The sequence below is a fragment of the Epinephelus fuscoguttatus genome, linkage group LG5, assembly GCF_011397635.1.
Source record: "Epinephelus fuscoguttatus linkage group LG5, E.fuscoguttatus.final_Chr_v1".
In the NCBI taxonomy this organism is placed as follows: domain Eukaryota; kingdom Metazoa; phylum Chordata; class Actinopteri; order Perciformes; family Serranidae; genus Epinephelus; species Epinephelus fuscoguttatus.
This window is the reverse complement of record NC_064756.1, coordinates 17,758,625-18,046,982: the sequence shown is the minus strand read 5'-3', so window position 1 is coordinate 18,046,982 and position 288,358 is coordinate 17,758,625. Positions and strand designations below refer to the sequence as shown.

Here is a 288,358-nt window from a genome sequence, read left to right as displayed (position 1 = left end):
TGTTGTAAACTGTCTTGTTGCCAAGATCAACTTCACCCTCACTGACTTGCAGTAAAAAACGGGTCGAAGCTGATGGGAAACTGGTCCCTATTTGTTCAACATTAGCCTGGTTTTAACAACAGAAACAAACATGGTGGATGCTTGTCATCCGTGTCCAGGGTCCACAAAAAATCCAGCCATCCTAAAGGATGCTCACTACTCCACCAATCTACAAGGCGTCACCCACATCAGAATAGTAGCTTCCATACATTTGTTCACTAGTTCAGTTTAAAACTAATAAAGTATACGTGGCATTTAACAATTCAATATTCTACTGGGATCTTGCTCAGACGTCACTTCGGGAACCACTGGTCAGTGTCACGTGTCTAAAACATGGTTAGTGTTTTGTACTTTGATGTCATGCTGTAAACATACAGAGCTGATCCTGGACATGAACCCTGTTTGACCCTGCTGTTGGAATCAGGTGTATATGTGTATGAGGCTTGATGACAGCTGTTGGTTTCAGACTGACATTTAAGGGCACATCCTCTGTCTTATATAATGTAAATAAAAAACACCAAGTATCTTTAATAAGGAAGAAAGAGTGTGGCTGTTACTGTATTTACACGATTTGCACATCTGCATTTGACTGATAAGCGTCCATCTGATTATATGAACATTATTAGCATATGTATATATTTATCACTTATTTTATTTAGTGCAGCATATACAGATAACATATACATGTACAGGTATACAGATGATTTCTCATTACATTTGAGTGTTTAACCCAGTAACCCCCTACCCACACCCCTTTACCTTCCACCAGACAGATCATCCTTATTCAGACAGAAGATCCTTTAAATCAGATAGCAAATTTGTCCACATTAAAATTGTGTTTGGACGTGCATTGTTGACTCTTGCTGATGATAGTTCCAGGTAAGAAATGTCCAAAAAGCTTTGAAGCCAATGAGTACTTGGGATATCATGAGGGGGGTTGCCAATTCTGGACTAAAATCTTCTTAACTGCCGTCAGGACTGCCAGCCAGATTTGTTTTGAGTTATGTCCGTAAGGGAAACATCATTTTGAAGATCATTTAGAAGATGAACAGCAGGGTCCACTGGTAATTGCATCTCTGTTGGTTCAGCAATGGTACTTTTAACCTTCCCCCTAAAACCAAAACCCCCTGGACATTCCCATACAAAATTTATAAAAGAGCCAACAGTTCTCTGGGGGCAAAATGAGCAATAAGGGTCAGGTACCAGTCCCATCTGATGTCTTGTTCTAGGCATTAGATATACCCTTTGACAGATTTTTAAGTGTATAAACTGGTGATTTGGGTTTCTTGAGGCACCAGCATCACTGACCCAAATTGCATCCCTGTTTAAATCCTGTCGCCACTCAAATATATCCCAGACTGAAAACAATTTGCATTTTGGTGGAATCAGTCTATATATAGTTTGTTCTGTCTTTGTATGTTTTAGCTTGTCTTCTGGTTTGTCCCAAATTTGACAGAGGTCTTTGGTAGTGTAATTGAAAACCTGTGTTTTATTCCTGGCTACAGGATTTTATGAATTTATACCCCCAGTTCCACCAAATTATCTGCTTTTTGTTACCTGTCCCAGCTTTCATGGGAACCTCCAGCACAGTGCCGTGTGCTTGCTCTGACTAATGTCGACTACCACAGGTCAGGTGGCTGAAATGAATCTTGTTTAATTTAGTCTCCTAGTACTCACTTGTCAAGGTGTAACGTAATCTGTGTGAGCAGAGACGCACTGATGCATGGATGAAAGAGACCATGTGAGCCATCCAGTCTGACTGTTCAAGGACGCTTTCAAACTGTGTTGATAATTTTCAGCCTGCATGCAATATGCAACATGAAATTGGTTGCCATGTAAACAATGGTGGTCGACAGGGTTTTTTCTGTCCCCTATTATTTTTGTTGTTCTTGTGCAGCTCTTTGCAGAAAATCTCTGACAGAGCACCTTTGTTGGTAAATTAGTAAATATAGTCAAGTAACACTTGAGCTAAAAGCCTGCAAAACATTTAATGACAATTGCAATGCTGTTTTTTTTATCTTTTCCCTCCCATATATTCTCATAGTTCACCTTCCTCTCTCTTTGATTTTATTTTCTCCTCTAACCCCCCAGCCCTCCACCCATCCTTTCTCCCTTAATCTTTTACCCACTTACACCCTCTGTATATGCAAATATGTCCCCATTACACTAATTGGCTCTGGGAGGTTTGAATATTTCACATGGACCATCTTCACTGCGCAGGGTGAGTGAGTATGGGCTGTGGCATAACAACAAACGAGCGAATGTGCTAATGGAAATCACACGCACACACGCACACATTGAAGGTATGACTGAGCGAACAAAGGTCACGTAATTTACACACTGTGCTTGTCATATTAGCCAATTGAAGCCGGGCTGAGTTATGGGGTACTGACAGCATTAGACTTTGACAGGGAGTTATAAGGTGTGGGGTTAAGATGTGTGTATGTGTGTGTTAGACCGCTCTGCAACAGAATGAATTATGCAGTCATTATTCATGGACGCATGTGTAGAGAAGATGCTCTTAGATCTGTGTGTATGTGGTGTGTATGAAAGAACGTTGAGTGTGGAATGGTATGTTTTCCTTTGAGCTTGACATCTTACAAGACAATTTCAACAGTGGGGTACATTTTTCTTCTTGTTTATCAGAACATTATTGTAACCTTAACAAATTTGTATTCATTATTTCAACAACATTCTTTGTCTTGACAAAACATACAACCCAACTTTAGGTCCACTAATTTGTCTTCTCTGCTTCTTTTACCTGTATTAAATAGTCTTCATCAGTGGATGGAGTTTGCACGGTTGCTGTGGAGTATCGGCTGATTTAATATGATTTCGTCCATAGCAGTTCAAGAACTTCTGATCCATGTTGGCTTTGTTAAAAGCTCCAGAAAAACTCATACTGTAAGAAGACCTTTACAGGACCTTTTTAACGGCATACTATGCAATAATTGTTGCTTACTGTCCATAAACACGACATTAAAACTCAGCCCCTCCTCCCGACACTGCTTGTATGTACACTGCAGACTACCATTGTAAGAATGTTATATTTGTTTTAATGGAAGAGCTGATACTTTTGCAAGCTAACTAAGCCAGCACTTACCTGTGCAACAGAATACAGGCCAACTCCACGTTGCTCTCAATCCTCTCCTTCAGTGCTCACCATAGACTGTATAAAGTAATGGATGTAGCTACTGTGACATCACTCATTGGTTTGTGGACTTCTGTTTTGAAGCCTTGAGTTTGGCATTTTGGCCGTAGCCGTCTTGGTTTATTGGAGCCAGAAGTGACCATATTTTGTCGAGGAGTGAGGGGTGGATCTGACTGAGAACCTGAAGACACTATCCGCAGACAGTTACTCATGCCCTTAATTATGCGGCACTTTAATCCATTCATTCATTGATTTTCCATAACTGCTTGTACTGATACAAGGTCACGGGTATGCTGGAGCTGTCCGATTCACGCCAATGGGCAATTTAGAGTAACCAACTGACCTAATGTGCATGTTGTGAGAGGAAGCCTTAGCAATCGGAGAAAGCCCACGCTGACATGGGGAGAACATGCAAACTCTGGACCACCATGCCACTCACGTTACTGTAAGGCTAAATAAGATTTAAAAGGTTGAGTTATAAAAAAAAATCACCCCTGTACAGTTGTCATGAAAGTTGAAATTAGCTGTACAGACTTTAACCATTTTTATTTCTGCTGTAAAATTGGGCATTTTAACTTGGGGGGCCTATGGGGACTGACTCGCTTTTGGTGCCAGCCTCAAGTGGCCATTTAAGGAACTGCACTTTTTGGCTTCATTTTTCAGCCCCAGAGGTTGCCGCCTGGTGCGCACAAGTGTAAGTGAAAGTGAAAGCCAACCCCAGATTCACTCTTGTTTTGCAACCAGCTTTGTCTTTTTGACATTTGGCCTTGCTATGCTTGTGTTTTTTTTGGCGCCGTGTCCACAGTCTTCATAGCTTCTTTTAGATACGTGCTGCTACCTAGTTGCTACCTTTTCATAAAATTCCAACCTCAACTGCACACTGCGCCCAGGAACGTCCTGAACATAGCTAAATAAGAAGAACATACAAGCAGAGAACAGAGTCTTAAGACGAATTACTTTTGTATGAGTCTGTTGTTTTTTGGGGGCTCCTGTGTAGTATACCTTTAAAGTCAATAGAGATAAGTGTATTCAAAAACAGAGAGTACATGATGATGTCTCGGTCTTCATTGACCTCCATCAGATGAATATGTTTCTGTAGGCTGTAAACATGAAGATGAAGATATATGAAGGAAGCCTTGACCTTCATCTTCCTCCTGGTTCTTGTTAGGTAATACACTGTCAGACACTCTCTGTAACGGGGCGTGTACGCTCACGCCCACTAGACCACCCTGCCAGCCTCCCTGTGCCTGTGTGAGTGAAAGTGTGTGTATCTATGTGCATTAGTTGAGTCGAGGGGCGTGATCCTCAATAATGAATCACTGCTGCCTTCTCACTTGTTTTCTTCTTTCATCTGTTCTCTCCCTCCATCTTTACTGCGTTTCTCTCTCCGGCTCCCTTTACTCTTTCACATCACTCCAAGCCAAGTTCCTCTTTAATCAGCTTGCACGTAAATGTCCCTGTACTTCCACTATATATCTGGATAAGGCAGTTTACCATTTTAATAATCTGAGCTCATGTGTTCATTAATATCTCCTTATTTACTTCCCCTAAATTCATATACAGTATTCACAATATTTTTGCTTGAGTTTGAAACTTGACATTAACCAAACTCACAGAATTTCTCAAAGTTTCCAATCTTGAGTGGAATTTGAGGGAAATGTGTCTTAAATGATGCACAAGATATTCAGCATATTTCCATTTGATGAAATGACACAGCTATAAATCATTGAGTCTTGGGTTTTAATATTTAAACCAGTGTAAACATCATCAAGCTTCAATGACTAGTTGGAACAAACCAGTACAGAATATATATTATATGACACTACAGTGTGGAATTAGGTGATTTTGACAACCCTAAAACCACAAAAGGGAAAACAAAAAAGAAGAAAATAATATGTCCAAATTTGACTGTTCACTAATGTCTGTAAACAGTGAAAGAGATGACGGACAAACTGAAACCCCACACGACTTTATCCAAACTAAGCAGTAATCCACATCCTGCCTTGCTCTGATATTTTCCACCAGGGTCACCAGAGTGGAAAAGAGATGAGCAGGATTGGAGATTAGTGTTGATCCATGCAAATTAAAAGATCATGGATGCAACCACACAAGGCCGTGTGAGTAGGATGCCCTGTGAGTGAATCTGCATGTGTTTGTGTGTGTACTTACTGAACGAGTTTCTGTGTGTGTGACAGCTTGTAACCACCCCCAACGCTTGCGTCTCCCTGCACAGTGGCATTTTACATACTCTGCTGTATCCGTTTGTGCGGATATTCGGCTTCTATCAGTCCTCATGGGATGAACAAAGTGACGTGAAGTGAATGGATATTTTACCTCAAAGTCTCTGTCATCACCCATATATGAAATCCTGGTTAATCTCAGAAATCTGTGCATAAAAACTCTACAGGATTATTACTGTAGGAAAAAAAACATGTTTAGCTCCAGTGTTGCATGAAACATCATTTCAATATTTTAGCATCTTTCAGCCCCCATAGTATAATTGTCATTTCCACACTTCAGCTTTAGTACAGATTTAACAAAGGACATGTAACATGTAAAATAGTGAGCACTTGAAGTGCTTGTAGGTGGATTTTGTTACCATTGCACAGAGCCAGGCTAGTTGTTTCCCCTTGCTTGCAGTCATTATGCTAAGCTAATGTTACCTCTCTCAGTGACAGCTTCCCAGCTCCAATCCATAGTTGAGAATACACTGGCTTATTAACATTAATTTTAGCTTGGCTCGTTATTAGCTGGTAACTAGCTTCTAGCGGTCCAGACCACTCTGCAGAAAGAAGGATGGCGAGGCATTCGGGTGCTGTTCACCAACAATGGCTTTATTGCAGTCTTCACCACAAAACATGGCCTTCTTATGAGGCAACACATTCTCACTCCGACCTTGTCACGTATTGACGTTTTGGTCATGGACTTTCCATATCCAGATACGACGTGCAAGATAACCTGGGCGCGTTGGTTGGTTGTTGACATTCTGGGATGCCGTTTCAAGGTCTGTCTGTTACATGCATTGTCTTCTTTCAAGATACTGTTCCGTTTTTTTTTTCACAGGAAATTTACAGTCTCTTTCGAAATAAACACATTATGTTGGTACAACAACGCAAATTGACTTTTTTTTTTCCCCTTCAACAACCAACACACACGGTTAGGTTTAGGTCAAAAGAACAGGGTTTGGCTTTAGAATCTTACGGGACGTGAATACCGGTCTCTCGGGTAAAAGTTGATGTTTGTTGGACCCATCCACCACTGCTCCGAACTGCCCCAAGTGGACTTTTGCCGCTTTAACTTTCGTCCTTGTCCCGCAGTGTTTCCCCCGATGCGTCCCTGCGCTGTTAAACTATAACAGCAACCGGCCGCATACCATGCTGACATTAAATTATGCCTTTTTTTGTTCGTTTCTGACACCGCAAATCACTGCCCAAGCGCTGGGTTTCATCGACCGGGCTCCACGAGGTCTAACAGTAGCCCTGAGCTTATTTAGACACTTAATTCTGCTGACTATCATCACTCTAGGCCACCTGCTGTCTTCACCACGACACCCCACACACCATGTAGTACATGCAGGGCTGCCCCTGACCAAATTGGGGCCCTAAGTGAAATTTTATTTGGAGGCCCCCATCCCAAATGTATCATAGGTACAAAATGACCGTACAACAACTTGCCATTTAACTTGACAACCTTTACTGGCAATAACAAATGTACTGCAGATACAGTAGTTTGGTTGTATGAGTCAAATAAAATAAGAAATTCAACCTGAAATAAATAAATAAATAAATAAATAAATAAATAAATAAATATTAAATAAAAATAACTTCAAACTGAAATAAATAAATAAACAAATCTGAGTCACAAATAGCCATCAATTACTCATCAAAAGAAAGTAACTTCCACCACCTCAATCCCCCACCCTTGATTAAACACTGAAAATAAAATAAAAGAGGGAGACAGGTTTTTCCTATTTATTCTTATTTTGTTATATTTCTCCCTCTCCCCTCTCTGGAGGCGTCCGATCTCCCTCAGCCCTCCGCCTCTCCCACCTTAATTAAACACTGAAAACAGAAATAAAATACAGAGACATTCTTTTCTATTTTCATCTTATTTAGCTATATTTCTCCCTCTCCCCTCTCTGGGAGCATCCGACCTCCCGGCCCCGCACATATGCCCAAGGCTCGGGTCTCCCCCTCCGTGGAGCCTGCTCGCCCTCCCGTCCCCGCACATACTCCTGAGGCTCTTTTGGACGACATGTCGACAACTCTTCACCTGCTGCAGCTCTGCAAGTGCCTGCAGCGCACCCCTCTTATTGTTCAGATGTCCAGTGCTGTCAATCATTGCAGCGACGCATGGGCGGTCAGGTCTCTTCTCTCCTTCCTCAAGCTGATTCTACGCGCGCCTCACGGTAGCGCATGTGCGCATCCATTGTGCATATGTGCAAATGTGTCCCCTTGCGCAAAATGTGGCCCCCCATGGAAGATGAGGCCCTACGCACAGCGCGTGTTCTGCGTTTAGGGAGGGGTGGCCCTGAGTACATGTCACACCCTCACAGGTTACCCACAAGGTCACCGTTATTAAAGGGGAAAAAGAGTGAACCAGTAACAAGCCAAGTCAAAAAATAATATATATATATATATATATATATATATATATATATTAGGATTCTTTGTTTTGTTATTTTTCTCCCATGCTCTCTTGGATAATCCAAACTATTTGGGCTAGTAGAGTCATATCTATTGAATTATTTGTCATTTATATGCTATGTGTCTCCATTATAGACATATCATCAGGGATTTTTTTTCATGAAATGTGTGTTTGAGCCAACTATTTGTTTAGAGCACTTCTTTTATACATTTTGGATCGTTTTAAGCATTAACTCTTTATATCACTGATTTTTCCTTAATAGAGGGCATAAACAATATGCATGTGCATTTGCATTGAGTTTGCATTTGTTTATTAATCTGGACTTTATCACTCCCTATTTATAGTTTCCTGCTAAACATTTCCGGTCCTGGGCATCTGGTTTCTTACCTATCTGCTTGTGACAAGGCTGTTGCTGTGCGGTTTGTTCATTCACAGATGGATCCAATCATGCAATTAAGTATTCTCTGTCCTGGTTGTTGTTTAAACCTCACCTGTTTGTATAAGGTGGCATTCCTTCTTTTATCACACTGATGATGGCTTTAAAGCTGAGACATGTTAAACATGTTCAGTTTTGTTTGTTTTGCCCACATTAAATAAGTGAATTTATCTGTTAGCGCATGTCTCAAAATGTTGAACTATTCTTTCATTAGGAAGGTCAGAATGTCACTGGTCAGTTTGGATACCTTGATGTTTGGAAAAGTGCTGTCTTGATACATCTGAAACAGGAGATAATACACAGTGCCCTCATGTAACACTCCGAAGACTCCAAAGACTGACTGTATCTAATTGTGTGTGTTGTGTGTGTGTGTGTGTGTGTGTGTGTGTGTGTGTGTGTGCGTGCGTGCGTGCGTGCGTGCGTGCGTGTGTGTGTGTGAAGCTTTGAAGTCAGTCCATGACTGTTCAAAGGAACTAGCAGGACACAGATACACAGCTGATGAAACAGACTGTACGTAACCCTCTGTGTGTGTGTGTGTGTGTGTGTGTGTGTGTGTGTGTGTGTGTGTGTGTGTGTGTTGTCACGGGTGTGATTTAAGGATACGCTGTACCCTCCCACTTCCTGGAACATCCTGTAACTTCATTACCACGCTCTCATTAGATACTCATTTAGACCAATCAGATTGCTCTGTAATCTAATCATTCCGCATAAATTATGAGAGAAATCCATTATTACTGCAACCATGCAGCTAATTGGAACGAGGATGCACCACCTGCTATGTGTACGTGCCTCTGTACAGCGTTGGGGATTTACACTGTTCAAGCAGGGATGTTTTAGGCGGCCCTCACCTCTTCAGTAAACTGTTATAATTTATAGACATTAGAGAATATTGTAGATATTAGTGGCATATTTCATTGTTGTTCGGTTAAAGAGTGAGTCGGTATTTATGTTACGATGAGGGTGTGGCCTCCCAGTGAATAATCTCAGCCTGTAAAGTGAGAGCTATGGACGGAGAGACAACGCGGTTGCCTTGACCCAATACTTACTCAGGTTGTGCAGTGTGCTGGGAGTAACTTTAGCTTTGCTTTGATTGTTCTGACTCAGACAGCCTGAATGTGTTCTCATTTCACACAAGTCAATGTTTGTGCATGCGTGTTTCCTGTTATTTGAAGGTATTTTTTTTACACTTTTGTCTTTATTTGAAAGCTGACAAAATTGTCTAACCTCCTTAAGAAGAGCAGAACAGAAAGACTGAGGTGATTGTGCGGAGCAGAATGGGATTTGGGTATTTGGCAGATGCTTGAGGGGCGACTTACAGTAGCCTCAGTGGGTAAATTAATTTAGGTGAGGTTTAAGAGATGAGTGGGAATGAGCAAGGGGAGGAAGGAAGGAGAAAAGTAATGAAAAGGTTAAGAAAACCAAGCCAGGGATAAAGAGAGATGAGGAAAATTACAGCAAGTGAAAGGGAGGAACAAGAAACACACATACACAAATCTAAAAAGCTTGTCAAAGACTCCCAATACACTGCTACAGTTGCACTGGTTGTTGTTGTTGGAATGAAATAAAAACACATTCTCAGATTACTGATAAAAAGGATCTTGGAAAGTTTTACTCATCAGTTTAAGACATATCACACAAGCAGCTATAAATTACAGATAAACAGTGAGAATTAATCAAGAAATAAATACTTAGGTGCAAAGGTAACATTTGCTAAAAGGTGAGGAGGAATTCATTTAATCATTTTTAACATTTAACCACTGATTACACTATCATTTTCCATTTATCTGTATATTTTGCCAATGTTAAGTACACACTAAATAAGGTAAAGTCCTGAAACATGCCATTCTCAGTTTCCTCATCTGTATGAGACATACCAGGATTTCAGCTAACTCTAATGTAAACCCATTAATTGCATAGTACAAAAAGCACAAGGTGGTGGATAGGTCAAACAAACACAGGACTTTCATCCAGAAGACTGCTGTTCATGTCCCGTATGAAATGTTGGCATGCACCGCACACTTACACGTTAAATTACATAATCATGTGTATTTGTTTTGACCAAAACAATAATTTTTCTCAAAATTCAAGTAGTTTTGGTGCCTAACCATGAATGCATTAAGAAAAGGGGATACAGTATTAGAAGCAGGGCTTGGTTCATTCCTTTGAAAGCTGCTCATTGGTGCACAAAGCCTAAAAATTTTAGACTTCCTCGATGTAATATTACAGCACTGCTTCCACACTGTGTGACACATAGGGCAGTCACACTAGAGATTTCCACCAGCCAAGCCAGCTACATCTGGTTTAGACCTCTGCTAACTTTAATGTGGATAAAATGGTTCAAGTGTGCGGCTCTTCTAGACTTTCCAAATGATGTTGGACCAAATTGATCAAATTCTGATTGTGAAATTTTGCAGGGGGGCTGTGATGTTCAAAAATGTATCCACTCATTTTCAGATGTCTCTTTGGCTGTATAAATCCATGGAAAAAGTTAATTTCGGCCACATAACATCAACATACAGATGTAATTACACTGTTTGGCCACTACATAAATTGGCTTCACAGCATGGCCCACTTCCTGTGTGCCTGTGCCTATACCTAAAGTAGATTTATTGACGAAATTTGCGTTTTCAGTGAACACAGAAGTTTCTTTTGAAAAGACTCTATACATGTTACAAGCAGGAAATGACGCAACATCCCTGAGGTTCCAAAGCTGATGCTAGAGTGGCTCCTAGAGCATCATAGTTTGAAGCATAGACAAAGCTGTCATGTTCAACAGGTTGGGAGTGAGAACACGTTCAAAACCTACTAAGAGTAATCAAGAGTAATCTAAACTAATCAAGAGTTCTGACGAGAATCTAAAAACGAGATTATTTTCAACTCAGATGTATAAAAACATCCCCAAGCCTCATTACTGCTGCCAGTCTGAAGACAACAGACTGTGAATAAACATGGATGTGCAGTCGCATCTGTAACATTTACCCACAGACTTTCTGAAGCTTAGATTTTAGACTATATTGCCAGCTTTTGCAGCTAGAGTGTTCAGGCATGAGTGTTAGGGCATGATGGTGCTGAGGTGAAATGAAAAATCTCTGAGATTCGACAACCTGTCAATCAAGAAAACATGCAACCAAGCATTTTTCTCTCTTGGCTGTAAAATCCTCAGAATGAAAACAGTTCAGTATTTCAGTAATTTCCACCATTTCCAAGTGACATTAGTGGACAGCGCAAAGCTTCAAACAGGCAACATAATAGTCCAAGTGGCAAGCTGTTATATGGTTGTAACATTTAGAGCCAATTTGTAGGCTACTTGTCGTCATGTTACTTATATTACTGTTTAGTAACAGTATTGTATGTTATAGTACAAGATTTTTCAGTAGAATATTGAATTATAAAGATAACTGATATCTGCAGCTGAAGACAAAAGAAGTCATATGCATCCTTTCCCTAATAGTGTACTGTAATTACCGTGTAGATTGGTGCAATATGAATATAAATAAAGTGTGATGTTTGGCTGTTTTCCCACATCACAACAAGCTTTAGCAGCCACTTACAGTGCGAAAAAAAATAACATTTTCCCAAAGTGCCAAAATGACACATCTCTTTAGAATTCAAATCTTCTTCCAACAAGCCTAATTTATTTATTACTCAGACAACAGCGTAATGCGATAGTCTTGGATAATAATTTTCTCCTTCACGGATAGTTTGATAGCAGCATAAATTTACCACATTAGGAAAGACAACACAAGGTTCATAAATCATAAGTAGATTAAAGTGGAAATAGTAGATCGGAATGTTCTCCATGTTTTCCCTCCTCAACCCTTCGTCTCATGTTGTTTTCAAAATAGAAAGGCGCAGGCATACACACATACATAAACACATACCATCCTGTACGTAGTTTACGGGTTATGAAAATTCTTGCTTGTGCGCCTGTAAGCACGCACAGAGTTTAAATACAGTTTAACAGTAAACATTCCCCCGGCCTGTTTGACTCTTGACTCTTGTGAACTTGTTCTATTCGTCTTCTGTTCCTCAGCTGCAACAACAATCCTCACTGTGTTTGTGTGTGAGAACGAGTGTGTACAACGTGCATTTATCCGCGTGAAGAAACTGTTGGGAATTTATTGATGTTTTGATAATTTTTTAACCTTCAGTGGTCAGAATGTAGTGTCATCCTTGTTTTCAAGGCCTTTGACCTGACACCTGAACGGGGAACTCAAGCAGTGATGGACTTGAAAAATGGCCATCTCCCTTTGCATCTGCTTCAAACATTTATTTCAAAATGTTCAAGTCGAGGTAAAATATTGGTACGCTGGAATGCGACGTGTGTGGTCTGATGTGTTTTCATTTGTGAAATATTCCTCTTCCAGTGGAGGCTGAGTGTGAGCTGTGTTTTTCTGGGTCTGCTCTGATCTGTGAGCCACCACAGCTACTGATCGCCACACAGCACAAGCAAGGAAAATTAATGGCAAAGGCCTTGCTCAAGGGCAACATGGTGGTAGCTGCAAAGTGATAAAAACCTGCTGTATTGCTGTCTTTAATTAACATAAAGACAATAATCTCAGTGATCTAAAGCATTTGTCACTGTCAGAAGCTACTGTATGTTTCGCTGAAGGTTTGGCTGACCTCCTGGAGGTCACAACCTCCTTTTGTTTGGTTTAAAAAATAAAAAAAAGGACATAGTGACGTTCGGATAAGGATAATCCATCACCTCAAGTGAAGTGTACATGATGCGTTAATTACTCCAGAGACGACTACTCACACACCCTTGTAATATTCAGATTAAGCACTGATGAATGTTATGCTAACGTGGATTTACAGTGCTGGAGAACTGATGGCAGCTGTCGTTGCTGTGTACGTGATTAATACCCATCCATCCATCCATCCATCCATCCATCCATCCATCCATTTTCATCCGCTCATCCGGGGCTGGGTCGTGGGGGCAGCAGGCCAAGCAAAGCACCCTATACGTCCCTTTCCCCAGCAATGCTTCCCAGCTCCTCCTGGGGGATCCTGAGGCGTTCCCAAGCCAGATGAGATGTGTAATCCCTCCAGCGTGTTCTGGGTCTGCCCTGGGTCCTCCCACCAATGGGAAGTACTCAAAACACCTCTAATGGGAGGCGCCCAGGAGGCATCCTGATTGGATGCCCGAACTACCACAACTGACCCCATTCGACGCGAAGGAGCAGCAGCTCTACTCCGAGCTCCTTACCCTATCTCTGAGGCTGAGCCCAGCTACCCTACAGAGCAAACTTATTTCAGTGGCATGTATCTGCGATCTCATTCTTGTGGTCACTACCCAGAGCTCATGACCATAGGTGATGGTTGGGATGTAGATGGACCAGTAAATCAAAAGCTTTGCCTTCAGGCTCAGCTCCCTTTTCACCACGACTGTCAAAGCCGCACCAAACAGCTGATCCACCTCACGCTCCATCCTACCCTCTCTCGTGAACAAGACCCCGAGATACTTGAACTCCCTCACTTGAGGCAGTAACTCTCTCACAACCCGGAGGCTGCACAGCCCTATGCGTGAACCATGGCCTCAGATTTGGGGTTGCTGACTCATTCAGACCGCTTCACACTCAGATGCAAACCGCCCCAGTGCACGTAACCAGTCGTCTGTACAAGAATCTTACATACAAAGCTTAAAGTTGCAAAATGTGAAGCATTAATAATGGTTTATTAATCTTATCAAGTCACACACACAACACACACACACTACATTTTTACATTTTTAAATCGCAGCCTCTGCTGAAACCCATCCGCACACACTGACACACACTTTTCTTCTCTCCTCTTGAGTGTGTGGGTGTGTGTGCACCAGTCTGAGTTGGTGTGGATGTGCATTTGAATGTGTGTGTGTGATGTCAATGCCTTTTGTCTCCTAGCCTCAAGTGAGGTTTATTTTTGGGCCGATGCATGATGGTTTGCTCCCACAGGACACTTATACTGTCAAAACAAATCACTCCACGTCTGTGTGTGTGTGTGAGTGTATGTGTGTGTGCGTGCAGGTGTGGGTATTGTATTTGTGTTTTCTTTATGCATCAGCATATATCAGTGCTTACAGTGCATGAGTGTGGCTATGGACGGATCATTTTGTTTGTGTGTGCAGCCTTTATAGTATATGATGAAACTCAGCTGTTCAATTCGCTGCCCAGCAACTTCAGACTCTGTAAACTGAAAAATTCCTGAAGTACTTGAGTGATTTAAACCTCCAGCAGTCATACTGTATCATATTAAACAGTGAAGACTCACAGGCAGCAGCTACAGTGAACCAGAGTCACAAAAGGCAGCTACACTGCTCGGTCATTTTAAGGTCTGAAACATCATCACGTGTGTTTTCAGGGCAACCTAAAGATAAATGTGAGTCTATGGTGTCTGAAGTGACTGAATGGAGCACACAAAAGATCTCAATTACTCAAAGAAGCCCCTGTAATAAAACACAGAGGGTTGTAAGTAGTGCTGAGCCCACCAAGAAATACCACCTGACTCTGCAGCAGTGTCAGCTTTCAGGTGCTTTTTGGCTCATGGTTTTAGTTTGCAGGCCCATATGGTTGAGTCGCAACGGCTCTCACTAACCCCTCTGTTTAAAAAACCTGCTGCATGATCCATGCACGGTGTGAAATTGCAGACAGAAGGGCAGAGTAAACAAGATATGATCTAGCAAGCCAAAGAAAACTCACATATCTTTCATAGGACTAGAACAAGACAAAATAGAAATGAATCCTGGACTTACATGTGATGGTTGGATGCCTATGTTGCTTTGTGGTTATGTGAAAACATGCAAGTATGCATTAGCAATTTTATGACCACGGACTATCACTAGTGACAAGTCTTTCATAATAGTAGCAGACTAGTTGTGTAAAAAAAGAGACAGAGAGGAGATCTAGGCACCTTAGAAAGTTTAAATATTCTACTGTGACATGTCACACTATGTAGAATCATAGTTTGGAGGCATAAAAAACAAACATACAGTGATTTTGTCATTCTAAACAACAACAACCAAAAAGAACAAAATATCCCGTTGACATCAGGAGAGTCCGGACAGACATGCAGAGTGCCACACCACCTATCCTCCGGAGCAGCAAGACACACGGCCTTTAAGTTGTTTAGCATTTTTTTGCTGTTCTTTTGTATCCCTTTCTACACATTACGCATCTCTCTGTGGTTTTGTGTCTCTCTGTGGTTATTTCACTCTTCTCTGTAGTCTTTGTTTCTCTTTGTAGCTGTGTCTTTGTAGTCATTTTGAGTCTCTTCCAGGTGAGTACATTTCTCTTTGAATGACATTTTGCAGGTGAAGGCCTGGGGGGGCCCTAACACTTTGGGCCCCTGTGCAGGGCTGTGCAGTGTGACATATGTGTGTCTATGAGTGAGTGTTTGTGTGCTTGTTTGTGTGTGAGGTGACTCGATTGTGTGCTTTTCTATTTGGTAGTTTAGCCCCTTTCCCACTGCACAAAAAAACCCTACTAACACTGGCTAACATCTGGCGTTTAATGCAATGAGAATGGTTTTGACTGGCATTGACACTCGTGTCAAATGACTCTGCAGTAGTTACAGATATTTATCATAACTATTGCAGAAAGGTCACAGAAGATTACTTTTAAACTCCCTGTAACACTGAATTTGGAAACAGTACTTGCCAAAATAACATTAGCAGCTCTGTGGTGCCATTACAACAATAAATCCAGTGTGTTGGTCAATAATACATTACTCGCTGTCATTGTCCTCCTCCCTATTCATGCCCACGCTGCCTTCCTTTCGGTTGCAGCCTTTAGCTGCACTTCACCGCCCTCTGTTGTGGCATCCACCAGTTCAGTGTTGTCACCTGGTTGCCCCTAATATGCATCATACAAAGGCTTGTTTTCTATGAGTTTGTTTCAGAGTCTTGGGATCAAAATGATCTTCAAGTTAAATAATACTGCCTTCAAACTGTCTCCATGAGTCTAGTTTGTACAGTAACATATGGTTACAGTAACATATTCTCTGGGGGACAGGTGCAGGGCAGCAGACCAGGACTGAAGTCTAATCCACTGTGGCAGCTCTGACGTGGCTCTGACGTTAGCGCTGTTTGTGCATGTGTGTCAGTGCCTAAAGGTGAATTGATTTTGTGCACCCATGACCGTTCCCCGAGTGCTCACAATCAACGATCAGTTTCACTGGCTGATGTACGTGTCTGTGTGTGTTAATGAATCGTTTCAAAGTCCAGCGATCAATCGATTTGATTAACTCCACGAAGGATTGTTGCTGCTCTCGGCAACAGGTTGGGGGTGTCCTCTGTCTTTTCAGTCCTTTTCATCTGTTCATGCTTTCAGTTTCAATTATCCTGCCGCTGCATCCATTTCCATTTTTCTCTCTTAAAGTCTACATATTGCATTCTTTTCCAATTCCATCTCCACTGCCTAAACATCGATTTCTTTCTTCATCTCTCCTCTCCAGACCAGCTATTCCCGCATTACCAGGAGCTCCACATCACTGGCCTGAGAGTCTCCATTCATATTTCAAAGATAATTTTCCTGGTCATGGATGACAGAACGAGTTTGGCAGCCTGATGTTGAAAGCCAGCATCACTGTGTGGTGAGAGTAGTTTGGGAATGTGACCACGTCTCCTTCAGAATTGTTGGCATTAAGGTTATTTCATGCCGATTTAACCAATTAAAGACCGACTGTCAGTCTCTCTGCATGACTTTTAATTAGCCCTTGGTCTTGTTCTTTCTCATCACCATCTTTTTTGAAAATTTTAGGTATTTCTTTTTTGTGTTTTGTTCTCTTTATTGTACTTTTGTTTCCTTTTGTTTTTTTTAGCCTCCATTTACCCTCTCCAAGGAAACTGGGGTAACTCTCCTGTTGCCCTCACCCACCCCCTCCTCTCCATCATGCCCCTGTGACTGATGCTCGAGTTCCGCCTGCAGCACTAGATTGCATTTGTGCAGATGGCTGGGAACACACACACACACACACACACACACACTGGTTTGTATTAATACAGCTGGCTAAATGTAGGTGCCCCAGTTACATATGGAAAATAGGACAGCAATGGTGGTTGTGATTAAGTTGTGCGAATGTGTGTATGTGTGTCTTAAGGCCGCTTGTTCTACACATGTAAGAGATGGGTGGGCAAATGTCACATCCCAGAAACTGTTGTGTGTGTCTGCATGTGTATGTGTGTGTGTCCAGAGATATAAAGATATGTAAAATCCTGCACGCTGAATATTCAGTATGTTTTACTGCTTGAAGGATCTGATTCATGGTTAGGTACTGGGTTTAGGATTAAGGTGAGCATTAGGATTATTAGCTTTAAGTTGTCATAATACACAATTCAGCCAGTCAGCAGATTGCCTGGTGAACTGTGTGGATTGAAATGGTGGAAAATTTCTGCCAACAGAGATCTTGAATTTTATAAAAACTCAATACACTTTATCAGAACTGCAATTTTAATATTTGCTGCAAGACAAAGAAAAATCGAATTTATCTATAATCTAAAATGATCTAGGACAATCCATGACTGATGTCAGTCAAAGAGGTGTATATGATATGGCAGTGAACACATTATATTAACGCAGTGTTTTGGAGAACAAATCGACATCTTGAGTACAGAGTAACTGTAATGTGATTTATGTGGTTGACATGTTGAATGTATAATGTACAATAAACAAATGAAGATGAAGGCAATGTTGAAAGAAGAAATAAAAAATAATCATAGGAGATCATAGGTAGTTAGCAGAAATACTGGGGGACATTTTTATGACATTCTTTTACATTTTTTTATGATATGCTAAATGAAATTTTCATGGCATATTACACTATGATATCTTTCTTTTATTTTGTGCATACTTTACTATGACAATTTTACCACATTCTTTGTGCAGTGACCCCTCTCTTCCACTAGGTGCGCCTGCTTTGGCTGCTTTTTCTCTCACAGGATCTGAGTTAAGGCAAGGGATCGTCAATAACTTCATGAGCCACACCTGGGCATTCATGACATTAAGCTCCTCACCTGTCAATAGACTCCCTCTTCCCTCGGGGGCGCAGCTGCTGTTCTTTTGGCTTTTCTATGGACATTTATACCACAAACACATATGTGAATAATAAATGGCTTTCAAGTTTATTCTGTTTTGTTGTGTAATCCTTATTTTGTAAATAAACATGCTTTTACAATTTGTATTCTTGTCTTGTCTCAAATCTTTGTTGCAGCCGTTGAGCCAGGTTGTAACACTTTGTAATGTACAAAATTTGACATTTTTTACGACACACTAAAGGATGACTTTTTTTCATTGTGATGTAATATATTATTGTGATATAGTACATTATGACATTTTTCATGACATCAAAACATTTTTATGACACGCTATACTAGGAGTTTTAATGATATTTTTAAAAAGATACCATAATATAACTTTGACTAGATCTTGACGATATTTAGTATGCCATAGTATACTATGAGGCTTTCCAGACCTTTTTTTATGACATACTATACTTTGACATTTTTTAATGATTTTGGACAACATGCTATACTATGACGTTTTTTCATGATTTTGAACCTCATACTTTACTGTGACTTCTTTTCATGATTTTGAACCTCATACTTTACTGTGACCTCTTTTCATGATTTTGAACGACATGCTTTGCTATGATTTCTTTTCATGATTTTGCACAACATGCTGTACTATGACTTTTTTTCATGATTTGAACGACATGCTTTACTATGACCTTTTTTCCATGATTTTGAACGACATACTTTACTGTGACTTCTTTTTCATGATTTTGGACGACATGATATACTATGACGTTTTTCATGATTTTTCACGATTCACTATACTATGACTTTTTTTTCATGATTTTGAACGACATACTTTACTGTGACTTCTTTTTCATGATTTTGGACGACATGATATACTATGATGTTTTTCATGATTTTGAACGACATCCTACACTATGACATTTTTCATGATTTTTGATGACACGCTATACTACTGTGACTTCTTTTTCATGATTTTGGACGACATGATATACTATGATGTTTTTCATGATTTTGAACGACATCCTACACTATGACATTTTTCATGATTTTTGATGACATGCTATACTATGACTTTTTTTGTCATGATTTTGGATGACATGCTATACTACAACGTTTTTTTCATGATTTGAACGACATGCTTTACTATGACTTTTTTCATGATTTTTGACGATTCGCTATACTATGACTTTTTTTCATGATTTTGGACGACATGCTATACTATGACTTTTTTTCATGATTTGAACGACATGCTTTACTATGACTTTTTTATGATTTTGAATGACATGTTATACAATGACTTTTTTTTTCACGATTTTGAACGACATGCTATGCTATGACTTTTTTTATGATTTTGAATGACATGTTATGCAATGACTTTTTTTCATGATTTTGAACGACATGCTATACTATGACTTTTTTTCATGATTTTGGATGACATGCTTCACTATGACTTTTTTTCATGATTGTGAACGGCATGCTATACTATGACTTTTTTTTCATGATTTTGAACAACATGCTATACTATGCCTTTTTTTTCGTGATTGTAAACGACATGCTATACTATGACTTTTTTTATGATTTTGAATGACATGTTATACAATGACTTTTTTTCACAATAATGAACGACATGCTTTACTATGACTTTCTTTTCATGATTTTTGACGACATGCTATACTGACTTCTTTTTAAAATTTTTGATTACATACTGCTGTGTAAGTTTTCATTTCATATTATACTGTGAGTGTTTTATGACATTTTTTTTATGTCATAATATACTCTGACTTTTTTCATGACATTTAATGTCATTTAATGCCATAGTATAGTATGAACTTTTATTTTTTACACTAATTTATGACTTTGTGACATTTCTATGACGTACTATACTGTGACTTCTTTATATTTGTGTCATGCTTTGTTATAACTTTTCATGATATTTGTCATGACAGTATAATATTACATTTTCAATATATACTTTCTAATCACTCCAGAGAAAATAGAATACAAACAGAAAACACAAACGTGTGGCATGTAACACTATATGACTTTTTCATGACATTTTTTAATATGAATATAAAATGACAGTCTTGTGACATTTTTATGCGCATATTCAGACAAAGGACTTGTCTCTGTACTCGTTTTATTAGATCTTAGTGCAGCGTTTGACACAATTGACCATCAAATTCTACTGCAGAGACTAGATCACTTAATTGGCCTAAAAGGTTCTGCACTGAGCTGGTTTAAATCTTATTTATCTGATCGTTTTCAGTTTGTTCACGTTCATAATGAATCGTCCTTACGTACCAAAGTGTGTTTTGGAGTTCCGCAAGGTTCTGCTCTTGGACCAATCCTATTTACTCTATATATGCTTCCTTTAGTTAACATCATTAGAAATCACTCTATAAATTTCCATTGTTATGTGGATGATACACAGTTGTATTTATCGATGAAGCCAGAAGAAAGTAATCAAGTAACTAAACTCCATAACTGCCTTAAAGACATAAAAACCTGGATGAGCACCAATTTCCTGATGTTAAATTTAGACAAAACTGAAGTTATTGTTCTTGGCCCCAAACAACTCAGAGACTCTTTATCTGATGACATAGTTTCTCTAGATGGCATCGCTCTGGCCTCTAGCACTACCGTAAGAAACCTCGGAGTAATATTTGATCAAGATTTGTCTTTTAATTCTCATTTAAAACAAACCTCATGGACTGCATTTTTTCATCTGTGTAATATTGCGAAAATTAGGCCTATCCTGACCCGAAAAGACGCAGAAAAATTGGTCCACGCTTTTGTTACCTCAAGGCTGGATTACTGTAACTCTCTATTATCAGGTAGCTCTAGTAAGTCCTTAAAAACTCTCCAGCTAATTCAGAATGCAGCAGCACGTGTACTAACAGGAACTAAGAAACGAGATCATATTTCTCCTGTTTTAGCTTCTCTGCACTGGCTCCCTGTAAAATCCAGAATTGAATTTAAAATCCTTCTGTTAACTTATAAAGCTCTAAATGGTCAAGCTCCGTCATATCTTAGAGAGCTCATAGTGCCTTATTATCCCACCAGAATTCTGCGCTCTGAGAACGCAGGGTTACTCGTGGTCCCTAAAGTCTCCAAAAGTAGATCAGGAGCCAGAGCTTTTAGCTATCAGGCTCCTCTCCTGTGGAATCATCTTCCTGTTACGGTCCGGGAGGCAGACACCGTCTCCACATTTAAGACTAGACTTAAGACTTTCCTCTTTGATAAAGCTTATAGTTAGGGCTGGCTCAGGCTTGCCCTGTACCAGCCCCTAGTTAGGCTGAGTTAGGCCTAGTCTGCCGGAGGACCCCCTATAATACACCGGGCGCCTTCTCTCCCTCTCTCTCTCTCTCTCGTATTCTATTACTGCATCTTGCTAACTCGGCCATTCTGGATGTCACTAACTTGGCTTCTTCTCCGGAGCCTTTGTGCTCCACTGTCTCTCAGATTAACTCATATCGCAGCGGTGCCTGGACAGCGTGACGTGTGTGGTTGTGCTGCTGCCGTGGTCCTGCCAGATGCCTCCTGCTGCTGCTGCCATCATTAGTCATTAGTCATACTTCTACTGTTATTATACACATATGATTATTGTCACACTTGTATACTGTCAGATATTAATACATACTTTCAACATATTGTACCGCAGTAGCCAGAACTATAACTATAATATTATTACTTTCAATAATGTTGTTGTAAGCTACTGTCATTACCTGCATCTCTCTCTCTCTCTCTCTCTCTCTCTCTCTCTCTTTCTCTGTCTCATTGTGTCATGTGGATTACTGTTAATTTGTTATGCTGATCTGTTCTGTATGACATCTATTGCACGTCTGTCCGTCCTGGAAGAGGGATCCCTCCTCAGTTGCTCTTCCTGAGGTTTCTACCGTTTTTTTTTTCCCGTTAAAGGGGGTTTTTTGGGGAGTTTTTCCTTATCCACTGTGAGGGTCATAAGGACAGAGGGATGTCGTATGCTGTAAAGCCCTGTGAGGCAAATTGTGATTTGTGATATTGGGCTTTATAAATAAAATTGAATTGAATTGAATATACAGAAGCTCTGAGACAAATTTTTAGAGAAATAATGCCGGCAAAGAAAAATATTTCACCTGCCAAACTTGTCTTTTTCTTTTACCTTCTTTGAGGTTAAAAAACAAACAGACAAAAAAGTAACTACAAGAAATCAAATTGTTTTTATGTGATTTTTTTTAAATTATAGCATACTATACTATGACACCCCTATCAGTCAGTGGACATGATATGTATTGACATGCCGACAGAGCCTGTCATCAAAATACAAACTGAAAACAAAGATAACAATATTTTTATAAACAAATACTTCAAAAATTGTATGCAACACAGATTTATCAACAAAGTAAGGTACTATATAATTAACCTGAGAGGAAAGAAATGGTTAAACTAAGCACCGTAACAATATCTACTGTGATTCTCTGCCGACACCAACCCTGCTTTAAACACACACATACACACAACACTCAGCACATAGAGCATACACAAATAAACAATTATCTAGTCCTGCAGCAGACACAATGGATGCATCTTTGATCAGAGGAGGCCAACAAGTGTGCTACTGTTTCTGATTGGGTTCTGCATGTATTGCGTATCTGCCCTGAGTGTGTGTGTGTGTGTGTGTGTGTGAGAGTGAGTGTGTGTGTTTTGACTGTGTCAAATGTGGCATAGCTTTCTAATTACACATTGGGCTGCACAAAGCATGTCTCAAAGCAGGTGAAAAATAAATAGTGATACTCCTTTTTGACTGAAGACACATGCATGCACAAACCAAAAAAAACCCCCAATACAAAACAAAGTCTAATCAAACAGGATCTAAATGTTCTTGCTAGACGCTCGTGGATGAACATGGTCTGATTAATGAACCAGAGATGCATGACAAAGGGCCATGACTGGTGCTAATGTGATTTTAGTGATGCATGTCTCTTGTGTTTACCCATCTGACTCTGATTTATGACATTCACCCTTACCAGACTCTTACCTGTTATTACATATAAATATCTGGTAGGGTTGAATTTATTTCTGGATGCTACTTATAATCGATGTGTTCTTTTAAAGCTCCTTCAAAGCATAAACCGCTGGGTTTATTCTAGGATGCACAATGTCAGAAATGAAACATTACAGAGCATGAAAAATATAAACTCAAAGACTGACATGTAAACAGCCTAAGTGATCCAGAATTATAACTTATTTCAGTGGCACACAGAATCCAGCCTCCTTCATCAGCAGCAATGACACTGTTTCATATCTAAGCAAACATGAACCTCAGAGCTTGGACTGAAAAATGAAAGCTTTTTTTTGTGATTTTTTATTTATTCATCGCTTATGAAAAACGAAAGCTTCACTCTGGGTAACATCAACCTACTCTTTGCTGACTCCAAGCTGCCAGCTACATCAAAGTAGAATCCCACCCCCAAAGAATCAAGTATCCATACGCAAAAAGAAGAAGAAGGAGAAGAAGAAGAACCTTTGACTGTTTTCCAGCACTTCAGGCTTCAGCTTAAAACTTGTTTTTCAACTTCAGTGGTTTAAGAAAAAATGTTAAACCTGACAACTGGGCATATTTAACACCCTCCCTTTCCTAAACAAGAGTTGGAAATCAAATATAACTGAGGGCCTCCTGCTAATATACTTAAGTAAACTAGCAGTGCTTTGAGCTAAATGCTTTTTGGATATGCTAACATGCTCAGTGAGCCCAGTCTCACTTCAAAGTTGTTGAAATTTGGTGCTTGGGCAGTGACTTACAGCATCAGAAACCAACGAAAAAAGGCATCCTTTAATGTCGACATGACACATGGCTGGTTGCCGTTATAGTGGTGGTGGGCGGCAACGTGGGGGTAACGTGGCAGGCGGGAGGGGTGTTGGATGGGTCCAACAAACCCCAATTTTGACCAGAGAGAGCGGTGTTTGGGTCCCGTAAGATTCAAAAGCCAAACCCTGTTCTTTTTCTGAAACCTAACCATTTGTTTTCATTGCTTAAACATCAACTGGCAGCGCTGAACCGACGTAGTGCATTTATTTTGAAAGAGACTGTATGTAAACATTAAATTTCCTGCGAAAACGGAAGTGTATTTTGAAAGACTATGCATGTAACAGGCAGAACTTGTCACCGTGTCCCAGTACGTCAACAACCAACGCACCCAGGGTACCTTGCACGTCGTATGTGGACATGGAAAGTCCATGACCAAACAGCAGCTAGACGAGAAGATCATACACCTTTCACAAGCGTTTATGAAATACAAGGACATAGCCAGCAACTGGTTAGCTTAGCTTAGCAGGAGAAACAGCTAGCCTGGCTCTGTCCAAAGGTGACAAATGGGGAGGGGGGACATGTCCTCTGTGTCCCCATCTATGTTGATTGCCTCATATTTAAGGTGGGTAATGAGAGTGGTATTGCTTGTCTCATTTATCTGCCAGAAAGGCTTTGCCCATCCTAAAGCCATGTCTCTACCATGGATACTGTACCTGCTCAGCTTATCAAACAGATTGCTACAATCAGACCTTTTCACTTTATTTTATCCACTTTATTTTACATAGTTTCCTTGTTTAATTAACATTATGTAAAATAAATTCAGAAATTAATTCAAACACAAAGCATCTGTTAGGGCTGTAACTGTCAAAAATAAATAAATAAAACACACCAGGCTCTGCTGGTGCAAAAACTGTGTCCCTCTTTGAAATAACAGTTGTAAAGCAGGGGCTTCAAAAACATTTATGCAACTTTGAAAAGGAATCTAATTTTAAAAGTGCTCCCATGAAAGTTCAAATGTGGCACAGGATGCCCTCCTCCTCCTCCTCCTCCAAGGGAGAAACTTTACTCTTATCCTCAGCAGCAGGCTGAGCCAGGTCTCATGTCTTTCCTCGGGATAAATTCTCAGTCTGATGCTCAGAGCACTCTCGTCTCCATCCCACATTGAGAAAAAAAAGCCTCTTCTCTGACACGCCAGTAAACCTGAGGCAACTAAAAATGGCCTCTCTCAGAGGAAAGCCTGTGTGACTCCAGTCTGACCCCGCTGCTTCTCTCTCCTCCTTCACTGCTGCAAAGAACACAAGATTTAAGATGGCGAGGAGGCAAACTAATTCACTCCAGCTGGAGGCAATGACTGCATGTGTGTGTTTTCAAGCTCTATTTCTTTCACACACCGCATACACACGTGCATGCACATGCTCAACTACATCCACTTGAAGGACTGTACTTTTTTCTCTGACATACTGTCTTCACTTGTGTGTGCGAGTGTGTCTCATATTCAGACACAGAGGACCTCCGTGAAGCCAGACAGCAGGTTACCATATCATCATTTCCCATAATTCCCCTGTAATTCTCCCAGTAGGCTGAAGTTACAGGAGCACAGTGAATGGTGAGGTAGTAACAACAACAATAAAAGGATAAAAGGAAGGTGGAAGAAATCAAGAAAGGAGGCACAAAGATGAGCAGAAGGTGTGCAGGTTGTGGGGTCAGATAGCAGATCCATAACATCTCATGTCTATGCTACTCAAAACAAAAGTGTCAGGGTCATGTCTGTGAGGTCATTGCAGTTCAGACAATTGTATATTTCTCTGTCAGAAACATAATACACAATAATGTAGTTTTAGTTTTGGTAGACAACTTCTGGGTTTCACTATGCAGCCATTACTCTAAAATAATTACTGTAACAAGACGAACGCTCTGCAGCAGCCACTCTGTTTATGTATCTGTTCACCTCAGGGGGTGAGCAGGGGAGGTGTGTCAAGTCACAAACATGGCACATGGCACGTACCAGACTGCACATACTCGTAACTTGACCTCTTATTTGTCATTTGCTTCTGTGTGTGTGCAGGGAAGAAAGCTCATGATTATAAGTTGTGATATCAGTAATGCCACGCAGACTGACACCAGACCTAGGAGCTGTCCTTAAGAGAGAAGGGTAGAGCAGAGGTGAACTGCGAAGACAAAGAGACAGAGGACACGATGGATGACTAAATGTCCTCAATTAAAATGGAGGCGATAAGGAGGAAGACAGGAAGGAGAAAATGAATATATGAGAGAGAGTCAGAGATATTTATCGCTGGCGGCCATGTTTTTTGACCAATCTTGCTCATTTACAGTGGAAATGAGATTCGCAAAAGTCTATTCATTTTTTATATTATGCAAATTAGCACAGAATTCATCATGGTGGACTTTTATGTCCAAGAGGCTTTTTGTAGAACACATTGAGCTGAATATCTGTGCCAAATTCCAAGTCAATCTCAGCTACAGTGTGAGGGGCATGGCCTTCCAAAATTGCGTTTTTGAGTTTTAATTACAGCCAAGTTTCATGTTTCTAGCTCATTCCAGCTCACCAAAATTTGAGTCATGGCAGAAGACAACGAACAATAGCAATAAACTCAATAAGGCTCTGCCCTCTTGAGGCTTGATCCCTAATTATTACCGAGCTCTGTGCACATGTAGCTGACTATGGCCCAATTCCAATCCGATCCCTTACAGACTCAGTGACTTAGAGGCGCGTTCATGTGAAGTGCGTGAGTGCGTGAGGGCTGTCCCATTGTCAAATCGTCAAGTCAGTGAGTCAGTGAGCGAGCCCTTTATGCCCCCTTACCGTAGGTCAGCATCAATGCGGACTTACGGTAAGGAAATTACCCACATGACGCGTTGTGACGTCAAATACAGGGGTTGCCCTCGGAACACCGGAAGTAACACAGCCGGCAGATATGCAAACGTTAACGTTATGGAAGGAGAGCAAAAAAACAGATAGATAAACAATGAAACATTACATTAACAAGGATTTAAGATGGTACATAAACACACATGAAGTCAGAGGAATACCAGTGGTTATATTCCACACACAAAGGATAGATAGATAGATAGATAGATAGATAGACAGATAGATAGATAGATATTCTTTGTGTGTGGAATATATGATGACAAAAACCGATAAATGATCACGCCCAGAGCCGCCAATGTTAACAACATTTTGTAGAGAGGGGGATAAGTGCTGTCCCATTCCTATTTGTAGCATCCGGAGCCTTTTCAGACTCTCACACTCAATCACTTACAGCTGACGTCAGTTAAGTCAGTGAGGGTTCAGGGCTTGAGTCTTTAGGGGCCGGCTTGGAATTGGGCCAAAGTCTAGAAGGCGACAGGACCTAGAAAGGAGAGCGAGAGCAAGACTGAAAAGATCACAAATATACGAGTACATTGTTTATCAAAATCTTTATATGTTGCTCTGCATTGCACAGAGAGTCAGAGACGGTGACAGAATTATTTCCTCAAGTAAAAAATGTTTCTGTCATTAACACCCTGCGCAGACATTGTCCCTTAGTCTAACTCTTAATTTGATCAGATCCACACAGGGATTTGACTGAAAAAAAGTAAATATGGTTAATTAACCATCATCTATTCATCTCTGAAACAGCCTGTGAATTAGCTATGAATGAGTATATTACATATTATACATCATGTACATGGTATATTGCAGATTTCTTTCAGTCAAATGTATTGTTTGATGGCTGTTGGTTATACAAGGATCAATAAAAAGGAGCTCAATGCAGAATCTTGGACAACGTGTATTCTGAAATTACACAGGAAGTTATTACAATTCACAAGATCAATCTACTGACCGACATTAAATGTTTGCATGTACTGCATTGTAATCATGCGTGTGTGTGTATCCAGTATGTAGAGGGTTTTTTTGTGTGAAGTTTTTCTTCATCTGAACCGAGGCTCTAAAGATCAGAGGTGTCATATGCTGTATGGATTCTGAAGTCCTCTGAGACAAACCTGTGATCTTTGGTTCTATAAATAAACTTGACTTGACTGGACTTGTGTTGAATAAGAAAGCAGCTTCAGTGTCAGTGTCTCTTTGTCGGCACTTATGAAAGGTGTGTGTGTGTGTGGAAGGAGAGTGTCAGTGTTAGACAGGTGTTTATTTGGACGTGTGCGTTTCTCTTTGTCTCTGTGGAGCTTCAGCCTTCATCTTGAAACCGTCCCAGCAGGCGGGGTCTTCCTCTGTCAGAGGTGAGGCCGAGGCGATGAGGTCGGTGAACGACAGCAGTGTAAATGAGGTGGGAGGAGGAAGAGATGGACGGAGAGGCTGAGAAAAAAGAACAAGAAGAGTCTGTAATGACTGAAATAGAGTGGAGTTTCTAATAGAGCAGCAACTAAAGATTAGTAATTAAAGACAAATGTCACATCTTGAGGGGATTATAGACAACATCGAAATCATCTACCCACTATCAAGTAAATCAAATGTGATATTACATGATAATCCATAAAAATGTAATGAAGCTACTGTATAAATGTAATTGTTAAACATTTTTATAAAAATGCTTCTTCTCTTTCTTTCTGAGAATAGTTTTTATGTTTTCCTTTCATTAATGGAGACTATGAACAACACGGGATAAAGCAGAGATACGGAAAATGACAGTCGTGGATTAAAGGTGCTGTATGTAAGAATGTGGCCAAAACGGTTACCGCGAGTCGTGTCCGCCCCTCCTCCCCTACAGATTTGAAGTTGCTGGACAGCGGCACACTGGAGACTGATTTGTTTGTCCACGGGCGGCTGCCGTGGCAGGGCCATGTCACTGCGTCCTTGATCTTCGGTTTTCCAGCAGACCGTTCGAGCAAGTCCGGCTCCTCTGCTGCTAACGCTGCTGCCGGGATACAGCTGAGGAGGAGCCGGCTGCTAATGTTATGTACCGGGACACTGCTAATGCTGCTTGCTGTGCTGCTGTAGCTCAGTCGTAACTGTAACTGATGCTGAGACTCTGACTGCATGACTGGTAGACGGCGGTGGGTGGCGCAACAGGTCAAAACACAAATTCAAAACATAAACATGATTTGCGAACTGGAAAAATGTTTTTTAAATGCAAATATTCTGGCTGTACTATTGTTGTCGGTGAGATCAGTATGTTATATGAACATTATTCCTTAGTCTCTGTGACACATAAAAAGAGGATTTTACGACTATTTGCTTTAGATTTCTTACATATAGCTCCTTTAAAATAGTTTTTCAACAAAGTGCATCCCCTGGATAGTGAAGCATCATCAGGTCATCATGGACCTGGATCGAGTTGAATCAAAATCTTATCGTGACAGACTTTGTGATATCGGCAAACATTGTATCATCATCCAAACAAATCGATATAATATCGTATCGTGATGAAGCTGGTGATTTACACCCCTACCTAGCAACATCCCTGCCACCAGTGATTTCATTTTTTGCAGTGATGTACCAGTGTATTCCACAATGTGTCAGTACACTGTGACATCACTGTTGGGTGTGGTTACAGGTACAACAGACTTGAAACTCTTTACCAGAGAAAGCAGTAAACGCAGCCTGATGTCAAGTTACTCTTTGAGCACGTCTTCTTCCAGGTTTTAGAGACACACAGAGAACTATGTAGTGTTACAGCTGCTAATGACACATTTCAGTAACTTCTAAAAATGTCCCTTTAATCACACATCCTGAGAAAAATCATTCTCTATGAGAGCAGCTGTAAATGTCATGTATCCTTACTGCAGCGCCTGCTGTGTTGGATGGTCCCAGTGCTACAGCAACGTGATGGTCAGCATCCAGCAAGCTCTCCTGCAGAAACACACACATGTACATGTTACCACATATGCATATATATAGCCCGCATATCATACTAAAAGATCGTCTTTACACTCATTCACATTCAGAGCAAGTACTTATAAATACCACATAAAATAGAGCAGATACCACATGACAAATAATGAACATGCGCATCCTTATCAGACGTCCACACTCACCCTGCATGCGTCATGTAAATATTTAGCATTTGTTTGCATGATTTCTATGAGGAGCGAGTAAGATAACCGCTGCATTCACAAGTCACACGTCGCTTCCCGAGCAATAACAGTGCCGGTAACACAAGGAAACATCCAGCATACATGCATACACTGAAAAATGTAAATGCCTAGCTCAAAGATATGAATCCATTCTATGGCATGTATGATTAATACGTGTGGCAAAATCAGATTCAGTTTTCCAGCCTCGCTTATGTGAATCTATGCAGATTTGATTCTCCCTGTTGGCTTATCTACTTTAACATGAAACATGCTAATGATGTTATTGGATGCTATATTCACATGGATTTGGAATTTTGTCCACTCTGTCACTGCTACTCCAAATATGCTTGGACATTAATGGCATGGCAGTAACAAGTGTTGGTGTGTATGTGTGTGTAGACAGGGAGTAAAAGAAGCATAGAAAGCAGCTTAACGGAAAAGGGAAAGGGGAGAGAAATATCACCACGAACGTAACTTTAAATGTAAACACTTTGTCACAGTCTGTGTTCACCGTGTGTTATCGTGTCCCTCAGTTGCTCTCGAGAGGCCGCAGCGGTGACATCACCAGAGGTCAGCAGGAAGTAATAAGTCTCATAGATGCTCTGTGATCTAACCAATCAGCATACAGTGAGCCAGAAGACACGAGGTCAGTAGCACTGCCGCTCCTCTCATCTCTGTTAACACTTAGAGCTCTGAGTGTGTCAATTTGTATATGAGACAAATCCGAACAAAATCGATTCAGTTCGAGTTCGTTTGACCTCTTGGGGTCGCTGCAATCATTCGCTGATCACAAATGATGATGAGTGTTGCTGTTCTTGAGGACGTACAGAGAGAGGAGCAGCTCCTCTGAGTCTAGAATGCCTGTACGTGATGAATACATGACTTTTTACAGGATTAAACATCTTATATATGAGATTTTGTTTTGTACACTCATTTACATAACTTTATTTTATTTTGGAGTCTAATATTAGCTTGTCTTATTTTGTCTTTTTATGCATAGATTGTGATGCAAAATTAAAGTTTATTACTGTTGAGTTGAAAGCAAATTGAAGGAATTGGTGTATTTGTCATTGCCAGTCTTAATTAATGACGTCAGCTGGGGCATTCTGTAGTTATTTACTTCAATATTTTTCCAACCATACTAGTGTTTCAATAATATCACACACATTTCTACCTTTTATTCTTTAATTTTGCCAACAGCTTTAAGTTATTCCATAGATAGCAAGAATATACACTGACCAGCGACAACATTAAAACCACTGACAGGTGAAGTACATAAAATTGACCATCTCGTTAGAGTCCAGTGTTCTGCTGAGAAATCTCTGGTCCTGGCATTCATGTGGATGCTACTTTACATGCACCACCCACCCAAAAACCATTACAGAGATCTTGCGGTGGAGGTTGGGGAGGCATGATGGGGTATACTTGGTCCGCAACAGTGTTTGGGTGGGTGGAGCGTTTCGGCTCACTCTTTTTTTTCCCTTTCAGGGCGGTGGCTTTGTGGGTAACCTGTGAGGGTGTGACGTGTCCTTCATTTCAGTGAGTTTTCAGTTCATGAAAGTTAACTGAAACGTTTTGGTTGCCTCAAAAACTCTTGTTCAGCCTTTGGTTGTAAAAGACCCTCTAAGGAGTCAGATGTTCAGTTTTTCCAGTAAGTACATTTTGTTAAAAAGGTTTTAAGCCTGTTTTTTCCTGGTGAAAATAAGCGTCAGCATTGTGTTGCCAGCTCACCCTTTTTCCGCTTTAAGGACGGTGGCCTTGTTGGTAACCTGTGAGGGTGTGACAGCTCTCTCCGACTATCATGGTGGAGACGGCTGGCAGCAAAGAGTGATGATAGTCAGCCGAATTAATGGTGTCAAGATAAGCTCAGGGCTACTGTTCAACCTCATGAGAAGGCCATGTTTCTTGTTTTGTGGTGAAGACTGCAATAAAGCCATTTTTGGTTAACAGCACCCGCAGCTAGTTATCAGCTAATAATGAGCCAAGCTAATTTCATGTTAATAAGCCAGCGTGTTCCCAGCTACTGTTCGGAGCTGGGAAGCCGTCACCGAGAGAGGTAGCAGGCATTCACATGAAGCCAGGGCCGAGGTTTCCCAGCAGACCACTGCATTGTAATGAGATGATCAATCTTCTTCACTTCACCTGTCAGTGTTTTTGATGCTGTGGCTGATTGATATGTGCATTCATTAAACTCTTTGACTTTTGCTCAGTTATATAGATGTTGTCGAAGTGAACTTTTTATGTATAATACGGTAAAACTGGTATTTATGGGGAATTTTGGCTGCAAATTATGGCTATTGTCATTATAAATAGAAATGGTCTAAAAATATCAACCCAAACACCTAAAGCTAAATTTAATGTCTTCAGATGTTTTGCCCAAACCAACAGCCTGGGGAGTGTTTCATGTTAAGAGTAAAATAATAGCATTCTCTTTTCTCTACATTTCTCTTTGCTTCACTAATTCTTGTTACAACTTGTATGTCTTCATCCTCTATACCTGAAGAAATTCTACATCCTGTTTGCTGCTGTGACTTCACTTTGCCTTACTGTCTGTAATTAAAAAAGGACATGTGCATTAACATGTATCTGTGACTGATATAAGTGAGGTGTTTTTCCCCGGTGTGAGGACACAAAAACAGCATTAAGCTTCCATAAATCCGAGAGGGATGAAGAGGGGAGGAGACGTAACACCAGGCTTTTCAAACCAGTGGTAACCTTTTAGCAGTCACTTGTTAATCCTGCTGCCACTGGGCATGGAGGAGAGAGCAAGAGGAGGACGGGGGGAGGGGGAGTAGAGAGGAAAAATACGTACTGGGGGGGTGCATCAAAATGCAGACAGAAAGTGAGGAGAGAAAGAGAAGAGACAACGTCAAAGGGAGAAGTGGAGAGGACGGGGGACAGAGGTGAGGCAAGAAGAGGGGTAGAAGAGCAGAAAAGAGGAGGTGAAATAGGAAATAGATGGCAACAGATGATTCTTCGACTGTGACAGAGAGCTGCACTCCGCAGACTCTTGTCACGGTGTTAGGAGGGCTGGAGGGCCACTTGAGAGCCCCCCTGTCACAATCACAATCACAGTTGTGTGTATTTCTCTGCAAGACCACCTGTGATTCTCTTTGCTGATGCTTTCAAGGCGGGGAGCCACTGGGGATCGGAGCATGGAGGACCCCACGGCACAGCTGCTTTTAACCTAATTGATTTCCAAAAGGCTGCATCAAACTAATTTTTCCTTATCGTAGAAAGCCCAGCTATGGTATTCAACCTGACAATATATCTTTACATTTGGAAGCAAGTGCTCTTAAAAAATTCTCCAATATGATTATGTAAAATCATTTTTGCTACACATCAGATGATACTATACTAAAATTTGACGTTTGCTAGTAGAAAAACTCTTTTTTCCTGGGAACAGTTCAACATTTTGTCCATTTTTGTTCAAACTTTCTCGCCAAGGGGACTGTAGAAATGACATGTTGTGGTTATGTGAGGGCACAGGTGCAGATTTTGGAAAGAGGGTGGACAAGGGGACCCCCCCCCACTCCCCGCCCCCTCCCCCTATGTATTTAAAACGTGCATTTGTCCACCCCTAGTAAAAACATGAAAGTAGCAGATGATGGTGTAAATATGTTTAATTTTGTGAAATTCAATGTCAACTGATGCAGAAAAAGCACAAATTAGTGCATAGAAATTTTCCAGAATGCAGGAAATCAAGTGTTTGATGCGCCAAATATTTTTGGTGGAGGATCCCCAAACCCCTGTTTCATACGTGTTCCCCCAGTGTTATAATGAAACCTACGCACTGGTGTGGGACTGTATCATGGCTGGGCGCAGTGACTTGTAACCGTGAGGTTGCCAGGCAACCAGTTGAGACCAGCCGAGACCACTCAAATGAGATATGATGTGTTAATTAGTTAGATTTAAGGTGCTGGAAGACAGATGTTATCACCTCTGGACACCTGTTTCAGGTCTGTATGCTAAGCTAAGCTAACGGCCTCCTTGTTTTGGCGTCATGTTGAACAGACATATATAAGAATGGTACATTTCTTCTCATCTTATTCTTTAAAAAAAAGAGCAATTGAGCATGTTTCCCAAAATGCTTAACTATTCCTTTAATTTGTGCTCAAATCAACATTTCGCTTGAAGAAAGCTTTTCTCGTCCATGTACAATGTACGGTGAGAAGGAGCCAAATTAACAGAAAATGTGACTAAAATCTACAGAATCTTAAACGAACTATGACATTAGTGGAAGTCACAGGAAATAAGATGGTAAGAGATAACCATCTGGCAACTGATCTGTATAAAGCACTGCAGGCTGCTGCAAACACAACACAACCTGTTGGGACATGGTGTCGTGTCAGTGATCTCTTTGGAATATTTGTATACCCTTTTTTTTTTTTAAATCCGAGAATTAAAGCAGTCTTGAACCTTACTTCAGTCTGTTTTCTTTGAAACCTGTCATGTGACACACAACGTCTAGCTTTTTAGAAATCTTGATAGGGTAGATTTTTGGCCCTTCTGACTCTTCACACCTGTCTTCAAACAGACTCACTTCAAATGTCCAGTCCTCCTCTTCTTCCTCATCTAGATGCATCTTGGTCTGGCGCAGCACACATTTCTGTGTGAGCGGTTCAGAGGACAGATGAAACTCCACCCTCTGCAGGTTGAAGCCCAGACCCGTGCCGATGGCTTTGATGAAGCTCTCCTTCAAGGCCTTAGTAGACAAGGGAGGAAACTTGGATCAGTGACACGCAGAAAATGATCAGCACATAAGGAAAATGAAGGATATTTGTATGGCTGACAAAACTGAGGACAGTCTTTCTGTGATTCTGTGTGTTTGTGTGTGTGATGTGGTGTATTTTGGCTCAGCAGCACAATAACTTAAGACCACAGCAGATGGGAATCTATGCACACATGAACAACAGTGTGTATACAAAAGAGCGACGTTTTGTGTGTGTGCGTTCGGCCAAAACCAACCCTGCTCGGCAGCCAATGAACCACAATAACAGTATTACAAGGCTAATTGCTATGGCAACGGTCGAACTCTGCCATTAGTCAACAGTGTGGCGATGATATCAGAGCTTGACGTCTCTGTGCCACCCTCTCAATCTCACAACATCTTTACTTAGCAACACCATTTCTGTCGCTGTCCATCTGTGTGTGTGTGTGTGTGTGTGTGTGTGTCTACAAGAAAGAAAATACATAAGGGAAAGAAAGAACAAAAACTGAGAGAGGGGGAAGAAAGAAAGGACTTTTGTGTATCAGTGAGGATGAAATGCAGAGATAGAGAAGGACAGAATGAGCCAATATTATTTTCTCCCTATATTTCTTTCTCTCTCTCTCTCTCTCTCTCTCTCACACACACACACTCACACACACACACACACACACACACACACACACAGGCTCCACGCCGCCCCTGGGGCCAGCACCAATGCAATGTGACGACAAGGTAGTATGGTTGCCATGGTTACCCAGTGGCGGTAGAACGCGGCAAGCTGCTGTTGCTCCGAACCAGCTGATTGGATGACACTCCACTCGTACTCTGTAAACTGACGAGTCATGATGCGGAAAAACTCAGGCACAGAGCTGCTACCTGGAGGGAGAGGAGGAGGGAGGGGAGGGGAGGTGTGAGGGCCAAAGATGGTGGAGGAGGAGGAGGAGGAGGAGAGAGGAAGGAGGATGGAGACAAAGACAGAAGGGAAGGGAAGGAGACAGAGACGGAGGGAAAGCAAAATGAGGTGAGGGATGTACGACAGAGATGGAAACAAGTGATCCCAAGGTTATCCAAACATACTCCATTTCTGAGATCAGTGTGTTTCAAAAACATCACAGATGTGAATGCAACTGAATGCACACACACAGGCAGGCTTGGCTTAGATCTTTAGATATACAAGGCAACAGTGGCCTCTTGTGGTCGACTTGGAGAATACAAGAATACACACTGTGTTTACAGATCTGGCTGCCATAGATTAATTATCAAAAGTGTGAGGTACAACTGACACAAAATTTGGTAGTTTGACCTTTAAGTTATTGCCATGATTCAGACAGTAGCATCATGATTAAAGTGGCAGTGTTTAAGATTTCAGTCCTGGTTGATTTGGTGGTAATAAATACAGTTTATCCTAATCTACTGTCAACAAATGACCAAAATGGTAACTGTCTTGTTTGTTAATGCATTTCTTGATGAACAAATGTGGTGAGTGCTAAGCTTATATTGCATTTCTTACCTTGGGATTACTTCATAATAAAAGTCAACTCGTGACTCAGCAGTTAAATGCTTTAAATGTGAAGCTGCAGCTGTAGGAAATATTCCCTTTGCATTAGGAGTAACTTAATACTGCATCTTTTCCCAGAGTGCAAATATATAAATGTTGCAATACATGAGCGGGCTCAAACTAACATTGTGCTGCCTAATTCAACAGCACATAGTGACCTAACTGATGTACATTTACATGGCAATCTTCAACATCATTACTTTAATGCAGGCATGTTTGAATGCTAGAAACTACTGCATTACAGGAGGTAGCAACAACATTACCTGAAGAAGAGGAACAGCCAATTACAACTAAATATCCTTGGCTCTGTCGGTGTGCCTGAAGCAAGCTTTGTGCTTTTTTTCTACATACAACTAAAGATTGTGGAGGAAATCATTCATCCTCCATTGTCCTTATCTGTGTGTGGCAGTGTGCAGATCTCAATGTATGCACCCATCTTGGTTGATACTGTTAATTCTGCTTCACCTGTTACTCTCAGTATTCACCTGGCATAGTGGTCTTCATGATATCCACTCCCACCTGCAGCCCCTGCTCCGCAGCAAGCACAGTGTAGTCCCCCTGGTGGGACAGGTTGAAACTCCAGGACGGGGGTTCGGGGCCTGAATTTGGACTGACCTAAACGCCGACAACAAGACAAGATGATATGATAAAAATCATGGCCAGCAAGGAACTACTACATTTTTTATTTGCTATAGGTGCAATAATAATGGTGATGTTATGCTATCATTAGTGTTAGGATTGTTTTACAGCTGTGTGTCTCTCCTTCCATTTGTTTTTGCTTTTCTGTGTGTGTGCTGTAAGACCCCATATGTGCAAAGTACCTGTTCTGGTGACAACCCATCTAAAATACTGTCATTTAAGTCATCAACTAGTAAATTAAAGGACTTTATCTCTGTCTTTTGACAATGACCACTGAGCCACTGGTGGGCAAACTCAAGCTGTGCATCCAAACTTTGTTCAAGCCCACATAACTTTATGTTTTTATTCTTTACATAAACACTTTAGATTAAAGAAACACATCATGGTATGGACCTTCAGTGGTGTTGCCAGGTAAGGTTTCCCTCTGGGTGATCGCTCCAGTCGGATCTCTGACCAGGGGATCCCCATCCTCTCACACACAAACCTCCTCAGCATCAACCTGCCAGCCTGATGTGGTAGCAGAGACACAGACAGACAGTGTATTACACATAAATATCTTAATTTGACACGCTGTGCTGGGTGTCAAGTGAAGTTAACTTTCAGTCAGACTCACCATGGCTGACTTAGCATCCTTAGCAAACACAAACTGTCCGATTCTGTCTTTCTCCTCCTGCTGGACACAGCGAGCAGCAAACAGCCAGTCAGACCTGCTCGGTGTCCACGAGCCGCACCGGAAAGCCCAGCGGACAGAGCCCATCTCCTCCCCCTCACCTCCGTCTGCTCACCTGAAGAAACTCCACCACAACTCCCGGCTGCTCACAAGTTTAGTAAGCTAACGTTAGCATCGCGCGTTAGCATGTAACTGGAAACAAAACTCTGTCATATCTGAGGGGTTTGCGGCTTTCACGGTGGAGCACCACATCGGTGTACAACTGAGGACTGCTAATAAAACTACTGTGTTTACTTTGAGGATCTGAAAGCAGTGAATACACCCGGAAGAGCCCGGCGAGATTTGATGTCGTCATAAGTGGGCGCGGTGGGGGATTGACCAATAGGAGCGGTCGAAACGGTGCGCAACTAACGATGCCTTCATATACTCGCAGGAATATTGTAAAAACGATAAAAGCGTGCTGTGGTTTTAATAAATATGACTGCTTTCGGATACCCAAGAGAAAATACGAATTTAATGCAGCCTGTCGTATGTAAAGATGTTGTATGTCAAGCTTTCTGCTTTAAAAAGTAAATAAATAACATCTTTAGTTAGCTATAATCCTTGAAAATCCTAAATAGACTTAAAGAGAAGTCTTGGATAGACTTAAACATGTATAGCGATGTGTTGCGTCATCAAAAGACAACAAATACTTGTATTGCTTGGTTCATTTTTCTGTTACAAATAATTATATCCAATGGGCACAGCTGTAGTAGAGCGTGGACGTTAGAGTTTTGAATTCCCGAGCTACACATGAACGCAGCATTAAAATTATACCTCTACGATGCTGTTTTGATTGCGGTACATCTGTGTGCGTAAGGTGAGTTCGCTTTAAAATAACGTGTTAAATCAAAGATAACGTTTTATCGGAGGACCAGAGGACATGCATTACACAAGCGTTACATTTCGGACTGTGGTGATAAAATTGTGGTGTGCTCGTCTGTCTCACGGCGTATTTTTCCCTCGAAAAAAACGTTATTTGTAACTAGAAATATGTGGCAGATGGAGGATATCACAGAAGCACACACTGATTATGGGTATTTTGTCTATGTGTAGGGTAACAGAAAGCATGCATGTCAAATATGCTTACAATTAACCTCCCTGTATACACTTATGAATATTTTCCTGTAGCAATTATTCGATATAATCTGCTTATAGTAATGTGCTTCAGAGAAAACTGAAAAAAACCCAGCAGCATTTCACTGGTGACGACTGTCAGCATATGCTCATTCACAACCTCAAAATCGGTTTTGTTCATTAGAGATTCCTGATTCAAAATGTAACATGATGAAATATCTTAAGAGAGCATTCCCCTAAAAAAGCCTCAGCTTTATGGTGTTTCTACATCCCAAGACTGATAAAAGTGTTGAATTTATCATCAAAAAGAAAGTGAGAAACTAAGTTACTGCACTTTATTTTTCTGTAATATGATATTTAAACTGTATTTACTTAATATTGTTATTGTGTTTCTTCATAGTGTATTTCTGCCTTTTTTCTGTCCATACTGTACAATACTTCACTAAGACGCCTATTTCAAGTCCGTCCTCAAAGTAGTAGGCTATCCCTTCTTTGTAGTTTCCTCTTTTTACAGTGAAGTTTTGTTTGATTTCTTTATCTTCCTTTTTCAAATTGAGGATCCAAGGCTAGAGGGTGGCCAACGTTGTGCACACTATAAAGCTCTCTGAGACATATTCGTGATATGGGGTGATATCCTCCTGAAACCCTGTGTCCTCATATGAGGACATCACATTTTGGGTTTACTTGACCTTATACTTAATTCTTCTTGACGTAGACCTGTTGTCCGCATTTGTGGATACTCCTTTGTGCCATCTAGTTTGTGCCATCTCTGCCAAGTCAGTCTGCAGCTGATCCCCGACATAAAAGTGGACAAAGTCCAAAACCTGATCACATTTTATGGTTGAAACCTGTTTATATATGATTAGAAATGTTTGTAGTTTGATATGGCAACAAATTTGAGCAATTTTAGCAACAGCAACAAGCTAAGACAATTAGGAATTAGGAAGTACTTATTTGGGACTTAATTGTCATCTCCTTTGAGGACATTGGGACTTATTATCATTGACAATGTTTAATTTTTTATACTTATTGGGTCCTACTGATCCCAAATAGCTAGGAGAAATAAAAAATGCATACCCAACAAAAGTTCAGGTTCAAATTGATTCTCTGTTTTACAGGAAAACTGCAGAGCCCTTCGCTCACCTGGCAGCAGTGCAGGCTGAGGAATAAAGGTGGGAAAACCTTGCATGTCTTGCCTTAATATTCTGTGGCCTTAGCTACATCGAATCAGGGCCTCATCAAGGCAGAAGCCTCCACAGGGGAAGAAAAAGAAGGCTTTTAATCCTCCAGCCAACCAGGTGTGAGCTCTGCAACTTCACACACTTCTTTTCCACAAATTCAAGCCTCACATGCCATTACACTGAGCCGGCATCTGTAGCTGGGATCAGGCTCCCAGGTGGAAAATTACACCGGGACTTCTGGAGCCACTGAGGGATTCCTCCCTGATGAAAACCCCTGTGCTTGTGAAGGAGAGCTACACTGCTGCAAATGAACTAACCTTTACAAGACACACCCACTCTTCCCTCTATCCGAGGACTGAGTCCCCCCTTTGATTTGTGATCGATCTCTCTTTTTATCCCCGTTTCCATTGTCCCTCTCTCTTGTCATACCTTTGATTTTTTCTATTGCTCCCTCCATACCTACACCTCCCTTGTCTCCCCCAAAGTTTTCTCTCCTCGTCTCTGTTTCTCTCTCTGTATCTCTGGGGTTTCTGTCTGCCCTCCTTCTCGCCGTCAAGCTGGATTTCCTGCAGGTGAAGCATCTGAAGAGGAAGAGGAAGAGCAACTACAGTGTGAGAGAAACACAGACTCTCATCAGGGAGATCCACAAGAGGACGGATGTGTTGTTTTCCAGACAGCAGGTGTGGATTTCCTCCTCTCCTCTCCTCTCCTCTCCTCTCGGTTCCCAATATGAAATATCCATAAAGTCTGAGATTGTCAGTTTAATCCATAACAAGAAAAGGGATCCCTTACTTTTTATAATCACAAAATACATTCTACATAGTAGAATATAGTAGTAGTTATTGTAGCTGAACTTGTGCTGAGTACAAAAAAGTCACGTAACTCTGAAAATACTGCTTACATTCGATCAAATTTTACAACATCAGAGGGTGCCAAAAGTATCACAGTAATCCGAGACCCCTCAGTCCCCAGCGGGTTAAGGAAAAAGAGTGGGCACAATTAACTGACATGCTCGTCCAAAATCAAGTCACATCTAAAGATGAACACATTATGAGTCAGAAAGAGTCATCCATGACCAATCAATCATCTGGGTCTTGCGTATGTTGGCAGAGCAAAAGTGCAGCGCAGAAATCCCAAAATATGTTTAAAAATAAAGCAGTATCTCCATTATCTCCACTGTCCACCAGAGAGCACTGATGCAGTCTGTTTTCCAACTGGATGATGTCCAGCTCAGTGCTCATCTTGGTCACAGTTCCTTTAAAAAATGGGCAAACAAACAAACAAAACAACTTAAAAAATGAAGGGTTCCTTGTTAAATATACATTTTTTAATATTCATGGGCGGGGAAAAATCTCAAATTTCGATACTGGCCTCAAAAATGATCCTCCTGGCTGCACGAGAGAAGAATTTACTCCTACAGACATGGCAGCTTTGCTATGTTTAATGGAAAACTGGCATTTCTGTTATTTTGACAGGACCCTGCATTTGCTCACACTCTCCTACAGACCTACAAGTACATTGTCACTTCCCACAACGCTGCACCTTCTTCATGAAAGGCCATGTTAGACTTGTTAGAATAAAACCATCTAAATGTTTTTCTCTCCTGTGTGAACAGAACACAGCCATTAATGAGCTGAAGAGACAGGCATGGGAGGAGGTGGCACGGAGTGTTAATGCACTGGGGGAGGGAGAGCTTCGCACTGCTGCCGAGGTGTGTTTATTTATATGTTCAAATCATACTTTTATATATATACATATATATTTTTTTTTACTCATAACACCTCAGACACTTTCCCTCCTGATCTCCTGTGCAGGTGAAGCGTCGTTACCTGGACTGGCGTGCACTCATTAAGAGAAAACAGCTCCGGGCTGAGCTCTCCCTCTCCTCCGCCTCATCCTCGTCTGTGCCCCTGAAGACTGAGTACGATCAGTCCTCCCCTGAGCATGAGGCAGCTTCTCTGGGATCGGGATGTGACCAGCTGCTTGACCTCTCGGGGCTCTCGAAGGATTGCCACTGTGACTGGCCGGAGCTGACGGGTCTTGGTGAGCCGAGTGGGCAGGCCATGATGGCTCCGCTGGGTGTGAAGATGGAGGACGATGTCAGTGAATACAGAGTAAGTGACAGAAAGTCTTCATCTGCATCATAGTGTCACAGTAGCACCTGTGTGTGTGTGTGTGTGTGTGTGTGTGTGTGTGTGTGTGTGTGTGTGTGTGTGTGTGTGTGTGTGTGTGTGTGTGTGTGTACAGTTACCTTTGATTAGATATTCTGATTAAACCTTAGAGCCTATTAAATACATTAACATGTAAATGAGGACAAAATAATTTCCTGAAACACCTTCATGCTTTTTGATACACATTAACACTGCTCAGGTTAAGACAAGTTTATGGACATGCAAGTATTTTCTAATGTGTTAATTAGCTTAATTAATATCCTCATCAGCAGAGGTAGTTATATAACATATCACAGCAATTATACCAGCACATAATGTAGCTCAAGTGGCTCTCCTATATCCTGCCTTTTGATTGGGCTCATGTAGGTTCACACAGTAGAGATCAAATAAGATTAATAGACGTGTTATTTCATTGGGATTTAATTTAAACTTGACATTTAAATGCTACATTTTGGTGATTGCATTAAGATCTGCTCTCAGATAAAACTGTCATCTGTTCACAGTGTGGTTACAGCCTTCCACAATTACTTCCTAAAAAATCTTCCACCCTATTTCTTAACAGGGTTATTAACCTGGGTCCAGTCTATTAAAATTCTTAATAGTATCAGCCAGACAATCTGTAGGAATTATAGAAGTAATTTTGAGTCACATTGTTTAGCTATGTAAATCACTGAGGAAACTGAGCTCTGTAAGAGCCAACCTGAGGCGCTAACACAGAAAATCTTACAGTTGTATTTAGTGATGTTAGTTTAAGAACTGTGTAACATTAAATGGGATTTATACTTCTGCATCGAATCAATGTTGTACCTACAGTGTGTGTCAGTTTGAGGCCTATGTGTACCCTGGGCTATTGCCTATTGACCTGCATCTCCCCAGAAATGTAACTACACATTGCAGCGACACAGACCTCATGTCTTTTTTTGTAAGCTGAAACCATTTGCCTCAGTGGAAACAAAGCTTTTATTTATTTTAATTTCAGATAAGAAACAATAAATAGTGAAGACAATGAAGCCTCCACAAAATAGCATTTTAAGTCTTGTGTGTGATTTATCCTGGCTTCATATGGGTAGAGGAAATCTCCACTCATTACTAGGCTAATTTATACAATGTAAAATGCCATCGGCTTGTGCTAATAACATTAGCATTTTGTATTTGTGGGAAAAATGTGTCCAGCAGAACACAAGTGTGTGTGTCGCTTTTCCCATATTTAACGTGCATTTTGAATCAACTTAACTTGACAGCACTTCAGAGAAACCCTGCTGCCAACTAGTGTTCTGGAGGTGTAACTGCAGAGTGACACAGACACACCACGGCACAGGTATAAATGCTCACAACAGCAGAGGTCATGTGCATAGGCTACGGTGTAGACTCTGCATAGAGCTGACGCACAAGTATAAATCCCACTTTACTTGTCTAGACAAGGAAAATCAAAGCTGTAGACGCCTAGATATCCTGACTTTTTGTCTCTATGGGTCAAGCTCCAAAAATGCTGGATCCTACATTTCCCATAATGCAGCTTGATTGCACCTTTCATCTTCTTTCACCAGGGTTATTTTCTCAGACTTTGGAGAGCCAGAGCTTCATTATACAGCTGTTCACAGGCTGAGTAGCAGCACTTCTCATGATGAGCCAACTTTCTATGTAAAATCAGTGGAGTGCTCCTTTAATGATGTCACACTCTCCCTCTAGCTGGATGGTGATGGTGATATAGGAGACGGAGAAATAGATGAAGATGATATCCCCTCCCTCCTCAGTGACATTGAGTCACGCGGTGAGGGGCACGTTGGTGATGTTTACTCCCACGACTTGGACATGCTCAGCTCCTCCAAGGCCCCAACTTCTACCACCAACAGAGACCTGCCCCTCGCTGGTGGCATGATGGGGATGCCTGCCCATGCTCTGGGTGCTCTGAACAATCATGACAACACGGGGACGGGTTTTCTGGTTGTTGTTGAGAAACAGCGATTAGAGCTGGAAAAACAGCGCCTGGCTGTGGAAACCGAACGCCTGGCAGTGGAGAAAGAGCGGCTGGTGGTGGAGAAGGAGCGACTTCGTCAGATGGAGGTGGAGAGGGAGAGACTGCAGCTGGAGAGGGAGAGGTTACAGGTGGAGAGGGAGAGGCTGAGGCTTCTGCTCCTCAGTCATTCAGAGCATTCTGACTCCTCCTTAAACCTACCACCACAACAAGGCCCGCCCTCGTCCTCCACGCCTTCTTTATCCTCCACCCAGGATGGGCAGAGGGAGAGAGAGAAAGAAAGTCAAGGCTGGATGCCAGTAGTGAATCTGGAGACAGAGAGGCTAAAACTGGAGAAGGAGAGACTGCAGCTGGAGAAAGAGAGGCTGCAGTTCTTCAAATTTGAGGCTGGCAGACTGCAGATTGAGAGAGAACGCCTCCAAGTGGAGAAGGAGAGAATGCAGCTGCACAAAGATCATTAGAGCCGCTGAGACGAGGGAGAGAGAGAGATGAATACATTAGATTTTCACCAGCTTCAGGGGTGCTTTTAATACTGAAAACAACCCAGAATGTGAGGATTTCCATCAGCAGCTGCTCCCTTATCAAGCTCCCCACACACATATCCTTAAGGAAGACGTGAGGCCATTAAAATGATCATTCCTGACTGGAACTCGGCCAAGGAGAAGACTGAGATGAAGGGCTGGCATATTTACGACCACCATGATAAAGCTGTGCCTTACGATGTCTTCATAAAATGGGTGACAGGACGGGGAAGATGCCATGATGATAAAATGTAGAATTTGTTGGGCACATGCAGCCGGTTAGCCCTGAACATGATTTATAAAATGTTCAGCGCCTCATCTAAATACAGTAACATACAAAATGTGCTGTACAAAAAAATTAAATGCTGGGATATCAATGCAACACATGCATACAAGTGTAGCAATGTTTTCATGATGTATAGACTGAATCACAGTGACACTGGGCTAACAACAATCACTTCCAGGTAGACAACCGGCCATTGATTTCAATTGTGGCGATATGGACAATTGGCAGACTCGTTTATTTCTGTCACCATTTTCAGCCGTGACTGTAATGTATATAGCTAAACTAAAAAAATTAATATCAGTGTAAGTAAACATGATATTTGGATTATTTGTTCTCCACTTCTCCATATCAGCCCGATTACGCAGTGTCTTACATTGCTGGCTTGGATCGTGAACAACAGTGAGTGTCGTGCGCGATAATCCATCGTTTTATCTCATGTAGTGTGACAAAGTAGACGACAACCGATGCCACGTCTGGGATGCCTCACGACATCCTGACAGAAAGTCTAGCGTGTTTGATTTTCTTTTCGTTCACGACTTCTCCCGTCACAACTGTCACTTTGACCAATAGAAACACAGAGCAATCTGCTGCCATGGACAACTGTATGTCTACAACACCCCAGCTTTATTAATATTTCCTCTGGGGACGTTACCAGGTCAGAATAAAAAAGGAAAAATACTGGCATGAAACAGCAGAGGCACTTTAGCAACCAGGTGAGTACTGCTATTAGCATCAAGCTAGCAAAAAATTGTTATTTCTTTATAATGGAGGATATAAAGTGATAAAATTAAAAAATAGAGGCAGGAATTTTACTTACCACAACTGCCAACACATTCTCACTCCGACCTCGTCACATATTGATTTCCACGTCCACATACGGTGTGCAAGGTACCCAGGGTGCGTTGATTGGTGATGTTCTGGGACACCATGTCAAGTTCTGCCTGTTACATGCATTGTCTTCTTTCAAAATATACTTCTGTTTTCATAGGCGTCTCTCCCCATTTACATACGGTCTCTTTAACAAAAAAACAAAAACGCACTATGTCAGTACAACACCGCAAATTGCCGTTTTTTTTTTCCCTTCAACAACAAACGCACATGGCTGGGTTTAGGCAACAAAAACACGTGGTTAGGTTTGGCTTCAGAAACTTATAGGATGCGAACACTGCTCTCTCAGGTCAAAGTCCGTGTTTGTTGTATTTTTTACTTTTAATCTGCTCCTGTTTGCCTTGTTAAAGTTAATGCATCGTGCTGTCTTTCAAACTCAACACTTCCTGTATCTGTTTAAAATTAAAAGCCCCATATAATTTTGGCTGAAATAATCCCTTGATTTTCAAAACAGGCTTTTATTGTGAAACATTTGGAGGAACTTGTTGTGGAGGATTCAGTGACTTGTATAATTTGCGTGTGGTTCTTCAAATATAGCTCCTGCCATCTGGTGGTGCGTTTTATGTTACTATAGTAACATTTTGGCGGGCAAATGAACAGCCACGGTGACTGAAATAATAGCAATAATAATAAAAATAGGACAAGACTAACCTGATGACATCACACATGTCGTAAAAGACGACCAGGGATAATTGGTGTGAACCAACGTGTGGTCTGTCATGTCTGTCGGTCAAGTCACGGCACGATTTTATGACTCCACAATCACCTGATCAGACATAGTGATGGTCGGAACAGACAAAGATGTCGTGTAGTGTGAACCCGGCATAACTGATCGAGACAGTGGTGGACCAGCAACTTCTGTGTTCTGCGAAGTAAAATTACTGTTGTTGTCAATAGAGTCTGCTGGCTTTAAAATAATGGCTTCAGTTCCCCATCTGGGGCTGTCTAAAGTCAAGGTAAAGCCGGTGAAAATATTCTTAATATAGCATACACTTAAACTGATATTGATTTTTTAGGTGGCTAAAAACCAATCAGTTGAGGCAGCATTTGCTTAGTGCCATTTGATTTTATGTACATAACGCAAGGGTTTTCTACCTGGAAGTTACTGCAAACAAACTTTGGGATTCAGTCTATATGAAAAATTGAATCATGATGTCTTACTTTACATTTATGCACCAAACCAGTGCCAATTTATTTACTGCATGTGTCTGTATAATTCATAATCCATCTTAAAAAAATTCTATTGTTACTTGTACAGAGAGATTTTTATGCTATTTATGTTTTGCGGTCAAGTGCTTGTGTTAAAATATGGTTTACATGGTAATGCTTGTGACTTAGTGCATTCCTCCACCAGTGTTAAACAGATATTTCATTTTTGCCTGTCATAATATGAAAAGCACAGGCGTTAATAATGACATTAATGACCCCCTGTTCTCTTTACACGTCCCAGTAAGACAGTGTGACAGCAACCCAGCATGCTCAGTACCTTAAAGTGAAGCAGCTAAATGGAATCCAGTCATTAATTTGATTATTTACACCTGTGCTTTCCTACTGTGACATGTCAAAATGTCTTCTGTGAAATAAGGCCTATTAAAATGTGATGTTTTTGCCATTAAGATTTGTGGCCTTGGAGCTGCAGGTGCTCATCTGTGATGAGCAGGTGCTGGGAGTTTGGCGTGCATGTCGTAAAATGAAACTGAAATATTCCTTTGATGGCTGTTTTTCTCCTGTGAAATGTTACTGGCTACTGAAAACTATACTCTGCTACTGTGTACTGAAGGTTATGTCTCCCACACACCACACACACAATGTCTTTTATGATGTAATGAGTCACCCCTTTTTTAATGTTTGCCCTTTAACACCAGTTTGTCTCTTAAAACAACTTCAGGTGACATCACTGGCCTACCAGCCCTATTTTATTATTCTGTTATGTTACATCATTTTATTCTTTATGTATCTTTGTTAATAAGTTTGTAAATAAAGTTTGTTGAGGAACAAAAATGTGACCTCCAGAGAAATTTTGTAATGATCAGAGTTGAAAAGAAATCTGGGTTACACATACCCCGAAGTGCTGCTTTTGATGACCAGCCTTTGTCTCTCGTGCCTTTATGTTCTCTGTGTTGCCTTTGAGGAATCATTTTAAAAGAGAATGAGAAGATGATTAGCAAAATAAAAACATTTGTCTCCTCTGTATTGATGCTCCTCAGGAAGCCCATCGGGGGTTCCCTGGATCAATGCGGGCTAGCAAGAAGAGACAAGCGTTATAAATCACTTTGAGAGCATTACACTGATGTGTCGCACAAACCCTGCATCTCAAAACTTTTGAGGATTTCAGTAAAACTGATGTAACCCAGTGACATCCGTGCCTTTGCATTTTATATTTGAATTGTTTATCTGTGTCATAGTGGCATGAAAGTGTGAACAAACTGCAAAAGTGGAGCCACAAACTCTTCACCAAACAGAGCTAATAAAGCTGGCGAGTTTGAGATGACAGTGAAACGTCTATATCTATAAGTGAGACTTGTATAAAACTCTAAAATCACCTGTGCTCCTAAAGATCCTTACACACACATATACACACACAGGAAGGGACTCAAAGTGGGCAGATCGAATCACAAAGACGAGTTTATTTTTCAGTCCAAGAGTTATTTTGTTGTTTGCCTGTGAGATGAAAACTATATATAAAACGCCATTCTTTAGCTCGGTCTGGATTTAGAAGTGGTGTGAAAATCCATCGTATTGTTATGAAAAAAGGTCCCTCAGCACTGGGGGCATGCTGTGACTCGACCGACTGCTGTGTGGACTATCTTGAGACAAGGCAGCTAAGGCCAGAGGTGGAGAACAAAGTACTACATGTTATTTTTTCATTATTATTATTATTTTATATCCACATTTCTTATGACCCGCTTCACCGATTGCAGTAATGCAGTTATATTAGGAAAATCAAATCAATCTGTGATGTTACAGCTAAAATGAAAGAAAAACACCAAGGATTCTTAGAGGCCTGTCGCTAGAGAAAATAGAGAATAAACTATACAGAAATACTGTCCACAGACCGATGCCCTCAGGTCCACTGGAAAACTGTTCCACAGGTACCAATGATAAAAACTAAAAAGCCTCCCCATAGTGCACACATCTCACACATGGTACAGCTGAAAGGTCTCTGCCCGTGGATCTAAGGGTCCAATATCTTAAAAGCATGTCTGACATTCAGTGCACCCAGGTGTTTACAGATTTGAAAAACAGCATATGGACCTTTGAGATGATCTCAGGGCTCTGTGAGCAGATCTGCTGCAGAATTTCGAACAATTTTCAGGTCACAAAGAGTTTTCTTTTGCAGGGTGGAAAGGAGAATATCAAGCCAAGACTGCTGGTAATAACATTGTATATTTTCTGTATCACTTTGGCAAAATGTCTTCAAAGGTAAAATACTTGTATGTGACACAGTTAATGTGGACTACAGTGCTTGTGATCAGGTCCAGATGCTTGTTGTTTTGTCCCTGCTCAGATGTACAATAGAAGAAATCTTGGTTCATAGCTACAGCATCAAAACAACTACAACATGTGAGGAGGCTTACATCAACAGGTGACATTTAGGGTGTTAGGGGACTAATTTTGTTCCAAAGTTGGATAATTGCCTAGAGCTGGTTCGTGTTCTCACGGCAGCATTTACAAGTGGACCAGATCAAATGCCTTGTGCGAGAAAGCTGCTCTTGATTGGTCAGAATTTCCATGTGGGAAAAATCCAGGAAGTAAACAAAACGTTGAAGAAGAGTACACTTGCAAGATAAATGTGACACTTACTAATGTCACAATGGAGGGACAACTACGCAGGTTGATTTTAGCGCTGGTCATTGTGGACTATATTGCTGTCATTGTTCATTTTAGTCAAACCATACAGTTTGAAAACGAGGCGTGGCTCCAACTAGAAAACAATGTTTTGGTGCAGTGGATGTGCTGAATGTGCATATTAAGGCAGTACAGGAGGAGGTGCACATTAATAATCCTCCAGGACTGTAACATGCTCATGTTTAACCCAAACAATGTTTAATGTGACTGCAGTTGGATTGGATCGAGGTCGGAACACGTTCTCACCACAAATAAACTGTATCAGAGTTCATTTTTAACTGGACCCAGATCACCTCTTAATTTTGGTGCGCATTCAAGTGCAATTGCTGTGTTCACACCTTCCCAAATGAACTGCACTTTGGGGGGCAAATGAACTTGAGTTTGACTGAACCGAACCAAACAGGGCAGGTGTGAAAGCACCCTTAAAGATAAAGCTGTGTATCGTCTGCATAGCATTAAACAGACACCCAGTTGCCATTTTCTCAGGCCTATTTTGCTACTACTAATATAATATGATAATATGATATAAAACTTTAATAACATTTAAATGGGAGAGTTATGTATAACATTTCACTCAGGCTGTAAACATGTTTATTTTTGCTGTAAAGTTGGGCATATTAACATGGGGGTCTATGGGGACTGACTGGCATCTGGAGCCAGCCTCAAGAAGCCATTTGAAGAACTGCAGTTGCACGATTTTGAATTGTTTTAAAAATTTGTTGGAATAAAAGAGCATGACGGTATGAGGTCAGTTCAGTGTCAGCCACTCTACATTGAGCCTGTCAGCTGTTCATGGTAACACAGAGTGGATAGACAAGAGATATTTAAGGCTTTAAGAATACACAGCCTCCATATTGTAATCATGTCTTTGGAATATTCAGCGGACATATCATTTAGGAGGTACCATGATGTTGCGGTGGCCTTTAGGCATTGGATTTAAGACACTGTTGGTAGTTTTAAAAAGCACTATGGGGATGTGATCCTTTTTGCACCCAGCTCAAAAACTTAATGTGAATTTATGATGACATTGCTTAAGTCTTTCTTTCTCTGTCATCCACAATTTCCTCTGAGATTTGCAAATGAAAAGATGGTGACTTGCACTCTGACTTGTGCTTTACATTTGATACTGTCAAATATATTTATCATAGGATGAGGGAATACTTGATGGCAAAGCAGCACTTATTTAGTTTTCCCTGTGAGTGCAAAGAGCTGTGATAATCATCCTTAAACAAATCGTTTTTAATCAACTTGTAATCAGTTTCATTTGACTACCTCTTTAATCTACATGGAAAATATCTTAGTCACGCTTTTCAGATGGCATTAAAATGAATAAAAGTCAGCTTATTGTTCATTCAGTCAGAAAATGATATTTGTATTAATCCAAGCATGTAGAGTCGCAGCTTTATGTGTTCATTTGTTGTTACCTTGTCTTGTCTGTGTGATTACATGTCTGTATACAGTTTAAAGTTCACCAGCGGTGATGACAGAACAGCATGAGGATGAGCTGCTTGTGTCTGCTGACAATGTTGGTGGAATTCAATTTCCTATCCGATCATGAGAGACGTCTCAAAGAAAAAGTCAGAGCAGGCGAGATGGTCATGACGGGAGAGGAGCTGTGGATGAGAGATCAGGCTTTGAGATGGATTCCCGCGAGAGAACGATGCAAAAAAAATGGAGAAATGAAGTATGACAGGAGGAGGGGGGATAAGGAGAGCAAGCAGAGGAATACAGAGTGAGAACTTTGGAGAAATAAGGAGGGGCTGAACAGGATGGGGGATAATAAAGAGCTGAGAGAGGAAAAGACTGAGACTGAGAAAGAGGAGATGAAATGAGCCAATAAAAATGAGAAGGTGAAAAGGCTGCTGTCGCTCTGTGGTGACAATCAAAGAGGCAGATTGAAGGTGTGTGTGTGCACTTGCACGTGAAGGTGCAAGGTTAAAAGGGTGGCGGAACCACCTCAAAATTGTTATTTTGCTTCATCTTCGGGTAAATGGGAAATACTTGTCAGTAATAACCCAGCGTGGTATGTGTGAATGTGTGTGTGTGTGTGTGTGAGGGAGTCTCTGTGTGTGAAAGAGATGGGAAATAATGGGAAATGCTTGTCAGTGATGGCTCTGCATTAGGAGTGTTACGTCCCCACAGATTGAAAAAAGGAGCCCAGATGACAAAATCGCAGCAGAGAATTTAACCCCGTAACAGCTGGCCTATACTAAAACGGCAGAGACGGTGCAACGTGAGACTTCACATACACACAGAAGGGATACACATGAGAACTCTGTTGAGACTTAACATTTCAGCTGTTCTTGAGGACATTTCAGATATGCTGTGTAATTCATTTGAGTTCTGGCTGTGATTTTAACATAATATCCTCGATCTTAGCTGTGCTTAAATTTTTGGGACCCAAATGGGGACACTACAATGAAAATATTCAGCTTCACTGATTTCCAGGTCAATCACTTTGGTCCAGATGGACCTATCTCATGAGCTTTTAGGTGGGGCATGTCCAACTTCACTTTGCCAATTAAGTGGCACATAATCTGGGGGCAAAGTTAAGTACAAGGGCCAAAGGAGTTGTATTTAGTCCCTTAAATAATCATAGGTGTCTTTTGGGTGTAACAAGAATTTAAACAACATGATTGTCATCTCCCAATTCCTTTTAAAGCCTGGTGCGCCTGCACCTGGGGTTCTACTATTTACATGGTGGATTCAGCAAATTAAAGTGGTTTCTGCTGAGGGTACTGCAGTAAAGTAATAATGTCACTGCAGCAATTTTAGAGCAGCAAAACTGAAAACTGTTGTTGTAAACTTGACAGAGGAAACAAAACAAAACTTTTAGCCTCTGAAATAATCAATGAAGTTGAGCTGCTCCTGCTGTGTACATTCACACAGTGTCTGTTAATGAGGAGTTGGACAGCAGCTCTGCTCTGCTCTCTGCTACGTTCACATTTTAGAAAATGTAATTAGTATTTTCCTCATTAATGATGTCTTATTTTACCCACCCACATGTGCCTGTGTGTAACAAGCAGAGTGGATGGGCGTTGTGAACCCACTTATGTAGGCACATCTTACTATCTAAATAATGCACCCTTGAAATAGCAGAAAAATGCTGTCCTACTGACTTTAGGCCAGGTTTTTGTTGGTCAATGGCGCAATCACTTTCTGCTGCCTCAGTATAGTAGTATAGTAGCACATCAACATTGCACCTGACAACACTTCATTTTAGGGCCTACACACCCATGGATGCACAGATGGGCACAAGTACATTTGCAACTTAAACAACATGGGCACTGACCTTGAAAATGACAACTGCATTAGTCTGAAACTAGCAACGACAGTTGCACTGTGCTGGGCTGTACTGTGCGCTGCTTTGTGCCCGGTGTAAGATAGGGCCCTAAGACACTCATGGTCTCCAGATGATGGATATCACTAGTTTTGGAGACCCTCTTACTTTTCCTCTAGTTACAACATCAGGTTAACATTTTTGGCTTTGAATGAAATGTCATAGATTGGATGGATTGACAATAAATTTGGTGCACACATTCATGATGTATATACCTGAATGATCCAATGACTTTTTGCCTATCGCCATCATCAAGTCGAAAATTACATCCTCAGCTGTACTTTTTGCTTATTCATTCATTCATTATCCACTGTGAGGGTCCTAAGGACAGAGGGATGTTGTATGCTGTAAAGCCCTGTGAGGCAAACTGTGATTTGTGATATTGGGCTTTATAAATAAAATTGATTGATTGATTGATTGATTGAATCCCGTTAACAGCATATCCTGTTAGGGGTCGTGAGGGGTTGGAGCCTATCCCAGCTGACACTGGGCGAGAGGCAGGGTACACCCTGGACAGGTCGCCAGACTATCACAGGGCTGACACATAGAGACAGATAACCATTCACGCTCACGTTCACACCTATGGACAATTTAGAGTCACCAGTTAACCTGCATGTCTTTGGACTGTGGGAGGAAGCCGGAGTACCTGGAGAAAACCCACACTGACACAGGAAGAACATGCAAACTCTGCACAGAAGGGCTCCCCCACCCCGGTTCAAACCAAAAAACCTCTTGCTGTGAGGCGACAATGCTAACCACTGCACAACTGTGCAGCCAACTTTTTACCTAGAGTCAATTATATATCATTAGCATGCTAACAATGTATGCACGTCAGCATGTTAGCATACTGATGTTACCATTTAGCTCAAGGCACCGGTGTGCCTTAAGACAGCCTCACAAAGCCACTGGTGTGACTTCAGGCTCTTCGACTTTCTTATTATCTTAAATTAAATGATAATAATAATGATAATTCTGTATTTTGGTGTGATGTATGAATATTAATTTCCCATATTTTAAGTGGTTTTACAGTCTCATGTGAAACTGTTGTTACAAGAATTCACTTTTTGCCAGTACTTGCTGGCCAAACTTTTTAGTTTTTTAAAGAAACTTCCCCACAGCCACATCGTGTCTCAGTACCTGAAAGCATAGACTGTGTCAGGAATTGAGGTTTATAGCAGTAATTTCATATGATTTGTCTCTGTCTCATGGTAGATTCTTCTCCAGCAAGATGGAACAACAAAAGTCAAAAAATAGTCCATAACAGAGCTGAGTATCACCTTGGTTTCCTAATCTGTAATTTTTTCAATAAATGCAACTGTGATCATACCCACGCATTATCAAGATAACCTGCTAATCCTGTCTTAATACCCATTCTGAGTTCAAGAGAAAATATCAGTCCAGTATGATGAATAACATCACTTATATGATGCGTCCATGAATGAGCGCGGCACGCCAATTGCAGTACACAGTACAGGAACAGGATCAGTGGATAAATAACCACGCAGACAGAGCAGGTTCAGCATTGATGTTTTACTAGAAAAAGAAACCAAATGGAAAGACAAGAAACAAAGGAAGAAAGAAACAGTGTTAAAGCCAGAGTGTCGACAGCCCAGCAGTCTGCTTTCTGCTGTCTACGCATGAAATCTTATGTGCTGGAGGTGGCAAAGAAATAAACACAACGGTATCATGTACAGTTTAACTGCCTGGTGCGGTGATAGCGAGATCAGTGTTAACTGTCTCTTCACAAATGTATCCACTTTAGAAACCCACTATTTCCATTATTTCTCTAATGCTGGGCTGCTGCAGTGCTGCTGCGCTGATCCCCCGGGCTGAGAGGAGGCGTTTGGAAACTGTCTATCTTGTTCGTTTACAGGGCCATAAAAAGGCTTGCTGTTTGAGATACTTGTTGTTTTAGGATATTATTTTCTATTTATGCTTTTGTCTGTCGAGTTTCACTTGGATGCATTTGATTCAGGAGTGATGCATGATGAGGTCCGTGTGTGAGTTTAAGAAAGAAGTGGAAGTCTTCTTCTGTGAGATGTTAGAGGTTGCGACGTACAGTTGGAGTGTGCAACGCTCAGAAAAAGAGCCAGAACAAACTCAGATTGTCGGCTGTCTCGAGTTCTCTGTTTGTCTCTATCCCATTATTTTGCAGTGTGTCAGGGCAGAAAATAAAGTCATTTGTCATTGCTGAGGTGCACTTTGTAAAGAGAGTTCTGTCTTACGGTGGGACAGGAGGGGAGATGAAAGCAGAAAGGGGGGGAAGGGGAAGACAAAACAAGAGAAGGATCGACGACGATTTGAGAGATGGAAGGTAGGGCACAGGACAAACAGTACAATTAAAGAAAAAAACGGAGAGGACAAGGAAGGAAAGGAGAGGTTAGTGGGGGGAAAACACAATATTTCATTCCCGTAAGTAGTATGCCACAATCTCTGTATAAGCATCACCTCCATGCTTAATTGTAATTTGACAAAAAGAAAAATTCCACCGATGTAAATCCATAAAAATATATTCCTTTCTTTTCCTAATTGTTCCTCAGATAATAACGTGATGTATATTTTCCTCTCCCCAAGGCTGGCAGTGCGTGGAATACACAAAAACAGGCCGCCATCCGGTACATAACAGATCCCAAACATCTCGTAGGATTGATTGCTCTTGCCGAGCATGATGGATCTAAAAAGTGCAAACCCTGCTCAGTTTGAGCTCGTGTTGGATTTCAATCTGTAGCTGACTCACATCTGTGTGCGAAGACAAATAACAAAAAGCACTGAGGCGGTATGAAATGCAACACAAATGCTACACTCTCCAAATGTCAGACAGCATTGTTTCCCTGTACAGTAACCACAGTGGCCCATCCTCTCTCGAGGCTTGCCTAAATGTGTTCTCATTGTATCAGCTCCAGCGTTGAATACTGGCATCTACATGCTGTTTCAGGGGCATTTGCTGCCCGCGAACAGAGGGATAAAAAATAAAATCAGTGAGACAATGAAAAACAGTGACTAACTGTAACTGGTGAAACAGACAGACTGACAAAATAAAATGATCCGAACCTCTCACGGTGCTGGAGTGATCACTCTGAGCTGACCCTGTGTATGCAACAATGTGTGTGCGTGCGTTCTATGTGTGTGTCCGTGTGAGTGCCAGATGGACATTCAGTGTTGAGCAGGACACACAAAGACTGTGGCATATTAATATTCTCAAGTTATCAAAAAACAGCCATATAACAGAATGTATGCCATGGCCTCTGACAATCTGTGATCAATGTTTTCTATAGCTCTCTATAGACGTATATATATATATAGATATATATATATATTTATTTATTTGTATTATATATAATTATATATAATATGTAGATTTATAAAAAAGATTTGATCTTAATTACAAGTAGTGGCATTTTCTTTTATATTCATTATTGCAATGAATTGTTATCTAAGATGATTAAAAAAGACAGGTGAGTTCTGTTTTGCTACGCAGTTATTTACAACAGTTTTAAAAAGCAAGCTCTCTGATATGGTACCTTTCCCCGGCCACTGGAAAAAAAACTGAGGATCTCAAATGACAACCAAACTGCCCACTGGAGTCGTTACTTTCCGAGAAATTGAAAATTATACCTATAGTTCAGGTCAAATGAAGCGCACACGGCACAGACCTGTGCTTCTCAACCTTATTACGGCCCTTGAAACAAATGATTTTTACAACTCTAGTCACCCCGCTGTTGGGAAACATGCGAAAAAATGATGAATTTTGATTTGCTTTTTCCATCGCCTGGCTATTTGGATTTATTATTCAAATAGTATTTATTATTCAAGAGGACACAGAGGCAGAATTAATTATCATGATTAAAAAGTTTTATCCCAAATGTTTTAAACACCAGATTTATTTCCTCCATCATTCATTTTTCTTTAGGTCAGAGCATTTAGGTTGAGAAGCACTTTTGTTAGGGAGCCATTTGAGATCTGTCCATGTGTTTTATTTTTTCTTTCCATCACTGAATATACAGTTTAAACCTCGCCTTTGCCACTCGGCAAAAAGTAATCATCAGTTTGCTATTGAGCATTTCTACTGTCATGATGATGCTGTTGATGAAGGACTTTGTTAATTACTACTGTTTATTTTTTCTTTACAAACCCCTGTGAATTCTGCGGCCGAGATCAGCCACGCTTGTGTTTCGAGGTTACTTCTGTTCTATATTGGCTGATTATCTCGCTGGTTTTGGGGGCGAGAAATCATTCTGTATGCGTAGTAAGAAAGCATTTTTCATTCAGTTTGAACAGTCCATGGCAAAGTAGCGGGTTTGCACAGTCCGAACGTTCAAGCTTACAGTTTTCTGGTCTTCTAAGGGTGATAAATACCTGGCACTCAGTCTTTGCAGGCAAGTTAAGATGGCGATGACCATGATGATGATGATGATGAAAATAATGTTTGTAGTCTTAGTAAGGCGTTGTCAAGGGGTGCGGCTCGTTGGCCAACACTGTCCAGTGAAGACTGAGCAGAACAGAGTTTGGTTGTCTTTTTTTTTCTTTTTTTGTACCGTCCACTGCGATCATCATCTTTATCACTATCATCATCATGATCAGTTTTGCGGTCATGTTCACAGCTCATAGTTCATTTCATGGTAAGTCTGTGCTGGCTTTCCGGTCGGTTCGTCGATAGCAGGATGGTATCCTCCCAAAAAACAATAAAATGAATGCTGCAGGCAAGTGTGATAGTCATAGTTGTCCTGTTTTTGTTTTTTTCTCCACTGTTCGCTCCACAGTTGTATTTCACTTATCTCTTGTAAAATAAGTCAATGGCAGCAGGAAAGTGAGATGATGATGCAAACTGTGTGTTTGTGTATTCAAGTGTGTAAAAATGAGTATTTGTATTTGAGTATCTGTAATTATATGCATATTTGTGTATGTGTGTGTGTTATGCCTAAAAATGTTAAGTGTGTGATTGCGTGTGCATGTGTGTGTGTGTGTGTGTGTGTATGTGTCCTTGTCGAAGTCTGTACGTTTGTGTGTCGTTAAGGCACGGCAGGTGTTTTTGGTTTTCAGGGCAGTCCGGAGGAGACCACTGCAAGGCCGGGGTGTCGGAGAGAGGCGTGGCCAGCATGCACGGCTTTGGGGCAGTCTGGCGTCAGGACGCGGCCATTCTCCCCCACACTTCCTGTGATGGACAGACGGGCCTTGTTCCGCATGGCTTCAGAAAAAGACAGCTATAAGAGGAGAGGTAGAAGGGGAGGATGGAGAAGAGGGCGGAGACGGCAGAGTTGGCATTTAGTTTGGAGAAAAATCACATCTTTGGCAGAAAAAATGGTGCAACAACAAACTTCAAGATACAGAGATTTGTATAGAAACACATGCACAGAGAACGCTTACACATGCATGTGCCTGTACACACATTGAACACACAAGTACACTAACAAGAAAAGGTCTGAGGGTGCAATTTCACACATAGTTGAAACAATACTCCATTTGCATTCTAGTCTGTTGTTGTTATTGTTGTTGTGAGGGCCCTGACACACTGAACTGACATTTGGCCATTGGTGAGCATCTGACACCTGAGTTTTTCCGTTGTGTCACACAGCGTTGCCACTAGTCAGCCTTTGTCAGCTTTTTTCCAGCTAATTCAGCATGGTCAATTGGCGTCGGACCTGGTGGAGCCCGTCGGTGAGTGGAGTCACTCTGATTGGCAAAGTGCACGAGAGGAGAAACCGACATGAGGAAAGCAAACAAACGGGTTAAACAGGGAATGAGATCAAAGCAAACTTGTTATATTAGGTAAGATTATGTCCTTTAGCCACTGAGTTCTTTAGCAGAAACGGTTTGTCTGTGTTACTGTTGGCTACCACGCAGTAAACATTCAACAAGTTATGTCGTTAACGTGCTAACTGGCTAGCTAGCATTGAAATCATCCTGTTGGTCTTCTGGTTTCCCGTTTTGAATGACGAATAAAGACGATCACTGCCTGCTGGTATGGAGAGTTAGTTCCTTTCACACAGGCGCAGAACGTATGTGCTAGTTCACAGTTTGCTGTAATCGCGTCTTAGCGTTAGCATTTCAAGTGCAAGTTCTTGGTCAAGACACAGGGAATGTGAGGCAATGCAAGCGTTATTTGATGTCAGTTTGAAGTGTCTGGGCTTTGTGGTTTACACTGTAAACAAACTATTGCTGAAACAATTTAATAATCGATAATTCATAGTCAAAATAATTGCTAACAATTTCGTTAATCAATAAGTTGTTCTGTAAACTATGACTGGCTGGTTAAGAAATAAGTTACTTATTCACCAGAGACTTACTTGAGAGTTTGTTTTTTTAAGAACAGAATTCACCACAAGGTGCTTGGAAAAGCTTTTCAGATATTCTTAGTGCGCTTTTTTGTTGCACATCATTTCTCTCTGCTCAAACACTATATTCCAGGTAGAAAATGCCCGTGACTTCATGTGTGAATGCACCCCCAAACTACACATTCTCACTGAAAGGCTACCACACAGTGCAAATGCTACAGTAACATGGTTTTACCAAAGGCAAAAGTAAATGTACAAGCAGGCAACAATCAACAGACATGTTCACAGTAGGCGAGAGGATTTGGGTAGTAGACATCTGCATTTCATAGGTGACCATGCATTTCTGGGTTCTGGGTTTGAGTAATCTGAAAAATTCAGGTGAGGATTTGGAAGGATTTGGAAGGTGAGGACTTTGGAAAGACAAAAGGAAAACACAAAGGAGTGATTTTTCTTTCAGGGTTTCAGATTTATAGAGAGGGAGAGACTGACTATACTGCTCAGAGTAGGGCGACACTTCACACAGACTGGCTACTTTGTGATGTTTCACAGTCTTATTTCTGACAGACAAAAAGCTTTTTTTTTTTTTTTTTTTAAAATTGATTAACTGTGCATTTTCTTGACAATGTGTGCTTGTGCTGTGATTGTGATGCTTCTTAAAATGCCTCAGCTATAACTGAAGTTAAAGGGTTTTCCACGTAAGTTATTGGCAATTCTGAGACAGTTTCTCTGTTAATGATGTTAGGAAAGAAAATATGCTTAAGTTTCATCTTTGATTACTGAAACATAGCAATATGATGATCTGCTTAGAAACTAATAGCCTTTTTACAGAATGAGATGTTGTAAAAGCCACTTTTAGATGCATGAATTAGAGAGCAACGTCTGAAAAAAAGACATTAAGAATAGTTTACGGTGCATTTAAAGAGCACAGGGAAAAATGTTGTCATGCTGATGTACAGCTCAATTAATAATGAATGAGAAAACATAAAATAGACTGTTCTCAAGGAACATATTAGAAAAGTAACCTACAGTATATACTGTATATGTTTAGTCTAAAACAGTCTACTCTCTGTGGTAAACCTTATTTGAAGTTGGCATGGTTACCTTAGGACGGATAATAGCCAATATTTAGTGTACCGCATTTAGCTGTATTTGTTTTTGCATCCTGGCTATCGATCCTGCTTAAGGTGGTCATCAAATATGACCTTACAATGCCTCTGAAAGGTTCGTTAAGCAGATCATCAAATTGAAGTCCAGTGTTTCCTTTCACTTCAGTTAACTACTGTTTTTCATCACTAAACGTGAGTCATGTTTTTACAACAGCATCACTAAGTAGCCGTTCTATATGAAGTGTTTGCTTCATCAATTATTCCTCCGCATTAGCACTAAGTAACTGGGCTGTTTGGAAGTTGTCAGGGCTGGAATAAGTCAGAGTGCCTGTTTGGACCGTCGACAACAGGGGTGCACAACTCCAGTTTATAGACGACACATTAGAGGAGCAGTGTATCGATAGGAAACAGCTTCGACTACAAGCCACCAGAGGTGAGAAAGGTTTACGCAGCAGGAGTAAATTAACTGTAGCTATTGTGCATGGAGCATGGTTTGTTGTTTGTAAATTAGGACGAGGACAGAGGGATGCTGTATGCTGTAAAGCCCTCTGAGGGAAAGTTGTGATTTGTGATATTGGGCTTTATAGAATTGAATTTAATAAAATAAAACCACTGCCACTATTTTGATCAGCTGTTAGAAGTCAAGATGAGTAAATATGTTTCCCCATAGGGATTGACTATAGGGGCACATTATACAGGATTCAGATTGTTTAAGAACTCACTGCAACTCAATCAACTAATGACTACAGGTGGACAAACATTAAAAGCAATTATAAACTGCTGCTGGATCCAAAAACCAATAATCATTTTGTAAGTTATTAAGGGAACAATCATTTGTTCTCTTAATAACTACTGAAACTGGCATTTCAAGAGAACGTTTGAAACTTTGCTTGAACTGTCAAAACTGCAGTCTCACCCTAAATTGGTTTGAATTGGCTCAGTGTGAACTGGCTTTAACCCGCTCTTGACAAACAAGGCGTTTCATGTACGTGGGTGTCTTTCTGACATTGCAATGGGGCGAGTGGTCTAATTATGAAAATTATGGTGGACATCCACTGACATAAAAACAAGTGTTTTTTTTATATTCCTGACATATCTATCACATTATGGCTGAAAAAGTTTTAGTTGGACTCAGATTAGTGATAATTGGTGTCCACACGTTAGCTAATTATTTTGTAGCTTGAAGCAGTCACAGATTTTAATGAGGAACAGCACAGTAACTAACTTTTGCTCTCAGGGTAGTTAAGTACCAATGTAGACAGTGCTATGATCTTGAAATAGTTTGAAGAAGTACTCTGCAGGACTTTCAATGTGTATTTATTGGCAGAGGCTCAGACCAGTGCATGTATTTCCTAATTTTTCACTTATTCTGGTGTGTTACTTGGCGTGTACCCCCATAGCGCCCAATTTAAACTGCTCTGACCTGTCTACTCTTGTTACTTCCTCTGCAAGCCCCTTTGCAATCCACCTCCACCCCAGCTCCTCCTTTTCATACTGTGTCTGACCTATCAATGTCATTCCTGTTTGTCACTGATGCTGCTCTGTTCTGTTCCCGGGGGGTCTTTGCTGCTGCTCTCTCTGCCTCAGGCTTTCCATGTAGGCGCACGGAAGGGCAGAGAGGTTTGCTCTCTCTGCCTCAGGTTTTCCTTGTTTGCACGTGGAAGGGCAGAGAGGTGTTCTCTCTCTGCCTTAGGCTTTCTGCCTAGGCCCCAGGAAAGGCAGAGAGGCCCCAGAACAGCAAATGGAAATAAAGTTTTCTTTGACCAAAGTAGTCCTGACTGAAATAAGTAATTTTCCTGCCTAAACCTAACCGCCAAACTCTTCATCACAGACCTCTCTGTATCAAGATACAACGCAAAATGGTGCCCCCGGTGTCATCTTAGCATCTCTGGGAAAATATGAAAAGTAGGGATGAGATCACACTGGATGTTGGGACTAGGTAGAAACCACCGAACAGGAAGCTATAAAAAGTGAGAAACAGTACCGAAAATACGCAAATGGCAGGATGAAACGTCAAGTGGACAAAGCTTGCTCCAAAACAAAAGTGAATCTGGGGTTGGCTTTCACTTTTGCAGGCAAGTGTGTTTATACTCAGTAACCTACATATCCTCTGCCCGAAATAAAACTGGAATATTAGAGGAAAAAAAAGGGTTTTGGGTATTAGTAGTTATAAATTTGACACTTTATCTATGTTGATAATTATTAAAAGTTTTTATGTATAGTATTAGTGCTAAAATGATTCGTAACTTAATTGATTAGCCCATGGATAGTAAAGTAATAAGATATGTAAAGTAATAAATGCCTGATAAATGGATGAGGAAAACAAGTTAACGAGTGTTAGCCCCTGAAAAAGGAGTTGTGCATCCCTGCTTCATCATTATTTTGTTAACTATTCGCTAAAATTACAATGCAGGTGCCTAGTCAAGTCATGAGCCAAGAGCATCACCATCAATGTCATCATGATCATCATCACCATCATCATCATCATCATCATCATCTGCAGCCAAAGACGATGGAACCAAATCTGTGGTCGCACAAATCTAACCCCATTCTAGGCGGGGGTGAAATGCAACCGTAACAAAACAAATTTAAACTCAAAAATCTAAGAAAATGTTAGGCCAATAAAGAAACAAAACAGCCAAAATAAGCTTTCACGAAAACATAAAAAGCTACATTGGTTCCACAATGCTTGACCACATCTTCATCACCACATGAAGTACAACACGGTTGCGTGGGGCTGCTGCGTCAGCCTCTACATCGACAATACAATAATCTACAGCACCACCACCATGATCAACACCACCATTACCCCACCTATATGGGAGCCTCTAAATCCTACCCCTATATCTTGACCCCCTCGGAGCCGTACACGTTGTACCCCTCCCTATAAGTGGCTAGATTCTGGGTGCTGGGGGAGGGGCTGGGGCAGTGGGGGGGGCTAAGGTCCACCTTCATGCGCTTGGCTTCCGCCCGTGACTTGTAGCAGAACTCGACCAGGGCCACCAGCATGGCCAGGCCCAGGCCGCCCACAAGGATGTAGAAGACCCCCGCCACGTTGGACAGGCTCAGAGCCTGGGACGACTTGTCCTGAGGAGAGGGAGTGCGATGCGGTTCGGGGAAGAATGAGGTGGTAAAGGATGCAGCAGAGGAGGGGTGGAGGTAAAGTAGAAGGGGTTGATGGGAAAGGGGAAAAAAGGAGGTAAACGGGTGAAAAATAGACAACAAGAGGGAGAGAAGGAGCAGAGCAGGATGATAATGGAGGATGAAAGATATGTGATTAAGGAAAGGAGACAGGCAGGCGGGATAAGAGGAGGGAAAATGAGAAATGGGAGAACAGGAGAATAACAGGAGTAAAAGGTGGAGAAGGAAGTGAAGGAGGTGACAAGATGGGAAAAGAGGTGGGAAAAAGCAGACAGAGACAACAGGGTACAGTGGGTTAGACACAGAAATAGAGATCATCAGAGAAAAAAAATCATTGAGTGACTTTTATCTGCAAATTTACTATTCTATGCCACTGAAATTACATGTGTCATCACTTAATAATGAATTATCATAGTTACTTTTTACGTCTACAACTACAATTAATGCACTATCACAACAACAGCTACTACACATCTCTAACAATCAATACATCTACAGCACATTCTACATTTCTACATCTGTAACATGATATCCAAGTAGCTTGAATCAACATCTCATGTAAGTCAAAAAGAGCAGGCTTTAATCTGAGTGGTGATGACAGTTCACTGCATTTCAATGAAATTTAAAGGCTCATGTACTCTAAACATCTACAGTGGAGCAGCTCCTATTGCCTATATTGTGAAAATCTTCCTGCTTAAGAGTTTTCTCTGAAACAAAACAGTAACGAATATTTAACTGGGAGACATAGTGTATAAATTAGTTGTAGCACTTTAATTGCAAATGCTAAAAACAAATATGGTAACGCTTTATCTCACAGGCTCATTAATATTTTTCTAATTATGTCAGATATTCCCTGAAAAGAACTATAATTTTAGCGTTGAGCTTATACGCAGTTGTTGGCTTTCAGAGGAAATTACTGCTCCACTTAAACTCAAATAAAATTATTCATTTAGTATTCATTATTAGTGAGAACTATGTTCTCCACATGTTAAATTGAATGCTTTTTTCCAATGTTCAGCTGACCTGCTGTGCACTGAAGTCTTTATACACTTTAATTAATTAGCATTAGCCTGAATATCTAATTGCAAGTGCAGCAACTGAACAGTGCCAATTAACTGACCTACAATTAGCACCAAATAATGGAGTTCTCCCACAAACAACTTAGGATATTATTTAAAAAAAACATATGCATCTGTAAAATAAAGCGTTACCATGTGTTACTCCAACTTATGGAATTAAATAGATAGCCTTGTCCTGATTAAAGGGACACTTCACCCCCAAATCAAAAACACATATTTTCCTCCTACGTGTAGTTCTATTTATCAATCTATATTGTTTTGGTGTGGGTTGCCGAGCATTGGAGATATCAGCTGCAGAGATGTCTGGCTTCTCTCAAATAATAAATAACACAGAAATAACACAACGAACTAAAACGCATGCACATATCAATACGTGTAAAAGAAAATAAAGCAAAGCATAGTAAGATCTGAAAATAATGAAAGATAAGACAGAAACCTTAAGGACAATCAAAGGTGTTAGCTTAGCTTAAATTTAAATGTGTCTACAGAGGGGGAGCACTTAATTGAAAAGGGTAAACTGTTCCAAAGCTTTGGGGTGGCTACTTCAAATGCACAAATGCTTGGGCGCTATGGGGGTACACGCCAAATGCCCTTCGTCTCAATGGCGAGACTACCAGGATCAACTGGTCTGAGGATCTGAGAGATCTTGGGTTGGAAAGGGGGCAGAGGAGCAAACAGTAGGACCTTAAACTCAGACTTGTACTTGATCCATAACTAGTGCAGGGACACCAGTACAGGCATGATGTGGTCTGTCTTCCGTGTACCAGCTGAAGTCTAGCAGCAGCATTTTGTACGAATTGCAAGTAAGATAAGGATGACAGAGCATTATAGCAATCCAAACGAGAGGAAATCAGGGCATTCATGACTATCCTCAGGTCATGAAACCAGAGGATCTGTTTGAGTTTGGCAATATTTCTAAGTTGGAGAAAGCAACCTTTCACTACAGTGTTAATTTGTTTGCCAAATTTTAAAGCTGAATCAAATACGACACTCAACATTAATGTCTCTTTTCAGAAATCATGATCCAGTTAATCAAGATAATCCACAGACCTTGTTGTGAGCAGTTTTATGAAGGAAGTATTTTCTTTCTACTGAACTACACCTGCCAACTGTATCACCGAGCAGAACGAAGCGTGCATCTACTCATGGACGAGACAGCGTGAGATGTAAACATTAATAGCATTCTTAGCTGAGCTGTAACGTTAGCTAGCTCAGCGGTGCTAGGTGAGCTAGCAGTAGATGCACGCTTCCTTCTGCACAGTGATACAATCGGCAGGTGTAGTTCAGTAGACAGAGTTTAGTTCATCCACGAACTTTGCTCCTAAGATTTTCAAATGTAGTTTTTGGTACTTTAAGCAACACAAGTCCCATCTTGCTCCACTGTATATGAGAGAAGGCAGACATCTCTACAGTTGATATACCACTCTACAACTCACACCAAAACAATCAAGACTGATAAACAGGCTGCAGGTACGAAAAAAACAAAAAATTATTTTTGATTTTAGGGGTGAACAGTCCGTTAAAATCTTAAACATGAAGGTAAGAGCCAATAGTTGCAAACAAGTAACTAACTCTAAATCTAAAGAAACACTGATATTCTAATCTGTAGTTTCAGGGTTTCAAACATGGGCTAGTGTATGATATCAAACAAAAATATGAAAGTGGAAATTGCTGATGATAATCAAAATTTACATTGTATCTCTGATGCTAACTGTAATGAGAATGGGATTGCCACAGATTGCTACAGAAACTGAACATAAATTTGACTTAATCTGATGCATATTTAGGTAAATGTGGTCCAGCATCAAAATAGAAGTAGGAAAAATGTTCACTGAATGGATAGTTTGTGGAGCACATTCAAAATATGTTTCAGGCTAATTGAGAATATTGGCTATTGCTAAAACAGTAGTTGCAGTAATCTGGAGCGTATTCAGGATGAGAGTTTCAGGCTAGCGTTCTGAGGGCCGCAGCAGCGTGAGACTGACCTTACTTCCAGAGTCCTTGGGTCCACACTCTCCCTTGTCATACCACCATTTGTTTTTCAGTTTGTCTAAGACGCCTGCTTCGCTCAGTTTCAAAACTGCAAGGTTTACCGGGGTTCTTCGCGTGTAAAAATAACATAAATAACATCATAGGTCATGTTATTTTATGTTATTAGGGTGTTTCACATTTGCATTGCACAGCTCAGTTACACAGAAAAGTACTTTTGTTCACATCAAGTGACCTAGCGTGGATCCCACTGAGTACATGTGTGTATGCTCGTTGAGGAGGGGCTGGGGGGAGCGAGGAGCTAAGGCGAGCTACAGACATATGAGTGGGACCCACCTTTGTCACTTTAGGTAACACACCCATGCTGCCCCAGCTGATCCTTCACTGAGCCAGAGGCAAGTACTGTAAAGCCAGGACTATTGGCGCTGGGCTAGCACTGTGCTACAGCTGGGAGAGAGATGAGCTGGATGTATAGCTGAAGATTTTTCAAAGCCAGAGGAACCTCCTACTTGCATGATTTGTTCTTTCTGCACTCTGTGTGGCTGTCGCTGTTGAGTCCACTACTCTGTCTAGACTGAAAATCTCCACAATTTATGAATTTGCACGACATTTCTTTACAAACATTCATGATCAGCAGATGGGAAATCCTGACTTTGGTAATTCTCTTTTCATCTAGCGCCAGCAGCAAGTCAAAGTTAACACTTATCCAGTAAAATATCTCAACATAAATGAAATGGCATAAAATTCTGTGCAGACATTCATGATTCCCAGATGATTCATCCTTATGACATTGGTTATCCTGATATTTCCTCCAGCGCCACTATATGGTTGACATCTGTGCTTTTGAATGAAATATCTAAAATTCAAGGCTTCAAGATTCACAGCCCGGTCGCCAGAAGAAACATTTCAAATTTTTTATCACATTACATTAGACGTTACATTTGCACATTTCATATTTATCATATCAACGTTTCTAAAGTGACGTAATATATATGCTGACTCTTATCATTGGGGGGTGGAGGGAATGATGGATGGTGTGTCATCTCAGCAACACCTGCAAAGCTGCAGATGCTGCTTGGAACCAACTAAACTTGGGTGTCTTTAGTGGCACATTGCGGCATTTCCTAGAGGCGTTTGAGCTATGGAACCTGGATGTTTTTAACACACTGCAGCATTTTCTAGTGCTGTTTGAGCCACCAAACCTAGGTGTTTTTCATTGACCTTTCCCTGCTTTTCTGCAACTTTTGTCGCATCAAATGTGGATGTTTTAAGCCAAAACGTGATATTTTCCTAGCCATAACTGACTGATTTTTGTGCCTAAATCTAACCACGTCTTCACTACAGTGTTGTTAAGAAACAGAAAGTTTCATTGTATCTGCTACATAATAATGTACAAATGTAACATATCCAAAATACAATACACACTTTTTTTTCTGGCGGCTGGGTTGAAATTCAGCTATTCTTTAAGACATCACAAAACTACTACTCATTTCTCTCTATTGGTACAATAGTAGGAAATACAGGTCTCATTTATTTTACAAGTATGCTGTTGGAAGCTTGATGTGATGACTTGACAACATGCCCACCTGTTTGGTGTTGTGGTGGCATTTTCACACTTTTCAAAATGGCTGCTGTTTGATTGCAAATCAAGAAAAACTGGTAAAATGAACACATATATCTTTTTGTCTACTCTTGTTTGAATCCAATTGACACAATCAACCTTTATTTGCATTGGTTAGTTATGAACTACGGTGGCCGAAGGAGGTCACAACACACGCAAATTTCACACTAGCAAATCCACACAACACACGCGCATTAAGAAAACACCCCCAAATTCAGAAAACACATTCATCGATTTCTCAACACATATTTGCAACTCAGCAGCATAAGCAAATAAGAAAATGCTGCAAATCCTCACAGCACAAGCAAATAAGAAAACGCCTCAAATGCTCACAACACAAGCAAGAAGCTAAACGCTCCGCAAAAACGAAAACACACGCCAAATTGAAGACGACAACGGAAATGTTTCCAGGGGGACCATAATCACTCATGGACCTGCTTTTAGCCGCCAAAAACAACTTACATGCTCAGACCAGAATCGGCGACACGCTGATGTGCTCCAACAGGTTAAGTGTTTGGTTTTTTTTTTTACCATTTTAAAACACTACATCAGTGTGCACTGATACCATTAATATCTTATCATCTGATTTCATTAAGCATATGTCAGACGATTGGAATTGGATTGGATTGGAAATGTCAACAACTAGTCACTGATTACAGTCCCCCTGGAAACAGTTCTGTTGTCGTCTTCATTTTGGCATGTTTTCGTTTTTGCAGAGCGTTCAGCTTCTTGCTTGTGTTGTGAGCATTTGAAGCGTTTTCTTATTTGCTTGTGTTGTGAGGATTTGCAGCGTATGTGTTGCAAAATCGATGAATGTGTTTTCTGAATTTGGGGGTGTTTTCTTAATGTGCATGTGTTGTGTGGATTTGCGTGTGTTGTGACTTCTCTCGGCCACCATAATGAACACACCTTTTCACTTTCACATAAAGCTTTTAACTCTGATAATGTTCTTGCTAACCCTGGCTACTAGCAGCTAAAAGATGATTGTGTGAGGTGACACAGTAGTGGTTTGTCACTGTTCTGAGTCTGATTCTCATATTGTTTACATACTATTAGCTCAATGGACTGGTTTTACCTCTCAATTTAAGGATTTGCTGAGAATCAAAGAAATCAAATTACAACTTTGCTAAGACACACAGAAGATAACAAGAATCATTTCGGGACCTTAGAGTCACAAAGGAGTCGAATGAATGTTTAAATCTTTAACACAACAGAAAAAACTGAGCTAAAAGGGGAAAAAAACTTGTTGAAATCCAACAAGATGTAGGAAACTCTATCCTGTAGTTGCATTCTGCTGCTATCAATTATTCATCCGTCCTTCTGCTTCAAGTCAACCTGAGCCTAAAAGAATCTGAGAGCTACAATTACAGTTGGCTCTCATTATTCCATTGAGATTCATTTCATCTGCCATGTACACGACCAGCAGATTCTCAGCTGAAGGAATGATAAGGGTCAGTTTGGTGTCTCTCTGTCTTTCTTGCTATTTGACTCTCCCCAGAGCTGCCACTAGGGGGCGAATATTCCTGCCTTGACAGTATTTGCTCTCTTTATCTTTCCACCTTCACACTCTGTCCTTTCGGAGGGACATTACCAGACCGGTGCCAAACACATTTGAAAATGGTGATTATCATGAGGTGTGCTTGATTTCTCTTGGCAGGCACTCACCCGCAGTGGGGACATATTTCCCTGCATGAAAATGAACAATTCAGTTTTTTTCCCCGATGATTCAGTATAAAATTATATAATGCATTGATTTTTGGAAAAATAATATTGGTTCTCATGGGTCTAAAAGGTACAGCCAATTGATTTTTTTCTTTTTTTGTCTCTCAACAAGCTCAAGTGTTGTACCTTTGTCACTGGGTCTGAACCTTTTATATAAAAATGCACACACCACTGACAACAGATGCAACCTTGTGCCCATTTTTTTAAGCTGCAGGGTGTCCCGAGAGATTTCTCGCTGTCACGTTTGCCCTCTCTCTTTGCTGCTTGACTCTTCGCCGGGGCAGATGCATGCGTTACACTACTGGGACAGGGGCTGTCGCGAGCTGCCTAGCCGGTGATCGGCCCCTGTCCCCCTAGTGGTGGGGTGGTCAGACAGAGAGGGCTAACCTTGGAATCCCCTCCCCCGCTGCCACATTCTCCTTTGTCATACCACCACTTGTTTTTCAATTTGTCCAACAGGCCCTGCTCGTTGAGCTTTAGCACGGCCAGGTTGACCGCGTTTCTTTAAGTAAAAAGGAGGGACAGATAAGATAGTTTGGTCAGAGCAGAGGATGGAGGGACAAGACAGACAAGATGGACGTGGACCACAGCCAGGAGGAAGAAGGGGAGGGAAATGAGGAGGAAAGGGAGCAGAGGGGGGAGAGAAATCAGAGAGGTTGAAGGGAAAAGATGGGTTAGTAGGGAAGGATGCACCCCAGACAACACTCTCTTTACTCTTTCTCTTTGACTTTCTTTCTACTTCAGATATTTTATTAAAATATATTTCTGTTTGTTTAATTTATTCTTTTCTTGTAAAGAATGTTTTGTTTGACTGTATCCGTCCTCTGTTGCTCTCCTGTACAGGGCTGCACTAACACAGGATGCTCCACAGTGAGTGTCAGATTGCTGGTATAAAGTGTGTTAACCAGGTCTCTGCAGCCTGCTGATGGTGCTCTTGTCCCCTCCTGATGCTCTCCTGCCTTCCTGCAACTGTCTGTGCGCATATGTGCGTGTGTGTGTGTTTGTGTGTGTGTGTGTGCGTGTGTGGAGTCAGTTTCCCACTGCACCCCTGAAGGGATTGACCTCCAAACAAAATTCAGGGACACAGGGCTAAATATCTGGCATTCATGTGTGCACATGTTTTCAGCTAAGCTCTTTATATCAGGTGTGTTTAATAAGAGGAGCTCTTCTCTTCACTTAAGTAAATGAGTTGTGTTTGTTTTTCTTGAAACTCAGTTATAATCATTGCCTTGCAATGTAGTTGAAAGCAAGGACTTTTTAAAAAGGTTTTAAAGGTCGCTGAGTTGTGATAAGCATCAGCATTCAACACTTGAGTGTCGGTTCCTAAACAAAAGGGAAGCCATTCTTTTCATGATGCCTAAGTTTACTTGATTTTTTTTAACAACAGAGCATATTTTGTAAATGCTGTGGCATTTAGCAGGCAACTCTTATTTCTAATATGTTCTCACTGGCACTTGAGTGCAACACCCAGAAAACTTCAAGGGCTGTCTGTGGCTTTTATTGTGAAATTTAGGAATGAAAATAGTGAAATTTCAATGTGCTGCTGTTGACCATGACAAGTATACCATCTTGGTTCAGACTACAGAACCTCTTGAAATGTTAGTCGACCAGAAAGGTCATTAGATGGCAAGATTTCATTGGTTGCTTAGTTGCAGAAAAAATAAATAAATCTGAAACTCTGTTAGGAGCTGTGCCCTGTCAAAATAACAACCTGCCACCACGCTCTTGAAAGCTGGCACAAAAAAGGCACAATAGAAGTGCCCAGTGCCCGACCTTGCGTTTTCCAGGTGGTTAAAGATGTGGCATGTGCACCTGCGGTTATTCCACAGGCTGGTTAAAAATGTCGGGCAGGAAATCCAAAGTGTGGGATCATTTTGAGAAGGTGAAGGACGAACCCAAGGTGATATGTGAACTCATCTTCATTGGTCGACTACAAACATGACGTATCATCTGAAACATGGAAGTAGCTACATGCCCATTAGCCACTTAGCACAATCATTACTGCTTTGCCGACAGCGTCATTAACAGGCGGCTCGCTCAGTGTGTGACGTGCACTTGTAGATAAAATATAGGCCTATATTAATGAAGGTTCATTGGTATGGTTTTGTATTTCTCTGTAATGTAGCACAGTGTTAACAATGTTACTGATACTATTCTTTCTCACACCTTCAACTCAAACCATTGTGTTGCCCCGCCCAAAATATGTAATTTAATCATTAAGTTAATATCATAAACATGTGGGCGACTAGTCGACTAATGACCCTAAATGACGACTATTGGATGACTAGGAAAATTCTTAGCTGGGGGCAGCCCTACTACCTTCATAAGTAGAGGTGAAACTCATAATGGTTGGCTACATAGCTTTCCCCAGCAGCATAAATGATGGACGGTGGTACCTATGAAAAGTTTGCTAGGCTCTAAGGAAAACCAAGAGCAATCTGGTTGTCTTTGCGACAGTGATGCCAACCATGATACCTCTTGTAAACGCTAATGGGGAAAAATTGAAAAGTTGTCTGTTTGCACTTTAATGTAAAGTTCATACAACATTATATTAGATTTAGCTCAACACGTCCTTTGTAAAACAGGCAATTCAATTATTTTAATGACTAAAGAGTGACACCAGCAGTTTTAATTTGCCCCGATTCTCACCTTTTCACTATTCCTTAATTGCCCTAATGTGATGTCCAGGAGAGCGTCTATAAAAAACACGGCTGCAGGAGCGGAATGTTTTGTTAACTAATTCCATACATGCTTGTTTTAAATGTATTTTGTCCTGTCTCTTTTGCTTCAGTACATCTCTGCTTTTTTGCAGGTACCTGTAAATGACTTTCCTACTGTTCGTTTCTCCTGCTACCACCCTCTGCTGTCCACTCTTTGTTTGTGAGATGGTGTAATCAGCCAGGCAAATCTCTGCAAAAAGGTCACTGCAGTGGCTGCCTGCTTGTTTGTTAGTGTGCCCCTTTGTCTGTACACCTGCCTATCTGGAGGTCCTATCTCATCTCAGAGTGTGTTGGTGGACTGCAGGTAAGAGCTGGCTTGTGACTGAAAGGTTGTCAGTTCAAGACAAATTACTGGAGTAAAACCACTCTCCACACTCAACAAATTACAAGCCCTTGAAAGGTTTAGCTCTCTGAGTGAAGACAGTCAAGAGATTCAGAGCGAGAGACAGTGTTCTCTGGAGTGATCTAATCTACAAGCCATGACTAATCTCATCAACGTAAGAGGTATGGATGAAAACAGTTCATACATATCTTTGTCAGTCATGATAATAACAATCACAAATCAATAATCAAATCAACAGCAGCTATAGTTCAGAAAGCATACATTCCTAACATTCATTTTAATCATCAGGGTATTCATTCTCCTCATCAACATCATCAAGTCAAATTAGCGCACCAAGAGGAGAGGCAGGCTCACCTGACATGCACGCTCTCAGCCACATGTGTGCACTTGGTAGATCGGGTTTCCGCTGATTGAGAGAAGCCAGAGACAACCGTGGATAGTCCCAGAAATGTGTTGTGGAGGGGGGCTTAAGAAGGGACCTATCCACCCGCTGTCTGTCACTTTTCCCTCATAAACGGAAAAACCTTTGCGTATAATAACAAGGGATAAACTACAGTGACTGTGGGTTTTGTAGGGACTTGATTGCACCACACACAGGGGAAAGTTATAGGACAGGATGTGAGGCTGATTTGTGTTTTGCCTTCCATAAAGCAAATCTGAAATGCTGACAGAGATAGAAGAGAGAAGAGAGAGCAAGTGGTCCAGCGTTGCTGAATTTAGTCAATTATTTTCCCTCAGCAGGCACTTGTAACATTGTGAAGACAAAGTCTCACTATACTGCAGTCACAGTCACCTGAAAAATTTATTATTTGCATTGATGGAATACCTCAGTAAAGCCTACTGGGACTGTTACTATAGGCTCAAGCTAACAGGCTGGATAAACAAGTATCTGCGGAGGGAAAATCAAAAGAAAAGGACCAATTTTAGGACTTCAACTCACTTTCTCATTCATTTCTTCCAGCTTATGCCCTCTTTATTAAGGTATACACACACCAATGTGTCATCTTTATAATAAACTACTGATTACTCCTTAATCTGGGTCTAATTTGGTGTTGTCCAATTGCCATTCATTCAGTTTTTAAGATGTAAGTTCTGTTAAAAGAAGGACTTTTTATTTTTGATGTGAGATCCTGTATTATGTTTCATTTCTAGTCCCCCCATTGGCCAGGCCCCTCTACTTCCTGTTTCTCACTTTCTAACTCCTGTTTGTCTATAAATTCCCTCTCGTGGCTCTGGATGTAGCGGCAGCAGTCTGAGGTTCTGCCACTCCTCGCAGTCATATTCAGTTAATAAATCTCTCCTGTAATAATCATAACCATCACCATCATCATTATCACCACCATGACTACCATCTCTGGGGATGAAAGGAACAAAGAGACGAGACGAGACGACAGACAAATGGACAAAGTTACCTGGAAGGTGGCCCTGTGGAGAAACAGAGTGGTTAAAAGAAGGGATAGGAGCATGGAGGGGACGGACAAATGACAGTGACAGAGGACACAGAAATGGAGGCCTAAATTAACAGAGAGGTGGCAGAAAAGAGTAAGGAAAAGTATGGACAGACAGAAACAAAAATGTAAAGAAGGAGCCAGAATGAGAAAGATAATGAAATCAAGGAATTAAGCAAACAAGAGATGAAACACATGATCTGCAAATGTACTCTTCTATATCGCTGCTGCTGGGTGAAAACCCTTAACCGCTTCTTTGCTTTTGGAGTTCACAATAATAAGCACGTAAATTGTACTGGTGCCATAATCTCTCAGTTAGTCAAATTACTCATGGGAAACAATCAGTATTCAAATACTGGTCAACTCTGACTCAGCACCTACATTTTTGCAGGCGATTTTCACCTGACAGCAGTGACAGATTAATTTAGGTGTAGTATAAAAGGCACAGCAGGGTAGGTGGAATATCGCAGCAATAGGACAGTATGAACTTTGTTACTGTCTCCTATTGTTACACTATTCCACCCACCTTAACTGTGAGCCTTTCGGTGTGGCAATCCCATATCCTTTGGAGTCCAGGTTCCCCCCGACTTTCATGGTGTCACAAGGCTTGCGCTGCTCCGTGTATTCGTTCATGGTGGACTCCAGGAGGAAGGCGTACTTCCCCTTGGACTTGCGGACTCTTGCCACGCCCTCTGCTGTGGTTTTGGTGAAGACAGTTGGCTCGGCGGACTTCATATATGACCACATCTTCTCGTATACAGCTATTTTGGACCTCTGGCGTGGAGGAAGGGAAAGAGGAGAGAGCAGATGTTAAACAGGGAATGAGTGGGCATCAATTTGCTAACATACGGGGCCAGATTTTCACCCAGATGACGGTTTTCATAGTCCAGTGAGGAGAGGACTGCCAAGGGAAGAGAGGCCATTAAGGTCAGGCTGTTAGAAATGATTTCATTTGAGGAAAAAAAGATGACAGATTGAGAGAACGGTAGCAATGCCACTTCTAAATTGCTCGTATCTTTGAGAGAACAGTGTGGATTGGTAAGGTCTCACAAGGAAAGAACACAGAGTAACATTTCAGGCCATTTGTGCCATTTGACCGAACCTCCGTAGCTAACAGTTTCCATCCAAGTGACCCTAAGAAACAGGATTCAGGCAATTTGACAAAACTGTTTCTAACTTTCTGTTGTCTAACTGCATGTTTACCCCTCCAGTGTGTAGGATTAAAGGGATATATTGGCAGAAATGGACTATAATATTCCAGACTTTAGTGAATAATCGCCTGAAACTAACAATTATTGAGTTTTGGTTACCTTAGAATGAGTCGTTTATATCTACATACGGAGCAGGACCTCCTCTACTTAGTCTGCCATGTTGTTTCTACAGTAACCCAGAAAGGAAAAACCAAAAACTGGCTGTAGATAAAGCCGTTTGTGTTTTTGCGCCCATAGGATTCCTACGTACTTGGCACAGTTCCAGTTGGTTGCAATCTGCAAACTCATCACTCGATGTTGCAATCCTGCACACTAGACCTTTAAATAATGTTGGTGATATTCTATATTTACCCTGTCATTCAATCTGATGAAAAGATCAAAACCAGTTAATCCCATTAACAAGTACTACCTGTGTATATGTAGCTTGTTTCTGAGGGGCCCTTGTAGACCCACATTGTTGTCCCCATACTATCAAACACAGTAGTGAGCCTGGCTGTTGCACTAGCCGTCATATTCCTTCATTACCATAAACATATCTATCTATCTATCTATCTATCTATCTATCTATCTATCTATCTTTTTTAAGAGATGAATGGGCTTGGATCTTAAAGCCTTGTTGGCTTTTCAAAGGATTTGCTGACCCTTGAGAATACTTTCTTATTGTTAACACATCCACGCTCTGCCTATCCTTCTGGGTGTCCATTCACACCTCGTCAATGCCCAAAGTGTTAACAGCTTCTCGACCCACAGATTTGATTATTCAAATCAACATGCAATACTAAGTGAGACAAATAGAATGAATGTGAGATGTAAATATTACAGCTGAGGAGATGAAAACAACACTACTCATTATGTTAACACAATGACACTCAATGCTGTTCATTGATTGGGCACAAGTGCATTTTCCATTCTTGTACAAAAGAGTGCTGCAGGGAAGGCGTTTATTTGTAGAGCAACCTGGAAGTTAGTGTTGCCCTGGTTCTCTTGATAAGGGAGTTTTCGATTGGATTTTGAATGATTGCAGAAAATATTTTCTGTGGCAAAAAAGTTTATGATTCTTACATGTTTCGTTCAGCAAGATAATCTTCACAACTGAACACCACTTTTATGATTTTTGAAGCGTAAATGCAGTTGCTAGAAGTACACAACTAATGTCAGGCTAAAGACAAACTACACTACGGTTGCATGACTTCAGTGTTGCCTCCACTACAAGGCTGTAAAGCCATGTTCAGTGTGATGACATCCTTTAGGCTCATTTAGCCACTTGTTTGCAAATGTCTTTTTTAAGACATGAAAATGCTTCAAAATTTGGGGTATTTACTATTTACTGACTTCTCTTCTGTTGTAGTAGAAAACATGGAAATAGCTTCAGCTTAAATAAAACCATTAAAAAAAACCCATAGACTTTGAGACAAGGGAAATGGGAAGAATAAAATGCAAACTCATTTCTGGTTTTAGGACTCATTCCTGCACCACTCTATAGAAACAACTGAACAGTACCAAGATTGGACCACAAAGTGTATTATTATTTTCTCTGTCTTCACTGCATTTCATTCAATGCTCCAGTTTTTGTAAGGCAAACTGTTGAGGCTGATTTTCACTATTAGAGTCTTTGAATAAAAATTACAGTAGTGACGGAGATCTGTGTCTTCCATCTTCCATTTTGATCCTCTGGCACATTTTGACATTTATAACCACATTTAAAATGTAACACTACATCTCCCTTGACAAGTCAAACATGAGTCTTACTTTAAATGAGTATATGACGTACATAGTGGCCTACTCGTCTGGTCAGAGGAGCTTTTTAGAGAGGTCTGTCTGGTATGATGCAATAGATGTATTATAGTGTTTATAAACCATGCATAGGTGCGTGTATGTGTGCAGGTCTGTGCACAAGTCCACACGTGTATGAATTTATGTGTTTTTATGTGTGTGCACTGTGTGTACTCAAGAGTGAAAATAACAAGCAGAGAAGTCAAACTGCCACCCTCCACAAGCGTCCTGCTTCTTTCTTCTCTTCCTCTCCTGGTGATTAAGTGTTATTCTGTCGCTCTGCAAGTGACAAGCCCCGGCCTCAGCCAACGAAACCAACGCCCAGGGGGGATGGTGTGTACATGTGTGTGTGAGTGTGTTACTAGTGCGTGACGGACACCTATCCCATCCCATAATAATGTCACTCACATCTATGAGGACCAACAGGCACCTCTTCTCTCCATTGGACCCTTTCTCCCTCTCTTCACTCTTTCTCTTTTTATTTCTCACCCTGTCTACCATCGCAGATTACAACAAAGCCTCCTCACCATCCACCTCTTCACACCTTCAGCCCTTCTATCATCCTCATTCATCAAGTTTGATCCATCCATCCATCTTTCACTTATTTTTCACATTTTTCTATCCACTGATTTCTCTGTCTAGCGGCAGCAAATGTGTGTGATGCTTTTGTGCAGTGTGTGTGTGTGTGTGTGTGTGTGCGTGCGTTTGCATCTTTCTGAGTGTGTGTGTGTATGTGTGTGTCACAGAGAGTGAGACTGTGAGAGGGAGAGACAGTGATGATGATGACTGTGCACGTATAAAGCAGCGCCTGGCCTTGGAGGGATGGATGTGTGACAATGCGGTGTGACTCTTTCCAGATTCTTTAACAATGAGTAAGGCTGAAGGAGGAAATGGATGCTGCAAGTCACCTTCAGGCATCCACACTATGGAGAGAAACACTTTTAAATACTTTTAAATGTAAGTACTTTTACATATATATAAAAACACACATAACACACACACACACATCTGCTCTACAGGAGAAGCAGCACACACCCTCACATACACACATTTATATGTGGCTGAATATGCATACATGCATGCTCATGCAGACACAAAAATACACACATATATACACACACAGATAATTAATGGTGGTGGCGAATCCCCCTCAGCTGTAGGAGAGTAAATTGCTTTTTCACCCTCCACAGATTTCAGCCCGCTCGTTATGTTGATGATGCCAGAGCCGCTCACAGAAGCACAAACTGTCTGATACAACCCCCCCCCTCCTCCGCCCCCTCCTCTACATCTCCAAATACACACACTAGTGCACACGTCTTTACAGAACATAACTGTAAATTGGTATATATATATATATATATATATATATACACACACACGCACACACACACACACACACACACACACACACAAACACAAACACACAATGCATGAGTAACACAAACAATTCTGAACATTCCCACAGAGCATGACTACGTGACAGAGCAGATTTGTTTTTGTACATGTGATGACGCTGGTGTTTTGCCCATGTCTGCAGAAAAAAAATCTGTCTTCATCAGCAGTGTGTGTATGTGTGTGTCTGTGTTTGTGTGTGTTTATGAGTACTTATGTAATTGCAATTCACATGGGTGAATAGGTCACTATAGGTCTCCTCTGGGCCACTTCACTGCACTCTGCTATAATTTCCTGCTCACTATTTTACATTGACAACTCTCTGTAGTATATTCAGTTCCAGCTCTGTCCACCTCTGCTGTCCATGTAGTCCACCTCTACTATTCACTGATTATTATTATTATCATTATCAATGCTTTATTTGACACAGTAGGGAAGTGATTCAACAAGGCTGTGGTAAACAAACATTGCTCCATTGTGATTGTGTTTGAATTTTAATCAAAAGATCCGACGCTGTTCCTTTGTCTTCTACTTCTCCTCCAAAACCTCAGTGTGAACTCTGATGAAGCCATAGCCAAAGTTTTACAAAACAAATAAGCCAAAAAGCAAAAGCCAGGCATTTCAGCTTAGCGTCACTTCCAAAATGTAAGCCTCTCTGGGTTCAAGATCAGGAGAAAGTCATCCATTCATTCTTCTCCTCCTACCTGGACTATTGTATATCGCTTTACACTGTCATTAGTCAGTCGTCCTTGCTCCACCTACAGTTAGAGCAGAATTCTGCCGCTTGGCTTTTGTCTGGCTTCAATAAATGAGACATCACCTCCCTCGTATTTCCTTCCTCTTACTGACTGTCAATTTATTTCACAAGTGACTTTAAGAGTGTGTTGCTTGTTTTTAAAACTGTGATCCTCTTTCATTACCTAACCTCCTGTACTGCCACAGGACATGCTGCACCCAGCGTTCACTTCCTGTTTCTATACTGTACCACAAGTGAGCAATAATGCAGTAATGGATGGAGTGGAGGTGATGAATACTGCAAAGCATAGCAGAATGGCGTTCTTCACCTCCAAGGGACATATGGGGGTGCACCATCGCATTTGTGTAATGGCCATTTAGAAAGAAATAAAGAATGCAAGCAGTATGAAAACTGACATCCATTTCTTAAAGCTGCCCTGTGGAGTTGTCTTACAAACACACAATGCTATGTGTACAATCAGCATTTCTCACCGGAACACAATATGTATCCTTGAGCCCTAACAAACGTGCTGAATGCACTTCTTTCCTCATAAAACAGCCGTAAAGACAATTTTAGGGTTTGAAACCTGCACTGTTTACATCAATTTTTGCTAGCTTGCAGTCTTCTTCTTCCCTACTTTTTGCTGCACCATTTCAGTGTTCATTGTCGCATCACTGTCAGCAACTGTTGGTAAGTGAAACAGCAAGAACCATATTGTACAATTGGTACAAAAGTGTGTTGCATCTATGTATGCTCACATAATAAACTGTAATGAAGATGGACAACATGACAGCTCCTCAGAAGTAAAGCCAAAACATTTAAATCGCCCCCTTCAATCTCCAGCCCAAGAGGGCAGCGTCTGTATCTCTAATGCTTTGGCTTGATTTTTGTACAGTGGGAGAAAGTAGAGACGCGTTGTCTATCTTTACATACTGTCATTGGTTCATATACATGTGCTAGATAGAAACAAAATGGTGGCCTAGTGGCCAGATACTCGGCTGGGTATGTTTAAAGTTTTTCTGGCTGTTCTGGTAACAATGTAAATGTAATCTAGATTATTATTTCATTTACATTTCTCTGTAAATAAGACATGTATGCTATGGTGTCCTTGAAATGTTGAGATTTTGACTAGAATTTAAAATACAATTCTGAATACAGCTGGTTGTGCAGTAGTTTTTGGGTTTTTGATACACTGAGCACAGCATTAGTTCAGGCAGGACACAATGTCAAGCTCTGCTCACATCCCAGCTACATCAGCTGATCTCAAACAGCCAATCAACTGATGGAGCAGCTGACTGATGGAAGGGAGTCAGCTGATAGATCACATCATTCCTTTCTATGCAACCAATTGGCAAATCTCATTCAGAGCGCCCTATTTAAACTGCTCTGGCCTGCCTACTCTTGTTGCTTCCTCTGCAAGCCGCTTTGCAATCCACCTCCACCCCAGCTCCTCCTTTTCATGCTGTTTCTGAGTCATTTCTGTTTGTTATTGATGCTGCTCTGTTCTGTTCCCGGGGGGTCTTTGCTGCTGCTCTCCCTGCCTTAGGCTTTCAAAGTAAGCCCATGGAAGGGCTGGGAGGTTTGCTCTCTCCACCTTAGGGCTCATTGATGCTCAACGTTAAATACGGATCCGGATACGGACGGAGCCTTCTGTCCATGCTCCGCATTCATTTCGTCCGTATTTCTGCATGTTTCCATAAAGCTTACGGATACAGGCCAAACGGAGCAGTACCACCGGGAACCGTGGGGGCAGTGTTGCTGTCACTACCCGATACGTAGCTCTAGTGAGACATGAAGAAAAATAACAGTTCAATTTCTCTCATCGGCAGACGGCAGTACTAGAGAAAAGAATTCTCCGTCCTCCAGTTGCGATGTATTTAACGGCCTCAGCGACCACCGCCTCCTACAACGCTGCCTCTGTTTTTGTCTTTTATGCAAGAGGTACATTATCAATATCTCCTCCACAGTCGCCATGTTTGTTTTTGAGTTTGTTGTTGTCATAAACTTTTGACGCTGGGCTGCCCCCTGGTGGATATATTGGTTAACATCCATGCCAACGTAAAGGGCGCATGGAAGTATGTGGGCAGTGATGGTAACATCGTTTGAAACGGACGTATACATTTTCGTACATAAAGGGAGCATAAACGAGCCCTTAGGCTTTCCACATAGGTGTGTGGAAGAGGCTTTCTGCATAGGCCCGAGGAAAGGCAGAGAGGCCCCAGAACAGAGCCATACCGCAAAATATAATACTGCAAATGGAAATAAAGTTTTCTTTGACTAAAATATTCCTGACTGAACTATTGACAAAAAGACCAGCAGGTCATTTGAGACTTCTGGCTTTTCAGCTCAGTAGCAAATTAACTTCATTTAACATGATAAAAGCCTGACATCTCTGATGGAGTCAAGTGAATGAACAGAGTGTATAGAGTCAATACCCTGAAGAACTCCTTGGTAGAGCCGGAGTCCAGTGTCCCATAGGCTATCTCTGTCTGTTTGGCCAAGTCCTCTGCACTCTCTATGGGCGAGACCATCCTCTCCACAGTGAGGAAAGCAGCCAGGTTGGCTGTGTAAGAGGAGATGATGATAAGGGTGAAGAACCACCACACACCTCCAACAATACGTCCAGACAGGGACCTGGAGAGAAAACAGACAGAGGCGAGGTAGGGAGGAAACAAGGAAGAGGGGAGTGAAAAAGTTAAAAAAAAAAAAAAATGTAAATGAGAAATTTGCAGAATGAGGAGAGGTTGATGAAGGAAGAAAGAAAATTAGAGGGATGAGAAGAATATAAAAGAAAACAGAGGGAAAAACAGACAAGGAAACATAATTAAGGTTAGTTCCAGAGTCACAGATATTCAACACAACACGCTGTAGTTTCACAAAGCATTGTCAACACCACTGTGTGCATGACTGTGAAAATGACAGTACCGCCAAAATAATTGTCTTTCAACCCTCCAACCAATTCAGCACTAACAATAACAAAGGCTACATGAAACAGATTGTAATCTGGGCACTCTTCCATCTCTCTCATCCTCATTCTCTCTTTTCTCTTTCTCCATGTTTACTCTCTTTATCTACCAATTGTTAGCTGGAGCATCAAAGTAAGTGGCAATCCATTTTGTTTGCTCAAACTTGTTTTCACTGAGTAAAGGGGTAGAGAGCAAGAGAGAGTGAGCACATTAGAGAAAGGAGAGAGAGATGGGAAAAGGTAGCAAAATGTTAAGTTTTCTTTCACGCGCTGCAGTCAATAAAAAGACCTTGAAGTTCTAATGGGCGCACACAGCCACATAAAATAGCCGCGCTTTAGAAACAGTGAGAAAGAAAGTGGATGGGGTATTAGGCAAAACATACTCCAACAGAGCCTCAGTTTTCTTTTAAGTTTAAAAAAAACTAGAAGAGCCATCACATTCACAAAGAATGAAAAGGGATGTGTTTTGTAGCATTTCCTTTCAGGTCTAACCTAATCTATGCTTTAAAAAAAAATGTGTAGCTCAAGGAAACATTCACAGCGAATATGAATACATCCAACGTATCCGCATTCCTCAGTAAATCACCGATTTCAAAAAGAGTCTATTTGAATCACCAGACATACACTTATAGAAAAGTCTGTGATGACAACAATTTCAAAATTTCTCTATTGGGTAAATTGACAGACGTTTAATTCAATCTAATTTATTTTCCAAAGTAATGCAATAACAGGTTTTTTGGTCTCTTGGGGGCAACAGAAACAAGCTATGAACACAATACTAACACATTATCACCACCAAGTCGATGTACCTAACAGTTGCTTCTTTAGACATCCAACAATTATATCATTGAATGATTGATCGCTTGATTGACTGATTTGTTATTTGTGTCATGCACACTTACATGTGCCCAACCCTCATGGGTTTACGAGAAACTTTGCTGATGTTGAACCAGCTGTGTGGCATTGCAGTGTGTGCAGATGAACAGTGTTTGGCTTCGCCACAGTGCCGCTGCCAGCAACTGGACCTCCGCCGCCAGACGGGCAGGGATCTCCAGGGAAAGTCAAACAACATTCATCTGCACACACTGCGATGACACAGAGCTGGTTCAATATCAGCAAAGTTTCCCTGTTTCCCTTCACTGGTTCCTGTACAGCAGGGTCAGTCTTTGTTTAGTGTTATAATCACTGAAAAGCAAAAGCAGCATGTGTATACATTCAGTAGGCTATATCTTCAGTAGCTAGCTAGCTAACCCTACACTTTTCAGGGTCTGATTTTGGTTTTGGAACAGGGAAGAAACGTATATCTTTTTCCAACCTCTCCAGGTAACGAGTATCATTAATACACGACGTGCCCCAGGCACAACATTTAGCTCCAAATCCACAAAACCAGCCTGAAGATGAAGGAAATCTGAAATGACTGCATTACAGTCAATGGAGCACAGCTGTGTTGTTATCAGACCCTGGTCTGAACTGGCCCGATGCTACATTATGATTGTCCAGTCTGCGTCCTGAGGCAGGAATTAGCAAAGGGTCAATAAGCTGAAGGAATCCAACACAAGAGGTAAGGTAAACAGCAGAATGGAGTAATAATTATCTGTGGGTTTGTCTCTGCAAATGACTCCTTTCACATTGGACATAGCCATTTCATTGTTGAGATAAAAATATTGATCAAAGCACTTTAACAAAATATGGGTGTCATCTATATCCTCTTACAGTACATACAATCACAAAATAAGGCCCAAAATTTCGGACAGGCAGCTGTTTGATGACTTCACCACTGTGATGTACAACCTGTGATATATGAGTTATTTTTAGTGTGGGCTGGGTTTTAAGGAGTGCACGCTGGAGAGAGAAAAGAGGAGCGAGAGAGCTGAGAGGTGCAGTGACGCCTGACTCGGCATAAATTGTCACCTTTTGAAGCAACTTCGCATTCTGCTGCTGTTTGAAAGCCAGCACACCTCTTAATCTGCGGGCGCAAGCACACACACACACACATGCACACACACACACACACACGAATATGAATTGATAGCATATGTCCTTGAGGCATTGATCTGTTTACCTGAATTAATGAACCTGGCGTATACTGCGATAGATCCTCCTGAGAGACAGAGCTGTTACATTTTGGTTTATACTTATTAGGAGTCCAAGGAAGACTTCAAGATGCAAAGATACAGACAGTTCTGGACTGAAAAGGTTGACTTTCAAAAGCAGTGGACAAGAGGGATTCAGAAACATGAACGATGCGTATTTATAAACTCATTTTAATAGATTCTACAGGGTGTCCTACAGAGGCCAGCAGGGGGGTGTGATCTGATTGGTTAGCTGGTAAATATCTGTGACAGCATTTTAATCTGACCTGATGGAGTGACTGTGATCTGAGCAGACATCCAAACAGAAAGAGAGGGGGCGTTAACAGCAAGAGGAGGGCGACAAGACTGCAGACAGGAAGAGGACGACAGATAAAGAGATGGAGAGAAGGTTGTGTTGTTGTTATTGTGCAGCTCTCTACTGTGCCTAGTGTTTTTATTACAATTATATTATCACCGAAATGTGGTGAAACACTGCTTCTATCTCATGAACCTGTCAAGCCTGAGAGCTGGGACATTTATTGATTTGTGTATATTAGATTTTGAGGGTGTCGCAAGTGGCTGAGATGTAAGAAATCACATTTAAAGTAAAACTGAAATCACATTTACTCATCACTTTTTGTAGTTTCCTATTATAAAACGGAAGGAAGAAGTCATTGGGGAAAAACTCTATCAGAAGTGTTCCTTTTTGTCTCAGCTGGTGTCTACAAGTCATAAGTGGACAGCATGCTGTTAGTGATATTGAAGAGCAAGGACTAGAGCTTCGATCTGGCCCTGAAGAAATCAGGCCTGACCCTACATGAACCTGCATAGTTTCTGTCCAAGCCCAAACCACTGCAGCACATTTGAGCCTAAGCCCAGTTAAAAAAAATTGCCATGGTAGGATAAATATTTTTAATATTAAAAGATTACAAGCTAGAGTTAACTGAATCTTTGCAGTGCATTAACAGTCATTTGTCATATGAGGTATTACTCTGAGCAAACAGTCAGTTCTTAATGTTCATCAATTCTGGGCACTGCTGGAATGAACTGTTTGGTTCAGAGCACCACACTCTTGGAGCAGCAAGTGTACGCTGGGGCCAGAGCAGCAGAGCACCAAGTGCAGTGACAGCGAAACTTCACAATTTGTTACTTCGAATTTAAATAGAATGGACTAACATCAGAAAAATGGTGAGAACCCAGATTCAAGCCTGGGGAATTGTTGAGGAATTATGGACCCAATTGGGCCTGGCCCAACTAGCCAGGTTTGGGCTGCACCCAGTCGAGTCTGGGCTGAGATTTAAAGGTCTAGTAAGGACAACACCAGCATCTAACTGGAACCTAAAGGAGGTGCAGGTACGTCTATAAGCTGTCTAATGTGCTGCAGCTTGGCAGCTATGTAGCGAACTAGCCTGCAAAGCAATCAGTACTTTTTCTTTCCTTTTTTTAAAGTAAGGTTTCTAGGATTCCTACTTCCTAAATTGCAAGAGTTATGATGTGGGAGGGAAGTTTGGCTCCTGGAGGACGCCCACACAAATACAGCAAGAATCTAAACAGTATTTTTTTTAAGGCTTTGGACTGATGCCGGAAGAGGACAGACACTGTAGTGGCAAAGCACATTACAAACAGCCAACTGTTCAGCTGTGAAAATCAACTTATTTAGTGCCTCTGATTTTGAGTTGGCAGAGAGAAGTCAGATTTTGGACCGGAGTTTGGTTACAGCAACACAAAGCTACAAGTAGTTTTGTGTGTGTGTGTGTGTGTGTGTGTGTGTGTGTATGTGTGTGTGAACATAAACACTTAAACTAAACCCTAAAACAGAGAACAAGTGGTGAAGTGTTTACATAAATCAAACCACAATGTTGAGACCTGTTAAATACTACCCGACTAGTCCGACACCTGAAACCTGTTAAGATTCAGAATTTTTCAGTGCATGCAGACACTGTCTGTTAAGTTGTCCATCAGCTGATTGAAGTGCTCCTTCCTGACATAAGCATTTTCATCTCAAATTGAGAAATACATTCATTAACACCAAGCTATTTATCCAGCTGTATGTAGTCATTTCAACACACTCACAAGGACAAATGATGGCATTGTACATCTCTGCCAAACACAAACATGACGTATCATCTGAAACATGTCAGTAGCTACATGCCCATTAGCCACTTAACACAACCATTACTGCTTTGCCGACAGCGTCATTAACAGGCGGCTCGCTCAGTGTGTGACGTGCACTTGTAGATAAAATATAGGCCTATATTAATGAAGGTTCATTAGTACGGTTTAGTATTTCTCTGTAATGCAGCACAGTGTTAACAATGTTACTGATACTATTCTTTCTCACACCTTCAACTCAAACCATTGTGTTGCCCCGCCCAAAATATATACTTTAATATTTACATTAATGTCGTAAACATGCAGGCTATTAGTCAACTAATGGCCCTAAATGGCGACTACTGGTTGACTAGGGAAATTCATAGTCGGGGGCAGCCCTACATGCATTTTTTTAATATCTCATTTATTTTGGATAGTGACATGATAACACTCACACAGTAGATAGAAAACAAATCACCCTCGACACCCTCCTTCCATCCTTCCATCTTATCTACTTGAGTTCAGGTAAGGTTTCAGAGCAAAAGCTGATGCTTATGGATTACATCACAGTATGAACAAAGCCACTAGAGTCGCCACATCACATCATTAAGGGAGGCCACGTTGTGATAGGAGTTTGTGATCTTAGACATCTAAAATGGTCCTGAATCTCAGAGGGCTTAAAAGACAACCACCCTACAGAGGAAAGGAAAACGGTTCGCTTGAGGACAACATGATTAACAGCACGTCTCTTCCTAGATGTGTTGTACTTGATTTATTTGTGTGGGTGAATTAAAAAAGAGTGTGTTTGGCCTTGAAGCGAATTTGGGGAACATGTTTACCTTTTGGAGGTTGATGGAGCATGCTCGAATCAAATGAGACTGTGTGTGAGAGTATGCATGCACGTGTTCATACAGTATGCGCACGTATATTTTATGCCTGTTATGAGTGCGTTTCGATGTACGTGGGTTAGCTTTGGGAGTGACCTTCTTTATTCTTTATGTGACACGTCAGTGTGAGTGTGGCAGCGAGAATGAGTGTTGCCAGCGTGTGTAGTTGTGTCATGTGAGTTGGTATGCAACAGGCGAATCATTCTATGGCGGGTCATGTATCATCTATGATAGCCAACAGATTGCCTCCCCAATCCTCTGTGTGAAAGATTAATGGCATGCCTCTCTCTCTCTCTATCACACACACACACACACACACACACACACACACATATATACACACACAGATCTGAGCAATACAGTTTCCTTTCATCCGTTGCGTCTGAATTTTGCCCACCTTACAGAAGAGACGTGCATGTGTGCTTTTGTTTTCCCTCTTATGAGGACTAATGGATGACAAAGATGTTTCTCCGTAGTTCAATCATCAACTTATTTCCTCAGATTATGCTGTTTGGCTGCTTACGCGTACAACAGTAATCACAATCATCTGGGAAGGAAAACCTGTTAATGTAATTGCCATAACAAGAGCACACAAACACACTCAAACACACACACAGAAACCTGTGCCTATGCACAAACGCATTAAAGTACTCAGGTAGATTGGTGCTGACACATTCACACACACACACACACACACACACACACACACAAACTCAAGCAGACACGCAGGCACAGACAACAACAAATTATAAAAGTTTACAAAAAAGGCTTTTTTGTCTTTTTGGGGGGGGGGGGGGGGCCTCTTGATCCAAGAAAACTTTTCTAATAAAATTCACAAACTCTAAACTTTGGAGACACGAGACATCATGGGTGACATGTATTTCATTTGATTATGCAAATCGTGAGCTTGTTAAAAACTCAGTTCGTTAAGACATGCCGACAGGGGAAATGCAACACTTTTTGCTGCGATCCAATTGGGGTGCGAACAAGACATGTTTTATCGAGTGATGGTGACAGACATGTTAACAAATGTTGGGTCTGACAGTTATTAGTGTGATCTGATGTTTTGGGAATACGAAGCATGAATGTTTAATTAGTACATAATAAAGGACACAAAGACAAATGCAGATAGAAACACAGACAGACATGCTTTCTTCTTCTTGTCTTTTGTCTTTCTCTAGATTTGAGCCCGTTTTAGAAATGTTGCTGTTTAATTTCAGTTCCCACTGTATGAGTAAATTCTCCACAGTGTAAAGCCAAAGCTCAGGATTTATGTGCTCACACTAGGGGTAGGAGTCTCCAGGTATCTCACAATTAGATTCGAATTCATAGAAGAAATGGTCAAATATGTACTATTGAATTTACATTAAAATAAGAATTTACATTGCATTAAATGTGCGCTAGGATGCGTTTAACATCATGACTGTGATGTTCAAACGTCAGCTGTTTATCACCAGTTTTCAAATGCAACCTCCCTGTCATACATTCTCACGTCAGCGGACACGGAGCCTCCAAGCATTCCTATGAGACAGCGCTGAGCAGGTTTTTTTCATGCAGCAAAGCGAGATGGTCACGGGATAAATGCGACAAAATCGTCACTTCCAGGGAGGCTCAGCTTCCCTGGGACCTAATGGAGCTGTAGGCGGGAGAGGACGCTTGGTGTATGCATGATGATTGGAGGAATTGTCTAAAAGGCTGAACCCCTTTGTGATTGACAGCGCTTTGGAAATACACACTGCCACCGTCGCGTATCGAGCTCAGCCCCTTGCGGATATCTGCGAGTGGAGTCTTCTGAAAGAGTTCCTTATTTCCAAAAGCCATATAGCTCATTTTCACTGTTAAACCCATCTGGAAATCTCTGAGGTGTGTTTTGCTGTGGTTCTATGGCATGAGTGTGGTTGAAAAACGGCTTCAATTAAATGTTCCTTTTATAAGTTACTGCCTCACTACATTATGACAAATTTTATAATGTAAACTTAAAGTGAGCTTCCCAGGTTTGAAAGACCAGCAGCCGCCACTGTTCTATACATGATTTTTTTTCTCACTACATGTCTACTTGATACTTTTAAAACATAGCGTGCTGTATTCATAGTGATGCATAATTAAACAGATGAATTTACTTGCATGCAATGTGGCTTTTGTCCATGTCCATTTTCCATTCAACCTTACAGCTAAAACGCTCCCATACCTGAGCTTTTAAAGCAGTCAGATTGTGTCCATCTATGGTTGCTCATGGTAACCACTGTGGGACATTTTTGCCGGCGTAGTGTCCAGTGTTTACAGACTGAATTATTTCACCAGAAGTAGTTTGCAAGTCACATACTGTTAAATTATAGTTGTTTGCAGCCTTTATATTTAAAAAATTAAATGCATTACTTAATGAGATAAATAGATAATCAATTATTAACATTTGTGAAACAATGCCAAATTGCCCTTCAGTGGCGGTTCTTGCCATAGGCGATATAGGTGGCCACCTAGGGCACCATCCCGTGGGGGGCACCAAAATTGCACCTGTGACAAAAACAAAAAAAGTTTTAGTGTGTCATCACAGTCGGGCCCATGCCATTGGTCCGACAGCCCATTGGTCCGACATCCCATTAGTCCAACGTCCCGTTGTTCCGATATGTGATTATACTAGGCTATACTGTATTTGTGTACCATAGAGGATCAGCAACGCAACAAAAGTAGGCTACTGGTCGAGATACAAGTGTCACAGAGAGAAGAGAGTGAAACACCATAACCTCCTGTTATTAACTCTGGGGTCCGGGTTGTGTGGGGAGCTCTCTGCGGTGCTGAACGGCTCCCGATGGGCGTATTTCTGCCTTGACGGTACGCCGTGACCGGCTCTGGGTCAGCTGGGAAAGGCTTGAGGCGGAGCAGGCTCACGGCTTATGTGTTTGTCACTTTCTTTTTCATTTTAACCCACACCATGATCTTTTCCTGACCCTAACCAAGTGGTTTTTGTGCCTAAACCTAACCAGACCTTAACCACAGGGCATCATGATGATTTCGGAACAACGGGACTTCGGAACAATGGGTTTAATATGGTCGGAACAATGGGATGTCGGACCAATGGGCAGTTCCCTCACAGTCTGTTGGCGTGCGCCTAGTATTGGGCATTACGTTTTCATGATGTGTTTAGTGTAATCTTGTAAAAAGTAGCTTTTGGAGAGAAACTTTGTAACACACTTTGTTGATGTTTTCACAGCAATATAAAATAGAAATTAGAGAGGGAATTACGGCATATTATACTCTCCTGTATAAATAAATGGAAAATGAAAATGAAATGAAAGTAAAAAGGCATTTTTTTGTGTGAAAGAAGGTTATGTTAAAGGTTGTTTCATAAATGTGTATTAATGAATATGTGCTCATTCAAAGGTAATTTAACAAAGGGCTGAATGACTTTAAAACAGTTTAATTATTTTTTTATAGTATAGTTTTCTGTTTTTCACTGGCACAGAAGAAGAAAAAATATCAACAAATAAAAAAAACAAAAGAAACATAAAAACATTGCTATCAGCTATTGCCCAAATTGTTACTTTCAACACTGGTGTCAGTATCAGCACAGAATTTCAAAATCAGTGCATCGCTAGTGCTATTGTTTTAATATTTATTCTTCTGAACAAGTTAATTTGTACTTTTTTGATTGATTATTGATTCATATGATTATTATAACACATGCACAGATTGTTTATTCGCATTTTGGCAATAATTGGGGAAGCTCACTTAGGGCACCAAATACGCTAGAACCGCCAGTGTTGCCCTTGTCCACACTGTGATGCATCTGAGACCTAATACTTTCCCCCACCTCTAGCTCACACTGTGCAGTCTGATCGTCAATCCACAAGCTGAGTGCTCACACTGTAAGTATAAAGTAGACAATGAAATGGTCCATCAGCTCCTGCAGACTGCTGTGGCTATTGACATTTATCAATAAGATCTGTTTGAAAGCTCCGCGGCTGAAGTCTGTTTGCTAGCGGAGGTATGGTTCACATTAATGTAGAGACAAAGGTCCCCAAAAGAGCTTAAAAGTCCATTTGTGCAAAGATGTGTCAATCACAGTTTTGATTCCTTTTCTCTCTTGGTCCATGGCTTTCCTGCCATGAGTTGCCTGATGACAGCCAACCAAAGTTTCTAACATGTCAAAAATTCATCTGAACTCCCTCATGTACACTCCATGGCACACAATGCCTAACAAAGCTAAGACTTGGTCTAATGAGTCATGCGGCTCAAAAATCAGGTCTTAAATGGGCTCAAATTGTGCCCCGTATGATGTTTTACATGGACTACAGGTGTGAAATGAAGTGAATTGACTGAGTGACTGAAATAGGCAGAAACACTACAAAGTAGAGTAGATGGAGGCAGAATAAAGGCCGTAAAGTCAAAGAGACACACATGAAAGAAAATCTGATTAATAGATTAAAGATTAGGTGCAGCAGCCAGATAATGAAGGCAAGATAAAAAAGGAAATAATAACACAGATCATATCAGTGAAACCAAAAAGATATGAGACACCCAGAGCCAAGATTATTCATAAGATTTATAAACTATTACTGGTGAAATTCATAAACACAGTCAGGTAGTGTGACTGGGATCTAATCAGTGACCTTGAGATCATTAATTAGTCAGTAAGCCTCAGCGCTCCACTGTAGTTAGTTAGTCGAACCATTAGCTGGATCTGTTGCTATCATTAACAATTCAACACACCCACGGCCGTTTGCTCAATACTTACACATGACACTCACAAACACACACACACACACACACACACACACACACACACACACACACACACACACACAGAGCCAGAAGTACATAAGTGCCCTCACCCAGCAGCAGACACACATGCACCCCCACACACACAGAAGAGAGCTGTAATTTCAGATGTTTATTGACGGAGACAGATCCAATCCCTCTGAGATGTTCACTGGTGATCAGTTTACCCCTCTCTCCCTCTCCTGCATTTGCTTTTGGTCTTCCTCAATGTACAACCTGTCACTTTTTTTCTGTCATTTATTTATTTCCACTTTTTAAGAATTCCAGTCCTATCAACTAACTGTCCATCACTTTGTTGCCACCCCGCGTGAGGTGACCAAGCCAATCACCGGTGTTATGAACCCAAAAGCCCGAGCTGAAAGATGACAGGTGTGCGTGGTGCAAATGCCATCTCAAGGTCACTCCGACGAGGCGTGTTAGCGCGTGTGAATGCGTTCACATCTGCAGCCAGCAGTTCCCTTGTGCTTGATCGGAAAGGTGAAGGGAACAGAAGTCAAGAGACAGAGCATGTGTGTGTCTCAAGGAGAAGCGTTTTCTGTCATGAGCATGCAGACATGCCATCGCACATGTGCTGAAATTACTAGCTGTGAAAATGTCAATTAACTTAGGTAATTATTAGACAACAAAGCAGCAGGAAGAGGCACGAAGGGAGAGAGCAAAACAAAGACGATGGAGGCTGTGAGAAAGCAAGGAAAACGGGAAAAAATGATAAATAGATCAAGAAAGACGAGAGCGAAAGTGGGAGAGTTGAATAGGAGTGTGTGTTATACTGTGTCTCCCAGACTGCAGAGATGACTGCAGCAGAGAGAGAGGGACCCACACTGAATACCAATGGACTGCTATGGCAGCTCAAAACACAATACACAACCCACACAGTCTCGCACACACACGCTCAGTACATAAAGTCAAACAACCAGTATCTAACACATGGAGAGCAGTTGGCAGACAGATACTCATAAAGGTTGTAAGACAACACGTAACACAAGAAATAAGAGATTTTACTTAACAAATACACATACACCGTAAATAGCCAACCAGGCAGACTGCAAAGCACACACACACACACACACACACACACTCTCAGAAAAAACAGTCTGTAAAATAATTTCTTCCTGCGCCTCCTTCCCTTTATTCCCAGCTCCACAGTAAATGTCAGCCTCAGTGCTGTGGTGCCTGCTGACTACCTGGAGACGATACAAGTGGAAGGGTGGACCATTTCTACCTTACCTGATCACTGATGCATGCACAAAGCAAAGCTCCAATTGCCCAGATTTCTGTGTAAAATTACTCCTGCATTATTGGCTTAAGTCAACACACAACATGGAAGGGTGTAATTCTTTGTAACTGAGATCCTGTGGACTTGATCTAATTATGAAACTCTAGCTGAGAGACAATAGCAAACTAGAATTACTAACTTGCAGTTGTATGCCTCTAAAGGGCTGGATGATATAACAATCTTGATAGGGGATCGCGATAAAATGCATGTCTAGAACGATAAACTTTGGACATCTTTACTTGATATAGCTAGATAACACATCAGAAATAAATGTGACAACAACCAGTTGGTCTGCTGCCTCTCTTCTCTGCTCTCTGTGCTACTGCCTGTTTGCTGGAGGGCGGAGTCATGCTCCACACACAGTGGACAGCAGTGTAACCTCTCAGAGGAGCCCATAGTGGAGGCAATGAAACAAACTTTTGGATATATTATATGGAGTCACTGACGACAATGTTCATTATCCATATCCATGTCCTGCAACAAAAGGACAGTGTGATCCATATCAGTGTTTCCCAAATGATCCAGCCACAGGGTCCAGATTTCTCCCTGGTTTTACGTCCGCACAGTTTAATATATTTAGTGTCATACTCGCCTATGGCCGTTTCATTGAGCTAGTTAGCTGTCTCTGTAAAGTAGCTGTGTGTAAGTCAGTCAATCTACAGCAGATAATAGCACTTCAAATTAAAAGCTCTGTGCTGGAATTTCACTGCACTTCAAAATAAAGTGTTTTTTTTAGAAACTTGACACATTTTTGAGTCATTTAGGGTCCATTCAGAATGGACCTATGAACCACTTTTGGACCACAACCCACCCGCTGGGAACCAGTGATCTATCTATCAAATACCTGTTGAACAAGCAGAACAAAACCATTGTGCCCAGACTAATTTGCTTCCTCCTTTAAATCCACACTCGATTTATTTTACACAGCCACAGAGCTTGTTATGCTCAAGTGCTGAAAGTGAAGCATGTTTTCCTCCAAAGCTGAGCACATCGACAAAAAAGCTACCACCAGGTCAATTACATGGATATGGTTTGGGTATCACAATAGCAACGGAGCACAGATTACACATGCCATCGGTCAGTGCTAGTTACGGATATAACCTAAGTTCTATGAATTTTAGATGACTGCCAGCTTCATCAACTGAAGGTATACTATCCTCGTGACCACACCACATACCATTTAATATGTTATGCTGCAATGTTTTGTTAAGGCAGATAAAGCATGTTGGAAAGTTAAATGTAATCACAAAACCCAACTATGTTTGCACGGTTAAATGTCATTCTATTTCATATGTTAAATAAACTACATTATAAAGTTTAACTAATGAACACTCTGGTTTCTTCAAGCTTTAGTCATTATCAAGATACTCTTCAAACTGGCAGCATTATCATATCATAAATTGTGATAAATACTGACATTGATTGATGTGGAAAAAAATATTGTGGTAATATTTTTGCCATATTGTCTGGCCCTATGCTTTTGCCAGCCAGTCAAGTTGCAGTTTACATCCATGTCTGTCCAGACTGTAGCCATGACAATACACAATGCTTTTAATGAAGCTCAGCAATCCTCTCTCTATCCCACTCCCACTGCTAATCAGCTGACTATGGGTGTTCCCTCTCCTTGTTGGCCTATCAAACTTTGCCACGATCTTCAGCCATGCATGTTGCTGCTGCCAAACTTTAAATTTGTTCTCCTCTCTGCTCCTGTCAGCTGTCATTTTAGGTGGAATCATTGCGCCCTCCTCCACCCCGTTCACCTCCAGTCACTTTATCCAAAGCTCAGGATGAGCTCATCAAAAGCCCACTCCTCTTCACATCCAGATCCTCAGCTCCCTCCTCATCTCATCTCATCACCACCAACAGCATCTACACCCCACCGTGGGGGGGTTCCCTAATCTACTACGTCTTAACCACCTTCCTGGAATATATGACATCACAATGGGGTCTAATCGCCCAGTACTTACATGTGCACATGTAAATATTCTTTTCTTTCAGAACGAGTCTCTCCTGATTGAAATAGGGATGTTGCTGCTAAGAAGCTACATATTCTACAACATTGATGTTTCACACACATCTTCAACCCAGCAACACAGAAGATCTATACAGTCACCACAGTTTTAAGATGGACGCCCAAGATTAGTGTCACTGCAGTATCTGCCCAAATGTCTCATCTTCTGCTCCTGAGTTTTGACATTGAATAATGGCCAGATAATTTTTGCAGAAGATTAAAATGTCACAAGCTGAACTTTGACCTTTTGGATACATAATGTCATCACTTCATTAATTTATCCTATTAGACCTTTTTTTTTGGAACTTTCTCATAATTAGTGCATTAATTCTCAAGTTATGAGCAAAAATGTGTCTTGTGAAGTCACAGTGACCTTGAACTTTGACCACCAAATTCTAATCAGTTCATTATTGAGTCCAGGTGGACATTTGTGCCAAATTTGATGAAAGTCCCTTGAGGCGTTCCTGAGATATTGTGCTCACAAGGATGGAATGGATGAGCAACTCAAAACCTTAATGCCTGTGGCCACGGCTGGTGCCAGCACGGAGGCATAAAAATGTTTTCCAATTCTATTATGTATTCTCCTTTATGAGTGATTTGCTAAGTGTGTTGTTTGCAGACATTATTATGCAACTCGTAGAGGAGCAGATAAACTGAGTGTGAATAAGTGAAAGTGTCATGCTCTATCTTTAATGTCGTTATAAAAGTAAACGTTAAATATTGGATATTTCTGTTCGGAGGAAAGTTGCACGCAGGAAAACATTTTGTTATATGATAATATATTTGTCTTTGTTATAGCTGAAGCACATTTCTGCTGTCAGCGTTATGACTTTGTCTGCCTGTAAAGGTGAACAAGAGAACGGGACATTAAGGAAATGTACCTAGGGGATAAAAAAATGATATGACATGATGATGTGCATGACACGTCTCCTTTTATAAGGACGTGATCTAGTGTCTCTGCAGAGCCAATGTCAAAGTGAAGGCTCATCTGTCAAATGGGTTTATGGCAGAAAGCCTGGTCTTCAGGCTTATATCATTGCTTCATCAACGAATCTAATGAACAAGTTAATTTCCCTCTTAAACCATTACGTCTTTATAGCTCTCTGCCTCTTCTTGCATAACCATGATTTGCGTCATTACTTTGGCATTTCACTCAGTCAGTACACGCGTAATAATTATACGTGGATACAAGGTACAGCACATGTTGTAAGTCTAAGCAAGTGAGTCAGGCCTCATCACTCCCTGCAGCTTACACTTAAGACCACGCGCAGAAAGATTTGGGAGTGACTCACTCCAATCAGCAGCGACAGGTGAATGCAGCCGATGATGACGAAGATGATGATGCTCACAGTGAGCTGTATAGCAGTGGCAGCTTAAGCAGAACAAAAGAGTGAGCAGAGCGTGACAGATTAAATAGAAGAGTGTGATAGTGTTGCAAAGAGTGGAGTGTGTACTATGTGAGTGTGGCAGTGTGACTCAAGCGTAGCGATGCTTCACTCCACGCCTCTCTTTTGTTTATGTTTACCTCAGAACCAGTGTTGTTGCCCAGGCAGGAAGCTTTAGTCATGCAGGCTGATCTTGGTGGTTATCAATAACAACTTTTTATAAATAGGGCAATAACTAGTAACTTGATAGTTTACATAAAAACTGTGGCACTAACTTACCGTGCATGGCCTTAGGGCTTAAGTGTGTTTCATACACAGTGCTTATTGCTTAATTCTGACAGCGACCAATGAACTCTCCCCACACAACTGGCTCAAAATCAGGTAGGCTGAATACCTCAACTTTTGTAACTTCTAAAACCGCCAATCCAGCTAAAACTAAAAACACTTTTGCCTCTACATGTAGTTGGATGACATCCTGTACCAACTTGTTTCTTTAAAGCGTACTGAACCACTTATTGTATGCTGCTACTTGATGCTGCCTCTGCCTATGTTGTAGTCAAGGCCACCTAGACTGAGACAGAGTCACGACTGAGACCAGAGTGTATCAAGACCAAGACTTTGAGAGGTTGAGACTGAGTAAATGCATCCCTTTGCATACATGCAGTATATATGCGTGTATGTATAAGTGAACCATAATAAGTATCTTGATAAAATAATCAAAAGGCATTGCAAAGGGAGTTTTATTTGTGTGTGACTTTCCCTTTGTTTTCTATGAGCAAACAAACAGAAACAGACACTAAGTCACTTTATTATATTCCTGCAATTGTGGTCTTGACCAGTCTTGAAATAATATCCTAAGTCCTCTTTGTCTGAGACTGAGACCTTCAAAGAGTGGTCTTGAGACCTGTCATCATTACTACAACACTGACTTCTGCTTCCACCACCCTGGAGTGTAATTAAACCTGCAATAACTGACTCTTTCTGGCCACTTGGGGGCAGCAGAAACAAGTTGTGAACACAACATTGACGTATCACCACCTTTTAAATTGTTTTTGGTCAATTCCTGAGAGAAATATCTTGCTGTCTAGCTGCTACATGCTTCACTATGTTTACCAGTGGGTTTGTAGAATTTAAAGCTACATGCTGCAGCCAAAAATAACGCCATGAGTGCTGTGAGAGTGAACTAAAGCAGTTAAAGTATGCACCAAATAGCTAAATAATGAGCTGAAACTCTACACTATAAAGCTATGGCAAGCAGCAGATTCAGGTAGTAATTCTCTGTGGTTCATCATTATGAGTGGCACCTTTCACATTTTCCAATTGATATTTAAGTTATACAAAAAATATCTATTATCGGTACAACACTACTGGAATAAGCATAAGTGCTAAAACAATGCCTCGACACTGAATCACTCACTGTTTTAAAAAATCTTCCTCAGCCTCCTCCTCCTCATTAGAAAAGAATATCTCAGTGTATGTAAGCTATATGTCAATATTACAATAAGAGATGTGCTTCTCCAGAGCCTTGTTCTGTACCCACCAGGGGGTTGCATACCCCAGTCCAAATCTGCAGCATGTTTCCATCAGTTTGCTCCTTGATCATCCTGGGAGCAGAGCCACGCCACTAAATACAGCTGTAGTGCCAGGTGCTGCAATATGGTTTATCTACCAAGACTGACACTGTGGTGATACATGAGACTTAAATCATTTTTGTATGAGCTGCCTTCATGAGAAAGACACTTCAGACTTAAGTTTGAAGACAAAGCATTCAAGTGACAGATTCCTCATTCTGCAAATATAATCAGACATTTAGGACCGCAGTAATCTTGGCCTATGAAGGAGCTGCGGTGTATTGGAAGTGACAGGGTAGGGTGATTTGTATGATGAACACTGGCTTCATGTTAAGTATCACATTATCACTATGACAGCTGTAGCTTATGCACACATATCTATTACAAGTCCTGCAAGTGATGGAGAGGTCTGCATGGGTGTGTTGGACTGTTGTGAAACGGCACAGCAGGTGTTTTATCTGCATGTGTGTGTAAGCAAAGTGTGAAGCGTCTGTGTATTCATGTGCACAGCCTGTGTGTGTGTGTGTGTGTGTGTGTGTGTTTTCCTGTGTGTGCATGCAGCTGGTGTAACTGTTTTCCATTTTGTGTGTTGGGGCTAGAATTGGCCTGTCAGTCACAGTATAGTGGGGAGGAGTGGGAGACGACAGGTGTCGGGGAGCGGGGGAGGAAGGAAAAGAGAGAGAGCGTGAAAGAGATGGATGAAAGAGCGAAAGAGAAGGGCAGAAGAGCAAAAGAGGAGGAGGAAGAAAGTGAAGTTTGGGCAACCAATGTAGAACTTTTGTCCTTTTCCCAGAAGTGAAATGCTAATGGGAAATGCAGCAGAAAAGTTGGAGAGATACTGGGTTTAAAAAACAGAAGAAAAGTCTTTGAGATGAAAAGAAGATTGTTGAAGATGATAGGTGTGTCAGAGAGCCTGGACATGCATTAAAGTTAAATTTGAGAAGGGGCTTCCTGGGGTAAAAAGAAATGAACAACCTCTTCATATATATTCATAACACTGAATATTTGGTATTCCGAACACCCACAAGATAAACCCTGCTGCACAGGCAGTGATGTGTTTTAGCGTAAAAGCTTTTAATATTTATGAGAGCAATCACAACAGTTTGTTTGGAACAAATGGAAAGTTAGCAAAATGTAAGAAGTTCCAGTGGAGTGTGTTTGTCATTATAACATGTTGGTGCAAAACATCACAGCAGTGGCTCCCTCTTATCAAGAGTCACTAAAGTCAAGACAAAAAACAATCTTGCACATGATCCTGTGAGGAATCCAGAATCTAAAACGTACCCGTGTGTAATTAAAGTGAATCTGAATTTGTTATTGTCTGCCTTTGTGCTGCAGCACAATTCAAACTGCTGACCACTTCATCTCCATGTCTGTGACAAACTGAGAAGTGTCCATTCACAACTCCGCCACCAGTTCTTATTATCCTCTCAAGCACACACATTTTGCTAAGCATCATCGTCTATCACTCTTTTCTATCTGCTTCTCTCCTTAGATTTGCTCCCCAAAGGTCTTAAGGATGATGGCCATGAATATTTCACTAAACTGCATTCTCAGGTTATCAATAATAAAATGCCATATTCTTATAAATATTCTAAAAATACAGCTGGACTCTGGCTCTTCAGTGGTGCATTAAATATTCATACACATCTAGCAAACTGCTAAATCTCCCACCACAGCACACCCATATGGACATGACCGCTGGACTATGTGCAGGTGTTTTCTCTTCTCACTTCCGTGTTTTTTTGTGCACGCGCACGCTTGTGTCTATGTATGTGTGTATTTCTGGCACATCTCCTGTAATGCAGTGTCTCAGAGAAGCAGCCCAGTTCAGGGGAAGCTAGAAAAAGCGCTAAGAGAGGTGATTCACATTGTCAACAGTCTGAATCACCACAGCCTAATACCAAAGCACTCTAACATTACAGACAGTTAGACAGACACACACACTATCCCCAGCCCACACAGACTCTTATGAACACATCCTGGATAGACTCAATACTATCTCTTACTCAGTCTGAGGCACACACGAGCACAAATGCACTCTGTTTGTCTCACACACACACATCGTTTCCCGCCCTCACCGTGGTGAAATGTCGCAGCCCTGTTGCATGAAGGCTCCCAGGGAGAACCAGAGGGAGTTAAAGATGCCGAACTCATTGGGAGGTTGGTCAGTGGGGCCCAGCTCTGTCGTGCCCTCCTCTGGTTCCTCTGCATGCCACTCGTATGGACTGAAGCGACTCACCTGAGGCAGGGATGGAAAATATAAATACCAGAACAGGTACAAATGAACAGAAGAAGAAGTATGTTAAGCATTGATTACAACCACAAAAAACACACACAAAGCCATAGCAGGTACACTTCTGATTTTTGTGGAAAACAAAAATGTTTCCTTGAATTTTCAGACTCTCTGGTGCCAAAATGATTTTGACACTGACTACATTTACATGCACAAAATATTATTTTTTTTGCCCTTGTTTCAAAAAAGGCAATACACCTACTAAGCTGTTTACATGGCTAATGAAAATGAATATTCTACCAATATTTCCATTTACACGTAGCCCTGCATACTCCCACCACTATGCCCTAACATGTTGTTTATCACGTCAAAATATAAAACAGTGGAACAGCCTGAGCTACTTGTACCATTTTGCTTCTTTGAGTTTTACACCAGTGGTGGACTTGTTGAACTGTGTAAACACAGCCGCCCTCTTTTATTCCTTCAAGCACCTTCTGGAAAAGGTTGGTGTTGGGATATTTGTGCATATCAGATGTGTGGATAGCCAAGTCTCTCATAAAGTAGGTTTTTTTCTTCCAACCAGAAATGTGCTGGTGAAGACACTCAGTCATCCAGGTCATGGTAATCGTAAGTGCTCTATCGTAGGCAAGTGGACTTGCTTGAGATTCTCGAGGACGTTTCGCCTCTCATCCAAGAAGCTTCTTCTCTGGGCCGGGTGGGTCAACGACTCACATGTGATCTCAACAACTCTGTAAAGGTTCACACCCACACAGAGTTTAAAGCCTGCGACTCCACACCAGTCTGTTAGAAGTGAAGAAGCTTCTTGGATGAGAGGTGAAACGTCTTCAAGAAACTCAAGCATGTCCAGTTGAGCCTACAATAGAGCACTTATGATCAGAAATGTGGGCATTTTTATTTTGGGCTTGCACCTCTACACCAGTCTTGCAAACTGTTGGCCAGTTGGTTTAAGTACAACACATCCATGACAAAACCCATAACTGACCATGAACAGGCAAGGCGCTGTTAGTTGCAAACTAAGGTAAAACCACTTGAGATGCATGTTCTGAATGCACTCAATATAGGTCCAAAGTAAGCTTCTAAAACCTGCATGATACCAGCATATCCCACATACATTGCGATTATTCACCTTTTTTCAACTGTAAATTATGTCCCCAAAGGAAAACTTGGTCAACATCTGTTTTATCTAATAGCCTAAGAAAAAGTTTTCAGTCTATTCATCTCTTTTTTGCAGCAAAATGTGTCTAGTGGACCGAAAAATCAATTGATTATATTATTCTGGTACCTAAAGTTTAATTTGTATTAGTGATATTAATAATATAATTAAACAAAATCAATACTTGTGACGATACAATATTTCCATTGAAAAAAAATCACGATACTAGGCTGTATCAATTTTTTCCCCACCCCTATTCTTTACATGGACCGTATTAAATCAAGAATATTGTCATATTTGGAATAGTACTGCAAATTTAATGTGCATGTAAATGTAGTCACTGTGAATTTGCATCAAGTATTTGAGTATCTTGCATATGGAGCTTTCTGTGATTGTATTTCTGCCCAGCTAGGACACCTCTAAGTATCTTAATGATTTGTTGCATGTAAGCTTTCTTCAACACTGTTGGAGACATTACAGTTGAGGGGGTAAAAGCAATGTTGCCATGATGGAAAAGTCATTAACTGCAATGGTTTTGTCTTGTCATAAACCTTAAAATATACACTCTCAGAAACACCAAGCTGCAAGATCACAGAAGTTATTACTGCGTATCATTGGAAAACATCATCCTTTGGTAAAAACTGCCAGGAAAAGAAGTCTCATCTAGTCTATCTATATCATCTAAATTGACCAAACTGACTTCTGATCAGCAGGAAATGAGTCCAATAAGTATCTACATGGCCAGACAGCACTGTGTGCTTCAGCCAACTAGCTGAGAAATATTTTTAGCCCGTGAGCCAAATAAGCAATCTGTTCTTTCATCCCTAAAGCTTTATAAAAGTCTTCAAACTGCTACAGCCCTGCAATCCAACTCAAGTGCTGACTTCTAGTTTTTAACAATCACTCACCAAAAACAGCACAACACTGACTCCAATGTAAGCGAACACTATACACATCCAGATCTCGTAGGCCAGCGGGTCCAGGAAAGAGAAAACACCTGGTTTAGACTTCTGGGGCTTCTTGATCATTATGGAGATTCCCAGAGACATGAAAGGCTTCGAGAAGTCGATCACCTCTTCTCTCACTAGAGTGATGGTCAGCGGGGCGACAGCAATTTCTGCTTTCTGTTAAGAGAGGTTGGGGAGAGGAGTAGTTTAGTTAAATCATATGGCAGTGGTAGTTAATGTGCAGCTGACTCATGCCAACTCCTTTGCCCGCAGAAGGGGAAAGTGAGGACAAAGATAAAGGAGGGAGAAATAAAAATTGAAACACAAGGGGCAGGTAAAGTAGACAAGCACAATAAAAGATCAGTGGAGTTTGAAGGAGACGCGACATAAAGAAGGGAAAGAAATAAGGGAGGCAAAGAAAGGGACGAGGAGAGGAGCGGGGGAGAGGAAAAAGGGAAGGGAGGAAGGTTGAAAGAGACGGAGGAGATAGAGGGAAACCAGTAGAATGACAGAGAAGTAATTCATATGTAGGCATGAAAGTGACACTGCCTGAATATAAATCAGTCTGCAAGGTCTCACACACATTTGCATGCATGCGCACACACACACGCAAAATCTGTAGTCAAAAACATCATTCATTCAGCACACTGAGTATCTGTTTCTGAGGAGCTGCGCGTGTCTAAACAACGTCTGCAGTCTTAACTGAAAAAGAGGCTACAATAACAGCATATCAAATGACAAGTGTTCCTCCGCTGCAAGGAGTGAGGATGTTACAATGGGAGGAGAATAAACAGCAAAAGAAAGACAAGGAAGTCAGAAGCGATATGGAAACAGAACGGGGAAGGAGAGGGCAGAGGAATATCAAAAACCCACAACGCAGTACAGACAGAGAAATGAAATAAATTAGAGTCAGAAAGCAGGAGACACGACATGAAAGGAAAGGAGAAGGAAGTCACAAAGATGAACAGTAAAGGACATAAAGTAGAGGACAAAGTGCTGAAATCTTTCAAACGTATTTTGTCTACGTGGCAGAGGAGTTATCAGAAATGACTTCAAGTGTTTGGAACAAATCAAACCTGATTAGTCAATGCAGCGGTTCTGCTGTGTCACCTTCCACTATACGGTTTCTGGAGGCTAATTAATTCTGTCGCCGTTCTGCAGCAAACGTCTCCACTTTCACTCTTCCGCAAAGTGACGACTGACGTTGTCTCCTGCATGTTGATAAAGTTTGCATCGAGATGGCAATGTGAAATCTGAAAGCGTGCATGGGCGTCGACGGCATAATTAGCCGGCTTGCCGAATTCGCAAGAAATAAGTGAACCCTCAGAGACCCAGCATGTTTCCAGCTCTGTGGGAAACTGACATGGTAACTAAGGAGACGCAGAGCTCGAGACAAGTTTATGTACTGCATAAGTGTTATTTTGAGCAGTTCTCAGCTGTTGCGTGATGGCCTGTGGTGAGGTCAAAAAAGCAGGAGCACATATAATGTAATGTAATAACGCAGCAGTATTATATGATTACAGTGTTGATGTCATGTTGACTCAGTGCCAGAGGAGTGTTGATTCAACAATATTTTTCTAAGGCCATGATCTGTAATGTTCTTGTACTGGATTACATTACAGTACAGTGTATGATGTTGTATCCTCCTTCCCTGAGTCTATAGTACATGGAACTATATGAAAATTACACAGATTTAAGTTTACTTGGCCTGTACTTCAGAGTGAAAGATGATGACATGAAGAAAAGGGTCACAGGTTGAATTTAACTACGGCCACTGCAGAAGGGACACAGCCTTTGTACATGAGGCACCTTCTCTACCTGAGACATGTACTGTGACTCAGGATTTGGAGTTAGTGAGGTAACTTTGAGGTTAACTCTGGGTTTTCAGTACTACGAAGCTGGCTCTCTTTTTACTGGGATAAATCACTGTGGTAACTTATGCTGAAGAGCTAGTATCGGATCACCCTGACCAATGACCAATCAGATCACTGAAGAAAAAAGTATCCAAGAGCAAAAGTCCGGAGTCTCAGGTAAAAAAAGAGGAGCATATACTGTTTGTTGTTATAGGTCAGTATTAATAGTAGGTCATTTCATTGTTCCAGGGCTCTATTTCCATTGGTTTTGAAACGGAGCTTCTAACAAACAGAGATCGTTTACACACTAAACACATGGTTTTAGCAATATTTGAACTTATGCAAAGTTTACTTTAGTCCGCAGTGACAGTGCTGCTACTTTTACAATCTGATTTTACTTCAGCTCAAAATAACATGAGACACCTCTGTGACGAGAACTAAGAAAAAAAAAGACAATATTTTATTAGTAAAATAATCCACACACTGTTAATTGGCTCCTGTTATTATAAATGAAACATTTCAGTCAGACAGACCTCATCAGTGAGTAATAAGGCTATTTTCCACCCTATACTTCAGCAGCACAAACAGCCTGGCATTACTTGAAAGTGTTTTATGTGACATATTCGTCTCCAACTAAACAGCAAAACAATATGCTCCACTGAAGTCACATAAAGCCCAGTGATACCTGCACGTAATGTAAGTCTCGGTCAACGGTGAATTTTAAGATAGTACTGTCAATGTATTTACATTTTCCATTATACAGAGTATTGTTTACAGCCCACACCACTGACATTTTACAATCGCGGACCCTTTCATCCCATATGATATGAAGTAACCTACTTCATTCATGTTTCTGATGATGTCATTCATAATTACACCAGGGGCGACTGCTCTGAGACAACAAGGGAGGCTGAACTTCCCCTAAAATTTCATAGAAGAAATGGTCAAATATGCACTATTGAATTTACATTAAAATAAGAATTTACATTGCATTAAACGTGCGCTAGGATGTGTTTAACATCATGACTATGATTTTTAAACGTCAGCTGTTTATCACCAGTTTTCAAACACGACCTCCCTGTCATACATTCTCGTGTCAGCGTGGTGGATGCGGAGCCTCCAAGCATTCCTTTGAGACAGCGCTGAGCAGTTTTTTTTCATGCAGCAAATCGAGACAGTCACTAGATAAATGCGACATAATCGTCACTTCCAGGGAGGCTCAGCTTCCCTGGGACCTAATGGAGCGGTAGGTGGGAGAGGACACTCGGTGTCTGCATGATGATTGGAGGAATTGTCTAAAAGGCAGAACCCCTTTGTGACTGACAGCGCTTTGGAAATACACCCACTGACATTGTCGCATTTCGAGCTCAGTCCCATGCGAATATTTGCGAGTGGAGTCTTCTGACAGAGTGCCATCCGGAGTTCCTTATTTCCAAAAGCCATATAGCTCATTTTCACCATTAAACCCATCTGAAAATCTTTGAGGTGTGTTTTGCTGTGGTTCTATGGCATGAGTGCGGTTGAAAAATGGCTTCAATTAAATGTTCCTTTTATAAGTTACTGCCTCGCTACAATGTGACAAATTTTATGATGTAAACTTAAAGTGAGCTTCCCCTGTTTGAAAGACCAGTAGCCACCACTGATTAACACCCCCGTCTCTTTCATATGAACACGCTCGTGGCTGGATAGGAAAACCCAGAGTTGAGTGAACTAGTTAATAACCGGCTTTGTAGTGCCGTTTATCCAGGTGGCCAATGTTAGGATTAGTCAAACCAGATAACAAAAAGGTATCCTGGGTAAGTTGCTCTGGCTTTGTAGTACAGGTCTCAGGTGAGCCACTGGGCATGCTCCAAAACACTCTTCAAATAAAGTGGGTTCAACAATTCTGAAACATCACGTTCTGATATTAAATAAATTACTTGATTTATCTATAAATGACAATAAATTTATTGAAAACTACTACAACAATCAAATAGTTAGTTAACTGAGAGTGATTTTTATCCATTTCTTTGTGTTACTACTGGCTGATAAACAATTGTCTGATTTCTACTTTGAGAACTCTAATTTGTCATTGTTGCTATATTAATTTTCTCTCTATTGCTGAGGACCCAGGAAGTGCAGTGTTGAATGCAAACTCTCGAGACCAACAGGACATATCTATTAGTACTGCATTTTTACTGGTACAAGTACACACTATGTATTGTGTTGAGAGAGGATCCCTGTTAAGTGTTACACTGCCAAACAGCATGCTGGGTACAGCTCGCTCCTTGTTGCTAGCTACAATAAACTCAAGAGCAGATGAATAAAGAAAGGCTGGAGATGTTCTATTGCAGTAAACTCATGCACTTCAAGTATCAGGATTGTACATTTCTTTTGTGACACCTATCCTTGGGTCCAGAGACTTTGTTTCCAAACCAAAGAAGGGTACTGTTGAGAGTGAATTTGTTTGTAATGTATTTTAACCTGCAAAGTGCACTAGAGACTCTTTGGGTGACGTGAACTATAAATAATCTGAAGTTCAATTTGTATTGAACAAACTGAATAAACAAACAGTTCGAAGACATCATCTTGGGATCTGAGAGTTTGAGGTGGACATTCTCTACTGTTGGTATTAAATAGACTAAACAATGACATACTTGATCACAAAAATAAAGATGAGGTCCAAATGTTTCTTCTCCAAACTTACCCCATATACAAGCTCTCCAACCATGCCGTTCCATATCTTCGTCTCTGGATCTCTGGCTCCATACTTCCCATCCGGTACGATGGAGATCTTGTATTTGATTCCGATGTGTTTGGCGATCTCCGAGGCCAAGTCCACGCAGTATCCCTCAAACTGGTCGTTGCCTTCATAGAGTTCCCAGTTCTTCTTCAGCATCACGTAGGGACCCTCCTACAAAACCAGGATAAGGGGAGAAAGACACAACTGTTTGGAGGAACATGTCAGCAGCCATTATTAAAAAAGGCAAAATGAAAACTTATCAAGAGGAGTCATGAGTTTAGTTGTGAACATTGTACTGGGGGAAACACGTACACACAGACACAAAAAAAAATAATGAAAATTATTCCCTTGAAAAAAGGTATATAAAATATACAGTTGCAATGATGTAGATAGAATTTTGCTTTGACAAATTAAACAGGACAGCAGCCTCTATGAAAGCTTCATAACATAAGGACTCTGAAATGTATGTACATCATTAAAAAAGCTAGCTTTAACCAAACAAGTATGACACGGAAGGTGAACTAAAGTCCCGCTTCCACCAAGCACTTTCATTATGGTACTTTTGGAACCAAAAGTAACCCTTCAGACATGGTAACTAGACCCTAGCATTTCCACCGCTAACAGTACCCTTTAATGTGTGCAGGGTTGTTGTCACTCACTGCTCCATCCAGCACTCACTGTATGTCCTTATTACAGGTGACACAGATGGAAGTCTGCACCTTCTTTATCGTCCACAAAACGAGACTGCACGCCGACATTTTCAGAACAAAACAGAACAGGCTGCAGTGAGAGTCTCTCTCTATGGGATATTTAAAAATAGCGGGTTTGTGCATTTAGTCCTTTTAAGGCAAGCTCGGGGGGTTAGTGTTGCCGGAGCCCGCAGCCTGCATATAAAAACTAAAGTGATGGTCAAAGTTGTTAGAGTGAAACTTAAGGTGTGCTGATTGATTCACGTTGTCAGCTCATACATTAAGGAACATTACAAGTTGAGGATCCACCTTAAAAGTCAGCCCAGTGAATTAAGTCATTATTTTCTCAGACTTCAGCTGCTGCAAGAGGCAGCAAAACATCCTTTCATTTTATAGTTACAATCTTCAAAATCTCCACAGTATGAACAGTGTTTACATGAGCCTCAAAACCAGCCACAGCTCAGCCCTGAGCAGAGTGACTGTCCGCTATTGACCAATCAACAGACTGCAGTGTTCACAGCTCCACCTTTTAGAACCAGATCTGTGTGCTAGGTACCCCAACAGAGGGGGGACCACAAATGGGGACGGCTCCAGTGGTACCATCCACAACTGGAAACTGAAAAAAAGCCTTCCGAACTGTATCGTACTGCACTGCTTGATGGAAACGGGGCTTAAAAGTCACATGCATCTTTACATTTAATCCAATCCAACTGCCAGAGTAAATGTTGGTATTGCACGTTTCTGCAAACCCAGACATGTAAAATTTGCACATAATTATGCAACTTTAAATTTCGACAACACTGTGGTTAACATGTAGTTATGTTTAGGCACAAAAACCCCCTGGTTACGTTTGGGGAAATACCATGTTTTGGCTTAAATTACATGTTTCTAGTGCCGCAATCACGGCTAGAAACAGAGAGATGTCTTACTTAAAAAAACCCGGTTTTGTCGGTTTTGAACAGTGATCTGCAGCTTGGCAGCCATCTTGCCTAGGTTTTCACACTATCTACCATTCTCTCCACCTCCAGATGACAAAGCCAGCTCATATATTGTACTCAGCATTCTTTCAGTTGAGAAATAATGATATACACGAAACATACAAATGCAATGTATCCCTGGTTTGCAGAAATGTAAAATCCCAACTTTCACTTCGGGCAACTGGGCTGGTAGATCTTAACATCTTACAGACAAACCATCTTGTCATGAAAACACAGCAGCCACCCAAAATCTAGTAAAATATTAGAACTACCTTTTAAAAAAGAAAAAAAAGGGCATCAGTGTGGTAGTTTTATATGTTGTGTTTCTGACTTCTAGTGCCTTGTTTTATGCCTTCGTCTGACTCTACATGCCCCCGCTGGGACCTGCACCTGACTCAGTGCAACACTAATGCTGAGGAGAGAAATGTACAAGATAGAGGAAAAATACAGGCAGAGAGGAGGAAAAGAGAGGAAGACTGCTGCTTTGGTAATGTGTCGTAAGAGGTGGCATGATTTCTGTGCATGCAGTAAACAAAGATGAAAGCAAAGAGGGAATTTAATGTTGTCTAGTGAGATGGTGGGTGTATTAGGAATGACACACACACACACACACACACACACGCAAAACTGGTCACAGAGAAGCACATACACACACATTTTAACACCTACGTAAGATATCCACAGAGAAAAGAAACGCACACACAGACTTTTGAGTGACAGCGCATCCATCAGGAGCAGTGAGTTATGGTATTATGCCTGAGGCAGCTCACCCTGTAATCCAACTGAAACCAAGCCTATTAAAATGCTATCAAACCCTTTTTAATCAAAGACTAATCTCATCTAATTAATCAGACAGGCTTTTATAACATCCAACACTCCCAAGCTATGAGACGGTTTATGAAGATCATAAAACACAATAAAAGATGATAACAGATTTTGGATTGAATTCTTCATTCAGGAAATTGATTCAAGCTGAAAACAAGTACAGTTTAATCAAAGAGGATTTTAGGCTGACATGTTTTAAAAGGGGTCAAATGAGCAATAAAATCACTCTCACAGACTTGGAAGGAATGATCTCTGGGAGACTGAATTATACTGAAAGCAAGTGTAGATCAAAAGAAGGCAGGCAGAGGGATTAAACAAAAATCTTACAATGGAAATTGAACTGTACAAACAAAACCTACAAAGGGAAGCTGGATTTATAAATAAATCCTCTTTCTTTTCAGTAAACAAAGAACTTGGAATAAAACCATTTACTCTTGTACTTGTGAATGACTGACAAAATATGGTTGTTCAATGGGCTTACATGTATCTAGATGTGAAAAATTATTCAGTCTTGTAGAAGAAGGTTAGCATGTTAACACACTTAAAGGAGCACTTCAACAACCAAATGACCATTTGTTTATTACCATTTGTTTATTAATTACTCACCACATGTTTCGTTGAATTTGTGAAGATTTTTTTTTCCAGCAAATTATTGAATTGAATTGAAGTCATAGGTGTCTGCATTTAACAACAGCAAAATATCAAATATCAATATCAAAACATCCCTCTACAAACTCACTTCACAAACAGACAGCCTTTTCCGATTGGGAACTGAATGGAAACTTAATTTATGCGCCCCTCAAAGCAAAAACAGTAATTTTACCTTGCTGAACACGGGAGCTTCTGGTCTACCACTGCCTTCATTGTAGTTTGTGTTACGGTGTGAAACTAATGCTTGAAAAAACCAAAATCACAGAATAACAAACAAACTAACTGATCGAGGCAGTGGGGCACTGAGCATAATTTTGTTGTTCAATTCAATTCTATTCAATTCAATTTTATTTATAAAGCCCAATATCACAAATCACAATTTGCCGCAGAGGGCTTTACAGCATACCACATCCCTCTGTCTTTTGGACCCTCACAATGGATAAGGAAAAACTCCCCCCAAAAAACCCTCTCACAGAGAAAAACATGGTAGAAACCTCAGGAAGATCAACTAAAAAGTGGACCCCTATAACTTCAGTTCATCATGAATTTTCTCCGTTTTTGGATTGTTCGTTCACCATAGAAGCATGCAAGAAGAACAAAGTTTTCTTCAGGAATTCAACGCAACACTTGGTGAGTAACTGATATACAAATAATCATCCGGGGGTTGAAGTATTCCTTTAACTAATATGGTGAAAACCATTTAGTATCTGTTAAACATCTACATGCTGTTATTGCCATTTTGAGCACGTTAGCATGCTGTAGACTCTTCCAAAGAGTGAGTTCCTCAGTTTCTACCCAACAACTCAGTTTTCTTCTCGTTAAATGGTTTGTAAGTTTGAAAATGTCCCATTAAGTGTTAAGCCACAATTTCAGCTCTTTTCAAAAAAATAAAATTGGGATGTGCAAGTCTATTTCTTTGTGCATAAACAAATAGCAACAAATATGAAATAATAAGAATAATATGAAAGGTTGAGATAAAAAGCACATTGTAAAACAAATAAAAAACACCTCGAGCATGACGTTATCACATTTCTTACAAACCATTACTCAGTCATCAATATCAGATTTGTTAAAACAAATCACATTTCCTCCAAAACCAACCATACAAATGAGACACTTTACACTTTTATCACCAACATCATCATCATCAAATACAAACATTTGCCCCGTTGTGTTCAATGTCAGAACATTTCTCCGAAAAATATCATTATCAGAGACATTAGCAAGTCCCGGGGTGCTCGTTTCATTGACTCAACATGAATCATAATGTTAATGAACAGCACAATAGTTTCAAGTAAATTCCCTCTCACAGATCAACACAGCCAAGAGGACTGCTTTGTACTGTTGTAGGAATAAACACCACTATAAATGTAATGACGATGTGAGCTGAAGAACACATTTTAGAGGGCAATACCAGCGTGAGTCAAAGTCATGGCCTGATTAATGTTTAAATCTAACTTACAGTTTTCACAGTTATCTTGCTGTGCATTTTAAACTTTAATTTTTATTATTTTGAATCCTAATCATGACGGTTTCCAACCTGGTGTGATATTAACTGCATAGACACCCACCAAAAAGTAATAACAAAAATGTGAGATTGCAGCTTGTGAGGAGACATGTTCTTGAAGGATTATTTTTTGTGGCAGAGATAATTTGGTGAATGATACTATGTTGCCTGTAATGTTTGATATGACAGTAACACTAGGACAGAAGATAAAACAGAAACTCTCTACAAAATTAAAGTAACATAGACTTGAAAATGAAAATTAGATCATTTTATCTCAGGTTATTACTGAAGCAAGTTGAAAAGAATGAATGGATGAAATGAATGGACATGATTATACTCATTAAAATGCTGTAATACTTGAAGACTGGAAGACTTATTTTGGATTCACTAAAACACAATTTCAAGAATCTGGAACCACTAAAATGGAAATTTTGGGCCAACTCTTCATGGAGAATATTCTCTACCGATCTTATTCAACGTTAATTAATTACACAATTTCCTCTCAGAGATATTAAAATTGAGCACAGCAATACTTCACTCAGGACACGATGTCGGGCTCAGCTCACATCCCAGCTACATCAGCTGATCTCAAACAGCCCAGTCAACTGATGGAGCAGCTGATTGATGACAGAGAGTCAGCTCATAGATCACATGATTCCTTTCTATGCAACCAATTGGCAAATCTCATTCAGGGCGCCATATTTAAACTGCTTTGGCCTGCGCACTGTTGCTGCTTCCTCTGCAAGCCACTTGCAACCCACCTCCACCCCAGCTCTTCCTTTTCATGCTGTGTCTGACTTATCAGTGTCATTTCTGTTTGTCATTGATGCTGCTCTGTTCTGTTCCCAGGGGATCTTTGCTGCTACTCTCCCTGCCTTAGGCTTTCCATATAGGTGCATGGAAGGGCAGGGAGGTTTGCTCTCTCTGCCTCAGGCTTACGTCATTTGCATGTGGAAGGGCAGAGGGGTTTGGTCTCTCTGCATCAGGCTCTCTTTATTTGCATGTGGAGGGGCAGAGAGGTTTGGTCTCTCTGCCTTAAGGCTTTCCACATATGTGTGTTGAAGGGCAGAGAGGTGTGCTCTGTCTGCCTCTGTCTTTCCATGTTGGCGCATGGAAGGGCAGAGAGGTTTGCTATCTCCGTCTTAGGCTTTCTGCGTAGACCTAGGAAAGGCAGAGAGGTCCCAGAGTAGAGCCATACCACCAAATACCTGACTGAAGTAAGTTTTAAAGTAACAATTTGGAATTTTGGGAAATATGTTAATTTGCTTAATTGTTGAAAGTCAGGTTAGAAGTTTTATACCCCTCTCATTTTTTAGGGGTTGAATATGAAGCTACAGCAAGGAGATAGCTAGCTTAGCTTAGCACAATGACTGGAGTCTTGTTGTGACTTTGCAGGCAACCAGCAAAGCTCCAGGAAGTCACCACTTACAGCCAAGAAGTAGTCCAGCATGAAACAGCCAAACAAATTAGATATAATGTGTTAATCAGTGAGCTTTAGAGGTGCTGGTAGGCAGATTTTTTTTACTTTTAGACAGAGCAAAGCTAACAGTTTTTTGCTATTTTCAGTCATTATGCTAAGGTAAGATAACTGGCTCTAAGTTCCAGTTATGTCAGATGGATGGACCGTATGGCTTGTGATCATTGGACTCTTGGTTAAATGAAATGTTGAACTATTTCTTTAAGTATATTTATTTAAAGCTCTAATATGTGCAGAGTCTCACGTCAGGAGATCGTCTTATTAATGACCCTCTCTTGAAAAATTTAAGAAGGCTACTTCGCTTCACTTTTCATCTTAAATCATTAAATCTCAAGGGGAATCATTTACTTAATGTGTGTTAACAAGGAGTGCGCAACCATCTGTCTGCTCCATCAAATAACCGTCAGGTTTATCATGTTAGAAGGTCAAGTGTGTGAAATCAGAGTGGGCCACTTTGTTCAGTTAATTTAGTTCCAAGTAAGCAACTAAACAGACACACACATACAAACACACACAAACCAGTGGGAGCTCTGCCAACAGTGGCACTGTTTCACTTTAAAGCCTCCTTATGGTTTGTTATCAGTTTGCCCCAGACGCCTTTGTCTTGGTGTGAAGGTAATAATGCCAATGCTGTGTGTGAGTGTGGTTGTGTGTGTTCTGGATAACAGTGCATGTATTCACCGTATAATGTTTGGTGTATGTGGCATTATGAGTCAGGGTAACGGCAGGTAAGAAGAGGGGAGAAAAGAGGAGGAAATCGAAGATCAGGAGTTTTAAAAGAAAAGAATGGGAGGGCATGGTAAAGAGAAACAGGAGGAAATGCAGATGGAGAGAAGGATGTGGGGTGTGTCAGCTGCATGAGACTACAGAAGAAAGATGAAGGAGCAGATCAGAATACAAACAGAGATAGCTACAGGGAGAATAGAAGATAGATAGGAACAGAAAAAGGGAAAGTGTGAAGGAGAGATAAAGAGGAAGAGAGAATATGACAACGTGAAAAATGTAGAGGAAGAGAGGCGGAAAGCAAAAGAGGGGAAAGGCTGAAAAGACAGACATAAAGAGGGAAAACGGGTGGGCGAAAGAGGGAGAACAGCTTTGTAGAAGCAAATGGTTGGGGCTGATAAGACATGAAACACTTCACACTGGAGCCAAAAAGGCAGACAGGACTTGCTATGTAAGCCAGTTAGCCAGCCAGCAAAAACAGACAGGCACCGGACTGGACAGTGTCGAGTCATTAGAATCAGTTCAGCATTTAAAAAGCCAGACTTTCGCGTAACGAGTTAGCCAACCACCGAGACATTTAATCAGCCTGCGAGCCATCCGTTCAGACGGCCAACGCAGCAAGCCAGGCAGTCAGTTAGTCACAGCCTGTTTCAGTCCGTCAATTGGTCGCTCACTTCATTCATTCATTAATTACTGCAATTACAGTAAATTATCATCCATCCAGTCTCATATCTGGCCAGTGAGTCAGTATGATCTCGCAGCTATTCAGCCATAAAGAGAGCAAGGCAGTTCAGCAGTCAGTCAGTCGACCAGTAAACAAGTGAACCAGTCTGTTGGTCATCACACCAGTTGGTCTGTCACCGAGTCAACCTGCCAGTTAAAAAGCTTTTCACAGCAAGTCAGCCAGCCGCAAAGACAGTCAGCTGCTGAGTAAGTCAGTCCACCAGGTAACTAACCAGCCAGGTGAAAACAAGCCTTGTTGTCTGTCTCGCCAAATGTCTCCCACTTGGTCCATCTGCCAGTCAACCAGCAGCCACAAAACCTTTTCTTAGACTCTATTTTGGCTGAACTTGTTACACTTATCCAGAGCCTACATTTTCAGAGGCTTGCATATTATGTCATCTGTTTATGTACTACAACCTAGTCTATACAATCACATCAATAACGTCCCTCCCTAATGTCAATTCTCTATCTTCAGCTCTATGTAAGAGTGTCCTGCATCCTGATAAGGAGCCTCGTGGGATAAGAACATTAACCTTTCATTCATACACATACTGGCGGAATATAAAAGTGAGTGGACTGTACTGTGTTTTTAAAGCTGTAAGTGCTACATCTTTTGACAATCCAATCATCGTAGACTAGAGTCGGTGCCCCCTGGCTAGTATGCCTTTGCAAATTAGTCAGGTTGCAGTTACGGTTTACATCCATGTTTGTCTAGACTCATATGTAGCAATGATCGTTGACAATATCCTATATAATGTGTGTGTTTCTGCAGAGAAACTACAAATTCTAAAACATTATTTTTTTCGCGGACATCTTCAACCCGGCAGCAGAAAGCGATCCATACAATAAGCACAGTGTCAAGCTGGGCACCCAAGATTAGTGTCATCAATTCAGTATCCGACCAAATGTCTCCCCTTCTGTTCCTAAGTTATGGCTTTGAGTAATGGCCTGAAAAGTGAACTTTATGTCACAGTGAAGTTGACCTTTGACTTTCTGTATAGAAAATGTCATCACCTCAACACGTGGTCATAATTAGCACATGCATTCTTGAGTCATGACCATGTGAGGTCACAGTGACCTTGAACTTTGATCAAAAAAATCTCATCAGTTCATCGTTGAGTCCTGGTGGACGTTTGTGCCAAATTTAAAGGAATTACCTTAGGGCATTCTTGAGATATTATGTTCACAAGAATGGGGCGGATGAATGGACAACCCCAAAATATAATGCCTCCGACCCAACACATTCTCAGTCCGACTTCATCACATAATGACATTTGGTCATGGACTTTCCACGTCCACAAATGACGTGCAAGGTACCCTGGGTGTATTGGTTGTCAATGTTCTGGGACACGTCAAGGTCTGCCTGTCATATGCATTGTCTTCTTTCATGATACACGTAAGTTTTCACAGGAAATTTAACGTTTACATACAGTCTCTTTCAAAATAAGCGCACTACGTTGGTACAACACCGCAAATTGGCTTTTTTTTTGTCCTTAAACGACAAACGCACCTGGTTGGGTTTAGGCAACAAATGCACATGGTTGGGTTTCGGAAAAAAAAAAACAGGGTTTGGCTTTAGAATCTTATGGGACACAACACCGCTCTCGGGTTAAAGTCGGTGTTTGTTGGACCCATCCACCACCCTTCCCAGTAAGACTTTTGCCACCTTAACTTTTGTCCTTGTCCCGCCACGTTTCCTCCTGATGCCACCGGGTACCACGAAACAAAACGGCAACCAGCCGCGTATCACATCGACAGCTTTTTCGTTGGTTTCTGACGCCAAAAGTTGCTGCCCAAGCACCAGATTTTGACAACTTCGTAGTGAGACTGGGCTGTCCAACCACAGCTATTGTTGGCACGGAGGCATAAAAATACATTTAGAGGCAAATTTAATTAATTAGAAGTAAGAAAATAATTTACATTGTAATATTATATTAAAGCCAATCAAACATACAGGGAGCGTTTGGTACACTGCTTGTTACTAAGGCCAAAGCAGAAACAAAAACAAAAGAGACTGTCATATCCTCAGTGACCATGTTAACAAGTGCAGTTACGGACTTGACACTCATGAAGGCAAATACCAACAGTCTTAACAATCAGTCTCCACCAATGCACTTTGCTACAATGCTAGCGTGAAAGTTACATTACAGACAAGTCATATTCATTTGGCGTCAATATAATGTGAAGTAATGGGGATCTCTGTGCTTCAGACAAATGCCCCTATAGCTTTCCATTCAGGTGTGGCACTCTCACTGGAACTGAAATACAGTAGAGGAAAGCTGAGTGAGTGAGCATGACTGAGTAGATTTACAGAGTGACGGAGCAGAAAGATGAAGATGGAGGGAGAGCGGTACCAAAAGGTGAGAGGTGCAAAATGCTGTCCATGAATCACTCTCTTATGAAAACAAATTATATATATATATATATATATATATATATATGTATGCATGTATGAAGAAAAAATGATACATTTGGGTGAGGCAATTTTTCCTGTCTGTAGTGTAACAGAGAAGGCGGTGGTGATTTCTGGTGTCCTCAAAAGGAGTGAAAAGAATCTGAATTAACAGGGCTGTCTGATGGTCTGGTGATTTTGTGTGGCCAAATGTCAAATTTTGACAGCAGCCACAGAATCCCTCACAGAGCTCTCGTCCAACTGTGTGTTTTTGTCATGAGAGAAAGACAGGAGCACAGTGAGCAAGGCATCCCAGCGCCTCACAGGCTTAACACATGGTGGCCGTGAATCTCCTTCTCATCTGTTCCGTCCCTCTTTGCCATTTAATCCATGTTAATGCAGGGCACACTACTTACCAAAGACAGCATTTCCAAAGATAAAAAGAATTCAAACAAAATACACATAAAAAAACAACACTGAAACAAAAATGGAGCACACTGAGTCATTGTACAGAGCCTTAGAGACGCTCAGTCTATCAGTCTGTCTGTCCTCTGTCTTTCCCGAGGGTCTGCTACTCAGGTGAGTCTGTGTTTCAGTCTGTCGCTCTGTCTGCAGACCCGGCATCAGTGTCGCAGCAGAGGCTTCCTCATCATCAGAGGCTGCAAAGAGGAGGAGGCGGCTGAGCTAACGTTAGCCAAGGCCTGCTGAGTTCACCATCCACAGAGAAATATACAGGTGGGGGAGGCATGGAGATAACAACGAGGGGTATAGGGGTTGGAGGGATGAGTGGAGTCAAACAAAAACAGCAGGAGACAGTGAGAGAAAGAGAGAGGATAGTGGCGTTGGACACAGTAAGTTGACAAACAGAAATGGGTAGAAAGAAATAGGGAGGGAACAAACATCGAAAAGACATATGCAGTATTGCCAAACTCCTTTTTGCACACCCAACTCTTTTACAACCGCACTAAACAAATGTAATTAAGAACACAAGCCAACAACAGAGTGATATATTAACAGGGTATTAACATAATATACACATATTCATGATGGGATTTTGTCGCAGAATAACAGCGTGCCCTTTAATTTATTTGATCGTGTTGTGTGTGTTGTCTTGGTCCTGGCTGAAGGCACCGCTCCACACACTGAGGTTTAACACACAGCCAGCTGAAGTGTGCATGTCTGGAGGCGGGGCTGTCATTGGGGACATTTAGTCCAGCTGAAGTCATTTCTCTGAACTCTTTCCTGCAGCATGTGTGGTTGGCTTCCTCTGCGCAGACCTGTCTGGCTACTACCACCTCTGGCCACAGGTGGCGCTGTAGACTTTCACTGTGTTTTTAATTCAACGTCATAGAACACGTGTCCATTTATAGGTATCTGTATGAGCACTAGAGTGGAACTACAGATATTTTGGTCATACTTAGGAATTTGCTGGATGAAGCAAACGTGGCTTGAAACAAAATGCTGAATTGCCGAAGCTCAAGCATCTGTGGCTTGTTTTATCTCTGGGCTGAAATTAGTCTTTTGAGTTGCTTTCACTTGCATCATTTTGCATGCCCAATTGAATTAGACTGATTGCATTTACAGGAAGGGGATGGCCACCATAAAAAGGCTGCAGATGGGTGAAGTGAAATCAAATGTAAGCAGAGGATGTGCACCAATCCACCGATTAGCCCTCCTTTATCCGTGTTTGTAGAAGAAAGAGGAGTAATTATACTGGGCCGCAGACCGGTGTCTATGTGAAAGCCATTAGAGGAGACTGGACTGAGGTCACTTCTAAATGGTGATCTGAGGTCAGTTTTAGATTTGCCTGCTAATGAGACATTAGTGTAATCTTCCAGCTGGACAAGTGCCACTCCCTCCTGGCTGTGCTCTGAGAGCTCTCTCTTCAACTCGTACAGCCCATGCTGCTCCAACCTGATTTTTCTTTGACATTAACAAAACTCCACATCACATTCACACACTGTACTTCATCCCCTGGCTTTCTGACACTGAATATATCCTATTAGGCCGCTAAGGAAAGTAAACACTCTATCTGGCTATCTATCTTGTACAGTAACTTCCTATGCTTATTGGCTTGTGACCCCATAAAACAAATTTGCTGAATCATTTTTCTCATTTTCTATATATAGAGATGTATTGCAACTCTTTGTAGCAGTCCCAAACCCCAGATTGGGAACCACCATACTACAGCACTACAGCAGCAGAGCTATTCCTGTAAGACACTGGCACCCACCTTTCTTGAAAGCTTAGTCTTTTCCCCTTTCTTCCTGTCTCTTTGCATGCGACTGATGTTGCTTGGAAAATGACAGGTTTTTTTTGTAGCACGTATAAGTTGGGGTATTAATCACCTGTTGTGCACCTGATGTTTGCACTAATTTGCATCTCCATTAATTTAAAGCCTCTACAGGAGGCAGATGCGAGCTGGAAAATCATTTGAGCACAATGTTTTGGTGAAATTAAGTTGTTGAATTGCAAAGGCTGATGTGTGTTGAAGGAAACTTCATCTAAATATCAAACAGCACCCAAATTATGCAGAAATGAAAGCAGTCTGAGGGTACATTACCATGATGGTCGTCACGACCACTGTTCGATTCTCCATCGCCGAGCTGTCGTTGGACAGGGCGTTTTCATTCTGGACCAACACAAGCTTGTCTATGTCGTTCCAGTAACCAATCTGAGAAAGACAGAGCAATAAGAAAGAGAGAATGAGTGATAAAAGAAAAAAAATCATCCAATCGTCAGACTTTATGGCTCAATTCATGCAAAATTGAAATGTAAAATGCTGACAATAAAAAACGCAAGATGAAATAAAACAGAAATGAAGAGATATAAAAAAAAGGAAATGGAAGTTATGTGAGATGAAGTGAACAAAAGTTAAAAAATGAGTCAACAGAATGAGCTCACTCCTGCAGATTTCCCATTGGAACTGTAGAGGATATTGAGAGATATTGAGTGCGAGCCAAGAACTTTCAATAAACACACATCGCTGTCGAAGGAACACTTGAGAAACTGGAACATGGTGTTATTTTCTATTATAGGTGCTACACGTATGACTTTTTTTCCAGTAAAGAGAAATTATGAGCGCTTGTATCTTGAGCCTCATCCTTTTTTTGCTATTATGGAGAAAGATTATGCTCAAACTGTCCTTATTTAAGTCACTGCAGAGTTTTATGTACACTCAGGTTGGCTGGGAGCTGCTCCCCAGTGCACACTCAAAAAAGTTGTCAAAACTCAAGCTACTCTGGTTCAATGGCAGTCATCTGAAGATATTTATAACTGCAGTATGACGGTCATTAATTGAAAATCAAGTCAGTTAATTATTTTTCTAACAATCAGCCATCACATGGAATGAAACAAGAAAAATGCAGCTCACATTTAAATCTACAGGAATTATTCTTTAACATGACAGTAACTTTATGTCCTTTCAAAGATCATTAAGAGGTTAAAGGGAATTTTCCTGCTGACGAGTCACATTTGCTGAAATGATGAAAAAGTGGTTTTCACATGTAGTCCTTTTTAAACAAACTGAACTCAGTCCTCTTAAAGTGCACCAAAAAGTGGACCAAAAGAAAAGGTCTCACTATATTTGTGTTCACATTGTCAGTTCATTTGAAAGAGGACCCAGTTCTCTTTCTGGTCAACTTCAGCTCTGATGGGGCCTCAGTCCTCTGTTCACACTATATATTTTTATGATATATACTGACATAGTTTTGTTTTTACTTTGACGTGGCACTGCAGTGTGGTTTTGAAGCTCCTCACTTTCAGATGAACTTAAAAGTTGGAGGAAAACCTTTGCGTTTCTGTACTGTAGACTGTTGCCATTTTATGTATTCTACATTCCACATCTGGAGATGTGCAGTATCTTCTGTGGAACAAACTACTCCTCATCCTGCGTCCTTGCAAGCGTTACAGGCTGACGTGGTTTTGTCTGCTTTAAAAGCATCCCAGTGCAGTAGCATGTGATCTAGAAGGCTAAATACAATGGCAAAGAGCAAAGTGAACCTGGAGCACTTTGTGTTCACAAGACACAGGTTAAGTGAACCGCACCATGGACTTGAAACTCACACCACCCCCTGAAGTGGTCTGACTTTGGTTTGCTTCAGAGGGGTCTGAGTTCTCTTGGAGTGTTCGCATATGCACAAAAAATTCAGAGTCACCGCTTTGAGTCTGTTTAGAGGGTTGAAAAGGACAACCTTGTGTAAACACCCTTAAACACTGCTTTTTCAGCAACGCAGCCTGAATATATATATATAACAAAAACACCATGGAATAAGTTGGCTGCATCGTAAGATTTTGATGTGGTTCAACCCATGAGGAAAACCTACCTTGCGTGGTCCGTTGCTCTTCAGTTCAAACACGTCCATGGTATAGTTGACCCGTCGACCGTAGTGATCAAACTGGATGTTGCCAGTCAGGCCCTGAATGCGCACCTGAATTTATAGCAACAATGACAGTGAGGATTGGTTAGTCCCAGTGGCTAATCGTGTTGGCTAACTGCTAACGGCACTTTCTTAAAAGCAATTTGCCTTCAATCCAGCAAATACTGCTTTTTTAAAACAAATATTTAACTACAACTATTCAACGTAAAATTTGTATTTTGTCAAATGTCTAGAGCTGGTACCTGTTGTGTTGTCTGGGTCTGTACTAACAACCAGACTAAGCTAAATTTGTGACTTCAACAAAAGTGTGTTGAACATGCAGCCAGAAGAAAAAGGCATTGCTCTTTGACATGAGAAACAATAAAAACACTTCCACAAGGCAAAGAGAGCAGAGAAGTATTAAATCAGAATTTGCTGCAGAGAATGACATCTTGAATGACAGGTCTGTCACTCAACATTAGTACATGATATCTCTGTTTCCCTTTCTGACTGCATTCTCAACCTACATTTGGAAAGTGCCCGTGACAAAATATAATATAAACTCAGCAACATACTTTGAAGGATGTGTTCATGTTAGTCATCTAGGCTGAAAATGTGTCCGTACTTTTGTCATGCCACATAGAAATGAATGCCTGAAGTTATTTATTTTACTACTACCACCACCACTACAACTACTATTACTCTAAGGTCTGCTAGTAAACCCTCCATTATGTTTCACTAAGTAGAGATGACTGTGATTTATTAAATCAGCAGTTATAAAATTGTGTAAACTGTGTCGTTCAGGCAAACAAGTGGAGCATTATCTGGGAAATAATGGGAGCTAGAATTAATACCAAATTATGTTAAATGTTCGCTGAATATTTTAGTACTTGTTCACGACTCATAAGAAATCCTACATCATCTTTTAGAAGGAGCAGATGTTTACCCTTAGCTACCTCTGACTCCGTTTAATTCAAGGATATGTTGATGAGGCAAGGCAAGCTAATTGCTTATGCTATTGGTTAAAAAGGAAAACAACCAAAGCTTTGAAATAGCTGTCAGAGATGGCTGAGGTGTGATTGTTTTATCCTGTTTGAGGTGTAACAGCTGGTGTGTTTCACATTTTATTTCCCAGTCACTCTTGGAAAGGGGATTAACGTACGGTTAGCTAACTGTTACTATTGAAAAATGCTGGTTCCTATTAGGCGCTGTAAGTCCTTGCGGAGAATTCTCGCACAGTATTGTGGCCAGGAATAAGGTGGATAGAGATGTAATTATTGAATGTTATTCACTGAATGGCTGTTGCAGAAAGATGGTGACCATAAACAGTATTTGATATTTTTTTGAGCAGCATCAAGTAGCATCAAGGATTTTCCCCCTGAAATTATATGGATAGGTCATTTAAAAGGAATAATTTGCCAGAAAGCAAAAGATTAACAAGTCTTTCAGAATAAATACTTGGTTTTGGAGTTATGGTTAGAAAATATGATGAGGCTAAGGTTCGGGTAAGGCATATAGTGCTTATTGTTAATGTTAGTACCTGAGAAATAAATGGGCAATGTCCCTATAAGTACAGCAATAAAAGTTTGTGCGTTGAGTACGCGTGGACTCTGGTGGTACTTTATCAAAGTCCCAACAAGAATTTAAAACACATAAATGTCGGCGTTGATTTCTGGAACATTTTCCCCTTTTTTGTGCCAGCTGTTTTAATGACTGCCTTTGTGCATGTGTTTGTGTGTGTGTGTGTTTGTGTATGAACATCTGTCTCAGTGTTTTGCAACCTGTCTATACTAAACTGTACAACATCAGAGTTGTGCCAACCTGTTTAAGCGCACGCTCCATATCTATTCCCTGGTTCCAGGGAGCAGCTGGATTGGCCAGGCAGTCTCCAGCATTGCCACGGCGACTGATGTCAATTTTCTGACGGCGAAGGGTACGGAAGGCCTCGGCCATTACGAGGACGCCATCATACGTTAGAGATGAGGTATACTGGAGAACAGAGGAAAACAGAGAGAGGGAAGAGACAGAATTAAGAAAATTCATGTCAACATTTAGACAAGTTTTGACTGGCAAATTAATACCTCTTCTTTGTGAGTACACAGCGTGACAGAGATTAATCCCGTCATACAATTAGGGCCTGTGTCAACACAGTGTTGTTTCTGAGTGCAGGCATCTTTTTTTAGTTATTCCCAAAGAGCAGGGAGCGTATGTGAACACCTAGTGAAAAGGCAAGTGCTTTTTTTCAGAGTGCGCTGGCTTATTTGCTCCGAGCACTTTTAGTTGGATTACATTGCTGTACCTTTAGCTACTGTCTATTCCGAGGGGTGTAATATGCATAAACTAACAAAACAAAGACAGAGAAGCCCATTTGTGGGAGCAGATCAGTGGTATTGTGGTTTTATCACTGCATGCGTTGTTAGTTTGTTGTTAACTGTGTAGTCAGCCCTCTGGTAAAGTAGCATACATTAGCTATCTAGCTGACATTAATGTCCCCAGCACCCTGCCATCACCTCTCTGCCAAAGAAGAAACGCTATGTGGACACAGGCTCTTAATTCTGTAATGCTAATGTGATGGTCACAGCCACACATAGTAATGTTTTCCCATTCACAATCTTTAAACGCATTCGTTTGATATCGACTCAGGTTACTTTCATTTATGGTCAACCAAACCTAAACAATTCACATCACACAGTTGGTGTTCTAGCATTGTAGGGTTACATGGGCAAAATGTTTGATATTAATCATCTGTTTCTATGTCTTTGAGTTACCACGGTTGTTTGGGGAGGTCCCTTCCTGGTGGAGCAAAAGGCGCGGCTGAGGGCTGAGGACACTTAAATCCTGGAGCCAACTCATTGGACCAAACCATGTGCTGCCATGTCATGGGGGGATTTGGGTTTAGTTACTTTTGCTTTGTATTTAGTTGTAGTTTTTGGTTATCCCTTGTGTATTCTTTGGATTGGCTGAGCCACTACATATGCTCCCTCGTGTGTCATTTTGACAGGTCAGTTTGTTCAGTTAACACCTTGTTTAGTTATTATATTGAGTATAGTTATGTAATGTTGACCTTTTTTTATAGGCCTAGCTGTCCATTTCTTGGTTTGAAATTTTTCATGCATTTTTTGGGCAAATAAAAACCCATGATTTTGTCAACAACTCCTGTGTCCTTGTTGCCTCAGTGCTTGGTCCCTAACAGCAAACATCTGACATGACAGAGAGGCATTAAAAAGTTTCCTGTAAAAATTTACTGACTTTACTCAGGGTGAAAAAGCCCAATCTGTTATTTCTTGACAAAGTTACACTGAAGTGTATCTACATAAAAGTTTCATTCATAAAATTTTTTACAATTCTATAACTTAATCAGCATAACTGGAAAAAACACAGGTTATGACCAGGGACTGGAAGGGTTAAGATATAAGAGAGTCTCAGCATTTTCAAGTCAAGTGATCCAAACTTCGGTTGTGGGTAGAGGTGGGAATCAACAGAGGACCCATGATACGATATGATCACAATACTTAAGTCATGATACAATATTATTGCGATATTAAAAATATTGCTATATGCTGAGTATTGCGATAAAATATACTGCAATATATTACGATTTATCACCTTTTTTTCAACGGTGATTTGTGTCCCAAAAGGAACCCTTCATCCCCAAATGTTTTATCTAATAAGATAAAAAGTTTTTAGTCTGTCCATCTCACTTTGATCATTTTTATTGCAGCAACTGATCTGCTACTGAAAAGGTAGTTGGTTTTATTAGTCTAGTTGGATATCAAAAGTTTAATTTGTACTTGTAACATTAATATTTTCTATAATAAAAAAAATCGATACTTGGCATAGGATCACAAATATCAAGTATCACAGTCCTGTCATTTCAGTGTTGGAAACCCCAAACAAAGAGGTAACCCAAATGCACTGTAAAGCAAAATTACCACACAATGTTTCTGATGTGAATAGAATAGAATATGCTAATGTTGCAGTGCCGTGCCACAGCACTATGCGATTTGTTCCTAAAAAGAGAACCTATATCATTAGTAACACAGCTGTATCACCTCATCAGACCGTCTCCATATGAACTCCCCTCATGAGTATGCAAACATGCTGACCTGGGTCTCAATCTATCTCACCGCTCTGACTTTTATATGACTACACAGTTAACACCACCAATCAACTTCACTGTAAATGTAATGTCACCATAAATGTGCCAGGCTTATAGTTCTCAAACACAGTCACTGAGCCATTAAAATGGCACAAAAACATGTGTAAATCATATTGTAAACCCGGTGATTAAATGTACTTTGTTAGGGGATTCCCTTTGATGATGAAGTTTGGATTTCAAGGATTTAAAAATAATTTATAAATGTGTCCTAAATTACGTTGAGGCACTTTAAAAGTGAGTAAATTGAAAAAAAAAAAAGAAAAAAAAAAAAATGAGAAAACCCCTCAGTGTTTTAAGGAACCTTTGAAACGTGACAGAAACTAAGAAACTAGATTACGTGTATCTGTTTTCTAATGAAACTCTTAAAAGTAGTGGTAATCTTGACAGTTTTTTTTTGACAAATTCATTATAGGTAAGACGCAACGCAGCGGGGGAACAGCACCACACACTCAGCAGCAACAAACCCACCCTGCCCACACACAAACGCACACAGCGCCACACAGACAGAGGCAGTCAAACACACAGCAGGCTGCCTTCACATCACAGTGGAAATGAGTGGTGAGATGAAAATGGGAGGAAAGAGGGTAGTCGACGGAGAGAATCTGCTGATGCTCTCCACGCCTCTGCAGGTAGTTTACTCTCTTACTGACATCCCTTGATTTGCATCCCATAAGGCGTGTTTTGGAAGGCTGCACAACCATGTCATCCTCCTTTCATCTCTCCCCTTTGAAACTAAAGAAGCCTTTAGGCCTGTGACTGACATATGAGGACTATAGAATCCAAATCACGGAGAAAACAACAACAAAACTGAGCCAACGAGCGTACTGCTTCTGTCACGGAGAGGACAGAAATACCTCTGGGACACAAAGGAAACAGTATTTGCTTTTAGAAGCTCTTAATTCTGGATAATATTTCTAGGATCAGTTCAAATCTCCAGGTTCAGCTAAAATCCACTGAATCAAAACAGATTTTCTCTGTAAACCTGCATTCTCAAACAGTATAAAGGCCTAATGCAAGTTTACTCTACTGTTCCATATCAGACCAAGGACTACAGTTATAAATGATGTATGCGATAAAAGAAAGCATGTGCCACTTTTCACACAGAAGCTAATATACATAAAAAATGCATGCGGTGCATTTAAAATGTACATATCTACATTCATGCTTTACACCATATCTTGTAAGTCTTGTATGAATGAACTGACCTTAGTAAGTTAAAACAATGTCGTAAGCATGAGGAGTTGTTGCCAAAAAAATTCATTCAATTATTTATTCATATATTTTTATGGATGGCAGTGTCTGCTGCTCCACCACTTTAGTTTAGACTGAAATACTGAATGAATTGTCATGAAATATGACTTAGTTATGATGTCCCCCTCAGGATGAAAAGTAACAACTTTAGTATCTAGCAGCATCATCAGGCCAAGATTTGACTTTGTCCAGTACTTCAGTGTATGGCTATAAAACTACTGACACTCCCAAAGCAGCACTACTGTTTCTAAGTACAGCCTCACAGAGCTGCTAGTGTGGTTGCAGACACCTTGGGCTCCATCTAACACCTGGTCCAAGGCAGTGCACAGTGCAACTGTCATTGCTAGGTTCAGACCAACACAGTTGTCATTTTCACGGCCAGTGGCCACGTTTTGCAAGCGCTGCTCTGTGCATCCATGGACATGAAGGTCTTAGGTGTGGTCAGGTGCATTGTTGGTACATAGCTATTTTGAGACAGCAGAGAGCAACTGTGCCATTGACCAACAAATACCTGGTCTAAAGTCAACGGTGCAGTGTCTTTCTGCTTTTTAAAGGGTATTATTCAGAGAGTAAGATGTGCCTACATAGGCAGGTTCACAACACACATACACGGCTTGTTACACACACGGGGACGCATGGCTGGGTTGCAGGTGGGTGAAATAATACATCATTAATGAGTCGGTGAAGATTCTCAGTCATCCAGGTCATGGTAATCATAAGTGCTATATTGTAGGCAACTGGACTTGCTTGTGTTTCTTGAAGACGTCTTCAAGAAACGCAAGCAAGTCCAGTTGTCTACGATACAGCACTTATGATCATTCATGAGTAAAATGTTCTCTAGAATGTGAACATAGCAGAGAGCACAGCAGAGCAGAGCTGCTCTCCCATTCCCCGTTAAAAGAGACGCTGAGTGACTTTACACACAAGGAGCAGCATGACTTCATTGATTATTTCAGGCGCTAAAAGTTTATCTCTGTTTCCTCTGTCTAGTTTATGACTACAGTTTTTAGTTTTGCTACTTAAATGTCCCACAATATTTGCTGCAGTGACATTACTGCTCTGACCGCAGTGCTCTCAGCGGAAAATGAGGGCGGCAGTAGCTCAATCGATGGGGACTTGGCTTGGGAACCAGAGGGTCACCAGTTCAAGTGCCCGTACAGACCAAGTATGGAGTGTGGACTTGCAGCTGGAGAGGTGCCAGTTTGCCTCCTGGGCACTGCCAAGGTTCCCCTGAGCAAGGCACTAAACTTTTCCAAACTTAAAAAAAGGACATGCAGAAGCTTAATTTTCAACTGCCATTTTGCCTGTGGATTTTGTGGATTGACAAATACCCCCAAACACACCTATGATTAATTAAGAGACTAAATAAAACTCCTTTGTTCTTTGCACTTTACTCTGCGCACAGATTATGCATCGTATAACCAGCAATAGTGGGTTGGTCACGCCCAAAATGCACCTGCACCATGCACATTAGACCATGGGCTATAGATGGTTTAAATAGAGCCCGTAGTCTTATTTGATTTCAGACCATACAGTAGGGCCTTTAGCATATTCTATATAATCTTATATCAGCTTTTTATTGTATGTATGATATTGTCATCCACATCATAAAGTAATATTGGAACACAGACTATGCAAATCAGATAAAAGTTATATAATCACTCATCAGGTTGTTGTGACTCACAACATAAACACGGCAAACAAAAGTAAATGGGCCACCATTAGAGGACACTTATGATTTGAGTTTTAAAAAAAACTTCAACAGGGACATTTCACCATCGTTTTATGGATGCCATGAGTGGCCATGTGCTCATGCACTTATGCATCTGTTCATAAACCAGTGCAAAGATTGCATACACGTGTCTGCTCTTTAATGGTATTAAATAATCTCACCATAGACTGCACCGCAGGGAACATAATAAATATAAATGTAATAAAGCTCAGGCTGGGTTAATGACACACTGAAAAACAAAGCTCTGTCATTATTTTTTTTGTTGTCAAATGAGATGGGAAATTGAAATGAAAAAAAAAAAAAGACAGTAGCTTTAAAACCATTTGGATGTGCATATTTAATTGATCAAATAAGCTTTGCACCGCTGTCCGGAAAATATAAAATGCTTTACACATGGGCAAATATTGATAAAGGCTGCCTCATTATCTATTAAATATGCTTACACAGTTGTTGTTAACCTATTCATATTCTGATCATGCAATTAGGGGGAATGTGAAAAAAAGAGAGAGAGAAAAAGCCCCCAAAAACGGCTGAGAAGATATGTGTGATCATAAGCATTGTGGCTGAATTTTTAGAAAGTTAATATATATATATTTTTGCCAGGTCACTGATCATTTTCATTATACTTCAACAAAATCTCCAGGCACAACAGAGCTCATTTCAAGGCACTGCAGCTGAGAATCACTGGGTTAAGAGATTTTGATTGATGGCCAAAAACAGCTAGCTCAAAATCCAGTCTCCATTGGAGCGGGACATGTCCCTATAGTGCCTTTCACACTTCACATTATTAGACTAGAGCTCTACTTGGCCTCAGGCTACGAGTTGGCCCAAGGCTAAGCGAGCTCTGTTTTTACACAGCACCAATTAGCCTGGAGCAATTTGGAAGCATCTGTTGTCACTAGAGATATCTAATTTTGTGGTATTGTGTTAAATCATTAAAATTGTGTTTTCTTGTTTGCAAAGGCAGACAGAACACACTATTTTGGGAAGAGAGGAAAGAAATTCTAAGTGCATTTACTCAAATATTTTTACAAAGTTCTGAAAGTTGAGAGCATCTGCAGTTGTTTTTAACTTTATTTCGTATATTTAAGCATGTTGATGCTGTCTATGTGTTATAAACATACATAATAAGTTTATGTCTATTAAAGGAATACGTCAACCCCCAAATCACCTTTTGTATTTCAATTAATCGCCACTTTACATTGATTTCTTGAAGAAAACTTTGAGTTTTCAAACCTTTTCAAATCCAAAAATGGTGAAAATTCAAGTCTCATTTATCTAATGGTATGCTCAGTACTTCCTAGACAGACAGCCCTTTCTGACGGGGAACTGAACAAAACATTTATGAACTCTTCAAAGCCAGACTCTATTGACAAAAACAGTAATTTTACCTCACTCAAAATGGGAGCTGCTGGTCTACCACTGCCGCGATTAGTAGTTTATTTGTGTTACTGTGTGACTTTGGAATTTTAAAAGGTTAGCTTGGGTTCAGTGAAGTCACGCAATAACACAAACAAACCACAGATCGAGGCAGTGGTAGACCAGCAGCTCCCATGTTCAGCAAGGTAAAATTACTGCTTTTGTCAATAGAGTCTGGCTTAGATAAGTTTCAATTTCAGTTCAGTTCCCTATCAAAAAGGGCTTTCTGTTTGGGAATTGCTGAGCATATGACTGGATAAATGAGACTATAATTATACTGCATGACTTATGTGAGAGTTTGTTTTGACATGACCCCTTTTGAATCAATTAATCAAGAATTTTTTCCATTTCACTGTGGAATCATGCAAGAAAAACAAACATTTTCTCCACAAATTCAACATAAAATGGGCTGAGTGATTGCCATACAAATAGTCATTTGGGGGGTGAAGTGCTCCTTGAACACACCAACTGTTGTGTTGGTTCGGGTCGATTTATGCGACCGACATGCACTAATGAATATTCATCAGGTCAATCTGAGAACGATGATTAGCCAATTAACACCAGTCCTTGGGTGAAAAATGACATTCCAATACTGAAAGAATGTGACCATCAATATAAAGCTGCAGCGCTGAAAGACTCATACAGCATGTTTGTGTCCCCTGAGAGTGACTGCATGTGAGTGTGAGCCAGAGAGGAAGGGGCAGATAGCTGCAGTATGATGTATTTTTAATAGGTAGGTGGACATGTTTCTATTTAATGTGTGCAAAAATCAAAAGCAATTGAATGCAGGTCAGCACTGGGTCAAAAGAGGTGTGTTGAGGGTGGAGAGAGGGAAGGAAGGGGGGGGGGAGGATGCTAAATAGAGGCACATTAATGTGACAGAGAAAGGGACATGGGTGGTGAGGAAAACAGACGATGAGGATGGTGAATGGAGAGAGAAGAGATGTGCAGTCGGAGAGATAATGGGATGCATATGCAAAGGATGCAACTTTGGAAGCAGAACCGAAGTCAAGGGGTGGGGAAATCTAGGAAAAAGGGAGGTAAGAGGTGAGGAGGAATGAGATGTCATGGAGGAGTATCATGCATGACAGACATGACAATGACGTCTCTGTATCTGCATGCAGCAAGTTAACCTTGACACTAAATCAGAGAGTAAAAGAGGAACTTATGTATTCAATCATAGTAGATCAGCCAATTCACCCCTCTGACGCCCTGAGGTTACACTCTGATTGGCTAAGGAGCTGAACCAAATGCACCATATCACACTCTGAATGGTTCAAATGCAGCACATTGCTCTGTGATGGGTTACCTGAAGGAGCTGCACATTTGGTGTCTGTGGGGAATTTCAGGTACGAAGAACAATTAGCTCACCAAGCCCACCACCTCTAAATGTGTGTGTGTGTGTTTGTGTGCATCTGTAAACAATTTTCTCATGTATATGTGTGTGTAGTGAAAGCGTGTTATAGTAGAAAAGAGCTTTAGTTAATTGAAGTTCTGCAGTTTGTTTCCTGAATAAAGAAGCTGAGGTAAAATAAAGGCTGTAGAAGACATTTCCATAACAAAACCCACTGCTGCAACTACTTCAAATGACGTTTGTTAGGGTAGTGGCAGGATGGGACAGCATATTTTTATCACCTTTGGTGGGCTTTCAGATCCGGGGTATTCTCTCTGATCCAGTTTGTTCCAGCGCTGCATCAGTTTAATAACGATAGGCCTGCTGAAGTCCACCAGCTGGAAACCAGTCACATTGGCTCCGCCATGCATGAACCTCTCCAGAGATATGTCCTTAAAGCCCTGAGAGAGAAGAAAGATGGAAAGACAAGGTGAAATGAGGGGTTATGCAAGCGCAAAGAGAACAGAGTGGAAGTGGACTACAAAATGCTCCACCACTGTCTGTGGACCTTTGCTGGCAAATCATACTCCACATACTCCAACAGTTTATCTGATTATTTATACCTCTACTTATTATGGAGTGGCTTCCACAGCTGAGAGTGTGGCTTCATGCAGAGTGACACATTGTGATGAAGTGGTTGTGGAGAGGGACCCATTTGGGAACCGGCCACCGAGGTAGAGAGTAAAGACGCGCCAGGGTTATCCTGGGTTCACGGATGCTAATTGCTAAAAGCCTATCTAGCTTGACCTGAGCTCGCTGAACCCTTTTTCACCATCCCGGAGAGAACTGCTGTGGAACAGATTTTAGGGATTAAGGTCGAAGCAATACTTCATTTGCTGACACAAGTTCCAGCATCTTCCTGCAGCTTTGACTTTGTTGAAAAAGACAAATGTATTAATTCTGAAATGAAAGGGAAAGAAGGCACCTTGGTGGGAATATTAAATATCAACATAGATGGCAATCATGGATTTTTTTCTGCTAGTGACTGTAGAAAAATCAGCCCAGTTGCCTGAAGAAAATGTTGGCATTGTATGTTTCTGCAAACCTTGGCTACGTTACATTCATACATTTCATATGTACAGTATCATATAAACGTTTCCAAAGTAACGTAGTTCTGATTACATGTATTTAAGCTGATTTTGTCACTGGGAGGTCGAAGAGATTGTGGATGGCGTGACAGTGAGGCAAGATGGCTGCCAAGCTGGCAACTGCTGCACACCTGTTTGAAACCAACAAACAACAAAAGCGGTTGTTTTTAAGCAAGACATTGGTGGCATGTGTAGCCATGATTGTGATACCACAACTGGGTATTTTTTATTAAAGACATGACCTTTTCCTGACCATAACTGACTGGTTACTGTACCTAAACATAACCACTTGCCTCGAGTGGCAGTGGTTCAGTCCATAGAGACCTTGGCTTGGGAACCAGAAAGTCATTGTATGGACCAAGTATGGAGTGTGGGCTGGCAGATGGGGAGGTGGCAGTTTGCCTCCTGGGCATTGCCAAGGTGTCATTGACCAAGGCACCAAACCCCCAGCTCCTCGGGTGCCCGTCCAAGGCAGCCCCCTCCTTCTTCTTCTTCTTCTTCTTCTTCTTCTTCTAACCACAGTGTTGTTGAAACATAAACTTTGTACATATTCCCCATATAACAACGAACAAATATTACATATCCATGTTTTGCAGAAACACACTGCCAACATTTATTCTGGCAGTTGGGTTGAAAAATAAGTCTGGGTCAATCTGACGTCAAAGTAAACAGCTTAAAAGATCCTGGTTCATGACACACATTGTTTGTGTGTCATGGCTGATTCAAATCTGTTTGGGACCATATCTTGATCATTTTGGAGTCAGTTTGCCAAATAATCCATTTTGTCTTCATTCATTCATTCATTTTCTGCAAATGCTTATCCTGTTGGGGGTTGCAGGGGGGCTGGAGCCTATCCCAGCTGACACTGGGCGAGAGGCAGGGTACACCCTGGACAGGTCGCCAGACTATCACAGGGCTGACACATAGAGACAGACAACCATTCACACTCACATTCACACCTACGGACAATTTAGAGTCACCAGTTAACCTGCATGTCTTTGGACTGTGGGAGGAAGCCAGAGTACCTGGAGAAAACCCACGCTGACACAGGGAGAACATGCAGACTCTGCACAGAAGGGCTCCCCCACCCCAAGGTTCGAACCAGGAACCCTTTTGTCTTGTCTCTTTGAAGTATTAAAATGGAATTATCTTTCTATAGGCTATCCAAACAGGACATTACACCAACACTGTACTAAACATGTTGCAAACTACCTAACAAGAGTTCTTACCAGATTTGCTATGATGTAATGGTAGCCTTTGACATGTTTTCCCACGCTGACAGCCTGGAAAGAAAAACAGGGAGACAGAGAAAACACATTATTTCATTGCACAGTGCACGTACTGTAGCAAAGCAGGAGACACGTAGGATTCACAATTAACTTACAAGCCACTGGCAAGAGAACTTAAAGTTACTATAATTTAGTTTTAAGGAGCAGGGCAGAGGAGTCAAACCACAAATAAAAGAGACTCCCTCCCATCTGTGGCTGTAATTATATTCGTATACTGATTAAAAGCAGAGGGAGCGATGAGCCTGTGAGCACTTCACTTGTCCTCGGTCCCATGCTGGCTCAGACTGCAGCTTCTTGGAACACTTAAAGAGCTTCATCAATGTGTTGTCTGGGTTAGGGCTCTGTTAACCTGTCTGGTCCAACTTCATTTAAAAACCCCTGCATCCTCAAGAAAGGATGATTTAATTTGTTTTGGTAATAAGCTTAATAAGGTGGCTAGATCGATAGTAAGACCAAGAGGCAACTCTTTCCTACAAGACTTCACATTTCGTATTATCAAAATTCTGTTTCGGGAAGTGTAATGACACATGGTTGAATTCAGGCAACTACAGCCGATGTTCTTTTCCACTTCATATTAATACATGTTGCTAGTTGACAGAAATGAGTATTGACTGTCTGTCTGGCGTGGTTGTATGAAATTGCACGGTTGACAATTTGGCACAGTGATGAAGTGAAAAGTGTAATTCAGCTCAACACTGAAATCTGTAGTGTTTTTTGTCATGGATGGAGTGAAATGTTGCGCACTGTGAGCTTTCTGACGAAGGAGGAATAAGCATCGTCACATTAACATGGCGGCTAAACTTAATTAATAAATTGCTCACATTTTTCTCTCTGTCTCTCTCACCCACACATACCGACAGCGATGTACTGACACATACAGATGCACACACACGCGCAGATCGCAGCTGGCAGGGGCAGTCAAACAGAGCAGTCTCTGTCTCAGAGCAGAGGCGCTTGCCAACGCCAGCACTGCAGAGTCCACTGTGTCGGGAGTGTGTGTTTGTGGCTGTACGCCTGTCTCAGTATACACTTGTGTGTGCGCGCGTGTCTCCGTCTGTCTGTTCACTCACCACAGAAGCCAATTAAGAAACTGTCTGTTTGTCTGTCTGTCAGGGATGCTGTTACCGGTGTGTGTTTGTGTGTGTGTAGCTGTATGAGTACGGGCATTTAAAAAGCTGGTGTGTACGTTTGCTTGTCTGCAGCTTGCATTATGCACTGGTGTGTATTTTTTTAACATAAGTGTGCATGTGTGTGTGGAAGGGGGTATGTATTTGTGTGTGTGTGAGTGCGTTTAGCTGTATGTGTCACTGAGTTTGTCAGATGTGCGGACGCAGGATCGGATGTGATGACAGGTGGCAGAACCAATGGGATGTTACACTGAAACCTGTGTCAAAGGGCACACAAACACACACAGAAACACACGCGCGTACACACACACACACACACACACGTCTGCGCCACCTGTCAGAGCTCAACCATCAAGCAAGACAGATAATCTAATGAATTTGGACAAGTGTAAGGTGTCAGACTGTGTGCCTTCCTATACTCTGTGTTTTGTCTGTGTGTGTGTGTGTGTTCGTACTGTGTATCCAAGTGGACAGTATGGTACATTTACGGCAATCATACACTGATGTAGCTGTTGGGGAATTTACATTTTTCACCCCACATTACAAACTCCAGGGAAAGACTCAAATCTTGTTTTCTCTGCAGATGTCAGAGAGCATAAGGAGTGTTTTTGCAACTAGCTGAGTGAAGCAGACAGCAGGCACCAAGACACCAGTAACACAGCAGTACGCACCACCATAATTGGCCTTGTAATACTTATCTGAATTGTTAAAAAGGTTCTGGTTATAATTACTTCATAAAAAAACAAAAACAAAAAAAAACAACGTTCTCTTTACTCTCTTGTCTGTGGTTTGAGGTGGCAGTGTTATGACAGTGTGATGTGTTTGCACCTCAATATTAAGTGTTAAGTGCAGTTACGTCCAGGTCAGTGTTGTAATCTCTGCGCTGTCTGTAGTAATCTCAGTGATAGTAACAGTGCCACATAAAACTGTAGTGTGGCCTCCATTAAAGCAGTATCTCATGATCTAAAATGCTGCAGGGTCCTTCAGGTTCCAGATCAGTGTCAAATACCATCCTGTGCCTGCAGTAAGCTAATAATGAGTTTTTTTTGGTGATGTGCTGTAGCAAGGCACTATCGTGTTTAGTAATGCACTATGTACAGCGATAAACATAACCACCAATTAGGCTGCATATAATACATTTTGACCGTACATACCTGATTACTTCTCTGATCACTGCTCTTATAATACTGTGTATGCCAATTCTGGTTGGCAGTATAATGATATTACCTGTTCCAGGATGCTCTGTAGTCTCTCAGGCTCCAGGTCAATGACATATTTCCTCTCCTGACGTCGGTCCAGGTCCTCTAAGAGTCGGCGGTACGCTGCCTCATTGAAGCTCTCCACACAGATAGCGCTCACCTGGGTTGACATACACACAGCGAATGCGTATAAGCACACAAACAGCATGTAGGAATAAGGTCAAGCATCCAAACCACAAGTGAGTTAACATTCGTGCTTGAAGAATGAACAACAAAAACAATGTCATTATGTGTGTGTGTGCAGTGTGAGTGTGTGGTTGTGTTAGTTACACATGCATGTATGCCGCATGAGATCTTGCGTGTGTGTTTCTTTGGCCTGTTGCCAGGAGTGTGTGTTTGTGTGTGTCCTGACCTGCCATCCGTTCTGCCCCGCTCTCTCCATAATTGCCTGCAGTATTGCATAACCTAGACAACAGAGAGTAAGGGAAAGAAAAAAGGAGAAAAGGAGAATTAACACTGTGCTAAGCAGAAGCCGTACTTGAGATGTGGGGTAATTATATTTTGGAGTTTTTGCAGAAAAACTTAAAGCCCAGAAAAATCCAGCACAGCCAGGAGAGGAAACTGTTGGTATTATACATTTCTGCAAACCATGGATAAATTACATTTGTATGTTTCATATGTATCATATCAGCGTCTAAAGAGACTTAGTGAATGAGCTTTGAAATGGATGTCAGGAAGTGGATGGTGTACAAGCTAGTTGAGATGCCTGCTGAACTGCAGACCACTGTTCAAAACCAACAAACAACAAAACCTGCTGTTTTTTAGTCAGACATCACTGCACTTCCTGCCAGGATAGTGCCACTCAAAGCGGGTATTTTAACAGGATCTTTTCCTAACCATAACCTAGTGGTTTTTGCGGCTAACCCTAATCACAGGTTAACCACAGCACTGAAACATAAATACAAAAAAACGTATAGTTCAGACATATCTGCTGCATAATTACATACAAATGCAAGATTGGTGGGTTGCAGAAAATACCATGGCATCATTCACCCTGGCAACTTGACTTTCACTAAGCCCCCCCCCCGATACTGAACCAGCTGTGTGGCATCACAGTGTGTGCAGATGACAACGCGGTGACACAGAGCTGTTTGAACATCAGCAAAGTTTCCCTGCTTCCCTTCACTGGTTCCTGTACAGCAGGGTCAGTCTTTGTTTCACTGTTAAAATCATTAAAAAGCAAAAGCAGCATGTGTATACATTCAGTGGGCTATATCTTCAGTAGCTAGCTAGCTAACCCTACACTTTTCAGGGTTTGATTTTGGTTTTGGAACAGGGAAGAAACGTGTATCTTTTTCCAACCTCTCCAGGTAACCAGTATCATTAATACACGACGTGCAGTCAATGGAGCACAGCTGTGTTGTTGTCAGAACTTTGTCTGAGCCCGTCCGATGCTATGTTATGTTTGGCCAGTCTGCGTCCAGGTTCAATTGGGTTGAAAAATCCCACCAGTATTTGCAAAATCATTTCCTTGGTGTGCAGTACTTTCCTGCAGATTCACCACCCCATCTCATTTACCAACACAACACCCTAATGTGTTGTCTTCAAAAGAGAGGGTAAAATACTTAGCACCACAAGCAACAGCCCTCTCTCTGAATGTCACTGTATCAACCAGCCCAGAGAGTTTATCAGGACAAAGAGTTATGTGCCAAAACAATAGAGACTGTAGTGACATTTCATTGACATTAAACTTCCCGTTGCCTCTTGTTAAGTGGTGAACTTTGATTCGAATGCAGCTCATCAGAGAACACGCTGCCACTTCAATCAATGCATCAATTTTATAGCCTGGAACAAAACACAGAAAGGAAAGTTCTTTTTCTACAAGATGACGGAGTACAGCTTTGAATAGGTTGAAGATGCCTCTCGGCATGATATTAGATGAATTTCAAAGTTAATATGATCTTTTGAGCAGCAGGTGGCAACATGGGCGATAATGAATTAAGGTATATTACATTGAACAGCTGTCTAGATGGGTCTAAACGAGTGGAAAAAATAACAATAATGAGAGAGACAACTCAATATCACAATAATAACCCGTTACAATATTGGCACACAGCTACTGCATTTTTTCCATAATGATTGTTGTAATCTCTATCAAACCTCCAAATATGTTATTAACTCTGCTCTGAGATAGACTGGGACCCTCACTGCATATGTCTGCAGTGACATGCATAGACAGACATGTGCATAAGAACACAAAATGACACACACACTGCAGTGCAACAGCGCCAACTGTTACCTCGTTTCTTTCTATTTTTGCGGAGGCAGCTACTTACTACTCAAAACAAAAAGCACCTCTGAAGCCTCAGTATTAGCGGTGTGTATGTGCAGGAATGTGTGTCTTGTGTGGAGCCTGTCTTCATGTGAGATTTCTTCCACCTTTCACAAGTGATACTGAGAGTAAGTGTGTTTGTAGCTTAAATGGATGTATTTGTGTATCAGGTTATACTCGTCTGTGAGCATTTTGTTTGTGCCGTCTACCTTATGCGTGCACAGCTGTACATACATTCATCTAATGAATGTGAAATTTATGCAAGTGTGTATACATTTGTCTTTATGTGCCCGTGTGCTGGTTCCTGTACGTACTTCAGTTTGTGTGTGTGTGAGAGTGTGTATCAGCAGGCTGTCTGTGGAGCGGAGCAGAGCAGGGAGCATAAAACAGATCACAGCGTTACTGCCCATTTTCCACCACATTACCGGCAGCAGGGCCTGATGGGAGCCTATAATGAAGGGCCCTGCCTTGGCCAAGTCAAGGGTGAGCACAGCCCAAACTCTACGCATTCATCCTCCGCTCCATTTCTCCCTCCTTCCTCTCAATCTTCACCCCTTCCTCCCGTTACGTGCTACTGTATATCCCCGGAGGCTTGCGATCCTGTCTGTCCTCTTACTCCTCCTTCCTGCCCTTTCTGTAATCTCCGCCCTGCCTCCCATCTACTTCCAATTTCTCCTGTTTCTTTTTCCGTCACCATGTTAAGCTCCTCCTTCCTGTCTTTCCTCGTTTCTTTCTTTTTGGCTGCTCCACCAGCTCGACTCACCTAACCTGTCCCCCCCCCCCCCGCTCCTCCTCATCCCTTCTCCCTCTACTCCCCCTGGGTACTAACCCAGACAACCTGGACCAGAGGGAGGCTGGCAGAGGCACAGACACAGCACGCACAACTACACACACACACACGCATACACACTGTGCAGCTCACTGATTCCCTAACGCGCTACTATACCATGGTCTGGGGACTCTGCGTCATGTTTGACCTGTGTTTCTCTCCCTGTGGCAGGGACTTAGTCTGTGTGTGTGTGTGTGTGTATGAGGGAGAGAGAGTCTACGTGCCAAGCATTCCCATGACAGTGGTTAGAGGCCGTGGGCGTCAGCTGTGCCTGCTCCACTAACTTATGTGCACTGCATGTTGGGATGGTTAAATTGAAGGCAGGTGAACGCTGCAAGAGTTGAGGTCAAACCCTAGTTTCTGTCTGACAAGTGCCAGATTACACCCTCGTGTCTGCAGCTGTATCCCTACATCAGGAAGGTGCAGATCCAGTAGCACAGCCTTTCAGCTTTTTCCACATGAAAACAAGGCTAAAACTGGGAGTTGAATTAAGGCCAAATAATCCATCGCAAACAGTCCTTTAAAAAGATTCTTATGACTGATTAATATTATGATTGTGTTCTCAGTGTGTTACTCCAAACTGAACCCAAATTAACAGATAATTTTTCACACAAAAAAGTTTTTGGAACCAGACTAATTAGAGAATCTATTTTAATCTTTAATAACTGAGTGTTTACTTGAAGCCCAGAGACAGAAGGCAGCACAGCTACCAGTTAACTCTTGTTTTCAGACTTTATGAATCTCTGTAAGTGCCGTAAGGACAACAGCCCCGTTTCCACCAAACACTTTTTGTATGGTACCTTTGGAACCAAAAGTAACCCTTCAGACATGGTACCTAGACCCTAGTGTTTCCCACGCAAACAGAACTCTTAAATGTGGGCGGAGTTGTTGTCACTCACTGCTCCGTCCAGCACTCATTGTACTTCCTCCTTTATCAGTCGACACCTCGTTAATCGTCCACAGAACGAGGCTGCACGCCGACATTTTCAGAACAAAAATAGAACAAGCTGCAGTGAGAGTCTCTCTCTATGGGATATTTAAAAATAGCGGGTTTAAGCATTTATTTCTTCTAAGGCAAGTCCAGGGGTTTGGTGTTGCTGGAGCCCAGAGGAATGACAATCTGCGACCCTTTTTTGTATTTCGAGTCACTGGGATATATGCAGTTCACATAAGCCAGTTGAAATTAATATATTTTAAACACTTTCACTAGACACACTATTACTAGAAGTGTATGTCATCCAAGACAGACAATAAAAACAAAAGTAATAGTCAAAGTTGTCACATTGAAATTTAAGGTGTGCTGATGGATTCAAGTCATCAATTCAAATATTGAGTAAAGCCTAGTTCACATTACATGATTTTCACCGCGATTTTGACGTCGCAGAGGATGTTGAGAGCCACCTTGAGTCGGAGGTGAGTTGGCAGATAGCCTGCCACCATGAGTACTCATATGTGAACAAGCCTACGAGCAAATCGCCCCCTCGTCTGTGACTGGGACTGGATATCTGGCATGCTAGAAAACTGGAGAAGTCTGACACGACTGACAAAGAGCATCAGCCTATGAGAGGTGAGATATGTCCCACGTCAGTATGCAGGAGGATGGAAGAAATGTGAGGAGGACAAGCTGCAGGGTTGCCACTTGCCAGGTCCACTTATTAGCTGCAACCTAGGGCTTGTTTCTAAAGTGGAGCTGCTTATTTGGGCTTGCTCTCTAAACGTCACCTTTTTCTATATATATCCGTCTATTTAGTCATATAAACGCATGATAGTATGTCGGACTGCAGTCGCTTCTTTTGGGCTTGTTTCCATAGCCCTGGGCTAACCCTAACACTAACCCATACAAGTTAACATTCCACCTTAAAAGTTGCCGGCAGTCGGCCCAGTGAATCAAGTTATTTTTTCTCAGACTACAGCTGCTGTGAGAGGCAGCAAAACATCCTTTCATTTTATAGTTACACTAATAAAAATCTCCACAGTATGAACAGTGGTTACATGAGCCTCAAAACCAGCCACAGCTCAGCCCTGAGCAGAGTGACTGTCCACTATTGACCAATCAACGGACTGCAGTGTTCACAGCTCCACCTTTTAGTACCAGATCTGTGTGCTAGGTACCCCAACAGAGGGGGACTGAACATTGGGACGTTACAGAACAGTTCCATTGGTACCATCCACAACTTTTCACAGTGGAAATGGAAAAAAGGCACATAGAACTGAAATGTACCATATTGCTCATCGGAAACAGGGCTTATGTCATTTGGACACTTCTGGTGTTCAATGATTGTAGATTATAATACTGCGTTACAGCCCCTTTTGCATACTTTCCCCAAATCGCTCCCAGACTGCTCTCCTTAAATCTAACAAGGAAGGAGAATGGAGTAGAAAACAGTTTAAACATCTCATCTTAATAATCATCTTAAGTGCAACACTGGTGGGGGGTACTGTATGTATACAGCTTGCCTTGTGATTTTGAGTTTACTTGCTCTCATATATTTTTTTTACTACTTACATGCACTTCTTTCTGTTCTTGTGCTGCTGCAACAGCTGAATTTCCCCTCTGGCGGATCAATAAAGGCTGATCTTATCTCATCGTAGATTATAAAAGAAACAATTAACTTCAAGGTCCATCAATAATACTGAGTGAAGCGCTGACTTCCCTGGATGTTTATACGTGTTCATATGGAAACCCATTTAAAAAGCCATATCACATCTTGTATTTTTTTTGTTAAATTGACACAATAAATTTGTCATTGTGCATTCACCTCTGTCTGTGTCGTAGAGGAAGACAAATCGGCTCCAGTCGTAGTGGTCCAACAGTGACAGCAGAGCCCCTCTGATGGACGGCCGGAGCTGCAGGGTGAACTGTCCTTCCCCTTCGGTGGGGAAGCTGGGCGTCACTAGGCTGATGTGCAGGGCCCCGCAGAATGACGTCAGCGTGTTCACCGAGCGCTTGTCGTAAAGGCCGAAGATGGCGAAGACCCCCCTCGAATACTGAGAACAGACTGATGTGAGGGGGGAAGAGGAGTGGAGGGAGGGATCCAGAAGGAAGAAGGAGGAAAGAAGTGGAGAGTAAACTCAGTGACAGTGTTTTTGGAGCTTTGTAAATGAACAGAGTTGAAAAAGAGCAAACAAGAGAATGTAACGGAAAGAGACACATGTTCCTTAATTAAATTCACACTGTGGAATCTGGTTAAACGTCTCAACCATTTTAATGAGCGACAGCCTCAGCTTGTGTCAGCCATACCTTCTCACTCCTAATTAGACCCACAAACAGCCCTCTTTGAGTGGTGTGTGTGTGTGTGTGTGTGTGTGTGTGTGTGTGTGTGTGTGTGTGAGCCTCCATAAATGTGCTCAGTTTACCAACAAAAAGCCTAATAGAACTGAATAAAATCTTGAAAATGCATCAGTCAGTTTTACAGAAATATTGTTGAGTTTCCACTAGAGCAGTGGTTCCCAACTGGTGGGTCATGGTCCAAAAGTGGGTCCCGGGGCCATTCTGAATGGACTGCAAGTGACTTGTGAACATGTCAGGTTTGTAAAAAACACACTTTAGGGGGTGATCACACAGAAATGAGACGCTAGAGATGCAGACGCTTCAAAGACGCTTGAAACGCTGGAAGTGCTTATTCAATGCGCGCTAGCTACTGGCGTCTGACGCTCAAAAAAGTTGAAGATATTTTAAAAAAACACGCGTCTACAAAAACACCCATCTAAAAAGGTGCTTGAACGCCGGTCAGATGTGCCATATCATAGGAAAACAATGGTTTTACTGGCGTTGCGTTTCTAGCGTTTCATCTTGGTGTGATCGCTCCCTTATTTTGAAGTACAGTACATTTCCAGCACAGAGCTTTTATTTTGAAGTGCCATTTTCTGCTGTGGAGTGAGTGACTATCAGACAGCTACTTGACAGAGACAGCAAACTAGCCCAATGACAAATCCAAGGATGACGCTGAATATATGAAACTGTGGGACCTCACACTAATGAGGAAGAAGAAATCTGGACCCTAAGGTTGGAGCAGTTGGCCAGTTGTATCTCATCCGGAGCAACACGAGATGGATTCATGGCACTAAAAGCAAAAACCCTTTCAGTCACATCATACACATACATGTAATTATAAAGTATAAGCATACACATTTGCACGTACATAGATGGAAATCAGACCCTTCAAGCCCCTGGCAAGCAATTTTAAAAATTTCTGACTGGCACAAAATCATTCCCACCAGCCAAAACTGGTGTTGCTTCTTATACAGTTGTTAAGGAAATTACAGTCAAATAATCCCACCTGCTTAGAGCTTAACATCCCTAAAATCCATCCATGCACGCACACACTCACACGCACACGCAGATAAAAAACCCTTGACCAAGCCGCGAGCTCACTTCAAATGTGAAGTAATTTTCCACTACAACACTGCAACTCAGTCTTCAAACACCCCGAAGCTTTCAACCATGACAGAGAGGAGAGTGAAAAGCACTGACGTCCTCCCGCTATCTCGCTTCCACAAAAATCTCCTCTGTGCTTCGGTTTGTCGTTCATCAGTGCGGCTCGACCAAAACTGTGTTTGAACACAAAAAAGCCTCTCTTGGGTGTGTGAGTCCTGCAGATTCTGACAAATCAGCCGAAATGTGCACAGGAACACGTGCTTCACTTTCTAAGGACTCAACGAGAGAAATGACTAAAAGTGTGTGTGCCAACTCGTTTTTTCTTTTTACACTCTTTAATGTTTCTCTTTCTTTCATCCTCTTATTTCATCTCCTCCTTTCTTACTTTCTTTAGCTCCATTCATCCTTTCAGCTAGATTCTTTGAGGCAGGCATGTTTTGAGCTTGAGCTCTACCCTGCATCATAATTCACTCTCCACCCTGTGATACGTCACACTGGAGTAAACAGTAAGACAGGGGGGGACTGCAGACTTTGCTTTTGGCAACAAGCGGCCATCACTCTGTAACCTTTTCTCCCTCTTTTGATCTCCTTGCGCATCACTTCACCTCCTACCTTTTCCTCCCTCTTCTGTTTTCAAGGCGGACACTGCATCCATCCTCTCTCTTTCAGCTTCCAACATCCACTTCCCTTCATCTCTTCTCCCTCTATGACTGCCTCCTCTCTCTGTTCCTCCCCTCGCTCCCTCTCTCCCTCCTGGGACTCAGAGTAATTCCATTATCAGCTATAAGCCTCAGTGGGGGTAAATACTGAGGGAGATGCAGCTTTGACGGTTCAGCTTGTGGCAATTAAACAAAGCCGAGGCCCCTGCACCCAGGAGGCGATAAGGCAGGGATTTAGTCTCCGATTATGACAGCAGCTAAATGTCTTCAATTCAGAGAACTAGCATACTACGTACGTAGCATGCGTCATTCAGCAGGGAGCTGAGTCATTGCGTTCTCAAAAATCAACAAACTTAGTGTATTCCAAGAAGATTTTTATGGCATTTCAAGGTTTTATTTGATACTTCAGAGCACACAGCAACATGAGAGGTGGTTGTAGAGATGAGTGTGTGATAAACTGCTCAATGACGGGGGGGCTATATTTTACCGTCCAATACCTGGCATGCACAAAGATGTTCATGGCAGCTGCTGACATCATAATTAAGTGTTCAGAATATAAAAGCAAATGTTTATCTAAAGTCAAAATAACAGAGGATTGAGACACACAGAAAGCAGAGAGAGTTTGGTAATATGTGTGCATATATTCAGACTGAAACATGCAGGGGAAATTATACCTGGCGCTTATTCATAATGGCAGCTTACTGATAAAAACTCTTGGCTGAGAGACATGATGTCCTTACACTGTCTAAGGACAAAACAGACTCAACATAAAACTGAATTTCTTTGACAGCAGCGTTGTGGAAAATGCCATTCCCTTGCTTTTTTAAACAAAATTGTGGTTTCGGCATCAGCTGTTTTTAAGAGCAGAGCAAAAATAGAAAAAGCAGCGGAACAAAAACAAAAGCAATCGCACATGTGAACTGATGTACTGGGTAACAGAGTGGAACGCTGCTCCCATGCCAACTGATGAATTTCTTTTGAAACTTGACTGAAAACTACTGGCCTAGATGCAGTTTGTGACATCATCGTCTGCAAATTTCGCTGTTCGCCCACCTCATGGGTCTCCATCAAAAAGTACGGAAATATCGATAGCCTTAATCCCAAACCATTCTATTTTTAAACAATGCCAAAACATCTGTAACCATACACGCAGAGGCCCAGAGCACATAAGAAAAATCTCTTTGTATATCACATTCTTCTTCTTGTCTCTCCTGTCATTCACCTCCTCGCTCCCTTACGTCCTTATTTTCTATCTGTGCCCTCTGATGGTTGCTTTGCCTCGCTGACATTCTCATGCATTCTTTCTCCCATGTTTCTCTGTCTGATGTGCATCTCCATGGGCTTGTTTCTCTCCAACCCCCTCCATCACCACCACCCCGCCGCAAGGCTGGAATGTGCCAGACAGTGGCGTCATTGTAATAAAATGTGTGCTAAGCTTGCTTCATAAAGCTTTAATGAGAGGATGGGACCAGCGGCAGGGTGCATCATCACCACAGTAAAAGCATCGGACACAATAGGTCTCCTGGGACTTCCTCTACCTCTACCTCTCCCTGCCTCCCCTTCGCTTGTTCTCTTAGCACCTCCATATGTTCGATTTTTTTTCCTTCTCGTGTATAAACTCCTCTGTCTTTTTCGGGTTCTTAATTGCTTGGTCTGTCTGTCAAACCTCGCTCTATCTCTGCGCAGACCTCTCCATAAATCTCTTTAAAACAGCCCTCCTTTATCTGCATTACTCTGTACAGTATATTGAGCCGCAGCAGCCTTGCGTCTCCCTCTGCAGCTATCCCTGCCTCTCTCTGATTCATTTCATTTGTGTCTCTGTGCATGTGGAAAGACCTCTCAATCATCTGCACACTCGGCACATCACTTTATTTCTTGTTTTTCGAATTTAAATTTGTCCAATTTGCATGAAAGGGAAGAAAATGTGTAGCTGAAGCGGTACAACACTACGCAGACAAATATCTTAGCTCTCTTTACTTCTCTGCTATTGTTTCCCATGTGTCTCCCACATTTCTCACCCCCCTCCCTCTTTCCTCACCTCTCTCTCAGCATAGTGCCTCTGTCTCTGGACCAACCGCTTGTTTGTATTTCACATGACAGCAAGAACAGATGCTCACAGATAAACCTGCCACTGATTTAACTGTCATTGCACCACAGCGCATAAAAAGTAACACATACACAACGGCACACACACTCATCTGTACGCATTTTAAACACACAAAAGCATCTGCCTCCATCCTCCAACACACAACTTTCGGACTTTCTGTCCTGATGCTGCAGTAACTTCTCACCCATTAGTCTGAATAATAACCCTCTCGCTGTAGAGACATTCTCCAGATGGCCACAGAAACACTGCAAAAATACAGCGAGCCCTCATTACCTGCAGGTAAAGGCCAAGATAAAGGGAGCATCTGAATAAATGAGGAATACAAACTAGTTTAAAAGCCATGCAATGTATTTTCCCTGGCATTGCCCAGGGCTACCCACAGTGTTGCACAGCAATACCAAGAGTTTGAAGGAAGGTAAATGCCAATAATAAGCTTTTATGAGCTATATAATTAGAGAGAAATCTACCGCCCAGTGCCTTACACTGACATTTTACGTTTAAGGCATTTACGGTAGTGACCTCTAGGGAAGTAAGCTTCTGTTTCTACTGGGTTTCAGCACTGCACGGATTTTAGAGTTCTTTTTACGGTGAAAAGCAAACAGTGGAACATCCTGCAGCGAGCGGTTTCTACAATGACTGAGGCTCTAATCCAGACTGACCGACACAACTAGCTCAAAGTGTGGAATGAATTAACACTCATGATCAATTAATGTATTGAAATAGGGATAAGTATGACATGCAAAGAACAAGATAAAGCTAAGGTAACTAATGTTCACCTTAAAATTCAGGTTTGGTCCTGATTTAGACCTTTACATCATTCCTATCTTTTCTCCCCTAGCATTTCATGTGTTATTATTGTTAGCGGTGCTATCGCAAAGACATCACAATCATTTTCCGTTTTTCGCAGAGGCTTGCAGCTACCACAGTTTCCACAGCTTTGGTTGTTCCACCGTCCGCCATTTCCACAACTGGGAATACTAACTTCAAAGAACTCACACTGACACTCTTTAGTAACTGGGGATAGCTACCGATAGCTACTGAGGAAAACAAAACCGCTATCCTCTTCCTGGTTGCGCAATGGCTGACGCAACTTCCTTTGTGGTGTAAATCGAGCCTTAATTTTCTCGGGAGATTGTATCCCATGGCAGACAGAGTGAATCTAATCACCATGGAGGAGCTGACAATATTGGTAACTTAACAGATATTTTGCCCGATATTTAACACTCTGTTGTTCTAAAACTGGGTCCAGTGAGTGACCCTGACCCGGGGAACCCAATGTCTGGTTGTTACTGGTGGTAAAGGTAAATTTGTTACTGTACTTAGTGTTACTGTAATGTGAGGCATTCTCTGGCACAAAAATTTCCTTCGGGATAAATAAAGTTCTGTTGAATTGAATTGACATGAACTGAATATCAAAGGGGCTCTCACGCCACTCTGCGTGGTAACTCACCGCCTCCAGTCATTTCAGTGAGGGGAAGGCAGCAGAGGGAATGTAGTTTCTAACATGGTAGTAGGGGTATGAAGCAGTTGCCACCCACCACGAGGTGGTTGCCACCCGCCATATCAAATGGTGGGCATCGAGAAAGCAGAGAGGACAAGATGGAGGACGTGATAATGTTGGTGACGGCACACCCAGAGTTATGGCGCTAGCAACTTATATGGACAACCAGAAGAAAAACTGGGCTTCAGATACTATTTTCCATCAATACAGATGATTGGTCAATTGTCCAAATATGCAGTGCTGGCCCGGGGCATAGGCAGTATAGGCGAATGTTAAGGGTGCCGTCATCCATGGGGGCGTCACAAATGGAGGTAGAAAAAAATCAAAATGTTTATCTTTTACTATTTGTCACTAATCCTATCACTACAATTAGTTTGAACAAGTACAGAAGGCTACAACAACATAACTGCATAGAAAAGCTTACTGAATAACAGAGAGACCTTTTTTTCTGGGTTCCTCACCAGCTTGTTACACTTAACTTGCTCTCTGAGGGAGATGGGTAAGCTATCTGACGTCATGTGAACCTCCCAAATGCAAGGGTGAAGGTCGCCTAGGGCACCAAATGTGCTGGGGCTGACATTGCAAATATGCAGAAATCTTTGGTAATTTCAGTGATTTCTGTGCTAAATTATGCAGCTACAAGCTAGCTTGCACTCCTGCCAGTGTTCAAAGAAGCACCCTCCTTGCATTGTAGCCGGAGACCATAGTGACAGTTGCTACTTTTAAAAACATTTCGCCTTTGAAGGGAATGCTTGCACAGGCAGGCAGTCATCAGGGTGGTTACTGCCTGGCAACGGGAACTGCCCATTGGTTCGACAGCCCATTGCTTCGACATCCCATTGTTCCGACCATATTAAACTCATTGGTCCGAAGTCCGTGCCCTGTGGTTAAGGTCTGGTTAGGTTTAACCACTTGGTTAAGGTTAGGAAAAGATCATGGTGTGGGTTAAAATGAAAAAGAAAGTGACAAACACATAAGCCGTGAGCCTGCTTCGCCTCAAGCCGGTCACGGCGCACCATACGCCCGCCACGAGCCGTTCAGCCCCGTGGGCAGTCGGACTAATGGGATGTCGAACCAGTGGGCTGTCGAACCAATGGCATGGACCCCCTGGCAACGTGAAAGCAGCTTAAAAAGATAGCTCCGTTCTCTGGTATGCCTCATTCATGAGGGAAATTCACTGCACTAATGTTACTGCTGCGGAATGACCAGGAGGGGGAAGTGATGTACAAACAGGTCCAGTTACAGTTTTTCTTGATTGCTTTGACCTGCTTATAGAAACTGGGATCCACTCGGTTTTCATCATCACTGTCTCAGCAGAGCACAAGACACCTCTTGCAAATGTGTTAACCCTTTCTCATTGGATTGACACATTTTCCCCACCCTTTTGCAGAACACTTTACACGGATGTCATTCAAGCAGTCCAAACTCCATTAGCTACACTCCTTCACACAAATTTTCAATTAGCAATCAGTCTGCAGGCCTTACAAGGTGCAGAGCCTGTGTTGTTCTTTGCCAACATGGATGGAGTCCGAGTGCGAGGTGGAGGTATAGTTGGAAGGACTCGGGTTTCTGATGAAATCCGGGCAACTGTTATTGATCACATTATCAATCATGGCCTTTCACTTAGAGAGGCTGGACAAAGAGTCCAGCTTGTTCTAAACAGAAACACTGTCGCATCCATTGTCAGAATTTTTCGACAGGAAAACAGGTAATGTAGCTGTACAGTATATACAGAAATATCTTCAGTGGTATACTTTATGTAATTGTTTCCTCATTCCCCTTACATGTATTCTTTATAGAATCCAAAGGCTACCATTATCTGGTGGTAGAGGGAGAATTTTTAGTGCTGAGCAGGAGGCAGCCGTTGTGAACATGGTTGTGGCAAACAATGCCATAAGGCTGCGTGAAATCAGGGCAGCAGTGATCGCAGATCAGGGCATGTTTAGGAACATCAACAACGTGAGCGTGACCACCATTGACCGCATCCTCAGAAGGAACCATATGGCCATGAAGCAGCTCTATACAGTTCCATTTCAAAGGAACTCTGATGTTGTGAAGGAGGCCAGATGCCAATATGTGGAGGTAAGGCAACATTACTACAGTATACTGTAATGCCTTGTCATATCATGCAGTTAGAGTCAACTGGAGTCACTTTTCATTGTCATTTTGCCTTTTTTTACTTAGAGAATAATGGAGCTTGAAGCTGAGGGGGCACATCATGTCTTCATTTATTTTGATGAAGCCAGCCTCAATCTCTGTAAAGTGAGGAGACGTGGAAGGAACCTCATTGGGTACAGGACCACTGTTACAGTTCCAGGACAGAGGGGTGCCAACATAACCATGTGTGCTGCCATCTCCAATGATGGTGTCCTATGCCATATCCCCACTATTGGCCCATATAACACCGAGTGCCTCATAACATTCCTGAATGCACTTCATGACAGGCTGATCCCACCTGAGGAGAGAGGGCTGTTGAGGCCTGGCATGCCACTCTTCGTCATTATCTGGGACAATGTGGCGTTCCACCACTCTCGCCTTGTCAATGAGTAGTTTGCAGTACACCCTCGAATGATGATGCAGTTCCTTCCAGCATATTCCCCATTTTTGAATCCCATAGAGGAGTTCTTCAGTGCTTGGAGGTGGAAAGTTTATGATCACTGTCCCTATGAGCAGATGCCCTTCCTGAATGCAATGACTGCTGCTGCCCAAGAAATAGGTGCAGAGGAATGTCAAGGTTGGATAAGGCATGCAAGAAGATTTTTCCCTCGGTGCATTGCAAAAGAGGATAGTGAATGTGATGTGGATGAGGCCATGTGGCCCCATCGTCAAGACAGAAGAGATTGAGTATCAATAGTGGCTATTTCTTATACTCTACAGTAATAGATTTTTATACTTTACTGTAATAGATTTTATTTTTATTTTCTTAATTTCTTATACTCTAATAGATTTTATTTTGGTTTACATGTATTTTGTGTAATATTTACAGTATTTCAGTTTTCAGCCACAATTAGAAAAAAACGAATCAATGGAATCAATAAAATTTGCACCAAAACATTTCTGATTCTGGATCCAATTCTTTGCAAGAAGGCAAATTTGACAACAAATGGCACTGGCATGAAAGCTACGTACAATAATAGGCTACAATGACAAGCAATGGTGCACTGATTCGCACTGAGTGCTATATTTTGTATTTTGTTGTCCACTGTGTAATGGTTGATTGGAAGAGCATACACTTGTTTGGAAGTTGTGTTGTTTGAAGGCAAAATTTGCTTTTGTTGCATATTTTAAATGTTTTGGCATGGTTAGAGCCTTTTGCAAACAAAATGTGTCATTTTGACCATGAGTGCCACTGTTTTGGCCTGTGTGTTAACTGTTTTGAAAATGTGGAATTTGAGTTGACTGCTGCATCAAAGCAATCGAGAAAAACTGTAATGTGAAACACAATTTTAAATGCACCCAAAAAGAGAAACCCAACTGCAGTCAGCTAATTGTTGACTGTGGCTAGCTAAGGTTATACAGTAGTACTAAAATGAAGAGAGCAAGAAGTGTTTCGTATGCAGCAAAGGTTCCAAGATGTTTCAGTTATATGGCAGGCACTGTATCCACTTGGCTATTAAGACACTCCAAAAGCACTTTGTTTGAGATAAGAAATTTGGTTAAGCTTAGTGCACAGTTGGGTATTTGGTTTAAGGTCAGTAAACAAATTGTGTCTCCTGCCTTTTTTGACATTTTCTGTATTAAGTCCTGACTGCAATCTTTCCCTACCCTTAAGCAAAAAGTGCATAAATATAAAAAAAAAGTTTAGGTATGCTTTAGTTGCCATGAGCAGATACTGAATAGCAAGACTGGATATTTTTGCTGGAAATGAATTAATATGTTGTTAATTAACATTTTTTACTGATAAAATAAGTCTGAATATTTTCCCACCACTTGCTAGATATGTTAATGAAAAATGTTTTCTCGTTATGCTGATAAAAGAACCCAGGCAGGGTTAATGCATTTGCTGTTGCAAATAAGTGGTTTACAAAGGTAACTTCTCGAAGGCTGGGGGCACAGAGGCAGACGCACAGATACATGGGGTATAGCTGAGAACACATTCAAGGCTGGTTTCAAAGTGAATTATTATGTTAAAATGTCTCACAGCCAGCTCTTACACAGTTTATGTCCAAGAGTATTTTTCCATAAAGTTTCGGGGGACCATTTCTTTTCAAACCACTGCCTCTCAAATATCTGTGCATGCCCCTGGGTTTCTGGGGAGCATCAGTTTGTTGAGCATTCATGAAGAAGAATGGGGAGATCTCTGTGCCTCAGTGGTTTCAATGACATAGCTCTCGCACTAGGTGGATGGTGCTTGCTGTTCTACACTGCCTATTTTCCTCTAGTGTTTGATAGCTGTACTCAGCTCTCCAAAGTGGCACTGTAAAGACCGACAAAAGATCAAATCTGGAGGTCAGCAGTGAAGGAGACAGAACTTTTAAAACAAAAATACTGATGCATGACTTACAACACCAAAACACAAGTACATCATAAAATTCTGTTCAATGAGATGTTTCATTTGTTTTGTGCAAAAAATCTGAACAAACATAAACACAAATACTGTTAAATATTTACCACTACTTCATACAAAATAATTATTTCTACAATCACTTTTTACACTTTGTCCCCAATAATGTCTTAGTATTATTCATCATATCATATATGTAATATGTTCTTTTGTAAATACTCAACAGTGAGTTTATTACATTTCTCTCATATGATATCAGTGTAATATAATCTGATAGGGACTGTCTGTCTGTGCACATCCTGTCCAGAGTGTCTACAGATAACAGAGAAGAGAGATTTGTCTGTCAGTCACAAGTGCTCCTGCAGTCTGCAGCAGCCAAGGCTGAACAGAGCAGGTAACACATTTTTCATAAACCACCCACATCAGGATCTCCACATCCTGCTCCAGGTTACTGGTCTGCTAGCAAAAGGCCAATGAAAATGAATAGTAGAACACATTTACACTTTGCAATAGTTTAGCCCTGTAGCCAGTGGTGTAGTGGTAATTGATGAGGTGGGTGTACTGCTAGGTAGATAGGTAGGTTACTGATGATGAAGTGGGCATACTCTCCTATATATTATAATGGCTTTTTAGCTGATAGGTGGGTATACTGTAACTGGATAGAAAAAGAAGTGGGTATACCCTGTATACCTGAGTATACCCTCCACTACATCACTGCCTGTAGCACAGTAACTTACCATACAACTTCAGTTAAACACCCAGTACCTTCTACTAGCCCAGTGTGGCTACACATTTTAAAAATACAGGCCTGTCTCAATTAGATGACTGGTCTAATTGCCAAGCAGTTCATTTTTTAATAGAAGTTCTTTGGATGTATATAAGCGGGTTGTTGGCTACCTCACATTATGTGTCCATTCCTTGATTACCCTGTAAATTATTCATATTCCTTTTGTCTGTAAGGGTCCTCAGATCAAAAGAATCAAATGGATTTTTCATAAAAATCAATCCAAGTTATAGTTTTATATAATTTAAGTATAATATAATATCCAATTTTGTTTTAACAGGAAAGAGTGGTGTTGTGTGGGTATGCCAGGTGTCATAATCTTTGAATGTTGTAACTCTTTATCAATCAATCAAACTGTATTTGTATAGCACTTTTCATACATTAAAAATGCATACATATCTCTCTGATGCGCTCTCTGTTGGAGCTATACAAGCAATATTCAAACAAATTTAAATAAACAATTTGATAGTATTTCCCATCTTTGCTGAGCAACAGTTTTGTGTGTAAAGAAGTAATGGTCTGTGCCAAATATAGGCCTGTTGATTTCAGTGATAGCCCGGGCTATTGATTGAAGTTTTATGATATATAGCAGACTAATTTATGTCAAAGTAAGTTAATTATAAAACTAGAAAAGCACTCAGAGAGTGCAGACCTCCACCAAGTAGGTGATATTCCCTCCCCCTCTGCATCAGATTTTGCAGCTTGCATCACAATTAGGTTATTTGCATCACTATCATTATTATTAGGTTATATATGCCTTCACCATGGAGACACTGTGGTGTATTTATTTTGTACCAACACAGAATATGTTTTTTTGTTAGTTTTCACTTTCTTTTTTTCCAACACAGAACATTAATTTGAACTTTAGAATTACAACAATATTTAGCAAGTAGAAGAAGACGTGCTTTCCGGCCACCAGATGGCACTATTTTCACCGTCTTTAGAAATAGGAATGTCAGACATTAGACTTTTTTATTATTTTGTCCACTTTGCTTCAACCGATCTCCACCAAAATCATTATCTGTTCCTTGTACCATTATCCACCTTTCCTGAAAATTTCATCAAAATCTGTTCATAACTTTTAGTTATTGTAGACAAACAGACAAACAGACAAACAGACCAACGTCGGCGAAAACATAACCTCCTTGGCGGAGGTAACTAAGAATTTTTGAAAAATCTTTTTACTCAACATTTCAGAAAAACATTTAAAGGACTTAATCACCATGTCCACCAAAACAGTGAAGCAAAACAAAGGGGTACCAGACAGACAGCACTGTAGAAACACCACAATGCCACCAGACTACAGGGATACAGAAACAGAAGCATACTGCATGACATTACATCTTGCCTTAGAGTATAGAAGTAGTGTGTTTTAATGAGTATAAAACCATAAATTCAAATTAATGTTACCAAAAAAAAAATTAAAAAAAAGAAAGGATGTGATTTTAGAGGCTAGGGTTGGTGCTCCTCAGCCCCTCCCCCATAAAACTAAGCAGCAAAATGACATAAAATGTAAAGGCTCCCTCTGTACAGGGAATGAAACGCGGCTGTGACACTGACAATGGCACCGCAGCTCTGTTAAAGAGTAGCATTATAAAGACAAGACAGAAGACAAAGTCTGCAGATCAATAGTATCTGGCAGAGAGCACAGTCACTGTATGGATTTCATATTTGTTCCTCTACGCTACAACATAGATTATGGCACAATGGAGCAAGAAAAAAAAACTGCCATCTCAGAGGTTAGAAAAGGAATGCTATCAAATGTGATATAAGTAAAAACCATACCAGTGACGACATCATTACATTAAATCTATAAAAAAGTAGAGGATCTATCTATATGAGCAGCTATTGCTTTTCAATATGTCTTTTCATTAGACTTGAAACACACGCTCTGCGTCCCCTGATAAACATGAACTGATTATATTTAGCCCAGACAACAACTCATTCATCCTAAGCAGCAATATTATGATGACAAGCTAAAAGCCTGAGGATCAATATTCTTCGAGAGGGAGAGCGCTTTCACTATTTTATAACACAGACAAAAATGAGATGGCATACAGGAGTGCTTTTTAAGCAGTGACCGAATGATTTTAGCCAAGGACGCTAAACCAGTGACCTCAGGAGAACCAAATGGCTGTTGTCTGTCTGGTTTGATCAAATAAATGTACGATATAAAAATGCCAACGAGCAATGTTCAGCTGTTGAGATGTTAATATTAACACCGCTTCATAAAGACAAGATGAAAGATAAAGCTTGACAATCAATAGTCTGGCAGGGGAGTTCAGCCACCTTATGGATTTCATATCTGATCCTCTCCACCAGAACATAGTTTACAAGATAACTGAGCTGCAATAGCTTCATAAACAGGGCAGTGATTATTGAGAGTGATAGTGTATTGTGCGCTGTGCTGTGTGTGTCTGGTTGCCTGTGAATGAGGCCATTCATCCCTCTGTCTGCCTCCTTCTTCTGTCTGCCTATCGTCCCTCTTTCACGAAACTGCCTCAAGCAGAGAGGGAAAGGGGGCTTCAGTTGCACTCACTGAGGGGAGGGAAGAAGAAACGGAGAGGGAGACAGAAAAAGAGCAAGAGAGGAAGAGAGTAGTTCCAAAACCCACAAGGGGCTCCGACAGTGACAAGAGTACGTCTGCCAAGAGATACTGCAGAGAGAATGTAGAGGTAAGGAAAGAAAGCAGAGGAAATTGGATGCTGAAAGTATCTATATGCCAGCGAAGGAAAAGAAAAGGCTGAAAAATTAGTCCTCAAATGCTCTCAAGGCTCTTTGTGTGTGTGCCTGTGTTACAGCAGCACATACACACACATTCAAGTCACACATGCACAGAGCTGCCTCAAAGGCCATCCAGGATATGTCTTTTTATTTCTGCTAACTGTGTCTGAACAAAGGGCTGAGTAAGGGTCAGAGGTGGAGGCAGCAGGAGGAAAGGCTCCTGGGTAAAACTGCCACACTCCACTGTCACTTCTTTATTCTCTTTGATTACATCTTCCCCTGACTTCTCCTCCAGGTTCTGACCCTCAGGGTGCATGAATAAAGCTTCTAAGAATAAGAGCACTGATTGGGGAAAATGAGGGCAGGTACCCATGAGAGGGGGACAGCTATCACTGTGGCCTTTGGTGTTGGTTGGTCATTTTTACATTTGGCTGTGATGGTTTGAAGGGAGAATTTCAATAACAATCTCAAAGTAACATTAAAGAGGAAGTTGGAAGAAACACAATGGCTTCTGCATTGTGTTGCTCATATGGGTAAATGTTTGGAATACAAAAGGGATGACACTGGCATTAATCCTCACTCAGGTTTCCAACTGGCGTACAAATGATTTCTTTCTTCTTTTTTTGTAATCATCCTTAGCATAGCGTTCTTTAACAACTCATTTATTCCTTTCTCTGATTGCTTCTCCTCTATTGATTAATTTACTGTAAGAAAACCAAAGATCTTAAGAGTGTTCAGAGATGAGTATAATTGGTGCTGCTACTATTACAGCTTTACTGTTTTCTTTTTTTTTTGGCTTTCTTTATGGAGATACAAGTGGCCGAAATGAGTTTCCTCAGAAGGGCAGCTGGGCCTTGGAGATAGGATATGGAGCTCAGAGTAGAGTTGTTGCTCCTTTGCATCGAAAGGGGTCAGTTGAGGTGGTTCGGGCATCTGATCAGGATGGATGGATGGATGAATGGATGGATGTTTGCTTTTAAATACTCACTTTATTATGATTATCAGGACTATCATGATAAGCAAAATTCAGATGGAAGGCAGGAAGTGATAAACGCATACGGTTCGTGAACTGGAAATAGAAGAACATGACTACATAAAAGGGTTGGATTGACCTGCAACATCGTCTGAAATTTGAAACTCATGTTGGATGTGATCCATACAAAACAATGATGTGACTGTTCCCGCAACTTGACAGATTCGCCTGGTGTGAACACGATCATCGTTACAAATTACCTCGTCCTCCAGACCTAACATTACTATTGTTACACAGTGAGCTGATGAAAGCATACAAGAGTCTAGTAGGCAATAATATGTCTGTTTGGTGAAATGCCTTTAAAGATCTGGGGCATGGCTAAAAACATGTAGAAGCTGTCACAACACATCCTAATTACATCCAACTAGAGGCATGTTTAACACACTGCTTTAACGTTAATGTTTAACATTAGTTGACTCCACCCCTCCGGACTGAAGATGAAGGTTTTTAATCCACATCTGCTTCTGTTTCTCAGAGAGTTTTGTGTTTAACTTCTCTCCTTTACGTCCTACTGTTTTCAGGACTTCTAGTGACCCTTGCTTTTCCCAATTTCATCAACTAGAATAACCGTAAACAGCCATATACAAAGAAGCTATTGTTTTAAACAGTGTCCTCTGACTGTTCACTAACTGTGTGCAGATGACAGAAGAGGAGATGATAAAAATGTAAAAAATGATACCAGTAAAAAAAATATGTTTGTTTGGGTTTTACTTCGTGGGTAGTTTATGGGTTTACCTTTTGTTTGCTCCCATGTGATAGAGGCTACCTGTTAAATGTTTACTGGGAAAGACACCTGCCCTCTCGTATTGGGTAATATCATAAAAGACAAGTGTAGAACTGACTGTCTTTTATTTCCTTCTTGTATGACAAGTGAGACCTTAAGAAATGCGGAACCTCTAGCAAAATAAGAACATAATTTAAGGAGAAGTTATACCTAAAAAAAACGCTGCCCAAATGGGTGGCAGGACTGTGAAATTGACATTTCATAAATAGTCAGTTTTCACTAATTTTTAATACCCTGATGTGGTGTGAAGCCCTGCACATTAGGGAAATCATGGGCCTCCAAATTACTTCTTAATATTAAGTTTGTGGCATTTCTCCGCATTAGTCAACAGTGAAAATAGAGAGTGACAGGAAAATGGGGAGCAAGGCAATTACATGCAAATGCAACTGAACACTGATGGTTCCTGCGATGGTGGTAACTGGTACTATCCCCGTCCAATGAGCCATGGATATGACCATTCAGCAATTCTGTTTCCTTTTCTGTAAAGTCATGAGGAAATGAACAAATTTTGGTGACATCTCATTAGTGTCTCAAGTTCATATCTCTTAGCTCAGCACATTACTTGGAACGTCAGGCTTGTCTGGCACAGACAATCACACACACAGTGACATACTTGGGCCCAGTTGTTGCTCTCCTGTCAAAACGACCAAGAGGCATCACCCGCAAAATTGCTGAAGTCAAGGATTCTAGAGATTTCCTGGAAGTGGAGCCTACCATAACCTGTTGTGCTCCTTAAACATACAGTAGGCAATTGTCTTGAGCAGCAAGTATATTGCCTCAACCAAGTATCTACTGCGTGTTGTGTGTCCTTGAATTACAGCTTTAACACAGCACCTAAAGATACCATTTGCTTAAAGAAGTTTTCACTACTGGAAAGATGGTCTTTTGTGCGGTAGAAAGACATTAATACTTTTACAACTGGTGCTACATGACCACAGAAAACAGAGAAAACGAGCTGTAGCATTCACTTTTGCTCAAGAGGTAGAAAACGTAGCAGAATGCACTCCGCCACACCAGACCAATAAATGCTCCCACTGGTGGGTGATGCAATGCGAACTTTGCTGTTTTGACACAAGAAACACTATGGTGGCTAACAAACAATTTTGAGTTACAATTAAATGGTGAGCAAGAATGTTTCTGAAGACATTTTAGGCAAGAAATGGACAAAACAGTGACAGAATCTTGGTTAATATTTCATCAGCACCTCTTATTTCCACTGTTTGATCTCATATTTTTATACAGGAAACAGTATGGTGCCCACTTCCTGTTCACAACTTCTTGTATTATAGCTACAGAACGCACTAAAATATGCTTCTGAAGACATTTTATTCAAGAAATAGGCAATACAGTAACATAATATTGGTTTAGAGTTTGGACTCAGTTAGAGAGAAAGAGTTGTGGGTCTCTCTCAATCTGCTTCTATTCTTGCTGTGTCTGATTGTGGGCATATGAAAATTGGGAAGCACAATCTGTAGTTCAAGCAACAGCCAGAGAGCTGGCTCAGATTTTCAAGAGATGACAGATGACAGATGGGCTATCTGGGCACTGGTGACATGGAGTATAGCTTACCACAGTTCATCTATTAGCCACAGTGTTATGATACAGAGCTGGTTGAAAATCAGCAAAGTATCCTTTTTAATTATTATGTCTTAACGAAACAATTAATGTCTGAAATATGTCTCTAAAATCCAGCAAAATAAAAATGAATGGGTGGGTGGAGTTGCGGCTGTAGTATCCCACAGTGCTCCATGCTATAGCACCAAAACAGCACTTGACCACAGCCTGATAACAGCAGGATTATCTCTCGCCTCAAATCAGAACGAATAAGAAAGGGTGTCACTAATCAGGGGGTCTTTAAATGTAGCATTGGCGGCTAAGCTGAGGACGGCTGCCAACCACATTTTAATGACACTGTTATGGAAATACGCAGTTTGGTCCATGACATCCAGAAAATCAATGTGTCACCATGGCAATGGATGCTTTCTATTAAACGTTCAAGCAGCAATTGCAATAAGCATTCCAGCCTTCTGAATCCCATGCTCTTTAAGGAATGAAACAATGGTCGTTATCATGGCGACTCTATTAAAAAGAAAAAAAATGTCCCTAGGAGCTGTGTTCACTGAGGCGTGTTATAAATCTTGTGATACTGAACCTGGCGAAAAGCGGCTCACGGCAAAACTGTGGCTCAAAGCATATCTGCTCGCAGCATAATACAGCAGTATATGCATTCAGACACACACACACACACACACATACACACACTTGGAGGGGAATATATAATACTGACAATGCAGAAAGTTTGCCTCAACACTGAGGTCTGCGGCCACAGAGATAAAAGATAAAGGGAGGGAGAGGCAGGGCGATGATAAGAGAGAAAGAGAGGAGGAAACTACATGTCACCTGTCACAGTGCTGTGCTGTGTACCCCCTAGGACATAGGCCTTTAAACAGGGCTAATCTGTGTGTGCATATGTGTGTGCGTGTGTGTGTGTGTGTGTGTGTGTGTGTGTGTGTGAGAGAGAGAGAGAGATGTGACAGAGAGCCTTTTTACTCCAGTCATCTTTAAGCACTACTAACAGTAGCTAAAGCCCTGCGGGCCTGACCGGTACGAACACAGTCATTCGTCACACACACACACACACACACACACACACACACACACACACACACACACACACACACACAGCTGATATCAAAACCATTCATCACAGCAGACAGGGGGAGAAGGGGAAGAAAGTGAGGAGGGGAGGAGAAACTCACTCGATATGCTAGACTCATACTGTATATAAGTACGGCACTTTCATCTCCCTCTAAGGGAGTGATCACACAGACAAACCTGCAGAAACCACTGATTTCCTACGCTATGGCACACTTGGCGTGCACTCCTCTCTTGTGATGTGCTTTTATACTCTCCGTGCAGTTTTGTAGCCATGCATAAAACCTTCAAATATTCTCAGCTTGTCAGTTTCACACGCGGGCCCGACAGCCTCAGGTGCACGGAGCCATTTCTCCAAACACGGTTTACCTATAGGCATTTTTGAAGCGGATACTTCAGTTGTGAAACGTCTCTGTGTGATCCTTGAGAGTGCCGAAACATGATGAGTGTTCTGTACTGCAGTCCTACAGAGAGATAACTAGGGCATAAGTAGATACATTATTACAGAAGTGTGCATGTAGCGATGACTGCTGGGACTATAGAAAATATTAGCTAACACCAAATGGTCTTTTTATTCTTCATGTTGTATCAAACTAATGAATAAATGGCATCATGTGAATGAAAACACTTTGAAACAACCAACAAGTTCTCAGAGTTTAATGGTGAAATATGTCATGTGTTACTGCCTTTCAGACCAACATATAGGAGCACTTTCTAATCTGGCAAGATCATTTTTCTGTGTCTGTGGTTTAGGCACAAGCACAGCTTAATAGGTTTAAGATGGTTTGGGTTAAAGGTTAGAAAAACATGTTGTGGCTCTCTAATATCGTGACGTGATTTCCTCATTGCTTGTTTTGAGCCATTTTCTGAACAGACTGATGCTGTTGTTTTTCTTGGAAGGACAGTCTGGAAAATTCACCTGCAAACTGAGCCAAATTTCTAGTATCTCTACTTTAAATACATGAGTGAGGATTTGGATTAGCGTCCAAAGCCAAAGGTAGCGCTGCATCTGGTGCTTTCCACAGTAAAACAATAGCCCAGCTTTAGCCAAATAAATAACTCAGAGACAATGAAGGTTATGGAGTTTTCAGTACTGGCAGGGAATTGTAAGATCACAAAGTGGTCGCTCTTATCTCAGCAGTTTGTCTTGCAGTGCCATAGAACAAAACACTGACCACCAGAGTTGGAAGTAATGTGTTACAAAGTAATGTGTCACTGTAATTTCACTACTTCTGGCAGTAACTTGTAATGTAACTTACAACTTTTCCAGATTCAATTAATTCATTTTCCATAACCACTTATCCTGTTGGGGCTCTCAGGGGGGCTGGAGCCTATCCCAGCTGACACTGGGCGAGAGGCGGGGTACACCCTGGACCATAGCTGTCAAGTCTCCTGTTTTGGCTGGGAAACTACCGTATTTTACCCCTCTTTCCCGCCGTCCTCCCGTATTAGTATTTTCCCGTAGATCTCCCGTATTATAATAACATAATAACCTTGTATTATAATGTAGGAATGTTCACAGCATTTCAATGTCAACAAAGGTAGGCCTATCAGATTTTGATCACCTAATTGTAGTTAGTAAGTGGTTGACAAGTGGTTATTTTAGATTTCCTGTACACCTGTCTTAAAATGTAAGGGATACTGGAGCTTGGTTGGGGTGGTGGGATGGCTCGTGATGGGCGCTTGAAAATTTCCCTTATTTTCAAATCCAAAACTTGACAGGTATGCCCTGGACAGGTCGTCAGACTATCACAGGACTGACACATAGAGACAGACAACCATTAACACTCACATTCACACGTACGGACAATTTAGAGTCACCAGTTAACCTGCACATCTGCCGGAGTACCCCGCTGACACGAGGAGAACATGCAAACTCCGCTGGGGGACCCTAGGGGTCGAAGCGCCCCCCCCCCACTTTGGAACTAGGACCCCTCTTGCTGTGAGGCAACAATGCTAACCACCACACCACCCCACCACCTACTTTTTCAAATTAAATAACCCAATTACAGATACTGAAATTTAAATGTGCTTAGAATTTGTTCATTTTGTCTTGCTCAGCTTTTGTCGGCTGCCTATTCCAAGGATTTTATCCAGGTTATGATCTCATGTAATGTGATGCATGGATCAGGTGAGCGGCACTCCCTCTATTTTGTGTGTGGGAAAGTGGAGAAGGTGGAATATTGCACACAATGTTTCTGTAAGTAATTAATAACTTAGTGTTACTTGGAACACTGCAGGACGACTGGGTGACCCCTCCGCTGCACATCACCTCAACTGACCTTACAGTGGCACAAAAAATGGCGTCACTTAATCAATCAATCAGCATTAGACTGTCACTGCACACCAGGGCCGACAGAGCAGGCACTTGCTCTTCTGGAAATAGGGGCATTATTTTCCCTCCTTGAGATCAAGAACAACAATAAAACAGTGAATTTGTCTTTGCAGGATTTGAATTAGTGTATTTTTAACCTTATGAAAGATAAACCTCAGTGTATTTATGTTTTTGTAAATAACTTCTAACACTTTTATTTCATTAGGCCTATTATGATCAGAAATGACTGTCAAAATAATGTCTGAGAAACTGATGTTATTCCATTTGACTCCGCCAAAGGAGTAAACGCTTTACTTGTGTTACTTAATTTGAAGGATCATCAAAGCTACAATAAATAAGCCTTTCAAAACATTATGTTTTATTGTTTCAATAGCCTACTTAATTTTCATCATAGTGATAAATCTTATAATCGTGCCACACAGTTTCACAGCAACACCAAAATAATAAAGTTGTGTGCTTTCTCTACTGATACATTTCATATGCAGCAATTAGTAAAGTAATTCAACTACTTTTGAGAGAACCAACTAGTAACTGTATCTTATCACCAATTTTCGGTAACTTGTACAACACTGCTGACCACTGACTGATGCAGACAGTGCGACAGATTGAGAAGCTGTGAGGGATAAATTTGTTTAACGTTCTCTTAAAGTGCGACTATTGCTGCCTGCTGTTGCTGTATAAAAAATGCAAAATGCCTCCATACCTCTATCACTCTCATTTTTTCACTGTCCTTGTCTCTTCTGCTTTGACGGTAATGTTTATGCGTATAAAATGGTCAGACGCGGGAGAGGGAGAGATATAGAGTGTGAATGCGGTTTCTCTGAGGACCACAGAGATGAGACGGAAATACATTCCAGCCAAAAATACATCTGGCCACAACAGTATGTATTTCTATATATATCTCAGTTTGTGTTTGTGTGTATTTATATGTGTGTGTTATCCGGTGTTGTCCGTGTATCCTTTTCCATCCTTATATCCACAAGGAATAGCAGAATGTTACTTAATGGAGTTTTCCTAAAAAGTAATAAAAATATGTCCTCATCTCTGTGTATATGTGTATCTGGCAAACACCCACACCCACACACACACGCACAGGTATTTGTTTGTGTATGTCCTTCCAGCTGAGCATGCCCACAGTGATTGAGTGTGCTCACAAGATAAACAGAGCAGTAATTTAACAGAGGAAATGACATCCCACCACCCATTTCTCCCGCTGTCTCACTCCTCACCTCGCTATTCCTCATTCTTCCTCCAGTCCATCCATCTCACTCTCCCGCTTGTCCCCTCTGTCTCCTCTGCCATCTCCCCTTATCTCCTGGCCTCGCGTCTCTGCCTCTCTTTACTCTACCATTAAATGAGATTTGACTTGTTTTGACATGATTTGGTCAGTTCAATTGAATTCAATTCAAATCCTGTCAATGTCAGCTGGCTCGTCTCATCAGAACACAGGGCATGCTCGGGTGGCTGCGGCTCAGGAGGCAGAGACAGTCGGCCATTGACTTAATGGTTGTTGGGTCAATACCCGGCTCTATGTGTCAAAATGTCCTTGAGCACGACACTGAACCCCAAAGTGCTTCTACAGTAATTGCCAAGAACTGCTCGGTGTCTGAATGAGACAAAAACTGTAAGTTACTTCATCTGCTAACTTAGAAAAAAGTATTATATCAGAGCAGTCTGTTTTACAATTTACACCTGCATGTCTACAATCGGTCTTTGACAGATGAAGTAAAACTCGCTATAACGAAGTTTGCACTTTCTTTGTCTGCACTTTCTTTGCATTTGTTTATGTTAAAGCAGTCATTCCCAACTGGTGGGTCATGGGTCAATTCTCCACTTCACTTCGCCTTGGTCTAAATATAAACAAGTCCTGCACCCAGCCATTGGTAAAATATCCATGGACTTCATAAAGCTGACGAGGAAATGCCAAAAATTGAAGTTCTTTGAATGGCGGCTTGAGACTGGCACCAGAAGACAGTCAATCTCCACAGACCCCCATGTTAAATGTCCAAATTTACATCCGAAATAAACATGTTTACAGCCTGGCACAAAAAATGGTTTTGGTCTCTTTAACTTATTTCCTGCTTCATGCCAACTGTACAGGGGGTGATTTTTTTTTATATAACACGCCCATTTCCATTTTATTAAGGCTTAAAGTTATGCATAATTAAGGGCAGGCTGCTTTGGGTGACAGGCCAACAGTGTCCTCAGCTTCTCAGTCAGATCCATGCCTCGCTCCTCCACAGCACCAGCCTCTCACCCAAATATGGTCACTTCTGGCTCCAAAGGCCAAGATGGTGAATGGAATGCCAAACTAGAGGCTTCATAGTGAGAGTCCACAAACCAGTGGGTCACGTCATGGTAGCTGTGTCCATTATTTTTACAGTCTGTGGCAGTGGTTCCTAACTGGTGGGTCAGAGTCCAAAAGTGGATCACAGGTCCATTCTGAATGGACCACAAGTGACTCTCAGATGTGTCAAGTTTGTAAAAAAAAAAAAGAAGAGTGAATTTCCAGCACAGAGCTTTCATTTTGAAGCGGCGTTTTCTGCTGTAGACTGAATGACTTATGGGCAGCTACTTGACAGAGACAGCAAACTCGCTCGACATCATGGCCAAACGATAGTATAACGCTGGATGTATTTAACTGTGTGGACCTTGAACTAATAACAAAGAAGAAATCTGGACCCCGTGGCTGGACCAGTTGGGAACCACTGGTCTACGGTACACACAATTCAGTCAAATAACGGTCCCTGGTATCCTTGCTGAGTTTGTTTCAGTATAGTGTTGCTTTGACGATTGAATGGGTTGTATAACTTACTTAGTTGTGCTGTTTACTGTACCACTTATTGTAGCTGTAACTCCAAAATGGCAACTTGGTGATGTTTAAGATAATCCATACATGACGGACTGTACTCACATCAACAGGACTCATTGTAGCTTGTTTAAATGTCCCTGATACCAATCCATGTTAATGAGTTCCAGCACTACTGTCTGTCTCAAATGCATGTAAAGTATCCACTAAGGAGGTATGGTAACATACTTCAATTCACAGGAGCTAAAGTAAAGAAGGAGGCCAGGTTACTTAATGGGTATTATATGAATTTTAATGATAAATGTATAAGTAAATAATCTGACAAAAGAAAAGCAAGAGAAATAAAACTGGGAGAAAATAAGTGAGTACAATTATCAGTCATGATGTATATCACCTTATTTTTACAATTAAGTTTTGAAATATGTTTGTATTTCAGAGATTTCCCTTGTGCATTGTTCAAGTCTGTGCCTACACTGTCAAGTAACCAGACATTCCCTTATAACTTTAATTCAGTACAATCAACATCAGTTTATCTGATGGAACCTGGTATTCACTATAAAAACACATTTACTGAATCTGATACAAATAGAGTTGTGTATTTTCGCAATGTTCTGTTTGCACTTCAGCTGCAAATGTCTGCAAGTACACAGTCTGTGCCGAAGCCTCCTTCGCCGGCCTCTTTGACTCCTCGTTTGCAATGAAAAAGATGCTTGCTTCTTAAAGTGCTAAGAGCTGAGCATATTTTTACTCAATGTGCCGGTGTGATTAAAGTTAAAAGCCAATTTTACCCAAAGAGCTTTGTGCTTCCAGTGGTCTCATATCATCTCATAGCAACAGTAAGAACCACGACTAGCACTTTTCCCAAGCATCTGCTGAGTGCTGCAGCTAGCTAAAAAAAAAAAAAAAGAGGTGCTTGGTGGACACAAACCCTAAGTGCCTCATATCTCTCTCAGAATGAGCAAAGACAACTATTTAATTAGGAGTACCAAATTGTATTTGTTTGTATTTATTCCAATTCAGTGATATGCCTCCTGCTCTCAGGCATGCCCACAGAAACGGCTGTGCCCCTGAAAAGGTCCAATGAATGGGCCCTTCCCAAATCTGCTTTAGGGCGCGGCCACACATGAGTGAATGCAGATGAGTGACCATCATCTGCTGAGGCGATATTCATGCCAAATGTGGGCAGTGCCAGATGTGACACACATGGAAACCTAGCTTAACAAATGAGTGTTTGCTTGTATGCTTATAACACTGCGTAGTATGATGTTATTGGTTTTCATTTTGTTAGGTTTCATGCCCGTCTCTGCGCACTACCAGCCAGGCAGCATTTCTCATCTGGGGCAGTTTGTATTATTAATGACCAATACGCAATATCGGGTCTTTAAAACACAGCAACAATCAATGTCTCCTCCATCTTGGCTTGCTTGGAAAAATACAGCCAATGACAGTCAAGCAGGGTCAACCATACTTCTTTGCAAATGACTGAGGGTGATTCCATGTAATGCAGATATGCTAATTTGATTTATTTGCTCCTTGTTAAGGCTCTGGCCATATTTTGATGTTCGACTATGTGTTCTTCGCAGGTTTGATTGTGAGAGCGAGTGCTTCTTGTGGGCGAGAATCTTTGTCTCCTAACTACAGCTGTGGTGTGCTGTAGAGCACTGCGCAGGACTGTTTTCTTCATCCCGCTCCCGCTGAATTTCTGACCATTACCGCCCGCAACCGCACCGTGTGTGTTACACTCCCGCCCGCTCCCGCAAAACTCTGCCTGCATGTCTTTTGACGCACTGGTCAGGAACAGCGCTCCTATTTCGTTGTTTTCATTTAGTTTTTAATGAAATAAAGGCTGTTTCATATTCTATTCTCCTCCTCTGTATTTTATTTATTTTTCTGCCTTTATATAATCACGCAGTGATTGAGGTTAAGGTCTCTTTTCTAAGAGAGACCTGAATAAGAAACATTAATGAGATAAAGATAAAGCCTATGCTCAATAACACCGACATCATCACGCCTCTTTATGTAATTAACAAATAGCAACGAGAGTAGGCTGTGAGTGGCTCAAATAACACTAATAAATAAGATAAAATAAACAAAGTTAACGAATGAAACGAATGAATTTAACAAATGAATCACTTGGCCATAATATTGCTGTGGAGGAAGAGAATGTTGCTGACCGACTGCAGTCCCAATCCCGTGCGTCTCTCTTCCAAGATGCGCCCACAGACACTAAAGGCCCGCTCTGAAGGCGCACTGGATGCGGGGATACTGAAGATGAAACGCGCCAGCTTTGAGAGCGCTGGGAAGTAGAGGGCTCAGTGCGCCTTCAGACCTTGTTTGAGCTTCTTTTCCACATCATTTGTTAACTCCATCCTGTCGCTAAAGGCTACATCCCGATCCTGCAGTGTGTTTTTTAGCCGCCCATTCCTGCCCGCAGCAAAGTTCAAACCGCCCGCTCCTGCAAGATTTGGGTTGGGTCCTGCTGGACCCGGCGGGACCCAATCCCAATGCAGCCCTCTAGTGTACTGATTGGCTGGTGGTATGGGTTTGGGCCGGGAGTGTCGACTACTGATTGGCTCCCCAGCTACCTTCTGCTGCTTAAAATCCTTGACTTCCTAACAGGCTGATGGACAGTCGCCTGACAGAGGCAGCGATCCTTTCCTCAACCTCCAAACCTCTAGTATTGTGTTTGTGTTAAACCTAAAGATTTGGTTTTCCAGTAGTGCGCGTTTGTGCCTTCTGTCGGCCATCTTAGTGAGAATTTCATATTTGTGTTTGTAGAAACACTGTGGGTATTTTACAGCCTATTTGTTTCACTAGTTTACTTTTATTCTTTTTGACTTAACTTTGAAGCTGTAGGGCTAGGCTGCCGTTTTTTTTGTTTGTTTTTTTTTTGTATTTTTCTCATGTTTTGGATGCATCCTAGGGAGCCGGATTTAGTAAATGTCTTTTCAATTGTGTTTCTTTTCACATGGGTGTAGCTAGTATGTTTGGGGTTTAGATAGTTGTTTTGGCCTTGGTCCACCCTCAGTTATGGTTAATGGTAAATGGTAAATGGTAAATGGACCTGCATTTGTATAGCGTCTTTCTAGGCAAGGCAAGGCAAGGCAAGGCAATTTTATTTATATAGCACCATTCATACACAAGGCAATTCAATGTGCTTTACAAGAGAAATACATTAAAAACAATAGATCATTAAAAACAAGAGCTAAAAGCAAGAAAATAAATAGTTAAAAACAGTGCAGAAAATGCATTTAAAAAGCAAACATAAAGCAAAAGCAACAGCAGACAAATATAAAAACAATAGCTACAGATTATCCTAACAATAAGTTACATATGTAGTTCACTGGTAAGCTGCAGTAAATAGTAATGTTTTAAGCCCTGATTAAAATGAGTTGACAGTTTCAGCCGACCTCAGATATTCTTGAAGTTTGTTCCACAGGCGGGGAGCATAGAAACTAAAGGCTGCTTCACCTTGTTTGGTTTTGATCCTGGGAACACTGAGTAAACCGTTTCCAGATGATCTGAGGGGTCTGGATGCTTCATAACGTACAAGTATATCAGAGATTTATTTAGGCCCGAGACCATTAAGTGCTTTATAGACAAGTAACAAGATTTTAAAGTCTATCCTTTGACACACAGGAAGCCAGTGCAGTGACTTAAGCACTGGTGTAATGTGCTCCACTCTCTTGGTGTTGGTGAGGACTCTGGCAGCAGCGTTCTGGACGAGCTGCAGTTGTCTGGTCATCAGACCACTCAAAGCACTTTTTACTCTACGAGTCACATTCACCCATTCACACACTGATTCATACACTGGTGGCCGAGGCTACCATACAAGGTGCCACCTGCTACTCAGTTTTTTTTAAGTCACTCACACACCGATGGAACAGTCTTCGGGAGCAACTTGGGGTTCAGCATCTTGTTCAAGGATACTTCGGCATGCAGACTGGAGGAGCCGGGGATCGAACCGCTAATCTTCTGATTGGTGGACGACCCGCTCTATCTCTGAGCCATTTATGCTTCAGGTTATCGTTAAACTAAGTTAATTTTTCACCGTAATAAATAACTTCTTTGAACTGCAATTCCTGAGCTGTCTGGTTTGGGGACCAGGGAGGAAACAGCTTTCCACACTTTTATGTTGCACTCCTACTCCCCCAGACGGGGGCGTAACACTCCTTCACTTGCATTGAATGAAGGTGGATAGGAAGCAAATATTTGCCATGATAATTTCATATATTTATCTATTCTATATGAACAGGTCCCTGCATGGTTTCTTCCCCACATTTACAAAACAACAATATAGGGTCTTATAAAGTTTACCACTTTAATAGCATGTTTGTTTTTTTACTATATGAATTCAATTATGCATAGTATCTACTTTAATTTGGTTATTAGCTACATATACTGTACAGTGTAAACAGCAGCTCAGGGAGTTACAGTTTGCACAGCTGCAAGCACAAAACAAAACAGCAAGTAGCACAGACTTTAACAGCCACAAGAAATACAGTACACACTACAATCAGGGACAAAGGTGGACTCTATATGGACAGTTTGTGTTTTCTTGCAGAATTGGCTGCACAGATCTTTGAACCTCCCTCTGCAAAACAAATTTAGGATTGAGATACTGTATAACCAGACATAGTGTGTGCTTCACACTGAAATCAAAAGCCAGACATACTGTACGTAATGAGCACATGTGCAGTGGCAGTAACTGTGAGGACAATCTGGCAAACACCGTGGGCGCAGTCAAACTCTGTGCAATGTACCAGCAGCTTGACAGACAAATCCTTTCCCGATGTAACTGTGAAACAACAATCAAATGTCAAAAACAGGGACCAAAACAGCATTCTCTCAAAACCAACTGCCAGACTGTGGCTACTGTATGTGTGTCTGCTGAGCTCCCTGCCTGGGTAAACACAGATTGTCTTAGACAGAAGGTTTGGGAATCCAAAACCAACACATTAATCATTAAAGAAAACTTGTGAACAAACTTGTTTGGTAACGACATGTTACTTCCAATGCTAATGTAGTTGTCAAGGAGTAAAATGATCCCCAGACCTGCAGGAGTCGTTCAGGCAAGTTGCTGGCTTAAGAAAACGTTGATTAACATGACAGATGAGGATAATTAGTAGGTGAACACTGAATAATCGGCTGAATTATAGGGGTTAGTAGTTTATATGCAGTAAATATCCTGCCTGTAATGGTATCTCAAGTGGATTCTACCAGTAAATTCAGGTGATGCACTGGTCAAGTGAAACTCAAATCTCTTTGTCCCACAAATTTATAGAACATATGGTCATGATATTTTGTGGTTAGAGAGGACGAAAGGTCTGTCTCTGACAAAATAAGTGTGCAGAACTCTCAGTTTCAGCAGCAACAACAACAACAACAACAACAAAAAAGTGGTTTGACTCTTTCACAAAATCTGCAACATTTTAGGCAATACAGGAATGCAAGTCACCGTTAAGATGTTTTGGTTTAGATCTGACGTTTAAAGCCTGTGTTTCAACAGGTCAGAATGCAGTCAGCGTTGTCAGTGCAAAGTACTGAGTTAAATATTTATGTGGTGTTTTTATTGTCTCTTTGTCAGACTACCACATCACTGCTGGAAGTGGGTAAGATTTAAGCAGCAAGTATTGTGGGTTAGTGTGGGAGACGTAGACCATTTAGTTTGGGAATTACTCTTCTAAACTTCCTGAATTGCCATTGCTCTCTAGTCTCTACAGCAGAGGAACCACCACAAATATGACTTAAAACTACAAAAAGAAGAAAACAGATTTGTTATTTATAACGGACATGTTTTCAAATTTAACCCATATAAACCCATCGGTAACAATAATGACTGCAAAAAAAAGTTTTCACATTTAAGGCTGTAAAAATATTACCAAATTATGTATCAATGCATTTCCAGTAAATACTGAAATAATAAAGGGTCTCAATGAAATATGTGCAGTGTCATATGTTAAGTGTAAGTTGTCACATGACCAGAGCTGTTTACCTCCCAGACAATGCATGCAACCTTACAGCTGTTCATCAGTATCAAAACAATGCTGTCTTCAGTGATTGTGATAGCGATGGGTCACATATAGACTATGAGGGGGAGACGGGCCATTTGCCAGCCAGGCTGCTGAATACATATGCTGAACTTATGCAAACAGATCATGACAAGAAGAACTTTATCAGTGATTATGGCCTCCCCTCCAGCCCGTTCTTATTCCGAAGTCGTCAATACCGCCGCTTTGTCAATGATTTTTATGTAAGACACGTGACACCAAACGTCACCTTTTGAAGCAGTGTGTAACGCGACCAGACGTAACCATTGGTGTTGTCATGATATGCCGCAGGTCAGCCGGACGACACCTATGAGGGTCGTATTATGCACTGCTCGACAGGGTCATGTTGAAACGCTGCTGGTAACAATGTAATATAAGGAGCAGGAAAGTCCGTTTAGGTTGGGTAGGAGGGGTGGTGGATGGGTTCAACAAACCCCTGACTTTTACCTAGGAGCCAAGTGTTCCCTTCCCAAAAGCCAAACCAAGATGTTTTTTTCTAAACCTAACCACATGCTTTTGTCGATGTCATGGTGTTGGTAGCGTGTCCTGGAATGTTAACAGCAAACGCTGATGCATACCTAGCACCTCTGTTCTCCCTGTATATGCTTCCCCTTGGCCGTATCATCAGTAATTTCAAAGGCATTTCTTATCATTGTTATGTAGATGACATCCAACTATACCTGTCATTTAAACCACATAACATAGATGAAATCAACATACTCCATGAATATCTGTCGGCTATCAAGAACTGGATGGCCAACAACTTCCTCCAACTAAATGCAGACAAGACTGAGTTTTTTTTATTACTGCGGATGACTCTACGGTCTCTAAGTTGGTCAACCACATGGGGTCACTGGCACATAACATCAGGTTTGACCTCAGGAACCTTGGGGTAATTTTTAGGGATGTCTATCAGCCGCTGATATTAGCAAAAAACATGCATCGGCATCGGATCGGACTGCATGGAAAAATGCCAATTCCGAGAACTCTGATCCAGTTTTTCCACGGAGTCTGATCCAGGTTTTCCGACCAGCCCAGCGCTCCACAATTCAAGCAGTCTATTCCAATGATCCGCTCCAGCTCTTAGTATCAATCCACCAGGCCAGCATGCACACGGCAGACACACGGAGGGTAGGAAGAGTAGCGGTCAACTTAGTTAACTGACTATTTGTTTTCTGCTCTGGTTTTTTGAGAGTGATATTTTTATTTGGTTTACACTCTTACTGTTTATGGAAAGAGCACTGATGGTATTGTTTTGGGCACAATTAGTGAAATTGGAGCCATGGATGGACTATTGCTTGTTTAAACAGTTGTACAATATTGTGTGCCTGTGCACCAGGCTGGCACTGACACTACTAAAATGACTGAAAAGGAAAGGCTATATTGTTTGTTAAATGTCAACAATGAGTTTTGCAAAAACCTTGCAAAACTCAGGTCCATCGTCTCACACTTATTCCATCCCGGCTTGACTACTGCAATTCACTGTTCACCTGCCTCAGTAAAACATCTCTGGACCGTTTACAACTTGTCCAACGTGCTGCTGCCAGGTTGCTCACTCGGTCACGTAAGTCTTGCCATATCACCCCCATCCTGGCATCCCTGCACTGGCTTCCTGTTCACTTTACATTCCAATTCAAGGTCCTGGTCCTGACATTTATAGCCCTCCACAAAGTAGCCCCCGCTTACATTTGCGAGCTGCTCAACCCCTATATCTCCAACCAGTCACTGAGGTCTTCTAACCAGGTGCTCCTGGTTGTGCCTCGGACAAGGCTGAAAACTCGAGGTGACCGAGCTTTTCAATCCATGCCCCCACTCCTTGCCCTTGGACCTGAGATCCTCAGCCTCAGTCCATATTTTTAAGATGCAATTGAAGACACACCTTTTTAGGCAGGCGTTTGGACAATTGTAAGTAATTATATAGATTGTATATAGAATGTTGTTTCGGTTGCACTGTATCTTTTGCTGTTTGTACTTGCTGTATTTTCTATTTATTTAACTGTTTGAATATTTATTGTGAAGCACTTTGTGATTTCGAGCAGTGAAAGGTGCTACATAAATAAAGATTTACATATTTTGATGACTGCATAGGGGATTACCTTAACACATTTTCCCACCGTTCACAATTGTGACCAACCATAAAACACACTTTTTCACCTACTTTTCCATGACTATAATAATAATAAAAAAAGACTGATTATTTCAAAGGGCAATCAGTGACAGATGATTTGGATAGTTTTATGTCTGGGAAAGATTTGGGATTAAACAGGTTAAGTACACAGGGGTAGGGACACTGCATGTGCCATAACAATTGACTTACAGGCAGAAGTATTGTTTTATCTGTACTCCTGCATTGTTATTGGTTTCACTGAGTGCTACATTGTGCTGCTCAGTTGAATGTGAATGTGGATCAACGGTGAGTGATGTTGTGCGTGTGATTGGTGGCATTCTCCAGAATAGTGTTTACCACGATTGGCCTGTCACAGTGCTGAGGGTATGTCTGTTCCTTCCAATATGAATGTTAAGCAAGGTAATATTTGCTCTTCACAGATAGCTGCAATATGTTTGAAAGATAGAGATGTGATTACTGGTTTAAAAATATATTTGACACCTCATAATTAAAGCCTTTAATTTAGTTTAACAGGAAAATGGCAGATTGTGGGTGGTGATTTTGTTTAGGCTTTTGACATTTTTTATCTTACTCCAGTTTGTTTACCAAACATTGTGATTGCCTTGATTTTTAATTGGTATACACCTACGCAAAGCATGCTGATTAATTAATAGTTAGCATGATGTAATCAGCAGTATCTCTAACGCAAAGCTGCCACATGTCCGTCCCTGCATTTATCTCCAAGACAATTTGGCTCAGCAAAGCACACCTGAATGACAAAAAAATAAAATGACGCAGTGTGTAAGTGAACAAGACCTTTCTCTCTCCTTGTTCCCGTGAGTGTCCACCGTTCTGCCCTGAGTGTAACTACACTTTGAGTCCCTCTTGGGACTCTCCGCACACAGACACACTGCAGGGTAGCAGCACAGTGAACAGTACTTGTCCTCAGGCAAAAACTCAACCTCTGCTGATGAAAGCTAAACAGACACACACATGCACACACACACACTTTTACAGTGTATTTGCCATTAAAGTATGCTCATAAATTTCCCTCAAGACAGTCCTTTATAACCTTAGATGAACTTACTAAGGCTTCACAGCATCATTGATATATACCGTGCAAACACACACACAAAATTCTAAGACTTGACCTCACAACTTCTTGGTTGTTGGAGTTACACAAGAATTTAGCCTCACCAGACCAAACCGCACATGAAGGACAAACCCAGCCCTTCGCTTTCCCGCAGAAACCGCTTGAAAAATGTTGCTGTTAAAATTCTTGGGCTGCCCACGTAATCATTTAAACTGACCTCTAAAACACAACCGAGAACCTAATCTATTTTGCACGTTGTCCTTGGTTTATGAATGCAGTTTTATGTTGCCCTCTCTCAGTGAAGGGATAATGAATTGGCTCCCAAAGTCCTACATCCCTAAAGGTTGCTGCATGCTCTTCAACCCTGATTCCTTTACAGAATCTCTCGATTTACATTTTGGCCTTTTGTTGAGGCTCTCATCCGGAGAATTACAATGAGTGAGCAGGTAGTGTTTCAATAAAATGGTCGAGCACTTCAGCAACAAGAGACCAGAAACGTAAGGTTATTATTATAGAATTATATGTCAAAATACTGGGGTTACTATGGTGAATTAACCATGCAAAATATGTTTAAATGTCAAAGTAAACCCTGGTGGGGTGATGGTAGAATTTAAGATAGAGACGACTGTGACCAGAGGATGGCTGGTTCAAGTGCGGGGAAGCAATGAGTAATGCTCAAACTTCTCTCAGAAACCACTGTTGAGGTGCCCTTGGACAAGGCACTCAATATTTATTGCTCCACTGAAGATGTTTGGTGGCCAGTGAAAAGGACAGGACAGAGAAGGTTGCACAGAGAAGGTTCCAATAAATGAATAAGTGGGGACGCCCCAGGACAAATAAATAAACAAATAAATAATAATAATACCATGAGCTGTCAACAAAGTGGATACAAAGACAGATGAGGTAACGCTGACAAAATAACCCTGAGCAGCAGTGATGGATATAGTACACACTCCAGAGGCAGATGATCCAGTGTTCATGAACTTAAAGTTAGATTAAAGTGAGATCGTAAAACACTCTGTGTAGGATTCAGTGGCATCTGTTGTGCAGTGTACTTCTGGGGACATTGTGGTCAAGAAATAATGTTATCCTCTGCGTAATGTTGTAAAGTTACAGCTCACAAATACAGTCTCTGGCTTTTGTGTGTCGGCAAAAAATATTGCTGCACATTTCTGATACATCATTGCTATAGTAAGAAGGCTCAGAGGGCCAACTTGACTTGTTTACTATATTATGTGAGCGTTGTCACCCTCAACCCCGATCAAAAATCTGGCAGTTCAATAAAGTGTTCCTAGTTTATATTAAAAAAAAAAGGGACACAAAAAAATGCTTGTGTTGAATAACCAAATCTGATTCGACTTACAAAATTTGGAATTGGGTACAGCCCAAGAAGACGCACAGCGCCAGCAGTGGTCAGAACTCTCGCCCCCTTAAGCCTCCTACAGACTGTGCGATTTTAACAATCTTTTTTTTTTTTTTTTTAAAGATATTTTTTGGGCATTTTTGCCTTTAATTGATAGGAAAGCTAAGTGTGAGGGGGGGAAAGAGAGGGAGTGACATGCAGCAAAGGGCCACAGACTGGAGTCGAGCCCGGGCTGCTGCAGCAACAGCCTTGTACATGGGGCTCCTGCTCTACCACTAAGCCACAGATGCCCCATTTTAGCAATCTTATAAGTTTAGTGCAGCTACACTGTGAGACGTGGATCTAATAAAGTTGTGTATGACATCAAGTTTGATGTATGCAGACTGTATGATGACAGTGCCTACTGAATCGCAGACTACCAGGTATGTTCATTGACGTCAATACGCAAGAACAAAACGTCATCAGCATGCGTCATCCATCTACGTGGCATGAATCGATTTTCTGTAAATGGTAAATGCATTTGTATAGCGCCTTTCTAGTCATCTGACCACATTATAAAGCACTTTTTACACTACGAGTCACATTCACCCATTCATACACTAGTGGCTGAGGCTACCCTACAAGGTGCCACCTGCTACTTTTTTTAACACACTCACACACCAATGGAACAGCCATCGGGAGCAACTTGGGGTTCAGTATCTTGCTCAAGGATACTTTGACATGAAGATTGGGGGATCGAACCACTGATCTTCCGATTGGTGGACAAAAACTTGGATGAGCACCAATTTCCGGATGTTAAATTCAGACAAAACTGAAGAAGTCTTGGCTGGGGAAAAGAGGCCAACTTGGCATGACAATTTTGCAATGAGGGCTCGAAGTAAGTGTTTATTAGCATCTACTAGCATTTAGCTTTCACTAGCATTTAACGTTAGCGTCTACTAATATCTATCGCTTCCCACAGACACACTCTAAAAGTCTGCTTGTACTTTTTAGACAGATGATCAAAGTGGCTTCAGAACTTTACACCAAAGGGATGTGGAACACTTCAATCATCTGCTCCAACTGGTGGCTCCACGTATTGTCAAAAAAGATTACCAACCTGAGTGCCAGAGAAAGATTGTCGATTATACTCAGATATTTCGAAACATGGAATAACTCATTATCACCATTCTTCATTATCAGTATGCTCAAAAAGTATATACTCACTGAGCTTTAAGTATCATATTGGAAGGAGTACTGCTGGTTTAATTGTGAAGGAGACATGTAGGATGTTGCACCACGTCCTAAAGAATGATTGCCTTACAGCAAGAGGGTTTTGGGTTCGAACCTGATGCCTTGCTTGTGACATTCTGTTTGAAGTTTGCATGTTCCTGTGTGAGCGTGGGTTCTCTCCGGGTTCTCCAGTTTCCCCCACGGTCCAAAGACATGCAGGTAAGGTAAGTTGCTGGCTCTTAATTGCTCTTAGGTGTAAAAGTGAGTGTGAATAGTGGTCTGTCTTTATCTGTCAGCCCTTTGATAGTCTGGCGACCTGTTCAGGGTGCACCCCACCTCTCAATGTCAGCTGTCAGCTGGGATCGGCTCCAGCCCCCCTGCGACCCTGAGTAGGATAATTGGTTACAGATAATGGAATGTCCTATGCGCCAGAATGTCCTTCTTTGAAAACCATGAAACAGATTTCTCCCTGAAAGAGACATTGTGTGAAAAGAAAAGTTGAGAAGTTTTTTTTTCTTCTTCTTTCTTTTTTAGGTTTAGATTTTGCAGAAGTTTTTAATGAGCAGTACAGCCTAAGTGAACACATGCATGTGAAACAAACACATACACATCCAAGCAAAGACATAAATGGGTACTTTTTAGCCCCATGAGTTCAGTAAACATAATCCCTTTACAAGTAATTGGTTTGGGAAGCTGGGCCAAACCTGAAGAGGACGAGTGTACTGTAAAAATGCTGTATGTCAGCAGAATGCGTCTCACTATTGATCAAGTCTGTTGAACAAGGACTTTGTCATTACTGTTCTGGTTTACAAAGCAAAGGGTCACTTTTTATTTATGCATAACAAACATACTCAAACCAGCATTAACAACTTTGTTTTTGCATTTTTGTATGCAGTACCCATATCTATTTGCATCTTAATTGCAAAGCTAAAATTAAGTTATTGTTCATGTCTACCAGATAAACAGAGTCTCTACGTTCTGCAGTAAACATTCGCGGCCTGGTTTAGGTCAGCCACACACGTTTCCCTGTAGCAGCAACCGTGCTTTTTACATACACCGCTGGGCTTATACACTATACACATATCATCGCACATGCAGATAAACATTCAGAGCCTTATCTGAACATCAGGCTTTCAGGGGTTCGGCTTAATAATGACTCATTCTCTCTCGATCTTGAGGCTAAGCTGTTCGCATGCAGATAACAAGCAAACAAACAGGGCAGATAATTGCACAGGCAAAATGAAACATGGAGAAGAATGTGCAAAGACATGCAGGATATGAACAACTGCTTAGATGGATGGTTGGATGAGCACAAATGCAGGGACACACAAACACAGAGTCAGTGAACGCTGTAGTTTGCCGCCTATAATCTGCCCAGGAGAAAATATGCCTTCTTGGAGCAATTAGTAACGAAAGACATGCTTCCCAAGCTTAATGTGTAGTTAGTGTCATGTGTGTCTATTTTATATCTCTTTCTCCCATCTCTCATTTTCCCTCGGTTGGCAGCGTCGTATATGGCATCCACAGCAGGCAATCACGCAGAAAGTCCAGGCAGCTCAAAACGCAGAAGTCTTCTCATGAAAAATAGATTTGATCTATAAAAAAAAGCTACAATCCATACCCTCCAGTCTTTTAGAGTTGTTTCTACAACACTGGAAGTGATCTGGAGGAGTACACAGAGTAATGACATTCAGTATCTCTTATAAGGGCAAATTATATTGTTGATTGTTGATGTATATCATCCTGTAGAGATTAGTAGGAAAAGGGGACTCGACATGTGCATTTTTCACCCCAATAAAAAAGAATAAATACCATGAAGTCATGCAAAAAAAGCACAAATTGGTGCAGAAAAATTCACCAGAATGCAGCTAATTAAGTGAATGACGCTCCAATGTTTTTGTCAGAGGACCCCCCCAGCCTCAATGTTGAAAAGATAGGAGTTTTTAAAACCATACAGCCAATCAGACACTAGCCATGGTATGAGAAATATGAGTGAATAATAAGACACTATATGGCGCTAATATGAGGTGAAACAGCAATTAAGGTAACCTTATAATGATTTATATGGACAATAATCTTTACATTACAGAAATTAGTGGAAACAAGTAGCATAATGTTTAACTTTGACGTCCTTGTGCCATCATAATCATTACAATATATTAAATCACAACATCAAGTCATTACATCCACTAATTAGTATTTTCAGTACATTAGTATGAGTGATTTCATGAAACATGAAGGCGTAATTACAATAATTAGCAATGTAACAACATTCAATTGAATGTAGCTCGTCCTCTGTGTACTGTATTTCTCTGTGTTGGAGTTTATTTGCCGACATGCCGACACTCTTTGCTGCAGTTTCACCTTGTTTTATGTTTCTCTTAGCTTTTTATCAAAAGGTGAAGCAAATGCAGTTATCACATAAAACTTTGTGAATATGTGAAGTCCTTCAAATATGTCAAATCAACGTTATTGCTTCTATGTAACCAACACAACTCAGCTTTTGCTATTCAATCCCTCATAAGGTTTAGAAACATAGTTAGAGATCTTAACAATCTGTCTGAAGGTTGTGGCCCAGCAGAGATGCCCTGTGTGTCATTAGTGCTATCCATGGTGCTAATCCTGTGGAGGAACGCACCAGTTGTTTCACTGGTATTCCAGCTAATGGATCACTGAGTATCACCACAACCATACACCACACTATCTAAAGTAGGGGTGTCAAACTCAATTTAGTTCATGGGCCACATACAGACGAATGTGATGTCAAGTGGGCCACACCAGTATAACCACTACATTATATCCTTTTAATAACAACACCTCCAACCTTTTCTCTATCTTTCAGTGTAAAGGAGTATATTTTGCAAACATCCATCCATTTACAAAAAAGATGGATAGCGCAAGATATCTCTTAAGGAAAGATACAGATTCTTTTGTACTGAAGTTGCTGATTGATTTAAAGCGGCAATTTATAAATGAAATAGGTAACTCACTGTTTAGCTATAGCTCCTGACACTCGTAAGAGGGGTTTATACCCGTGCGTCAGCTTTATGCAGAGCTTACACCATAACCTACGCATGTGGCCTACACCAATGCCAGCATTTATACTTGTGCAGTGGTGTGTCTGTGTCACTCTGCAGTTACACCTCCAAAACACTAGTCGGCGGTGTGGTTTCTGTTAAGTGCTGAAAAGGTTAGTTGATTCAAAACACACATTAAAAATGGCTTAATAGACACAATTTCAAACACAAGTAAGCAAATCGGCTTCACTATAACTCGCGGCATTCACAGACAAAGCATTTGTCTTTTGCTGGACACATTTTCCCCACAAATACAATATGCTAACGTTATTAGCACAAGCTTATGGCATTTTATATTGTATAAATTAGCCTAGTGGCTAGCAAACTTTTCCTCTTCTCATATGAAGCCAGGGACAACAGCAACATAAAGGTAACGTTACAAAATTGGGCTCCATTACAACTCACAAGGTTTACTGACAAAACAATTGTCTTATACTAAACACGTTTTCCAAACGAATACAACATGCTAACATTATTAGCACAAGCCTATGGCATTTTACACTGTATAAATTAGCCTAGCGAAAGGCAGAGTTTTCATCTGCTCATATGAAGCCAGGATAAATCATGCATAAGACTTAAAATGCTATTTTTGTGAAGGCTTTACTGTCTTCACAATTTATTGTTTCTTATCTGTGAAATTAAAGTAAATAAAAGCTTTGTTTCCACTGAGGGAAATGGTTTCAGCTTACAGAAATAGACAGGAGGTCTGCATTGTCGCGATGTGTAGTTACATTTCTGAGAAGGTGCATGTCAGGCTACGGCGTCAGGTTATGGTGTATGCTCTACGTCAATGCAGAACCTATGCTATAGGTACCGTGTCGATTCGACGCAGAAGTACAGTATAAATCCTGCATTATCCATCACAAGTGCATCAGTATTCGGTGTGCAACGTTATCCAGTGGGCCAGATTGGACCCTTTGGTGGGCCCACAGGCCTTTTGTTTGGCACCCCTCATCTACAGCAATCTGCCTTATCCCATTTACCTGTGTGCAGTAAATTACCAGAGAGACGACATCATTAAATGGAAGAGGAAGAGTAACAATTGACAATATGAAAATATATACAGCTACATACTGTGTCATAAAAGGATAAAACTGATACAGATGAAGATTATATATAATTTACTGCCATCTACTTATTATAACATAATTATTCCACATTACTTAATTCAGCACAGTCCTGTGGCCATATACAACAGAAACTCTAGCTCTCTCTACCTCTCTCTCTGCAGATCTAATCTCCCTCTCTCCTTCTCCCTAGACGACTGCTCTGATGATATTACCTTCCCATATGGAGAATATTACTCTAGTATGCCATCTGTACTATCATCCATCCCCTCGAGCGTGTGGCCATTTGTGTGTGTGTGTGTGTGTGTGTCAGATATAGAGCCTGTGGGAGAATGAGCGGAGATGAAGGACGTGTGTGTGTGCATGTCTATGGTCGTGTGAACGAGTGAGATGGAGAGTGAGTTTACATGCGTGTGCATTGGTACCAATACTTCACAGTCTGTATAACACTGCTGTGATAAGACACAGTGTAATAATCCCCACCTAGAGCTGATTGTCATAGCTGATGCTCTTTGTCGGTGGGGGTGTTTTAATGACTCTGTCACTGTCTTCAGAAACACAATTATCATTGTTCATTCATACACTGCAGACAACAGAACATTACTTTCTAGAACATCAAGCTGACAACAATATGTGTTATATCACGCAGCAGGTAGAGCATCTATCTCCTCGCTTTTCACCAAGGAGATAGATGTGATTAGATAAAAATGGCAACATACACAAGCGGAGAGCTGCACATACACATGCACATCTCTGAACTGCATCTGTTGGTGAGCTTCATTTCTTCTCTCTCCTTCCCTTCCTTCCTACAGAAAACATGAAACACATTCCTGACCCAAATCTTTCCTTTCTTGTCTCACCTACTGCCTTACAAACACCACAACCTGTCTGAGGTAATATTCCTCTTCCCTCTGTCTGTCAGTATGTTTTAACACAAGTGGAGAAAAGGAGACAGAAGACAGACAGACTGACAAAGAAAGAAAGAAAGAAAGAAAGAAAGAAAGAAAGAAAGAACATTAGCCAGTACAATCTTCACTATATTAGCTATTTTATTTTTTTTTGTTAGCATCTTAATATTTCCTAATAAGCACTTAACACAAAGTACAGCTGAGCGTGAATCGTTTTCGATGAACGTAAACCGAAGTTTTGAGGAAATAAAAATTTTGACTTGATGACAAATTAAATTAAAAATTAAAGAATCACCCAATCAATTCATTCTCATGGGGACACACATTGCTGTACCACATTCCATGGCATCTCATCTTAGATTTGTTCATGCATTTCTTTCAAAACCAAAAGAAAGAAAGAAAGAAAGAAAGAAAGAATTATATAGCTTTGAGCTAAATGCTAATGTTGGCATGCTAACATGTAGTACTAACAAACGTGCTCACAGTAATAGTGCTCGCCAGGCCAATGTTCACTATATTAGCTATTTTAGTATTGTGTTAGCATGCTAATATTTCCTAATTAGCATTAAACACAAAGGACAGCTGAGGGTGAATAGTTTTGCACGAACACAAACCTAGGTTTTGAGCAATTTAAAATCTTGACTTGATGACACTGGGATAAAAAATAAGTCACTGGATGAATTCATTCTCATGGGGACATTCATTTTTGCACAAAATTTCATGGCAGCCTATTTTAGAATTGTGCAGGCATTTCTTTTGAAATGAAACCAAAAGAAAGAAAGGAAGAAAATCATGGAGTTGGCACAGCAGTGCTTTCAGCTAAATGCTAATGTGGGCATACTAACATGCTCACAATTATAATGCTAGCCAGTACAATGTTGACTATATTAGCTATACTAGTTTTGTGTTTGCATGCTAATATGTCCTAATTAGCACTAAACACAAAGTACAGCTGAGGGTGAAAAGCTTTTCATGGATGTAAACCAACAGTGACACATGAGCTAATTAAAATTTTGACTTGATGACAATAAGTTAAAAATTAAGTGCTCAATGGACCAATTCATCCTCATGGAGACATGAAAAGCTGTACCAAATTTCATGGCAACCCATTTGTGTTGGCATTTTTTTCAAAACCAAACCAAAAGAAAGAAAGAAAGAAAGAAAGGAAGAAAGAAAGAATGACTGCTGAGCTTAATTAACAGAGCAGTAATGGGTTCTATCTTGGCACATAAAACAGGCTCCCACACACAGACTGACATTCACCTATGGGAGTTCTACTGTATATGTGTAATTACTAACTGTGCACTGACAGCTATTGCAATCAAGGGTTTTAAAGCGGAGTGTATCCATCCAGTCAACAGACAATAATAGCTGCTAAAGAATGGTGTTTAGCTAGCTGAGTTAAAATGTAGTATGTACTGCAGACATGGATGGATGGATGGATGGACACATAAAAGGGCATTAAAAAAGACAGAATTCTAGAAATACAAATATATCTTTTCAGGATGAGGTAGGTACTTAGAGAGACAGTGTGGACACTAACTCTTGAGCGGACAGTGAGCAGTGCCCTCTACCTCGAGAAAATTAGCGAGGAAAAACAAAACAAAACAACAGCAGTGGGGCCCTCCAGGCAGTTGGTGATCCCATTTAGTAAGCACCCTCTGGTGATTCCTTCAACTAAAAGGGCCCCAGATGGGAAGGCTTTGACCTTGTTTTGAACTTTTTCCCGCACTGCCAAGAGGTAATGTTGATGCTCAGCTAGTTTATATATCCGCTCTCTAAATTGAGTCATCATAGACGTAATGATTGAATATGCATCACTGTGGTTATCACACAGCCTCAACATGTCTGTCACACACATACATGTTTTTTATAATATAGGGGTCATTCTTAATGAAGTGGTGCCAGTCTTGTTACATGAATATCATTTGAATTAGTCTCCAATCAGGTTGTATTGTCTGGATGCTGTTTTGATTAGCGTTAAAATGAGAGGGAACATAGTGGATTGTCAGTGAAATAATGAAGAGCTGTAGTGTCCTTGAGTATTAACACTGCCAGTGCCCCAGCCTGTGAAGAAATATTTCTTATAAAAATGGACACGATTTTATTGAGGGTCAACGGAGGAAATATGGTGAACATTAAGCACAGATTGTCCTCAAATTCATCTTCTCAAATCTTTCGTAGATAGATCAGCAGAAAAAGAGGAACCTTAGTTCACTATGCTCAGTTTATATGATAGATTTTAAGATTACTACACGCCGAGTTTAAAGGATTGCTCACAGTCATGGGCAGCTCAGGCACTGACAGCTAACTGTGAGCACCCAAATCATCCAGAAGAGTGACCATAACCAGTGGTGGAGGAAGAATTCAGATGCTTAAGCAAAACCATTGTAAAAATACTGCATCCTTCTTTCAAGTATTACTTCAGGAATGATCAGAAAAAATGTATTTACAATATCAACCATTAAAGAGTGGACCCAATGAGTATAGAACAGGGATTTGTTACTAATGATGCATTAAGTATAAGCAGCATTTAATGTTGTAGCTGGTTGAGGTAGGGCAAATTCTAACTACATAGTATACTGTGTGGTAGTTTTATCAATAACAGCACCCACGGCCCATTAAACACAGGTGTTTTCACTTACAGTGCCTAATTAGGTCTCCTCTCAGATCTGTGTGGGCGTGTGCAGACTGCACTTGATTGACATCTCTTTCACCCTTCTGTTGGTTTTGTTGCACATGTTAGTGCAACTTACCTTATTAGTGCATAGAGTATCTCTGGTGTAATCAGCCAGTGACTGAAAACACCTGTGTGGGTGTGCAGAGTCTTTAATTGGCAAAGCAATGACAGCTGTCAGGTGAAGGTAGTGGAGTATAAAGTACAATATATCCAGGATGTCAAACTGACTGAGCAGCAACAACAGGTTAAAAAGACAAAGATAATTAGAAGCTAAAGCCGAACTATAGGCTACAGATCACAGTGTAAAAGTGAACCACCACATCACTGCTGATCGCCACAGAAGACAATGAATATAAAGGGAAACTTTGCTGATATCGAACCAGCTGTGTGGCATCACAGTGTGTGCAGATGAACGGTGTTTGGCTTCGCCCCTGTGCTGCTGCCAGCACCTGGACCTCCGCCGCTGGACGGACAGGGATCTCTGGGGAAAGTCAAACAACGTTCATCTGCGCACACTGTGATGAGACACAGCTGGTTGAATATCAGCAAAGTTTCCCTGCTTCCTTCACTGGTTCCTGTACAGCAGGGTCGGTCTTTGTTTCACTGTTATAATCATTAAAAAGCAAAAGCAGCATGTGTATACATTCAATAGGCTATATCTTCAGTAGCTAGCTAGCTAACCCTACACTTTTCAGGGCCTAATTTTGGTTTTGGAACAGGGAAGAAACGTATATCTTTTTCCAGCCTCTCCAGGTAACCAGTATCATTAATACACGACGTGCCCCAGGCACAACATTTAGCTCCAAATCCACAAAACCAGCCTGAAAATGAAGGAAATCTGAAACAGCTGCATTAGAGTCAATGGAGCACAGCTGTGTTGTTGTCGGACCCTGGTCTGAGCCGGCCCGATGCTACGTTATGATTGGCCAGTCTGCGTCTGGGGACGGGATTTAGTGAAGGGTCAATTGTGCATTCAGTTGTTTTATTTTATTTTTGTTTTGTGGCCAATGCAGCCACTGCTTTTGAGATTGCATACTGGAGGCATTGTTACATCTATGAGTCACATTCTAGCAGTGTGTCAAAAAAAATCCTCTGCTACTTTCATGTTTTTATTGACAGGGATTAAGATCTATGCCTATGACGTGAAGGGGTTTCAGTAATGAACATCACATGTTGATGTTTTTCTGCTGATTATTTGCTTAGGTATTGATTTGTCTTGGTGTAAGGTGCTTATCTGTGTTGAGGTGAAACTATCAACTGATCAATATGGTGAGGCAGATGTTTGCACACATAGATATAGATACAGATATATGCTTACGAGCTTCAGTGCAATAAGGCACATTCTGGAGTATGAAGACTGAACATCTAAGCACCACGAAAGTCTGCAATTTGCTTCCCAAGTAATACCTGGCCTTTCATCACTGTTCAGTGTGTTTAGCTTTGACATGTTTCTGTATGATTAGAGGAGGGAAACTCCTCAGCTACCTCCTTGTGAGACAGCAAGTGGCACCATGCAGAGCTATGCCACACTGCTGCCTCCAAGGTAGGAGAGTCAGGAGGCTAAATGAGGAAGATGTGTCTCAGTCAGCTGGGCTGCTACCAGGTAGAAAAATGCACACGAGCACATAGGAATGCAGACAGTCGCCAACATCCTCCCGTCATACATGCAGACTAGTCTTTATTATGATGATACAGGGATTTTCTTCATGTCTCTATAGTTGTGAAGATGAGACGGCAGACACACAGAGTGCTCAGGGGTAAAAATAGAAACATGGGAGGGTCCATCCATCACTGTGACTGTCTGAAGGGCCAGATCGATCGTGTGTGTGTGTGTGTGTGTGTGTGTGTGTGTTATTTGATGCACTCCACTACCTCAGCAAGAAGGGCCAGAATGTGAGTGGGCAAGCCGTGATGTGACTTTTGAAACATGGACACACCCACACACACACTCACAGACAGACCCACAAATGAACACACACAGGTAAACCCGTGAGCTTAAGGAGATAAATACCAATGCTGTCAGAAAGAAATTGACCTCTAAGGCCAGTAAACACACAAACAAGAACGTGGCCAAACATACACAGCAGGCATCTCTCTGTCTAGCATAAAGGTTAGACGACTTGCTTCAGCTGTATCTCTGAGTGTGTGTGTTTGTGTGTGTTCATGTGCTCATACGTGCCTGCCTCTTTATGTGTATCTGCCCCTATGATAATCGCCACAGAGTGCATAATTAATTATTTTCCTCTATTTCCATGAGAGCCTTTCTCTCTCTTCCTGCTGCTGCTCTGATCGGTTTAATAGCTTTTTTTGCTTCCTACTCTGTCTCTTCCTATTTGTAAGTGTGATGAATTACCTGCTGGTTACCTAGGAATCTATTACCCTTGCTGAATACCAATGGGCCATTAGGGATGAATTGGTTCAAGGCCGACACTGGCTTTGAGGTTTGGGAAATTTCAATGTTCTACATGAGCAAACACAGGTTTTAAACAGTGTAGACCAACATTCACATGTATGTGAGCACACATCCGACACATACAAACACACACATGCATGTTAGGTTTCTTTAAAGGGCCAGTGTGTAAAATGGGTTGAAAACAGTGACATCAGTGGTCAAATTCTAGATTGCAGGGCTCACTCGGTCACCCCTCCCGTCGGGTAAATGACGATGGCCTCGTAGGGACAAAAAGCCTTGCGCACGAGTTTTTGCGCACGCTGTCTTTGTTGGTTTATTTATACACGCGAAACGCGTTCTCTGGCTAGCTGGATTGTCCGCTCGGTCTGCCATACATACATGGCGGCGCAAGATGGCGACCTCTCTAAAGCAAGGCCCTTGCTATATATTTATATATATATATAAAAGCATAATTATAAGGCTACGAAAACCAAACGAATTTTATTTTATAGCGATTATACACTTGTATAAACATATTAATGGGTAGAATATTCAGATTCTGATTCAGATTGACAATAAACCATGCCAAATATTACACACTGGCCCTTTAATTAACGGCACAGAGGAACAGTTCAACTTTGATAATATAATCATGAGTAAGCCTTTGTTGGGGTTATTTTTTGTGTGCGTGTGCGTGTGCGTGTGTGTGTGTGTGTGTGTGTGTGTGTGTGTATGAGTGAGTGTAAAGGTCATGCCTCTCATCTCTAAGTGAGCCTTGGTGAGAAGGACCGAGTGGCAGCACTCATCAATATTAACTAATGCCCTTCCTTTCATCCACATCATAAATCCATGGAAACAAACACACACAAGGGTTTGAAGATAGGTTCTTACTGTTGTGTGTTTGTGTGTGTGTTTGTGTGCAAGAGAGAGAAAGAGAGAGACAATGTAACACATATAAAGACATCACAACAAAGTTCTTTTCAAAACTTAAATGTAAACTCTAAGATTTGAGTTGGAGAAAATAGTGTCAGTGCCATAGATGCAGCAATCTCAGTGCATGTCACAGCCTAGGAGTACCAACACAGCATATAAACCCCTTTTCGTCAGTCATGGGCTGGCCTGACTTGGCTTGGTTTGGCTTGGCTTGGCTTGATTGGAGCCATCACCCCAGCACAGCAGGGATTTATATTTCCATTATAACAGGGCTACCTTCTTGAAGGTGTGTTTTAAACTGATGATGGTTTGTCTTGAGTGATGACGTTTAGTTATTTTTGCTGCATGTGTTTTTCCACAGCAGGGCAGGTAAAAGAAGTTTACCTGTTGGAGGTGAGCTGTTTGCAGAGGTGCACTAAGAGCCTGCTGTCTGCAGCTCTTCATCAACATCTCACCGTGGCTGTTTCTGCTTTCACTTTCCTCCCTGCTATATTACTAGACTTGACTTTATTGAAGAGACGCTGCTAACAAAGTTCAGCTAATTCAGTAATAACACATTTCCTTTCCTATAGATTCTTCACAATAAAAGACCCCCGTTATTTTGTTAAGTATAAACACTTATTTATTTTTTTATTGAGTATTACTGAATTTTCGAGCTGCAACTTCATACAACTTCTAATTCAGCTGATAGCGAACATGAAACAGTAAAATAAAGCAGGTATCTAAGGCAAAAACAGGACGCAGGAGAGAAACTAAACTCCAAACCACAGAGATTCAGTTAGTAGCTACAAAAGTACTGAGAGCTGAACACACAGAGACTTTTAAAAACACCTTTCTCTGCGGTTGGCAAGACATCACTGCTACCTAATAAAACTTCTAAACCTACTAAACACCGCTACTTGAGGGCGGGCGGCCCAGCTTTTGGACCTACTCCAGAAAAGGCCCATCTCAGCACGGCTTAGCGTGGCATGGCGTATCTATACTGATAATGGAAACACAAATCGGCACAGCACGGCCAAGAGTGATAATGGAAAGAGAATAATAGTTCTTCTCCTCACAGATCACACTCTGCCTTTTTATTTACTCCTTCACTTTTTCAAAATTTACGTCTATGATTTTGTTTTAATACACTGTTGTTAATTGTTTCCTCAATAATTTAATCAGCTATTATATTCCATTGTAGTTAATTGAATTTACTGTCCTAAATTGTAATTGTGCCTGGGCAACACATATAAAATGTCGTGCCAATAAAGCATATTAACTGTACTGCAGGAGACATTACTATTCACAATATATAGCCTGCTTAATATTTACTGAGAATCACAGCTCCAGTTTATGGCAATAGCAGAGAGAGAAATCAAAACAAACATAGTAACAGATATTTACTGTAGGCGGCAGATGTGATGATGTTAGTGCAGGTACTGTATGCTTCTGCAACCGATGTGTCAGTTTGATTTTTTAAATCCATCCACAATACACACATAACAGCTTTTGTCCCACACCAAAAGGCACTTAACAGCTAATGAGTAATGAGACAGAGCAATGACAGACAGAGGTGGGTGTGCAAGAAAGAGAGAGACGCAGAGAGAGAAATCCAGGAAGAAAATACTGTAAATGAGGTGAAAACAAAAAGATAAATGTTGAGCAGGATGACTCAAGGAAATTGGAGGTGAGAAATGAAAGAGGAGAAGCAGAAACATGAAACAACACCAGAGCACCATGTTTGCGTTTGTGATTATGCACGAGTGCATGCTTGTGCTTATAAGCGTAAAAAAGCCAAGTGAGAGGAATGAAAGAGAAGAGAAGAAAGGCAGCGAATGGAAATCCTTTGATCAGAACATGAAAACAACAGTAGCTAAGCCGAGAGAGTGAAGAACAACAAAAAGACGTCACAGACAATTACTGCGAACATGGCTCCATTCAGTAAACACCCCTGTGTTTTGCTAAGGCGATGGGTAACACTTAAAATCCACTGTCATCTCTTCTCATGCTTTTCATCTTCCAAACGCCAGAGCGTGAAAAACAAACAGAGGAAACAGAGTTTTTTTTTCTGTATCAGCTATCATGCCCAGTGGGAAAATAGAGGTCTTAATGAAACACATTAGACAGACTGAGGCAGTGGAGGCTCTTACTGTGTGTGCGTATACAGCTGTGTAGGTGTGGGTCAGCGTGTGGGTTAAAGACACAGAGTCTGCCTTTTATCCCAGCAAAGATTACCTGGAGGGAACCTGGCGATTCATTGACACATGCTGCAGGGTCTGACGACATTATTCACTGTTCATTATGTAAGCTTGAACAAACAAGCAAGAGGATATGGTGCTGAATTCATATCCACATGGAGGGAAAAAAATTCTCCATCCTCCTGACTGACGTTCTCCATCTGACTGCAGCAAATTAATTAAATTGTTTTTCTGAGTGTTACTTTAATATCACTTGGCTGAACCAGACAAAACACTGCAGCATGTTGTGGGAGGATTTTACTCATCCAGCTTCAGGCTTGGTAGTCTGTAAAACCTGCAACAAGACTGTCTAACTCTGTCTCATCTTGCCTCAAGGAACAGCAGACCCACAAAAAAGAATTTCATTAATATCAGTGCAGCTTTAGTATCAGTATGATTCCCTAAATGCTGTTTCACTGGCTCTTTTTTTTTTCACCATAATAACTAAAACCTTTCCTGCGCCAAGTGTCAGATCTACACTCCATGAATATCAGTCCAAAAATACTTCTGATGTTACTGGTCTTTAAAAACTTATAAACATTTTAGTTCCATTGCTGACTGTGTTGGCTGTGTTCTAATCCACAACTCCTCTATAAAATCGAAAATTTGATTTATTGACTATCCTAATATACACACCTACCCATCACTATTGCTTTCAAATCTTCATTGACATGTCTTCATACATCTCAAGACACAATGATGACGATATTAGCCAGTCTGGTCTCACTCCCAGAAGGTGTCTCAAGCATCACTATAATGACACCAGGACCACTGTGTGAGACACTTGGGCTTTCCACTAACTCCAAAGTGATGCCATCTGTGTATTTATTCAACACTCAGAGCGATGGATGTAGTTTAAAAAGCATGAAAGTCCACTCGGTGTGGATGGGAGTTGAGGTGGATGACACCAACAAACACCAAACTTTGACTCTGCACGTTCAGATCAATGATCCGTGACGAGAGGAAACCATCCTAGAACGTTGCAGAGAAAAGTTGCAGCAGTGTGAACTGGCCGTTTGAGCTTGACTCAAGCTGGCTGATGGTGTCACCTGCAACTCAGGCAGCTGGTTTTAGATTGTAAAGGATGTCACCTATTTCTACAGACAGTTTCCTTGAAATGAAGTCCCCTGGTCAAGTCAAAATGACTGCAGACAGTGTATTTGCTTGCTGCTGCAGTTGCATCGTCTCCAGTGAGCCCTCTGTTTCCGTCCTCACGTGTGCCAGTGTCGGACCGTGCTTCGCTTCCACTGCTCATTGTATGTGCTTATACTCCCTCACACATACACATCTTGACTAACTAATTGGCGCTGCTTATTTATATTATTGTAGCATATTTATTATGAATACAGTCCATCTGATGCTTGTTTTGTTTGTTTTTTTGCCGTTTCATCACTACTACAAATGCAACCGTAGCCAGCATCTCACCATCACTATCCTCATTCATATTTTAAGAAACTACAAATTATATTCGGCCACAAAATAAGTCTGAAAAGCTGGAAATCCAAACAAAAGAACAGAAAGTTGTTGCATAGAGATGATACACCATCTCATCTAGTTGCATTGGTGCGAACCAGCAGGTTTTTAGAAGGTTGCCGAGCGGCGCATTGCAAGTAGATGCATGTTTAAACTCATCTTGTTGTGAATACTTGGTCTGAATTGAGCTTTCAAGACCAACAACAACATTGGCATTTGTGGAACTCAAAGCCGTATTGTATTGTGACACAAAAAAGGTTGCCTACATGTACACGAGGGATTTAAACGGGAATGAGTTCCAGTGTAATTTCTTATTGATAACAGCCTCACTTAGTTACTGCTAATACAAACAGAACATCCTTCTGCTGCTGCTTCACATTAAATTAAAGTTACACTGAAGGTGTGTATGTAAATGTTGCTGTTGCTTACAGTTATTGTTGATCGAAAAGTCGGCAGCGATACAAGATGATAATTTTTAGCTTTTAGCCTTTTTCTGTCATTTACTGCACTTTAAAAACCCCTCTTCACTCTTGCTTGTGTGGTGAAGTCAGTTTTACTCTCTGGCAGCGCACTTTTTAATGAAAAAAGTGAGGTTCACTGAGAAACAGTCGGTTTTATTGTGTCACTAAATGAAATCAGAAGATTACCTGTGGCAAATGTGCACATTCACTGCGACGTGCTGCATGGTGTTGTAATATCGCTTGCTGTTTGGTCATTACTGCTGATGCTCGAATAAAATGATGCAACAGAGCAATTCTTCAGGGAGCACTTACAGCGCTCCACAGGAACCACCATGCACGTATGCACACCCACTCACACACACTAACCCACACACACACACACACACACACACACACACACACACACACACACACATAATGGGCCCCTGGGCACGTATATGTAAAAGGACCCGCCATCTCTCCTGCATAGGAGCAAGACACACAGACTTTGTGGTGGTTTTGCCTCCTTCCTTGATGTTGTTGTTGTTGTTGTTTTGTGTCTTGTAGAAATCACTATTCATCTTTTTGTAGTTTTGTGTCTCTTATTTGGTCATTTTTGTCTCTGTAGTCAGTTTCTGTCTATTTAAGGTCACTTTGTGTCTCTAATTGGTTTCTTTGCATCTCTTTGTGGTCTTTTTAGCCCCGTTTCTACCGAGCAGTACGGTACAGTTCAGTTCAGTATACATTTTTCTGTTTCCACTGTCAAAAGTTGTGGATGGTACCAATATAACCATTCTGTACCACCCCCATTTTTGGTCACCCCTCTGTTGGGATACCTAGCACACAGATCTGGTACTAAAAGGTGGAGCTGTGAACACTGCAGGCAGTCGATTGGTCAATAGTGGAAGGTCACTCTGCTCAGGACCAAGTTGTGGCTGGTTTTGAAGCTTCTGTAATGTAACCACTGTTCATACTGTGGAGAGTTCTATTAGTCGACTGTAACTATAAAATGAAAGGATGTTTTGCTGCCTCTTGTAGCAGCTGGAGTCTGAGAAAAAATAACTTATTTCACTGGGCCGACTGTCGACGACTTTTAAGAAGGAACGAACTTGTAATGTTACTCAACTGACAACTTGAATCAATCAAAACACCTTAAATTTCACTTTAACAACTTTAACCATTACTTTAGTTTTAGTCTGAGTGGGCGGAAGTTCGCTGCATAGATCAGCCTCTCACTGGGCAGAACGAGCCATCCGCTGAAGTCCCACCCTACCACCTCCGGTTGTGTAGCAGTTTTCAACATTTCAAGACATCCTTTACTAACTTTTGCAGTGTTTGATCTTGCGGGGATGTAGCCATTTTTCTGCCATGGTTCGCGTCCTGTAGGTGATATTTGTGTGGGCGTGCTACACCAAAACCTGTTTCCCCCCGGCAATATTTTTGCAAGCGCACCGTTGCTGTGACACTGCCCAGAACCATTGTGATTGGTTGAAAGAAATACAAGCAGCCGGGGCATTTTTTTTCTCCAATCTTAAAGTGAGAGTCGGCGCAGCCTGGTGAGCGAGACTACTTTTAGTCTTTTAGTTTTTATATGACGTACACTTTTAGTAATGAGTGTATCTTCAAGCATTTATGTATATTATTTTTGGCCGGGTTATGTGAACTGCATATATTCTTATCCTCAACTGGAGAAAAAAAGGCACCACGGAGCGCTCGTTCCTGTGGGTTCTGGCAACACCAAACCCCTGAGCTTGCCTGAGAAGGACTAAATGCAAAAACCTGCTATTTTTAAATGTCCCATAGAGAGAGACTCTCACTGCAGCCTGTTCTATTTTGTTCTGAAAATATCGGTGTGCAGCCTCGTTCTGTGGACGATAAACCATGTGCAGACAGATAAAGGAGGAGCAGTGAGTGATAACAACCCCGCCTACAGAAAAGAGTACTATTTGCGGAGGAAATGCTAGGGTCTAGGTACCATGTCTGAAGGGTTACTTTTGGTTCCAAAGGTAGTATACCGAAAGTGTTTGGTGGAAACGGGGCTTTTGAGTCTCCTCCTAGTCGGTACCTGTAAATTTCAGTAACATTTTGCAGGTGAAGGTGTCATGGAGGGCCCCCTGATACTTTTGGGCCCTTGGGCCTATGCCCGTTAGGCCTGTTCAGTGATTTATCCATCCACACACAATCAAGCACACACATACATACTCACAAAATAGTGTTCAGCTTTTGGTTGTTACTGGATCAGAAAATTAAAAGGTCTGCAAGGTCTATGACCCCAGTGCTGCTGAAATACACTGAAAATGTCAATGATAAAAGATACATGAACATTCATCAGATGGGGTTCACTATAGATATATAGTGCACACATTTGCAGAGTCATTTACAAATCTAATAACAGTCATGACCTTTTTAAGTGTGTGAGACAGATGTCAGACTTAACAACTCTTACTAAACTCAGAACCTGGAACGTCTAGTGCAATTTAGATGAACTCCTTCATAAAACTGGTGGCTTTCAAGCAACTGTATGCACATACTGTACATCTACTCTATGTGATAATGACTGTGAAATTTACTTGACTGGATGAAATAAGAGCCATGTGATTCAGGAGGCAGCTTTGAACGTCTCGATCAGTAGACCTGCCATCTGTAGAGCTTGCTGGCTTGGGACTGATGCCGTTACAGAGGGTACACTATGTACAGAAAAATAACAACTGAGCTGTGATGCATCGTTGTGTGTATTGTTGCTCTTTTGACTGTTTCATAATCACTATTCCAGTAACAGAAACTGACTTCAACTCAGGACTAAATAGGAACATATAAAGCATTTAAATTACAGAGGCATTACTAACTGGTGACTAACAAAATAATGCTCCACTAAAGGTACCTGTAAATGGAAGAAGTTTAAATGAAATCCATTATGCCACACTATTAGCACTGAACCAGATAATGTGTCTTCATGCCAGGAAAAGCATTTAGGGTGCCGTCAGAGTCATCGGGCGCTTTCTGTATTCCAGTAACATGAATAAACGAAAGCTTGCTGCAAAATAAATCTCCTTGCCCTGCCAGGGTTTCAGGTATCATTTCACTCTATTTTCCCCAGTGTGGCCATTAAGAAGACATATAACCATGCAAAACGTCACCAATAAAGATGATGGCACGGTGCTATTATTGAGCATCTCAAATCATCTACAAGCCGACTGAGCCATTTAATGAAACAAGTGAGCAAGGAAAAGGCTCGGCGGAATGCTGTATGCATGGAAGTTGGAAATATATGAACAGGTCGGCAAATCAATGTGTTTATGTGTCAGACAGAGAGAGGGAATGTAAAAAATTGTATTTGTGTTTGCATGTGTGGGCGGTGCTGAGTTGTGGGAGTGTGTTCCGGGAATCTATTTAATCAAAGCTCCAAGCCTGGACATGAAGAGTAAATGTGAAACACTGATGAACTCCCTGTTGTTGTGGTCATCGTAAAAACACCCTTTCAGCTAACAACTTCATCACTACAGATGCAGTAATTTTCTTGTGAACACGGAAATACAGACTGAAGGATGTGGACAAAGAGACGACTGGATACCCTTATGGCTACGCGCTTTTTTAAAGTTTATTACAGCAATCCAGAAAGCCTGACTGAAAGCTTAGAAACCATTATTTTGGGTAGTGATCGATGAGTGGTGATTGATAGTATATTTGCAAAGAGATTTTCTTTGATATACACCAAATGCAGGCCACATCTTATCCAGAACTAAATGAAGAAATGGATTTCAGTCCTGTCTCGCAGGGGCTCTGATGCATGGGGGTTGCTGCTGTTGCCGAAAATGGTTATCGTTGTTATTTTTTATTCTTTTTCCTTTTCTTTTCTTTGTGGCTGTCTGCACATATGCGTTCTTATTATCCTCCTATTTTTCTCTATCTTCTTGACACCTTGTAAAGCCACTTAGTGGTCATACATTTGCTCAACTGTGTTTGCAATCACATGGCATTTAAAAAAGGGCTGTTATTGCCGCCATGTGTGGGTTTGTAACCCAGCATTATCTAAACATGTGCCAGCACTGACTATGTTTTGAGTACGCTACCTGATTGAAGGCTTTTTAACTTTTTGCCAGAAGACTGCCTCGATCCCTTCTTCTTTTTAAAGGGTGCATTTTTACTTGGCATCTTCCATCAGCAGAAAGGTGCCAAGAAATGCTACAGAAACCAGCCTCTTGAAAGCAATAGCACTAAGAGCTTTTGAAAATGTCAACCGATGTCAATCAACCATGGACTCTGATTGGTCAGTTTGTGAAGTGCAATAGAAAGTTGCAGTTTTTGGAGCTTTTAAATTACACTTACAATGACTTGTAAGCTACATTGTTTGACAAACAAATTACTCTGATAATGTAGGGGCCACATGTGCGCCCAGCCTTTTTTGTGTGGGCACTCCAAGTGTTTCTGGTTAAAAGTCTCACTCTCATCACCAGCACCTTTTGATAGAGGCATTGGTGATGCCACTGCCACTTCTTTAGCTAGCTTACTGTCACAACAAAGACAGAAAGGCCCATTTGTGGATGTTGCTGGTGACTGTTGTGCTTCTTCTCACTGTACCTTTGTAAGCTTGTTGTTAACTGTGTAGTCAACCCTTTGTTAACGTAGTGCTGCTTTAGGTATCTAGCCCACATTAAGGTTAATATATTGTTGACATGGAAACACAATCCACACACAGCAGGTCATTAAATAAAGCGCTGGGAGCACCTCTTTTTATGAAGAGCTGGGATGAAGCGCTCCCCAATGCCCTGCTAGAAAAAAATATGTGGACACAGGCCTGAAGAGTCTTAAAAGTAGAATGTTTTTACAGCTGTATTTAAAGTGGATGCAAGACATTAACGAGGGTCAAACTGTACATATTCTACCTATGGCATCAGTTTTCATTTATGGTGTGATTTATAGCTTCAGATTCACCTCTTGAAAGCACCAGCACAACGTAACATTAACATTGTTTTGCCTTGTCTCGTCACTAAAAAGTAGACTACTGCCCTTACAATAATTGCATATACATTCGCTCGTTCATATTGAGCAGCGATTGCAGTGAGCAGAAGATGTGCAGTGGAGAGGGTTTTGTTAGGTATGTGTTACTGAGAAAGAGACAACAACCAAGTCTTTCATCAACTTCCTTCATGTTGTCTTTGCTATAAACAGTCTCAACCAGCATCAGAAACTTCTTGCAGGAGAAAACACAAGAGGCACAAGCTGACCAATCACAGTCCTTGCAGCGCCCACATGAACATGCCTGGAAGCTGCCTTAGCCATGACTCATAGTTACAATCATTTGTGTAGTTCATGCAATTAAGTTTGCAGTGTGGTGTGTAGCATCCTTAATGTATAGCTATAAATCAATCGTAAGCAAACCTGTTTTACTCCTGTTCTGAGATACTACCGGTGCCGACAAACCTTTAACACTGGAAAAGGTAATATCTTAAAATGACAGCTGCTTAAAGTCCTGTGTTTTTTGCAGGTTATTAGTGAAACTAGCCTTGTTTTTACACTTAGGTGACACCACTGAAAAAAACACGCTGGTAATAAAAACACAAACACCTGGCGAACACCTCATCCTAACTCCTCTGCAAAGTGATGCCAGTGATGGTTTTTAAAACATACTGTTTTTCTTTGATTGAACAGAGTTTACAAATTTATTCTGAACCATGATGAGTGACTCACACAGCTACTGCCACCCAAATACACTGTATCAGCAATGTTTGAACATGACCCATGTCCTGCTCCTGGAGTGTTTGAAGATCCCAGAGTGTCAACAGTCAACATGTGAGCCAAGGTTACACTGAGGTGAAGTGTAAATATTTCATTAGAATGTTATATTAAAGCAAATTCAGTAATTGATGATGTCAAGACAGCTAAGGTAAATTATTTTTTCATGAGTGTAGGTCAGACTATCATTCCGAATTCCAACCTAATAGCCAGAAAAAATGTTGGCATTGAGCATTTCTGAAAACCACAGAAACACTAACATCTGCACTTTATCACACTGTGGATTAGGCTTGTGCTGATTTCCGGTTTAACTGGTTCAGTCCGGTTTAAGAGCTCCACCCGGTTTAATTCACATCAACTGGATAAACCGTAGGGAAAAAAAGCGTGGCGTGGCATGTCAAGGGACTATATTCAACTTATCTTGCATTGTAACATGCATTATGACAATTTAATAAGGTTTATGTTTGTTTATAAATGAAGTGGAGGAGCCTACAAGTGTTTGTTTAGTTTGTCTCAGAGGCTTCAGAGGGACTCTGCAGCTCCGCTCCGCTCAGCTGTCTGCTGCTGCTGCGAGACATCAAATTTCATGGCAGGGAAAAGTACGAGGGAGTTAGCAGTCATTCAGTTTGTTGCCCTAGTGACCCGTTTCCACTGAAGAAGTTCCTGGTACTATTTGGGGGGCTGGAACTACTACAAGAACGTCCTCTCGCTCGGCCCTCTCAACCGCTGTGTCTCCAAGGAACCTTCCTCCGACCGGAGTAGGAGGAAGGTTGGTTGGTTGGTGTCCTTCTGCGTCTTCTTCTTCTTGTGTAACCTTGTGTGTATTGGCGGTTAATACAGAATTACCGCCATCTAGTGGATTGGAAGCACATTACACCTATAATGGGCTTTTATTGGGAAAAATAGCTCAAATGTGACCCCCAGTGGTAAAATTAGTTATATAATTCGATATATCGGTTCGGTTAGATATTTGGCTTTAAATCAAACCAGTTGGAAAATTTTCAAACCGGCACAAGCCTACTGTGGATACTTCAAAACTTATGTTTCAGTGACGTTGTAGTTAACATGTAGATATGTTCAGGCACAAAAACCACTTGGTTATGGTTGGAAAAGATAATGTTTTTGTTTAAAATACCCGCAGGAAAAGCAGCTATATCTTGTTTAAAAAAGCCTAACAGGCTGCTGGAAAAACAGCAAGGGTTCACGTAATCACAACCACTTTTTTGTTGGTCTCGAACAGTGGTCTGCAGGTTGATAAGTGTCTCGCCTAGGTGACATGCCATCCACCATCCCCTTCACCTCCTGATGACAAAGTCAGCATATATATATTATGTCTCTTTACAAACCTTGGTATATGTACAAAACATACGCATGTAACATATTAGTGGTTTGCATAAACGTACAATAGAAACATTTTCTTCATGTTCCTGGGCTGCTAATTCAAAAGCCTTATCGTCTGCACATCTCTGAATTAATTAATTTTGTCCTTAACTCCGAACAACAGCGGGACGAAACAAGACTGACACCTCAAGGAGATTCTGACTCAGACAGTTTGACTAGGTTAGGCTGCAGAAATAATCAGGTGCAGCCTGCATGTAAATGCAATCTGTGGCCGTCAATAATACATAAACAGTATTGATTTGTAAATGATTTACTATAATTGCAATCTATATTACCTCTGGGTGACAAATGAGGTTATGCATCACCGCAATAATCAACAGCCCCAACCAAAACACCACACTACACATCATTATCAGCACTGCTCTACAGTAGGTGCAGAATAGAATAGAATAGAATAGAATAGAATAGAATAATTTGCCATTTGTCTTAGTTTTGGACATTAAACTGATAAAACAGAACTATTATCCCACATATCAAGCAGCGCATTTACAGCCGTGGCAGCACATCATTGTGCATCTCGGCTCTGGCACCACAAACCAGGCATAACCACCTCTTTGTTGCAAATCCTTTCCTCTCCATTTCTTTCCTCTCCGTCACTAATTCACCTTATCACTTTCTGTCTATCTTCATCACGCTCTGTCTCAGCTGCTATTTTTCACAGCGTACACACACACACACACACACACACACACACACACACACACAGTCACACTCATATGTGCCCATGCACCTCAGTGACACACAGGTTTGCACACATGCCTTCAGTATGGACAGAAATGTCACCACGCTTGCACACACACACACACACACATATTCAGTGCAGCTTTTGGTCATGCTAATCCATGTGCATTATTTTCTATAAACCAGTGAATAGAGATACATTGGTGAGCCCAGTGGAATAGTGTCCTTCTCTGGCTGAGGCACATCAAAGATACACACACACACACACAGATATAAACACACCAAGGAGAAAGTCAGACGTAAACACACACCCACACAGATATAAGCATCTCTATACTACAAAAGAGTCAGACACATGGGTATGCATGTGCACGCAGGAAACAACAAAGAAAGACTGACAGCAGACGAGGATATATGAATGTGTGACCCTGGGACAAGAAAATGGGTTGTATTCCTCGGTGAATATGGAAAACGATGGGGACCAGGGATTTTTATGATCCGTTCACGCTTCCTGAATACTAGAATAGAGAGGAACTAGCCAAGGTCAGAGGCAGAATTCCCCATTCTAATTCGGAGCGTTGCTCACCACCCGGAGCAAGAGTCAGGGATTAATTTAGAGATCCATTCACCACGCCTGTGGAGAGGGGAGAGACGGCAAAACATGACGAAGAATGGAGACGCGGAGGGAGAGAGAGAAAGAATCTGAGGAGATGCGGAGACAACGGGGGGAGAGTAACAGAAAGGAGAATGAGAGAGATGGAACAAGTGAGAAGGCAAGTGGGCAAGAAAGAGGGACAGAAAGACAGAAGAGGTAATGCTTGTTATGTGTAGCCTGCAAAGAGAGAGCAGACAGTTCACATATAAGAGCTTCATTTTCCAAACACACCTCCTCTCATGGCCTAATGCCTGCATGAGTGTGGGTGTGTGTGTTGAAATTGAATATAATTTTATTGCACAATTACCTAACAGAACCTAAATTTTTACACAAATTGCTAAGCTCCAGCGACTGAATATCATGTTTCTACAAAACTCACCTTTAAAATTAAGGGTGTTCAGTGGTTCTCCAAAGTTAAACCTAAATATATGTTAAGTGAAACTCAAGGAGAAACAAATACCAGATGGTGTACATATATTGACCTTACCCATAACTAAATACATTACAAGTCCCCAGGATTTTGTTCTTAGTCCAGTCAAGGAACCTTTCTTTGTCTGATTGATTAATTGAAGTGACATCACTGTTTATGTCCACTCCAGGTTGTTTTGTTACGGCTGCACACATTCGGAAAAGTGGTTCCCAGAAAGCATATACTGGTGTAGTGTCCTTACAACACCACATAGACAAGGATGTGTGTGTGTGTGTGTGTGTGTGTGTGTGTGTGTATGTAGATGATAGGTAGACAGAGACAAGCTCTGGAAAAGGAAATGGGAAGAAACCAACAGGTTGATGAGGAAAAGAAACAGTAAGAGAGTTGGTAGCTGAGGAGAGCGAAGAGAAAAATGAAGGACATCTTAGAGTAAAACAGAAGAGAGAAGGATAAAGCTGCCGTTACTCTACTGTATGATTTTATTAATCTCAACAAGTCCAATGAAAACAAAACTGTCCGTCATCCCTCACCTGCTTCGTGGCTCTGAGCCCTGAGCCCATTTGTTTCAACTGAAAACATAAATCTTTAAAACTGGGTTATAAATATATAGTTTAATTTTCAAATAGGTGACTTAATTTCCTCAAACAGCTGGGCACTTTAGCTTTTAGCAAACTTTACTCAGGCAGGGGTAAATTATTAATTTGTTGGGGACTATTTTCAGCCACGGATGAACACACATTTGGTTTATTAGTTAGTACAGTAACTATTCACTTTAACTACATTAAAACATGCCTGTCAGTGCAACAGCATGGCTTGCTGGTGTGTAAAATTAGGTACAGATATCAATGGTGTCCAAAGAATGAATTCTACTGACTTTGGTGATCCTTTGACTTTTCCTCTATCTTCACTATAAGGTTTGTATTTTTGGTTCAGAGTGGAATGTCCCTTTAACTATTGGATGGATTGCCACAAAATGTGACACAGACATTTGTGCCATCCCAAGGATTAATTATATTAACTTTAGTAATCTGTTAGCAAAGTTGGAGACGCTTTCACATCAGGAACAGATCATATGGATCAGAGCACACTTGACCCCAAAGTCCAGCTCATTTGATTAGTATGAACATTGTGCACCGTAGCCGGCATTATACACCAGTTCATACTTGGATCCACTTAAAAGGTTGATCTCGAGCACGGTTCACATGTACTCCAGTATAGTACGCATCAGTTGTTAACAGCAACTCTACCAGAACACTGAAGTGGACTGCTATGTAATGGGTGTACTCCTCTGGAAGCTGAGTGGTAGCGGTGGGGGTGGGGGTGCAATCGTATTCGAGCATGGTGCAAATCAATCATACTTAACTTAATCTTGTTAATAGACAAGTGGAAATCATTAGGATCAATACATTGTTGGTTTTGGTCTTTAATGAGATTTGTTGACCATTACATAAATGTTATTGGCCTTATCCTATTTAATACAGTTTTTAAATTATATTTCCCCATCAGCAGATAAAAAATAACAACCTATTTCCAAATAATCTGACACTGCTGCACCATGCTGTCAAACAGATATCAATAATTTATTAATCTTCTTCATGTCTTGCGCATCATTTTAAACACATTTGCCCAACATTTTGCCAGACCCGTTTTATATCTAGGTTTTGAAATAAAGTTCTCAGGGTTTATGTTTGGCTGCACAGCATGAACTTTGTTCTTACTAAACTACTAGTAAGTCATTAGTGTTTAAGTGGATATAACGTGTGAGACCAAAAAAGGAGCAGTCAGTAGGTCGTCAGTGCTTGCATACAAATCGTAAAACACCTGCTGGATTGTTTTGTACATGCAGGAACAATCTCTTCCCTTCAGCACCCTCCTATACTCATCACTAATTAAATTCCTACCACTCCCCTTACATTATAGGAAAGCCACCTGATGAGTATTCAATGCATGCCTTCCCACTCACACAGCTAAACAGTGAACAGAAATAGATGCAGCATGTGATTATATTGGGGGTGGGAGGTTGTAGATGGACTATTAATTTTCCAATCATTGTAGGTTGTATTAACTAGTCTATTCATTCACGTGGGGCTTCAAAACAGCGGGCAGGAGACAAACAAAGTTGGAAATTGCATTTTGATTTATGATATGTGACTTGCATTTGGCTGCAGTTAAATCCTACAGTAATACCTTCCAGGGATATAAAATGTCAAAATGTATTTCACTCATGCGTAACGCAACATAGATCAATTGTTAGATGATATTCAAGATCTCTCAGACTTTGAAGCAGTCCTTTGAGAACCATTTATTTGCCATTTTCACTAGCATGGTTTGACAATGAAGCAGCTTGTGTCAGCTTTCATTTACAACTGGAGATATTTCAAGAATCTTGTTAAACACAATGATATCACATCACAAGGAGAAGTACTGTATTGTTGTTGTATTATACTGTATTGAATTTGTTCACCCTGCCTAGTTAACAGCCCCAGTGGTCGATTTGTTAAAGTTTAATAAGATAAGGAGGTAAAACGTTACGTTACAATCACTTGAAAATTTCCCTAAAATAAGATGGAAGCTCTATAGGACTGTTTAAATGAGGGGATATGATATGATACCCTTGAGGGGAATTCAGCTTGGAAGGACAGTGTGAAAAGCTGTGCTTTGAACACCTTAACATTTTACAGCTACGGAAACAGATTTTTATATTATGCTTTTCTCTCTTTCAACAAACTGCCGCATACTGCTCAGCCCCACTAGTCTAACTTTCAATGTTGTGTTGTGTCAAAAGTGCAAATAACTAAACTAAATGTATGAAACTGTTCAAAGTAACAACAGAACTTTTGTCCCCTCTCGTTCCCTGACATGAAAACATCCTACCAGGAGGAAGATGAGCAGAATTACACAAACGGTATCCTTTAGAGATTTGTTCTCATCTCAAAAGGGCAAACACCCACAACCACACACAGGAACACACCTAACAACATTAAAGGCATTTAGATCAGTGTGGCATAAACCAGTGTCACTCCACAGATGTCAGAAAGTGAACAAACAAACTTCTTTAGTCATGCAAATACAAGCAAAGAGCCACAGCAAAGCTCCAAAGCTTTAAGCATGAAGCAAGAGCAAGCAAATCCACCAGGACGTCTCACAGTCCTCGCAAACAATGACAGTGATTATGTCAATAGTCTTTTTGTTGTGATGACAAAACATTATCAGATCATTTTCAGTAAATTGCAATGCTTGGGCAAGTGGCACTCCAAGAGGCCAGTTTAATTGAAGGGATGAATTTAAACGTCTTCCACCAGCCAACTGTCTGTTTGTATTGGGAGAAAGAAAGGTCAAAGCTATTGTGAGTAAAGACACGCTATGGTGCAGAGATGAGCAAGAAACTGGAAAAACAAGTGTGAGATGACAGCAAAACTGGTGAGCGTCAAAAAAAAGCAATTTTAGGATGGTGTTTTTACAAAAACATGTTCCAGCATGCCATCTTCAGTTAGTCTTATTCTTTTATTATTCAAGTTCTAACCAAAAACAGCTCACATTATAAAATATATGCCACAGACATGTCCCAAAATGATGGCTAACACTGGCTTTATGGTTGACACTGCATTAAAGGTATAGTGTGTAGGACTTCGGGAGACATATTGTCAGAAGTGGAATATAAAATAATACAATAATAAATAGTACATTTTCTTCAGTACGTGACCTATATTTTGAAAATAAGAAATGTAGTGTTATTACCTTAGAATGAGCCGTTTATATCTACAGAGGGAGTGGGTCCTCGTTTACAGAGATTACCATGTTCAACACCTTGTTTCTATAGTTAGCCAGAACAGACAAATCAAACGCCAGCTCTAAACATGGCTACTCACATTTTTACTTCAGCTACCACAGCAGCCCCTCTGAAACGAGCCGAACAGTGTTGGAAATACGCTGATTTTTTTAATGTGAAACTGCTTTTTCAGTGTTTTAACCAATTTAAATCATGGGGTCCAATTGTTTTGGAATATAAGCGACCTCTGCAGATAATTTGTCTCCTGGTAAAGACCTTCTAAATGTCTGGATCTTAAGTAATCAGAGAGAAAAGGTGAGCACACATAAGTGGGTGCTGTGCTAGCAACTGAACGGCGTCCTGTTACATTTAGAATTGATTTTAAGCTCATCCACGTTGTATACAAACCCCTAAATGGGCTGGGACTAAGCTACATTGTTAAATTTATTGTTAACTATTTGCCTCTAACAACACAGCGATTATCTGCTGCTGGTTTATTGGAGGTTCTCAGCAACAGCTGGAAGAAGACCTGGGATGCAGCCTTTGTCAATTACGCTCCAAAGCTATGAAACACACCACCTATAGCTATCAGGGAAGCTAGCTTGCTAAAAGAAAGCTTAAAACGTATCTGTTCACTTTAGCCTTTAACTAGCTCTGACTTCCTGATACAGGTCTGAAACTCTTTCTTTTTACGCTTCATGCTGCTGCAACTCTTTTAAAATCTTACTTTATGTTATGATTAAAAGATTTACAACTCTATGATTTTATGGATCAGCTAATTCATGCATTTAAACTGTTTAAATGTCCTTTTAAACTGAATTGCCTTGTCTCCTTTATGTCTATTATGTCTTTTTTCATATTACGCACTCAGTGCAATACTTTGTGCTGCATGTCTTGTATGAAAGGTGCTATATAAGTAAAGTTTTTTATTGTCATTATTTAGTTTAGCAATGTAACAATGTTTTTACCTGTTTTAAACACCTGGTTTGTTTGTTTTGGGGAGGAAGAGACCTCTGCAGATAAACACTGAAGGAACATAACTTTTCAGCTGGTTGCAGTTTGCAATCCTCACCACTAGATGCCACTAAATCCTACAAAGTGCTCCTTTAAAGGCCCAGAACCAAAGAATCCTTCTTACGTGCCTCTGAAATGTTTTGGAGAGACTGGAACAATTTCATATGGGTTATAACGATATGAAATATGGACATGCTTGTTTTAAGGAAAAAAAATAGGTATTTAAGAGAAATTGCATATATAGTGATTAAGAGATTTCTTTTTTTATCATGGTAAATTCTTAATGTTCAAGACATACACACACACACACGCATGTGTAGCAAGCTGAGCTTTTCTGAACTGTTAGCAACTGCTGGGTGCCTCCATAGCCCTGTTAACTCTAACACTACCAAACATCACAAACTCTCTCTTGCAGGATTCCAGGTCGAGACGAAGTGTGAGGGATTAGATCTCGACTCCCCGAGAACAGAAAGGGATGGTGAAAGATTAGCTGTCATCCTTCAAAAGATCATAGAGGACACGAGTACCAACTGTTCCCCTCTGTTCTGAACACAAAGGACCCATTTCCACCCCTGTCTGCAACTGTTCCAAGACTAATTATATAGTTGTAATAAAATGGAATTGTGATGGGTAATATTACCTTTTTTGTAGATGGGATGGATAGTGCCAAGTGAGAATAGATGTAGACAATATATAGAGGAGCAAAAGTATGATTAAAAGAATGGTATTGCCCATAGTTACTAGCGATACTAACCACCGACATTGCCTCAAAATGAGCTGCAATAAAAAATTTTGTATTTAGGATTATTAAAATGTACTTAACAGCATCTAAAATCAACATTTCAAAATGGCAAATCATTTAGCTGCTGCTGCAGAAAAGACCGCATCCACCAAAGACCACTCAGCTGATGTATTGTATATGACAAAGGCAATGAAGTTGGAATCTGATCCTTTAAACAGCTCCAGTTCCCAATTAAAGCAATGTTTATCCAACAGTATGGCGAGACTGAACAACAAACTTAGAGAGAGCAAGAGATAAAGGAAGTCAGAAAGTGGCAGAGAGAAAGTCTATTTGTTTCAGCCTGATTTTCAGTCACACACAAACATTTAAACACTTACATGCATTGGTGACGGCGAAGCTGTTGGCGGTCTCTATATTGTCAACGTGTGGGACCAGGTTAAAGGGAGCTTCCGTAGCATTGGGGCTGGTGTTGTGAAGGAAGATAGCTAGTCGAAACGCTGTATACTCCTGATCAGTATTCCTAATGAACAACCCACCTAGAGAAAGGGACAAAGAGACGGGGCAAAGAGGAGGAGAACGGAGTGGGAAGGAAGTGATTCATTGTAGGGCGGAGAGGGGTCGGATTGGAGCGTGGTGAGAAAGGGAGAGAGACATGAAGAAGGAGAGTAATGGGGGGGAAGAAAGATAGATAGGGAGGGAGGGCAGAGAAAACAGAGGAGGGGAGAGGGAGAAGAAAGCCAAGATCTTCATTAGCTTTGTTACAAAAGGTAATTTGTCTTTCAGCACATCGTCTCTCTCACACACGCACATAAACATGAATAAAAACACACTTAGCGATACCCACACTGCGCATTTCATTGATGGAATCACAGAAAGACAGAGAGGAAGAGAGGAGAGGAGAAGAAAAGAGAGACAACTGAGTCGACAGGAAGGCAGTCAAAGAGATAATGAGTTGGAGAGGGCATAAAGGAAAACACAGGAGGAAGGCCAGATCAGACAGTGTCAGCTAAATAAAGGAGTAGCATGGGCCATGCAAAAAGAAAGGGAGAGGGAGATGGGTGTGAAGTGTCAGCTGGCCTTTAAAAATGAGAGTATCCTTCAATATGGCCCCTCTGACAACATGAGAATTGGAGGGTAGAGAAGAGATGCTACGGAATAGTGAAGCTGACAGTATAAAGTCCAAAAAATAGAGCAAGAGTTCAGAGAAAGAGGAACTTGTGAAAATATAGTGTATGGAAACAACACGTTCTCACTCCAACCTCATCATATATTGACGTTTTCATCATGGACTTTCCACGTTGACGACACATATGACGTGCAAGGTACCCTGGGTGCATTGGTTGTTGACGTTCTGGGACACCGTGTCAAGTTCTGCCTGTTACATGCATTGTCTTCTTTCTAGATACACTTCTGTTTTCACAGGAAATAAACGTGCTATGTCGGTACAACACCACAAATTGACGTTGTTTTTCCTCCAACAACAAACACACATGGTTGGGTTTAGGAAAAAAGAACAGGGTTTGGTTTTGGAATCTTACGGGACGTGAACACCACTCTCTCAGGTGAAAGTCGATGTTTGTTGGACCTATGCACCACCCCTCCCACCTTCCCCATTCTGACTTTCACTGTCTTAACTATGTCCTTGTCCCGCCCCCTTTTCCCCTGACGCTAGCAGGCGCCGTTAAACTATAGCGGCAACTGGCCAAGTATCGTGCCAACATTAAAGGACTCCTTGTTTCGTTGGTTTCTGACGCCGCAAGTCACTGCCCGAGCGCCGGATTTCGACGACTTCAGAGTGAGACTGGGCTCATGGGAAAGAGGGAGAGATGTAGTATTTAGGGTATAGACAGGCAGATCACCTCCTCTGCTTGTCACTTTATTTTACTTTTTATATACCGATTCTGATACCTGAACTTGCATATCAATTGATATTGTACTGATTCGATCCACTTAGTAGGGAAATTCCATGTTTTCAATGACTGTCACATTGCTCATCTAGATCAATAAATTTGACAACTTCCCTGGTTATCTTCGTCACTTTTGGGCTTCCTTTGTGTTGTTGGGATGTAGTTTCCCCTGTTTTTGGCGAACTTGTTGTGCTCTTTTGGGTGATGCTTCTTTAAATGCTTAATAAGATTGCTGTTGGTGAAATTGGCAACACCAGAGCCACCCCTTGAAACTATAGCCTGACATACTGTACATGTTGCCTTTTTACTGGTGGGACTTTCCTGTGTAAAATCGACTGACAGTCAATTCTTCTTTGTAACTCTAAAACAGTAGTTGCCAGTGGCTGCGCAGGGCAACTTGCTATGTGGGCTGCTGTTTTAGAGCGGCAAAGAAGAATTGATTTCCAGGAGAACTGGTGTGAAACTACCCTAAAGTTTATTAATAAATTACTTGGTATCAGATCAGTGCATAGACTTGATACCAGTATCGGAACAATTTTACTTAAAATCGAAAAGTTCTACTAACTGAGGAGTCACGTAATCCTTTCCAACTTACTATTATCTAATGCTAATAACTGCTGCAATCTACCAAATCAAATGTAATATAGCTGCCATTGCCAAATGGAGGGGAAATACCTGAGTAAAAGACAACCGGCAAAGTCAACATGTAACATAATGCACACCAATTAACCATGACCTGTCCACTGAGGAAAAATGCTCAGGCTCCAAAAGGCCAGTCAGAGAAGATAGAATAGCCTTAACAGAGCCATAATCAATGTATTGACGAAGCAGTCACAGAAAATGCAAAAAGCTTGGGGTGCTATTCTGGGGAAATTGAAAGCTGACATAGAAGAAGCAACATGAGACAAACTGTCATATTATTGTCTCTGGTAATAAGGGTCATCTTCTGTGGCTAATATTTTCATCGCCTGAATAGCACTTGTTGTATTGTTGTGGAGATCACTGATGTACATCTGTTTGGTATGTTAACTCTATAGATTAGTTCTACATTGCTTTACATGGTAGGCTGAACTCAACAGATATAAACTGATGTGACTTAAGTTTAACTGAATCAGACTCAGCTCAGCTGAATTGGATTACACAAGCAGACTGTGAAGACTTGACATCACATTGTGAGAGAGACAGAGAGAGAGAGAAAGGGAAGGGAGGGAGGAAAGATGACAAGGGAGGAGTCGGGAGGCAGAGCATATTGAACGAAGCAATCGCCATAACATGTCACTTATGCGTGTGTCTGTCTGTGTCTCATTCATGGTAAAAGTTTGCATTGTCTCCCCTTTTGCTTCATCTGCTTCTCATTACGCCCCTTGGCAGATCAGTAACCAAAGCAAGACACTAAACACACACGTATACACAGAGAGAACACATCTTTGCATGCACGGAATATTTCATTAGGTATAATCTGCTCTCTTGTGTACGAAAAAAAAGATGTGGTTTTTGTTGTGCGTTATAAATCCACCTTTAAGCACACACAAATTCATACCCATGCACTTCAGCTGCACAGGATATAGTTATGTCCCAACATGACACCTTATTGCACCAGTTTCTCCAAGAAATCTCACAAATACTCTCATCCGTGTCAGTCTCCATCTCTCTTACACACACATGCAAAAAGAAACTGTCCGTGCTCCCACTGACATTACACTTGTGTGCAATGCAGAGATATGCAAATGACTCCTCAAGTCAAGTGCTGGTGAGCCGAGTGTATGATCATGTATGCGTATTTGAGTGTTTAGGGAAGATGGTCAGTGGGGGGGGGAAGAAGAGAGTGCATGTGTGTGCTTTTTTACAATCACATATGCTTTATACAGTGTGTGTGTGCATGCATGCGTGCTGAGTGTGTGTGTACACGTATGCCTTCCTGTGTCAAAAGTGTGCACCGGCATGCTGTACATGGATGTGAATGCATGTTTGCAGCTGTGCAGGGCAAACAGCATGTGTGCATTTGGGTAGTGTACAGGCACGCACGTATGATTGGAAACCTGTGCAAATATCTGTGTGTGTGTGTGTGTGTGTGTGTGTCAGGCAGAAAATATTTAGCGTATTAGGTTTATTGGCAGCTGTAGGGAGACAGAGTCAAGGAGCTGAATCTCATTATAGGACCTCCCAGCTGCCCCCCACAAGGAGTGATGCAGTGCATTCATTATCACACACATGCCTGTATGGATGTGTGTGTGTGTGTGTGTGTGTGTGTGTGTGTGTGTACGTACATGAGTGTAAGAGAGAGAGAAGAGAGGGTGCATGTGTGGCCCGTTTGCACTGAGCAAACCACTGATCACCCGGATTAAGTAAACTTTATCTCAGATCTGTAAGGCTGCTTGAAAGACAGGCTTCCTCCGCACTGACATGAGGGTAACTGAAAAAGGGCAGAGGAAGGGAGAGGGAGAGAATGCTGCAGTGTCTAAACAGTGAAGACTAGAAGGGAACAAAGCTCGCTGAAACATTCATGAGCCCAGATCGGGCTTTAAAATACACCCAAATACAGTAAAAGGGTAGATAGAGTGAAAGAGTGCATTTATGAAGCATATGAGTCACAGCAGAGAAGGCGCACCAATCTCCCTTTAACCCCCAAAACACACAAGAAGAACAAGATGCACCAGAAGGAAATGTGTTCCTATACTTGTATGTTCCCTCCTGCGTAAACTGCTTGAGTTTTACATTGATTTTGCGTTTTGGAGGGTCCCGATGAACCCCCTTCCTCGGCGCCTGCTGTCCGCAAAACCCCAGTAATCAGTGTAGTGTATCAGATGTGAGTGCCCGTGCGTAAATTCAGCAGTATTCCAACTCACCTATCTGCACCGAGCTGGGGAAAGCCCCCGCCGCCAGCCCCCAAAGGGCGGAATACACCCCGAGAAAGTGCCAAGACAAAATAATAATCCTCATTTTTCTTTCCTTCGATCCCTTCAGAAACTGTTGAGAGACATCGAGAAAGACAGATGGAGGGGGGAGAGATGCGAGACAGAGAGAGACAGAGAGAGGAAAAAAGGCGTCAGAAAAAGAGGGGGAAAAAGAAGAAAGATGAAAGAGAAAGAGGTTTTTTCCCCCGTTTTGTCCAGCAGTATTCCTATTCCATGGTGGGGCTCGTTGGTTTCTTTCCCCCTGCAGTGTCCGCTCAGGAGAGAGCTGTGCGTCCGGTGCACATGTACAAGACGGGGAGAGAGAAAGAGTGGGGAAACTCGCTAGAATGATTGGCGAGCTGGGAGAACAGTCTGCATGGAGGAACTGGACATGCGCGCCCCGTCTCTCTGCCACTCTGCCTCTCTCTCTCTCTCTCACACACACACACACACACACACACACAGAGTCACACACACATATACACACCCGCACACACACACACACACACACACACACACACACACACACACACCCTCTTTCTCTCTCTCTCTCTCTCTCTCTCTCACTGAGATGGTTTGTTTCTCTCTTCTTCTTTTTCTCCATCTCTCACTTTTCCCTCCCCCTGTCTGCCGTCTTTAATTTGCTGTAGCACTGAATCTTATAGCTGTAGCCTATTGATAAGGCTTGGTCGGGTTCATGTAAGGAAAAGCAAGAAAAGAGAAGGAAAAAAATCCACCAAAGTGTGCGTGCGTGTTTGCGCGAACTACTTCATAGTCGTGCCCCCCTCCTTATAAGCTTGACAGCATTTAGCCTCATATTTAACATCAATGCTGCGCAAAGCGTCGCCAGTAAAGAAAAAAGCAAGTGTTTGAATTGGAAATGGTAAATGGAGATCGCTGATCTGTTGTGGTTTGACTGCTTCGGCTAAAGTGAGAGTGAGAAAGTGACAGAGGAGGTTCTGCCTGCGCCTAACTAATTGCATTACAAGCCCAATCCATCCTGACGCATTGGTCCACACCGCGGCCAAACCAGACTCGGTGCGTCCCACCAAGGGCAGCTGACAGAGGTGGATGGGGGGGGGAGACCTCAGGCCGCCTGCAGCTGCGGGATGCTGATGACTCCCCGGGGACCTGCTGAAATCAGCATTATTTCAACGTCACGACCTCATGAGCACAAACATCTGGGCACGGAAAAAAAAAACACACAACAAGAAAGCGCAATCATTCAGCGACGCAGTCTGATAAAAAGCCAGAAATAATGAGGTGTTTTGTGAATCCTAAAATAAGAAAATAAAAGGTTGGAAAAGACTCATAGCCTGGAGTGGATTCTGTTAGAGTGTATTATGTTACAGCCGTATCCCACTCACACAGTCGTTTTATCTAGCCTGCCGGTAGCAGGTCGGTAAAACTGACAGACGGTCTGGGATCGCGTAGTTACACGGTGGAGAGCACAGTTTCATTTTTCCAGATGGCAAAACGAAAGGGATGCTTCACGGCTTGTCCCAGTGAAAGATGCGGTCTGTCCATCTCTGAGGGGTTTTCCCGGTCGGCTGCTGAGCATACGAGTAAATCAAATAGCCTGGAAAAATGCGAGCTTTTACATTTTACAGTGCGCGTTCCTACACAGACAAGATACTCATTTACATGAAACTTGGACCCTGCCAGCTCCAGATAACACACAGGGATGCCCCCCGAGTTTAATTTTAAAGTTGATTCTTTAAAGGCAAAGCAGCCAACTACACTGCATCTCTGCGTATTAAACTTGTGTGACTGTGCCCACGTTGGAGATCAGCGTCATCAGTGTGGCTGATCATTGCACATCACATATGTATACATCAGGATGGAGCACCCAGCCGTTTTCACCCTCATGCTGCTGGAGTCCAGTTTCCCCCAGCCTGCCGGACTCTGTCCATGGTGCTGAAATCAAACTGCGCTTCATGCAGGCAGCAAGATGAAGGAGAGACTGGCTCTCCACCGCTCTCACACCATGAGCCACTGAGAGCACAGAGTCTGCGGGCAATGCTGGAAAACAAACACCACACCAGGAGATGACACTGATTAGTTCCTTCTCTCTGGGTAAAGGTGTGTTAATTAGTAAAATCGCCTCATGCTTCACGCTGTGACTCTTCCACCTGGCCTCCATGGCGCATGGCAACCGTATGTATAATATCGCATGTGGCACATTTTCTGACACGTCATTCATCAGCTGACTAAACACTGTTTACATTTATTTTATTGGGCTTATAATCCTCATAATTATAAGAATCATAATCATAACCATAATCAATATGCGTGACATTAGCACACATCTGCAGGACTATATCTCTGTATGTTGCACATTTACTGTGTACCTTGAACCTCTGCAGATTCCTTGGACAATTTTTGCACATTTCTACTAACGACTTTATTATAGATGTTAAAGTAAGACCTATAGACTTATTTCTAAACTACCACTGTTGTCTAAAATTTTAGAAAATGTGATTGCCAGTCAGGGTTTAGGAAACAGCACTCTACTGAAATTGTACTTCCGAGAGTTTCAAATGATATTTTGATGTCCGCGGATGGATGTGATTGTTCTGTGTTACTTCTTCTGGACCTCAGTTCTGCGTTCGACACAGTGGACCATCAAGTCCTCGTCAACAGGTTGCGTGACTGCATTGGCATATCAGGCAAAGCACTAGACTGGTTTTCTTCATGTAGGAGTTTCATGACAGGAGTTTCTCTGCCATATCTGATTCCTTTACACTGTCCTGTGGTGTTCCGCAGGGCTTGATTGCTGAGCCTCTGTTATTTTCTCTGCATTTGCTACCTTTAGGACAAATAATAAACAGGTAAAACATTGCATATCATTTATATGCAGATGATATCCAGCTCTGCTTCTCGCTCAAACCTAATGAGCCTTTCAGGTTATCCAGGCTCCTTGACTGCCCTCATGAGATTAAGGTCTGGACCAATTACATTTTTTTACAGCTCAATGCTGATAAGACGGAGGTTCTGGTTGTTGCTACTGAAAATGTTGTCACTCTCATTATGCAAAGTATTGGGCCTCTTTCCTCTGCTGCTCACTCAAACCTGTGTAATTAAGGGGTTATATTTGATCAGTCACTGTAATTTGATTCCCACGTGAAGCACCTGACCAAAGCTTGTTTTTTCCACTTGAGAGACATAAGTAAACTGAGATCTGCTGTTTCAACTGCTGAACTGGAAATGATCATACATGCCTTAATCTCATCTCACATTGATTACTGTAATGCACTTTTCTCCTCGCTGAAGGTGTCTGCTCTTGCTCGACTGCAAGGAGAATGCTGCTGCCAGACTACTAACTAGATCTAATAGACACCCTCACATTACCCCAATAGTAAAATTCCTTCACTGACTCCCTGTTGAGTTTAGGATCCAGTTCAAAATTCTCATTCTTATGTACAGAGCATAACATGGTTAGGCTGTGTCTTATGTAGCTGAACTACTTCACCAATATTCTTCCAGCACTCCCTCTTTGATCAGATACACTCAATTTGTTGTCTGTCCCTCGCGCTTGCCTTAAGACAAGTGGTGATCAAGCTTTTGTGGCCATAGCACCTAAATTTTGAAATGCTCTCACTTACAATTTGCTGACTCTGTGATTTCTTTTAGAAGCCAGCTAAAGACACACCTGTTTAGACGGGTGTTTGGGTAACTTGTACGTTCCAGAGCTGTACTAGTTGTGCACTTTTCACAAGGTGGTTGTTGCTATTATTAATTTTTCCCATATCTTTATTGTAATTTTATTTTATCCTTTATTAATGTCTCTTGATTTTTTTTTTTTAGAAAACTCTTACAATGTTTTTGTTATGCACCAATACATCGGAGCATGTTACTTGTATGTAAACCATAGAAACAGAATGTGAGTTGAACAGATATTGTCATTCAAATTATCAGCAGGGTGGTGAGAGCGGCAGCTATTTTTATATGTACAGTTGAATGGCCAGCATTGTAGTAGGCTAACTTTGGTATAAACTTCCATATTAACAAACTTGCAAACTTGCAATCAGTTCCTAACTCACTGAGGTGAGGTTTGAGACATGTATAGCTGCGGACACATTGGAAGCCCACATGACACGCCTTCACAAACCACACTCATCATCAGGACAAGACAAACCCACCACTGTGACTGTGACAGTTATTTGAACCCTGCTACAACACAACATTGTGGTGAATAATATAAGGTCAAATATATTGTGAAGGTATGGTGGGCGAGTCATGTAGCTGGTGGGCGGGTTACGTAGTTGCTCCAGTGCGAGGTTTTTTCCAATAATGACCAACAAGTAGTGGGGTAGTCTGTTTTTCAATAAGCAATCTGTTACTTTTAAAACATTACTGTAACATTCATTCTCCTTGGGGTGTTGGTGGCTTAGTGGTAGAGCAGGCGCCCCATGTACAAGGCTGTTGCCACAGCGGCCCGGGTTTGACTCCAGCCTGTGGCCCTTTGCTGCATGTCACTCCCTCTCTCTCCTCCTTTCATACTTGTCTGTCCTATCAAATAAAGGCTAAAAATGCCCCAAAAAATATCTTTAAAAAAACCATTCATTTTCCTATTTGTTTTCTTGCCATTAATTGCATGTTTGTTGAAAAATTATGTCACTTTCCCGCAGCTGCCTTAAGAAGACTGAGTGAGACCTGCTGCTCAGCAGACAGCTGTGAGGATAAGAGAGACCACGGGGATAAACAGCATTCAGTTTCCATTTCACTCAGTGATTAAAGGGTTTATTTCTACCAAACCACAGTTGGTGATTGTTGGAACAGTGGACTAACTAACTAGATGATTAAGACGTTTTTCCTAAGTTTTACTTTGTTTCTGTTGAGTTTTAATGTAGTGTGTTCTACAGGTAATTAACAATGTGATTAAGCTATGACATCAGTCTTAAGGTGCGGACACACCAAACCAACATCAAAGAACTAGTGGCAACGAAAACCAACTGTTGCATCGTCTACATCGTCTCATGTTGCCCTGTGTCAGTTGCATTTGAACACACTACATGGACTACATCCGACGGATTTCCTATCTGTGCAGCCAAGCACCGCAGCCCCTCCACAGACTATTACATCCAGACGGTCCCGGTGTTTTCTCCGCAGGCTCCACTTCAGCTGCCCGACAAACCCACTGCTTCATCTCACTTTAACCTGAATAACAAACCAGGGCTCGGTGCTCTGGTTGGATCCAAACGAAGAGCCAGGGCTAGCTCAGAGGCTAGCGGAGGCTAACTGGCTGTGCTTCCCTCCCGTCATGCTGCAGCTAACGCTCTGCTAGCCGTTCCCAGCTACCCCAGGTTTGTTATTAAGGTTAAAGTGGGAAGAAGCAGCGGATCTGTTGGGCAGCTGAGTGAAGTGGAGCCTGAGGAGGAAGCATCTGTTAGCCCTGGTTTCACTACAGGCAGATTCACTCACTACAGGGGCGAGGAAATAAAACCTGAACAGCTAATCAGAGTGATCTCTCACTGAAAACTCCGCCACCGATTCAACATGCTCAATCGGCCAAAAAGCCGCCAACGCCAAAGTGCCGACAGTGCAGGACACAACGCAAAAACTAGGGTGACAGATGCTCACCGACGGCCCAACTTTGGTCAACGGCCAACCGTCGGCTTGGTGTGTCAGGGCCTTTAGTTCAGTGAAAGAGAGAAACTTGGGGTTCAGAATGTTGTATTTTTGTTCAGTAAGGAAAACAGGTTTAAGAATAGGCATAAACAGAATCCTTAAACTTGAGAGTGTGACACTTTACAGTGCCACTGACATGTGTTGTCACCATAACAACTAATAACAATCACCATTTCCTTTGTATGGGTTAAACTGCACAGCAAACAGTTCAATGTCCAATCCAAATGTCATTCTGTTTCTACATTGAAAACTTACGTGGCAGTCAACTCGATTCTGATTCTGATCATTTTGTGTACCAGTAATGTTTTATGCACTCTGAACCGTAGATGCAGACAGCTACACCAAACTTTAACTACTGTGTGGGTGTAATACAGTGCAGTACATAAATGGGAAACCTTCTGACTGACTCAGAAATACAGAATTACAGCTCATACATTACTATGCTGCAATTACACCTGGGGAGAGCCACTGCTTATTCGCTAAGGTATCTTGAAAATTGTGGGCTACCTCTGTGATTCCTTTTCTAATTGTGCTGTAAATGGAAATAGCAGACCACGTCAGCACTGACACAAAATTATACTTTCAGTCTTGTCACAAACCTCATGAAATGATTTGTGCACCATAGTTCCAGGTAGATGAATGAACATATACTGCAGGGACAATTTCATGTGGTTGCAACTATTACAAAACGAAGAATAACAAAATGTAAGGAAGCCTGTGGCAGTAATAGATCCACTGTACTTTGTGCTGGCTTTTTCCAGCAGCCAGCTTATCAGAGTGTGCAGGATGCAGTGCAGCAAACTCATCCAAAGTCCCAAACTTTTCTTGGTGGAATAGGGTGAAGCCATCTGTACAATAATTTCTTTGATTGTTTGTTTGATGGTAATGGTGATTCACTGCGGGTTATTTTTAATTCGCAGTCGCTGCAGATGTAAAGTTCTGCACAAAACGTCTCAAAGGGAGTTCATTGACTCGGTTCTCTTACTTATTTATGAATGCTCACCGAATGTGATAATGACTTCTACTGCCGTCTCTTCGCAGTGTGTTTGCATGCTTGTACAGTCCAACTTGGGACCTCGGGTTTTACTGTCAGTGAACTATATACAGCACATGTAAAGGAGTGTGGCACAGTTGCACATTTTCATTTTTACCTATTGAATAAGCCTAATGATATGAGCAAAGTACAAGTACACTTTTGCTAATGGTTCTGTGTGCATGATGGCACTCTTACAAACAGGCACATGCTGACACTTACTACACAAAACCCCTTTGTGAGATCTCCCCTGTGGGAATATTTTCCTTTTACAGTAGGGTAACTTGTTGGGCATTTAAAGGCATCTTTAAAGGGATATATCTCACTGAACTCCACATGACACCATTACTGGTCAACCTCTGACATAAGTACCTCTTGGAAAACATTAATTATGAGAATTTAGGTTTTTCCTTAATCAGTAGTCAGTATTAGTTATCATACAAAAATAAATGTCTTGAATGAGCTGCTTCTATATGAAAAACAAGGCACCCAAAAGCAAGTACAACACTTAAAGTGTGCTTAAAGTTTGCAACCCAAATGGATATGTTATTGATCTTCCTAACCCTTCAAGACCAACGTTTAATGGGTAAACATCCAGGACAGTATTTTGAGAGAATGTAACTCTGATCAATCTACATATTCATAAAAGAATATACATGAAGTAGCTTTATTACTGTGTGTTTCAAGAAGAAAATATAGAAAATGAGTTCAGTACTCAGTGTCCATTAAAGCAATGGTTACCAACTGGTGTGTCGCAGATCCATTCTGAGTGGACCACAGGTGACTCACAAACATGTCAAGCTTGTACAAAAGCACACTTTATTTTTAAGTACAGTGAATTTTTGGCAAAGAGTTTATTCTGAAGTGCCATTCCCTGCTGTAGAGTGAGTGAAAAAAGGACAGCTAATTGACAGATACAGCAAATCATCTCAACGACATGACCAAACCCAAGTGATGCTGAATGTATTGAACTATGTGGACCTTGAACTAATGACTTAAGGAGAAATCTAGACCCCGTGGCTGGACCAGTTGGAAACCACGGAAGGTCATGAATCTGTCCCTGGTTTTCTCCACCAAGTTTGCATAGGGCTCCAGTGCAGAAACATACAGCTCAGGTGAAAGGAAGAGTCCAAATGGCTTATAGGTAGAGTATATGCCTAGCCACAGACAGGGTTAAAGAGTAACAGAAAACAAGAAAAATGGTGGTGATTTACCTTTACCGTCTTTACAAATAAGTTATTTGATGGGATTACTTTATTTGTGCTTGTTTTAACACCATGTCCTAACAGCCATGCTGTTTTGAGCTGAACTTTTGTCAGACACACTGTTTTTATTCATGTAGCTTGCTTTGAAAGCTCTGCAATGGATGAAGAATTACATCATTAGTTTATGATGTATAGCTGACCAACTGGTGCAGGGGATCAAAGTTTTTTTTTTTTGTTTTTTTTTGTTTTTTTTTAAAGGAAAGAAAAAAATTACAGCATCGAAATAAAGGAGGTGTATTTATTCTCATTAGTCCTGGGAGGATTTTTTGAAGACTTGCCTTGTCAAGAGTTAAATGAAAGATTCAATCAGCCAAGCAACAACCAAACAATCTTCATTTTACACACCAACAAACACACTATCTCTGCCAGCACTGTTGATGGACATGGGGGAACAAAACTGTTGCATTTTATCTGCTTCCTGTTTAAACTCTGTATCTCTTGTATAGTAGTGCAGCTGACATTTAAAAAAAATGCAAACAATGGATCATGACCCTGAGACACATTATTATTATTGCATCATATTCATAAATGTTAGGAATAACCTAGCCTGCATTCCAAATCGCATACTTCTACTATATACTTTTAGTATGTACTGCAGCTGCCCTTAAAACGTATGTAGTGTAGTATGCAGTATGCATGCAGTATGCATACTATTGGGACACACTACATCTGCCATCACATCGCTCCCCGACCCTCGTGCTCACTTCCGTGTCCGTAGCGCCACATTTGAATATTTTGTGTTGTTGTACTTCAGAGATGCAGCAAATCTCCTCTCGTCGAGCTCGCAAGAGTCGTGCATACCGTCGGAGGTGCCGGAGAGCTCTGTTGCTGTTATGTCGTAATGTATGTTGTTGTTTCTAAGAAACTGACGTGTTAACGTAAACAGTTCCAAGCCTATTATTAGTGGCCTGTCTATTGAACTAGTCACCAGTAGGCATATTAACCCCCTTCACACATAGCTCTCTGTTGCTGGCAGATGTTTGTTGTTAAATATATTTACAGCTATGCAGCTGCTGGCACTATATTTTGTCTGCACGTGAAGCAGCCTTACATTCACATTACTTTTATTTGTAGTGTAACATACTTGCACATTCTTACTACATTACTTAATATGTATTTGACTTTTACTATTTATATATTTACTGCTCATACCTGGCCCATAGTGTATTCATATTTAGTCATATTCATTCATTATTTATACCACACTTACACCACTGCCTATACTGGTAGTCATAGTTGAACCCTAACATTGATTATACTATAATCACAATAAAGTTGAATGTTGTAACCGTGTTCTTGCAAAACTGTGTGATATGTGACAGTATATAATCAAATCATTGCAGTCCTAATATGTAGTGTCTTAGTATCTCAAATTAAATAAACCTTGTATGAAAGGAAGTGTGGGCGTTGGTTGTACACGCAGCTCAGTCAGTGCAACGTAACTTCAGCTGTGCAAAGGATTGTGGGTCAGAATGGCCAAAGAAGCATGCTGACATGCATACTGCGAAATATGGCCAGATGTAGTAGAACATCCTGGTACTTTTGGCATACTGCATCTGACATACTATGTATTGGGACACACTAATTCTTTTTCTGGCATACTAAATAGTATGGTAGTATGGGTATTGGAACGCAGGGCTAGTTTTATACAACCTGGCAGACATTTTGGTAAAAGCAAGTCTTTTGTAGGATTCAGTGAGGGCATGAATTCAAGGCACTACGTAGTGCTGCCAAAAACAAATAATGCCACTGCTAATGCCTGACCTTCAAAACATCATCTGGTTACACAGTTTAGCTGAACACATGGAATTACTAGTTACAACACACACATAGTATTGAACACTTTTCTGTTCTGCTCATAGTGAGTCAATATGGATAATATCGGGGTAGAAAAATATTGCTTGTTCTCCTATATCTCATAGTGTGTCTAACCTATATATATCAGTACCAAATATATCCAAATCAATTCATCTATACAACCATGGCCTCCCAGGCATACTCTCCGTCTGCTGAATTGACCACAGTCAATTACTTAGTTCACAGTCAATATGCCACCTTGGTAATAAAGACCCATCAGCCAAGAGTCCTATAGGCATGTGGTAATTGACACTCTTACTCAAACCACATTGAGCAAAAATCTTTACTTCTCATTTGGATATTTCTCCACAAACCAGATGAACAATCCCATTTTCTAAACCTATTCTCTCATTTTCTGGTGCAAAATGTGTTTAATCAGATTAAGGTTACAGTCAATATGGTGGTTCAGCAGCACATGTCTGGAGAACAAACTAAAAAGTCTATTGCCAAGTCTCTATTGTGAGATTTCAAGCATAACATGATATTTCTGGCCCAATGCCAGCATCTCAGCTGCCTTTAAGACTCTGCCAAACCTGGCTGGACCATGGCTGCGATAACCACATTTCACCACCAATTCAAAAATAAATGTAGGTTCATCGTTATTAAGCATGGTTGAAGATCAGCAGAGCATCCCTTGAACCATCGACAGCTCCCGTGGTATCTGATTTGATTGTGGCTATGTGAGTCTTGTCTTTGCAATGCTACTGATGAAATTCTGCTGTTACTCAGTGTACCAGAATCAAATTCCACTAGCCCAGCTTTGTGGTCATTAAAGTGAATTGAATCCAAGTGAACTGATTCTGTCATCCTTTGCCTGTTTTTCTATGTTCTGTTGGCTTTTCAGGAAACAAAATGCGATACGCCATTGGCCCCAAAATGAGCTTGTATCTGAACTGATGTTTTTCTCACTTAGTGATTCTCAGACATAGAAGAAGATTTCAAGAATTTAAGATCACATATTTTGCACTTCTTTGCTTCTCTCCAAAGCATTGTAAATTCTGATTTTGCCACTGTGCTATGGCAAATAATATGACCACCTACACTTCAACTTCGATCTGTATCAATACACATTACTGACATTACTAATGATGACTATCTGTATCTGTCATCACCATCTGTGTCAATGTAGAGCCTACGCCATAACCTATGCCTTAGCCTGATGTGCACCTCCCCTCCTGTTTATTTTTGCATGCTATAAACCATTTCCCTAAGTGGAAACTGCTTGGAAAAAACTGGAAAAGTTTTTATTTGCTTTAATTTCACAGATAAGAAACGATAAATTGTGTAGACAGTAAAGCCTCCAGAAAATAACATTTAAGTCTTGTGGGTGATTTACCCTTCGGGGATTTATACTTCGGGATTTATCCTGGCTTCATATGAGCAGGGGAAATCTCTGCTCACAGCTAGGCTAATTTATACAATGTAAAATTCCATAGGCTTGTGCTAATGACGTTAGCATGTTGTATTTGCTTGGAAAACATGTTTAGTGTAAGACAGTTGTTTTGTCGGTGAACCTCATGAGTTGTAATGGAGCCAAATTATGTGCCGTTACCTTTGTTAAACGTTGCTGTTGTCCCTGGTTTCATATGAGAAGAAGAAAAGTTTGCTAGCTGCTAGGCTAATAAATACAATGTAAAATGCCATAAGCTTGTGCTAAAAACGTTAGCACGTTTTATTTGTGGGGAAAACGTGTCCGGATAAGGACAAGTGCTTTGTCTGTGAATGCTGCGAGTTATTGGGAAGCCGATTTGTGTACTTGTGTTTGAAATTGTCTCTAATAAGCCATATTTAATGTGTGTTTACAGCACTTCACAGAAACCCTGCCGCCAACTAGGGTTTTGGAGATGTAACTGCAGAGTGACAAAGACATGTAGGGTCTTGCATACAAGTATAAATCCCGCTTAACCCTTGCAGTTGACCTTGTGACACCCATAGACAATAGCCTGAAACCTTGGTGTCAAGATGAAGAGTCACTGTGAAGATGTTGGAAAAAGACATAGGCTACACCTCTTATGAATTAGTGCAGTGTTTGAATATGGATGTATGATATTTTTTGACTGTGTGGAAGAAACAAAGTAAAAGCAGTAAAATGCATGTGTCAGTGTGTGTATGTGTGTGTTTGTGTGCCACCTCCCCCATTTCTAACTAACTCCATCTAACTCCATCTATTTTTGCAGTCCTCATGCAGAGCAAGCGGTCATTACGGATAGACCTCCCATAGTTTGTAGTTTACACACTAATGGACTCCATGCTAGTAGCCACCTTCAATATCATTGCCCCGACACAGCGGCATATGGTGGCAATAGCTATCTATCTATCTATCTATCTATCACAGATCTGGTGTCAGAGCCAGCAGTCATCCAGCCAACTTGTCACCTCTCCTGCTTGAAAGGTTACAAGAATAACCCTCCTCCCCTCCACTTTCATCCCTGGTTATTCATCCATCCATCCTTCTACTTCTCTCCCTCCATCCCCTGCATGTGATGACTCATCAATCTAAATGCCCCCCCCCATCCCATCACCTCCTCCTTCCCCACCCTCCTCATACTCCTCCTCCTACAGCTCTTTTGCCTTATACTCCACCTTCGCCAGCCATGTGCCCTATGACTCATCCCTTTAACTGTATTCCTCCAACTTTCCATCCCTCCTTTAACCCTGCTACATTTCCTTTAGAGCATCATTAGAGTAATATCAGTATCCACCAGCCCTCTCTGTATCCTTCCTTCACCTCTATCTTTCATCTCCTTTTTTCGCCCCAAAGCCTTTCTTCAAACTCAACTTACTGTGCCAAATCACTTCTTTTCTGCTTATTTCTGCCGAAGAACATCTCTTTTAGCCACACTCGTTCTCACTCATTTCATCCTTTCTTTCTTCCTTTCCTCCCTTCTTTCTTTTTTTTACTATCCTCCCCCCTCCCAACAGCTATCTTGTATCTTATTGGAAACACACAAAAGGAACATCAGAGGATACAAATCAATTGATGGTGTTACATTGTGAAGTTGCAGCTGGGGACTCGTTGCATTACTCTAAGTAAGGTGAGGATCAATGCAAGTCAATGGCGGCAGATGAACAGTGCATTTATAACATGCAGCAGCCATTGTTCAGCCCCTGTGACTTTAAGCTGATTTCTTTATTGAGAGGGCGGTGTTTGGTCAGGGGTTATGGCAATCTATACTCCTCCTAGTTCAGAGCCATTTTACATGCACAACTCTCTTAAATTGAGTAAAATATAATATCTTCAGGAACCTAGCATCTCCATTAAAGGTGGGCGTTGATGGCCCTCGTGTCTGAAAGTCTATTAAAAATTTCAGTGCAAATGAAAGGGTAACAAAGTGTCACAACAAATCACTGCAGCTTGTTTTATAGCATTGCAAGGCTGAGGCAAAAAGCCCACGCATCCTGCAGCTTTCACAAACCTTTGAAGAGCTTTGAAGATCTGCAGAACACACTGATGATTGACTGAACTAGCGTGCTCATTATGGTTCACAGACTCCACTCAGTCTCTCCTGGACCTGTCAAATTAGAGACCTCAGTGCCGATAAACCATGACTTGTAAATAAATGGTTTTATGGTTTGATTCAGTGACAGAGTGGCAGCGTGCCGCATCAATATGACTACCGGCAAGAATTAACGTCAGGCTAAATTACAGGCAGCTGGAACTGCGAGGTAGCTAGTTATTCAGCGATTAAGCCAGCACAGTTGTGCTCGTCGTTGTCTCGACAAGACACAATGAGTTGTTGTTTTTATGGACTGACACTGTCTAATGTGTGAAGAACATATACTATAATTAACACATGCATTGTCAGTACACATGTACTCACACGTACTTTGCGTTCTCCTGATGGAATGTGTTTGTTTGGACTTTGATCAACATTACTGCACTGTGTATGGGGGTGTATACAGTTGCTATACTGTCACAAATTTAAAAGACAAAAAGTTTTCTCTAAACATGCATGGAGTTTTTGTTTAGTATTTGTATATTACCTACAAAACAGTAAAAAAAAAAAAGTTATTAAACAAAATGATCAGCACTTGGATATGAATCTTAAACCAGCTCAGTGGCCTAGTGGTATAGTGTCCACCCTGAGGTTATGGGTTCGATCCCTGGCCGAGTCATACCAAAGACTATAAAAATGGGACCCAATGCCTCCCTGCTTGGCACTCAGCGTCAGGGGTTGGAATTGGGGGGTTAGATCACCACATGATTCCCGAGCGTGGCACCGCTGCTGCTCACCGCTCCCTCAGGGGATGGGTCAAATGCGGAGAACAAATTTCACACACTCAGGGCTGTGACAATCAGTGGAACTTTAACTTTAACTTTATATTACGTATTTTATAGGAGTTTCCATCTATACATTCTCTATTATCTTATCCACTTCAGGGAAACCCATCCCAGCTGACATCAGCGAGAGACGAGGCACACCCTGGACAGGATGCCAGATTGTCACAGGGGTGACATATAGAGACAGACAGTCATTCACGCTCTCATTCACACCTACGGCCATTTAGAGTCAATTAACCTAACTTGCATGTCTGTGGACTGTGGGAGGAAGCAAGCGAATCTGGAGAAAACCCTTTCTGACACAGGGAGAACATGTGAACTCCCCACAGAGGAGTCCAAGCAGGGTAGCAGGTTTGAGCCAGCAACCCTTTTGCTGTGAGGCCACAATACTAACCAACAACAATTAGAAATAATGATCAAATAAATAAATAAAATCTATGAAGGTACTGCAAAAAAAAAATACACACAGTCAAAGTCAAAAACTGAATGCTCCCAATGTCATTCACCAGTAAAGCATTTTGTTTTATCACTGATCTATTGCAATGAAGTATGTTTCTCTAATGCTCCCTGGCAATGATAAATATTACTTATATTACTTTACAGAAGAGACTGCCAAACACCTGACAACTGAATAGAGTGTCTGTCGTTGTGTATGTACTGTATAATGCTGAGAATTTACATTTATGTGCCAACACTGTCCAGTCCTTTTCAATAATGTCACTTTGGGTTAATATACATAAAAACTCAATTTTCAAAAAATATTTCTAAATAAGACTACATCAGGAAATTAACTGTGCGGTCTTTTGGACTGCTCTGTTCAGCGTTGCAAAATGTTGTCACTTTGAACAGCCAGTTCAGTGACTGCCTTTCTTTGTCATTAACAAAGTCATTGTAGAGAAAGGGCATTTCAATTTTTAGGAATCATTACCAAGATTTTTGTGTCTATAACAACTCCCAGAGATAAACTGCATGCATGAATATGAATTTTTTTTTTAATTAAGTTTTAAAATAGTTTTATTTAGCTCATAAATCAACCTCATGCACTGGGATTCTACAGAATCTGCACTTGCTGTACTGGAGTCTGCACAAGCCTCAGGTTGTCCTCATCGCCTTTTTTTGATGAGTCCTTGTAGGGATGGTATGGAGCCGACGGGCGAATGACTTTGCTGGGCTAGTTGCCAAACCATTAAACGCCATCCCTGGGTGCCTGTCAGATAATGATTACCCTCTTGTGCGATGGTCCTGGATCTTCACACACCTTGTCTAAATGCTCTGCCTGGGTTCTGGCAAGGCAGACTAAACGCAGACTGTTTGACAGATCATAGACAGCAATGTCCCCACAGGCTGGCAGATGGCTATGAACACACACACACACACACACACACACACACACACACACACACACACACACACTCTCACACTCACACACAAATGTTCACTGATGCTGATGCATGCTTACCTATACATTTAAATACAGATCTAAACACATGCATTTGTGCGCACGTAAAAAAATAAAACATGAACAGACTTCAGCATGTGTTGTTGGGTCTGCAGGCCCATCTTTCATTATTCTGTATTTTAATATGCTTTTACTGACTGGATGCACACAGAATATCTCTCTAAATCTCTTAGTCAGATCTGTGCCAGCTCCTCTCTCCTCTTCTCTGATCCTGCCATGGGCCAACGTAAAACATCTGGGAGTTCACACTGTGTGTGTGCTCAAACTGAGAGTGCACTAGATCCGCAGTGAGTCTGTTTGTGCGTACATTACTGTGTTGGCTTCTCAGCAAGCCTGCCAGGCTAAGAGTCCAACATCTGTGAGTTCAGATGTTTTCTAATGATATGCTAATGGTGCTGGAGGGAGACAAGCACAGAGGCTAATGTAGCGGTCACAAACCTCTGCCTCCATCTCTCTATCTCTCTTCCTCCCTACTCATCTGATGATCCTGCTTTTCTCCCTGTCTTTATCTGACTCCATCCTCATTTCCTTTTACACGTTTATCTTCCACTTAAAAACTGACAAATGTCAATTAAAATATAATTTAATGTCATCTGCACAATTAAGTGTTCTTAAAAGTATGCTATGCAGGGTTGTTGGCTGTTGTTCCAGCTAAAGCGAAAATAAAAGCCAACCCCAGATTCACTTGCCAGTTTTTTTCAGTGCTGTGTCTCTTGGATGCCTGCTGCTCAAGGTCTGGCAGCTGGTTGCTACCTTTTTATGAAGCCCAAACCTCACCTGAGCACTGTGGGGTACACATCCATTTATATCCCAAACACAGAAAATGAGAAACACAGTATTTGGGGGGGAATCCTGCATTGTATACCTCTATAAGTAAGGTTAAAAGTGGCATATTTAACCTGAAACTTGTCTCTTTCTAGGTAGTGACTCGCTACTCTTGGCCTAACATGCCTTTAAACCATCCAGCGTCAATGTACATCTACTGTAAACTTACTTTCATGAATACATGACATTAAATTCGCCCTTTATTGTGTATGAGTCACTTCAGCAGTTATGCAGACAACACATTACCGAAGCCTTGCTTGGTCAAGTGCATTACATTTAGCTGTGTACACACAACAATTGGATGAGAGACAGTCACTATGGTTACTCTGCCTCTTTGTTGTAGTTGAACATCGCTTCAATTATCTCTCCGCTGTTGGCACCGTGTGGAAAGTTCCAGACTCCAGCTCTGAGTAGCTCTCACTCTTCTGTAGGTAATAATTAGTGCCTGTGTGGCTAATTAGTTTCTACAGAATGCATTTCACCTTTACAGCAACACTTAACCCATCTCAAATGCAGTATAATCTATGATTCTTAGGGAAGGCTTCTGTCAATTCAGTTCAACGTATCAAACAGTACAAAGAGAAATTTAATCAGACTGCAAGATATTATCATGCAGACTTATATATGACCTCTGTTGATTTGTTTTGACTGTAATGAAATAACCTGAAAAGCTAATGTCTGAAATTCAGGGTTCTGAAACAGTGCCTTGTTGTGTATAGCCCTGTTTCCACCAAACAATTTCGGTATGGTACCTTTGGAACCAAAAGTAAGCCTTCAGACATGGTACCTAGACCTTAACCATCCTCCACCGAAAACAGTACCCTTAAATGTGAGTGGACTTGTTGTCACTTAGTGCTTCGTCAAGCACCTGCTGTATTTCCTCATCATTGGTGGCACAGGGGGAAGCCTGGACCTCATTTATCGACCACAGAATGAGGCTGCACACCAACATTTCCAGAACAAAATAGAACAGGCTGCAGTGAGAGTCTCGCTCTATGGGATATTTAAATATAGCGGGTTTGTGCATTTAGTCCTTCTCAGGCAAGCTCAGGGGTTTAGTGTTGCCGGAGCCCACAGTAATGACGCTCTGCATGGGTTTTTTTTCCCCCCTCAAGTAAGGATTAGAATATATGCCGTTCACAGAATCCAGTTGAAATTAATAGTACATATAAACGCTGGAAGATCCACGCATTACTAAATGTGTATGTCATATAAAATTTAAGGTGTGCTGATTGATTCACACTGACAGCTCAGACACTGAGTAATATTACAAGTTAATGTTCTACCTTAAAAGTCACCAGCAGTCTACCCAGTGAATTAAATTATATTTTCTCCAACTCCAGCTGCTGCAAGAGGCAGCAAAACCCTTTCATTTCATAGTTACTGTCTACTAATATATGTAAAACTCTCTACAGTATGAACAGTAGTTACATAAGCTTCAAAACCAGCCACAACTCAGCCCTGAGCAGAGTGACCATCCTCTATTGACCAATCAACAGACTGCAGTGTTCACAGCTCCACCTTTTAGTACCAGATCTGTGTGCTAGGTACCCCAACAGAGGGGGGACCAAAAATGGGGACGGTACTGAACGGTTCCATTGGTACCATCCACAACTTTTCAACCCGAACTGTACTGAACAGAACTGTACTGCTCAGTGGATAAAGGGCTTATAATAACCTGTATTGAAGATGTTTCTTTCCAGGACTTAGAAGAAGGTTAATTAACTAGTTTCTCTGATATGCAAATAGAAACTACTATCGAGCGATTGGTGTTATTAATGTGTCAAATCTCAACAGCAACAAGGCAAAAGCTTACACAGTATGTGAAATGTGAACTTAATTTGACATTGGATGTCTCTTTACTGATATGTTATTCAAGAGTACAAAATTAACTATCAGCAAGGATTCGTAAATACATGTAACACATTTAAAATCATTTTCTCCAGCAGGATATTGATTTGAATGTAGATTGTCAGCATAATTTTCAGCAAATATTAGATGTTCCAATTTAGGTCTATGCCAGATTCTGTATGTGGACTGATGAAGGCACCATTTCCTGGCTGTGGTTAAAGAAAGAGATTATTTTCCCAGATGCTGTTTCTGATTGTCAAAATAAAAACTATGTGTGAATTTTATTTCAAACCTGGAATGAATCCCATGCTGTTTCTGGCCCAGCATGGCGTTGTTTTTCTCTTTAGTATGACAGTTTCTGAAGATCTTTGTGGTTTCCAACATTGGTATGACCATGTTATTGAGATCACATATGCAGTTTACATCTATATGCACATTTCTTATGATTCTCTTTGTAAAGGACAGTAGAGGACACAGTGGGTAGTGTCCCTGTCTGATGGGTTCAGGGTCTTTATGCTCTTTTTTTTGTTTTGTTTTTAAAGGCCATCACTATTATGATCATAATAAAATAACATGCATGCTAGGCACAATAGTTGTGCTTTTTAATTTGCCTTTTGTTCTTTCTTGCTCATTAATTAATGTTGTCTGACCTTCTCAGTAGCTGTTTAAATTGATCTTGCAGTTGTGTTTTTGTCAAATAGCAGGTTTTATATCAAAATCTCCCCTCCTGACACACATACAAACACACAAAAAATATGACCATCTCCATGTTCCACCCTCCCTCCCAACCCTCCTCAATAATAACCTGAGGTTTAACCCCAATCATGGTATACAGCTGTGTGTGTTTGTGTGTTTGTGTGTGTGTGTGTGTGAGGGAGAGTAGAGATTTCTCTATGATGTGACTGTGCCTGCAGAGAATTGGCCTCAGAGAAATTATTGGATTGGAAGAGGAAGGTGAGGGGGTCTACATCAAGGCTTTTATATCAGCTGAATATGACTTGAGGTCTGTGCGTGTGCACATCACATGACATGTCTTCACCACATGGTTGTTGGTTGTGGAGAGATTATAAGATATTGCAAGCTCACAACATAAATTGTACAAGCTTGCATGCTTATTCACCCTACAAAATTTAGACTCTCATGTACATGCCACTAACCCTGTTGACCTGAACTAAGGGGTGTAGTGTAGTTTATTGTAGTGGGTATACTGTGATCACCAAGGGGTGGCGAGGCCTCGGCCACCATGACGCAATCTCTGCCCACTTTGCTAAAATAACTGAAAATGAATGGAGGCCTCTGTGTGGTGTTTTTAAACTTCAATGTACGCCTTCTAATTAAAAGGTATGTATTTGTGATTTTAAGCAAAAGGACAACTAGCCTATTACAAAACAATAGATCAAATAGAACTTTTTAGGGTTGACGTCACAATGACGCCATTGTATTAGCTGGAGGCAAAACATGACTCGCCACCACAGGGCTGTAGGCTACATAGGAGTCTTTAAATGTCGTCTTGTTGTGTTATTGGGAGCCAGAACAGAAGGAGTCATGGCTCAAAACTTAAATTTTATCACAAACCAGCCGCCACTGCCCGTCAGCAAGAACGAAAACAGCTATGGTTAAATGTGATAAGACGGACGGACTGGACGGAGGCGATCATCAAAAATGCTCACATGTGCAGCACACACTTCATATCAGGTTAGGGGAAAAGTATGTCCTGTTGTAGGGATGAATAACGTTATGTGTATTAAGGGTTATCATGTCCACCTCATCAGAAGTAGGGGAAGCGTTAAGAGGAATATTGGATTTCTCTATAATGCTAACTTTGTAGTGCATTAGCTAATGTTAGCCTCGATAGCAAAACAAAGTGAAGGAAACCGTTCAAGTGTCGTCCTCCTTTGTAAGATTGGCACAGTAATCAACCACAAAGCCGGCCATCTACCTTCAGCAATCCTATCAAATCATCCATCCACTGAGTGAGAGCATTTATGGTCCCGAAGAGTGAGTGACCTGACATGGTGCGTCCATAAATTCAGTCTGACGCTCTACACTAAAATAAAAACCCTGTTGGTTGAAGAAACTGAGCGTTATTTTCCTATAATAATTGACAAACGGGGAAGTTAATCACACAAAATTACTCTGCTCGGTGCTCTGCTGCTCCGTCTCCCCAGACAGAGTGCCCAGAGTGTGCTCTGCCACTCCGAAAATGCGGTACTCTGGATAACTGAACGGTACATTCCGACAGCGCTACAAATTTACGAACGGTCAAGTTCATGCCCTCTGGGAGCGTCCTTCGGCACTTAGAATAAGTATTTCTGAATGCACCACTCACATCATCTTCCTCCATTGTCTGAAACAAGCAAACAGAACTTGCTAGGTAGCGCTGGCTAATGACTGTTGAGAACTGTTTTGCCTCCAGCTAAGCCCCGCCCACTGAAAAACATTATAATGTTTACTAACAGTAAAAGAGTCTATAACAATACATACACATTAAAACAGGATTGTTGTGGCACCCAAAATGTTAACTGTACTATCGTTAGTCTATGCACATCAGATATTTAGTTATGTTATGTGTAAAATAAAAACCACAGTATATCAGGATGCAACTCCTTTACTCTGTTATTGACATAGTTTTCATCCAGCCTTTACAGACTACTACAACACTATTATGCAATTCATGAAATCAAGCTGTGGTTTTTGGTTTTGGTTTGAGACCCCACAATTTTCAGTGGCCCCATTTGGCCACCTCATGAAGAATCTCTGGGGTCGCTACTACTTGTTTTGCCTGCAGGGCTGAGGTTGACGCTAACCAGCTTCACTTTACTCTCAGCAGTTGAGAAGCAAGACACAGGGACTTTACTCGGCTCTTGAGGAGCTGTGGTGTTTATTCATGGATAGACTGAAACCTAAACTGTACATTTAGTACTACTTGACAACTTTACCACTAATTTCCTCTCTGCTGTGATCGCCAACAGCTGTCTGCTCTCAGTGCAGGGATGAGAAGCTCTCTGCATTTTCTGCAGCGTTTGTTCAGCGTGCTGTCACATCTATTGACCGCGTTTGCAAAAACACAGAAGCAAAAGCTGTGTCAAAAATGTTGTACTTATCCCTGCACAATTTCAAGTGGGTACATGGAAGTCCTGGAGCTTTCTTAGTGGGTATATGGTATAAATCTATGTATCACATCGACTACATTAAAATTCATCTCTTGAATCCGTTCATCAGTAAAATCAATCTTCATTGTTCCCAAAGGTCAACACACAGGCCTCTCTAAACGATTAAAAAATTGCTACAAAGACAGCTTTAATGATAATCATTATGTCATCAGAAATACTCATATGGAGCTCATAGAGTCTGGTCTAATATTTCATCAGAACACTGATAGGTAGAGCCCTCTGAGAGTTCATTCATTGCACAAATGAAGATGTGTAATGGCCCCTTCAAGCGATGTTGCCAATAATTTGGGATTTCTCAAAAACGTGCCTTGTAAGCAAACCGTTGCTTTAAAGGGGCCAAATGGCAGCTGGATCCTGATAAGTGACACAGGCAGGCCCCCTTTCTTAATACTGCAGTACACAGATAAAACGCACCGGGGAAGTGTTTACAACTGCTGGGGCAAAATATTCACAACTTGAACATGACCAGGAGTCTAAACATTTGAAGTGATAATGTCACCTAAAAAAACAGCGTGAGGGGATGCCTGTACACATCTCAGAGTATGTTCTTCAAATATTGAGAATGTATAAAATTGAGGACGTATTTGAATATAGCTGTTTTTTTCCTACCTTTTTTAATGTGTTTTATAAAGTGCAATGAAAGTAGAAGTCACAGATACTGTATAGTATTAAAAAATAAGTCCACAGTTCTTCACACTTCCTCCTACATTAACCCAACCTTTACATTTCTGCACTGTCTGAATAAGGATGTCTTTATTCCAATGCACATAACTGCAAAGAAAGTGCTTTTATTTCACAATAACACATTGAAAAATAATAAAATCAAGGAAAATACAGACAGAAGAGCAAAAGGGCAATACTCCATTAGTGTAGCAATTTAGGTATTTGACAATTCTGGCTCCTGGCATTAAGTAGATTAAGCAATTTCCCAGAAACTAATAAAGCTGCCCCATATTTTACTAAATTATCTTGGCTTTTGTTAGAGATTATACAGAGGTACATTACACTACATCCAATTATACATATTGCACAAGAATAGTCATATCTCTTCTCCACCTGCATAATTTCTGTAGATTATAACACGCTGTTACCGTAGTTTGCTTTGAATTAAATGTGTATGCATGAATTTTTGCACACTATAAAAGTGTAAAAAAATGGAAGTATGCTTTAGCCTTAGTCCAACTCCCACTTCTGATGGATATCACTACACCTTCTGATTAAATTATCTGGCAAATGGCTAAATATGCAAAACTCTCTCTGCATTCAATGCAACAATTTATCTCTGGGCAGACGGTCCCGTCTTTTCAGGTTCAAATGGTTTTCTCTACTTCGACAAAAACAGATGCACACATACTACAAGGCTAACGGAAGCACATATACATGCCTGTGGTAATGTTGTGTTGGTGATCTCATGAGTGTTGGGTAGAAAACAGGTGCTCATGAATATTCAGAAGAAGGGAAGTGGTCTGCTTTTCAACCTAAGAAACATTACCAGTGTGCATGCGTGTGTGTGTGGGTGAGTGGCTGGAGGTATTTAGGGTACATATAGGGTTGTGAAAATGAAGAACTCTGACAGCAGTTCAGAACCGAATACTCACTTCTGGGATGCAGGATGCAGGAAATTGTAAGAATTTTCTTTGTGCCAGCAACGATGCAGTCATACGCATAACTCAAGGTTATTTTTTTCTCTGCAACGCCTCCAAGAAACAATATTAATTGTGTTGTGACAGCAAAGTATGAATTCCCATGATCTTTAATGACGGTCTGTTCTACTCAGTGCCCATTTGATTTCATTTACATGCTGTGATTTGATCTAGCAAGGTCTCCTTGAGATTATTTTTCTTACTGGTTATAAAAAGATACCAAAGATACAAAAAACATAAATCTCACCTTTTCTTTGTCTTTTTTTTTTAATTTATTTTTTTTATTACTTTCATTGTTGCTGTTGTAAGCTATTGTCATTACCGTCTGTCCTGTCTCTCTCTCTGTCTTTTTTTCTGTCTCATTGTGTCATACGGATTACTGTTAATTTATCAAGTTGATCTGTTCTGTACGACATCTGTTGCACGTCTGTCCGTCCTGGAAGAGGGATCCCTCCTCAGTTGCTCTTCTTGAGGTTTCTACTGTTTTTTCCGCTGTTAATGGGTTTTTTTTTTGGTGGGGCGGGTTCCTACTCACTGCAAGGGTCCTAAGGACAGAGGGATGTCGTATGCTGTAAAGCCCTGTGAGGCAAATTATGATTTGTGATATTGGGCTTTAGAAATAAAAGTGATTGATTGAATACAGCCTATAACTATCTGTTTTAATATTTCTAACATGTTTTTTTTTTAATTATTTGATTAATTAATCAATTCATTAATGTATTCTTCTCCTTTCTCCTTGAATGAGTGTTGCGTAATTGTATGGTTTTATTTTTTTGCTTATTTTGTCCCTGCTGCAGTATTGTAAAGCACTTTGTGCTGCATTCTGTGCATGAAAGGTGCTATATAAATATTGTTCATCATTTATTCATCTATTGGCAGAAATTATATATAATATTTATGACTATGTTTTCAGTCGTCTACCTGAAAATAAGAATTGTTGTGTTTTTGTGACCTGAGAATGAGCTGTTTATACAGAATGGCTCCTCTTCCATGGAGTCTGCCATGTTGTTCTACAGTAGCCCAGATTGGCCAAATTAAACACTGGGTCTACATAGGGTTATTCATTATTCACGGGAGAGGTTTCGGGGTCATCCCTATATTCCCCGGGTTCTATGTTCCCCGCTGTTGCTGGGGGGTTAGGGTTAGGGGTCACCCCTGTCTTCTATCTGTAAGATCAAACTTTTGGTTATTCAATATCTTGGATAAGCCTAAACACACAACCTCCACACAGCAGAAGCTGAGCGATCTGTCATTGGAAGCAGTTGAATGTGGCTGTGTGTGTGTGTGTTTGTGACTATGAACGTGACGATGGAACGAAGGCGATTGCTGTTTTCCCCCTCTTCCTGTCCTCTTGTTCAGCTTGTTAGCGTGACACAGAAACAGAGCTGTTTCCTTAATCAACATGAATAATGGAAGCTTGTTTGTTTTCTCTGTAAACTGCAGACAATCACGTCTGCACTACACACATACCCCGACATGCATTGCACGTGTGTATGTGCAAGTCACAGGGAGAGTGTTTGTGAGTGTCTGCACGAAGTCTTGCATGGCAATACAAGCGTGACAGCCATTATGCATATAAAATTAAGTTTCACTATTCAATCTATGATTATTATGTGTTAGAAAAAAAAAGTAACATGAAAACGTGCCATTTCCCATTCTTAATGTTTGATTTTCAAAGTACTGTTTTAAAACTATTTATGACCCTTTTTGGATTAAATAGATCCTTACCTATCAGAAATATGTGCTGTGCCATCTCAGGCTATCTTATTTTTTTCCACATTTAATCAACATGCATATGTGTGTTTTGTCAACCCTGTTACGATACACCAATTAGTGTTTGAAAATGTTTTAAATGCATATTTACAACAAATCTGATATACTTTGAAGGATAAATCTCCCCTTGTTACACTGAGTGTGTTTGTACAGTGGGAATATTGAGGTGTTTATGTTTTATCCATGGATGAATATGCTCATTTGCAATTGACACTTTCACAGCATCTTCTTTTTAAGAACAGAATATGGAAACAAAACAATAATACCCACATTTCATTCTGTAGATTACTGGTTTCTTTTACTTAACATATAAAATGAGCTGATTTGACATTTGTCTTTTAATTTTTTGAATTATACTAGAATATTATACAAGTAACAGGGCTGACACCTCAGTAACAGGATTGACAACAGTTGCCATACTGATAGTTTAAGTTGCAGCTTTGGGTCTAATAAGATAATGTGACATTCATAAACCTTTAATTCAACATGACTAATCAAAGTATATTTTGGAGACATATTTATTGAGAGGTTTTAGCATTTTTCAAAACATGAAGGATACTGAAAGGACAGTCACAATGAATTTGATCCATTGAACATGTTTGGCCTGCTCTAAAAGTTGCATGATTTCCTGGGAGTGAAGTCAGTTTCCTTTTGTGAACATGCTGGTGAAAAGACAACTACAGTAAGTGTCCTCTTATTTTCATGATTTTTCTGACAGAGGGGGACGAGCTTATTGTGTCAGCCCTGTTTCCACAAAAGGACACGTTAAAAAGATATTTGTTAGAAATTTTTAATGTACATAAATAACATGATATAAGCCTCTAATGAATGCACACCATGTGGTCTCATGACCTTCACCACATGGCTAGTAATGGCTGCCAAGAACATTTTTTGTCAACCCTGTTACCATTCTAGCGTAAAAGGGGTTAACGTAACAAAGTTAACAAAAGTATGGTTTTGCGAGTACATGAAAATGTATTGGTACTTACTTACCAATAGTAGACATTATATACCTGGTTTTACAAGTTTCATTGCTAGCTGAGAGGGAAATTGAAAAAATTGTGCACTTGGTGACAAGTTTTTGAAATTTGGCATAGTGTAAGGTATGGGTATAAAGTTTTCAAAAACCAAGTTAGCCACAGAATTCAATATGGCCCTCACCGGAGATTTGGATCTGCTCCAAATTGTAATGGGTTCCATGTTGGACGTTGTTATACCTTTCCACCAAGTTTAACACCATGCCAAATTTCAAAAACTTGTCACCAAGTGCACATTTTTTTCAATTTCCCTTTCAGCTAGTAGCATGTCTACTACTGGTTAGTAAAGTATATTTTCATGTACTCGCAAAACCATACTTTTGTCAACCCTGTTACCATCAACCCTTTTACACTAGAATGGTAACAGGGTTGACGGTAACAGGGTTGACGAAAAATGTTCTTGGTAGCCATTACTAGCCATGTGGTGAAGGTCATGAGACCACATGGTGTGCATTCATTAGAGGCTTATATCATGTTATTTATGTACATTAAAAATTTCTAACAATTATCTTTTTAACGTGTCCTTTTGTGGAAACAGGGCTGACATAATAAGCTCGTCCCCTCTGTCAGAAAAATCATGAAAATAAGAGGACACTTACTGTAGTTGTCTTTTCACCAGCATGTTCACAAAAGGAAGCTGATTTCACTCCCAGGAAATGATGCAACTGTCGGAGCAGTCCATTATCTCAGAAGGGGTGCTTTCATTAAAAGTAACAGGGTTGACGACTACCTGGCGACCCGACTAAATTGATGTTTTTTACAACATTTTACATATATTAAGAATAAAACCCATTCATAAATAATGAAAGGACACTTGAAGCTTTATATATAAGTTTATGTTTTTATGATAGTTTGAGTTTTTTGGGCCTTAATAGCTAGTAAAAGTAGAACAATCATATTGAGTGACAGGCCATTTTTACAGTTTTTGAATGATGCTTCGTACAAAAAGGTTAAAACTCTTTGAAAACAAAATAAATAAAATTTTACATTGTTTTAATGTTACAAGAGATATCATGGAAAATAAATTCTAAAATGATTATAGTGTATTTATTGTTTATTGACATTTATAGCACAGTTTTGTTTGAGAGACACAAAGTGGCACGTTTTCGTATAATGACCCGTAGATCTAAAACCAGGAGATTCATCAAGGTACAAGTACTGTCACATTAACCCATTTAATCCCAAATTTTTCCCAGACACAAAAATATCCAAATCATGTGTCATTAGTATCCCTTTGAAACAATCAATCATAATTTTTAGAAATTTTCATGGAAAAGTGTGTGAAAAAGTGTGTTTTATGGATACTGTGTGGTATCAACCATTGGACAGACTAAATATAGGTCTATTTGACCTGTGCAGTGTGTTTGTGTGTGTGTTTCTCTGTGTGTGTGTGTGTGTGTGTGTGTGTGTGTTTGTGTGTGTGTGTGTGTGTGTGTGTGTGTGTGTATGTGCGTGTGTGCGCGTGAGTGTATAACATCCTTATATATAAAGGCTAGTTATTATCACTTTTAAAAGTTCCAGCATTGCCTCTAAATGCTCTCTCATTGTAGTGTGAATATTTTACATATAAGCCCTATACTATCGGCTAGCAATATGAATACTGGGAGCACCGTTATGAATATTGAGGTTAAGACAAAAAACAACAACAATCATCAATGTATTTCAACATTGTAACTTTAGTGCAACTTACTTTAGTGCAACATTCATTTGAAAACGTTAATTTTTAGTGCAAAATTCATTTGAACACATTCATTTTTAGTGCAGTATACATTGAGCACACTGAACATGAAGGTAAACATTTAGGATAGAGGTAGCTGCTGAACATGCTTTCAAGTATAGGCCTACACTGACTGACTGAACAACAAAATAAAATAGGTTGTAGAACAAAGAGCAAAGCAATGCCTTGAATGACTAAAAAATAACATCTTTTCCTGGAACATTTAGGACATTTTGATGGTTTTTTTCAGCTTTTTTTCCCTAGACTCCAAAGTACTGTTTGTTTGTAACTGTATGCAACCACTTGTGTGTGTGTGTGTGTGTGTGTGTGTGTGTGTGTGTGTGCGCGTGCATGCTTGTGAACTCTATGTTCGACTGCATTCTCCTGTCTTTACTGTTTTTCTTCTACACTCCATGGTACAGCTTGAAGCACTCAATGTGCAGTGGTACTTTGCATTTCTCACATGCATAGGTAGTGCGTTTGTCACAATGGCGACATCTCTGGAACCGGTGCATCGTGTTAATTGGCCAGTGAGAAGCTTTGTCGTATCTTGCCTGATCTTCAACGGTAGCACTCAGTAGAGATCTCCTTCCATGGCTCAGTGGTTTCGTTCCAAACCTTTGCAGAAGAGACTGTGAGACTATCCGTGAGAAGGCGAGCAGGTCGATGGTCCCTCCAATAACATCTCTGTAAAAGAGATGGCCATTTACAAGAGCACTGTTGATAGACCATGCAAAGATGGGCCACCACCACTTCTTTGACCTGATTGAGATATGGTATCGTGAAACCTGTAGGTCGTGAAGGTCTACACCACCCATGTGCTCATTGTATCGGCTGATGCATTTTGGTTGTTGGACACTGTCAAAGGCACGTCGATGCCTGTTCCATCTCTTGACAGAGGTCTCAGTGTATTTTTCATCCATGTTTGTTGCCACTGTGACAATGTTATTGTCTTTCCAACGGACCAGCAGCTTCTCTCCTTGGCACAGAACCTCAGAGGTTCCCCTGGGTAACTTCATGAAGGCATTCAGTGGTGTGAATGGGACATCAAACAGGCGGTTCTGCCTCATGGTTCCAGAGCTCCCATATCCTCTTTTTGTCATCTCATCCATGAGTGAAAGAGTGGTAAAGAGGTTGTCATGGAAGAACTTGCAACCTTGAGGCACCTGAGCTTGCTCTGCCAAACCTATGACAACGCTGGGTCCCTGACCCAACCCTGTCTCTGGGAGGAGAGTGTGTGATCCACAATATGGCTCCATGTGGTACATGTATCCACTGGATGAGGCGAGGCTCCATACCTTGTAACCAAAGCGAATTGGTTTGCCTTTGATGAATTGTTTACATCCATGTCGGCCGTAGTATGGGATCATGCTCTCATCCACTGACAGCCATTCCTGAAATGGCATGATTTTGTATGAGTGATTGAGCTCAGAGAAGATGGGTCTAACCTTAAAAAATGGGTCATCAGTGATCTTGGTGTTGTCAACCACATGAACTGAGGCCATTATATCATCAAAGCGGTTTCTCCGCATTGCACCTGCAATGCTCTCATTGTGTACATCATTGTCAACTGACTAGTACATGTGTCTTCTTGGGACAGAGCTGTACCCACTTGTAATTAGGATCCCATAGAATGTGAGGAGCTCATCCATACTTAGATTCAGTTGCTTTCCCTTGGTCTGGGTGGAGTAGAGGTTGGACATTTCAACTGTGATCTCTCTCAGGGTGGGTGGATACATCAGTAAGAAAACATCCAATGGGTTGGGGCAGCTTTGTTTTACACATTCTGCAGCATTTGGTCTGTATACTGTGTATTCTGGAATAACAGCAGTGGAAGGCCTCTTGGATCGTTTAAATACTCTATCTTTATTTTTGACCACTTGCAGTTTTGCCCTTGGTTCTTCTGGCTGACTTGGCTGAACACTTTGGCGCTTAGAGGCCCTTGCGTCTTCTGGCTGGCCCTTCTGGAGGCTAGAGGCCCTTGGGTCTTCTGTCTGGACCCTCAGGCGCTTAGAGGCCCTTGGGTCTTCTAGCTGGCCTTCATTGTTATGGCGGGAAGTGGGGGAACTGGAACAGGGGAAGGGAGAAGGAGGTTGGGGAGGGGAAGGGGGTGTGGTGAAGGGGAGGCCATCATTCCAATCATGCTCTGTTTGCATAACTTCGGCATATGCATTTAACAGCCTTGCTGGCAAATGGCCTGTTTCCCCCTCATAGTCCATGTCAGACCCATCACTGTCACAATCACTGAGTACAGCATCTTTTTCATTTTGAGGGATGATTGCAATGCTGCATGCCTTGTCTGGGAACTCATCTTGATCCAACAAATCAAGAACTTGACTCAAAGTAAATCTAAAAGAAAACACAGCAGAAAGTTTGGTAGTTAGCTAGCTAGTCTTCCTGGGGTCCGTGTGTGTGTGTGTGTGTGTGTGTGTGTGGTGTGTGCGTGTGTGTGCCTACCTGTAATTGTGTGTGTGTGTGTGTGTGCGTGCGTGTGTGGAAAGTTAGGTAGAATTAGTTAGCTAGCTAGTCTTCGTGTGTGTGTGTGTGTGGAAAGTTGCAGTAGGTAGGAAGTTAGGTTGCAGCAGAATTAGCTAGCTAGCTAGTCTTCCTTGGGTCCGTGTGTGTGTGTGTGTGTATGTGTGTGTGCGTGTGTGTGTGTGTGTGTGTGTGTGTGTGTTTCTGTGTGTGTTTCTGTGTGTAAAATTAGGTAGGAAGTTAGGTAGCAGCAGAAAGTAAGGTAGAACAGTTAGCCTACGTGTATTAGCATGTAGATACAATGGGTTATCCCACCGGTCACTATTGTTGCCGGTGACATCTTTGTGAGTTCTGTGACCACATTAAACAAAGTTGAGTAATTGCAAATGCATATATCAATACTAGACACCTTAAACATGATGTGTACCAACAATCTATGTCCTATATTTATGTTAACATACTTTACTAACCTTTTCTGTGTGAGCTTCCTTGCTGCCATCCTCTTCTCTTGGCGCAAACAGGAAGTAAACAGCTCTGGTCATGTGACAATGTACAGTAAACATGCGACACTGCACATATTTCATTGAGACCCTTTATTATTTCAATATCTGCTGGAAATGCATTGATAGATCATTCAGTAACATTTTTATAGCCTTAGAAATGAAACTTTTTTTTACGGTCACTATTGTGACCGGTGGGATTAAATGGGTTAAATCCCAGACCACATATGCAAATATGTGTGTGTGTGTGTGTGTGTTTATGCTGTTCAGGTGCATGCAGCTAATGTGTTGAGATTTCTCTACACACAATGGTGTGTGATAGGTGTTTTAGTGTGAGAAGTATTCGCCACTAGCTCAAAGTACCGAAGAGCACTTTGTCTCTTGTTTGACTTTTTTTTCCTCTGTCTCAAGCACGCATTGTCACTTTACCTTTGGTATAAAAGCTTTCTGTCTGTGCGCTCCTTTTCAGCTCTTCTTTTTTTGTCAAGTGGTCTTGGTGTCTCTTCTGCTCTCTTCTCTGTGACTCCGCTTGTCTTTTGAGCACTCTGTACTTTAGAAGGACCCATTATGTGGTCGTAATGGCCCTTTACACTGCCTTGAAATAACCAAATACTTTGATATTCTAATAACCAAAACTATGCTACTTTAAAATGATCAACAATGCTTATCCTACTAGAAACATTTAAAAGGGCTCAAGCTGTGCACTACACAGGGGTAGTGCTAAAGTGTTTGTTCATATTTTACCCGCAGAGCTTCTGCTAACTAAATACAAAGTAACAATAGTGCACAGGTGGACCCTCTTGATGGGGGTCCATAAAACCGGCTACTCTGCTCCACATCTCTGTATACACTAATTTGCATTTATGGGAAAAGCTACTCAGGATGAGTGCCTTCAAAACAGCATCAATTTTTCTTGGTACACATCTTAGGGAACTAACTACAGATTTTCTGTGGTTGTAGGCTGCCTCAAATCCTTCTGTCTCTTCACATTATCCCAGACAGACTTGATGATGTTGAGATCAGAGCTCAGTGGGGGCCATACCATCACTTAGAGATCTCCTTGATTTTCTTTCTTATGCTAAAAATAGTTTCTTATGACACTGGCTGTATGTTTGGGGTTGTTGTGATGTTCCAGAATAAATTTGGGACCAATCAAACGCTTCCCTGATGGTACTGCATCATGGATAAGTATCTGCCTGCATTTCTCAGCATTGAGAACACCATTAATCCTGACCAAATCCCCAACTCCATTTACAGAAATACAGCCCCAAATTTGCAAGGAACTTCTACCATGCTTCACTGTTGCCCTCAGACACTCATTACTGTACCGCTCTCCAGCCCTTCGGCGAACAAACTGCCTGCTGCTACAGCCAAATATGTCAAATTTTGACTCATCAGTCCAGAGCTACTGCTGCCATTTTTCTGCATCCCAGTTCCTATGCTTTTGTGCATAGCTGAGTCGCTTGGCCTTGTTTCCACGTTGGAGGTATGGCTTCCATGAAGACCACTTCTACAGTAGATGGGTGTTCCTGGGTTCCACTAGTTTCTGCTAGTTCTGAGTTGATGGCACTGCTGGACATCTTCTGATTTCGAAGGGAAGTATGCATAATGTGTCTTTCATCTGATGCACTACATTTCCTTGGCCGACCACTGCATCTACAGTCCTGAACATTGCCCATTGCTTTGTGCTTTTTCAAAAGAGCTTGAACAGCACATGTTGAAACCCCAGTCTGCTTTGAAATCTTTGCTTTGGAGAGACCTTGCTGATGCAGTATAACTACCTTGAGTCTTAGTAGCTGTGCTCAGTCTTGTCATGGTGTATGACATGTGACATGAAACTGTCTTCCACAAGCTCACCTTAGTAGCACAGTTTGGCTGTGTCTCACCCAGTTTTAAGCCTCCTACACAGCTGTTTCTGTTTCAGTTAATGACTGTGTTTCAACTAACGTACTGTATGAAATTGATGATCATTAGCACCTGTTTGGTATAATTGGTAAATCATATACCTGACTATGATCCTGCAATATCCCTAACTCTGTGTGTGTACCTAGAAGCATTAATTAAGGCAAAGGGTGGTTACACCAAATATTGATTTGATTTAGGTTAAGGTTATGTGTTTATTCCTTGGTTAACATCATGTTGTTGTAGTGATATTGTATTTGCATATTAGTATAGAAATATTGTCATGTATATATTTTATGCATATCAGTTAATCTTTGTACTGTGTTCTACAATGTTTTGTAGTAGCATTTAGCTTATTATGCTCATTTTGTCACACATTCTCCTAAATTTATTTAATTTTATATAAACATGTGTATGAAAGAAAAACTTGTAACTAATTCTACATGAGCTGAATAATGATCCTTTAATAAACCACATCTCTGCCACAGAACCTCCTCTGATTATTAAAACCAAATCTGTTTGAGGAAAACTCTTTATCGGCTCACTGGCAACCCTCCATATAATCAACAGCATAAACAAGTCACAGAGAAGGATACCAGATGGACGATAGAAAAAAAATCTTATGAGAAAGCCTGTGGTTAAACTCTAGTAACTTGACAAAGATGATATACAACATAAACATTGGCAACAGTAAGCTGTTCTGTATTATCTAGCCAATGGGCTGTTCCTCTGTTTGAAATAGCACTTAATGCTTTCTGTAAGAGAGTCACATAAAAGCTCTATTTGCATAGCAATATGCTGTATTTGCTAAGCAAACACTGGCTCTTTCTTAATATGCAATCTGCTGTGTTCATTAGTCTGTTTGCTTTTATATCTCAGGACTAAAATATGGATGTGAAACAAAACAAGAAATGGAAGAAGGACGGATACAGTTTATCTACAGGCTGAGTATGGTATCTGGACTAGCAAGAACAAGTTGGAGAATGATGTGCAGTCCAACTCCCAAACAGTGTTGTTATGCAGACAGTAGAAAGTGTGACCCTACTTAATGCACCATGTTATGCAAGGCTAACCAGAGACAGGTGCATAAACTAAGGGTTGCAGTTTTAATCACAGGGTTAATGCTGTGAAATGGTTGCATTTAGGCACCAAAACAACATGGCTAGGTTTAGAACAAAGATCATGGTTTGGCTTTACATAAGTACGTCTGTTATGTAACTAAGGTTATGTATGTAAGTTAAAGCAGCTGTGTGGGAACTTTTTACCATTAATAAAACTATCCCTAGTTCGTATCCCCCCCCCCCGGAAAGCTGCATATTTATTTGAACCAAACAGCGACAAAAAAAACTTTCTCTATATGGCTATTTAGCATAGCCTCACTCGGGTCGGACGCACAGCGGAAGTCAGCAAACCAGAATACGGCACCCAAGGCGGAAGTGATTCTGCTCGCCCGCAGCAGCCCGCAGTGATTAAACCACAGAAGAAGGAGCCGTGTTTACAGTGTTCTTCGAGTAAGCAGTACGCAACAGGTATTGCTGAACACGTAACACACGTAGAGATGTATCTATGAGGACTTGGTTGTACTTTTGATGTAATGGCGGATAACGAAGGAGCATCATCTAAAATTATCTGTGACTATGACCATGAACACAAATATACAGCAGGCAGTTGTCCTCAGTTTATAAGAAACTCAGCTACACCAGAACATTTATGAACAGGTCTTATTTTACTACTAATTTGTGTGTAACTTTAGCATGTTAGCATGTTTCCACTAATTACTTGGACTGACCTAACGTTAGTAGCGCTAGCTTTGCAAGCGAAGGCTGAGGTAACAGCTTTGCTGTGTTAGGATTATGTTATATCTTCACTGCGTATCTTCACATAAAAGAATACTCCGACGATTTGGGAGTTATGCCCTTTCTCTATCATTTTCATATTGAGACAACATGATCGATATCTTTTTTGTGTCTGTACGTCCAGTGGCTGGGTCTCAGCGGTTAGCATTGCGCTTATAGGGGGTCAGTACGTCCTGCGCTGTGATCCGCGGAGGGATACACCGGTGAGCAGGCACAGACGTAGCTTGTAAACAAAACTCAGCTGTTTATTTAGCCTAGCGATATCTCCGGATTTTAGTAGCTGCAATGGATGACTTTGAACACGATTTTGAAGAGTTTCTTGTAGCGGACGCAGATCCAAAGCCATACCTGTTTGAGCCGGAGTACACAGATGAGGAACTCCATGTGTTGAAGAGAGGCTGAATCCTCCGCTCCCATTTTGCTGTACAGAATGGGATTCGGTGCTACCATTGTTGGGAAGATATATCATCAGGAGGAAAACCGCCGCAGAGAGCGCATCACAAGGAGTGAAAACTTTGCAGCAGTCACTAATCCTGGCGTGATTGAAACTTTTTTTCATGTTCCTAAGATGAACTGGAAAAAACGTCCCCAGGCCTGCAGGAGCTGATGGACAGCTTTCAGTTGAGTGAGTAATATCGTCCATGTCGTCTCTTTGTTTGCTTTTACCGAGTGACCTAGAGTACCTGTCCCAGAGCCAGCTGCAACTGTTGCTCACCGATGTATCCCTCCGCGCAAGATGTACTGACCCCCTACAAGTGCCATGCTAACCGCTGTCTCAATATGAAAATGATAGAGAAAGGGCATAACTCCCAAATCGTCGGAGTATTCTTTTCACATAATAATGCGGACTCAGCAGATGACTTGTTAACCGTTTATTCCTCCTTACACCGAACGTACACGGCTGCTTCTCATTGTTTCCAGTAGCACAACAATGGTTACTACATTACCCAGAATAAGTTGAGGCTCACACTACTACGGTAGCTTTAGTAGCTCAAAATACACAACAGATTAGATTAGATCAGAACAGAAACACGACAGGAGAATTTACTGAGTAATTTTGCTGTGTCCACTAATTACTTGGACTGACCTGACTTAATTCTCTCACTCTCCAAAACAAATGCATGCGGTAAGTGCCGGCTGCAGTCGGAATTTTACGACACCAGGCTGTGGGTACGAAAACGAAAAGTTCCGCACAGCTGCTTTAAGTACATTATGTAAGTTAACTACGTAATAAAAGTCAGTGAATGCTTACACGCAGGACATGAACAGCAGTCTCATGGGTGAAAGTCCTCTCCTTCGTTTGACCCATGAATCCACCCCAACTTCCTCCCAATGCAGACTTTGTAGGTTTTATCACAGTGACACTGACTTTGCTCCCATCATTATAACCAACCTGGTCTCACTCCAAAGTCGTTGAAATCCGGTGCTTTGGCAACAACTCGCAGCCTCAGACACGGACAAAAAAAAAAAAAAAGTCCTTTGACATCGACATGATACACAGCCTGTCAGCGTTATAGTTTAACTGCACTTGGCGGCGTCATGGGGAAACGCAGTGGGAAATGAACAAAAGTTAAGGTGACGAAAGTCCTAGTAGGGCAAGTGGGAGTTGTGGTGGATGGGTCCAACAAACACCCAGGAGTGCGGTGTTCGCGTGCGGTAAGATTATAAAGCCAAACCCTGTTCTTTTTTCCTAAACCTAACCACATGCGTTAGTTGCTGAAGGCAAAAAAAATGTGTGTTCTGTGTTTCCTCCCAAGATAGCTCAACCACAAACTTCTTCATCATGATAGAAGTGTTGCAGCATGCAGCTGAAATGCAGTTTTTGCAGCAGGGTGTTTCATATTTAAGCACAAAGACTACTATGGAATATAACAACATGAACTTTTTAACACAGAATGGTGAAATTTAAAGTCATCTTGATGTAGATTTCCATTATATTGTGCAGCACTGATAAGGAGATGTGCATGTTACATTTTTACACTAACAATATGAAAAACTAGACCTTGATCCTTGGAGCTAATGTCAGATGGGCAAAAACGTAGCACTCTGGCCTGGATTTTAGAGGGAAAGGGGTGAAAATATGAAAATATCCTTCCAAAATCATCTTATGACTTGCCAGCAGGTCATATACCCCTGGCTCTCCGTAACTGTGTTGGAATACTTCCACGAAAGCAATCCCACAGCTCTCAGACTCAGCGGCATTAGAGAAACTATGTGGGGTGCATGCAAAGAAGCAAAGAGAAATTGATTCCAGAGGGGGACAGTCTGACAATATAAAAGGTGGACGGGACAGAGAAGGTAATCAAAACAAAAGCTTATGTGTCAGGACCTGGTAGTGTTATCAAAAGCTAAACCCTCTCCTGAGCCTGTAGAAATAATTTAAGGCTTTAGAAGGATACTAATGGAGTAGTGGCTCTTCAAACTGCTTGCTGTTATCTGTGCAGTTTTTGATCATCTTGTGCTCTTTGCGACATCAGTTGTTGAACTCCTGTGTATTCAGTTTAGACAGTAGGATGTAAAATGTTAAACGGAGAGCATTATTCACAGGGAATACCTAAACAGGCCATAAATGAAATGTGTTTAATAGAATTACAAACACATTTCTGATTCAAATGAAATCCTCTATTCTCCCGTCACAGTTTCCAGCTCTGTCCTCATGCACAAACACATCACAAACACACACACAACAGACCATGCTTAATTAGTTATTTCCGGAGGTAGTGGGGAGCTAAATGCCAACCATCCATCAGTGGTCTTCTGTGTGAAATCCTCTCTCTTTTCTTTTCCTCCTCCCATTTCTAATGTCCTCTCTTTTTCATTCACTTTTTCTTTACATCTGCACACTCTTTATTTATTTTCCCTGTCCTGGCCCTCCACCCTCATGCTCACAGCATTCACCTTGTCTTCTCTCTAACCCCCAGCATCCCTATGTTCATGTTACAGTAACCCTCCATCCAACCCACCCCTCCCCCAACTTCCTCTCCCATTTTCTTCACATCTCGTCTCTCACTCTCTCTGACTGAGCACTGTGAGCTGTGGGAGAAGTCGCTAACCTTTCCTGACCTTTATCTGCAGTGCAATGGGCTTCCTCTCGCCCTGCGCAGGTAGTCACCCTGATAAATAAACAATAACAATTACTATGTATGAACAGGAAATAGCCCACCCCATTTCAGACCCTATTTAGTGGCCAGCACAGGTGCAAAATCCAAACAGGGTGTGTGACAAGAAGAATAAGAAAAAAAAATAGTATATGGTTAAGTGCATGGCTGGACTGATAGTCATTTTGCGTCCTTAGCATTTCATGCAGTCTTTGCCCTGTTTAAAGACTAAATTGGCTTTATCAACCACTCTGTGCTTGAGGACTGAAAATGTACATGTACCATCTCTCACAATCAGAACAATAATTCCCCATGGTATGATCACATGTGTTACATATGTATGAAAGTGTCCCCATGCATCCATTTCCATGTGAAATACCTGAATCAGTGCATGTAGAGACACAGCAAATGTGAGTTTCCATGCAAAGGGTTCAGTGATTAGTTTAATGAGTATGAAAATCATGTTAATCATATGCTATGGCCCTCACTGTCACCATATCTTTAGCCATTAACACACGTAGAGATCGGTGAAGATTTGAGGCTGACAGAATAGACGATACTCTGCAACACTGAGACACACACATGAAATCACGCAAACGAGAAAATATCTGGTGTTCGTCAGACTTAACAGAATCTATGCAAAGAGGCACTGATACTGTTGTGGTGGCTAGTTTTTACCTTGATTTGTCACCGAGCTGTAACTACTAAAGTCTGAAATAACTTTGTCTGGGCCTACCTTGCTTTGATGCCTCCCTCTATGTCAGCATGCATCTTCCATGCCTCAGTCTCATCGACTGCTGTGATGAGAACTGGCCTTATGTGATAAGACTGGACTAGAAATACCACAAACACTAGTCAAGTTTCCATCGAGGTCTAGACCTCGGAATCTGCTGAATCATACGAGATCGAGTTGAGTGATTCATCCTCCATTGTGACATGAAACAGCTTCTCGAGTATTTATAAAATACTACCAATGACCACCATGGAGGGACTCAATGAACCAATCAGTGCCATGGGTGGGACTTATGCCATTGTCAAGCTGTTGTCAAACATTGTAAAGGGGTGTGCCAGAACCAATTAGGAGCAATAACAACAATGGCGACCACTGTAGACAAGATAGCCACTGCTATCAAGGCTGCTGTAAATTGGTGTTTTCTCAATATCGCACCAGTATCATAGTTTGTTTTACCTCACTCCTCTCTACTCTTAAAACCCTGGTAAAGCAGGTATATTGGCATGGCTACGCATCAGTGTAGACTTAATGTAACGTTAGATTCCAGTGGATATGTTGGAAAAACAAATCCCCCTTCCACACTGATATTGTTTAGAGTGGATGCAACATCAGACTGAAGGGGGAAACAGAAAGCAATGAGTTGGCAATTCTGTCTAATATCAGGAAACAGGAAAGCCCTTCAGATTCTGCTGCGAGAAAACACTTCTTAGAATGCCGTCCATCTATGTGTTAGTGTTTATGTGCATGAGTGGGTGGAAAGTGGACCAATGTGGCAAAAATCAGTTGGCAGTGTGTAAACCTTTTAGATGTGACACATCAGCCTACGACAAATGGATATAATGGATTGGATACTCTGTGACCTCATCATCATCAGCAGTTGGTAAGGAAATGGCCCATGGAGAACATTTGCTTCTTGACAGCCCTCCATTTCCCAGATATTTTCATCCTCTGCGCTGATGTCAGATGTCATGACAACATGAAACTCGGCTCATGTGGATGGAACTGTCCCTGTTTGCATCATGGCTGAAGACCGGTTGTCCCCTGTGGTTCCCCTTGAATCAACATGACAATCCATTCTTGCGTGTGACTGTGTTTGCAGGAAGCTTTTTGATGCGTCACCCCTGCCACATCTGATATCTCCCCTGTTGGTGAGGATCAGGCAGGAGCAGCTGGTGAGAAGAAAGCACATAACCAAGGCGCATGACAGGAGTGACTCAGCTAATGACGCTGTCACCTTGGCTGGTCCCCAAGTTCAGGGGAGCATTTTGTCAGATATGAAAAGAGTAGGGATGCACCAATTTATCATCCGAACATCGGTATCGGCCGATATACGCCTGTTGACTGCCATTGGCCTATCAGCAAAAAAGACATTCACGGATGGCAGTGGCCGATGGTCTTCTGTTGAGTCACATCAGTTTTGTGCAGGCTAAAAAGCAGGGCACGAGACTAACATTGTCTTGGGGAAAGTAGATCTTCCCCCAGGATGCCGTAAACTCACTACCGACGGGTCAGGGAGTTGCATGTTGTTACATTATGATGTGATCAAGTTACATTAAGTAAAAATGAGTTGTAGGTGAGGGTCAGTTATAAAAAATATCATAATGTGCTCAATTATTCATGAAAAATTTAGATTTTGGTGAATAACTTAAAGAAATACAGTTGTTTGAAGAGCAATTTGTTGATGTTTTCACAGCAATATAACAGAAATTTGAAAGACAATGATGACATACAGATACACTCTTGACAGGTCGACAGACTGTCACAAGGCTGTCACATAGAGACAGACAACCAGTCACACCTACGACCAATTTAGAGTCACCGGTTAACCTGGCCTGCATGTCTTTAGAGTGTGACAGGAAGCCACAGAACGTGATGTAAACCCACATTGACATGGAAAGAACATGCAGACTCCGTAAGGAAGGGTTGCCCTTCCTGGGTTCAAGCCCCACATCTTGGGTTCAAACCAGGAACCCTCTTGCTGTGAGGCAACAATGTTAACCACTGTATCACCATGCTGCCTAAAAAGGCTTTCAAAGCATTATTTTTTAAAGATGGTTTCCACATGAAAGAAGGTTCTATTATGTGTTGTTTTATAAATTTGTACAATGTAATTTGTGCTCATATAAGGGTAGTGTAATAAAGGGCTGAATGACTTTTAAACACTTCAGTTATTCTTTTATAATGAAGATTTCTTTTTTCCCTGGCACAAAAGTGGGAAAATATAATGAAACCAAAATAAATAACTACAACAAAAAATCATCGGTTAAAGGTATCTGCTATCGACTATCGGCAATCAGCCAAATTGTTATTGTAAACAACTGTACTGACCCAGAATTTCGCAATCGGTGCATCCCTAGAAAGGAGCAATAGGCCAGAGATGAGGCAGTCAGTTATGGTTTGGGCATTGAGTGGATTTTTCTCCCTAAAAATCTAAATGGATAGACTTTTTAAAGTGTCAAGGTAAAAGGAGGAATTCCCCAGAGTCTTGTTCAATTAATTCCACATTGTTTTACACCTACCTCTACTGGAAGCTTGTCCCATGCTACTATCAGGTGTACGTGTCACCCATTTTCTCTTGTCAATTTCGGTTTGGCATGAGGGCTGTGCTCAGTCATTTTATCTTAATATGCTTCCTGCAGGGAGTGAGGCAGAGGACACAGACTGTGTTTAAATCCCCTCAGCGGGAGCTTCCGGTGGAGCTCAAAGCTCTCCGGAGTCCTCTTTGAGCAAATTCAGTAGATTTCATTTAAGGTCCTTTCTGTCAAGACAGCTGTTCCACTGACTTCAGCAAAAAGGGTGAGTAATTTTTACACCAGTCCAGCATCAGTCCAACCAAAGTACTTGTCAATTGAAGGACACCACCATTCTTGTTGAAACGATAACACCAAACCATTAAAACTTACTGCAGGAAAAAAAACTGTCTTCATGTTGACAGTGAGCCCATGCTTGCAAGCAAAGCATTTATAAGCATCCCATTGATGTGTCTTCATGGCTAACAATAGGGAGAGGAATTACAGTAACTGCAAAAACAATCTACTCTATAAACATTCCCCCAAAGTTGGTGATGGCAAGTCTTTACAAGTCAAACCCGCTACTGCAACGCAGTGTCTTTGTTAGCTTTTTGGTGAATAACTTCATTACCTCTATGTGAAGTTCCATAAGATCTTTTAAAGCTTTCAGTCCGGCTCTTTCTGGAGTCAATAAATCATTGTCTTGAGAAGCAGCTTACCTTATGTCTCATCCTTCTCTTGAAAATGAATAGGAGCAGTCTTCTCACAACACAGTACAGCCATAGGGTCTTCACCCTGATGGTAAATGGACCTGCACTTGAATAGCGCCTTCCTAGTCTTCTGATCACTCAAAGCACTTTTCACATTCAACCATTCACACATCATACAACATACAAGGTATGGTATGCTACTCAGTTTTTAACACACTCACACCAATGGAACAGCCATCAGGAGCAATTTGGGGTTCAGTATCTTGCTCAAGGATACTTTGACATGCGGACTGAAGGAGCCGGGGATTGAACTACTGATCTTCTGAGCCACAGCCGCTGAGTCCTCTCAGAGAGCTCCTAACTTAGTCTAAAAATTCCTAGCAAGGAATCTTAGCTTAAGAGTGATTCAGGAAGTTTCTGAGAGCAACTCTGAGCAAGGAGGGGACAGAAACTTTTATCTTAGTGAGGAGGTGTGGTTGACCCTGTTGCTAGGTATGACGCAGTCTTCTAAAAGCTGTGATTGGTTGTTAGAAAAAGAAAAAAAAAAAGTGCTCCTAGTAATGAATGGACAGTGAAATGAACCGATCATAGAACTTAGACTGTATTAAGAAATGTGTAATCGTGAAAATAATGATGATGAAACTCAGCAAAATTAAGTTAATTGTTACACAGCTTCAAAATGTTTGAACGTATCTCATTCACATGCCGATTATTATATTGATTTGCTTATTGTTATGTTTACTTGCCATGCTGGTAATTTTACTACTTAATCTATTTGATATTAATGGTGGACGCAGACTCAGCTGTCAGCAATTACTGTGATTGCTGGCCTCCTTGTAAAAAGCGGTTTGATTTGGCAGAATGACCAAAACAACGAATGAAATGGAGAAAAAAAGAACGAGAAAGCCGAACTAGACAGAAGAGCAGTGCCTGCTGTTGGCGCAGCTCATGGAGGAGAACAAATGAGTTTTAAGAGGGAAATTAGGTCCCAGGATCACGGCACAAGGGAAGAGGCAGACTTGGGAGCGTATTGCCCGACAAATCAATGCGTCGCTCCCTCTCCTTTTACGCACAAGCGATGTGTGAGAAGCGCTGGTACGTGCGGCAATCCAAAGCGGGCGTTACTGCGCTAGGTGGGAACAGTTGTGGTTGACCTCATCCCTGATGAGGTCAACCACAAACATTATCCCTGCACGATCAAGCCGGTAACGTCTTATTAAATCACTGTTGTTCAATATACGGAGAATATCTCTCCTTCCTCTCTGTCTTTCCACCATCTTCTCTGTTTAAGACACTCTTAGGCTTCTTAAAAGTCCTCCTCCCTCCTCTTAACAGTTTTTCACCTTAGGAGCTCTCTTAAGGCCTGAGATGCTTTGTGAATAACTTTTATCTTACCAAGGGAAAATTCTAAGAAAAATCTTAGAATTTGAGGAATTCTGAGATTTTTCTTAAAATGATGTCACTAAGAGCTACTTTTAGTCTTAGGATTTTTTGTGAATACAGGCCCAGGTGTTTATTTAGCTTCAGAGCAGTTTAGCATCATGCCTTTTCTCTCTCCACCTCAAACTTTGAAGATAACAGAGGAATTGCATTTTATTTTTGCAGGCGATGGAAGAGAACTTCTCAACTTCTGGAGCTATTAGAGGGCTCCTGCTGTGCTCACAGAACTAGACGCACAGCTCATGAGCAAAACATTAAGCATCATATGGCCATATGTACGTGCTAGCATTATCTCATTTGAGAGTGTAATGTAGCATTTTGATGTTTTAACAAGGGATCAAGGGAAAGAGAAAGTGCACAGGTGAGGGGAGTTGAGGTGAAGCTTACGGTGCATCATTACTGTATGTGTATCTGAAGGTTAAATTGGATGTTATGCAGCATTTATACAGATGATAAATACTGCATATGACTTTAAAGGAAAGTTGAAAAATGTAATAACATGCTCAGTTGACAGTGTGCTGGCCCTCTAAGGCAAAAGCACTAAGGTGTGTGTGTGTGTGTGTGTGTGTGTGTGTGTGTGTGTGTGAGAGTGAGAGAAGAGCGCATGTAGCCAAATTGGCAGGTGCACACAAATGTTTAATGTTATATAATTTAGCATGGTTTCTTGTGACCTGGAAAGAAACAATGCTCATGTTACACTATTACAAAGAAAATAAGCCGCAGCACACTGCAGTGTGTGTGTGTGTGTGTGTGTGTGTGTGTGTGTGTGTGTGTGTGTGTTTGTCTGGGCTGTTTTCTGCCACAGAGTAACTAAGCCAACTCAGAGAGGGAGAAACTAGGAGCAAGGGAATGCAGTGAATGAGATAAATGTTTTTTATTCAAAGGAGCCCAGCCTGTGGCGCCGTACTCCTTCTCTTTTTTCCTCTCGTTTAATTAAGAAAGCAATCCCTCCTTCCCCTGAGCTCCCTCACTCTTAGCCTCACTCGTTCTGGCGGAAGCCACGTTTAATAAATGATCATGATGATAATGGGGGGTGACAGGGAGTGGTGTGTGTATGTGTGTGTGTAAGCGTGGCATGTGGGTGTACATGCATGTGTGCATGTGTGGCTGTCAGCACCGCTCTAACACATACTGTACAGCAGCCTCGCTACAGTAACACAGAATGTGACACACTGAATTAATCGTGCTAACACAGAGAAGCAGAAGATGAACTTTACAGTAACGAGCAAAGCTTCTGCTAATCATTTTTATGGGATCAACAACATTTTTTTTTCATTTATTTTCTGGCACCCTGCAAATACTACCAAAGCAGTATTATGCAGAAATATTCAAAAGTGGGATGTTCCTGTTTGGAGAGCAATGGTTTTACACTTGAACTTTTACTGAAAATAATTTTGAATATAGCTTTGCTTTTACTTCGAAGGAATTTATTCCACTGTAAAACATTACAGGCTGTGTTTATACCAACAGTCTGATTCCCTTGAGGCTCCCTGGTTTAAGTCGTAGTTCGCTGAGGGTTCAAGAAAAGCCTCACATCTTCCTGATGTCTGTCATTAACCTTTCACATTTACTAATACCTGAACTATTAACAATGTTAAATGTTATAAAGTCGTCCAGTGCACGTAGAAAAATATCTTGGTTCATAGACCTGCTTGTTCTCCAAATGAAACAAGATATATTATTTGTCCATGCCCTACATTATGACACACAGAAGCATTTCCTGACTTGACACCCCCATCAGCAGGATGACATCATTTTTCTATGCCTTTCAAAACTGTTACAAATTGCTACTGAAAAATAAAGTTGTTTAATGATGTGATGACACTATGGTTAAGATTTAGTTAGGCTTAGGCACAAAAATTAGGTTTAGGGAAAGATTATGACTAATTCATTAAAAATATACTACCCAGGACTTTCCTAAAAATCAGTGTATAGTCTCATACAAAAGTAATATCTTTTAATCACTTATCAGTCTTCAGAAGCGTATGGCGGTGTCCTTTTTGTTTTGTTAATTTATTTGTTGGTTTGTTTTTCTGCAAACCAACAAACAAATGTTACGAGACATCTGCCTGTATTTTCCAACTGTCTTGTTATTTTCTTCTGTTCGGGACGTTTATGGGCGTGTACCCCCACAGCACTGTTTATAAAAGGTAGTGACCAGATGGCAGACAATAAACAGCAGACATCCAAGAAACATAGTGCCAACAAAAATGCAAAAGCGAGTTGAAACACCAAAGGAGAGTGAGTCTGGGTTGGCTTTACTTTCACTTTTGCTTGCCCATGTGTTTACGAACAGTAACCGACAACGTATTATACTTTTAAGGTAAGTAGACCTTTGCAGTCATAGTTATGATAATAGCCACTTTGTTAAAGTTTGAGGAAGATTATGACCATGCTTTAAAAGAAACTAAAGTTGACTCTTGGTAGGTAACAGTGATGGGAATAAGTAGTAATCAAAAAAGTTACTGTCTCCCCTGTTATAACGCCATTACCGTTACTCACAATAAAATGCACCGTTACTCGGCTTTACTTGAGTTCACTGAAGTGGCTTTCATCCAAGCAAGCTCCTTCTCAGTGGAGCTCTAAAGTTTTTTTTCTTTAGAAAGGGCAGGTGAGGGGGAAGGGTGCAAGAGGCAACCGCATAAGTGACGATGATTGCCTTAGGGAGAGTAAAATTTCATCATAAACCAATCAGAGGCAGAGCAGGGTGGGTATTCACAAGCACACAAGCAGGGTTGCTGTGTGGGCTTGTTTTTTTGTAAAGTCACTTTCAAATATTGGTGGCGGGTTCCGTTTTTTTGGGCTCATTTCTAAAGTGGAGTTGCTTATTTGGGCTTGCTCTCTAAATGTTGCCTTACTCTATATATATCCGTCTAATGTGTTATGCATGATAGTATGTCGGACTGCAGGATGTTTCCACAGCTCTGCTCCCTCCACACCTCTCCTTCCGCGCATACACACAGGTGACGGTCAGTCAATGAGACTTTTCACATTTAAATTGCATGATTAATGGAGGTTCTTTAACTAGTGTAAATGAGTGTACAGTGTTTTATAATAATGATTTATTCTATTAAGTGTCAATTTAATTCATTTAACTTATTCAGTGTTGAGTTTCATTACATACAGTTCCATTAAGGGTCGGTGTCCAAGCAATTTGACATATTTGAGTATTTTTTTTAAAAAAAGTAACGCTGTAGTTACTTTTCTAGGTAATTATTTACTTTTATAGTGCAGTAACTCAGTTATTAACTCGGTTACTTTTTGGGGAAAGTAATGAGTAACTATAACTAGTTACTTTTTTTATAGTAACGTTCCCAACATTGGTACGTAAAACAAACAGCAATCCCTCATGTTAACCCGTCCTGCTTCCCCAACATCCAACCTCCACTCACCTGCCGTCCTCCTTTCCTCCCGTCAAAATTACTACAACCACTAGGGAGCTTTCTCATTTAAACGTTTCCCCCTTTTTTACTTTATTTGATATTTTAAATGACATACAAACATATAAGAAAGACAGGATGACAAAACGAGGACATGACTAAATGCACAGACAAAACAAACCAGTGGCAGAAAGGAGGTGGAGGGTTAAAATATTAGATTATGTTATGCATGTGTTTTTATTTAACAAGTAGTCTTACCATAGCAACACATGCATACACATCAACACATAAATGTATTTAATCTTTTTAAACAGTGCTGTATGTAACTCTGGAGAAAGATAGTTGATTGTTGAGTCTCATTCCAGGTCAGATATTGACAGTTTTGGTTGATGGTTCGGTCCAACTGCCCAACCCAAAGCACCAGTATTTAACAACCTGGGAATAAGACTCAGCAATCAACAACCTTTCTCCAGAGTTACATATAGCACCTTTAAGTAAACTTCACAGGGACAGACAAGATGGTTGAGACCAGGAGGGAATATTGTGAGTCCTTTAATGACATTGTTGTATTGCAGTACAAGGACAGGAGGAAATGAAGTGACGAGTCAAGGAATGATGGCTTTGCAGAATAGAAACAAAACTCCACTGACACTGACACCCTTAAATTACACAATCCTTTACAACACTACCAAAATCTGAACTTTAAAAATGGTGCCTTCTATCCTAACACATTGAGCCAATCATTGTGATTTCAACACCGTCACGTTTTGTGTGGGTCAGTTCGGCAAGCGCCTGCTGTGAATACATCTGAACACCAGAAAATGGCTGCAGATGGGAGCCGTTACATCAAGTGAAGGATAAACCCGAGCAGAGAAAGCCCCGCGCTGACACCACTATGGTGCCATATATTAATACACAGCGGGGCTTGTGCCTTAGCAGCTAGTTGGAATTAGTGTTTAACAACGTTCAGAAGTTTGCCTGGGGTGTTTTGTTCTAACATTAGCATCCGTGTGTAAAATAGACACAGTTGTGGTTAATATGGCTTAGCATCACTGTAGTATAAAGGCGCCGAGGTGAATGGGCAGAGTATGACTACGCTACAACTGATCTGTGCTGACATTTGTTGGGGGTGGAGTAGTCGTGGCAATGGTTCGTGACAGGGGAGGAGGGGAGAGAAGATGAAAGAAGGAGTCAAGAATGGGGAGGGAGATGAGTGGAGCACATGGAGAAGGAAGAAGCAGGCATGAGAGGAGAATTAGGAGGAGAAACTGGTATGGGTCAGAGAAGACAAAATATGAGATGGGAGAATGGGAATAAGGAAAGATAAGATGAAAGGAAAGGGTGGCTTAAAAGGGGGAGCGAGAGAGTTGAAGACAAAAGGAGAGAACAGGAATGAATAAGGAGAACAAAACAGGGGCAGAAGAAGGCGCGAGGATAATGTGGAGGAAAGTAGACCAGGGAGTTGAAAAGAAGAAAATGGAAGTTCAGAAGAGCGAGGAAAGGAATGGGGAAGGAGAAGGTGAAAGAAGGATGGGAGGGAAAATAGTGTAGTAAAGCAGCAGAAGCAAGAAATATGACGAAAGGCAACCTGAGTGCTTGACAACGACACTCACAAACTGCAAGGACACGCAGAGGAATGGACACAGTGGCGGTAGGACAAAGCAAAAGAGCAAGAGAGGCCAAAAAGACAAAGGGATATCCCTGGATCTCTGTACTCCCATCTGATGAGTGTGAAACATATTCTATTCATCCACTGCTTCATTTCTCTCCCTTTCTTTTCATAGTTGCTCCCAAGTTCAGGGACTGTTGCTTTTTTATTTTTTAGGCAAATCTTTTGTAGCATTTATTTCTGATATCTACATCTCTTCTTTTGCCACCTCCATTCCTCTCTTTGCTCCTTCTCCTGTATTTTACCCCTTCACACTCACACTCATTGCTTCCAATTACTCTAATTTCAGGAATCGTGTCTTTGCCGCGACATATATCAAAGTACCCCGCATACGGAAGACAAGACGCACATACACATCCAGTAAATGGAGCAGGATAGATGTGCTACTGCATCGCAGAGTAGGCTACTGAGTGCAGTCATGTAAACACGCCGCCACAAACATGCATATACACATCAACAAATAAACAGAGATGCAAAGCTCTTTTTTATACTGCTATAGGGTCACAGGTCTTCATCTATGTCTATCTGGCTCTTAGTTCCTCCCACACAAACAAAGGTGATGCATAATGATACAAAGGTGCACAGCACCACAGTAGACACAGCGTGGTGACAGATGAACGGGGTCGCTACAGGGTTGTGGAGAAAATCCCCTACTAGAGATTTCAGATTGTGTAATGCTGAACTTAAAAGCAATATGTAGCAGCTGGACAAGCTGGTATAATATAATGGGACTGTTGTTTTAAACGGTTAAACCAAACCTATTACATTAACCTTTTAGTCACTCTGGGGACTGAATGACAAAAAAAGAAAAAGTGTCATCCTGAAACAAAAATTTAGGGCTGTCAAGTGATTTAAAAAGTTATTCGAATTAATTACGTGCTCTGTGGTTAATTATTCTAAATTAATCGCAGACATCGACTTTTGCTGTGAAAAGATTTTTGGCAGATGTGTCGTAGTAAAGCTGCTGGATTTTGGACACAATTGTCCTCCTGTCCTCTACTACCGAAACTGGTCTACAGACCAATCCATTTTGTAAGGGAGTTAGTTAGTCGGTCACAGGGGTCCATGTCATTGGCCTGACAGCCCATTGGTCCGACATCCCATTTGTCCGACATCCCGTTGTTCCGATATGTGATTATACTAGGCTATACTGTATTTGTGTACCATAGAGGATCAGCAAACGCAACAAAAGTAGGCTACTGGTCGAGATACAAGTGTCATAGAGAGGAGAGAATGAAACACCATAACCTCCTGTTATTAACTCTGGGGTTTGGGTTGTGTGGGGAGCTCTCCGCGGTGCTGAACGGCTCCCGGTGGGCGTATTTCTTGATGGTGCACCACGACCCGCTCTGGGTCAGCTGGGAAAGGCTTGAGGCGGAGCAGGCTCACAGCTTATGTGTTTGTCACTTTCTTTTTCATTTTAACCCACACCATGATCTTTTCCTGACCCTAACCAAGTGGTTTTTGTGCCTAAACCTAACCAGACCTTAACCACAGGGCATCATGATGATTTCGGAACAACGGGACTTCGGAACAATGGGTTTAATATGGTCGGAACAATGGGATGTTGGACCTATGGGTTGTCGGAATAATGGGCTGTCGGACCAATGGGCAGACCCCGGTCACAGGTAGACTTAATCAGTTTGCGTCTGAACGCCTGGGCGAGTGTAGCTTAACGAGGCTGGCTGCTAGCGCTAGCATCAGAGGCTTTGCTAGCTCGGACCTCTGGGTTTGCAGCTAAGCTCATTGTGTTGAGGTGATATATCAGGCTTTAAGTTCTCCAATGGTCCAAAAATTCCTTACTGTAGAAATTGCAGAGAACGATGCTCCTCTCAACAGTTCCACCTGGGCGTTTTTTATAGTTAAATGTTCCATTCACAAGGCCAGGCAGCATCGTTCTGTCTGCGTCCATCAGGTTACAAAGCCACTGTGGCCTTCAATGCCACACCGGGTCAAAGGGCACCATGAATTGCGATTAATCCAAGTTAATTTTTTTAACACTTTCTTTTTTTCTGTGATTATTTTTTTTAAATGAATGCATTATTTTGACAGCCCTAGTGAAGATAAATGAATGAATAATAATAATTTAAAAAAAAAAAATCACAGTCACAATAACAGCCACAGTGATTTCTGACAGTGGTAAAACACTAAATTGTAGAAAAAACCAAAACAATAAAATAAAATGGCAGAAGTCTGCTATAATCTTGTGATGTGCAATTAATACGAGTGTTTGAATGACTCAGGAGAAATGATTCACATTTTTGTACCAGTGCACACACAGCTGTGCGCTGCTATTTGAGCCAGCTCTTCTGAGTATGTGACTTGCTCAATTACTTACAAAAACCAGGGAAATGAAAGATTTTCTCAATTCACTGAAAGAGCTTGAAAGAGTCATCTCCCTGGAGGAGAACCAATCACTGCTGCAGACTCTTGCCAACTAATCTGTGACTGGCATTAGGGCCAATTGTGACCAAAAACGAGGACAATAGACTGTCTGTGATGCAGAGACCTGGAGTGAAATGTTACCTTAATTCAATTTATTGGTAAACACAGGCCCATGGGAAGGGGAGGGGACTGTAGCTTTTAGGCCTTAGCTTGAAACTAAGCAACTGTCATGCTTGAAGGCAGTCTTATTCTTTCAGTGTGGTGATTTGGACTGTGAATCAATCCAACAAACTCTAATCAGTCACTTAATAGTCTTGGTGAGACTCGCCTGGTATTGGCCATGCAGACATGCAACAGCAAAACTGAGAGTAAGGCAGTATAAGGCAAACCAGTGTGACTTGAATACCAACTAACACTTAACCTTCAGAAACTTTAATTCATCAATAATTCCACTAAATTATTCAAACCTCTGTCCGCCGCTCTCTCTGTCCCCGTCTCTCCCTCTGAGTCTGGTACAATGGCGCCCTGTGGGCTTCCTGTGCTGACAGGAAGAGAGTGGCTTTTCACAGCCGGCCAAGACACACAGCTGAGCGGAAGACGACCCCCCTTTCTGAGCTTGTCCCCTGCACCCCCACCCCTTCCCCATCACTTTCTGGATCACGCTCTCATTTTTTTCCCCCCTCTGTCTTGACCGTCTTCACAACTTTCTCCCGCCCACATTTCTCTTTCTGAATAAACTCACCCAACTCACTATCTGGCCATTACTTTATAGCCCCTGTTCTGCTCATTTTCAATTGCTTCCTCCCTGTTTGAACGTTAAGCCTTCTCTCCTCTCTCAATCACACGCCACACATTCCCTCAGATTATTTTACTTTTGTCTGTCCCTCCAAGGAATCCTCCCTGTAAAATTCCCTGTCACTCTTCTGTGGACCATCATTACATTTCCCAAGTGACATTTTAGCTGCTTCTCTTCCTTCGATTCCTTTATCTCTCAAATCTCCTCCCCATCGGCTCCCATCCTCCTCCCCTCTGTCCTCTATGTGTCTTGTGCTTTTTTCCTTTCTGCCTTTATACCCTCTCTTCTCTTATCATCCCATACCTCTCATTTCTTTTTTCATCACTTTGTCTTTGTCATCTTGTCCCCTCATCCCTTCTGTCTCCTCTTCCGCCTGTCATCATTTCCTCCAGCTTTCCATACGTATCTGTCTAATGCCCTTTACCTTCTGTGTCAACCCATGTAGCTTCACACAATTGAATTACCATGGTGAATAAAGCTGATTTACTATTTTTGCTTGATTTAATGTTCCTGCTCTTCTTTGCGCAGCCTTTTTACTGAACAGGCACCAGAGGCTATATGAACAATTGAATTTAAATGTACAAGCCTATTCTTTCATAATCAATCAAATATAATCCATATATAATGTGTTTACTCTGCGTGGTGTCTTCTTCCTTTGGGTACAGATCATTGGGACAGTCAAGGATGACCTCGTCTCCATACTTCATCTTATTTGACAGAATAAGTAAGCCCTATATTATAATTGGCCGTCACTGGTACCATATACTGGTGACTCTGATTAAACTATAGGCTGTATAAAAGAAGTCAATGTAGCCACTAAGTGCCATTTCGAAGTCTCAAGTTTGGCATTTTGGCCATTGCCATCATTGTTTGGAAGCCAGAAGTGACCATATTTTGTTGCGACAGTGCTGTGAAGGAACCAGGGGCCGATTTGACTCCTCATGGTAGCAACCAAGCAGCAACTTCTGGGGCTTAAAAATGAAGCCATTACGGAAGTGTCAAAAACTGCAATTCCTCGTATGGCCACTTGAGGCTAGCTCCAAGAGCAAGTAATTCCCCACAGACCCCACATGTTAAAATGCCCAACTTTACAGCAGAAATAATTTAGTTTAATTTAGGTTTTCTATAGCCAAATTCCCTGTTCGTGACAACTGTACAGTGGGGGAATCTTTATTTAAATTTCACTTTAAACTTTGTGTAATTAATGCACCCCTTATTCCTCCACAGCTTCACCCTCTCGACTAAATATGGACACTTCTGGCTCTGTTGTGGCAACTTGTGTGGTAATGACAAGGCAACCAGTCCCTAAGCATACCCTGCTTTATCGTCTATTTTACTCTGATGGAACTGATGATGCTGAACAACCACCACTCCACACAGCTTAGTCTTGGAAAGGTGCTTGAAACATCAATAAGTCCAAACTGGCAGAAAAGATTTCTGCACACTTACATCAATGCAATGTTTGCATGAAACACTGCATAGTTGTAAGTGTGAAGAAATACTTTCTACCACTTTGGACTCTTTATGGAACACAGTTGACAAAAATGAACATTATGCTGTATCGAAGAGGACTTGAAACTAGCGATTGAGACCATAAACTCATTAGCAAAATGTTTGCTGAGGTAATAAATCAGATGAGAAGTGGGGTCCTCATAGACTTCTGTACAATTGGACATCCCTGCATCCAGTTGATTTGCCCCCTGCTAGCTATTAAAAACAAAAGCAGCTTTAAGGCACTCCCACATTGGTTTTACTTTTTAGACCCGAAAATAACCCCTTGGATTGGACATTACTCATGCACTTAAGTCAAATCTCATATGCTGTCTTCTTTTGCACCTTGTTGTTTAGAAAAGGAAATTTAGATCATTCACAGGGCGGTTGATTTAAAGTGAGTTTGTCCTCTAAAAGCTGAACAGTGAATGATGAGTGTTCTTTTACTCACAGGTCTTTTCTCTGTCTGTCAATGGTTCCAGCTGTGAAGGCCCAGCTTGGCAGTGGCGACGATGGCGCTTATGATTGACTGCTCTTACTCCACTCTCAAAACTGCTGGATGCTGTAACATATAAAAAATATAAAAATACAAAATAAGTTCCCTCTGTTGCAGATGCAGCGCAGAGTTGGAATAAAAGCGTTTCCTGCCGAGGCAGGGGCGGCAGTTTTCTGTCATTCTCAGGGTGCAACCATGCAGCGTATTTGTGGCTATTGTGTGTGGCTTTTTTGTGGCTATTGTCGCTCTCACTGAACAATTTTGATCTCTGTTTGAAGGAGGTGGATTTGTGAGTACCAAGGTTTCATTAAACAGCTTGTTATTACAAAAAGCAGATGTTTTCCATTTCCTAAAAAAACTCATTCATAGACTCTTTTCCTCCTTGCACACTCTTTGTCAGCAAATTAGTCTCTTACAGTATCTGTGTTTTAGCTCTCAAACCCATTGATTCTCCATTACCATCCCTCTAGTTAGTAAAGGACTGTGCCATAGCTTATCTGAGTCATCCATTCCCTTGCGTAATGTGGAACAGACAGTGGGGTGCACTGATAGGTCATCTTTGCAAGTGTCTAAAAGTTAGTTTCAGTTATCAGCGTTGATGCTTATGTCAGCATCAACAACTGTACTCAAGCCTGGTTGGTTTGACATCTCTCTTTGCTGATTGTTCTTTCAACTGGAAAAGTGGCCAACTACAGAGTTATCAATTTGACAGTGAATTTTCTCCTCCAGCAGTCATATGGAAAATGAAGAAGACAGGCATAACAACAGTTCTTTGAAAGCTTCTGAAAGGTTAAGATTTGCTTTGCTTCTTTTACTGATTTCAATTGTCTGCTGAATATCTCGGGAATATTTGAGTGTTGGTCAAACTAAAAATAAATAAATAAATACCCTAAAAATATCTTTGCTGCTGCTCTCCCTGCCTTAGGATTTCCATGTAGGCACATGGAAGGGCAGGCAGGTTTGCTCTCTTGACTCAGGCTTTCCTGGATTGCACACAGAAGGGCAGAGAGGTGTGTTCTCTCCACTTTTAAGGCTTTCCACATAGACCCATGGAAGGGCATAGAGTTGTAGTCTCTCCACCTTAGGCTTTTCATGTAGGCGTGTGGAAGGGTGGAGAGGTATGCTCTCTTTGCCTTAGGCTTTCTGCGTAGGCCTAAGAAAGGCAGAAAGGCCCCAGAACAGAGCCATGCAGCCAAATATAATTTTGCGAATGGAAATAAAGTTTTCTTTGAATAAAGCTGTCTTGACTGAACTGGGGGTTGTTTACTTATTTTGCATTGAGTTTTTGATTTTTGTCTTAATGAATAATAATTATTTTTTTCTGAAATGTAATCATGATTATTACTTAGTAACAAACGTTAATGTTAAAGATAACTAAGGACTTCAAGACATCTCTTTTGCATGTTGAGCTTATTATGGATATTTGTCAATATCTGTGACGTTCTACTCATATTTACAATTACTTGAAAAAATAATAAGATCAACTGACTCAAATAAGCCTTGGTTGTCCTTTTCTTTTTGGATATGTGATAGGGTTCCTTATATCTGCTTCTCAGTGTCTCCGTTTACACTCATTTAAGAGTCAACTGCCTCAACTAGACACTTCAAACATGAGCACACTTTTCAACCAACCACATCCACATCTACAAATACTCTCAGTCAAATACACCATCACAGCCTCAACCACATTGCACATCCGCTTTAGGCAGAATGATTTTCCTAAAAAAAAAAAAAAAAAACATGAATAGACTCATACATAAATATATATTCCCTCTCAACCATCACATACGATCCATGAAGTGGGTGGCAGTGTCTGCATCTGCCTGTATTTTCCTATTTTGTTGTGTTCAGGACATTTCTAGGCCTCAACCTTTGGGCAGTGGTGTGTGGCCCCCAGCCACTATATGCACACAGGATGTGAGGGCAGGACTTTTTAAAAGGTAACAACCAGGTGCCAGATCATAGGCATGCATCCAAGAGGAGCCGTTGAGACGAAAAGGAGGGGCCAACTTTGAATGTTGTGTTCTCAAACAGCAGCCGACAAATCCTACTCATTTTGCTTTTCACCCTCCAAGGGACCATCAAAGGCAATCTCTCTTCCTGAACTCACAGCTGGGATTCTGTCTGGATATATGAACTAAAGGGTTTGTGCGTGTGCATGCATGCCTGTGTATATGTGTGTGTATGTGTGTGTGTGTGTGCGTGTGTGTGTGTGTGTGTATTTATGAGTATGGGGGATCAGAAGTGTGATTGGGTGTATGTGCCAGAGCTATGTATAAGGTCCCTGCAAAATGTGTGAGTTCTACTGTAGGAATCAATACACCACCTTGAATACACATGCCAGAAATGTCTTCTAAAACTATCTGTCATGCTTCTTTTAGACAGCAGGTCTCACACATTCCAGGATTTTTTTGGATGTGAAACACCTCAAGGGATTTGCAAACTCATTCACATATTCCCAAACTTACTGAAAGCAAGCACATTCTCCACAAGAAGAAGCTGTTCAGTCATTGGTAGATTAATTCTACACATGCCAATCTGAATCACCTACAAGCAAAGAAAGGAAGTGTTGCTAAACTTTGAACACACAAAAAACACAGAAAAAAACCCCCAAAAGGACATTGTTATCAGAAATTGTAGACATACAACTCAGCTTGTGGCTGTGAAACATTAAATGGATATTTTAAATTCTAAGCATTAGTGTAAATTGTTTTGATGCACTTGACCATCAGATAAGAAAGCCATAGTAATGCTAGCAGAAAGGTCAGCAGGTATTCATCCATCCGTCTGTCCGTCCATCCATTTTCAACTGCTTATCCAAAGCCAGGTCATGGGGGCAGCAAGCCGAGCAAAGCATTCCAGACATCCCTCTCCCCAGCAATGCTTTCTAGCTCCTCCTGGGGGACCCCCAGGTGTTCCCAGGCCAGAAAAGATATGTAATCCATCCAGCGTGTTCTGGGTCTGCCTTTGGGGTCTCCAACCAGTGGGACATGCCTGGAACCCATGCCTGAGCCCAGCCACCCCTCCAAGGAAACTCATTTTGGCCGCTTGTATGCATGACCTCATTCCTTTTGTCATTACTCAGAGCTCATGACCATAGGTGAGGGTTGGGACATAGATGGACCAGTAAATCGAAAGCTTTGCCAGCAGCTTTGTAATTTATGTAATATGTATTATACCTCAATTGTGACTTGTTCTTTTTCCTTTCTTCTCCAGACAAACCTGGATGACAGATTATTCACAGTAACAGATGAACTCTTCCCAGTAATCGGCAGAAAATATGCTCCACTTAACAAAACTCTTTAATTTTGCAGGTTTCAAATACAAACTACAAAATATAAATCAGATCCAAGCAGCCTTCATAAAAGATACAGAAATGTGGTTGTTAGACTCATTGCCTGCAAGTAGGGCAAGTAAAGCTTTCCTTAACTATAGGTGGTACAGGTAAGACTGAAACTGCAGGATTTCAGATCAATGCCCTTGTGTATCATTGTTCTGTCCTCTCTTTGTCTATCTGCCTACATGGGAAAAATTGAAAATGTGGCTCTTGTTGTCCCTTGTCACCGGTCAGGATAAGGGTCAGCACCTCCAAATCTGAGGCCATGGTTGTCTGCCATAAACTGGTGGATTGCCCCTTCTGTGTTGGGAGAGAGTTACTGCCTCAAGCGAGGGAGTTCAAGTATCTCGGCGTCTTGTTCACGCGTGAGAGTAGAATGGAGCATGAGATGGATCGGCAGTTTGTTGCGGCTTCTGCAGTGATGCAGGCACTGCGCCTGACAGTCTTGGTGAAGAGGGAGCTTGAAGAAGGGAGGAAGCTTTTGATTTACTGGTCCATCTATGTCCCAACCCCCACCTATGGTCATGAGCTCTGGGTAGTGACCAAAAGATTGAGATTGCGACTGAAATGAGTTTCCCATGTGGGGTAGCTAAGCTCAGCCTTGGAGATAGGGTAAGGAGCTCAGACATCCGCAGAGGGCTCGGAGTAGAGCGGCTGCTCCTTCAAATCAAAAGGGGTCAGTTGAGGTTCGGGCATATGATCAGGATGCCTCCTGTTCGGGGCACGTCCCACTAGTGGGAGGCCCTGGGGCAGACCCAGAACACCCTGGAGGGATTACATATCTCATCTGCCCTGGGAATGCCTTGGGGTCCCCCAGGAGGAGCTGGAAAGTGTTGCTGGGGAGAGGGACATCTGGTGTGCTTTGCTTGGCCTGCTGCTTCCGGATAAGGGGATGGAAATGGATGGATGGATGGTAGTTCTTGTTTCAACCTATCCAAACGCTCTGTAGTGTAGGCTGTACCCCAACTCACTGTAGATACATTTTTTCTTCAGTATTTACTGTGGTCTAAAATGGATTCTACCAACACAAAAATGTACCTGGATTTGACACTTGGCTTTAGTAGGAATAGATTTGTAAAGAATAACTTGATAACTTAGAATATCCAGTTCAATATTGCAATTGTACAGCAACTGGATGTGTAACATGTTCTATGGTCTGTATCAGTTTCTTGTTTTCCATTGAGAATCCATGTATATCATCTTCACCCAGTTGGTAAGCAAATTAATGTGAATGTTCTTGAACATACAGCAATATAGAAAAGCTCTTTAGACAAACAGTATGAGTTGTTTTAGATGGGTGATATGGGCGATGAGTGCAGCAAAGAATTTTTTTCCCCTTATAGCCTGTGGCCTTCCAACAACAACACACAGACAAACGGTGAGATATGACTGTCGTGCAAAATATTGTTTGGAGTGACAAATGTTATGGGGGCATACGGGCATAAAAAAAGAGCAGATATGAAGGAGCATAAAAAAACATGAGCAGGGCCTGAGAGATGTGGTGCCTATCAGGAGCAAGTGTGAATGGGAGGGGCAGAAATTACAGTGATTGAGTGGACAAGTGTGTGGGATGACAGGGGCGCAATGGAAGTGAGAGATGGGGAGAGATATTGGGGAGCGGGACATATGAAGAGGAAGGGAAGAAGTGAGACGGCAGGAGAGAGGGAGATGGGAGAGGTGGAGGGGGAGGAACAGTGGTGGAATATGATAGGATGCAAGGGATTGGGATTCAGATTTTGGGAATGATAAGGGTAGATGGATAGAAGGGGAGCATGCTGAGAAGGAGAGAGATAAAGTGAGCAAGGAGGAAAAAATAATGGAGAATGAACGGGGAGCATAAAAAGGTGGAGGAGAAGATGAAGGGAGGTCACAACTGGGCTTTTTTTTCCCATTCAGAGACAAGTGTCTCTGAGTGAGTCTCTTGAGGCTTACTCACATACTGTATATACACACACACACACACTCTCTCTCTCTCTCTCTCTCTCCCTCTCTCTGAATGTTTCATGGCTTCCATTTGCAAGATTACATCTTTCAATTAAGACTGAGATGGTTGTCTCTTGGTCCCTGCGTGTGTGTGTGTGTGTTTGTGTGAAGGGTGAGGGGGGTGGGGTGGGGTAAATGGTGCTACAGATGAAATTCTCAAAGAATATTAATTTTCCCAACGCTTCTACAACAACAGATTCACATTCTCAACATCAATAAACAGCTCGTAGCAGGTGACTTTAAATAAGAGCAATAAACTACAGTCCCAGGACAGGTGACCTTAAGCTCTGTTTCCACCAAGCAGTACGGTACAGCTCAGTTCAGTACGCTTTTTTTCCCATTTCCACTGTGAAAAGACATCAGCAGGCCTCAACCTCTGAGGAACATGACTGTCTGTGCAACATAGCTTGGCAATCAACTTCTGGTTGCTGAGATATTTCAGTCTGGACCTAAGTGGTGGACTGAGCCAATAACCAGCAGACAAACATCACCATTCTCTAAGTCATGCCACTAGTGTGTTTAAATGGTTACAAGTCACATTTAGCACAACAATATTAGAAAGTAAGTGGAAAAACCTCTCCAAAGAATTCATCGTCAGAAAAATACAGCCAATTATCAGTATAACTTATTTGTAGGAGGCAGGATGTAACTAGGAATTTAAAAAATACTGAGGTCATAACTGTAAACCTCCCAAACACAACTCTGCTCCCTATAAGATTACTCTGACAGGATTCTAGTGCTGACATGCTAAATTATTTGTTTATTTACTTTAAGCAGTCAAATTTAGATATATTAAAGCTACTCTTACCTTTCTTGCATTTCACACAGCACTTAGAAAAAATTTGAACATCCACAACTCCCGCTTCCCTCCAAAGGCCTACTCCCCCTCCTCCATTACGTCCTCATTACGTCTATGATAGACATAGGTGTTGGCAAGGTAACGTTAGATACACTGAAGAGTAAAGCGAGTGTAATGTTACAAATGCAACACCGGAGTTTTAAAACTCAACCGGAGACAGAGTCTGTGATGACTGATGAGTTTTAGAATAAGGTTACAGTGCTAACGTTAGATAGTAGCGTTAACATTACTCGTAAGTTACTATTACACATTAATGCTAATGTTTCAGAGGCTACGCTACAGTAGGCTAACGTTAGCCATTAGCAACTGGATGGTGTGCTGTCATATAACGTTATATGCTATATTAGAAGCAAACTAAACATAACGTTACCTGTCCTGCACAGTCAAACGCAACCCTAGAGTTTTGAAACTTATCCGGGGTCAGTGATGACCAATGAGTTTTATAATATAACGTAAACGGTAACGTTAGATAGTACTGGTGACTGGCAACAAGGCAGATGTTACGCGAGCGGTTACATCAGTTGGAGGCCTCTAGTGGGGAAGACAGACAGGATGCAGGAGTTTTCTTAGAACCATATAAGAATGGTATAATTTTGAGTTTTTATTTCTGGTGGAATTCACATACATTTTAGTGTGCCATCAGCTTATTAATAGCATTTTAACCTAAACAAATAAAAGCATAAAATTTCCAGAAAGGTAAGTGTTGCTTTAAGTCTATAAATTCTGGAAATAGCCTGTAAAATACAGTACTCAACAAGTTAAAGTTTTAATGATGGACTTTTAACACCTTCTAGGTTGCTAAAACCCCCAAACCTACAACCATGGCTGGAAGAAAGAGAGCAAAAATAAGAAAAGAACAACAAAACACGGACAGTTTTTATTTTCCACTATCTTAGTTAAGATAAGCATGTTTTTCAATTTTTATCACTTGAATGATTTCATATGCAGAGCACATACAGTTTGCTCATTGGGTGTTGTGATATGTATTTTGCAGCTTCTTCTAAGTCTGCTGCCAGAACATATTTGAGTAAAAATTTCATCAAATATTTCATTCCACTTTCAGAGCACCTTCTCCATTTGAAGTCTTAATCTATCAAAGAGAACTGAGTGTTTTTTATTTTGTCTGTAGCTCTCCCATTCCTCTCAGGCAATCACCTTGATAACTGCCACTGAAGGAGCAGCATTACAATCAAAGCAAAGGAATTATTTTGTTTATACTGGCGCTGATAGCTGTTAACTGGATTTGACACCTGAAGTGAGAAACAGTTAGCAGTGCTGATTCATAATGTCAAGTACGTCAAATTTCAACATTTATTTTTAGCACTTTTATGGATTGTCTGGATTTCATGTCACTGACACATGTAGCACTGTTATGCTCCACCAGTCACTGTCAACAGCATCCAAGGTTTGTTTTCTATCAACTTATTAGTAATGTATTTACTCCTGTGTACTCTTGTTATTGAATTGATGACTGCCTTCTTACAGGAAAAATGAGTCTAAGAGTGTTTATGACTGTTCTTTTGTTGCACCTTTAAAACCCTGTAAACCAAATAAATCAAATAAAACAATATGATAAATATATTTTGGTAACTAAATTTTAGGCCAAAACTAAATTGGTTGGTACATCTCAATTAATATTTATTTTATTTATTTAAAAAAAAAAGCAAAATTCAAGTACATAATAAAATAAAATAAATAATAAATTAAAAGAATTTAAAAGTAAAATTAAAAAAATAAAAAATAAAATCCAAAAAATAAAAAAATAACAACCCCCCATACCATAAAGACTCAAGTAGGCCAAATTTGAATATTCAAACATTACCAATACGTTCGATAAAGCATTCTGCAGCCAGCAAAGCTGTTAGCTTAGCTGACACAGTGAAAACAGTGCTATTAGAGTAGAATATCAGTGACAGCAACTCACTGTTTTCGTGACTCTTACAAAGGTTTCTTTATGCATGAATAAAATATGAATAACATCTGTCTGACAATGTTCAAACCTGTGGTGTGTTTGTATGTCTATGTAAGTGTTAACGTCATGTAACCCCTGTTTGTCTGTTAATGTTTTGCACTGACTGTAAAAAGAATTTCCTTGCAAAAGACTAAATAAACTAAACTAAACTTCTTCTTCTCTTCTTCTAAACCCCCATGTCATGCTTTAAAAAAAAGAACACTTTTTTACTTCAATTAATACACTTGAAAACATTTTTTATAATGCAAGTATGTGTGAAAAGTCTAAAAATTACTAACATAAAGGTGAGATTCTCTGGCCAGTTGCATTTTTCCATCAATACCATAGATAAGCAAACGTACATTATAAGAAAACCGTCAATTTTCATGCCAAGGTACCAGTATTTCCCTCCAACCCTATTATTTAGCCATTTAAAAAAGGCCCATCTCAAAAAAATCCATATCAGTTTAAGTGTGCGCTAGGGTTGGGTCGGTTCTCAGTAATACCAATTCGTTCGGTTCGGGACTCTTTTTTTTTTTTTTTTTTTAGACCGACCGGACCGCATACTTGTGCGGAACGTACGCGTAGCGGACTCCGCGGAGGTCCGCCCAGTAAAAGGGGACGTCCGTAAGCCCTGTGTGCGTAAAGCATGACTGCACGGACTCCGCTCCGCGCACCAGTGTCACACAAATGACTGCTCGGCATGTATTTTTCACATCGCAGGGATTTTTCACAGACATTTTTACAGGAAACTACAACGCAGAAGTGTGCTCGACTATGGAAGCCTGAATGACTACGGACATTCCTCGCGGAGTCCACTCCGCTTATAGTACGTCCGAGTCTGTGAGCACCTGTGTCTGCCTAATCGCCAAGCACACGGTGAGCAGGAGAGAGAGGGGGGTGGGGGTGGGATGGGGACTGAGCTAGGGGGTGCGAGTGCGCATGCGCCGAGGCCTCTACTGTAGCCTGGGGAGTCGACAATGGCAGACAATTTAGTCTCGAAGAAATCAAAGAATGCGCCACTATGGCAACACTTTGGCTTTGAGCCAGATGAAGGAGGCAACCCTTGTTTGCACTGACTGAGTAAGCTGCCACTGATTTTTTTTAGGTGGGTCATTAGGTGGCTAAAATATGTTTCATTGCTCCCCATCTCCACAGCAGTACATTGTTTAGCTTTCAGCTGGTAGATTTTGTTTATCAAAGACACCAGCAAAGCAACACAGTACATACAGTAAGTACAGTACAAACATCAGACAGGTTGGACCATTGTGTTTAACTATATATCTTTAAACATTACAGTGATGGCTGAAAATAATAACAGAAATAATACGAAGATAAGATACAATACGATACAAGACAATACAGACTCCGAAGCTGCACAAGTATTGCTGTCTTACAATAATTGTCCAAAACAAATAAAATGGAAAGCATACACCATAAAAACATAAAAACACATACTACACATAACAGTAATGCACATCAGCCATTCATGTATTGCACGTAACACCAGCACACAACAGAGCAACGTAAGCAAAGCACAACACAACCCTTAAAGCATCGAGCAACAATATTTAAAATCTTAAATGAGGTTGGCACAAACAATTTTTTTTAAAACAAATTAGCTGATGTTACATTTCTCTGCAACTGAAATCAATTGCCACTTGAGTAATGGGAAATGATTGTTGGTGTCGTCACAGCACTAAGGAATAGTGAGCAAGCTAACAACTCACACATCCCTCCATTTCTCCTTAGCTGTTCTCCCGCGCCCAGCCAATCAGTAAGTTGGAACTTGTAGTTGCTTCTTGATTGACCAATAAAAGGTATAATGCAAACAAAACAGCCTTTTGGGATGCTAGACTAACATTAACAGTTTTGCATACAACCTCTCCACATGTAAATCAATATACCTTTTACTAATTAAGCTGCATTCATAGTCGCACATAAATTAAAGTATCATTGTAAACAGTCACAGCCCTTTAACACTGCATTACATCTTAAATGACTTTAAACATGGAAACATGCCCCAGGGAAAGGCTAATAATAAAAATAACTCAGGGGGTTACACACAGCTAATATTAATCATTATCATCTTAAACTGTAATTAACAGTGAGCCCTTTAGACACGGAAATGTAGCTCATTCAAAAACAGTCTGGCATTAGAATAGCTACTTCTCAGTCTGTCAATGCCTCAAACCATGTGATGTTTGCTACACTTCCAAACTAAAAACATTTTATTTTTATACAGTGACAATACTGCCTGACCTTGTTATTTTATGACATAGTATATTTAAAAAGCTTTTACAGTTACAATGGCACAGTCACAACACTCAGCCGGCTAATGTTGGTGTATGATGCATGCTTTGAAGGACTGCAAAATAATATCAGCGCAGAAAAACACACCTTTTCCTGTAGTCACCTGAATATTCCTGCTGATAACACGTCTTTGTGAGATTGGGAGGTTTACCTGGAAATGACAGTTACTGTGATGGAAGTCCTGGGTCATTTGGTTTACTCTCTTGTGTTTGCTGAATTCAGTAACAGTCAAATGGAAATTTCATGTTGTTTAGCTAAATCTGGGGGAGGGATTTGATTTTCTGAGCAAATGTTGCTACTGAGCTCAGTAGGGCTTAGGGAAAATACAATGGCGTTCAAAGTTCAACTGGAGGTTTCCTGACATAGTGTATTAATGCTCTTTGTTATGTTAAAAAGAAATGTTTAAATATTGACAGGGCAAGTTATTGTGCAAATATAAATACAATTACATTTGGGAATCTTGACCTACATGACTATAAAAGCATCTCCTTCTTTATCGGTCACATCATCAGTCAATAAATCCCCATCAATAAGCAATTTTCCTTGAGTAATTTATGTCATATGTTGGTATCTTTGATTTTGTTATCTATTTTTTTTTATGGGTTTCAGATCACTTAAGGGTAAAATCCTTGCAGAATACCCACTCTCTAATACCGCAACTGACGACTAATTTAACAACATCTCTAACAATACTGAACAAAAAAGAATTAGGGAACAATTATTTTGTGACATTGATCCTACTGCACCATTTCTCTCTGTAAAATGGCTGCAGGGTGATTTAAAAAACTTATTTTGTTCAATCAATATGAAAAATAATTTCATTGTAACACTAATCGTATAGCATTGTCCTCTGATATTTCTACTGACTGTGTATTCATTAAGTGTAATCAGTCGGGACTTACCCTTATGCCCTCTCTCCCTCTCTTCACTATAAATAAATTATCATCACACAGTGGGTGGTACCCCTGCTGTCTACTGGAAAGCTGAGATACTGTCGACAGAAATAAGACTTGCGAACATGTTTGTCTTCTACCTAAGGAATGGTAACTGTAACCTTGAGGACATGAACACAGTATAAGCAAGTATTATCTCCGCTGCACATATTGTCTATGTTTGTGCTGGTGTAAACACATCCAAACATCTGCATGGAAAGATGGGTCTCCCAGAGCACAATGCAACCTAGTGGATACATGGCACATATGCTGACATATTCATTGGTATGTCAAGGTAAGAAAACAGCATGACAGGGCGTGGGTAGATAATTGTCCAAGTCAGAAAGCTTAAAGAATCGACAGCATCAAACACCTATTATCGGCTGTCAGCTTGTTATCCACGTATCCAATTAGGGTTGTCATGTTACGATGTGTATCCAAACTAAATTATGTAAAATTGCTCCCACACACGCTTTTAGTTGGGACATATCACCTTCTGACATGGGCCGCCATTTATTTTGCCATCACACAAACCACCGTACCACCTCAAACCGGGATAAATGAGCCAAGTGTTATAATTGCTTGAATCTCATCTCTTTGGAAACATTCCCTCCCCTTAATGCCAGAGCAAAATTTGGCTACAGTACACAAAAAGGATACATCTAGGTTTCTAATAGCATCTACAGGAAAACACACTGTACTGTACCAGACAAGGGACAAGACAATGGTAGAACAGTACTTGAAAATTCTTGGCATTTGTTGGTGAGTTTTCATAGACTCACAAGTCAGTCTTCAGAAGCTTTGCTTAACTAAAGACTGATGACTTTCTCCCTGATTTTGTGTTTAGATGGGCGGATACAATTTCAGAGTTTAAAAAATCTCCCTACGTTGCAGAACCAATAGTAAATCTGCAGGGTGGTCCTTTGGTGGCTCGCTGAACTCTTGTGCTCGTAAACATAGTCCGACTAGAAACATGTGTAGCGGTACAAAATGGCTCAAGTCGCGCTCGCAGAAAACGCCGTCAAAGTTAGTGGATGTTTGTCGCATTTGTGGTGACACATTCTCTCCAACTAAAAGAAATAAATATAATTTTTTACAAGGCCATGACTCATCCGTCCGGCCGGACTATAGAGGGAATAGCCTTGTTGTTTACAATATACATATATATATGTATATATATCACATTTTTCACGTCACTGTATCACCGTTTAGACTAATCCGATGTTTGTAAAGTCTATAAACACAATGATTGAACAAACATTACTATTTCTGTGTGCACGTTTAGCTGGGCTAACCGTTAGCTGTTAGCCCTGTTAGCCATTAGCGATGTCTGTAACGGTCCGTGAAGAAAAATATCTTTTTCAGCGGATATCTTAGTTACAACATGATTGAGCTAGCAAAGCAGTTTTGTGTTGCTATGTGTGGTATTTATTCAGTTTTGGGAAATCACGATGTCTAGAAAGCATCAGTGGCTGCAGCTGGCAGGGACAGCTAACACCAAGTTAGCAGCAAAGCTAACATCAGGACGTCATCTGTTAAAAGCCTCCCGTTGTTGGATACGACATGAAACTACTCCAGTTAGCTCAATCATGTTATAACTAAGACATCTGCTGGAAAAATATTTTCTTCACGGATGAGCACACGTTTGATAAAACGGAGTTTAATCTCTCGGGATCCATTTTCAAGCTCTCTGTGTGTTAGCTTCCTTGCGGACGAGAAAAGGGGGAGCGCACATTTCCGCGAAGGCGTGTCCTTTTCAAAAATGCAAGAGGCGTTGCTTTGTTGCCGGCCGTTTTCGCCGGTGTGTTAAACACACTTTAGAAAGGAGTGTCCCCAGACAATCAGAAGGTGGAGATCTCTGATTGTCTGGTGACGAGACTAGAGTTTTCGTGGCGATTTTGTGTTTCTCACTCTGCATGTGAGATTCCACTTCCTTCATACCCATTATGAGTTTGAAAAACTTTTTGCACAAAATACACTGAGCTTCATACGCAGCCTAAATAGCTAGTTTTCGCTGAATATGCACCTTCCCTGGACAACACACTGTTGCCCAGGATACAGTGACAGCCGGCAGGCAGTGGATCCTCTACTCTGAGCAACAATATGTTGTTGGTTTCACTTTCCTGATCTGTGTGACATTAATGCAAAAGACTATCTGTAAATTATATAACAAAACAAAAAACCTGCCAATTATTTTGAGACTTTTACACTGCAACATCAGAACAAAAATCAAGATTCATAAAATTCTACTCCATGTCTTAGAATTTTTAAGATTTTGAAAGATTTATATAAGGCATTTTTATACCAATTAAGGCTTTATTTTCAAGTTGTTGAATTCAGTGCCTTGTGAGACTTTTTAAGGATCTGCAGGAATCTTGAATATGCATCATTAGTAATGGTGAGTGGTGACACTTCCATAGTTTGTTTGCATGTACATATTTTACTTTTCCACAGACATTTAGTTTTACAATGAATCAAGTATCTACTTCCTTTATGAGGGGACTATGGAGATTGGGGATTATGCAGAATGGCCCATTTCAGAGTAATGCATATTATTGAATTATACTTAGAATATATCTGATGTGTTAATATGGGCATCAGTTTAATGCTGAACCTAGTATGGGTACATTTAAGTTTAACAAGTTTCTATACTTTGGATACTTTGGTGGGTGTTGGTTATCTTGTCAATTTTCCCGCTGGGGTCAATAAAGTTTTATCTTTGTTGATTATATTTTGCCTTATTAATTTGACACTGCAAAGTTACTAGTAACTAAAGTCATCAAATAACTCTGGTGGAGTAAAAGTATGATATTTGCCTCTGAATTGAATAAGTATAAAGAAGAAGAGAATGAAAATGCTAAAGTTAAGTGTTAGTACCAGCTAGTTATACCAGTTGAATCAGATTTGGCTATTTGATGGAAATATTTGACTATTTGTTTCTATTTTTCATATTGACTTTGAGAGTTCGATCGGGGATCAGCAGGATGTCCAGTCTTACAGTAATGTTCACATTATATACTAAACAATCCAAGTTAGCCCTCCAAGCTAATGCATGCTAACTAAGCTAATGACTGTGCAACAACATTTTTTTGCCAACGGTAGATATTAAACAAAAGTTGCAGAATATTGTATTAAGTTGCTGTGAGCTGTAAATTTACCACTTCTAATCAAGATAACGTTATCTCAGAGCCTGACTGGGAAAAGACTCTCATGAGCAGCTACCTCCATTTTGGTCAGACTCACCCTAGGTCTGGGTCTGCAGCTGCCCCTACAATCAGGAGCACTCACTTTGCAGCTACATTTTTGGACATCTTCTAAATCATCACCAGAAGTTCACTGCAAACTCACTGACAAAAAAGGAAGCAGCCTCACTTAAAAGTATTGGGTATTTGTCCTTAGTCACTTCCCATCCCTCCACATTTGTGCCAAAAAAGCCTCAATCTAATTTCCGCACTGTGCCGCCATCGTCTGAAACTGATGCTCGGGCTTTGTTTTTGTTTTGTATTCAGTGAGGTGCAGCTTTCACAGTAGCCAAGGCACGCAGTAAGGAGTGATTGTTTCCAAGCCCCAGACCTTGAAAACAAACCAAACAGCTTGTGTATGCCAGTTCGTGTTGGCTGTCAAAAACTGTTGATTCCACAGGAAGTCCCTTTAAGATGAAAAATTCATTTATTTGGTTTTACAACGAAGACATTGCATTACAGGGTGTCCCGACATCGTCGTCATGAGCCAGAAAGATCTTCTGCTGTTCCAAGAACTCTGCTCTTTACAGTGATAGCAGACTGGGGGGCCAAACCAATCATTACATACAGCTTCTCAGCATACTCAAAGATATCCTTTAAATGTCTTTCACTTGCTTTTGTCTGTGCCCTTTTTTCATAGCAAGCCTCTATCTTTCTGTCTGTGCTCACTTGTCTTGTTTTACATTGTCCTCTGTCTCTTATGTGGTGCTGGCTCCCATCACCATGGGTGGTCCTATCATATCATTCATAATAAATGACCGCGGGTTTACTTCCCCCTTAACCTGCGTGACTTCCACTCTATTTATATCTGAACTGTCATTTGCACACAGACCATATAACCGGCACACATCAATATGTCTACAGTTGTGCTGGCTGCTAGTCAGGATCTATTGACATTCAAGTGGCATTGCTAAACAAAGACTAATGCTCAGCAGGTCTAAGTGGTTCTGTAATGTTATGTTACTGCTTGCCTATGCCGCTACAGTAAAATAAACACCCAACATGCTTTCATCAAGCTTCTTTTACTGTCATCACCAGTGTGACACCTCAGAGAAATCTTTTACTATAGCAATGCCGGTCTTTGGATGAATTACTTGAGAGACTGAGGAACAAATAAAGACACTAAGAATGTCTTGAACAGATCACAGATGTGCATCATATATAAACCCTTGAATAATCCGAGATATATTTTTTTAATTAACATGTTTTGTTGGGCTACACAGACCCAACCTCCTCCTCTCCATTAGCTATTGATGGGGTTTTGAAAAACAGTCAAAGCAGCAGAACACTGGAATCAGAATAAAAGATGAGGAAACCATATTTCTTATTTCTCTGCTCTCTGTTTATTTTTGTCTATTCATTAGATAAGAAACAGCGAAAGTAGACCAAACAGCAAACACCAGAGCCTAAAGTGTGTAGAAAGAATAAACTGATTAGCTGTGGTGTGTATATTGTTATCTCAGACTAAGCTAATATTCTATTCCCCCCCTCTTCCACAAAGTCTACACTTTATTAGTGCAATGGATAAAAAGAAAATAAAAGAGTCTCTAAAGTCTGTCACTGAAAGCATTTTAAAGGCGGCTGTGGTATCTGATAATGACTCATGGATAAAGTCATTCATTGAAAACTTGCAATAACTGGAAAAACAGCAAGAACAAAAAAGACCCCAAATGATCAATGTCTTGATTGTGCCGCCCAATAGTCCACCAAATGTTAGTCGTCCAGAAAGGTCATTAGTCTGCAAGATTTCATTGGTCACTTAATCGCAGAAAAAAAAAAAAAAATTGAAACTCTATTAGGAGCTGCGCCTTGTCATGATAAATCAAAACCTATATGACTGCACCATGTGGGAATTTAATTTGAAAGGACAGGCACAGGAGAGGCCACGCTCAGCAGTCAGACAGGAGTCATGTTACAAACCAATCATGGCCGACATATCTTCCCCTTCTTCTGTAAATATTCAGTCTGATAAATACGGAAAAGTTGATCATGTTAGTGCAGGGCTACCCAGAGCTTTACATCTGCCCCACGGAGGACAGGCCTACGCACTTATAAAAGACATGATACGTATGTATACAGGCCCTAATTTCCAGGGCTGGTACCTGCGGTTATCCCACAGGCTAGTTAATAACATGTCGGGCAGGAAATCCAAAGTGTGGGATCATTTTGAGAAGGTGAAGGACGAACCCAAGGTGATATGTAAACTCATCTTCATTGGTCGACTACACACATGATGTATCATCTGAAACATGTCAGTAGCTACATGCCCATTAGCCACTTAGCACAATCATTACTGCTTTGCCCACAGCATCATTAACAGGCGGCTCGCTCAGTGTGTGACGTGCACTTGTAGATAAAATATAGGCCTATATTAATGAAGGTTCATTAGTACGGTTTTGTATTTCTCTGTAATGTAGCACAGTGTTAACAATGTTACTGATACTATTCTTTCTCACACCTTCAACTCAAACCATTGTGTTGCCCCGCCAAAATATTTAATGTAATACTTATATTAATATTGTAAACATGCAGGCGACTAGTCGACTAATGGCCTTAAATGACGACTAAACTTACTTGAATACGCATTTTTCTAAACTGAAGCCCTTACTGGACGGACACGGACACCTAAGCAGTGCTTGCTTTATGGAAGATGATTGGAGTGGACATGTTTGCAAAACCTGACATTTTTATGGTAATGTTTAGGTAATTCATAGCACTTTTCAGGTTAGAGGAAGATGCAGCTCGTGGTTGAACGTTTGATGATTTAATGGCGATTTAAAGCAGAGACAGGTTTAACTCTTTGAATGTTTGACCAAAACCCTACCTATCCAAAAGTGCAGGACATCAGTTCTGGTTCTGCACTTTGAACACAGACTTATAGAAGGCTTCACTGACTGGGAAAAACAGTTGCCACTTAACATACTCCAGGCAATAATGTTCTGATATTTGCACATTTTGTAATATATAAATGTAACTTACAGGAGACAGAGTGGTTGGATGAGTGTTTGATTTTTAATGCAAAGCATGTATTGTATATATATTCATCAAATGTAAAGGAATATCAAAACATACTAATTATTTGTTTTGTTGAGGCAGATTTACATGAATCTACATGTCCCACATGTCGATACCTGTGTTCCTCTGTTGCTGTGTGTGTGATCTGCTTTATGTATGTGCATGAGGTATGCAGGTAAACATGTGTTTCCCTGTCCCTATTAATTCTTTGGAAAATGACACACAGCAGTGGGGGGGTATAATGTCACAACACACACACACATACTCATGTCCATGACCTTACATACATTAGCAGGCACGGACATACATACTCATTCATAGGTCATACCTACATGACAGTTTTAAATGCCGTACATTGTGTTTACAGCTTTAAGAGATGGGCTCATTAATTATTCATGTTGAAAATGGTTTGTTATGTTGAATTGTGTTTTTGTTTTTAGCACAGCTGCTTAACTGGACTTAAAAAGAGCAGACAGAGGACAAAATGCCTTAAAGGATGACTTTCCAATGATTTGTGTTTGTGTTGCAATGTGTAGTAAAGCTATATCTAAAATATGCTTAAAAAAATCATACATTTATGTCTTGCCTTTTATGTTAAGTTAAAAACAAAACCATAGTCCACAGAGGGTTGGATGTAGCTCCTAGTGGGAGCCAATTGTTGTCAGTCTGCGTTAAAGCTGCTATAGTGGGTGTTTTTTAGCTGTACTACCACACTGGCAATGGAGATCAAAGGGAACTTAAAAGTTGTTTATGTGCAGTAAGAAAAATTTGGATTTTTATAAAGTATTCTCAAGCCCATTTTCACTTAGAAGGGATCAAATGCAGATGCTTTGTCATGCACCTTGCCATATCACATCAGTGCTAAAGATCCCAGTTAGTGTGTTTATGAGTAGCATCAGGCTTTACTCCAATGGAAACCCATCTACGGCAATACTTGGCACTGAGAGCTGATGTAGCACGAAGAGCAAGAACAGGGTGGGAGGGAGGGGAGATGGATGGCTCAAACAAAACTGGAGTTTCAGCCAGAGGGCCACAGCTTATGTTCCATGTGAAAGCAAAATCACTATTGTTTTTATGTGTACCTATGTCCCACGTGGAACCAGAAGTCAACATTGTTTTAACGTAACACTGTGCAATTTACACACACTCATCACACTTCGATGTTAGCCTACTTAGCTGACGTGTTTACGTCATGTTATGTAAGGTACTTATTTTAACCCAAAACATGATCTTTTTCCAAACCTATCCAAGTAGTTTTGTTGCCTAAGCCTTACTGCAACTATTCACAACAATCTGGTGTCACAATGTGATTTAGCTGTGCTTCACATAGAAACGCGAGAGCAATGATTCTCAACTGATGGGTTGTGGTCCAAAATTGGGTCATAGGTCCATTCTGAATGGACCGCAAGTGACTTGCCAACATGTCAAGTTTGTCAGAAAAACACAATTTTTAGTACAGTGAATTTCCAATACAGGGCTTTTATCTAGAGGTGCCGTTTCCTGCTGTTGAGAGAGCTTGACAACATGGCCAAACCCAAGTATGATGCTGAATGTGTTGAACTGTGTGGACCTTGAACTCATGACTAAGAAGAAATCTGGCACCAGTTGGAAGCCCCTGCGATGAGGGATACCCTGTGAGTCGGGTGTCCATATTTGACAACCCGAGAATGACAACAGGTTGGACTGTTACTAGTTTCTAAGGTGCATATAGCTAAACCTAATGCAATCCAAGCCTGCAATAAATCCCCCTATCATTAGGGTTCTATTATCCACGTTTTGTTGAAACTGTTGTGAAGAAGTGTGGATTCAACTTTGTGGTCATTTTGGAGGTTGTAGTTTATGGTGCCACTGAGTTATGTGTGTTGCACTGAGATGTGTTTTTAATATTTATTATAACTCATATAAATGGGGTTGATGCAATTTTGGATAAGGTATCAAGCTATCATATAAGGGCATATGGTATGCTTGACTGACTGCCAACATGCAGCAATGGCATGACTGTAATATGTTGATATGGCTCTTTGTGGCTTTTGATTTTATAGCATGCCAAAGGGCACAAATTGTGATACTATGAACAGTCATTTCTGGTGTGTAATAAACATCTTTACTGTCTGAGATATATTTCTGTTGGACAAAGTATTAGAGAAACGGTCTGATGTAATCCTATCTAGAAACATCAAATGCTGTGTTTACTGCAGACATGTTCTGTTGAATACACTTGGTATTATTTCAAACCATGGTTTCTTCTTTGAGTGTAAAATAAAGCAGTGTTCCTCATTTTACTTTTGCTAAGCTCCATTTAAGTGAATGGATGGTTTTCAACATCTTTCTCATGTGACTTGCACAGCCTTGGTAATTAAAAGCAATCAAGTTGCCATAAAACTGCCAACTCTGCTTCCTTCCCTTTAGATTCTTCTCCTAAGTAGTTATTTTATCATCTTTGTTATTGCCTAATTTCCACTTTACCTGTTACAAATAGGTTTGTATCATCATTCAGAAGACCATAATGAAACAAATCCATTCAACTTTGGACAAAACAGACAGCAAACCTATTAAAAGTGCCATTAAGAGCCTGGTTTTCCTGTGTGGACTCAGAAATACAGTGAGTCTGTCCTGCGAACCTCTCTGAAAATATAGACCTATCCTGTACTGCTAAACATAGAGATTGCCATATGTTCCTTACATGCTGACACTAATGCATAAACCATGTTCTTTGTATTTGAAGGTAATTCCTGCATATTTAATCCTAAAGTAGTAGTCAAGTAAAAGTGTTTCCACTGAAAATCCATCTTTAGTGGGAAACTCCTGAGCGCATTTGTGTGTCAGAGAATAAGTGTGTGAGTGTTAAAAAATGACTGAATGTGTGTTTGAAACTGCTCACTGATGGGATGGGAGCAGCAAGTCATAATCTATAACTTTCACCATTTCCCATATTCTTTTGAATGTTTCTTTTTTTTTTGTTTGTTTCAGGATTTGTGTAGCACTGCTTCTGGGAAATACATCATTCAGTAGTTCTTTTGAGCAAGTCAGCTGAGTGCCAGCATGGTCACACATGTATATTTGTAGTTGCATATTGTTCTAATGGGAACTTGTTCTAACTGCTAAGCTAATTTGAAAGGGGTGCTCCTCCACTTTTACACATAAAGTTAAGTACAAACGACAATAACATTATCAACTCATTCTTATCCTCAGAGCGTCGAATTTGGCAGCTTGGTCAGTGGCCCTTTAGTGTGTGATACAGACGCACAAGGCACCCTTTAAGCATCTTAATGACATGCACTGGGCTTTTAACCTACTCCAATGTAAGCCCATCCAGGGCAATGACTGAATGAATGAAGGAGTGAGAATTCCACATAGGGCGAGACGGAGGGAAGGAGGGCAGGCGGATTTGTCAAACAAACAGAGGACTTTCACAGGAGAAGATGAGACGAACGATGAGGGTTGTTTTTTAACAACATTATGCAGGTAACATAAAGTGACGGATGTGTCACTTGAGTGAGCCATTAACTTACAAAGTGAATACATAACAAACTTATTCATTTTAACCCAACCCATGATGTTTTTTTGTCAACCTAACAAAGTAGCTTTGGTGCCTAAACCCAAAGTAGCTGCAGAAGCCTATGTTTTCTGTGAAAGCACTTTATTTTGAAAGGCCAGTGTAGCATGTTCATTCATTTCTGTAACTGCTTATCCTGTTGGGGAGGCCCTGGACAGGTCGCCAGACTATCACAGGGCTGACACATAGAGACAGACAACCATTCACGGCCAATTTAGAGTCGCCAATTAACCTGCATGTCTTTGGACTGTGGGAGGAAGCTGGAGTACCCGGAGAAAACCCACGCTGACACAGGAAGAACATGCCAACTCCGTAAAAAAGGGCTTCTCCACCCCGAACTTCACAAGTCCTACCCTGGGTTCGAACCAGAGACCCTCTTGCTGTGAGGTGACAATGCCAACCACTCTACCACTGTGCCACCAGAAAAGTGATACACCATTCCAACGTGTCCAAAACTGATGTTAAAGAGATACCTACAGCATCATAATTTGAAGCGTGGGGCCACTGGCCAGGTTGCCATAATGAAGGAGTTAGGGGTGAGAATGTGTTGACACACTACACACTATTATCAACAACAGCTGAAAACAGCTGTATGTCTTCCAGGGCCAGCTTTCCAAGTTTTGAAAAAGACCTCTGGTGATGTGATGAGGGTTATTTTGGCTTGGGCTGGAAACCTTGCCAACAAAAAGCCTGCTGTGCAAACCAGGGTTGTGGGTTCGAAAGAAGTGAGCCTGTCGAAAGGAGGGAGGTCTAATGAAAGGCACTACCAAGTTGTGTAATATAAATCTTCTGTTCCAGTGTTTTTAGAGCTCAGAAAGTCAGGATCTCAGCTGCTTTGTGAACTTGTGAAAGTGATTTAGACAGTGAAACCAAAGTGCTAAACACAAAAGCTTAGATTCATGTCTGTTACAACAAACTGCAGGAGTGAACTTTTAACTTTTAACTTTAAAGTATGAAAATGCCCACAGAAAAATCTCACACCAATTCTCCAGAACAATCCAATCCAATCCAATTCTCTTTGTCCGTTCTCAGTGCTCTCAATCAGAAGCAGTGTTCTGATATTCACATACCTGCAGTGTATGCACATATCTGCTCATGCGCTCAACATGGTTGAATGCATGAGCTGTTGTGTGCATTGGTTTGAGCAGAAACCTTCTGCTCCTTTGTTGGTTAGTCCATCAGGTAGCCAATGAGTGCGCTTAGATAAAGAAAATCTGATGGTACAACAACTTTTTTTTTGTTTTTTTTTTTTAATACTGACAAATATTTTATTTAAATTCTCACTTTGAATGCTTAGTACTTTGTACATATATTCAATGTAATAAATATTTATACATAAATTCTAATAATATTCATTATTGTTTAAATTTAATTTAATATTGTTTAAAAAATGGTTATTATCCTCAAATACCCAAACATGTACTGTATGTACACTTACAGACAACTACAAATAACCCTGTCTGTTTGTCCCTGTAGTTAAAACCAATGCAATGTGACCTTACAGGCTATAATGTAGAATTATACTAAAGTCAGCCAATGCCATATCAGACGAAATTAGCCTTTCCTTTCACGCATGCAGCCCCGCTTTATCCATTCTCTGTCAAAACAAGGCTTAAAGGGTTGCTCCATACTCCTTCATTAGACTACACACACACACACACACACACACACACACACACACACACAAACTTTTTACTGCTGCAGGGAGCTTGATTATAGCCATTACCAGTGTGACAGCGGTGCCACAGTTAATGATATCTGTGTTATATACGGGGGAGAGCTTTGTCGTGAGTTATTAATACTAAGATGCCTCGTCTTTTATGGCCTTATCAATAAAGGCTGTTCCGCCAGTCGATACAGATGCTTCACACCAATGACTATTCATCCACAACGCAAATCGACCCATGTGTGTGGGTGTGTAGCAGACTGTAAAAGCATGTGGGTACATATTGTGTTTTGCAACACCTCACAATATGCACATTCTTCTTTTTAAG

The 288,358-nt window shown here is 41.1% G+C and overlaps 4 protein-coding genes across 8 annotated transcripts; 1 reads left to right on the top strand and 3 right to left on the bottom strand.

Moving 5' to 3' along the window:
- Positions 1-27,152: 27,152 nt before the first annotated feature.
- aasdhppt (aminoadipate-semialdehyde dehydrogenase-phosphopantetheinyl transferase) lies at positions 27,153-38,026 on the bottom strand. Its single transcript, XM_049577142.1, has 7 exons — positions 37,634-38,026; positions 37,414-37,527; positions 36,867-36,996; positions 35,578-35,699; positions 34,656-34,817; positions 29,820-29,888; positions 27,153-28,394 (listed from the first exon to the last, which is right to left on the bottom strand). Exons 1-7 carry the CDS (start codon positions 37,775-37,777, stop codon positions 28,227-28,229), a joined length of 909 nt encoding a protein of 302 aa, XP_049433099.1. The 5' UTR covers positions 37,778-38,026; the 3' UTR covers positions 27,153-28,226.
- Positions 38,027-38,762: 736 nt separating this feature from the next.
- msantd4 (Myb/SANT-like DNA-binding domain containing 4 with coiled-coils) lies at positions 38,763-47,773 on the top strand. Its single transcript, XM_049575905.1, has 5 exons — positions 38,763-38,766; positions 40,348-40,667; positions 41,603-41,698; positions 41,802-42,101; positions 43,848-47,773. The coding sequence occupies exons 1-5, from the start codon at positions 38,763-38,765 to the stop codon at positions 44,592-44,594; spliced, it is 1,467 nt and encodes a 488-aa protein (XP_049431862.1). The 3' UTR covers positions 44,595-47,773.
- A 6,781-nt stretch (positions 47,774-54,554) lies between these two features.
- Positions 54,555-212,532, bottom strand: gria4a (glutamate receptor, ionotropic, AMPA 4a). 5 transcript variants are annotated; one of them, XM_049575650.1, is made up of 18 exons: positions 212,142-212,532; positions 207,766-207,924; positions 142,436-142,675; positions 136,928-136,980; positions 136,544-136,675; positions 134,130-134,183; positions 132,055-132,213; positions 123,680-123,847; positions 121,826-121,930; positions 120,064-120,174; positions 107,501-107,707; positions 102,923-103,138; positions 100,686-100,846; positions 82,006-82,204; positions 74,985-75,232; positions 70,335-70,449; positions 63,345-63,482; positions 54,555-58,218 (listed from the first exon to the last, which is right to left on the bottom strand). In XM_049575650.1, the coding sequence occupies exons 1-18, from the start codon at positions 212,233-212,235 to the stop codon at positions 58,054-58,056; spliced, it is 2,724 nt and encodes a 907-aa protein (XP_049431607.1). In that variant the 5' UTR covers positions 212,236-212,532; the 3' UTR covers positions 54,555-58,053. The 5 variants fall into 5 exon arrangements, with proteins under 5 accessions (XP_049431607.1, XP_049431603.1, XP_049431604.1 ...); XM_049575646.1 differs by lacking the exon at positions 70,335-70,449 and adding an exon at positions 66,601-66,715 and having other exon boundaries at positions 54,556-58,218; positions 212,142-212,332; XM_049575647.1 differs by having other exon boundaries at positions 58,081-58,218; positions 63,235-63,482; positions 212,142-212,332.
- Positions 212,533-240,139: 27,607 nt separating this feature from the next.
- Positions 240,140-241,267, bottom strand: LOC125888521 (piggyBac transposable element-derived protein 3-like). Its single transcript, XM_049575904.1, has one exon. It carries the CDS (start codon positions 241,265-241,267, stop codon positions 240,140-240,142), a length of 1,128 nt encoding a protein of 375 aa, XP_049431861.1.
- Positions 241,268-288,358: the final 47,091 nt, after the last annotated feature.

What these genes read in the sequence shown, in the direction of transcription:
- aasdhppt (XM_049577142.1), bottom strand. Translation starts at nt 37,777, where the DNA reads ATGGGCTCTGTCCGCTGGGCTTTCCGGTGCGGCTCGTGGACACCGAGC. An exon ending in ACCTGGCAACACCACTGAAG is followed by an intron (nt 36,997 to 37,413) that starts GTCCATACCATG and finishes GTCGGCGTTTAG; the next exon opens with GTCAGTCCAAATTCAGGCCC. An exon ending in CCGCGTTCTACCGCCACTGG is followed by an intron (nt 34,818 to 35,577) that starts GTAACCATGGCA and finishes TTGTCTACTAAG; the next exon opens with GCCTTGAAGGAGAGCTTCAT.
- msantd4 (XM_049575905.1), top strand. An exon ending in AGCTTCGCACTGCTGCCGAG is followed by an intron (nt 41,699 to 41,801) that starts GTGTGTTTATTT and finishes TCTCCTGTGCAG; the next exon opens with GTGAAGCGTCGTTACCTGGA. An exon ending in ACGATGTCAGTGAATACAGA is followed by an intron (nt 42,102 to 43,847) that starts GTAAGTGACAGA and finishes CTCTCCCTCTAG; the next exon opens with CTGGATGGTGATGGTGATAT.
- gria4a (XM_049575650.1), bottom strand. Translation starts at nt 212,235, where the DNA reads ATGAGGATTATTATTTTGTCTTGGCACTTTCTCGGGGTGTATTCCGCC. An exon ending in TACAGAGCATCCTGGAACAG is followed by an intron (nt 134,184 to 136,543) that starts GTAATATCATTA and finishes TTTTCTTTCCAG; the next exon opens with GCTGTCAGCGTGGGAAAACA. An exon ending in ATTACATCATAGCAAATCTG is followed by an intron (nt 132,214 to 134,129) that starts GTAAGAACTCTT and finishes CTTCTCTCTCAG; the next exon opens with GGCTTTAAGGACATATCTCT.
- LOC125888521 (XM_049575904.1), bottom strand. Translation starts at nt 241,267, where the DNA reads ATGCGGAGAAACCGCTTTGATGATATAATGGCCTCAGTTCATGTGGTT.